Source organism: Ceratotherium simum, chromosome 18, assembly GCF_057802395.1.
Source record: "Ceratotherium simum simum isolate JZ-2026a chromosome 18, ASM5780239v1, whole genome shotgun sequence".
Classification (NCBI taxonomy): Eukaryota; Metazoa; Chordata; class Mammalia; order Perissodactyla; family Rhinocerotidae; genus Ceratotherium; species Ceratotherium simum.
In genome coordinates this window covers 30,225,672-30,482,820 of record NC_141917.1, presented here as the reverse complement: position 1 = coordinate 30,482,820, position 257,149 = coordinate 30,225,672, and the positions used below count along the sequence as shown (strand labels likewise).

The following is a 257,149-nucleotide window of genomic DNA, read 5'->3' as shown; positions in this document are numbered from 1 at the left end:
GAGGGTTCCTGTTTCTCCACATCCTCTCCAACATTTGTTGTTTTTTGTCTTGTGAGTATAGCCATTCTAATGGGCATGAGGTGGTATCTTAGTGTTGTTTTGATTTGCATTTCCCTGATGATTAGTGATGTTGAACATCTTTTCATGTGCCTATTGGCCATCTGTATATCTTCCTTGGAGAAGTGTCTGTTCATTTCCTCTGCCCATTTTTTGATCGGGTTGTTTGTTTTTTTGTTGTTCAGTTGTGTGAGTTCTTTATATATTATGGAGATCAACCCCTTGTCAGATGTATGTTTTGCAAATATTCTCTCCCAGCTGGTTGGTTGTCTGTTCGTCTTGATTCTGGTTTCATTTGTCTTATAAAAGCTCTTTAATCTGATGAAGTCCCACTTGTTTATTTTTTCTTTAGTTTCCCTAGTCTGGGTAGGCATGTCATCCGAAAAGATTCCTTTAAAACCAATGTCAAATAGTGTGTTGCCTGTATTTTCTTCTATGAGTTTTATAGTTTCAGGTCTCACCTTCAGGTCTTTGATCCATTTTGAGTTAATTTTTGTGAATGGCGATAGCACATGGTCCACTTTCATTCTTTTGCATGTGGCTGTCCAGTTTTCCCAACACCATTTATTGAAGAGACTTTCCTTTCTCCATTGCATGTTCTTAGCACCTTTGTCGAAAATTAGCTGTCCGTATATGTGTGGTTTTATTTCTGGGCTTTCAATTCTGTTCCATTGATCTGTGTGTCTGTTTTTGTACCAGTACCATGCTGTTTGATTACTATTGCTTTGTAGTATGTTTTGAAGTCAGGGATTGTGATGCCTCCTGCTTTGTTCTTTTTCTTAGGATTTCTTTAGCTATTCGGGGTCTTCTGGTGCCCCATATAAATTTTAGTATTCTTTTTTCTATTTCTGTGAAGAATGTCATTGGGATTCTGATTGGGATTGCATTGAATCTGTAGATTGCTTTAGGTAATATAGACATTTTAACTATGTTTATTCTTCCAATCCACGTGCATGGGATATCTTTCCATTTCTTTATGTCATCATGGATTTCTTTCAATAATGTCTTGTAGTTCTCATTGTATAGGTCCTTCACCTCCTTGCTAAGATTTATTCCTAGGTATTTTATTCTTTTTGATGCAATTGTAAATGGTATTATCTTTTTGAGCTCTCTTTCTGTTAGTTCATTATTAGCATACAGAAATGCAACTGATTTTTGTAGATTGATTTTGTACCCTGCAACTTTGCTGTAGTTGTTGATTGTTTCTAATAGTTTTCCAACAGATTCTTTAGCGTTTTCTATATATACAATCATGTCATCTGCAAATAGTGAGAGTTTCACTTCTTCGTTACCTATTTGGATTCCTTTTATTCCTTTTTCTTGCCTAATTGCTCTGGCCAAAACCTCCAGTACTATGTTGAACAGGAGTGGTGAGAGTAGGCAGCCCTGCCTCGTTCCTGTTCTCAGAGGAATGGCTTTCAGTCTTTCCCCGTTGAGTATGATGTTGGCTGTGTGTTTGTCATATATGGCCTTTATTATGTTGAGGTACTTTCCTTCTATTCCCATTTTATTGAGAGTTTTTATCATAAATGGATGTTGTATCTTGTCAAATGCCTTCTCTGCGTCTATTGAGATGATCATGTGGTTTTTATTCTTTGTTTTGTTGATGTGATGTATCACGTTGATTGATTTGCGGATGTTGAACCATCCCTGTGTCCCTGGTATAAATCCCACTTGATCATGGTGTATGATCTTTTTAATGTATTGTTGTATTCGGTTTGCCAATATTTTGTTGAGGATTTTTGCATCAATGTTCATGAGCGATATTGGCCTGTAATTTTCTTTCTCTGTATTGTCTTTGTCTGGTTTTGGTATCAGGGTGACGTTGGCCTCGTAGAATGATTTAGGAAGTGTTCCATCTTCCTCTATTTTTTGGAATAGTTTGAGAAGGATGGGTATTAAATCTTCTTTGAATGTTTGGTAAAATTCACTGGAGAAGCCATCTGGTCCTGGACTTTTATTTTTTGGGAGGTTTTTGATTACTATTTCAATCTCTTTACTTGTTATTGGTCTATTCAGATTCTCCATTTCTTCTTGGTTCAGTTTTGGGAGGTTGTATAAGTCTAAGAATTTATCCATTTCTTCTAGATTGTCCAATTTGTTGGCATATAATTTCTCATAGTATTCTCTTATAATCCTCTGTATTTCCGTGGTATCTGTTGTAATTTCTCCTCTTTCATTTCTAATTTTATTTACTTGAGCCTTTTCTCTTTTTTTCTTAGTAAGCCTGGCTAAGGGTTTGTCAATTTTGTTTATCTTCTCGAAGAACCAACTCTTTGTTTCATTAATCCTTTCTACTGTTTTTTTGGTCTCAATTTCATTTATTTCTGCTCTGATTTTTATTATTTCTCTCCTTCTGCTGGCTTTGGGCTTTGTTTGTCCTTCTTTTTCTAGTTCTGTTAGGTGTAATTTAAGGTTGCCTATTTGGGCTTTTTCTTGTTTGTTAAGGTGGGCTTGTATTGCTATGAGTTTCCCTCTCAGGACCGCTTTTGCTGCATCCCATATGGTTTGGTATGGCATATTTTTATTTTCGTTTGTTTCCAGATAGTTTTTGATTTCTCCTTTAATTTCATCAGTGATCCATAGCATGTTGTTTAATCTCCACATTTTTGTCACTTTCAAATGGGTAAACTTTTGATAGGAAAAAACAAATTCTCCTTTCATTGAGGAGAAGAAAATCATAGTCTCACCTGAGACACTCAATAATGCACTCCATTTTAAAACACATCCTAAAGTTCACCTGTGCAGGGCTTGGCCTAGGAGTGAAAAGGAACCAACCACCTTCCACCAGTCCTGAACATCTGAATAACCCAAATTTCATGTAGGCCAGATCTTCTGTCCTCTGCCCTGTAGCCTGAAAAGCCTTGGAGGAAGAAACAGGGATGCTTTGGGTGGGAAAGAAAGGGAATATGACTCCTGACTCCAGAAGGCTCATATTAACTTGGTAAAAACCATGGTGCAGAGACCTGGGTAGTTTCTGGTACTGGACATAATTTTGGAGATAATTTTTATGAGAAGAATCTAAAAACCTTCACCCACTTGTCAATTTTTGGTATAGTATCATCAAAGAATACTGTTATCTGAAAAGGCTATTAAGTACTCCTCCTCTTCGAACTACATACCTGTGTAAGGCCAGATTTTTTTCATATACTTCAACCAGACAACATATTGCAACAGGCTGAATGCAGAAGCAGGTATAAGAATTCAGCTGTCTTGTATTAAGGCAAACATTAAAGAAAGAGATTTGTAAAACTATAAAACAGTGCCAGTCTTCTCACTAAATTTTGTTTTAGAAAATAGTTATTTTTGGGCTGGCCCTGTGGCTTAGTGGTTAAGTGTGCGCACTCTGCTACTGGCGGCCCGGGTTCGGATCCCGGGTGCACACTGACGCACCGCTTCTCTGGCCATGCTGAGGCTGCATCCCACATACAGCAACTAGCAGATGTGCAACTATGACGTACAACTATCCATCTATCTACTGAGGCTTTGGGGAAAAAAGTAGGAGGATTGGCAATAGATGTTAGCTCAGGGCCGGTCTTCCTCAGCAAAAAGAGGAGAATTAGCATGGATGTTAGCTCAGGGCTGATCTTCCTCACACACACAGACAAAAAATAGTTATTTTTATAAAAATGTGTTATATCTTAACATTGAATGGGTATTGTAATTTAAAATAATATTTAAACATTTTTCTGTTTTAATTAATTTCTAACATGATAAATACTGACAGATATACCCAAGTAAACAAAAGCTCTTTGGGGTCCTCAATAATTGTTATGAGTATAAAGAGAACAAGAAGTTTGAGAACTGCTGCTTTAGGGCTAACAATATGAACCTTCTCACACTATTTAGAGTCCGTGTTGTACCACTACTTCACACTCTCACGGCTTCAGAAATAAATTGGTTTTACAAGAGTATAATTCCTTTTACCTGCCCACTCCTGTTGTGATTTAGACATTCGGGTGTCTTTAAAGGAAATAGAATTTCTAGTGCTTTTTCATTTCTTCCTATAGATCTGGATTTTTACCTAGTATTTATTTCCCTTCAGCCTGTAGATTATTAGCATTTCTTGTAGTGCAGATCTTCTGGGAATTAATTCAATTCTTTCAGGTTTCGTTGACCGAACTGTATCTTTATTTCACCGTCATTTTTGAGGTATATTTTTGTAGCCCTTATTCTAGGGCAATGTCTTTACTTCTAAGATGGGCCTTTCTGGTGTCTAAACTGGATGCTTGGAGTGTTGTTAATGAGGTGTTAGCAAGATCTCTCCACTCTATCTGGGCTGGGCCTCCAACATCTGCCAGCACTGCTTACCCTCTAGTAGCTCGGTTGTCTCAACCTTGTAGTAACTGCTTTCTGGTAAGCCTCATGGACTCGTGCACTGACTACGATCAGCTCAGCTCTTGTCCAGCGATCACAGTGAACCCACACACAGACTTTTGGGGCTCTTCTCTGTACAGCTTCCTTTTCTCTGTTGCCTTACCCTGAACTAGGATCTCTACCTCCTCAGCTCAGTGGGACCGCTGTGGTCTGCTTGGACTCTAGCTCATTATGCTTGAGTCAGGATAATATCCTTAAGCAGAGAGCTAGGCATGCATGAGACTCACCTCATGAGCTTCCCTTCTTTTGGGGATCACTGTCTTGTGCTGCATGTTGTCCAATGTCTAAAAGCACTTGTCTCACATATATTTTGTCCAATTTTACGATTAAGGCAGGCAGGCTAGTCAAGTACCGGTTACTCCATCATAGCTGGAAGTGGAAGTCTTCTCTTAGTTTCAGTGAACTTTACATCCATACAAGAAACTTGAAAATGAGGCATGAAGGAGGGCAGAGAATATCAGCAGAGCACTGATTGATAATCCTAGACAGTCTCTAGCCCCCAGCTTGAATATGTTCTCATACTCTTCAAAAAAACTGCAACATGATGATTTTGCTTAGTGTGTCTGAACACAGAGGAAACATCCCAATGAGTGTGTTAGACCTTTCTACTTATAAGGGTCTAGACTTCATGCCCTCCATACATGAATTAAAAGAAGCAGTTTCTATATCTAGATTTTAAGCATTTGCCATGCTTGGGAATACCTCCAGTTATCAAAAGGGTTCCCCAGTTTCTCAAAACTGAATCTTATTTTGCTCACACTTTTATTAGAAAATATGTTACACAGCATTTAGTATAGCATATCACTAAACAAAAGCCACATGTCAGTGTCCTACTCTCTATTCTGGCTGAGTTTGGAATCTATCAATCAGCAAAGGAAGCTCAAACACAGAACTTCTGCCAAGTTCTATCCGTGGCCCTGGGTTAAAAGGACTTCAGCCTTCCTTACTCTCACTTCAGCACCCAGTGTTTCTAGCCTGTAGTATATACTCAATAAAAGATGAACTAATGAATAACTTACACCATTTTCCATCTCTCAACAATTCAAATTATTATGTACCATGCTTCATGTCCTATTAGCTTTTCTGTAAGAAATCAAACCTTAGACCTTGCTGAGGAAATATGAGAAAAAAAATGCACTTGATACTTGTGCAGAAGTCACATTAGTACCCCCCCCAGAACTTCTCTTTCCTTTAAGCATTGCATATACTCTGACCATTCATGTGTGTTCAACATCTACCCTGTGGTCCTATGCCATTAGGGAGACCCTGATGGAAATAAACGCTCTCATTTTCATAAAATACTGACTCTCGGGAATACCTGAGAGGAAAAAGTCCTTGTTAGGTAAGGTTGGTTTGTAAGCTGGGAATGAATGGTCCAGCTGTTCCTGTATATGTGGGCCTGGGGCCAACTTCTGTGGAGGAATTGCCTAGCTGGAGGGAGAATTCTTATATAGGCTTTAGAAAACAATAATACTAATTTAGAAAGACGACTTAAAATATAGTCAAAGCCATTAAATGTAAAAACTAAATGTAAAAAGCTAATTAAAATAACCACAGTATTAAGAATTTTAAAATGGTTTCTAGATAGTATATTGATAAATTATTTTTATTTCTTCTCTCTCTTAAGACCCAGGTGAAAGGATAATAAAGGAATTTTTATTTTATTTTTTTTGTGAGGAAGATCAGCCCTGAGCTAACATCCATGTCAATCCTCCTCTTTTTGCTGAGGAAGACCAGCCCTGAGCTAACATCTATTGCCAATCCTCCTCCTTTTTTTTTTTTTCCCCTTTTTCTCCCCAAAGCCCAGTAGATAGTTGTATGTCACAGCTGCACATCCTTCTAGTTGCTGTATGTGGGATGTGGCCTCAGCATGGCCGGAGAAGTGGTGCGTCAGTGCGTGCCGGGGATCCGAACCCAGGACGCCAGTAGCAGAGCGCGCACTTAATCACTAAGCCATGGGGCCGGCCCCAGGAATTTTTAAATGTATAAATCAACACGAAGAGTATTGCAAAGGAGATATTACTGGATGAAAGAAGTAGCAGTAGGTGTAAGAGAGTGGAGGAAGCCAAAAGATAACTAACTTGTGCAAAAGAGGCTAGTGATGAACAGTAAACTGAAGACTCAGCTCTGACAAGCACAAAAAGGGGCACGGTGAGACAATCATGGTTGTAAGTCTAATGTACAACAGTTGCAACTCCTCATCTCAGCAACCCTTGTGCAAAGAACTCCCAGTAGCTATGCCCCAGGCATGAGTCCAGCTTCCCATCTGATCACCTTCACACAGAGGTCAGCAAATCTGGCCTGCTCTCTGTTCTTGTGAATAAAGTTTTACTGAAACACAACCCGCCCAGTCATTTATGTATTATATATGCCGATTTTGTGCTTCAGTGGCAGAGTTGCATAGTTGCTACATAGACTGTATTACTTGCAGAGCCTAAAATACTTATTTTCTGGCCCTTTACAGAAAAAGTTTGCCAACCACTACCCTAGAGCGGAGCTCTCCACATGAAATCCACCTATGCACTCAGCGCTTCAATAAACTTTTTAGTACCTTGCTCTAAATCCTGAATGGATAGTTAGGCATCACCAAACATATGAAGCCCTCATCATGAAAGGAAGAATCCAAATTAAATGGGCAAAATAATAGAGAAAACACATCATGCAGGAAATAGAAGAAATGGTTTTTTAAAACTAAAACAAAGGGCTGACCCCATGGTGTAGTAGTTAAGTTTGGCGCGCTTTGCTTTGGCGGCCTGGGTTTGTGGGTTCAGATCCCGGGCACAGACCTACACCACTCCTCAGCCATGCTGAGGCAGCGACCCACATACAAAACAGAGGAAGATGGGCACAGATGTTAGCTCAGGGCCACTCTTCCTCAAGAAAAAAAAAAAAGAGGAAGATTGGCAACAGATGTTAGCTTAGGCCAAATCTTCCTTACCAAAAAATAAAAATAAAACAAATTGGAATGTTTAGACCATGACAGAGGAAACTCTATCCCTCACATTTCCATGAGGTTATTTCTCTTAATAAAGAGGATTTATAGTTCTGATTGGTGAGTGGCAAGTGTTCAACATCAATTGATCCCCATTTTTTATTTATTTTATTTTTGTTTTGTTTTTTGTGAGGAAGATCAGCCCTGAGCTAACATCCGTGCTAATCCTCCTCTTTTTGCTGAGGAAGACCAGCTCTGAGCTAACATCTATTGCCAATCCTCCTCCTTTTTTTTCTCCCCCAAAGCCCCAGTAGATAGTTGTGTGTCATAGTTGCACATCCTTCTAGTTGCTGTATGTGGGACGTGGCCTCAGCATGGCCGAAGAAGCGGTGCGTCAGTGTGCGCCCAGGATCCGAACCGGGGCCGCGAGTAGCAGAGCGTGAGCACTTAACCGCTAAGCCACGGGGCCAACCCCATCCCCATTTTTTAAATGAGTGCAATACATGTGTTAAAAACCAAGTACGTGTGTGACTTCATTCTCTCTGTCCCTACTCGTGGCGCTCAATGACTGAGGGGCGGCAATTTCTTTTTCATTAGGCTAAGCAGATTTAAGTATTTGCCTTGCAGATGAATCTCAAGGTCTAGATTTGGGGCAGATGGCAGCAAGCTTGATTGTGGTTGCAGGTCCAGGCTACAATATGTTCTCTACTCTGGCTCTACTGACAACAAAGCTGTTAATTTTATTTCCATCTGCCTGACTCCAGCTTATAATTCTAATCAGAACTCAAAGGAGTGAGGAATGTGATTTATCAGCCTCCTTAAATCTGAACACATGATGCACTGGCTGTACCTTGAGCTCAGGCCTCCAAACGGCAAGTGAGAATTCTACTTTTTAATCTGACAGATATGAGAAGATGTTGTTTTCATAAATAAAGGACAAGTTACTGTATGAGAGGAGCAATCAGAGAACAAGAAGAAACTCTTTGAAATTTAAAATATAGCTGAAATAAAAAATTCAATAGAAGATAAATTTGAAAAAAACTCATAAAGCCAAAAGACCCCCCCCCCAAAAAAAGGAGCAAAAAAACATAACTGAGAATATCAGTCCAGGAAGTATAATATCTAACAGAAATTACAGAGAGAATAAAGAAACTAAAGGGGAAGAAATTATCAAAGAAAATTCTCCAGAGCTAAGGACACAGATTAAAAGTCTATAACATGCCCTGTAAAATGAATTTTACAAAGAGATCCATTAAGGGACATCATAGTGAAATTTTAGAATGTGAGAAATACAGAAAACATCCGAGAGAGGGAAAACACAGGTCATATACAAAGGAACAATAATAATCAGTATGGAAGCAGCCCTCTTAATAGCAACAGCACAGGCTAGATTATGGTGAAAATGCTTTCAAAGGGAAAAATTTCAACTTAGAATTCTAGACTCAGCTATCAATCAATTATGAGGGCCGGCCCCGTGGCTTGGCGGTTGGGTGCGCGCGCTCTGCTGCTGGCGGCCTGGGTTCGGATCCGGGCGCGCACCGACGCACCACTTCTCCGGCCATGCTGAGGCCGCATCCCACGTACAGCAACTAGAAGGATGTGCAGCTGTGACATACAATTATCTACTGGGGCTTTGGGGGGAAAAATAAGTAAATAAAATCTTAAAAAAAACATCAATTATGAGGTGAGAATCAAGACATTTTCAGACATCTAATGATTCAAAAAGTTTGACCCTATGTGTCCATTCTTAGGAAGCTACTTCAGGATATGCTGAAGCAAACTGAACGTTTTTAAGCAAAGAGGAGGAAGGCACAGGTTCCAGATCCAACCAAAAGAGGGCTAGGGAAAGTCTGGTACAACACCTTTGCAGCAGTCCTGGAAAATCAGTCTACATTGGTGCAAAAGTAAGAATGGCTCCAAGAAGGAGTTTCTTGATGGAGGAATGTGGCTGGGAGGGGAGGAGTCTCAAACGAATGAAAGAGCACTCCAAAAAGATTTCTGTGTGGAAATTATGTGAGTGAAAAAGCAAAGCAATCTCACTAAAGGAAAAACAAGAGTATACAAGAAAGGAAAAGTATTCATAGTACACTAAATATAGGCTATGACTAGACAATATTTACATAGTTTTATATTACGTAAGTGCTCATTATAATGATATCCATATTGGGAGGAGAGGGGAAGAGTATTAAGAGCCAAACCTTCCTCTATCATAAAAAAAGTCAATATGGGCCGGCCCTGTGGCTTGGTGGTTAAGTGCGCGCGCTGCGATGCTGGTGGCCCGGGTTCGGATCCCGGGTGCGCATTGAGGCACCACTTCTCCATTCATCCTGAGGCCGAGTCCCACATACAGCAACTAGAAGGATGTGCAGCTACGACATACAACTACCCACTGGGGCTTTGGGGGGAAAAAATAAAATAAATAAAATCTTTAAAAAAAAAAAAAAAAAAAAAAAAAAAGTCAATAGATTGGGGGCCGGCCCCGTGGCATAGCGGTTAAATGCATGCGCTCCGTTGCTGGCGGCCCGGGTTCAGATCCTGGGCGTGCAACAACGCACTGCTTGTCAGGCCATGCTTTGGCGGCGTCCCATATAAAGTAGAGGAAGATGGGCACTGATGTTAGCCCAGGGCCAATCTTCCTCAGCAAAAAGAGGAGGATTGGCATGGATGTTAGCTCAGGGCTGATCTTCCTCACACACACACACACACACACACACACACAAATCAATAATAGATCATAATATAATTCAACATATAAGGTCTAGAATTAAATTGTTAACAGTATATCCTTTAGAAATACGGATATAACTAAAGAGATAAGAGTTCAAAGTAGTTGCCTCTATGAACAAGGGATTATTTCTTTAAATTTAATTAGAAAAATTAAATTATTAAATAACAGAAACTTGATTATTGCATTAAAAGCCTGCCTAATTAAAAGTTTATTTTGGAATTACTTTGAATTGTATATAAAGCAGGGTTTTAAACATTCAATAGACAGTTTTAAGCTATACAGAAATCTACCAAGACTACTTTTCTCCTTTTTGGATAATATCACATCTTTTGATTCCTCACTTCAAATCATGGTTACTCATCATGGGCCGTCCTCCAAATGAACCAAGGGGTAAGTCATGTTGTATTCTATGTGGATACCTACCCAGGAAAACTTGTCTCACTCACCAAATATTACTAAGGAAATTCACACCTGTTCTCTCCTTATTACAACTTACATAATATCCAATCAAGCTATGTGACCAATTTAAACGTCCTAAACAGTTCTACAGATAAGGCCACTTCTCTCCTTCCACTGCCACCACCCCCACCCAAGTTATCATCATCTTTCACATGGATTATGGTCCCCCTTCAAATCCCTGTATAAATTGTAGCCAGTGATCTTTTAAAAATTCAAATCTGATTCCACAAATGCAAATCCCTATTCCACTCCCACCCATCTTAATTTCTTTACTGGCTCCCCATTGCTCATACGACATCCTTAATAGGGCCTACGAGAGCATAACTTGGCCTACTTCATCATTCTGCTCTCATTTGTTCTCTGCCATTCACAGGAACTGCGAAGCTTCTGACGGCAATATGCTCTTTTCTTCAGGTGACACATATGCTGTGTCATCAATTTGGGAGTCTCCTTGCATCCCCTTCATCTATTTTTTCCCCTCAGACTTCAGAGGTCAACCATCATGTCCCTAAGGAATGAAATGCTGGAAGCAATTTTTCAAAAAATTATTTCCTGGGGCCGGCCCGGTGGCACAGTGTTTAAGTGCGCGTGCTCCGCTTCAGGAGCCCGAGGGTTCGCGGGTTCGGATCCCCAGCGTGCACTGATGCACCGCTTGTCGAGCCATGCTGTGGCTGCGTCCCATATAAAGTAGAGGAAGATGGGCATGGATGTTAGCCCAGGGTCAATTTTCCTCAGCAAAAAAGAGGATTGGCATTGGATGTTACCTCAGGGCAGATCTTCCTCACACACACACACAAAAAATTATTTCCCATTTCTCACTGGTTCAAACAATATTATTTGGCATCTATTATATCTATTACATGCCAGGCTTTATCTGAGTATTAGTTTCACTTGGAGGAGGAAGCCTTTCTGATCTTCCCCAGTCCTCCAGACTACTTCAGTGCCACATACTCTCATGGTTTCTGTTACTTTTCCTTTCAAGCACTCATTTCAATTGTACTGTAATAACTGTATAATTGTGTACTCTGTGGTTCATTTCCTTTCTCTCCCACTAGAACACAAGCTTATTGCCAATTGGTCCAGCACAGTTCAATTGCTTATAGTAGGCACTCAGCAAATACTTGCCAAATGATTGAATTTCCAAAAACTAAAAATAATGAACCAATGTCAATGCCCAGTGATCTCCAAGACAAACTGTTAGTAAGACAGGAAAGAAGAATGCAATGGTTTAAGCTCAGGAAAGAAGTACAGAATATGGTCTGTGATTCCTTGATCTCTCTAATGCCAAACTTTCACCTTTACTAATTCATTCCTACAGTCACACTCTGCACCTTGTTTCCAGAACCACTCTACCTCAGAAATCTCACACATTCCTTCCTCTGACTTGATCATCCCATTATTCAACTTCTCCTACGCCCATTACATGTGCTCCTCCACTTCCTGGAAACCTTTGAACCTTCACCCTTCCATTTTCTCCCAATCTGGCTCTTCAACTACACCCTCAGCAAACTCCCAATCCTGGCTCACGGACAGATCACCTTCTTTGTTGTGCAGCTAAGCACTACTGAGAAAAATAACACAAGCATGCAGTTGGGCATCCTCACAAATCTCCACATGGTAGCCAGTGAGTGATCTTTCTGAACCACAACCCTGGGTATATTATACCCTGTTTAAAGCTCTTCCAAACTTTGGAAAGTGGCTTTTTAGGTTCTTTATTACCTGCTTTTCTCCTCAGCTTTACTACTTAGCATTTCAGTACTCCATTGTCTCTTCCTGCCCTACCACTCTTCCCAAGCTTCTCATTCATTTCTCAACCCAACCACAATCTAGCTCTGCTCTCCTCCTCTCTGAAACTACTCTCCCTAACGGTTACTCAATCATTTTTCAGTTTTCACCTCACTGATGCATTTCACTTGTTGCTCTCTACCCTCTTCTGGAAATTCTCTCTTAGTTTCTGGATTCTTGCCATACTCCTTTAATCATTTCTCGTCTCCTCCACAAACTCATTTTCCTCCCATTGCACCTTAAACATTGGTCGTCTTCAAGGTCTTTGGTTCTGTGCTGCTTGCTCTACAGCTTACATGCGGATGAATCTCAAATGGAGCCTCAGCCCGAACTTCCTCCCTGAAAGTGTCAGGCTTGTGTGTTTTCCCCCCTTCTGAACATCACACAGGTACTCACTTTCAAGATATTTAAAACAGAACCTAGTCATTTAAAGTAGAGAAACCAGGGCCGGCCGGGTGGCGCAGCAGTTAAGTGCGTGCGCTCCGCTGCAGCGGCCCAGGGTTCGCAGGTCCGGATCCTGGGCGCGCACCAACACACCGCTTGTCAAGCTATGCTGTGGCGGCGTCCCATATAAAGTAGAGGAAGATGGGCACCAATATTAGCCCAGGGCCAGTCTTCCTCAGCAAAAAAACAGGAAGATTGGCATTGGCTGTTAGCTCAGTGCTAATCTGCCTCACACCAAAAATAATAATAATAAAAAAATAGAGAAACCTCAGATCTTTCCTTCATGCCTCGGTCTTCCTTTACCTCATTCAGTCAACTGTTAAGTCCTGCTATTTTTATTTCCTAAATACATCTACAATCTCTCCAATCTTCTCTTTATCCCTATTACCATCATAATCCTAGTTCAGGCTCTCACCATTTCTGAGACTACCGCATTAGTGTCCTCTTCCTGACACCCTCAAATCCTCTACGTAGCAGGTGAAGTTTTTGTTAATACCTTGCTCAAAGTCCTTCCACTGCCTACACATTAAAATTTAAGTTCTCAAAATTGTATACTTATCTCTTATTTCTATAGCTTCATCTTTTGACACTGTACCACCCACACCCTTGTTCCTCCACACTGTGCTGTCCACTTGCAGAATTCCATCCCCCATCTCCCCACTTAACCAAACATTCTGATGATCCAAATATGCACAAAGGATAATTACAAATTACTTTAAATAAGCTCCCGCATAACATGCTAAAGTGATTTTATTTACCAAACTTCATATTACACTTATTTCAGAAACACATGGCTTCTGGCTTCAAAGTTGATACTCTTTTCACCAATACAAATTTTAGTCTTCTACATCAAGCCAGGTAATGCAGATTATTATTTAAATGAAAATAGAACACACAAAATATCGCATTTACCTTCTCCATTTATCTAACAGGATGGCAGGCATCTCAAAATCTGAGAATATAGAAGTGAATCTTTTGAAAAGGTGTAAGAAAATCTACAACATTTAGTCATTAAGTAGTCTACATTCAGACCTTAACAGGTGACTTAACAAGGACTTTCCAGATGAAATCTTCCTTATAAGAGCAACTGATCTGTGACACAAGAGCCTTGACGGTTGCAGTTGGTTCTGGTACTAAGTAGGTATGTAGCTTGTAGACATCCATTCACCTCTTACAGCCTCAATTTCACCTTCTTAAAAAGAAGGGCTTGGATTAGAAAGGATCTGTTAACTTGTAGTCCATGGATTTCCAAGGCAGGTCACACATGGAACTGAGTTGGGTTGACTATGAATCCCTTGAAATTGTATGCATAATTCTGGGTATGAATTTGTTCAGTTTCCTAGGGAGAGATTTCATGGCTTTCATTAGATTCTCAAAGAGGTTCATGAATTCCTAAGTGGTTAAGAACATTTGGATTAAATGATTTCTCAGATCCCTCATATTGCATGATACTATAAATATTTTTAAAACTATGGAATATGGAGATCCATTATTGGTTTATGTTTTATGACAAACTTAGATTATAACTGCTTTTTCCTGTTCTTTGTTCCAGGATCTAAATCCAATAAGGTTAAGCCTAAATTACAATTCTAGGCAAGTTATGATCAAGACAAACTTACACTGCCATTTCTTTGCAGAAGAAAGGCTAATGTCAAGGGTGAAGACATTAGAACTATTTGACAAAGTAACACAAAATAACTTTTCATTTCTAAGGTTCTAAGTGACTGAGATTAAACAATGACTGAAAAATTCACAAATACAAAGATAGAGGCAAAATCCCATTTAACAGAAACTGTAATGCCTATAAACTATATAATGAAAACAGCAGCCTGTAGTCTACTTATTTCAAGCAGTAGTTAGCACGCAATTTCTGACTAACAGAGGAACTTTAATCACAGGACATCCTCTGCTATTTACTCAAACTTCTGTTTCCTTACTTTAGATCTTCATCTCCAATTGCCTGCTTTGCATTTGCCAACTAAAATTCAAAGGATTATATGCTTATTACCATCTTTCTGAAAACTGGACCTACCTCCTTACTTCATTATCTCTGTAATATAACCTCAGTGCTAGTTATGCAGGCTCAAGAATCAATACATATGAGTTTGGAAGAGAGACAATCTCTCTCCAACCTATAATAAATTCAGGTAAGAAAAAGGATTACAAACCAGAAAATAACTGTTGTTCCTCCACTTAGAATCTATTTTCTTAAGAACCCAAGGACAAACAATTCAATTTCTTCATAAAGAATTTGTAAAAAGAGATGAAGAAACTTATGGATTAAGAACTAAATTTTTGAGAAACTGAAAATTTGAACACTTACTGGATGTTTGATGTCAAGGGGTATTAATAAGATGATGTATTTACAGATGAAATAATACGATGTCTGGGACTGTTTCAGAAAAATATGAGGGAATGGAGTGTATTGGTTATAGCTTAAACAAGCTTGATCAGAAATTCAGAATGATTAAAATTGAGTGATGAGAATAGGGTAGTTCCATAACAAAAAGTTAAAGTAGTTTAAAAAATTCTGATGAGCAAAAAAATAATTGTGTGCATACTGCATCACTCTGAGCAATGAAGCCATTTATGACTGGAGTCTTAAAGGAGGGGTGTGTTGGTAGTATTCACTTGATTGTCATGCAAAACACATGGGGATGTTATGACCACTTGGTCAATAAACTATGCAAACTGGAATTTGTTTCATCATGGTCAATAAAATATGCAGACTAGAATTTGTTTCTTCTGTGACCTTTCTATCATACCAAATTTACATTCAACTGTTTCTCAGATAGGACCAATAGAACAAGGAGTGCATTTAGAAAAATCTTCAAATAAAAATAAAAGCTATTTGTATAAGAAATAATACGCTCCCCGTAACAAAAATTAGCTAAGGGGTTAAACAAACTTTAAATAGTTTTCAAATGAGCAAGGCAAACAGCAAAAGGTTCAAACAAGTAGGATTTTTGCAGAGCAAACATTACTATCAAGTGTTTCAAATTACACTATTATTTCAAATGGGTGACCTGATGGGTTTTATATTTGCCAAAGTAACCTTATTCCAGTTTATATCAATAGTTCTGAAGATGCAGATCACCTGGACATTAGGATAGTGACTAGTATGAGTTCTCTGTGCAACTAAAAGTGGTTTGTAGGGGAGAGAGAACCATACACTTTCCTGGTTAAGTTTACTTTTTAAATGAACATATGATAAATTTGTTTGCTGGTCATGAAACGTACACTGGAGAAAAAAAGCTTCACTTACCTGTCTTCGGGAGATAAGACTATAGTCCTCAAAAATTGCCTGTGTGCTTCAGTTACCTGCTAACAATTCAAATACTCAACATATCAACAGAATAAGCTATATATTACTTTTCTCTTCAAGTTCAGGATTTCTTCTACTAAAGATTACTAAATTCTGTTTTCTGCATTTGTATTTTGGAATGGACTTTTTAAAAACTACCCATTCTTTGTCAAAATAATAACAAATAAGAAAATACTAAAATTTCATATTAATAAAGTGAAGAAGTACTTAGAAATTTTGATATCAAATATATCTTCTTTTCAATACAACAAAACATGATATGGTTTAGTACAGTATCAACAAACTAGAGATTAAGATTGAATTTTGTAAATCCCCAATATACTTGAAAAGGTTGATTTTGTATATTTGACTGCCAAGGCCTTAATTTAGTGTCAAGTCATAAAAAATTGTATTTGAGAAATCTACTTGAAAACTGTGGTTTGTATGTTTAAGGCTTATGAGTTATGTCAACATTTGGCTTACATTAATAGCTAAAATACTGGAGCTTAGAATATATGGCAAAATCCTCAACACAGCAATTCATCTGTTACCAACTGAGGCAACAGAAGCCTTACTACCGTGTGCTTACTTCCTAAAGCTCACTCTAAATAGAATCCCCAATTACATATACTCCAAAGATCCTTTAGGAACTGGCTTACTTTTAGTAAGGATCATCTCCTTTAATGCTTGATGTTCCATTAGCTTAGAGCAGTGAGACGCAATTATTCCAACTCTAAATTTAGATCCCTATTATAACATTTTAAGTAAATTACTGAATCCTTCTGAGTCTCAGTTTTCCTTATGTAAAAAATGGGGATAAAATATTTAACTAGCAGAGTTTTTGTAAGAATTAAATGACATCATGCATCATTAAGTATCAGGCTCACAGCATCCAAAATTGGCTTTTTTACCTACATCTTTATTCTTTAGTACTCTACAGGCTGGACTTCGTACTCATATTTTTTCTGTTATTTTACTTTTATTGATAAAGCATTATTTGTTTTCATAAACCACCTCAAATCCTTTGTTAAAACAAACTTCAAGGGGGAAAAACTCAATCTAGTTTTGACCCATAGAGTTTAAAGTAAAAAGGAAGAGGAAACATGCAATTAAGTGGAAGAAGAATGAGAAAACATTTCCTTCAAAAAAACGTTCTGCAAGAATTCCACATAGGAAATTGATCCTGAAAAGTTATTTTCATCGTGGTTTAATAGGTGTTCACAAAAATGTATTTCGTGGCAATGTCACTCTTCCTCACAAATTGAATATCTTCATTTATTGGCCAATTTCATAAAACTTAACAGTCTAGAGGTCAATTTTTAAAAACTGACTTAAAAATAAGTACACAATTTTTGAAAGAGTTAAGTTTGAAACAGACCTCATCCCCTGTAAATTTCAGGCATTACTATTTCTAAGCATCAACTATGCAAATCAACTAATTAAATACCCACCTTCCCATTTGTAATAACAAATAAACAACTGCTCCCAAAAGATGTATAAAAGGTTTAGAGTAGAAAATGAATAAATATCTCAACTAATGAAATGACTCCTTTTTCAGTATTAAAAAATAACGTGAAAAATGTAATGTAATTACGAAGTGTCATACTCATCTCAACTCTATTTCTAAAATAACACACGGTATATTTTAACTAAGAGAAATACTAGTTTCCCAAAATAGCATGATTGTTATCTCCCCAAGACTGTTACCTTTTCCCGAGGTTTAAAAAATAAATATTACCATCATGACAGCACTAGAAAGAAATTGAAGCATACAAGGAATAAACTATAGTTTCTTTTTATATCAAAATGTACTCTTGAAAATGTGTTTGGCACAGTGCTAAATCATATATAGTTAATACTAAATATTGCAGGATACAATAAAACCCTGGAGTTAATTGTTTACACCCTTATGGGAATGAAAATAATAGATACCAATTATTCAGAAGTCAGCCTATACAAACTGTATAAACAATATTTTATGTTTTGCTTTGAAAACCAGTGATATAATAAATTTTACATAAAAGACTGTAAAATAATATAAATGGATTTAAACAGATCTTTACAATAAGAAATTCAAATGGAAACAGACAAGTAACAAAGAGAAGTAAAAAAATTTATTGCAGTATTCGCTCCACCAGATTGCCTGGGGATCCCTTTTCTTGTATTGTTTTCAGGGTGACCTAATACATCAAAATCTACATTTACAAAAACTCCTTCTGCAGATAGGTCATAGATACTGCATGCTTTTTTTTTTTTTCAACAGAATAAATTATATATCCAGGGGATTCTGCCATTGTACAGCCTGGAAAAAACAATGCTTCCCTGGAAACTGGGCTAAGCTAAAGAAAGCCATCCGCTGCTAGGTTAAACTCCAAGAACACTTTATTAAGAACATTAACAGACTAATTTCCAACATTCACTTGTTTATTTTTTAAACAGAAAGTTTTTTCCAAGATATAAACAATTTTTGTTAAACTATAATACAGTGGGAGTAAAAATGAACTGAGAATCTGTTTCTGCTGCACAACAGCGAAGGGAGCTCCCACAAAAATGTTTGCCCAACATTTCCTTCTTTTGTTCCTGCATCCCAGGTTCCATTCTTACTCTTCATAAAACTGATTTTTTTTTTTTTTGCCAGAATGTTGATATTTCAAGTTTTTCTGCCTTTTAAAAAAATTCCTGTAAATTTGGCTGCATGTACAAATTCATTAGCTGGAAGTCCCATCCTTGGCGGCATACAGGGATCGTAAAGTCTGAACAACTTTATTAGTCAGCTTATTAGCACTCGTTAGAGCAATTTTTTTGTAAATAATGTCTGACTCTTTAATAGTGTCTACCCAAGGCACCAGTTTGCGGCCATCACGGCGCTTAGCCTCAGTCCAGGAGCCACTGTAGGAGCCTGCCATCCACTGAACACTGAAGCCATTGCTGGTTTTCTGTACTACTCTTGCAATTTGTGGTCGATCTTTGTACTTTGGACAGCAAATAGCGATGACATCCATGACGTCAACACTTTCATTCATCTGTGCTGCCAACTCCGTAGAGTCTGAATTTCGTTTTGACCTTCTCAATGACTAAAACATTGGGAGGGGGGAAAAAAGACCAAGTGTTACACAAAAGAATTTTAGTGAAATTATTGTTTTTATTGCTTTTAATCCCTTGACGCCGGGAGTTGGGATTTCCCAGCACACTTCCATTGCCGGCAATGAGACGCACCGTGACCGCCAGCGCCAAGGGGTTAACATACTTGTAAAACCATATAACTCTTAATTTGTACCCGTGTCTTTACTCTTATTCATATATAAAATTATATATACATATGAACCATAAAGCTACATAAAACTTAGCAACAATAAAAAAGGATAACACACATTAATACAATCCAAAGAAAATTAATAACCCTTTATGCTGGATAAATCTCATTTCTGCTTTTTTTTCTTTTTTATTGTCTTTTATGTTAAACTTTCTACAAAAGGATGTATAAATGGTTAAGTAGAGAATCTCTATCTACAAAATGTTTTCTTTCATAAGTATTACATTACTTGGTGTACATTTAATAGACTGACATATATAAGCACATAAAAATCATTTTACGTAATACGCTGCGAAATACGTTGACTCCTCCTCCGCCTCACCCCTGAAGTGCCTCCTCCTCTATCCTCCCCATCACTTTCATCATCTTCTGTCTCTGCTGCTGCATTATTTTTAGGGCTGCCTCCTCCAAGCAGCGAGGTAATTGCTTTGTTCCGAGCATTTGTGCTAGCTGACACCTCCCCTTCTTCCTCCTCTTCATCAGGGTCCAGATGTTCCATGAGAAGTTTGAACTATAAAAATCAGATATTAGAGTGTTAAGTAAATATTCAAACAAGACTCTCAAATCTCTAAAAATGTTTTCTATGGCAGTAGTTCGGTGTGTGTGAAACAGACTTTAGCTACTGTCCAAGTCAGGGGTGGGCAAACATTTCTGTAAGGAGCCAGACAGTAAATATTTTTGGCTTTGCAGGCCATATAGTCTCTGTTATAACTACACAACTCTGCCATTGTAGTGTGAAAGCAGCTATAGACAATACATAAATGAATGGGCATGGCTGTTTCAATGAAACTTTATTTTGTTTACAAAAACAGGCAGTAGGCCAGATTTGGCCCATAAGTCTAAGTCATCAAGCAACCAGGTGATTAATAATTACCAACAGACATTTTAAAGTTTTCTGCCTCCTTTGCTCTCTGACAATATAAGAGGATACAAGAGGAAAGGTAAGGATATTGAAGAATTTTAAATGAGAACTAAAATAACTTTCAACTTTAAAGTATAAGATTTGTAGTCTATGAATAATATGAAAACTGTTGTGTCGTTTTCATTCTTGGTCAAAAAAATCACAATTAGTTATGTTTGGCTGCCTGCTTTAAACAAATTAAAATAAAAAACTTTATTTTTTAGGACAGTCTCTAAAAATATTTTTTTAAACATTAAAAAAATTTTGTGGTAAAATATACATAATATAAAATTTACTATTTAAATCATTTTAAAGTGTTCACTTCATTGGCATTAAGTATATTCACCATCACCACTGTCACTTCCAAAACTTTTTCATCATCCCAAACAGAAATTCAATTCTGTACCCATTAAACACTAACTCCCCACTCCTCCCTTCCTCCAGCCCGATAACCTTTATTCTATTTTCTGTCTTCATAAATTTGCCTATTCTTACAGATGTTTTAAAAGGACATTTTATACACACACACACTCAACACTCACATACTTGTTGAGTATACACAGATATATATACTTGCATTACTTCTGTAAGAATACGTGAAAAAGTAGTAATATTGGTTGCGAGAAAGGAGAAGAACAGAATGGCTGAAGAAGTTAGGAGGATGACTGATTTTCAGTTTTTCCTTTTATGAAATATAAATATGTAATCCAGTGAGTTAAAAAAATACATACGTGGTATTGCTTTTTCCTAAAACTTGCCTAGAAACTTTCATTTTTGCTAAAATAAAATTAGTGGTGGGCTGGCATTTCCTAAGAAAAAATAACTACAACACAATGGGTAAAATGGGAAAGGCAAGTTTAAAGTAACTCACTAAAACCACACAGAGAAAAATAATCTTGATATTTCATGAAGCTTACCTTCAATGTAAAGGAGGTAGCTATCTCCCAAAAAAAGAATTTACTTTTCAAAAAAGTCATCAATTAGAAGGAAATATATTTTGGTTTTACTACTCACATCTAGATACTGTTTCACTATACTCCTCTTCACATCTTCAGTGATTCTGGAATTAGCCATATCACTCCGTAGGAAGTCCAGTGTTTGTTTGGGATGAAAATGAACTCCTGTTTTTCGGTTTATCGCTTTATCATATACTTTTGCAGATTCAGATGGAGAATATTTCTGAATTTTACTGTTTGGGGAAAACAAAACCAGGAACTTTAAAATTTTTTCAGGTATTTGCATTTAAATTGATTCTAGTCAAATTTTATTTACTAAAAGTTAAACTTTTTGTCATACAGATTTCAATGAAATTGTACACAAAATAAATACAATTTTAAAAAAGGAAATAAAAACATAAAATGGCAAAGATTAAAATAATAACATTTTCTTGTTTCCATCATTATTTGTCTTGAATAGAGGCATCATTTAAAGATTTTATTTATTTTTTTGCCCCCAAAGCCCCAGTAGATAGTTGTATGTCACAGCTGCACATCCTTCTAGTTGCTGTATGTGGGACTCGGCCTCAGGCTGGACAGAGAAGTGGTGCCTCGATGCGCACCCGGGATCCGAACCCGGGCCGCCAGCATCGCAGCGCGTGCACTTAACCACCAAGCCACAGGGCCGGCCCTAGAGGCATCATTTAAATGAAAGCAGTTTCTCTCATGTCTATTTTTTAATACCATGATTGTGATTGCAGGACAGCTTTAATACAATTACTCAATACCACCTAACTGGTTTACCTCCTCCTACTTTTTTGCCCCACAACTATACATTCTCACAGCAGCCAGAATGACTGTTTACAAACCTGTTTCATATTACTACCAAGTCTGCCTAAAAACTTTTCCAACTCCTTAGCACTGCCGCAAGACCTTAACAGGTTTTAAATTATTTTGAATTGGTTGACAACATTTAACATCAAGATATTTCTCATAAAAATCTGCATTATCTAGTTTCTCTTGAAAAAGTGGAAGCTCTGGCCACACTGTGCCTACCTTCTTCTGTGGCAACAACCTGACGAACATCTGAGTAATATCTGACCCCTTTTGATGAAACATGCTCTTTCCAGTTTGCCACTGACCTTCTACCAGGCCCACTTCACTCATTTCATTTATCTGTCCCCTAAGATCATTTGACTTTGTGATTCCTAATATAAGCTTTCAAAGAATGTGAAAGATGACCAAAATTCCATGGGTACAGGCAAAAGAGAGATATTTATAGTGACTAATGGTGGGTAAAATTACAGGGCATTCACACTAATTAGTACTTTTCTATTTCTTATTTTCTAGAGTACATTAAAGACTATTTGGGTTCTCTTAGAGTTCAGCCTAGTTGGTCTGCATCTATTCTTCATTCATAGGCCTAAGTTTTTAAAGATTAGCCTAATTCTCTAGTAAGATCTCTTTAAGGAAATCAAAAAAATAAGTCCTTTAATTTATAATGCTTTATACCCAAGTAAAGGAATACTTTTTTTCTCTCTAATAACAGAACGGGGGCTGGCCCCGTGGCTTAGTGATTAAGTGCGTGCGTTCCGCTACTGGCGGCACAGGTTCAGATCCCGGGTGTGCACCAACGCACCGTTTGTCCGGCCATGCTGAGGCAGAGTCCCACATACAGCAACTAGAAGGATGTGCAACTATGACATACAACTATTTACTGGGACTTTGGGGAGAAAAAGGAGGAGGACTGGCAATAGATGTTAGCTCAGGGCTAGTTTTCCTCAGCAAAAAAAGGAGGATTGGCATGGATGTTAGCTCAGGGCTGATCTTCCTCTCAAAAAAAAAAAAAAAAAACAGAACGGACAAATTACAGTATATTACACAACAAAATACTATATAGCAATAAAAAAGAACAAACTCCTTTTTTTAAAAACAGCATTTTTAATATTAAACTAAGCATGCGGTCAAAAGTGAGTTTCATATTTTTTTATTATTTGAACAGAGTAAAGTTTCTTCTCTCACTGCTTATGTAACCTTACCTATCAGAAAATCCACAGAGATTCTTCAAATGTTGTTTTAACATCAGAAGCAATAAAATACCCTGGGAGACATTCGCAAACTCAATTAAAGGAGCCGAATTTTCTGGCAAACATTTCATCACTGAATTTATATCATCTTCTGAATCTGAATCTGAATCTGAATCTACACGTTTCCGTGACTTCCGAGGCCTGGAAACTTCTTCTTCACTCTCACTTGACTCATTTTCCCTACTGGGTGATGATTTTCTCTCTTTCCTTTTGTCTTTTACCATAGACTGAAAAAAAGAAGAAATTATTCTGTTTGAAAAACAATAAAAACAAAATACTACTAACAAATATACATATGCTCCATTCAACAGCTTCAAAAAGCATCCTTAAATTAACATTTTATATATTGAAACCCTCCAACTTTCCAAAAACAACTGGAGATGTAACCTTTGAGGGAAAAATTAAGTTTCAAGACTAAATAAAATCATATATAATAATCCACTTCTCTGACACCCCTCCCCCCAAAAAAACCCTTCTGAAATATCATTCAAAGGGAAACAATTTTCTTAAAGGATAGTAATAAAAGATAAATTAGTTATAAAAGTATCAATTTGGTACATAGCTAAGCCATTATAAAGGAAAAGCAGTAATTATAATTTAACTGAGGACAATACAATAGGCTTGGACACCCCCCAGCTTCTATCACTCTCTCCCTTTCAATAACTTTTCAGCAAGATGATATGCAACTTTTCTTAATATTTAAATTGTTTCTTTATGCAACTGTTAGCTCTTAAAAAGAAAGTCAGCTGGGTTTAAGAGGGGGAAAAGATCAGATCACAAAGCAATTATTCAAAAGGTAACTGCTAAGAAATAAAACAGGAGAAACATTTACAAGTATATCCACAACAGTCAGTAAAGTAAAATAAGATAAAATGATGGCTAAAGTTCCTGGGAAATTATTAACTTCTCAAACTTTAATGTGCATATTAAACACCTAGGGATTTTGTTAAAAACGTAGACTCTGTTTCAGCAGGTCTAAGGTGGGGCCTGAGGTTCTGCAGTCCTAACAAGCTGTCAGGTGAGGCCAGTGGTGTTGGTCTTGGTCCACACTTCAAGTAGCAAGGATTTACATATCTCTGTAATTCCAATCTTCAGGTATTAAAATAATCTCCCTGATTTACTAGTTTGACCAGGATGTGTTTTGAGCACTAAGATTTTGCAAAATAAGATCTACTTGTATCATCAGGCACATGAAAATATGCCAATTAATTTACAAAGAATTTACTGAGCGCCTACTACGTGCCCAGGTCTACACCAGGTGCTTTTACAATTAAACCAATTACATTTCCTCCTAAAAACCATGAAAGAAAAGACACAAGGTATATAACAAGAAATTTAGTAAATATTTTGGGCACACAATATGCCAACTTACACACAATATGATGCTGGTGTTCAGGGACAAGGAAATCAATAGTTATACATTTTCTGTGTCTCCTTGTAAGTAAGCTATCTATATCTATATCCATATCCACATCCATATCTATATCTCCTCAAGCATACTATTGTGATCTACCACATTACCAGATTTACAGAATAGCAAGGAGCTTTAAAATGGGATTTCAATGAATATATGAATGGATACCAAACACTTAAGGTCAGTGCTTCAAGTGAGAGAAATAAAGAAGTGGGATGGCTTATCAATAGAACAATCCATATCCATATATATATATACACACATACACACACGCACATGAGCGTGCATGCACACACACACACACACATATATAAATAAAATCCATCTAAATGATCTGGAATGGAATGGTTTTAGGTCTTTCTTAATAGAAATGAAATGGTAACCCATTTTCTCTCCCCAATTCAAGCACTGCCCAGATTTCAATAAGTTCATTTAGAAAGATTTTATATACCTGTGAAAAGAATAAAAAGTATAATGAGAAACAAAACAGTGAAAATAGCATGCCTGCACTTTGACAGATGCGTTAAGAATAGTAATGTGTGTAACTTACCTCCTTGAATGACTGCAGTAGGTTACTACCAGAAACTGAGAGTGTAATGTCTATATGATGCATTATAAACAACGGCTCTTCCTGTGTCTGGTATGGAAAACAGGCTAGATTGTCTGCTATATACAAGAGCATATTCACTTCTGTTTTCTGTAAATTTTAAAAAAAGGTACACATGTTTAGTGGATAATCTAGAAATCCATCCAAAAAGCCTTTTTAGAAAAAATATTACAGGGCACTTTCACCTCAGTTAATTATTTCAGAAAGAGAGAGAGAAGAGAGAGAAGGAAGGAGGGAGGGAGGAAGGGAGGCACGGAGGTGAGAAAAAGGGAGGAGGGGGACAGAAATGGATTTTATAAAATAATCTTATACCCATTTTAAGAGATTTCATAATGACTTATACCATGGTACCTCAAGAAGGGAAGAGGTGAAATTTTTTAGTGCACCCAAGTGGAATTCCCTTAAGTTTTCTTATAGAGTATATGGAATCTTTATGATAAATCCATACCACATCAGAAAGTATACATATGAATTCATAATTATTTGTCATTGTGCTTCTAAGAGTTTAACCCATATGGAGATCAGTTACACACAGTTACTATTCCGCCCTCAAAAATAAGTGGTAATTATAATACTAATATGTGGGTTAAAAAAAAATCAAAATTCATGTACTCATAAAACACTTGTGAGTTTCCTACATACAGGTAATCAGAGGTAATTAGAATATCAGAGTCGTTCTGACAGTGCTACCACAGTTTCACAATACGAAAACTCTGAGGTAGGCAAAATTTAAGGGAAAGAAAGAAGTAAACTTTAAAAAGAAGTAACAAATGGAGACTTCCAGCATTTCATGATCATACAGAACATAAACAGAAAGACATGCTAATATTAAATTCTTTTAAAACATTTACACAGCTTAAAAAATAAAATAAAAAAACACTCCCTCCTACCATCTCCCCTTATCCTGCCGCCCAAACATAAAACTGAGTAGCAGCAGCGGTAAGCAACAACAAAAATCCAGATGGAATAAACTTGCTCTTAGTATTCAGGGAACTTTCTATTTTTTGTTTTTAAATATGTATCAACACCTATATGTTAAAGTTGGGGAAATGTAGACACAGAACCCAACCTCATCTATTAGTTTTAACACTATAATTTATATATATTTTTTCCTCCTAAAACTGAAAATGTTCAGGACTACTGTGAATAAGCCTTTTTAAAACTCTGAAATTCTTCAACTTTGGTCATAAAAAAGTCCTATATTGCTCCTTTTTTTTCAAAAATCAGACTTCTTAAAAGAACTAGAGCTGCTCTTCCCATGTCTTCCCCACTACTCTTTAATTAATTAAAATCATGCTTTTGTCTGTCACTGCTTGACTGTTTCTGTCCACCACATATTCCACCCTATTTTTTTACTTCCTATTCTCCTTGACTTCTCAGTAGCATCGGACACTATTATCTACCCTTTCCTTCCTGAAACCTTCTTCCTTAGTTTTCTCTTCCTAGCTCATTGACTATTCCCCTTATGTCCTTCTCAAACCAACTCCTTTTCAAACTACTTTCAGCAACAATCCTATTATTCTCTCAGGTGCTCAGGACAAAAATATTCCAGTTATCCTCGGACTGTTCTTCTCACAGTCTCATCTAATTTATTCCTCCCTCACAATGTTTCTTCTTTCCTTTCCTCCTGTCCATTCTTTCCTTTCCTACTATCATAATAGAACAATCTCTTAATACCTCCACTGTGAACACAATGCTACGAAACTTGTGTTCCTAAAATGCTCTTTGGCACCTGTCCATATCACTTTATTCAAACACTTTCAATGGTTTCCCACTGTCTACAAGATCCTCCATAAACCATACCCCACTATGACCTCTCTGCCCCAGTCAAATAATCTATTCATTATTTCCCACACATTCTTATCTTTGTACCTCTATTCACGTTTTCACTCCTGCCTTAAACAGTAGATCCATCTCATCTAACCTCCCTAGGCCTTCAGTGATTTGTTCCTCCCCTCACATCCTTTGTCGGAGGTAGTCTGAAGAAATCACTGCATTATGAGAGCTGGATTTCCAGTTTAGCATTTCACAAACTGAGGTGACAGAACATTGAGCTAATGACATACAACAGATGATAAAACCACATAGGAATGAAGCTCAGGAGAGAGATAAGGACTAGAACAGTATCACTGATACAAAGCACCTAGCACTCAGAATATGCTAACCTTAACTATTATTTATTTCCTTTATTTTGGGTCCTATACACCCCCAACAGGAGGTAAGATCCAATGAGGGCAAGAGCACTATTCTTACCATTTTGTACTCCCAGCACAATCTCCTACACACAATGAAAGCTTAATACGGATGATATGATGATGATGATGGTGGTGATGTTGATTAAATTATATTCCAAGTATTTCTGAACTAGATGTTTATAATATTTATTTGCTTGATCATATATCCAAAAATTTCATACAGTACTTTAAAAAAAAGAGGTCTAGTAAAGTATCTACATTCTGGTAATTTTAATTTTGCTTTGTTGAAAAAAATCTGGTATTGGAATAGCAACAAAGTCAAGCTATCAAGTGATTAAAATGAGAAAAAATCTCCCTTTTGTTCTTCTTTCTTTATCTATCTATCTAATCTATCTATCTACCTACCTACCTACCTACCTACCTATCTTGTGAGGAAGATAGGCCCTGAGCAGCTAACATCTGCCAATCCTCCTCTTTTTGCTGAGGAAGACTGGCCTTGGGCTAACATCCATGCCCATCTTCCTCCACTTTATATGGGAAGCCCCCACAGCATGGCTTGACAAGTGGTGCGTTGGTGCGCGCCCGGGATCTGAACCGGCGAACTCCGGGCCGCCACAGCGCAGCCGTGCGCGCGCGGGAACTTAACTGCTTGTGCCACCGGGCCGGCCCCCCTTTTGTTCTTCTTGAAGTTTTACACAATGGACTAATCGGTAAGCTCTATGTGGGCAGATACCACATCTGTCCTATTTACTATTTTATCTTCATCTCCTAGCACAATGGCTACTATATAGCAGGTAGTGCTGAATAAATATTGTGTAAAATGAATGAATAAATCAACAGGGACCCATAAAGAATAGGATGTTCTGTTTTCTTGGCTTACGGTCCTGGCCAATGCAACCTATGCAATAGCCCAAAAGGTCAAAATTATAGTTACACAAAAGTGGGTTCTTCATTAAGGAAATCAAGTTGAACAAACAGGGATCTCAGCAGCCAAAAACATAGAACAATTATTCTAACAATATTTGAGTCTGACAGAAACGAGTGAAATTTCACCTTCTTTGTTTATTTAGGTAATCTATCCGTCCAAGTGATAGTTTAGTAATGTAGCTTACTTAAAGATATGCTTAAAGGAACTGTTATCAAAGTTTATAAGATACTCTGTATGGAGACAAAATTACAGCTGACTCTCTGTAACCTCAGGTTCCGCATCCACGGATTCAACCAACCATGAATTGAAAGACCCATAATGGTTGAGTCTGTAGTGAACATGTATAGACTTATTTTTCTTGTCATTATTCCCTAAACAATACAGATAATAACTATTAAGATAGCATTTACATTGTATTAGGTATTATAAGCAATCGAGAGATGATTTAAAGTATATGGGAGGATGTGCGCAGGTTATACGCAAATGCTACACCATTTAATATAAGGAACTTGAGCATCCTTGGATGTTGGTATTTGTGGGCGGTCCTGGAACCAATTCCCTGTGGATATCAAGGGACGACTGTATACTTTATCCCTCATTGTATTTATTCTCATGCAAAATTTCCCCTTCAATTTTGACTGTATACCTTGTACTTAACATAGAAGACTTAAAGAAACATATTTAATATAGTCATTATTATTTACTAAAATGGTAATATTTAAAAAATGGTGACTACTTTAGGCATAAAATTTACAAAACAGTTTTCTTAAAATAATTAAGTTTTTTATGCTTACTGCTGTGTCATCAAAGAGGTTGAGTAAAGAAATTAGAAAGGCTCGTCTGTGTTGGCGGTTTCCACGGATCATGGAGTAAAGGTGTGAACACAAAGCACTAGAGGACTCATCTTGTCTGAAACCCCTTACAGGATCTTTTAGGCATGTGTTGATTGCCTGTTGTACCTGGTAAGACATCTTCATACCAGCCACTGCTTTCATCTGAAATCAATAAAAGCCTCATTTTTGTCATGGATATTAAAAGAGTGAAATAAAAAATATACTTTGAGCATTACAATCTGAGGCTAACTTCATTACTTGATTTTCTTATTTAAAATAATAAAATCATAGAATGCAAGTGCCAGAAAGAACATCAGAGATCATCTATCACAACACCCTCATTTTACGGAAGAAAAAATCGTGACCCAGAAGAGCCATTACTACTGCCAAGATCACAAAGTAGGGACTAAAGCTTATGCATCCTGATTTTTAGTCCAGCGTGCTTGCTGGACTGTCACTTCTAGCTCAATCTTAAGAGTTAATTTTAAACAAGAATAAACACTTTGGGAGACAAACTTAGCTGCATGTTTAGAAGTACTAAGCAAAATATTTTATTCTAATATGAACATGGGCAAGACATTTACCAAAGAAATGGTTTACCAAAGAAAGATTTTTAAATTTAGGTTATACAATTTAAAAATACATACATGAATGAACCCAGCATATTTTTTGTCTATTTCCACAAGCTGCTGATCAGCCTTGTTCCGCATAGCTGGTTCTGGGTCTGTGCCCATAGCAATTAAATATGGTACACACTGGAAATAAAAATAAAGGATTTATAAGACATCACAGTAGTAAAAGCCTTATATGTATTTTAACATATATTAAAACTTGCTGTATATCTGGGATATATGAATTTAGCTTTACAGGCCTTCCTATAAATGCCATGTTTTAGCATTCTTTTAAAAATGATTAATCTTCCCTTAGATTTAGTTCAAAGCAAAAAAGCACTGGAGCATCAGTAAAAATACTGATGTGGTAAAACTTAATTTCAGTGTGGATTTAAGGTTCCTTAAACATAAAGAGCTCTCACTAACAATATCTACTTAAGATTATGATATATACTACAAATGTATAATGCAATAATTTCTCAAGCTTGACTGAATTTGCTATGTAAACATAATATAGAGAAAAAAGTAATTTGTCTTCCATACTCAAAACTAGGAAAATATAATTTTTTACCCACAAAGTTGATTTTAGATATGGCTTCAATGATCAGTTGGATAGCCAGTATTTTGGTAACAGCCATATTCACTGTACTTCTAAAGTCAAGAAATACCACGACTATGTTAAGTAAATCTGAATCAGATAGCAGTGAAGAGGCCAGAAAAACAACAAACACACACAAAAAAACTTTAAAAAAAGTAGATATGGCAATAACTGAAGTGAGTGATCATGGATTAAATTCAGAATTGCAGGGGAGGCAGAAGGAGTCCATACAGAATATTATCGGCTTAACTGGCAAAATTTGAAAATGGACTGTATATTAAATAATACTGTTATCAGTGTTAAATTCCCTAAATTTGATGACTGCATTATGGTTTTGTAAAAAAAAATCCTTGCTCTTAGAAAATATATGCTGAAGTGTTTCGAGGTAAAGAATTGTGATACCTGAAACTTACTACCAAATGATTCAGAAAAAAGTATATGTATGAAGAGAGAGAGAGAGAAAGCAAATGTGGCAAAATGTTAACAAATGGTGAATATAGGCGAAGAGTATGAAGGAGTTCGCTGCATACTCCTGCAATTTTTTTGTAAGTGTGAAGTTAAAAAAAATGTTAAAACAAGCAGATATAATAAAAAGCACAACCACTTGAGGCCACTTAGAGTAGCAGCAAAGAGCCATAAGGATCTCAGTAATTTGAGAGTCTGGATATACTACTGTACATTTTATTAAGTGATCTTGATGATGATAACCCTGAGTTATGAAGAACAGGCTAAATATTCATTAGTGTGCTTCATAGTGTGCTCTGTTTCAGGACACAGGGAAGAACACAGTATATTTACAAATAGCATATTTTAGAAAAAGCTGCAAAAAAAACAGCCAAAATAAAAATCTTAAAGGGTACAGGCTTTGGTTACCTAATAAATTCACTTCTGTAGCCTATGGCACTCTCTTGAACATGTCAGATGGTGTATACTACTACGTCAGCACGAGCTGCCAATCCTGAGCAATACTAATATGTCTTTATTACATCATTTAGTCCCCATATCAATGCTTTGAGGTGCTTGGCAGTTGACATTACCTCCAATTTACAGATGAAGGAACTGAGATCAGATTATATAACTTACTTTTCTGTGGACTAAAATCTACCCTGTTTAACAGTTAGATTATACTCTTAACCCTAGTTAACTCTCTTGACATTACAAGCTGTTGATTCTCAGGGGTAAGAGTCAATGTGGATTAAAACAAATCTATCATCCCTACTCATGAAAATGATTCCAAGTACATATTCTACCAATGTAAATTGGAAGTTTGTTGAACAGAGACAACATCATTGTGTATTTTGCAGTAATAACAACCTAAGAGATGGACTAAAACTTAGGTTGTTAAGAGTTTAGAACAGAAATAAAATTAACAACTAAGAGGAATAAAAAACTACTTATTCTCTAATCATAGTATTATCAAATGACAACAAATCTGGCTCTTTTCGGAAGAACTGATGCTATGAAACATACTTACTTGAACTGGATGAATAAGACCTTGGTTTAGAGTCAATGCAATGACATTTAGGGCAAAGTGGCGTACACTTGACTGGGTGTGAAAAAACGCCTCAAGCACCTGTTTGAGGTAAAGCTGCATGATGGAACTACTCATCCCTGAGGAAACATCACCCATTTCTTTCAAATCTTCCTGTTTTGCAACTTTCTTCCCTGCAAAAAGAAGTAAACAGATTAAGAACATGTATACTAACTTTACTGAAAACACCAAATTAGACCACAGCCCAGAGCACAAAATGTTAGAGCTAGTGCTCTGGCTCAATGGTTCTTAATCTTTTTTTGTGTGTATGTCTGTCAGAGGCCCTTTTGAGAACCTGATGAGAACTATGATCCTTTCCTTCCTCAAAATGCTAATGTCTGCACATATATTAAATTTTACAAACTATTTTAGGGAGTTTATAAATACCTTAAAGCCTAGCTATGGACTTAAAGACTCCTCTTTAATTGAATTCCTTCATCTAAACGATAAGGAAATTTAGATATCTGGATTAAAAAACAGTCACCGAGTATCCTAACTGTAGCCACACTGTGAAATTTAAAAGTATATTTTCACTTACAGTCTCTATCTGCCTGCTGCATACGTGTATCCTCTTCTTGTAGGTAGGTCTGGAGGTTTTTTAACACTTGTATTTTTAAATTTACTGAGGAGTTCTTATCAGATAAAATATTATTATATAGATTTTTCACCTCTTGCTCAAACATTAGACTTGGATGCTGAATAAAGGCAAATCCTAAAGAAGAGAGAAAAAAAAATCTCTTGATATATTCAATTAAAATTAAATATAACACTTAATGAAAATGTTGATAAATTATATAAAGAGCTCCTTATTTCAAAAATTAAAATAATGACTGGAATAATATGCTAGTGGCCTTACCTAGAGAAGTATTAGAGCAGGTACTTCTTTCCCCATGAATTAAAAACAAGAAATTGCATTTCAAAGGAGAATTTCACACAAGAGGAAAGCTTGAGGAGGGAGCAGGGCCTAGTGGCTAGGGGAGTGGATTAGGAGTCAGGAGTCTTGGGTTCTATTCCTGGCTCCACCACTGACTTGTAGTGTGACCTTGGGTGAGTCACATTATCTCTCTGTGCCTCAATTCTCCATCTGTAAAATGGGGACAATAATATTTACCGCCCACCTACCTCAAACGGATGTTTTCAGGATTTAAGAGGTAATGTCTGCAAACATTTTTGAGATCCTTAGCAGAAGGTACTACATTGGCATTATTTAAAAAAAAATATTGAAATATATCCATTTGATGAAACCGAACAATTCTAAAATAAAGCTAAAAATATCTTCCATTTATTTCTCATATGGCATTATAATGAAGCCATAATGCTGTTTCTATAATCACAAGAACTAGCAAAATAATATTATCCATGTTTATTTATACAAAATGCTTATTTATATGAGATAAAATGAAGATCTTTGATGATAGCAAGTATTACTGATGCCAAATAACAAACTAAACTCAAAGCATAGAGTGATCAGATAACTAGCCCAAGGTCACACAGGATAACTATGGCCCAGGCAAGATGTGTTTTATTTTTTATTTATTTTTTATTTTATTATTATTATTTTTTATAATTTTATTTATTTATTTTTTTTCCCCCAAAGCCCCAGTAGATAGTTGTATGTCACAGCTGCACATCCTTCTAGTTGCTGTATGTGGGACGCCGCCTCAGCATGGCCAGAGAAGCGGTGCATCGGTGTGCGCCCGGGATCCGAACCCGGGCTGCCAGCAGCGGAGCATGTGTACTTAACCGCTAAGCCACGGGGCCGGCCCAAGATGTCTTTTATTAACTGGTCTAGAGGCACTATTTTCTGGATAGTGTTGCTTCTTTAAGTTAGTATTTACACTATTTGTTCTCTGAATTAGATATAACACTATTAGTTTTGCCACTTTATATAACTTATGTCCAGACTGAATATTCAAAGGTACACATTTGGCTTGAAGATAATACTGTACCAATGTAATTCCCTATTAAGTGATATCTGAATTTTTCCAAATTTGCAATACGTAATTTTCTGAAAGGTATGAAGGAGGACTAAGATAATAAAATTTAAATTTATTAAGAAATTAGTAAACATTTAATGAAGTTTGGGTAACTCAGAATCTTTTATTACTCATTTTTGTTCAAAAGACTAATATAAACAATTATGTATGCATATTAAATTATAAACCTTGTTAATGCTACCAGAATAAAGTTTCCAAATAAGTTATTAACCTTATTGAGTAGCTTTACATGTATTTTCACAAAACAAAAACAAACAATAACAAAAGAAAAACCTAGACAGAGTGATCTTCTTGTATTTTTTTAAAGTGTATTCAATATAGGTACTTTAATATTATCCTTCTCATATTTATCCCAATATTATTCCAATATCTTTCCACATAAGCCACAAAAACCCAACCTTCTGCAAAGACATGTATTTATTATATCAATGCTCCTGGAAAAATGATACGGGACAGATATATATCCAAATTGTTCCTTTTGTGTTAGTTACCATGTGCTTCTACATAAATGAAAGTCTGCATAGATGGCTCATTGTTTTAACTAGAAGCAGCAGATACATATAATGACAAAGCATTGCAAAGAAAAAGAACAATTTAAAAAATATGCCACAGCACAAAATTCTTCTACATCACCTTTCTTTATCAAAGTGCTTTAATGAATGTTCTTATAAAACCCTATGAAGTAGGGGTAGGAAACAGTATTGTCATCTCTATTTTACTAATGAGGAAACTGATGAATAGAGAAGTTATGTGACTTGCTCAAGGTCCTCTAGGACGTCATTGGCTAAGCCAAAAATGGAACCCAGGTGTTTCAACCCCCAGTCCTACATTCTATACACCAGATCCTAATGTGAATAGAAACATACTTAAATACATCAACAGTTGAGATTCATAGTATTTTGAGATTCATAGTATTTTATTTTTTTTTTGTGAGGCAGATCAGCCCTGAGCTAACATCTATTGCCAATCCGCCTCCTTTTTTTTCCCCCACAACCCCAGTAGATAGTTGTATGTCACAGCTGCACATCCTTCTAGTTGCTGTATGTGGGACGCGGCTTCAGCATGGCTGGAGAAGCGGTGCGTCGGTGCGCGTCTGGGATCCGAACCTGGGCCGCCAGTAGCGGAGCGAGTGCACTTAACCGCTAAGCCATGGGACCGGCCCCTAGATTCACAGTATTTTAAAATTTGCTCAGGGGCCGGCCTCGTGGTTTAGCGGTTAAGTGCGCACGCTCTGCTGCTGGCGGCCCAGGTTCAGATCCCGGACGCGCACCGACGCACCACTTCTCCGGCCATGCTGAGGCCGCGTCCCACATACAGCAACTAGAAGGATGTGCAGCTGTGACATACAACTATCTACTGGGGTTTTGGGGGAAAAAAAAGGAGGCGGATTGGCAATAGATGTTAGCTCAGGGCCAGTCTTCCTCAGCAAAAAGAGGAGGATTGGCATGGATGTTAGCTCAGGGCTGATCTGCCTCACAAAAAAAAAAAAAAAATTTGCTCCACTTCTCAAACAACTAAAAACTATAAAGAAATTTAGACTTAACTTACCTAGACCAATGATGGCTTTTGTTTGTACTTCTTCATCTGAATGTTTTGTAAAATACATCAATAGTTCAAGTACTTTATCCTTTATGTTAACCTAAGGGGAAAAACACCAGATTAAAGAGTATAAAGAAGAGTAGCTTAGATCAGTTTTCAACTATAAAGGGAAAAAATACCTAAAAACCAACAGTAAGAATTTGCACATGTGAACTTGACTAAAGAATAAATAACCAACAAATACATAAATTCATAAATTTTAGAAAAGTGGCATTCAAAATAAAGGTAACAGAGAAGCTTGTGCCAGAATGTAAATTAATGTACTGCTCCCTCATTGAGAAAGTTAAAAAATAAAGTCAGCTGCTGACCTAAACAGTATGCCCACTGTTAACAAAGCTGATATAACTTGTAAACTTCTTATCTTGTTATGGACACAGTTCACAGATCAGAAGCCAGTGAGAGGACCATGTTTTGTGTAGCACTGTTTCAGAATTCTTATTAAGCCAGACTACTCTAACGCCGCCTTCATCCTGGCTCTGACGTGTTCAGTTTACAAGGTCACACAGGTCTATTTTTTACAGCATACTAAGTAACTAATATTAGCAGTTTTACCTTACTGTTGCCTTTAAAATCTTCCAGATCAAAATCAAAATGCCGACATAGTGCTCCAACAGTGAAAAGAGATCTAAGAAGTGCTGGTTTGTTTGTTAGAAGTGAAGTGTTATTTGGGTCCTCTTGGTGCTGACTTTTTAATTTTGAAATGGCACCTAACAAAGATAAGAAATATTTATTTATAATAAACGCTTTATCCTTGAATTATTATGTTTAAATAATTACTGTCAATGAATTACAATTAAAGTTTACTAATGGTTCTAAGTATTAAATATGTCTAGAATTATGAGGGCACTCAGAGCTTGAAAGAATTAATGTAAGAAAAAATGATATTTAAATTTTATTCTACATAGTGGCAAAAAACTTACCAACTTTTACTTATCAGGAGATAAATTTCTGAAGTAATCATATTGGGTTATTAAGAGAATACAAAAGATACTAGAAAATATTGCTTATGAGAGGGGACCATAGAGGACAATCACACCTCTTACAATTGCCTCAATGTTACCCTTTATCAGATGTGTTAAAAAGAAGCTGCACAAACTGCAGGACCTAGCAGAATAATTTTAAAGCCCAGGCACGGAACTTACCATAGTATCTATTGAAACAAGCCCACACAAATTTAAAATTTTGTGTCACTTTATTTACAACTGCTCCAAGACAGCTCACACAATGCTGTACTACCTAAAAGATATAGAAAATTTTACTGTTTAGCCAAAAGTTAGACAAATATCACTTGCAAATTATAGATTAATCAATACAGAGATGGTAAACCAAATGCTTACAGTCATGCCATATTTGATGATAAGCTTCATTAGATCTTCTTCAATGGTGGCAAGGAAAGTTTCACTTGGATGCTCCATCAGTGGTACAACCAGTTCTAGGATTTTTGCAACATTGCAGATAACCATGAAATCATTTTGTGTCTATAAGAATAAAATTAGTGGTTTATGAATACCAAAACTGGAAAAGAAACTACATACAGCTTTACGTATTTGGGGGTTGAGGTATTATGTATGTAAAGTTTCAATAAAAAAAAAAAAACTATTATAAAAGAACTTAATTTTAAGTATAGAAGGAAGAGCACCTGGAAGCTAGCTCTGCCATTAACTTACTATGTGACCTTTGGGTCACTTAATCACAATGCTATTCTTTTTTTCCCTAAAATGCAACACAAGTCAGTTCTGAACAAAGCTATTTAAATATTAACAGAGTATTTTACAAAGACTGGTACAGTTTTTAAGACTAGTATTTTTCAAACTAGGCTACGTTAACCTAATAGTTCTCAACTAGGGTTGAGTTTGCTCCCCAACGAAAATTTGGAAATATCTGGAGACATTTCTGGTTGTCACAACAGGAGTGTAGGGCGGGTACTACTGGTATCCAGTGGATAGAGGCCAGGGATGCTGCCAAACATCCTACAATGCTCAGAACAGTTCTTGACAACAGAGAATAACCTGGCCCTAAATGTCAAAAGTGCTGAGGTTGAGAAGCCCTGTGTTAATTCTTTTTATGACAGATGAAAACGTAGGCTCTCAGCTAGGTATAAGCATTCTTTATTTTAAAATTTAAAGGGGTCGGCCCAGTGGCGTAGTGGTTAAGTTTGAGCGCTCTGCTTCTGGCGGCCCGGGGTTCACAGGTTCGGATCCTGGGCGTGGACCTATACACCGCTTATCAAGCCATGCTGTAGCAGGTGTCCCACATAAAGCAGAGAAGGATGGGCACAGATGTTAGCCCAGGGCCAATCTTCCTCAGCTAAAAAGAGGAGGACTGGCAACACGTTAGCTCAGAGTTAATCTTCCTCACACACACACAAAAATTTAAAATATTATATTAAAACTTGTTTAAATTTAAAAAAACTTTTTAAAACTTTGATTAAGAAACTAAGCAGTTTTCAGAAAAACAGGTGGAGCATTAAACAAAAAAATCAAAAGACATTAAAGGATTTATAATAAAAAGTCTCTTTCCCACTCCTGTCCTCCAGTTACCCAGTTTCCCTGCCCAAAGGCAACCAAGTTTCTCATTTTTTCGTGTGTGTGTATGGTAAGGGTTTCAATATTACGTTCTTATCTAGTCAAGCTATCATTCCTTATTCTTAGCAACAGGTTATTGACAACTCATTTTGAACTCTTTGAGCTCATTACCTCACTGGTTAAAAATTTTCCCATCTTACATTCATCCTTCCTTTCAGCATACCCACAGGATTAAATTAAAAAATAGGTAAGATGAATACTCCTTTTTAAGTAACACAGAAATCCTGTTGTTCCCTGCCATCTCTCACTCCCACTCCCTTTAAGCAATAGGGGATGAGTTAAAGTGGGTCTAGGGATAGAAGAGTTTTTGTGAAGATAAATCATTTGAGAATCATTTATAAAATTTTGCTTTTTAAAAAAATGTAATAACATTTTTTGAAACTACTCAACATTACTAGCCTGGAAAATCAAGTAAAAGAAGTATCATCTTAAAATATAGAAGGGAGATTAAGAATAATTTTAATAATTATTCTTTTTAATAATTTCTTTTAAGAAAGATGGAAATTATGAAGGAAAAGAGCAGAATATAACACTAAGAAGAAATATTTGAAACGAATATAACATAAGATGGTTCAATATCTAAAACACTGAGATTAAAGAGTTTTCAAAAACAGAAAAAAAAGCCCACAATTAAAATGGGGAAATGATATGAATAGTCAAATCACAGAATATCAAGTCTAATTGGTTAATATCATAAAAAAGATGCTCAACCCTCTTGGAAATCAGGGAAAGGAAATGGAAGCAACAGTGAACTATTCCTTTACACCTGTTAGACTAGCAAAGAGTAGAAAAATGACACAGATTGAAATGTGCTGGTTTCCAAAGAGGTTATAAAACATGTCCACCAGCAATCTGGCAAGATCTATTAAAAACCAAACCAAAACCAAAAAGACATTCTTTCAACTAGCAAGACCATTCCTCAGAATCTCTACCAAAGAAAAACAAAAGCACCAGTATTTAAAGGCATATGAATAGGAATGTTTATTAAGGAACTGTTCGTAGTGGCTATAAATAGGAAACAAGGTAAATACCTGCCAAAATGGGAAACTGTTAAACAAATCACAGGACATCCATAAAATGGATAATATGTAGCCATTCAAAAGAATGAATTAGATATATCTCAGGTGATTTGAAATTAGTAAAAATGTCTAACAGATATGTATATAACAGGACCTAGTTTTTAAAAAGGCTGCAATCATTTACATATGTGTGTATGTCCACAATTATAGAAGCATGGATAAAGTACATAAGGACACTCCAGGCTGCTTATCCTGAGACAAGGAGGAATAAATATGGGGGTAGGACATAAAAAACAAAAAACATTTAAAAAAGTGTCTATCACATATGAGATGGCCTTTAAGTAACCTTGCTTTCAAAAAATATTGTTTCAAACGAGGATTATTTATACAGGTTATATCGTAGTCTAGACTCTAGAGGCAAACAGACATGGGGGTGAACTCTAGCTTTGGGACTGGTTAGCTGAGTGACATTGGGCAAGTTATTTAAATTCTCTAAGTTACAGTTTCCTTATCTGTAAAATTGAGATAACAGCACCTACACTTCACAAAGTAAATGAGATGATACGTGTAAAATTCTTTGTAGTGTCTGGCATTGTGCTCAATAAATATTAGTTATTAATATTAGCCACAGATTATATATTAATCAATTTATTTCTGGATAGAAAAAAAGCCTTAAAGATAAAATTAGGGTCTCAGAAGTATTATATGTTGTTTTTTTACGTATTTATCTTCTGCTACTTTCCTCGGTTCTTAAAATTTCTCAGGATGTCTTGAGGTTTTCACTTAGAATTTGTGTTAATTAGATCACCAAAAAAACTGACCATAGCAGCAAAACAAATTTAGTAGAGAAAACAGCTAAAATTATCTCCTTAGGAATACTGGCAACATAGTAAGTGAAAAACTATTTACATTTTTAAGTTTTTAGAGTATTTTAAAATTTAGTGTTTGTAGTAAGCCACTTAACTCACCATGCTGTCTTATAATTTTTATATTTTTGTAATAAGCCACTAACTCACTGTACTGTCATGCAACTTTCTGGATTATTTTACTTAAGCAATGTTTTATTTAATTTTCACATTTGATTTTAGGAAGACAGAGTATGTGTACTATTAAAAATATTAACAGCTTAACATCTCTAATACAATACTAGATTTTCGATATTCAATATATTGATGTATTATAAAAATAAATAAAATACATTTATAATAAAATATACTAAAAATGACAAATGAAAAGCAAATTCAAAACCTAAAAGACAGTGAATTTCTCAATGACAAGAACTCTGTCTCATTCACTTTTGAAGTCTTAACATAGTTACAACATTTACTGAACATTTACTGAGGGTTTGGCTTGAGGAACTTACAGAGAAATGGAGCCTGAACTTTATTTATATAATACATCAGAAAAATGATGTTTGTAGATAACTTGCCATAAATATTAGAACATATATTTGAGTACATGACATAGTTGATCTGTCAGTGAAAATGACTGTCATCTGTCGGTGAAAATGTGGACGACACAATGTGAATTCTAAATTTAAAATACGATAAGGTTTATGTAAAACAAAAAAAATAGGACAGCTCTATACTTACGCTACATTTAGTGGTAAGGTATGGTTGCATAGTCATGGCATGTTTAACCATAAGCTGGGGTCTTATTTTGCTGAATAAGAACAAAGTGGTTATGCAAGCTACCAATCTTCCAGAATTCACACCTTTATTGTCAGAATCTGGAAAAACAAACAGAGAAATAAGACACTAAAATATGACAAGGCAGTGGAAATTATACAAAATATTATTTAAATTATTCAATATTATCCCCTGAATAGATTCAGTACATGCCTCAATGTAACAGATTAGCATTTCTTATGATACTAGACTTCTTGCATTTCATTTTTTTCTTTATTATATAAATTACACATATTGAGAATAAAGGACAAAGAGGCTGTGCTACAGAAGGCAAGTTGTACACGGATGGGAGTAGGATTGAAGTTAAAAAGCAGAAATGAAGTTGGGAAGTTTAGGGGTGGGCTTTTGGGAATAAACATGAAGTTGGTTATATCTAAAAATGGATGGAAGTGAATATGGGAAAGAAAGTTAGCAAAGGGAGACAAAAACAATTTTGCTGAGGTGATACTGTGTTTAAAGGTACTGGGAAAAAAAGATGCTGCTGTGGTAGAAGAATGTTTGTTAAAAGATGGGAGCAATAAATTAAGAAGTTGGATCAGTGCTACATTAGAAAGGTAAACAAAATGCTGTTCCTGTGAGAGGAAAATGAAGCTAGTCAGGAGATACAATGGTTCTTAGGAGGTAAATTAGTTCTTAGAGGAGATCAGCAACTTTTTAACATTAAGTGACAACAGTATCACCCTTAAAATCTAGGATAGGGAAAAATAGGGGAAACAGAACAAGAAGATATGAAGAAAAAGAGGTACACATGGAAAATGAAAAAAACATTAAAGAAAAAAAACTGCATAAAAAATATAAAGGATATCAACAATTTCCTTAGGTGCCATAAATGGTATCTCTGTAAGGGGCAACTGGCCCCCAGTTCTGGAGAATGACTGAGGCTGACTATTGTTCCACATTAATGTACATTAGGAGATGGGAAGTAATGTTAGTCTTGTGTGCTTTAAGCAATAGATACCAATTATTATTTTTATGGTTTTATATAATTATTTATATTTTGATTAATAACTTCATATTTGTGACTGGTAAAGAATCTGACAGATAATATAAAATATTAAGTATTTAAGGAATTTGTCAATTTAAAAAATATTAACAGCTTTCTAGCTCAAGATTAAGCACATTTTATATAACAATTATAAACGATATTACAAATGTACTACAAATCTTTTAAAAAGATTTTTATAATAGTTAAAACAATTTCATTTTGAGAGAAAATTTTTATGATTTAAAAGATCAAACAGTTTTTGGATGAGTGCAATTAGCTAAATATATATTAGCCCCTGGACTTTTATTCCTGTTCAATATGATATCTAAAATTATCTGCTATTGAAAGATATGTGGAAGAGATAAGGTCTATGCTTTTATTATACTGCTCTAGATAATCTTAGTCAATCTTAACAATATAATCTAGGATACAACATCAAACAAAACAGATTTCATTTAAAAGTGAAGTAGTTCACTATTAGGCTAAGAAGAGCCAGAGGCAAAAATGAGAAATGTGCCCAAAGTATTTTAAAATATCTTATAAAATCAACTTAATGACCAATATATAAAATGTCTTACCAGCTAGAGATTCCTCATATTTAAGAATGTGCTCAACTAGGTTATCAACAAGTTGAGTACACGCTTTCTTCACAGGTTTATATGAGGAATCCTCTTCGGACTTCAACAACTATATATGTATATATATAAAAAAAAAAATCCCAGTATAATTATTCATTAGGCAATAATAATATAAACGCATTAAATACGTCCATAAGTAATAAGCTTTTCAATTTGTCATTAACAATTTCTGAAAATGCAAATTAGTAAACAAAAATATATAACAAATGTTTTAAAATATCTTATAAACCAGTAATTTATAAATACTTTCAAACAATTTTAGTATGAAATATTTAAATTGCTGTGTGTAGGACCTGATGTAGGATATGAGAGAAATAAGAAAGGTGATCTTCCTTTAAGAGTACCATTCAAAGCTAGTTGAATTATTTTAAAGAATTAGAATTCCATTCCTCATTATTTCAAGTCCTTTGATGTCTCAAAAAAGTATATTATGGGTTAATTACATCTTTTATATAATTGTAACTATATCTGAATTGCCCCTTAAATTTTGTCAATATACAAATAAGGCTAAAGTCTTCTCTGTGTTATCCTTTGCCAAATTATTAATACACAATGTTAGAAAAATGTTACAAATAATGAGATGAGGAAAAGAGATCAGTCTAACTATAGCCAAAAAATAAAACCAATCCAATCTTTCATAATCATAGGTTAATAGTAAAGCCATCTAAGGTATATCTGTTTTGTTAATAAAGATGAGCTAATACAATTCTAGGGATTTAAAGTTGAAATGTGTATTTGACTTCTGTGAAGACTTCCAGTGCTGTCCAATATAACTTTCTGCAATGATGGAAATGTTTTATATCTGTGCTGTTCAATACGGCTGCCATGAACCACATGCAGCTACTAAACACTTGAAATGCGGCTAGTATCATTGAGGAATTAAAATTAAATAAAAATAAAAATTCATATTAATTTAAATAGAAAACACGTGGCTAGTATTGGACAGCACAAGCTTAAACCTTCACTATAAGATGCAAGGATGATATTAAAACAACTAATAGCAATCAGAATAACATACACACATTGCTCCCACTCTCCAATTTAAAGAAATAAAGCAAAGCAGAAAACTTCAATTTACCCAGTTTCAACTTTGATCAGCAAATTTTCCTTGTCCTGCTCCATAACTCAATTCCTTAAGCATGCTAGCCTGCTCTTTTTCAGGCAGGGGTAGAAAATAATCCCCTCATTCTTGTTTTTTCTTTTTCCTCTCCAAGACATTAAGTATATACAATAGTATTAATCATAAATTTTGCTTCATGACACCACCAGTACTTGTATGTGCCCTTTTTATTTATTTACTTATAAATATAACAATGCACTGTGAACTCAACTCAAGAACAAGAATATTTCCAATATCTTGTATTTCCCAATGTGCTCCTTCCCTTATCCTATCTTCCTGTTTCACTTTCAAGGTAACCTCTACCAGGAATTTTATCATTTCTTTGCTTTAAAAAATTGTCTAAGCTGTATACTGTTTATAGTTTTGCTTGATTTTCAACCTTCTAAAAGGTATCATACTGGATGTAGTCGTCTGGGACTTGCCTTTTTCACTCAACATTATGTCACTAACTAATTCAAGTTGTTGCGTGTAGCTGTATTTTATTCATTTTCACTGCTATACAACAGGCCATTGTGTGTCTCGACTGCAATTCATTTACCCATTCTTCTAAAGATAGGTTAATTACAATTTTAGTGGTATAATGAGAACTCTTTTGTCTCCTAGAGCACACATGCAAGATGTTTTGGGTATATACCTCAGAGCGGAATTGCTGGGTCACAGGATACATGAATGTTCAACTTTACGAAATAATACTAATTTTTTTTCAAATTGGTTGTAATATTTTCTCAATGAGTAGCAGTTTTTAAGAGATACTATTTAATCTCTCTCTTCTCCATCATTTGTTATCATCTGACTTCTCAATCGTTGCCAATCAAATGGGTGTAAAATGTGGTCTTGATTTGTATTTCCCATATTACTAATGATGTTGAATACCTTATAGGCCACATGTGCTATTTCCTCTATGAAAAGCCTATCCGTGACTTTTCCCTATTTTTCTATTGGGACTCTTACCTTATATTGGTTTGTAGGAGAAGAGTTCTTTATATGTTCTTAATACTGATCCTTTGTCAGTTATATGCATGTCAAATATCTTTTCCCAGTTTGTGACTTGTGTTTTCACTTTCTTTACTATGTCTTTTAATTCATAAATGTTCTTCATTTTAAGGCAGTGAAATTTATCAATCTTTTAAGGGTTAATGGTTTTTGTGACTTCTTTAAGAAATCCCTCTCTACAGAAAGTTTTAAAGATTTCCTTTAATCTAAATGGAGTTGATTGTCAAGTTGAAGTAGGAATCAATTTTTTAAAAAAAATTCCTTATAGACAGCACAATTATCATAGCCCCATTTACTGAAAAGTCCATCCTTCCCTCATTAACTGCAGTATCACTACTGTTTTATAGTAAGTATATCCTATATACGTAGAGAGTCTTATTTCTGGGTTCTCTATACTGTTCCACTGGTCTATTTAGTACCATACTATCTTAATTACTGTATCTTTAAAAATAAGTCCTGATATTTGGTAAGGCAAGTCAGTGCCCCTGAATTTTCAGAAGTGACAATTATTTTTAGTTCTTTGCTTTTCCATATACATTTTACAATCACTTTGACATGTGTGATGAAATTTTTTGTTCTTGATGAAATCTCTTTTAACATTTTTCCATTTCACATGTTTTCATTTTAAGTTTTGTAATTTATTCTCTGTCAGATTTTATTTTATTTCTAGTTTATTAGAAGTTATCCTTCAAGGGTATTAAATTTTATCAAAATTTTTTCCTGTGTCCTCTGAAATGATTACTTATTTCTTCTTCAGTGTTAAATCATACACACAGATGCTGATGTTAAACCAGCCTTGCACTCATGATATGCATGCACATGTGTATGTATATATGTATGCATATGTATATTTATACACACACACCTTTACCCATTTTATTTTTGATGCATTTCAAAGTAAACTGTAGACATCAGTATACTCCATCTTTTTTTCTTTTGAGATAAAATTTACAGGAAATGAATGTACAAATCTTCAGTGTACATTTGCTCAGTTTGCTCAGTTTTGTTAAGTGCATTCACCATTATAACCCAAACTCCTACCAAGATACAGAACAGTGATTCCCCATCTTTAGCTTATATCAGAGTCATCTGGAGAGACTATTAAAACATAGAGTGATAGGTCCCAGTATCAGAGTTACTGATTAATTAAGTCTGGGGTAAAGCTTTAGAACCTGCATTTCTAAGTCACAGGTAATCTTGCTAACTTTTAGAACCACTGATATAGACTACTATCATCACCCCCGAAGAGTTCCCTCATGTTCCTTCCCAGTCGATCCCTGGCCCCCTGCAACCACTCTTCTGAGTTTTTTCTAACTAGATTAGTTTTGCCTCTCCTAGAACTTCATATAAATGGAATCATAATATGTATTCTTCTGTCTAAGGCTTCCTTCACTCCACATAATGTTTTTACTATTCACCTATGTTGCTGTATGCATCGACAGTTTGTTCCTTTATGATGTGGAGTACTATTCAACCATATGGATATACCATTTTTTTACCCATTCACTGGTTGATGGAGACAGAGACAGTATTTGATTGTAAACTCAGGCAGGAGAAACCGAGCTGCTCTTTCAACATTTTGCTTAGAAATCTCCTCAGCTAAATATTCAGTTTCATCACTTGAAGTTCCACCTTTTACAAAACACTAGAACAAGAACATAATTCAGCCGAGTTCTTTGCCACTTGATAACAAGAACTGCCTTTTCTCTGTTGTCCGATAGCATGTTTTTCATTTCTGTCTGCGACCTGATCACAACAGCCTTTACCGTCCATATTTCTACCAACATTCTGTACACGATTATACGTATTCTCTAAGAAGACTGAAGCTTTCTCTACACAGCTCTCCCCTTTTCTTTCTGAGCCCTCACCAGAATTGCCACTAAACATCTCTTCACAGCAATGTCAGCTTTTTCTAGTGTGCACCTCGAAGCTCTTCCAGTCTCTACTGATTACAATTCCAAAGCCACTTCTACACTTTTAGGTATTTGTTTCAGCAGCACCCCCATTCTTGGTACCAATTTCTTTCTTTCTTAGCTTGGGCTGCTATAACAAATACCACAGACTACGTGGCTTAAACAACAGAAATTTATTTCTTATAGTTCTGGAGGTTGGGAAGTCTGAGATCAAGGTACCAGCATGGTTGGTTTCTAGTGAAGATCCTCTTCCTAGCTTGCAGATGGCTGTCTTCTTGTGTCCTCACATGGCAGAGACCAGAGAGAGCATCTCTCTTGTGTCTCTTCTTAGAAGGGCACTAATCTGATTCATGAAGGCTCCCCTCTCTTGACCTAATTATCCCTCAAAGGCCCCCATCTCCTAATATCATCATATTGGGGATTAGGCTTCAACATACGAATTTTGGAGAGACACAAACATTCAATCCACAGCATTCTCTGAGGAATCCTCTTGAGGAAAGAGTCTCATATACTACTGAAAATTTATACTGTTAATTTTTTTCCCAACTGTGCATTGGGGGAAAGGAAATTATCAGACCTCTTAGGGATTAACAGACACTGGTTCTGAACTGACACTAATTCCAGGAGATCCAAATCATCACTGTGGCCCACCAATCAGAGGAGGGGCTTATAAGGGTTAGGTTATTAATGGAAGTTTAGCTCAGGTCTGTTTCACAGGGAGTCCGGTGGGTCCCCAAACCCATCCTGTGGTTATTTCCCCAGTTCCAGAATGCATAATTGAAATAGATATACTCAGTAGCTGAGAGAATCCCCACATTGATTCTTTGATCTTGGAGTGAGGGCTATTAAGGTGGGAAAGGCCAAGTGGAAGCCACTAGGACTGCTTCTACTTAGGAAAATAGTAAATCAAAAGCAATACTGTATTACTGGAGGGACTGCCGAGATTAGCACTACATTAAAGACTTGAAGGATGCAGGGGTGGTGATTCCCACCACATCCTTATTCAACTTCACCTATCTGGCCTGTGCAGAAGACAGATGGATCTTGGAGAACAACAGTGGATTAGCGTAGGCTTAACCAGGTGATGACTCCAATTGCAGCTGATGTACCAGATGAGGTATTACTGCTTGAGCAAATTAACTAACACATCCCCTGGTACCTGGTATGCAGCTATTGATCTGATAGATGCCTTTTTCTCCATCCCTGTCAAAGGCCCACCAGAAGCAGTTTGCTTTCAGTTGGCAAGACCAGCAATACACTGTACTGTCCTACCTCAAGGGTATATAAACTCTCCAGCCATATGTTATAATTTAGTCTGTAGGATCTTGATTACCTTTCCCTTTAACAAACTATCACACTGTTCCATTACATTGATGACATTATGCTGACTGCACCTAGTGAGCAAAACGTAATAACTACTCTAGACACGTGTGTGTCAGAGGGTGGGAAATAAATCCAACAAAAATTCAGGGATCTTCTACTTCAGCGAAATTCCTAGAGGCCTAGAGGTGTGGGCATGTTGAGATATCCTTTCTAAAGTGAAAGATAAGTTGTTGCATCTGGTCCCTTCTATAGCCAAAAAAGAGGCACAGTGCCTAGTAGGCTTCTTTGGATTTTGGAGGCAACAAATTCCTCATTTGGGTGTATTAGTCTGGCCCATTTAATGAGTGACCCAAGAAGCTGCCAGTGTTGAGTGGAGCCCAGAACAGAGGAAGGCTCTGCAACAGGTTCACGCTGCTGTGTAAGCTGCTCTGCCACTTGGGCCATATGATCCAGCAGATCCAGTTGTGCTTCAAGTGTCAGTGGCAGATACAGAGGCTGTTTGGAGCCTTTGGCAGGTCTCTATAGATGAACTGCAGTACAGGCTCTTAGGATTTTGGAGCAAAGCCCTGCCATACTCTGTGGATAACTATTCTCCTTTTGAGAAACAGCTCTTGGGCTGCTACTAGGCCTTAGCAGACACTGAATGCCTAGCCATGGGCCACCAAATTACCATGCAATCTGAGTTTCCCATCATGAACTGGGTGTTACCTGACAGACCAAGCCATAAAGTTGGGTGTGCACAGTGGTACTCCATTATCAAACATATGTGATTGGGCCAGAGCAGGCATAAGGGTACAAGTAAGTTACATGAAGAAGTGGCCCAAATGCCTATAGTTCCCACTTCTGCTACACTGTCTTCTTTCTCCCATCCTGTACCTACGGCCTCATGGGAAATTCCCTATGATCAGTTGACAGAAGAAGAGAAGACTTGGACCCGGTTTACAGATGGGTCTGCACAATACACAGGCACCACCTGACAGTGGACAGCTCCAGCACTATAGCCCCTTTCTGGGATATCCATGAAAGACAGTGGTGAAGGGAAATTCTCCCACTGAGCAGAACTTCAAGCAGTGCACCTAGTTGTTCACTTGCTTGGGAGAAGAAATGACCATACATGTAATTATATGCTGATTCATGGGCTGTGGCCAATGGTTTGCTGGATGGTCAGGGTCCTGGAAGGAAACATGATTGGAAAGTTGGTGATAAGGAAATTTGGGGAAGAGCACGTATGTGGATAAACATCTTGGAATGGGCAAAAAACATGAAGATAGTTACGTCCCACGTGAATGTTCACCAAAGAGTGACTCCAGCAGAGGTAATTTCTAATAATCAAGTAGACAGGATGACTATCTGTAAATACCTTCTCTGGGGATCAGCCTCTTTCCCCAGCCACTCCTGTTATTCATTGCCCAATGGGCTCAAGAACAAACTGTCCATGGTAGCAGGGATGGAGGTTATGCATGGGCTCAGCAACATGGACTTCTCATCACCAAGGCCAACCTGGCTATGGCCATTGCTGAGTGCCCAATCTGCCTGCAGTAGAGACCTACACTAAGTCCCTGATATGGAGCCATTCCCTGGGTGATCAGCCAGCTACCTGGTGGCAGGTTGATTACATTGGACTGTTTCCATCATGGAAGGGGCAGCATTTTGTTCTTACTGGAACAGACATTTACTCTGGATACAGATTTGCCTTCTTGCATGCAATACTTCTGCCAAAATTACCACCTGTGAACTTACAGAATGCCTTATCCACCATCATGGTATTCTACACAACATTGCTTTTGATGAAGAAATTCACTTTGGGCCAGCCCCGTGGCTTAGTGGTTAAGTGTGTGCGCTCTGCTACTGGCGGCCTGGGTTCGGATCCCAGGCGCACACCGAGGCACCGCTTCTCTGGCCATGCTGAGGCCGTGTCCCACATACAGCAACTAGAAGGATGTGCAACTATGACATACAACTATCTACTGGGGCTTTGGGGGAAAAAAAGGAGGAGGATTGGCAACAGATGTTAGCTCAGAGCTGGTCTTCCTCAGCAAAAAGAGGAGGATTAGCATGGATGTTAGCTCAGGGCTGATCTTCCTCACAAAAAAAAAAAAAAAAAGAAAAAGAAAGAAAAAAAAAAGAAATTCACTTCACAAAAAGAAGTACAGCAATGGACCCATGCCCATGCTTACCACGTTCCCCATCATCCTGAAGCAGCTAGCCTGACAGAATGTGGAATGACCTTTTGAAGACTGAGTTACAGCACCACGTAGGTAGCAATATCTTACACGGCTAGGGCAAGATTCTCCAGAAACCTCTGTATGCTCTGAATCAGTATAAAATATATGGTGCTGTTTAGTCCACAGCTAGGATTCACAGTCCAGGAATCAAGAGGTGGAAATGGGAGTGGCATCACTCACTATTATCCCTAGTGACCCACTAGGAAAATTCTTCCTTCTTATTCTGGCAACTTTATGTTTTGCTGGCCTAGAGGTCTTAGTTTCAGAGGGAGGAATGCTTATACCAGGAGACATAACAATAATCCTATTGAACTGGAAGTTAAGACTGCCACCCAACTACTTTGGGCTCCTCATGCCTCTGAATCAACAGGCAAAGAAGAGAGTTAGGGCGCTGGCTGGAGTGACTGATCCTAATTACCAAGGAGAAACTGAACTACTACTCCACAATGGAGGTATGGAAGAGTATTTCTGGAAGACAGATCCCTTAGGGCATCTCTTAGTATTACGATACCCTGTAATTAAGGTTAACGGAACACTACAACAATCCAATCCAGGCAGGACTACTAATGGCCCAGACTCTTTAGGAATGAAGGTATGGGTCACCCCACTAGATAAAGAACCATGACCAGTTGAGGTGCTTGCTGAAGGCAAAAGGAATAGAGAGTGGGCAGTGGAAGAAGGTAGTTATAAATACTAGCCATGATCACATGACCAGTTATAGAAACAAGGATTTTAATTGTCATGAGTATTTCCTACTTACTTTGTTATGAACACTTTGGGGGGGGCAGGGGAAGGGAGGGAAGAGAGAGAGCGAGAGAGGGAGAGAGGGAGAAAGAGAGATGGAGAAAGCGAGCACGTGTGCAACTATTTTTGTTTTTTTCTCTCTTATTCCGTTACCATGTAACATAAGATGTACTGACTTCATATCATAGTATTTAAGTGTTGTTAATCTGATATCATAGTATTTAAGTTGCGGGATATCAAGGAGAAGAGTAAACATCACTCAAGGACTTTACTTTTTATTTTGGGGAAAGGGTTAGTGCATTTTCAGTGTATGTAGGATAGCTGTATCCTGTTAGGTGGAATTATGACCTTGTTATTATCTTTGTTATTATCTTTACTTGGAGATTAAATACGGTCTAAGGAGATGTATACATGGGTGTCAAGTTGACAAAGCATGCCCAGTTATCTGGTTAAACTTTATTTCTGGGTGTGCTGGTGAGGGTGTTTTTAGATGAGATTAGCATTTGAGTTGGTAGACTCAGTAAAGCAGATTGCCCTCTCCAGTGCAAGTGGGCAACATACAATCTGGTGAGGGCCTGAATAGAACAAAAAGTGGAGAAAGAGAGAATTCGACCATTCTCTGTCTGACTATTTGAGCTGAGACATCAGTCTCCTCTCGCACTCGTGGACTGGGATTTACACCCTCGGATTCCCCTGGTTCAGGCCTTCAGACACAGACTGAACTAGACCAGTGGCTTTTCTGGGCCTCCAGCTTGTAGATGGCAGATTGTGGGACTTTAAGAGCGTCCTGACCACATGAGCCAATTCCTTGTAGTCAATCTTTTTCTTTCTCTCTGTCTCTCAGTATCCTCTTGTTTCTGTTTCTCAGAAGAACCCTAATACATGTCCCTTCCAAGTCAATCCCTGACCCCCTGCAACCACTCTTCTGATTTTTTTCCAACACAGATTAGTTTTGCCTCTCTAGAATTTCATATAAATGGAATCAGAATATGTACTCTTCTGTGTAAGGCTTCCTTCACTCTGCATGTTGTTTGTATTATTCATCTATGTTGTTATATGTATCAATGGATACATTGTTCCTTTATGATGTAGAGTACTATTAAATTATATAGATATATTAGTTTTTCTATTCATTCACTGGTTGATGGAGAAAGAGTATTTGATCTTAAACTTCAAGAAGGACATCTTATTTGGATTACAAAGGTCAGGAACAGATGAAAAACAGATTATTCAAGTTTTTCATTGTCTGTATTTTCTCATAAACTAAGAAAGGACCATAGTCTTGGATCATAAGCAATAAAAATGAGTGGCATTGTAAAATCAGTTCAGTTTTGGGATATCTATATCATAGGGCTATAATAATGGTTTAAACTAATTGTACCACTTTTAAGAAATAAAAAAATGTAAAGACTTTCATGATAGAACTTTTTCTTTCACATATTACTTAAATATGACAAAAAACTATGAATTCTTTAAAGGTTACAGAGGAAATGAATCTCCATATATTTAAAAAGTGTGTGTGTGTGTGACATACTAACAAAATTATTTAGTCAGTGAACAGAGTTTGATGCATGTGTGAATGGGGAATCACTGATCTATAAGAAACCAACTCAACACAAAAATAACAAACACAAGAAATATCTGAAATTGGATGGAATGGAATGTGTGTACATGAGCTCATGTGGAAATAGTAAGTGTGCTAATTATTCTTGACTCAAGAATTTCCAATAATTCCAGAATCCACTCTCTATATCCGTCCTAGCTTCTCTTAAAATTTATGCATATGCTTTGTTATAACTGTGAAGAGTGGTTATGTCTGTTACGTGTATTTATAAATATTTTTGAGTTTTATTTCTTTCATTAAACTAAACTCTGTTAGTCTAGTGACTGTACCATAAAAACACAATGTCATTGGTAAACTAAATTGTTGGCAGAAACTAAAGTAGAAAAGCATAGAATAGGGAGAAAGGACTGAATGGACAACTAATTAACTAAAGAGGACTAGAGAATAAAGATATAAAGAATATAAAACTACTATTGCTAGGAGATTATAAATCTAGTCATCTCTTTTCTGTTTCTAACTTGCCAATAATACATAGAGATATTATCTTAGATTCTTTTTAGTAACACTAAATAATCACATTTCTGATAGCTATCCTTAATTCTTACTTAATCATTTATTATAATATCAGATGAAACATTGGTTGTAGATTCTTCTAGAAATTATTATATCCCCTTTGGAATGGCTGACAAAAATACAACTAAGATGGTCAAAAAGCTCTATAATATAGAGCTAATTATTTGATTTAGGAAGGAAATGATGCCAAATATATCACATAAAATTATGAAATGGAAGACGATTTATGAAGAGAATCTAAGATATTATAGATTGGATAACATAAGTGAACACCAGGAAAGTGTTTAAAAAAGGCATCTTAAATTTTTTTTTTTTTTTTTTGGTGAGGAAGATCAGCCCTGAGCTAACATCCACACCAATCCTCCTCTTTTTGCTGAGGAAGACTGGCCCTGGGCTAACATCTGTGCCTATCTTCCTCCACTTTATGTGAGACGCTGCCACAGCATGGCCTGACAAGCAGTGCGTCGGTGCGCACCTGGGATCTGAACCCGGGCCGCCAGCAGCGGAGCCTGCACACTTAACTGCTATACCACGGGGCTGGCTCCCTTAAAAAATTTTTAAAAGCAACATACTACTACAACCCACCAGAACGGCTAATGTTAAAAAGATTGACAACACCAAGTACTGGTGAGAATGTGGAGCAACTGGAACACTGCTGGTGGAAATGCAAAATGGTTCAGCCATTTTGGAAAAACAGTTTGGCAGTTCCCTACTCACCACATGAGCCAGCAATTGCACTCATAGGAATTTACCCAAGAGAAATGAAAACACACATCCACACAAAAACTTGCAAACAAATATTCATAGCAGCATTATTCATAATAGCCCAAACTGGAAACTCAAAAGTCCATAAATTTGCAAATTAATAAAGAAATCATGATACATCCATACTATTGATACTATTCATCAACAAGAAGAAATAAAATATTAATATACCAGCAACATTCTGCTAATTAAAAGAAGCCAAATACAAAGACTACATGCAGCATGATTCCATTGATATGAAATTCTACAAAAGGTACAACTATAGTGACAAAAAGCAGATCAGTGGTTTCCTAGGGTTGGGGGTGAGGGTCAACTACAAAGAGGCACAGGGAAGCTTTTAAGAGTTATATTCTATATCTTGATTGTGCTGGATGTTACATCACTGAATATAATCATTAAAATTAATTGAGGGGCTGGCCCCGTGGCTTAGCGGTTAAGTGAGCACGCTCCGCTGCTGGCGGCCCGGGTTCGGATCCCGGGCGCGCACCGACGCACCACTTCTCCGGCCATGCTGAGGCCGCGTCCCACATACAGCAACTAGAAGGATGTGCAGCTATGACATACAACTATCTACTGGGGCTTTGGAGGGGAAAAAATAAATAAATAAAATTAATTGAACTATACATCTAAAATTAATGAATTTTTTGCATGTAAATTATGCCTCAATGAAACAATTTTGGTTCTCTGTTAAAAATATAGCTAAATAAATGTTTTATTACTAAAAATATTGTTAAAAGTAAAACACAAACAGAAACAACTGGATTTAACTAGATAGTAAATTAACATAATCAAACAAAAAAATTATTTCAAAATAGACTTTCAATGATATATCATTGGAGAGCTACAGATAAGAAGAAATGCAAAGAAATCTTAAACTGCACCCAATAATCTTATTTTCAATATAGTAGGGCAAAGCCAATAAGAAATTATGTTCATTTCTTTAGGAACCAAGATTTTTTAGCCTAAAGGAAAGAATAAAATCAAAGAAGTAGAATCTCATAATCTTAAATTTAAATTAAATACATCAAAATAAGTTCTTGGTTTATGTTTCTCTTTCTAAAAAATACACATTTTCTAGCTCTACCTTCTGAAAAGGCCCAAAGCTATGATAACCCATCAGCAATGAATAGCCACAGCACCCACATTATTCCCACCAAAGGGAATTAAGGGCTTTCTGGAAAAATGGCTGATTTCAGGTTTGGGGCAGGAAATGTACAAGATGAGTCTGGGGCATCTTTAGAGGCAGAAAGTAATCAGGCTACAAAAGAATAATGAGGTTATATCAAAAGGAGACAAGACCAACTTGAAGAGACTACCACTGAGCAAAGATGGGACAATTTGAGGAATTATGATGGGAATAAATTAAAATACATCAAAGACATGAAAATCTATTAGTTCACACTGATATTAAAAAATGAGCAAATTCATTAATCACCTTTGGAGGTTAACAGGAAAACTCATTCTGAAACTTGCTTAAGTAATGGAAAAGAATCAAGCAGCATTTCCCTTGCCTCTCCTGTACAAACTATATTTCACAGTAACCAAATAGTTAATCACGACAAAATTCCTCTTTCAAGAAGAATCCCAGCTAATTAATACAGAAGGAATAAAATAATTAGAAAAAAAATCAGTATTTTGCAACTTTTAATGGAAATAATAAATCTAGGTGATGATCATTTCAACCCAATCTTGGTAATAGATGGTTATATATTACATAATATATTAGATGGTTACATATTATATATTGGATGGTTATATATTATATAATATATTAGGTAGTTGATGGTGATATATATATATTTTATAAAAAATCCTTATAATAGATGCATCAGGCTGACAACACCTAAACTCAAAGATCACTGAAAATGGGAAAACCAAACATTATGTGCCTCCTGATGCGATGCAATAATATTCAGCACCACCTATGAAGTATTCTTGTCCTCTACTCCCAAAACTGAACTTCAATATTATTAAGCCTCTAAGAATTTACAGAAAAAAATGATGGATAGAGGAACAACTTAAATGACACCAGAAGGAAGAGATTTATGAAATCCAGAATGTGTGACATTCTACAAAAAAACACATTAAAGTGGCATGAAAAAAGGAGAGGTAAGGGGTCGATTATTACAGATTAAGAGACTTAAGAGCCATATCAACCAAAGCAACTGCAAATCAACTATAAAAATACATTTTGAGACAATCTAGGAAATGTGAACACTGACTAGATATTAGATATTAGGGGATAATTTATGAATATTTACTTTGATATAGATGATGATATTCTGGTTATTTTTTTAAAAGCCATTTCTGTTAGAGATAGATACTCAAGTATTTATGGGTGAAATGATATAAAGTATGGGATTTGCTTTAAAAGCATTACAACCAAAAAAAAAAAAAAAAGCCCATAAAAACAACAAACAAAAAGATGGGGGAGAGATAGAGATAAAAGATAGAGACAATGCTGACCATTTTTGAAGCTGAGTGATGGGTACTTCTATCTATTTGAAAAGTTTTGAAATAAAAAAATTCATAGGGAGATAAACACTTCCATTTATGGAATTTTTAAAGAATACTAATTGTGCTTTAATTCTGCACTACTATAGGAAATTCTACATATATTATAACATGTCAAATAATGTAAATATATATTTAATGCAATCTATATATATATTTATAGATCTCATATCTATCACCTAGATTAAAGGGATAAGGAAAAAATAATTATCTGGAAGGAAAAGAAAATAGAATTTCAATTAGTGATTTAGAAAACTTACTTACAACAAGCAAGTGAATAATCAATTAAACAGGAATATTAACCGAAACATTCATTCTAATATACGGAAATAAATTTTCCCTACCAAAAGGCAAATACTTAAAAAATAACTGAAAAGCTTCTTTTAAACATAAAGTCTACAAAGAACTGACTGACCTTCTAATAAATTTCACGTTAGCTGTTATCAGGAGTCAAAATAACACTCACGTTTTGAAGAAGTTGCTCAAACCAGTCATATCCAGTATCTCTGCAGGCTGCAACCTAAAAGGGAAAATATGGTGAAACTATTACAATCAGAAATTTACTTAAAAATCTGAATAAAATAAACTTTCGCTATGCTTTAGCCTGAAGTATACAGATATCTCAATGTTCTGAATTAAAAAACTTATTCTTATAGTGCACTATTTTTTCTCAGTAAGCCAATAATTTACCAATGTTAAAGAATTTTATTCTAAAAATATCTTAGAAGACATTCAAGAAATTAGTTTAAGTATTGAAATTAAATATGGTATTACATTTTGAACAATAACTTGAATCACACACTGTCAGAAAAATCTCTAAGGTTTAAAACAATAAAAAAGGAAATGTTTGCTTCTTTTCCTTCTAGATAACAGATTTAAAGACTTGAGTGAAACAGATGATCAGGTAATTGATAATATAAAATTTCTTATGTTCAAAACATGAGAAGTATTCTGGGTCAAAAAAACTTATAGCTTATGTGTATAATTAATTAAACATAATGATACTAATCTTAATTCATGTTTTCTGAAAAAAGTAGTAATTACTATCTCATTTCAGGTTGCTATCCCTGAGGCTATTGTATCTATTCATCCACTTCTTTCCTTCTCAGTTTTCAATCATTGGAGGAACTGGAGAATTTCAACATCAATGCTTAAGTCAATGAATGCCAAAAAGTAGGGCTATGTAGAAACACCAATCTCGTCTTACTTGCATCCCTTGAGTACTTGTAGAAATATAAAGTAAGAGAACTAGTACTAAATGTTGAGCTTAACCAAATATCTCATCCTTGTCTCTCCCTTTTTAAGACGGGTATGCCTCAACTAGATTTGCACCCACAGGGACCACATCCTTGTTCTAGTCCTTCTTACCACATCAGTGATGTTTAAAATTTTCCTCGTCATTGCTTCTTTGTCATTGTGTGGAGTCGGAGTAAACCAGAGTTTTTGGAATGTTTCATTTACTAATTTCTAGAAGAAAGAAAAATTTCAAACTAACTATAACAAACATGGCAAAATTCTCAATCCCAAATTCTCAGTAAAGCCCAAAACAAAGCTATAAATAACTAAGGAAAACACAAACTACTGGGAATCTTTGGTACGAATTACTCAGTTTTATTTTTTAAATCACCAATTAATTTCTCAAAATTATAATCTTTTCCAATTTGGTAAAGATAGCCTAGAACTTCTGCATAGTACACACTCAAATGTTTTTGATCAAATTAAAACATATTTTTACCACTTGTGGGGAGAAGTCGTTAAAAAAAATATATACAGGGACAATCATACAAACATAAATTCACTGATGAACTGAGGATTAGACTTTCAACAAAGCATTTACTAATTTAGAAAACCAAGCACATATCATTTGAAAATCAAAATAACTTGAATTTGATGATAAACTTCCTATATAATGCAATCTCTACAATGACATTAAATATTATAACTGCTGAATTGGTTGGAAAAGATCAGATTTTATTAATTAATACAAGATCTAGAAATAAAAAAATGTATCAAAGTACATCTTCAATCTAAAAATATTGATGCATTTGTAAAGTTTTTATGTATATTTAAATCAACAAAATTTTGATACAACAAACTTTTAAATTATTTAAAACATTAATGAAAAATGAGTTTTCAAATAGTCCACATTTCATCTTACCTTAATGCCTTCTTCATCATTGACTCTGCGAATCATTTTTACACACATTTCTGTAATTTTTGGAAATGTGGGTTGTTCAATACAGATGTCTCTTAGAATCTTTATTACTCTTTTTCTGACACTGATGCCAGTATCCTAAAAACAGAAAGGTATTTTTAAATGTCAGAAAAATCAAGATGCCTAGGTGTAGGTATTAAATTTGATAAAGTGAAATCAGAAAATAAATACCAACAAGCAGTATATTTACTATCTATTAACAGGATAAAGATGGTCTATATACTTCCCTCTTTATATTCTTTCTTATTAATGTTACTATAAATATGGGTTATTTTATTGTGTCATCTTTACTTTTCAAATATGATATCCAACACATAGAAAAATATTAAACCGTATTGAACACAAGACTAGAGTAGAAGCTTACCAAAATTAAATGGGATAACAAACATGAAACTTTTAGAATAGTGTCTGGTACTTAAATAGCATATGAAGTATTTGCAACAAAAATTTTAACCTAAATCTAATCAAATTAGTGTCACCATCTTATGGTTGATAGGAAAATACAAGAAACAAAGGATCAAATTAAATAAAACCAAACCATGAGGAAAAAGACTGCCCTGGTTGTTTTAAACTAGTCAATGTCACGAGGAAAGCGTGTAACGAGAGAATACTCTAAATTTTAAAACATGACTACCAAATGCAAAATATGATCTTTAACTGGATTCTGTTTAACAAAAAAGAAAAATCTGGAAAAGAATTTTTTTGTCTAATTTTTGAGACAATTGGAGAATTTGAATATGAACTGGTTATTAGATGATATTTAGGGAGTGTTAATTTGTCTGGCTGAGATAATGGCTTTTTGTTTACAAGGACAGTATCCTTATTTTTTGGAGAGGTAAGCTGAAGTATCCACAGGAGAAGTAGCAAAATGTTTGAAATTTAATTTAAACCAAATAAGCAAAAAATATAGATGAAATGTGGTGGTGGATATATGAGTGTTCACTGTACTATTTTTCTTTAACTTTACAAATTTTCATAATTAAAAAGTTTTAAAAATAAATAAAAAGCATCAAACATTTATTGTGCAAAATTATTTACATTATGCAGTTTAGCAATCATGAAAATATTTTTGGATATACTGCTGTCAAAGTTCATTAGATTTGAGAATCCTGTTGATTTTGCCCTTTACTCTTGAAAAGACTGAGGCAGTAAAAGAGAAAAAAATCTTCCACTCTTTTCTTAAATCAAGATTTTATGCTAGTTGAAGCTGAAATTCTAACTCTCAGCCATACAATATTCTGATACTAGGCTAAAGGTGATAAAATATTCTCTTATTGTGGAAATACCTAACCTTGTGCCTAATGCATCCCTGTTGAGTTATAGAAGAAGTCAATATGCCTGCAGTGGGTGACGTGGAGATTTCAAAGATATTTTGTAATGCCAATGTTTCATTTTATTTTTCAGGAAAGTACTTCAGGGCCAGAGAATTCCATGACATACAAGAAAAGAATATCTTAGAATAGTTTCTTAAGGTTGTTCTTAAGACTCAAATGACTTTCTGGTTTAACTTGCAGGTAGCCGAGCCTGTCATAATTCAGCTGTAAGGAAACATGCACATATACATAAAGGATTCAAAAATACTGTCAGATATCAAGCTGCACCTAGCTTTTACTAAAATAATTTTTCCTATTTATATACATACATATATAATTACTTTAGATTCCTGTCCAAAATATTTAACTGCGTCATGTAGTTCCTATAATTTACTCACTGTAAACTGGCATATCAAAAGGCACTGGTAACTGAAAAAGGAATCCAATTTTCACCAAAGATTGGTTTTACAATACTGAGCAGCCCTCTTGAAATATGCCCTTGAGAAAGTTGCTACAGTTCATAGATTAGGCAATATAAATATATAACTGATATTTACTTTCATGGCTTAACATTTTAAAAAACAGAATACTAGAAAGGCAAAATTATATTCATGAATCATAATAAAAATGACAAAAAAAACATACCAATATTCTTTCAATCAGCATATCATAATACTGCTCCGCAAGCTGCGGTCGACAAAGGACAAATCGACCCAGCAATTCTACTGCTGCCTCTCGGACACTAGTGGAGTTATCCATCAATCGCCCATGAACTCCTCGCTGCATATCAAGCTAAAGAAACACAAACAAAAGATAATTTATACTAAATAAAGCTAGTATTTTAATTTGAATAGAAAACTCAAATAAGAAGAATTGTTTGTGCTTCTCTTTACCCTTGCTAGAATACTGGGGTCTACAGCAACAACCTCAGATAAACACTTCATGGCTTTTGTTCGAACGGCAATTGCGTTTTCACCAAGAACTCGAAGGATCTGCCAAGCAAACATTGATATATTCACAAATTTTAGAACATATAACATTTAAAAAAATATAGCATGAAAACATGCAAAAGATATGAAAATAAATATCATATTTACTTCCCTTTTAATTTGAATATAAGTGAGTAAAAGATCTGTTATCTTACTGATCCAAAGCTTTAACTTAAAGGTCAGTACACAAGATAAGTGAGGCATTCTATACTTTAGGGCCTTTCCTGTATCCTGCCACTCTCAATTAAATCTGGTTTTTATTGCTATGCTTCATTTGCAAGGACCTGTAGCCTCACTATAACCTTACTATGTGTAACTTTAATCAAGGATACTTAGTATTATTTAAATAATAACTTGGGAATTGAATAATTTATTTTTATAAAATCACTCTCCCTATACCATATATGTGTACATTCATACAGATATATATCCATTTATCTGTAAAACAGGAACCAATATATAAAAGGCACATAGAACAAAGACATTTGATCAAACATGGAACAAAGAAACAAATGATACTTTTCACGATCTTTTAAAATATCTGTTCTCAACAATAAATAGACATTGTACAGTACCCCACAAGTATCCAGAATTAGAAAAATCAGTATCATTGTATAAGGAATCCTGGTCCAGTTTACCTGTGTCAAATAAATATCAAAGCTCTGGGCAAACGGCCTCATAGAGGCCAAGTATCGAACAATCAAACAAGCATCATCATAGTCCACAGTATCAGAGTTCATCCTGCAACAAAAAGTCATTAAATTTTTATTTAATTTTTTTGTATAGTAGGTAAATAGATCTCATAATTTTTTTGTATAGTAGGTAAATAGATCTCAAAGAGATAACTGAAAAAGTGAAGATGTTTTCTCTCTGGATCTTACTTTAATGTGCTAAACTGAGAAGGTGTGGTTTTGATAATGCTTCTAAGAAACTTTTTCCGGTTTTCTGCTCGATGCATAATTTGACCAGTTGTCTCAACTTCCTTTGAGTGATGTGTTCCTTCAGATGATTCTTCATCTTTTTGTGATTTCATTGCTTTTTCTGTTTCCAGAGTTGTGTCACGGAACCACTGGGCTATATAGAATTTACGAGAAAACTGGAACGAAATTAGATAAGACGAATTTGATGAAATTAGTTACAAACTTTCCAACCCATTGATAAAGTGTTCACTATCAGAAATAGAAACAATAATGTCTACTTTAAAGCAATTTCTATTAGATAAAAACAGATTTTAAAAAAGCTAGAACATTTAGAATATCTGAATGATAGAAAACTTATTTTACTTTGTCTTAACACGTGCTGATGTCAAAAGATAATATGATAAACAAAACTATTAAATCTGGAACGCTATCAGCTACTTAACTAAGGACAGTATCACCCAATAAGTGAGTAAAATTAGATAGATGATAGGTCAACTAGAAACGTTTAGAATAAATGGATAAAATGCTGAAAGTAGAAGACTCCAGTTATTTTTAACATCTCATCTTACTTCTTCAAGAAATACACAGCCAATTATTATTGAAATATTTTAACACCAAGGCACACCTATAATCTGTTCCTTTCAATACAGAATGAAAACCTGCAGTCCTGGGCTGAATAGCTTAGTTATCTCCAACCTCTTTAAGATCGCATATCCCATCAGTAAAAAAAAATTAAAGTTGAAAAGTACCAATTTACGCACATTGTTCCCTAATATAGTTTATAAACTTTACATATGATCCTATTATACTAATATTTTGGATACACCACATACATAAAAATAAAATTAATTCCAAAATAATTATACATATAAAATTTTAAGTTTCTTTTTATATTCTAATTGATCGTCTCACACGCCACCTGGGCCATGCCCACTGTGAGGAACAACGATCTAGCCTAGTCTCAAAGATAACCTATGGAAGGATTTCGAAATCTTTTCTGTGTCACAATTTTCCTATACTGCAATAGCTGTACCAGAATTCCATATAAGACAAATCAATCCATAACCATTCTTTTCTGTTTAGATGATCCAGTATCCCTTTGTTTCAAAAATCAACATTCCAAACAACTTTCCTCTTCATGATACTTCCCAATTTTCTTTCAGACCCAATTTGAATAAACATGTGATATTTCCAAAAAAAAAAAAAAAAAAAAAAAGAGAAGAAAGGAAACCTACCACTAGTGAAGGATCAGTTTCAGTGTTTTCATCCAAGTAATCAAGCAGTGCTTTTTGCAATTGTTGGATTTCATCTTCTCCTCCTGAAACCTACAAAATAAACCCAGTAAAAACAAAAAAGATATTACTAATGTACTCTAGTAAATCATCTAATTGTAAATGCAAATCTGAGGGAAAAATGATAAATGATAAAAATGAAAATATAAATATAGCAACTGAAAGGAAGAAACAGAAGAATACTATTTCTGAAAAATATATATTGATAGCTAAGGTTGGCTTTTGTTTTTATGAACTACATATCATCTTTCTTTGAAGCAGCACACAGGTAGCTAACATAAAAATTATCAGAACAATGTGTTCAATCTTCAGAGGTAGGAAGGTCCTAAGCACTGGTTTTCTGTTTGGAAAAAAAGAGAACTCCAAACTTTTAATCTAGTAAATAGAGACTTATTATCTGTATTATTATGTGTTAAAGGTTTCTTTGGGATATTATTATTATTATTTTTTCTTTGTGAGGAGAACTAGCCCTGAGCTAACATCTGATGCCAATCCTCCTCTTTTTTCTTGAGGAAGACTGGCCCTAAGCTAACATCTGTGCCCATCTTCCTCTACTTTACATGGGATGCTACCACAGCATGGCTTGACAAGCGGTGCATCGGTGTGCGCCCGGGATCCGAACCTGCGAACCCCGGGCCACCGAAGCAGAGCGCGCGCACTTAACTGCTTGTGCCACCAGGCCAGCCCTGGGATATTATTTAAAAAGAAAATTCTGGAAGGAAAATACTTTCATTTATAATTAATATAAAAACAGTACTTTATTTCATGTAGGATACTAAATACACAATAGGTGACCTGTTCACTTGTTACAGGAGCAGAAATGGACTGAATTTTTAGGTCCTGTCAGGAACAGTACAGAGCCAGAAATTAACTGTGAGCTAACATTCATGGCTACAGCTTATACTCTAGCTTTACCATGTGAAATGCCAAATACATGGTTTAGAATACATCTAGGTAGAAAACAAAGATTAGAATAACCCATGTTCTAGGAGTGTGGTAAAATGGATCCAATAAGAAATTTTTCATAGCATTGTAAACTAGTACACTGTAAACTTTCAGAAGCAATTTGGACGTATGTTGAGAGCCATAAAAATATTTACGAATGACCCCTCTCTTCGAGATTTACAGTGTACAATCTACATGGCCATATGTGGCAAACAAGAGGTCCTAGGTCTCCTCTAAGAAATACTGAAAATCACCTAGCACCTACCTCTTGGTTTCTAAATTACCATTCTCCAATAAAAGAAACCAGCAGTACTTGGAGAAATGGCTCATTCCAGGGCTAGGGCAAGAAAAGTAAAAGATGAGCCTCAAACATCTTGTTGTGCCACAAAGTAAGACAGGAGCTCAAAGAAAGATGGGAACATATCAAAAAGATACAAAAGCCATCTTCAAGGGGCTCTCACTGGTCAAATCTAGGGCAATTTGAGCATTAAACAATGAAAGCAACAAATTATAACCTATTAAACAGAATAGGAATGGCAGTAATATATTAAATGGTGGTATTATATTAATGGTAATTTCTTGCTTTTGATAGTTTTACTGTGGATATTTAAGTGAGAGTTTTTGTTCGTAGAAAAGACACAGTAAGCAGTGGTTCTCTACCTTCAGCATTCATTAGGGTTTGTTAAAACACAGACTGCTGGTCCCTATCCCCAGAGTCTATGATTGGGTAGGTCCAGAGAGAGTCCTGAGAATCTGCATTTCTAACAAGTTCCTAAGGTGATGGTAACATTGGTGCTACTTGTCTAGGGAATCACACTTTGGAATTCAGGGTTAATGGGGGCATCACGTCTGCTCAAATGGTTCAGGGAAAGAAAAAAAGCATATACAGATACTCATGCATATATATTTTGAAAAAGAATGATAAAGCAAATGTTGTAAATTGTCAACAATTAAGGAATTTGGGTGAAAGGTTTACGACAGCTCTTTGTACTATTCGCATAACCTTTCTGCAAGTTTAAAATTATTTCAAAATAACAAAGTACAACCTGAAAAAAAATTTTTTTTACACTGTGCTAGAAAAAAAAAACCAACCAACCAACCAACCAACAAACAAAAAGTATAGCAGAAAAAAAATTTAAGGCATTTCTAATGGCCAGCATGGATATGGCAAAGGACATAAAAAAAAGAATAGAAAGAAAATAACAGTTGTATACGGTAGGATTACAGATCATTTTTGTGCCAATTTTCTTAAGTTAACTTTCAGTATTACTACCACCTCAACCATACTTAAAAAAAAAAGAATAACTGAAGAAATAAAACACTTTTTCCCATGAAAACTCTCTAATATAATAAAATGAAAAGCCCTCCTCACCCTTCCACAATAGAAAAAGACACACAACATTCAAAGGTACAAAACAATTTGGGTATGCTAAACCATTATCTCAGTAAACTAAAGATTTAAATAAAACTTAGGTTAAACTAAATAGAAAATAGCTATGTATAACAAAAGTATGCAAAAAGAAAGTAAACTAAGGATTTATATAAATCATTTGAAAGTTCCTGGGGCCAGCCTGGTGGCGCAGAGGGTAAGTTCATGCGCTCTGCTTCGGCGGGCTGGGGTTCAGAGGTTCGGATCCCGGGTGCAGACCTACACACCACTCATCAAGCCATGTTGTGGTGGAATCACACATACAAAACAGAGGAGGATGGGCACAGATGTTGGCTCAGGGCCAATCTTGCTGAGGCGGATTGCTAATGGATGTTAGCTCATGGCCAGTGTTACACACACACACACACACACACACACACACTTCCTGTTAGACATTATAACACACACACACACACACACACACACTTCCTGTTAGACATTATAATTCACCCTAAGGTATTAACTTTCTCTGCAGGGCTTTTGAAAAGTCCACTTTTAGAAGTATAAATCTTATTTTGAATCTATAAAATGAAATGCAAGACTAATATAAGAATACCTAAAGAAAGTGTTTACCTGTTATTTACCCCATAATTTTAATCCTTTATCTCAATACCTGTTTTAAAATTCGTTCTATAGACCCTTGATCCATTTTGCTTGTAACGGCATCTTTCCTTAGTCGTGCAGCAACAGTTCCAAGGTAATCAAGAGACGCTACTCTTAAAGCCATCTCTGTTGACTTGTTACTGAATTGATGAACCTAAACATCAAAATAATTTTTATTTAATAAATTTATAAAAATACATTTTTAATAGCAACTTATTATATGAATTCCAAATCTATGTTATATTATTTGAAATTTAAACTTGTTTTTTCTTGTGATATTGTTCCATAAAGTGATTGCCTTTTGAGCTTCTGGAGTCTGAACATTTTCATTAAAAAAAAAAAATCATAGATTAAACCTCCCTAAGAACACAGTCACTTTCTTTAAATGTAGGCTCAATTGTTTATTTGTTAAAAATGGGAAACTACTGAGTAAGAATTTCTTAGGCTGGAATTCTGATGCCTATGAAACATTAATTATCTTGATTTCAAAATAGTATTAATGTACTTTCCAGTTCACAGTAAGGTCTCAAAAAGCTTTCTTATGATTTGTATTGCAGAAGTCCAAATGTAGTTTAAAAATAAAAAGAGAAATCACAATATTTCTTTGCATTTCCCTATTGTATTACATGAGGACTAAAAAGTATCATGTTTTTAGAAATACTCTTAAAAACAACAAAGTTCACATTAATCAGTTTCATGCTCTGAAATGAATTAACTATAATAACTTATGACTCAGTGTTGAGATGCTTTTCACTAACAATACTTCCAAACCAAAAAAAAAGTTTTTAAACACTGTTATCTTATGTAATGAAATGGAAGTCACAAAAGTCACAACATTTCAAAGTTTTCTACAAGGTACGGACGATACTGTGTTACAGTTATGCACATGCAAAAATAGAGATGCAATGGTCGTATTTCCTTACACATTTTTAAAGAATTCATCATCTGTGAATCAGAGTATATCCTCATTATGTTGTCTTCTAGTAATCTAATAATCTTTAAATGCTATACTCTTACCAACAGTCTCCCTAACAAACTAAGGAGTAGTTCAGCAGCTGGCCATTCAGGCTTATTGACTGTTGAAAGAAGGTCTTGAACAAAATTTTCAAAGAGTGGTCTGTAATCTTCTTCACCTTGCTTACTACCACATCTGTTCAAAGATAATGAAAACGCTATTAATTTAGGTGACATGCTCATCAATATGACTGAAACTTTGTTAATTAAGTTTTCACTACATCTAATAAGTTTTAAGAGAGTACAATAAATAAAATATGGTTTAAAATGAATTTACTTCTCAAACTTCATCTTTTCCTCTACTATAGGGAATTCATTTATTGACTAATATTACTGCCTGGCAAGTATAACACATTTTTAAAAATGATGACTGTTTTTCTACGACATTACCATAAATTCTTATGAAGACTAAGTAAACCTCTCCCCACAAATTTTCCTATTCCATTAGAATGTGCAAAAATATATTGGGGAAAAAAAATGACAGAATTGCAATCTATAATCTAAACTTTACTTTTGGAGCCCAACATATAAGCAAGTTCATAAAATTTTAGATTTTTAATATTCTAATTGCCTCATTTTAAAGATCAGGAAATCAAGGGCCGGGGACACATATTCAAGGTTCAGATCACAGCAGGAACTGGATTAATCTTTTACTTAAAATAAATGAACTATTCTCTATATTGGGGAAAATGAAAATCAGATTAATTTTACTCACTTTTTAAGAAAGATGGAAAGGAAGTTTTGGGCTGTTCGCATGGCTGTTTCATAAGAGTTGGTAATGACAACATCTTGATCAACCTAGATTGAGAAAAATAAATTTATACAGATGTAAGAAGTAACCAACAAGCAAGTTAGTTCAGTTGCTATTGCCATGTCACTACTAAATAGGGGTAATAAATTTAAATACTAAAACGCTTAACTACTCTTTTATATATAAAGAGAAGCTATAATTAACATACTAAACATATTTCAATACTTTATAAAAACAACTAAATAAAAATATCGATAGAGTTCATTTTAATTTACAAAAATATGTAAGAGTGACAAATGTGGTTAACAAATGCAATATCAATAGTTGCTTATCATGATCTAGGTCAGAACAAGAAGAAATTGATTGAAAACACAAAAAGAATTTAGAAAAAAACATTCTAAGCTCAAAGTTTATTAAACACTGGAATATAATACAAAAGAAAATTCAACTCCTTTGTTAGAAATTTAAAGACTAGGATATAAATAGTCAATCCAAAGTTGTGGAAATAATAAATAAATAAATATGGCAAATAAATATATGAAAACGCTCACTAGTCACCAGGAAAATGCAAAATAAAACATGGTATCATTTCACACTGACCAGACTAGGTAAAATAAAAAAAATAAGAATGTAAACTAGAATACCACTTTATTAAGGGAACTGACAAGTTCCAGTAAAATTAAAAATGCACGTACAGTGTGATTTAATATTCTACTTCTAAGTATATCTAGAGAAACTCTTGCTTTAAATTGTGATATAGTTATATGATGTGTTTAACCCAATTCAAAAAGATGAGGTATTAGTTATATGTATTAAAAATAATGTCCAGTGAAAACAATTAGCTGTAAATATGTCACTATATAATTTACGTAAATTACAAAAACCAATTCTATATCAAATTTAGGTAGATAAATGGAAGAAGATAAACATTCTCATGATACTGGTCACCAGTGGTAAGAAAGGAAAGATTGGAGAGAGAACAATGGAAAGGGGGAGAAACAACAGAGACCTCAGCTTTTTTGATATGCATTTTTTACTTAATTATACATTTCTTATTACACACACATATATCTGGCTATAACAGAATAGAGAAACAAAACTATTTCTATTTCTTTTGAACTTTTTTTTAAAGTGCTCAGTCTGAACTGGCAGCGTGCCTTTTTTTTTTTTTTTGAGGAAGACTGGCCCTGAGCTAACATCTGTTGCCAATCTTCCTCTTTTTCTTTTTTCTCCCCAAAGTCCCACTACATAGTTGCATATCCTAGTTGTAGGTCCTTCTAGTTCCTCGATGTGGGATGCTTCCTCAGCACGGCTTGATGAGCAGTGAGTAGTTCTGTGCCCAGAAACCAAACGGTGAACCCCGGGCCACCAAAGCGGAACGTGCGAACTTAACTGCTATGCCACTGGGCCGGCCCTCTGCCCAGAATCTGAACGGCGAACCCCGGGCCACCAAAGCAGAACATGCGAACTTAACTGCTATGCCACCGGGCTGGCCCTCTTTTGAAATTTTTTGAGGTAATACTATAGAACTTGGAAAAATTATTAGCACTGATAGGCAAAAGCTACAAAACCAAAAGGAAACCTTAGTTACGAGTTATTCAACAGTGAGGGCATAAATTCATTTTCTGCATGAACTCCACATTAATTATAATTATATGTTATGCATTAGTATAGATATTACATATTATAATTATAATATTCACTTTCACATTCAATATGTCATTTGAGTCTTACAACTTGGCATGGTAGCCTTGTTAGATATTATCATCCCCATTTTATAGCTGAAGAAACAAACTCAGATTAAAATGATTTGTATGTTTCATGACTGGTAGATATAATAGTCAGAATCAGAACTCAAAGGCTCCCATAAAACCTAGTCTAGTGCTCTATAATAAGGATCCTAAAGCCTAACCATAAAACCCTAATTAAGAACTTCAGTTTTATAAGAATGGCAGAGAATATAGGTGCTTCTTTCTATAAAACTACAAAGTTATAAAACTTATAAAAAGATTCCTTACTTTTTTATTTGAGTCCTCTTCTGAATTAGAGTCCTTCTCTGATGACGGTAAGTGTACTACACACTGAATTAGTTGTAAAACTAGTGCTGTAACCATCTGAATATACATAGGCTCTCCATCCATATCACTACTGTTTAACCTTTAATGAGGAAAATATTTAAATTATAGAGTATGAAGAGAATTTCATTTTACATGTCATCTATCATCTGAAAGTTTCAGGATGCTTTCTTTACCAATATTTCTAAGCATTACCTTTAGTGCGTATAATAGTGTCCTTATGTCTAAATTTTTTTTTTTTTTTTTTTTGTGAGGAGGACTAGCCCTGAGCTAACATCCAATGCCAATCCTCCCCTTTTTTCTTGAGGAAGAGTGGCCCTGAGCTAACATCCGTGCCCATCTTCCTCTACGCCACATAGGCCTACCAAGCAGCGCGTCAGTGCGCGCCCAGGATCCTAACCCGCGAACCCCGGGCTGCTGAATTGGAGCGCGCGCACTCAACCGCTTGCGCCACCGGGCCTGGCCCCTCTAATTATTTTAAATTAATTAGGAAAAATACCAACTAAATGCCTATGCATACTTAGATAATTAAATAGCCAAAGGAAAAATTTAAATAGCCAAAGGAAAAGTGCAATATTTAATACAAATTTCTATACTGTATATGCACTGCAGATAAAAATTTATAATGAAAAATATCCAATATTTCTTGAAATGATTTTTTTTTTTTTTTTTTTAGATTTTATTTATTTATTTTTTCCCCCCAAAGCCCCAGTAGATAGTTGTATGTCATAGCTGCACATCCTTCTAGTTGCTGTATGTGGGACTCGGCCTCAGGATGGACGGAGAAGTGGTGCCTCGGTGCGCGCCCGGGACCCGAACCCGGGCCACCATCATCAGAGCGCGCGCACTTAACCACCAAGCCACAGGGCCGGCCCTTGAAATGATTTTTAAAATGAGAAGTCTTCAAGATTTCCAAATGCCCACGCACTCTGGTATTCATTTTCTTTCTTTCTTTCCTTTTTTCCCCCCAAAGCCCCAGTAGATAGTTGTATGTCATAGCTGCACACCCTTCTAGTTGCTGTATGTGGGACGCGGTGTCAGCATGGCCGGAGAAGCAGTGCGTTGGTGTGCGCCCGGGATCCGAACCCGGGCCGCCAGCAGTGGAGCGCGAGCACTTAACCGCTAAGCCACGGGGCCGGCCCTGGTATTCATTTTCTTACTAAAATCTGCTACACAGTCAGCTAAAGTATGAGGTCAGTTGCACAGAATATGAAAAATCAAATTCTAAATCTTTTGTTGTAAGAATATTCTAAAAATGTAAGAAATCTTTCATATGCTGATGGCTTTTCTTCAGGTTTAATAGATAATAGATGTTTATTAATATATAATTAGTCCAAAAAATTAAGATAAAAACAATCATTTTACAAATGACAGCCTTCAAAGCAATCTAATTATCATCCTATACGTCAGGTTAACACATTTAATCCTTCAAGAATATTATAATGATAGTAATGACAATGATGATGATTACCTATGACAAGGACAACAATCCTGACCACAGCAGTGAATAACATTCTTTAGTTACTCTGTGCTTAGTGATTTAAAAGCATTTAATCTTCATGTTTATTCTCTATACTGCTATTAGAGTAATCTTTCAGCTCTCTTTTAAAAATATTTAATGACTTTGTATTGTATAAAAGATTAAGTCCAAGTTCCTCAGTATGGCTTATAAAATCTTTGAACTGCCTCTGACTCTCTTGAGCCATATTTCCTGTTGCTCTTCTCTTAGACCAGTGGTTCTTAACTGGGGATGATTTTGCCCCTCAGGGGACATCTGCCAGTGTCTTGAGAAAATTTTGGTTGTCACAATTGGAAGGGGGGGGTTTCTCTTGGCATCTAGTACATAGAGGTTAGGGATGCTGCTAAGCATCTTATAATGTACAGGACAGCCCTGCACAACAAAGTATTATCTGGCCCAAAATGTCAATAGCGCCAAGAATGAAAAACCTTGCCATAGATCTTTATACTTGAGAATCACTGAACTTCTTTAAGTTCCCCAAATGTGCATTGTTATTTCACACATCTAAGCTATTCTTCATGCTGTTCTGACTGAACTGCCTCTCTTTTATTTGATCATTTAAATAAAAATCAGACAGAAAGGATGAAAAATAAATATATGTTGGCTACAATATAATGAAGTTCTTCATTATACTCGGCCTTTGCTATAATTAGTTACCTGAAGTTCCTTAAACTCCTCTTGCTGGTTGGTAATCTTGCAAGTGAAGTAAAAATTTCTTCCAAAATCAACTGCCTATGTTTTTCATATCTTGAGAATACCTGTTTAATAATTATAAGATTCCAAATTAAGTTTGTTATAATTATTTGAAAACAAAACAAAAATGCTATATCATGTAATAAAAAATATCATCTGCCATTTAGAATGAAAATGTTTTCAACGGCAATGACTTAGATAATCTGCTCAACTTTTCTATCATTAACCCTAACATTCTTGTAGAAGTCAGAGTACACTGGTTTCATTTAGAGGAGTATGATATCGTGGGTATGGAAAGTAAGATTGGGTACAGAAAGTAAGACAAGATTTAAATGATTTTAAAACAATTCTGATTTTATTGCAAATAATAATAAATTATTAACTGAAGTATTTTTAAATATTTAGAAATGTTTAAAATCTAAGGCACACTAAAATAGTCCATGTTGAAATGCATCTATGGAAAACTTGAATCTGCATTAACTTTTGCAAGTTTGGATTAAACGATATCAATATTATTTTTCTGGAGGATAACCAAAAATACCAATTGATTTTACTTACTGCAGTGACTAACTTAATGGCACACAATTGTAGTTCACTGACATTTTCCACAAAAAATGGTGTTATTCCCATTGATGATACCTGTACAAACACAAAAAGAGAGTAATTTGTACACATCTCTAGTTGATTTCACTAACATTCTACCTTAATAAATTTCAAAGCATTCATAAATCTACTGGAAAACAGTGAGAGGGCACTTTCTTTTCCCTCATCAACAAGCATCTAGCTCTTTTTCTGTTCCCTTTCATCCTCAAACACATCAACACATACCTTCCTTCATAGCTGCCATTCTTCAATCTTCACCTTTTGGACTGATAAATGTCACAGGAATATACAGAAAACTGAAAATATTTTGCTGTTCTGGATGAAAATATCCTGACATATTTTTTGTGTGTGTGAGGAGATCAGCCCTGTGTTAACATCTGCCAGTCCTCCTCTTTTTTTCCCAGGAAAGACTGGTCCTGGGCTAACATCCGTGCCCATCTTCCTCCACTTTATATGGGACCCCGCCACAGCATGGCGTGCCAAGCAGTGCGTCGGTGCGGACCCGGGATCCGAACCAGCAAACCCTGGGCCGCTGCAGTGGAGTGCGCGCACTTAACCGCTTGCGCCACCGGGCCGGCCCCTGACATATTTTAAAGGAAATGATAATTTATCTTTCAGAGAATTTAGAGTTTAGAATTTATACTACATGCATCTGTCTTCTGCCAAAAATGTTTCTTTTTAAAACTTCCTTGAACTTTTATTTCTTCAATTTAAATATAACACTCTGAATGGAAAAAATTAACATTGTGCTAGCGTCATTGAGTGAGCAAGGTTACACTGAACTCAAATGGACCCTCTATTCCTAAATTGTTTGGTCTAGAAATATACAGAATACTTCAAAAAAACTTACCTGAAGGATTGTTGTGTCTGTAAGAAGTTGTATCTCTAGCAATTCTGATAAGCTGCTAACAATGTCACAAACTTTATTATAAAGCATTACTATTACTCTCTGCTTATGGGTAGAACATTTAGCCCGTTTTGCCTTTGAACTTAATAAGCCTCCTAAAACAAAATAAAATTCAAAAAGAAGGAATATATCAACTTTCAGTAATTTTTAATAAAAGGCAATAAAACTGTTTTCTGAATTAAGAGAACATACTTTTTTTTTTTTTGCTACATGAAAATACAACCTGGCAAATAAAGCTGGTTATTTACTAAAAGAGAAAATTATTCTCTAGGGATACTTAGAAAATAAATATTCTTTTAACAGATAATCTATGGCACATTTCAGTGGCTATTAAATTCTTACATCTAAAATATTACTTTATCTTTATTTCTATTTTTTTTCCATTGGAGCAACACAGTAAGATTATATTTCCCTTTAAATTAACTTGCAATTATTAAACAATAGGTTTCTTCATGAACCAAGTTTATCCTCCTCTCTTCAAATGTATACATGTTAACTACTTCATCGCTCATTTATAAAGGTTATAAATAAGAGAAAGAATATACATCTTAAATCAAACCATTTTGTAGATAACTAATATTTTGGGTAAAATTAGGAAGTGATAAATGGAATCAGAAGCTAATATTATCTGGGATTTTCCCTGACCAGTAGAAATTACTTCTATTATATGTAAATAGTTGCTAAAGAAATTATAATTGAACAAGTACTAGATTAACTAGAAGTTCTACATTCTAGTCAAATCAAAGCCAGTGTTTATTACAATTTATATATTCTAATAATTTTGGTGCCATTTTAAGTCATTACATTCTGACCCATCCAATACGGTAAAATTATGTAACAGGTAATTTTGATATACTCAAAAACTATCAACATAAAAGGGCAAACTAACCTCCATGAGGATCTAATCTGTAAACAGGATCATACTGAGGATAAAGGGTATTCTGCAAATGAAATTTAGTGTACTGTATAACTCTTTCAATTACATCCTCAATATATACAGCTTTTGGCATATTAGGGGATGTCATAATGTTGATAGTTGTAAGACAGGCATCTGCTGATTTTGTAACTCTCTCCATAATAAGGTCTCTCCATAACCTTTCTTCTTCTTCAGTATCGTTATTCTATAAAACAGCGTATCATTAATGAAATGAAAATAAATACATTTACAGGTTAAAATATAAAAAAGAAATCATGATATATTTGATTTTCACCGGTGGAAAACAATGGTAAGAATTTTGATGTATGTACATTCTTTAAAACATATCAGGAATGAAGTACCAATACTGATATTCGTATTGAAACAATAGATTTTTGTTTCAATGTTTTCCAACATAATATATTCTATCTCCTAATTTCACCACTAGATGACACTCCAATGACAAACATAGTTACCTGTATCTTCTGTGTACTTTATCCAAATTTAAGATTTTAGCTAAAGACTATAATTGCATATAAATAATTTTGTGTTTGGGATATAAATATTATGATAGTCAAAAAACTGTATAAGTTCTGCTTGCTGTTGTAAGAACAAAGCAAAAATTAACAACAACAAAAGTAGAGCCTTATTTAAAAGTAGCAAAGTGTTACTCACGCATTCCTAATACCTGTTTTTCAATAATATTGTATTTTTGAAACTGAGATTTAAAAGTGGTGATTATGCAGACCACTGAAAATATAATTTATTTTCTAAAATGGAATTCAACAACTGATAGAAGACTGCACTTTAATTTACACATCAGCAAAATGCATTACAATTGGGAAGAAGTGCTTTTAATTTTCAGTTTACAGTGAAAATCCTTCTATCACATCCTTAGTTATGAAGTATCAACCTTACATTCTAAGAATACTTTCCTATATTTGCTATTCAAAGCTTACACACTGGTAAAAGGAACAAATAAAAGCATAATATACATAAAGCAGAGAGGGGCTTTCCAATCACTAATGCCTAAAAACTCACTTGAATCTTCCTAACTCTTGAGCTTTCCTTTATTTTACTGTTTACATACCTACTTTAAAAAGTAAGATAAAGTAGCTTTTCTTTGATATTAAAATCACTGTTTGAAAGAGTCAGTTAAGGAGGTTCATCATTCATTCCAAATGTTAAGGCTATTTACAACACATTAAATAGTGCTAAGGTTTTCAGGAATGAAAATAATTTCATTAAGACTGAGCCAGCCAGCTCTCTAGAACTCTAGATTCTTGATAATATTTATCACAATTTCTTGCCAAAGTGTTTTAAACAAAACTTGTAGACTAAAGATGGAGTAGATTGCCACTATAGGTTTCTCTAAGCTGTTTCTATGATTCAAAAACTAATTTAAAGAGCGTATTGGAAAAATATGGATATATTTAAAAGTCATAGAAATACCACTTGCGATTATTTTCCTACATTTTTTATTCCATGTAGATCATTTAGCAATCCTGTGGCTTCTGCAAACATCAAGAACATTTTCCTCATGCAATAAAATCTAGTGCATTTAAATTATTTAATTATATGTAGTATGTATGTATATATATGAATGGAGGTATACATATCAAAAGTGTTAATAGTGGTTATTGCTGGATGAGAATATGAACCTTTTTGTGTTTTGGAAATTTTCTATAATAAATATATTACTTTGGTAATCAGCCTTTAAAAATAAAGAAAATTCATTAGCTCAAAACCTTCCCAAATTCTAATCTCTTATATTGAATGCCTATAAGCATTAGTGTTTGTATTCATCAATGATAGAGATATCAAGATCAATTTGAATGTACATATGATTTTGAAAGTCTGCTACAAGCCTAGGAAGGTAGGTCCCAGGCAATTTACTTTAATCAGTTCAGAAACCATTATATCATGTTGCTACTGTTTTTGATATAAACATACTAAAATGTAATAACAGTTGTAGTTAACATTTATTGAGAACTTACAACATGGCAGACACTGTTAAGCACTTTACATGAATTAATTTATTTAATCCTCTCAACATTTGAGCTAGGTATAGAAATGGTATATAAAGATAAATGTTTTAGGATACATCAGACAATCAGCATAAGGTTTCAAATTATTTCTCCAGGGAAGGTTGAGAAAAAGAATTACTACCTATTATCATTTCATAAATGAAAGGACATTTTAAACATACTTATACAGTTACACAAGGAAGAGCATATTGTGAGATTAAAGAACAGTCCCATAAACTGAAAAAAATTTACATCTGTTATTATTCTTCCTTTTTGTCAAAGTTGTGAATTGACAATGTGTAACGTTAATTTTGAATTACTGAAAGTGCAATTATAGCAGCAATGCTAATGAATGTAACTAGTAAATGGTGATAACAAACTCAAATTAGTGAAATTTGGAATTTTCCCTATAGATCAAAGTTCCTTATGTAAAAATTTATATCTTAACAATAGTAAGGGTAAAATTAACAACATGGATCTTAAACTTACATGATTTAACAAAGTGGAAAGCTTTGACCCATCTTGAATATTCTTCTCCAAGATATTTAGGACTTTCACAGTTTTGTCAGTGGAAAGCTAAAATAGCAACATAAATTCTTTTATCAATCATTGGTAAAAGTGATAAATTACTTAAGAAGCATTCTGTACAATTATCCTCTCTGGGCTATGGAATACATAACATTACCACCCTCTTGAAGAGTGGAGAAAAAAATCTTTCCCACTTAGATCTTTTACCCAAATCTGAATTATGTAGAGAATTAATCACTTGATTCTGAAAGACACAAGAGCAAACACAGAATGGGCACATATGCATGTTACTAACTCAATTATTACCATATAGCTAGTCAAGAAAGAATTTGTTCTAATGCTTGGGCCCCTGCTCTTATGGGAGTGACACTGAACATACATATGAACATATACACACATTCTCTCTCTAAAGATTTCATCTGCTAATTTAATTATAACACGGCTTCCACACTACAATGTTATTCAGCAGGTATCTTAAAATCCAAGGTAGTGTTTTGAATAACAGAATCATGAAATTGCTTGGAATACAGGCAATGTATAAATGAAGAAAAAATGAATAGCTGATTATATTTTAACATTGTAAAAACATCAAAACATTTTCTAGTCTACTTTAAAATCATCAAATTGAAAAAACTAAATAAATTTAACTTGTTTAGAATAAACTCTATAGGTAAACATAATCTTTTATTGTTTATTTATTATTATTTATTCTTTTGCTTTTTTTTTCTGTGAGGAAGATCAGCCCTGAGCTAACATCTGCCAATCCTCCTCTTTTTGCTGAGGAAGACTGGCCCTGGGCTAACATCCATGCCCATCTTCCTCCACTTTATCTGGGATGCCGCCACAGCATGGCTTGACAAGCGGTGCGTAGGTGCACGCCTGGGAACCGACCCGTGAACCCCCGGGCTGTTGCAGCGGAGCGCACGCACATAACTGCTTCCACCACTGGGCCGGCCCCTCTTTTGCTATTCTTTTTTTTTTTTTTGTGAGGAGATTAGCCCTGTGCTAACATCTGCCAATCCTCCTCTTTTTTTGCTGAGGAAGACTGGCCCTGAGCTAACATCCATGCCCATCTTCCTCTACTTTATGTGGGACGCCACCACAGCACGGCTTGCCAAGCAGTGTGTTGGTGTGCGCCTGGGATCCGAACAGGCAAACCCTGGGCCGCTGCAGCGGAACACGCGCGCTTAACCACTTGCACCACCGGGCCGCCCCCCCCTTTTGCTATTCCTGAAGAACAAATCATAATCTCTACATTACAGACTAGGAAATTTAAGACTTAGAGTAGATAATTCTGTATAAGAGGGAGCCTCATTAGAAGAGGAGGAGAGAGGACTGTCTTGAAATTGTATTTGCGTAGCAATCATGCAGTAGTTTAGTGGGTGAATAGTGGCTCATAAAGATTATGAGAAGCCACCCCCCGATGCTGTCACTACTGTTTGAAGTTATTATCAATGAAAAAATATTCTGCTAGTCTGCAATGAAAACTACTTAGCAACAGAGAGCTCACAGGAAAGACAATTCACAGCAGTTATAAAGCCACAGCAATGAGGCTATTATTGTACTTATTAACAATTAACGTGTTGAAACCATAGATTTACTCTTTAGCCACTGTAAATGACTAAAGCAAATATTAAAGAAAAATTTAGTGTATTTCTGCATTTAAATAATCTAAACATTTGAGACAATGAAAAAATTTAAAAAGTGAAAACATCTAGGCCCATGCCTTTCAATGCAATAATACGATTTTCTTTAGAACAACTGCAGAATATTTCTTTGATTCAAGTTGTTTTTTAAAGAAATAATTCACTTAGACTCTCAGAAGGCAACCATGAATTTTCTTTTCATTATTATTTACTTTTAAACTTTGCAATTTACCTTGAAAAGTTTAATTTCAAACATTAGATATTGGGCCGGCCCCGTGGCTTAGAGGTTAAGTGCGCGCGCTCTGCTACTGGCGGCCCGGGTTTGGATCCCGGGCGCGCACCGATGCACCGCTTCTCCGGCCATGCTGAGGCCGTGTCCCACACACAGCAACTAGAAGGATGTGCAACTATGATGTACAACTATCTACTGTGGCTTTGGGGGAAAAAAAAAAGGGAAAAAAAAAGGAGGAGGATTGGCAATAGATGTTAGCTTAGAGCCGGTCTTCCTCAGCAAAAAGAGGAGGATTGGCATGGACGTTAGCTCAGGGCTGATCTTCCTCACAAAAAAACAAAACAACAACAACAACAAAAAAAACAAAAAACATTAGATATTAAGTAAATTTATAAATTTTTACTTTGGTGAGATACCTTATCCATTATACCCATTGCTTTAATTTTAGCAGATTCACTGCCGAGTTCATTAAGCTGATGTTTTCCTAAGAGCAGTTCCTGAGGAATTTCATCATCATCACCTGAAAAACGAAACAAACCAAACACAAACAGTTTAGGTAAAAGAAATAGCTCAAAATAGTAAGCTTAACTTTTTAATAAAATTTCTGAACACAAGAACCGATATAAACAAACTAAACAAATAACAACCTAAAAGGCCTTTGTAAACCTTAAGCAAACCCTAAAAGAAAGATGACAAGGATTAAAATTAGAGTTCTGACTAAAATGGGAAGATGGAGATAGACATCTTATCTTTACTACTTTAGATATACTGCTGACCCTTCTCAACCAAGCTTTCTGTCCCAGAAGGCTGACCTGTATGGACTATCTCAACAGTCTGCCATGCCCTCTGGCTTCTGTTTGGGTTCAGCCAGTGGGGTGCTCTGTCAGAAAATCAAAGAGAAGAAGACTAAGCTCAGGGTATTTATATCCCTGACTCCTTCCTTGCAAGGTCTCCTCAGGCTGCCTATGTCCTCTGACCAAAAGGTTACTGCTTTTTTCAAGGCAGCCTACTCGAGGACTTTTTTTTTTCCCTAGTGATTTGAGTTCTGGTGGTTTCTCTTTACCCTTGCTCCTTTGGGTGTAGGGATGGTAATAGTTCCACGGCTGTTAACCCTGGGTTCTGGCACTATTCTGCCCCCACCTTTGTAATTGGTTTCTTTGTAAATAATCCTCCTCAAATTATCCTAATTTGAGAACGCTGTCTTCCTGTTGGGATCTTAAATGACATGAAAGAGTTTCTCAGCACTGAACTGAAAAGTTTCGGAAATGATGAAACTGATACTCCAAATAATGAGGAAACACACTAATGACACTTATCAAGTAACTTTCACAAAACAAACAAATACTTTTAAAATAAGGGGTAATATACCTTTTAAGGCATTTTCAAATAGATGAAGTCATAGCAGAATTATTGTATGCCATATGGCTTTTGTATAAATTAGGCACTAGTGTTTGTACCAGCTGAAGGTAGCATAAAATAGTTGAGAGTAGCTCTAAACACTGTAAGCAGCGTTTTTATAAACCTAACAGTTTTATATTTATAGATATGATCTTTACATATTATTGTAAAAGTAATATATGAATATTACATTAATCCTATGGTGTTCTAATTGGTTTACTATTTTGTTTCCCATATTATATTCTGAATTACTTAAAGCCAGGGGCTGGGGTATTTATCTTTGCATCTCTAGCACTTAACATACTGCTGACAAACAGTAAGTATTTGATAAATATTGGTTATTGGAATAAACGAACAGATAGATGGGCTCCTATTTCTGCATCTTTGTTCATATTAGCACCATCTTTATTCAGGGCCTGCTCAAGTCTCATCTACATAAAGACTTCCTTAATTACTCTATCCTACTCTACCCTACTCTATCACTCTCATGATTCTTAAGGCATTATCAATACTTAACTAATTTAATACTTGATTTTCATAATAAAGTTTTCAGTTTCTTGATAACATAGACTGGATTTGACTCCACAACTAGATTTCATGTTTCCTGAGAGCACAGACCATGCCTCTATATCCACTAGAGTAACTGGCAGAAAGCTAGACACAGGTAAATATATAAATATATTTTAAATTGATTTTATATTTATAGGTAAATAAATATATGTTAAAATGATTTTACCAAATGCAGTAAAATCCATATCTTCTAAATTATCCAAAATATTCTCTATCGAGGCTGTGAATCTCTTAAAAGTTGAAGAATCCATCATTTCTGCAACAGGGAAAAAGAAAAACATTATGTCCACATTCTAAGCAGAAAACTGAAGTTGAAGACTACAAATACAGACAAATAATCTAAAATGTTACCTTCAGGTGTTAGTTTTGGTTCATAAGCTTTCCTCTTCTTCTGTTTTTCTTTTTTCTTCATTTTTCTAGCGACTAAAATGAACAAAAGGATATACTGAAATGCAGGAATGAAAACTTAAAATATTTCTATTTTCGTTCCCAGTTTCTTCCTGAACATTAATTAAATATTTAAACAATAATCACTGCCAATCCAAACTAAATATATACTTTTGTCTTTATTAAAAAATTGGGAGTTATTAATTAACTCATAAAAGGGTATCAAATATTCCTAAAAGTTAAAGCCCTAAATTAAAATCGGCTTATGTAAGAAATCCGTTGACACTGATGAATTACCCTCACTAAGGCTGGGAGGAGGAGAATAATCTTCCATGTCAGAATCTGATGGACTTCGGGTTCGATAACGACCACCACCTGAACTCCTTCTTCCTTCATGAGAGTGGCCACTTCTCCTATGATCCCCAGAGCTTCTTCTGTCACGCTCTTCATATTCCCAAGCTTTATCATCATCTTTTTTATGTCGTTTCCTAGAGGCTAGAAGCAAATCCCCATGACAAATAATTTACCTCATTTAAAAGACTATTAAAACTTGTACTTTACAAAAATGAACCACATAGAAGAAAAAAATGTTCATTGCGTGGGTCTCGGAAATTCTGAGTCATTCTGTTTAACCAGAAATATAAATTACAGTATAGAAATGGTCCCACTTATTTTAGCATTAATTTCTAGATTTAAAGATTTTTACATGAACTCGGTTTGCTAATAAATATAGATAGAAATGTTCTGGGAATTAAACCACAGTGCTTATTTCAAAGAAAGATATTCAGTGAGTCAGTAAAGATAATATCTAAACTTCTGGATTAACTAAGGCTTGTATAACACTCTTTATCTTGGATTTGGATGAAACACAGAAACGCCTTAAAACATTTGGACTATTGATGGAGTATGGGGTTTGGAGGAAAAGTAACCTTTTGAGAAGTGTTACAGAATATGGGTAACCATGTACACCATCAATTAACAGCCAAATTAAGCCCACACATTAGCTATAAATTCAACAGACTGTGATAACCTAATATCACAAGCCTACAGAGATAGAATAAACCTGTATAGCGGTAAACACTCAAATAATGAATTCAGTTCTCCAACAATATGCTTGCTTAAACCCAAGGAGAAAAGTTTTTAAGCTTATGCATGCTACATAAGCATATTTATGTATGTTACCTTCAATCCTTTCCTCATCCTTCCAGAGGTCTAAGCATTCTGCTAAAATCACCAGTACCGACAGGAGCCTCTAGGCAGAAGTGGCAAACAGATTTCATCTGACAGATCAACTCTGATCAACTGGTAATAGCTGCCTAGAGCATTATGTTGAGAATAATTCTGAGTGAACCCTGAGACAAAGCATCATATTTCAGCAAGAAAGACTGATTAGAAATGTCTGTCCAGTGAGAGCTGGAGGGCAGTACAAGTGACAAATATTTACCATACCTGCTCTATGGTGTAGCACCACCAAGTTAAGACCAGGTTAGAGAACTGATGCGTCCTACAACTTGGAATCATACACTGGTTGCTGTAGTGACCACTTGTTGCTGACAATGAAATACTTTCTAGTCTGGTGATCTAAACTTCACTTCCTTGCTTTCTTGCGACTGGTTTCCATTCTGAATCTCTAACTATGATCAATACCCAAATACTTAAAACAAAACTCTTGCTTGAGCCCCCTACCTGGCTTAGATTTAAGGATGCCAACTGCCCATGTACTCTATCTATGCTTGTGCCAGTGTCCTTATGTGTGGATAATCAATGTCTATACCCTAACTAATCTTACCCTTACATGCGGCCCTAGCTATTCCTATCCAAGAATTTAGTTGGGTTTCTGGTTCTGAACCCTTCTTTCCAATCCACTGACAGCATGGCAGAGAAAGATAATTTTGTTTCCTCTTCTTTGTAGTCATAGGCTTGGCGCAGCAAGACAGTTCATAAAAAAGGACACATGTAAATGGATATATTTAAATCTTCAGTGATTTTCTTCATAATTAGGCATACATTTGACTATGAAATATATAAGTAAGAGGTAGGACTTTCCCCCTTTTTGATTAGGGTATGCCTCAGTACATTCTCTTAGTGAGGGGCTGCCTTGTATACTAATGTGAGTTGGTGTGTGTATGTGTGTGTGTGTGTCAGACAAACAGGTCATTTACATATAGCATTCACTAAATGTTTTCTCTTAAGAGTTTTCTTTTTTTCTTTTCTTTTCTTTCTTTCTTTCTTTTTTTTCCCCCAAAGCCCCATTAGATAGTTGTATGTCATAGCTGCACATCCTTCTAGTTGCTGTATGTGGGACGTAGCCTCAGCATGGCCGGAGAAGCGGTGCGTCGGTGCGCGCCCAGGATCCGAACTCGGGCCGCCAGCAGCGGAGCGCGCGCGCTTAACCGCTAAGCCACGGGGCCGGCCCATAAATGTTTTTTCAACAAGTACTAAAATAACTACCAAATATGAGGAATGACAGCTAAAGAGCAAGCTTGTTCAGAAAGTAGTATTCTATGACTTCAAATATGACCTACTTAGTCTTTTTGAATTTTAATTAATTTCATAAGAAATCCATTTCAAGCATTCAATCCTATGAGGAGAAAATGCTTGAAAAATCTTATAGTTGTTAGCAAGTATATACAATATGCTGTATTGGTGGTCATTTTTATAGGCCTTGGAGATATTTGTTTCACATTCATTAAACTTTAGACAATTTGGATAAAAATGAGATGGCAAATTAGGAAAAAAATCCCAACTTCTATGATACATTGTGTGTTGCAATAAGGCTAAAGGGATCCCAATTCATATGACTAGCTGGTTCTTTCTCTATTTTTCTCATTACCTTGGAAGAAGTAAGGGATGAGCTCAATAGAGAGGTATGTAAAATATGACTTGGGTGTTTTCCACCCTCCCTTTCCAAATTTCACCTATCCCTCTCTTTAGCTTCTTATATCTCCCCTCCTTCTTCCCCAGCAAACCAGTGATCTTATATTTGTGCTATGGCTATCCCAATCTGTGTGGCCCAATGTTCAAAGTTACCTCTCAATCCTTCCCCCATCCTTCAACAAAATTATTTCCTTAGTTTTAAATTTTTAGGAAACCAATTTAATTAAAATGCAGTAAAACTTTAAGTTTCAAAAAGTGTATCTTTCTCAAAGCAGCATAATACTTGTTACTTATGTTCTCATAATACTTTCACATTTTGTATTGTACTGTATTTTCACTACACTGTTTTTGTTGTAGTATAAGGACAATTTGGTTGTTTATGTCAGCTACCAATTGGAGTCTTTCATCACTCAAACCAGTGGCCCCAGAGTTGACTTTTCAGGTTACTTGTATAGAAATAAACGAAGAAAAACAGGAAGCTACTCTGATCTTGAAGAGTTTCTCTCCTGAAAAACCCAGAGAAGCTTCTCTTTTTCGTAGCAGGGGTTGAAGCTCAGGTTCTCTAACTAACATTAGCTTTCTATATACTTAGGCATAGACATAACAGGATCCATGGCTTTAAGATGAAACTATGGCTCCCATAAGTTAAGACAATAGCTCTCATGATAAACAGCAACGAAAATAACAGTGCCTGCATTGATGACAAACATGAGGCATGGGTGGCTCTCCCCACTATTTTACACTTGGTAGGCATTTCTGATTATGCTATCCCTTTCTACTTAACTGTTAGGTAGCTTCAGAATTCTCATCAATTTAGCAATGCAGGCAGCCACTCTCCATTAACTGGAGTTAAAGTATGATTTGAAATCAGTCTGCAATTAAGGAACTCCTCCTTCTTAGCTATTCCCTTTAGAAATGGGGTACTGGGGGGAGGGAGGGAGGGAAGGAGAGTGAAGGAGAGGCATAGTTTCTGGGCCACCAGATCTCCTTTCTCCTCTCCCTTTCCAGAGCCTATGTTCCCATATGATCAAAGTGTTTAATTATAATAAAAAAGCATTTACTTCAGCCATTGAAATATACTGCATGTAAATACATCTCACGATAATACAAATTATAACAGTTATACATATAAATGTCAGATTAACTTTGGTATTATTTTATTTCAATTTTAAAACTGTTCAGCTTTGTTCAGCATTCATAGTCTACTGCTCATAGCTCAAAAGCTCACAATTTTAAGAAGATCAGAGTAAATGAACATTGATTAAAAACTTTGGAGGAGGTGAAGGGCTTCCATCAGCAATATACATTTAAAAATGGCAGCATGCATCTGTCCTTCCTGCCTTTGCTTGTCACACCTCAATCTATGGACACTAGGTGGAAAAGGTAGAACACACTGGTGGTCTTCCCACTTCTTTTGGTCATAATGACTAAGTCAGTTGGCACACAAGTGAAGATCTCCCATAGTCTGTTTCCACTGAATGCCGTTTATGTCAAACAAGGTTGCTGACCCCTCTTGGCTAGGCTCAATTCTCTTGCTCCAGAAGAAGGAAGATAGGGATAAAAGAGAAGAACTTTTTCAGTGGACCAGTAGGAAGACAGGCGAGGTATAGCAAGTCTAGTGCAAAGACAGGTGATCACAGTGTTGTAGAGAGGTAGCTGTGTAGTGAAGAAGCCAGCTCTGGAAAACAGTGAAACAAGGGAGGAATTCCAGGACACAGCTGGGCAAAAAGGAGAAGCCAGGTCCAAACCACACAGATAATCGGCACTGTGGCTAATCCATTCATAATTTAGTGATAGTATGGTTTTAAATATTTCTTCACTTGGCTATCTCCTACGTGTCCTTCAAGACTCAACTCAAGTGTCACCTCTTCCAGTAAGCATTCCCTGAACCCCCAGTACGATTTTGATGCCAATCCAGTGTGCTCCCACAGCACCCTGGATTTACTATTATCATTGTACTTTTCTTACTGTACTACAGTTGTTGACATATTTCCCTCATTAGAGTGAAGGCTCTTTGAAGACAGGGGCCATATCTTATTTATATTTCTATTCTCAGTGCCTAGCATATAGTAGGAGCTCAATAAATGTTTGCTAAATACATACAGACACATACCTGTGTTATTTGATGCTAATTATAGCTCATCAAAAATTTTTTTCTTGGTGCCAACTGATCTCATCTTCACATATTTTTTAAGTATAAAGAAAAACACTTGCTATACTATATTATTAAGAATTAAGATCACTGTACTCTTGCTAACCCAAAAAATTACAAATAAGACCAACACACAGTTTTTTAATTCTAAGGTAATAATAAAGGAATAATAATAATAAAATTAATGTGATACTTACATTCAAAAGCTTCATCACTATCATTATCTTCATCTGAACTGATTTCAGCATATTTTGGCTTTTCATTAACTGTGCTACGCTTGCGCTTATTCATTTTCACACGTTCACAAAGTGGCATGGTGGATTCAATTTCTGCCAGGAGTTCAGGGGGTAATTCTTTTAACACTGATTGATCTATACTACCTATTAATGAAAGGTGAGAAAAAAATTTAAATCTGAAGATAAAAGGGAAATTTTAACTAAATTAGCACAATGAAAATGAAATATTAGTATTTATATAAGTTTTCTAAGATACTTTTGTATTTTAGTAAAACATTCATGTTTATAGTTATAATAGTCTTAACCCTAAACTGATAATGCAGTTCTTATACATATATCATTATATGACAACTTTAAAAATATGCTGCTTACTACCATAGCAATGAAGGGTAGTTATATCATCTATTTTTGATATAATGCCTTCATTTGCCTGCACTGACTAAAAACTTTCTGAAACTAGAGATCCATTGGCATTATCAAGTGTATTTGTAGCAGGGGGTACATCTCACATTCTTGGTGCACGCAAATTTGTTTTTACAGAGGTCTGGAGTAGTTAGTTTGAAATAATGCTATCCCTCAGTACAAATGAGAAACATTGGAGGACACTTATCATCTCCTTCTCTTCCTCTATGATCCTGGTGGCTGGGACAAAAGTTTTATATGCTTTACCTATTGCTGTCTATTTGAGAGGCATGGTAATGCCTTTAGTATTATGGAGAATTTCCTCACACAGAAAAACCAATATATGCATTTAACCGATGATAACAGAAACATGAAAGGCAAGATAAAGAGAACAAAAATATTTTAAAATATAAATGTCTATAACTGAAAACAGTAAATTCAAGTCTGTTATGAAATAAGTTCATATTTTCCCATGAAAGAGTAAAGACAGGATAAAAATATATCAACATTATACAGTAAGATCTATTAACATAATACTTAGCACCTAATCCCACACACATATACACAAACACACAAACAGTTGCTATGAAGAAACAAATTCTCAACATCCTGTTAGAGCTTTAAAAATAAAGTAGAAGTAGCAAAAACTACGTATTCAGGATAATTTGTCCTGGATGACTACTAAAGATGACAATTTTAACTTACTTACCCACGTAAATCTTTGAGTGAAAGTATAAAAATGACATCTTACCTGCTAAATTTTAGGAATTGGGAGCAAAGAGTACCTTAGTGGTTTATACGAGGGAATACTCATAACTATAATCAACATTAACACTATAACATTTAACTGATAATAGTGCTTATGTAAAAAATAAAAATGTCATGACAAAAATAAATGAGTATCGATTAAGACAATTTCAAAGCCTCAAGAATATACAATACCAATAATTTAAGAATATAAAAAGTAAATTATTAATCTCAACAGAAGAATAATCCTTTTTATTCCTTATGAAACTTTTATTCAACATCATGAAGGAGTTATTTCATTAACTTTTAGTCTTCCATTCTTCTAAGGACATGTACAGCAACAATTTTACCCAACAAAGCTGTAACATTTGTGATTGGTAACATTCCAAAGACTTCATTGCTGCGAATCCTGACATACTAATGTTGAGTTTAACTTAGTGTCATTCAAATCACGTAACATTTCCTTGTACTGGCTTTCTTAATTAAACTGTATTTTATCAGTGAAGTCTACTAGAATACTGGTAGAGGTAAAAGAAATCAACTTTAGCTTTAGATTGTCAGTATCTTCAGCCCCAAGGTAAACACACTCTGCATCTCATTTAAAAGTCCTTGACGCTTTGAACACCTCTAACTAAATATGTGGTTTTTTGATGGAAGGATCATGTCTTCCAGTATATCTTCCCCTTTTCACATGACTATAATATTAAGTATGTATATATAGGTGGTCATGTATCTACAGATGGTTCTGATTGCCTAACTTTGTGGTTCATAATTTCTTATGTTCACTTACAGATGTACTTCCTGTATAGTTTCTGAATTGCTATATTTTATAGACAAACGAAAGACATTTCCACAATTTTTAAAAATGGAAATTCTTTCTTTTTTGTACTACCTGAAACATTATAATCTTTTTGGGATTATAAATATGGATAATCCGGAGTATTTGGTTTTTAGTCCATCATGGAATTTTTTAAAAAGCAGATTTACCGAAGTGATTATGTTCTGCTTACATTAAATTCCCATTCACCAAGACATACCGACTTGATTCTAATATCCCAGAATTAAAATTATCCTGCAGTTAAATATACAATATCATCAAGGGTTAAGTTATGTATTGGTACTTGTACTCTGTTTACAATGGTTTATTATACCCCCAGAGCAAGGACTCTACTCCCTTCTTTTAAAAAAAAATTCCTCAGCCAGCCCTGATGGCCTAACAGCTAAAGTTCGGCACATTCTGCTTCAGCAGCCCGGGTTTGGTTCCCGGGCACAGAACCACACCACTCGTCTGTCAGTAGCCACGCCGCAGCAGTGGCTCACATAGATGAACTAGAAGGACTCACAACTAAAATACACAACTATGTACTGGGGCTTTGGGGAGCAACAAAAACTCCTCACAATAGCTAAACACAGAAAACTTATGTCTTATATTTCATAAAAGCAGGCATCAAAGTTTATTCATTGTAGTTTACTGTCTCTTATTCCCTAAATTAAAAAGAATACTATAAAGATTTAAGAGCTCTACTATTCTGTAGATCACTTTAACCTCTGTATAACTCTGAAAGTTACAGCAACATTATTCAAAGACCAAACGTTTCATTTCTGAAGATGACCCGACTTAAAAAAAAAAAATTCCAGAAATGGTTAATGTCTCTCAATGTACTGTCCTCCAAAAGTGAAGCCTGTTTCATTTTGAATAGAAATGTCTATTCCATAGGTTTATGCATTTTCTAAATTAACCAAATCCTTTCTTCCCTTTTATAAAACACTCTAAATCGACTCAGCCAGCTCCCTTGATTACAAAGGGTAAGAAATAAAATGCCTAACTTTCCTATACTCACACTGGGGATCTTTAAATAAACACATTATCAAGGATCAGATAATTGACTCAGTTTCAATAGAAATGAATAAACAGCAAGTACTTCAAATGATCCCTATGACATACTTCGCTATGTCCTTTTCCTTTAATTAGGAAATGATCTTTAAATGCAAACATAAAGTCTCACTGACTACATCTTAATACATTGATGATTTTAGAGATTATTGTTGCTGCTGAGCTATTTATTCTTAAAAACTTCAGGTTGCTAGTATTTATGATTATCTTTCTCACCTCACTTCTCCCATCTCAACTACTTTATTCTTTAAATCAGGTGTTTGAATTACCATAAAATTTTAAGTTTCTGGATTGAGGAATAATGCTTTTTAGTCACAATTTTGTGAAGTGCTACAGTTTCAGCTTTTATAGATACATACTCCATCAGATATAGTGCACTTCTGTTTTCTGGCTCTAATAAGGATAAAAAATACATTTACTTCTAGATGTGCTACATTTTAGCAATCTTGGATTTCTAGTATAAATCACTCATACTAGCACATTTACCAGATTATTAAAACCAGAAGTCATCAAAAGACTAAAAAGTCCCAAGAGTCACTGATTTGATAACTAACAATGTATTTTGTTTGGTTTTTTAAATGGGAAAACAACCTTCAGATGAAAATAAACCACCTCAATTAATGAACTCTTTAGGACTGAAGCTTTAGACAATGGAAACCAATCATGTTCAGAAACAAACCAAGAAACTAACATAAACCTACAAATTTTATTAAGTCATAAAAATATCTTAAGCAGACACAATGTAGTTCAGTGACAATTCTTCCAATAACCTACCCATATTACAGAGGAGTAGCATCAAATTTATCTTTAACTTCAATTAGGGGCAAAAAAAAAAAAATTCAGTAGTACTGGTTGTCAATCTGCTCCTCCTGTGATCCTAAGTGAGTTAATACTGTTTGAAGATACATATTTTGGGGGGCAAATGGTTTCTAAACGCAAGCCAACTTCTTTATTTGAAGGCACTGATAGGAAGTGCATCCAAGGAGTATGAACTGCTGATGACACAGCCCTGAAAAACAGTAACATTTGGGAGGCAGAAACAAAAAGAGGCAACCTGAAGAGAAACTGAAAAAATGTGGGGTTCAATCAAGAGACCAGGACATTAAATGTCCCTTCCATAGGGACCCCAAGGTTCCCTAACCTGATGCAGAACTAGGGGTAAAGAGGAAGATTGTGCATTAGGGACCAAAATCTGCATTGAATGTAGGGACATGGAAGATTGGTGAATAAAATTTTTGAGGTCACAGAACACCGACCTTAGAGGAAGAACTCGGACATATTTACTTTAGCAATTACCTGGAAAGAGCGATAGCAAACTATGAGACAGGAGATACCATGTTTTGGTGCTAAGGCTCCTTTATTGAGTGAAAATGAGAGGAGTGAAATTTACAGTTTCTACAGTAGATGTAAACAGTCATCAGGGTAATAAGAAGGGGGAATCCGTTTATAACTGAGGAGGAGGTCTTAATTTAAGGGAAGAGAAGATAGACTACATCCTCTAGAAGAAAGGGGTCAGGAAATAAATAATTAGAGGGGTTTGCTTTTTTGTGATAGTTTAGGATAAATGGAAGTGATGCATAACGAAATAATCTGGTATAAAGTTGCCTTAATTTTGGTAAAGAGGCAGAGACCCCAGACACTGGCTAGAAGTCTAACAATGCTTGTTCAGGGTTACAAAAAAACTAAAAAAATTTAAAAAGGGAAGACTAGTAGTTACTCATCTGTGGCTAGGGAGGGGTGGTCAGTCAAATCTGCAGCTACTCTCTTTCTGATGGTCTTTGAGAAATAATGAAACTAATGAAACTCCTGAAACAATGCAAGAATCAATACATAAAAGAATGTCATAACCTAAGAACTGGCAAGTCTCCATTTTAATTTTAGCCAGCAATTTTCAAGTTGCAGGTTGTAACTCTTAAGGAGGTTGTGAAATCAGTTTTGTGGGTCTTGACCAGCAGTTGTGTTTAAGATGTAAGAGAAAATGTCAATGTTTTGCCTATAATAAGAGTAGGTATTGTTAATATGTTTGTATGTGTGTATTAGGTCACAACATGCCTTTTCTTTCTTATCTTGGGTCACAACAAAAAAAGGTGAAGTCTTTTAAGCTTTACAGTTGCCACCTCTTTCCAAAACAGCAGTCAATTCAGATTGAAAAGGTCCTTCCAGGTTAATCTAATCCAATGTGTAGGTTTAGCCCAATGTTTCTTAAGCTACAGGTTCAATGAAAAATAAATAATAATTTGAATAATATACTCAAAATTAATCAAATTGATTTTACTCATTATAAGTTGATAGAATACTGACTACCTTGTATCAGAGAGCTTAATTATCTATGCTTATAACTCTGATATATAAGTTGCCAATGTTACTTTTTTTGTGTGCGTGTGTGAGGGAGATCAGCCCTGAGCTAACATCCGTTACCAATCCTCCTCTTTTTGCTAAGGAAGACTGGCCCTGGGCTAACATCCATGCCCATCTTCCTCTACTTTACATGGGACGCCACCACAGCGTGGCTTGACAAGCGGTGTGTTGGTGCACGCCTGGGATCTGAACCTGCGAACCCGGGGCCACTGAAGCGGAGGGCGCGAACTTAACAGCTCCACCACTGGGCCGGCCCCGCCAATGTTACATTTTTGAAGCCCTGTTACAATAAAATCTTGGATTACTCACTAATTACTCTTTCATTTATTTCTGACATAAATTTACAGTGCTAAAAAGCACATATCCATCTTTTTTTTTAACAAGACAACTTCTTGACTCATGATCATTATTGAAAAGATTTAAGTTTTCCACTATGCTTCACATGGCAATGCCTTCAGGAGTTAACTGCTATACATAAAGCTGTTTGAGACAATATGAAATGATCCAGGCTTCACTTCTCAGTTCAGTAGGTCTGCCTGTAATTTGCTAAAATGTGAACATTCAGACTCTGCTAACAGTATAGAAAATATAACACACAGCAAATAGTGTTCAAACCCTTTAACCCATTTATACCATTTATGGAAATTTATCCCAAGGAAATTTATACAACAAAACAAAAAAGCTCTAGGAAGAAAGATGTTTAGATCAGTTTTATCTATTTTAACATCAAAATGTCCAACAATAGGGGAACACAGTGTAAGAGTAGACTACATTAAGGATAATTATGAACAATGTTGGTAGAGATAGAAATGTAAAGAAAACAGAATGCAAAATGATAGGTATACCATGTTGCATCTGTGTAAAAGGTATGTGTAACAGGAATGAAAGAAATAAATGTAAATATTATACTAACTTAAGAGATGAATCTTCCTAAAGAAATACAAGTTATTTTTAAGGAAACAAGAAAAAGGTCAATGATTATTTGTGAGGGATTAGAAGATACTTCATGAACACAGTGAGTTTTCAACAGAGATGAGATGGAGTGAGATGGGAAGAGTGGAGGAGGGAGGACAGGAGCAAAGAAGTAGGAGTTGATAGTGGTTTCACAGGATTCTAGGAGGAATGAGTTTGAGCGAGTTTCAGTAGTCTGCTCTGGACAGAGCAAGATATTTAGTAGGGAGAAAAAGTAGGTAAGCCTGTAAAAATAGGTTAAGGTTCAGATATTACAGTATTTTTGAGGAGTGACAGAATGAGAATGTGCTCTAGAAATGTTACTCTAGCAGTAATTTGTGGGACGGATTGGAAGGTGGAAACATTAGAAGGGAAATCTTCTAAGAGCTACTCGATATGTCTACGTGAAAGGTATGGGAGAACAGTAAGTAGACACCATGAATTTAACCATTTTTGAAAGGTGGTAATGTTAACTATTATATACTTATATCACACTTTAGGAAGAAACACGTAGCTCAAAATACTATTAACTATTTAACATGTTACGATTACATAGAAACCAGAAAATATGGAATCAAGGACAACAAAATTCACATGTTGATAGTTGTCATTTAAGTATTTTACTCAATCTGATCAAGTATTAAATTATATTAGCTATTCAACTATTACACTAGGCTGAATGGACAGAATTTTATAGCAATATTTTATAACATTTTAGAAAAACCTTTCTAACAATGGTAGGAACAGCATATTTTCTGATTACGTTCTTACTACCAACGACTGTAAAACAATGTTTAATTTTAACTAGCCTCACCTTACTTCTTCCACATTATACTCTAAATTATCCAAATGTTTAAGTTCTCTAAACTTGTGCTTTTTCCTTCTGCCCTTGTGCTAAAAACACACGTGATCCCCTATTCCTTTGTATTCACACAGCATCCTTTTCCTTAAAAATACTACACTGTCACTGTATCTCTAGTTACCCATATCTTCTATGAGATCATAAGCTTGATAAAGTCATAGACTGTGTTGTGTTTACAGCATCTAGCAGAGTGTATGGGATATTGAAGATGGCCAGAAATATTTATTGACTGCTTAGTGTAAAAGTTCGAATAAATTTGTGGTCTTCCAAAAAATTTTTCCAGCTGAAAATTCTTTTTTAAAGCCTGAAAGCAGTTCTTAGTTGTTCTATATTGATAATTAAAGGGAAGTTTATTCACAAAGTGAAAAAATAAGTAAAGATTTCATAATTGACATGCAACAAGTATAAAATATTTTAAAGGCAATTTAAGTCTGCATATACTTGTTATATATTTAATATTTAATACATTAATTATACGTTAATATATTAAGAATTAATATATACAACCCCACTACAGGAAAATAAGCACTCACAAATATGAAATATCCTGCTAAAAATATTTGGCTTATTTCCTCCTACATTTATACATTTATCAATATTGGATAAGAACTAGAAAAATAATGCAAAACTCTATCTAGATCAGTCTTTTTATATACGTGTAAAAATACTCAAACGGCAGCGGGAAAGGCAAATTTTAGTTTCATCTGCTACAGAATAAACAATCTAGTTATCACCTATAGAAAATCTCAATTTTATACCTATATCAGGCTCAGCAAACTATAGCTCACAGGGTCAAACCTGCCCCACCACCTGTTTTCGTATATAAAGTTTTTTTTTTTTTAATTTTATTTATTTACTTTCCCCCAAAGCCCCAGTAGATAGTTGTATGTCATAGCTGCACATCCTTCTAGTTGCTGTACGTGGGACACAGCCTCCGCATGGCCGGAGAAGTGGTGCGTCGGTGCGCGCCCGGGATCCGAACCCGGGCCGCCAGCAGCGGAGTGCGAGCGCTTAACCGCTAGGCCATGGGGCCAGCCACCGTATATAAAGTTTTATTAGAATATGGCAACACACAATCATTTACATATTGTCTATGATTACTTTCATACTACAATGTTAGAGATAAGTGGTCCACAAGCCTAAAATATTAACTATCTGGGCCTTTACAGAAAAAGCTTGCTGACCCTTGATCTTTATCATACTTTATTCAAAATGGAACAAAGTGCTATGTAACCTTGCAAGTGTAGTCACTATATAGTTATATTCTGTACAGTTTAGGTCATTGCAAATTGGTTTATTTAATGAAGACAAAATACTAGGGAGTTGGCTTGTAGCAACTGAAGGAACACTATTACAAATGAAGCAGGCAGAAGAAAAGATTTTAAGAAAAATCTGGTTTTAAGCACCACAGTTTTCATACTGACACTAGCACTACAAAGATTTCATCAATATGCAGCTATCAAATTACTCTGAAGAACTATAAAAAGAAACATGCTTTCTAGGAAGTTTATTATGTAAATGACAATTTACTACACTCAAAATAGAAAGTTGGAAGCAGCGATAAATGATCCTTTCCTTGATATGTATACACAGTGAGAAAAATAAATGGTGGAAGCACAACCTAATTTTACACCTCAAGGAACTAGAAAAAGAAAAACAAACTAAGCTCAAAGTTAACAGAAGGAAGGAAATAAAGATCAGAGTAGAAATAAATGAAGCAGAGACTGAAAAGAGAATTGAAAGGATCAATGAAACTAACGGCTGTTTTTTTGAAAACATAAACAAAATAGACAACTCTTTAGCTAGATAGAGCAAGAAAAAAAAGGAGGACTCAAACAAATAAAATTATTATAAATGAAAGAGGAGACATTATAACTGATATCACACAAATACAAAGGATCATAGGCAACTACTATGAGGAACTATACACCAACAAATTGGACAACCTAGAAGAAATGGATAAATTCCTAGAAACATACAACCTACTAAGACTGAATCATGAAGAAATAGATTATGTGAACAGACCAATTAGTAGATTTTATTAGTAATCAAAAACCTCCTAACAAAGAAAAGCCCAGGACCAAATGGCTTCACTGGTGAATACTATCAAACATTTAAAGAAGAATTAATACCAATTCTTTTCAAACTCTTCCAAAAACAGAAGAGAAGGGAACACTTCTAAACTCACTTTACAAAGCCAGCATTACGCTGATACTACAACCAGACAAGGACATTACAAAAGAAAAAAATTGCAGGCCAACAACCCTGATGAACACAGATCCAAAAGTCCTCGATAAAATATTAGCAAACCAAATTCAACAACACATTAAAAGAATCATATACCATGATCAAGTGGAATTTATTGCAGGGATGCAAGGATGGTTTAACATCTGCAAATCAATGTGATACATCACATTAACAAAATGAGAGATAAAAATCATATGATCATCTCAATAGATGCAGCAAAAGCATCTGACAAAATTCAACATCCATTCATGAGAAAAACTCTCAACAAACTGGGCACAGAGGGAATGTACCTGAACATAATAAAGGCCATACGTGACAAGCCACAGCTAACATCACACTCGAGGAAAAGATGAAAGCTTTTCCACTATGATCAGAAATAAGATAAGGATGCCCACTCTTGCCACATTTATTCAATATAGTACTGAAAGTTCTAGCCAGAGCAATTAAGGAAGAAATAAAAGGCACCAAACCAGAAAGGAAGAAATAAACTATCTCTATTTGGAGATGACAGGATATAATATACAGAAAATCCTAAAGACTCGACCAAAAAACTGTTAGAACTAATAAACTAATTCAGTAAAGTTGCAGGATACAAAATCAATATATAAACATCAGTTGTGTTTTGATATACTAACAACGAACTATCAGAAAGAGAAATTAAGAAAACAATCCTATTTACAATTGCATCAAAAAGAAAATACCTGGGAATAAATTTAACCAAGCAGGTAAAAGATCTGTGCAGTGAAAACTATAAGACATCGATGAAAATGAAGAAGACACAAATAAATGGAAAGATATTCCATGCTCATGACTGGAAGAATTAATATTGTTAAAATATGCATACTACCCAAAGCAATCTACAGATTCACTGCAATCCCTATCAAAATTCCAATGGCATTTTCCACAGAAATAGAACATTTCTAAAATTTGTATAGAACTACAAAATAGCCAAATAGCCAAAGCAATGCTCAGAAAGAACAAAAAAGCTGGGGGCATCACACTTCCTGATTTCAAACTATATTACAAAGCTATAGTAATCAAAACAGTATGGTATTGGCATAAAAACAGACACACAGATCAATGGACAGAACACAGACCCCAGAAATAAACCCATGCTGATATGGTCAATTAATTTACAAAAAAGGAGCCAAGAGTATTCAATGGGGAAAGGATAGTCACTTCAACAAACAGTGTTGGGAAAACTGGACAGCCACACGCAAAAGAATGAAAACTGGACCACTATCTTATACCATACACAAAAATCAACATAGAATGGATTAAAGGCTTTTACATAAGACCCGAAAGCATAAAACTCCTAGGAAAAAATCGTACGTGGTATGCTCCTTGACATTGGTCTTGGCAATGAGTTTTTGAATTTGATACCAAAAGCAAAGACAACAAAAACAAAAATAAACAAGTAGAACTAAAACTGAAAAGCTTTTGCAGAGGAAAGGAAACCATCAACAAAATGAAAAGGCAACCTACAGAATGGGAGGAAATATTTGCAACTCATTTATCTGATAAGAGGTGAATATTTAAAAAATAAAAAGAACTCATACAACTCAATAGCAAAAAACCAAACAATCTGATTAATAAATGAGCAGAGGATCTAAATAGGTATTTTTCCAAAGATATACAGATAGCCAACAAGTAGAAAAGGTACTCAACATCACTAATCATCATGAAAACGCAAATCAAAACCATTAAGGAGATATCACCTCATACCTGTTAGAATGGCCATTATCAAAAAGAAATTAAATAGCAAGTGTTGGTGCGGATGTGGAGAAAAGGGAACTCTTGTGCACTGTTGGTGGGAATGTAAATTGGTGCAGCCACTATTGAAAGCAGCATAGAAATTCCTCAAAAAGTTAAAAATAGAACTACCACAGGATCAAGCAATTGCACTTCAGGGTATACATTCAAAGGAAACGAAATCGCTATCTTGAAGAGATATCTGCAATCCCACGTTCACTGCAGCATTATTTACAATAGACAAGACATGGAAATAATCTAAGTTGTTTAGTCCGTTGATAAATAAATGGATAAAGAAAATGTGGTATGTATATATATATACACATATATATATAGATATTATACTACAGTATGATGTATTATACTATGTATTATATTACATATACTATGATACATTATACTATATAACACTATGATATTATTATATAATATTTACTATTATAATATAACTATTTAATATTACACTATGATATATTATGCTATGTATTATAATATCAAATATGTATTCATTATCTTAATATCTGTATCAGGTTCTTGTAAGGGAGGGTTTCAATAACTTTTTTTTAGAATAAGAGGGAATTCATTATGTAGAGTAATGACTATTTCTTCATAAAAAGGAGCAAGTTCTTTCAGAATTAATTATCTGCTATCTTCTCATCCCTCAATGACACACCCATTTCTACCAGTAGGAAAACCTTATAGAAGCTATGTCCTTGGGCTGGCTTGAGATTTGGAATGTGAAGGAGAGAGTACACCACTAGCAAACTTTAATACATTTAATTTTTATGAAAAAATTTTTATTTAGTGAATCTCTTTAAATCAATATTAGTATCAATTATCTACTAAGCAAAATTGGGACCAAAAAAATTGAACAGAAATCACGGATAAAATTTTTCAAAATATTGCTCTAATGTCACACCCAACAACAGCTAGGTATATATTATGCCAACTTCTATAATAAATATTCTCTAAACATTTCCTAAAGATATCACTGACAGTAAAGTCTTCACAGAAACTGAAAATTTGAGTTTTTCTTAGAAAAGTATTTTATAAAACTGTTCAAATGAACTAAAATAAATTTCCATTGCAGCATTACTAAGGATTCTGAATATTACAATCATAGCTACTTTATCAAGAATTCAACTTAGGAATTCATAAACTATGCCAAAAATTCACTGTCAGAAACAGTACTTTCAAACTTATAGAAGCCTAGAGTCTTAAATATAATCCAACTAGATGGTTCAGTGCTATGTAAAAGGCAACCAGCCAATGTATTTTAGCGATCAACATTCAGTAGTGTAACTACTACAGTAATAAGTGAGGTGAAATAACCGTCCCTAACAATAACTGCAATCATTAGCTAATCAAATGAGCACTATAGTTTAAACACTGCTGACTATTAGAGCTGCTAGATGGATAAGTACACATACCCAGTGTAGACCATTTTCAGTAACTGTTTTACTCTTTAGTTTAAAGGCCATGATCTCAAATAACAGATGGTCTGGGATATTTCTGAAAGCAGTGAGTGCAAGTGATGGAAAAGGATACATTAGTTGGAAGGAAGTAGGGGGAGGAAGAAGAAAAATAATTTCCTTGGATATAAAGCTAAGATATTTTGAGACACTCTGGCATCATAAAAAACCAAAATTGAATTGTTAATGTGTATAATTACTGATACTAAGCTGTTAGCAACACATCAAGGCATGTTTGTTGACGATCATCCCAGTTTTAAAGATCTCATAACTTTATTATTTTAATTTGAAGACATGTACATTATCATATATTAGGATAATATTCTGAGTAAAAATATTTTAATAAAGATATTACTTCTGGCATTTATTGTACTGACTGAAGTATATTTTAATAGAAGATATTTAAAATATTTAAAAGATTTTACAAAGGTTATGTTGGTTCCCCACCCCCATCCCACCATTTGGCAAGGAAGTAACAAGGTGATGGTAAAAAGACTGGGAAGATGACAGACGCAGGATGAGAATAGACATTGAGCCAATCTTGTAACAGCTATAGAGCAAAATAAAGGTAAAAGGTAAATTAAACAGACATGAATATGAGGAGGTTTCCTTTGGATTTTAACAAAAACTAGGTAGTTGACAGAGTAAAAAGAGTTGTTATAAAGTTTAGGGAACAGAAAGTTGAAAATTATGTAGCTCTTGAGTTAGGGTCTATTGGTGGGAACAATAAAAGATGAATACACAATTTTAATCTGCACACAAAAGCCTTTTCTGAACATGGTGGCAATACAGTCTCGATCAATTCAATAGGCATTTAATATGCTCTTATTATATGGTAGGTATTATGCTTGGTACTAGGGATATACACATATCCCAACAGAAATCAGATCAAATATAACAATGTCACTTTATATTTAATATGTCCACACAAAAGACAAAAATAAGTAATCTATACTAGAAGTAAATCTATACTACCACCATGCAAAATTTATCAGCTTAACGCATATTCAAAGAATTTAAAATTACCCTAAAGAATGAATACTTTATATATGGACACCATGTCAAAACTATTTAAAAGTTGGAATTTTATGGCTCTTCCAAGAAAGGAAAACCTACTAAGAATTTTGGCTCTAGAAATCAACCACAATAGTATCCCAGCAATATTTGGTCTAATTCCTTTACTCAGAAAAACACCAACAGGTCAGAATACGTGATATTCTGTGACTCTCCAAAGAAAATTCCAAGTAATGTGTACTACAAAGGGTCAGTAATCCACAACTGTGCTTCTTATGCAGGTAATTAAAAATAGCCACAATTACGTAATTCTGTTATTGCTAACTTAGTAGCAGTGACCTAAAATAAAACCAAAATTAGTACATTACTAAAAAGTAACAGATATGAATTCTAAAGTATAAAGCCAAAAGATATTTACATGGGATCCTGAAATGAATCCAAGCACTGAAATAATATTTTTTGATGAAAAGGTACACTTTTTTAACTCCAGATATATTAATATGTGTGTATATATACTACATACATGCACATGCACACATAAACACCCTACTCTAACAGGCAGACACACCCAGACAGCCTACTTACTAACATGAACGTATCAAGTACATACATTTGTGTTAAAAGTATACTTAGGAGAAACATGGATTAGTACTAAAAAGTTTACATTCACAGGCAATAAAATTACATGTGAAAAAACCATGGGAAATAATACAACATAAATTACTAATTAGGCGCTATATTCATTACTTGATGTTCAGGTGTGAAGATTCTTTGTTAGAACAGAGCTTAGAAAGCAAGGCTAGCGTAAGTTGACAGAGGGCAGGGGAGAAAAAGATGGTTTAGATCAAGTAGACAAGAGGGTACCACTTTCCATCTTTCCATCTGACTCTTCTAAAATTGTATAACTATACCCTTCAGTTTATATATATAAGCCACTCAAACTTTCAGTGAAAATTTTTAAAGACAATCTTCATCTAAAAGAAAACAATTCTAGTGCTAGATACTACATTCTAACAAACTCTCTTACATAAACAAGTAATTCTGAAAAGATGCATTCAAGTTAAATAATAAAGACTATCTATTAATTAAAGCTGAAGTCAATTAATTTTTCGTAGGTCTGACTGCCATAATTTAAAATCTGAAAGCTTCACTAAAAGAGTACAAATATTAGTGATTCAGAGGCAATATTTTTTCATTCTTGAAAGACAAAACCAAATAAATTAACAGTGAAAAAGTAAACTTTTGATGAAGATCAAGTAGGAGTAAAAAAATTAGTCACGACAAGTCACTTCGTTGAATAAAGAGTTCTGAGTAGTGATACTATGTTTTCAGTGAACTTTTTTTGACAGACAAGGTACAACAGCATTTACAAAAACAATAAGCATTATAACTTCTATATCTCCTAATACACTGCTGTACTATACAACTTGCTGTGATGATGCAAATGTTCTGCTTTAATAAGGTAGCACTTGTTACACGTAGCTATTGAGGATTTGAATTTTAAATATTATTTAGTTTAATTTAAATAGCCTGAAGAGGTCAGTGACTATCATATTGGACAGCACAATTCTAGAGTTTCATATATTTGTTTATAAGTAAATATAAATCTAAGTTCTTAATGAACCTCCTTCACAGAATGAGAACTTAAAAATCAAACTTTCACCTCTATTGCCTTAAAAAATATATCTCAATCTATATTGTATGGGCTAAATAAGTCTTGCTACACAGCAATATCCAACTATATACATATTAATAGTAGTATACAAAGGAACACAAAATTATATTTTCTGCACAAATGGCCACTGTATTTTCAGCACTTAAGACTTTTCCCCCCTGGAAATACTAATCAAGTAATGAGAGAATTAAACTCAGCAACCACGCCAAAAAAAAATAACACCAAAAAACCTCACAAACTAATGATTTAACCCAATTTAAGAGGTAGATATCATTCCCTATTACTTTCCCACAGAAAAGGGCAAAACTATATATTTTTAAAAATATTTGTAACTAACCACCTCCCCCACAAAAAGGGGAAATAACCTTTTATATAACTTTCTAAACTATACAAATTCAAACTATTTATTAATAATTAACTTAGAGATAGGTCTGTAAGAAAACAGTATTATGAGACACGTAAAAGAATTTATAATATTGATTTTTGCATACACATATAGCTTTACTGAGATGTTATAAATTAAAATTCAGTCAGTCACCTCACTATAAAATGGAATATCTCTACAGTCAAAATAACTTTTTAGAAAGTTGTTAAATACATCCATTCTCATCATTCAATTGATTAACAAGCAACTTTCAAAAATACTTGAAATAACTAAATAGCAAAAGAATTTATCTCTGTGTATTGAATAGCAAAAATCACTACTGTGAGTAGTTCAAGCAGGGGTGAGAGAAAACTTTCACTGAGAACTTATCTATATTACTGAAAACAATTCACTACTGTTTTATATAAATGTTATATTTTCATGTAGTAGTGTTTCAATTTTGTAAATTTCCATTTTTTTATCCTTAGTAACCCTAACATCTAAAAGAAAATTGATTAGAATACAAATGACATCAGTATAAGTATTCTTACCTTTATTTGACTTTGATGGTTTATTCTTGATAGGTTTAAGGGAACTTCTTGATTTATCCTCTCTATCCTTAATAAGTTTCTGAACATCATCCAAAGACAGTTTTTGCAGGACAACTACAGGCTTAGCTCCTTTATTTAGATCTTCAACTAATCCCATTTTTTCTACTTTGTCTTTCTGCTCTCCTTTCATTTCCATTTTCTTTGTCTCCTGAGTAATATTGCCATCTTTATCCCTCTTGATTTTTGGAATGACAAAATTTTTCAATGCACCAGACCTGCCCCCCAACAAATAACTTGGAAATTCTGCCTTATTATCAAGGTGCGCTTTATTACTGTCTACTTTACTCCTGTTACCCTCTGTCCTTTTGTCATCTTTACTATTTGGTGATTTAAAACCAGGCTTATCAGGTCTTGATTTATTAGGATCACCTGGTTTAACACGAGGACTGTCAGGCCTTGATTTTTGCTCCCCGGAAGATGGTCTTTCCCTTGAGTCCCCTGATTCATGTCTGTGTTTTCTTTCTAGTTTATCAGGTTTTGAACCATCAGATTTAATGCCATGTTCATTTCTACTAGAGGATCTCAATGTTTCTGGTCTTCGAACCCTAGACTGATCCCCCCGATGTCGTTCTGATTCACTCCTGTCATCTGATTTTTGTTTACTATCATGGTCACGTCTTAGGGACTCAGAAATAGATCGCCCATCAGGTCTCTGCTTTAAGGCTTCAGCTCGTTCTGATTTTAACCGAGGTGAATCAGACTTAATATCCTGTTTATGTTTAGACACTTCAGGTTTTTTCTCTGTTGATGGCTTTCCAGAATCCCTCCTATTTTCATGCCTATGTTTTGGTGTTTCAGGCCGACCTTCATTTTTTTGCTTTGGAGTTTCAGGTCGGCCCTCACCTTTCTGCTTTGGAGTCTCAGGCCGTCCATCGCCCTTTTGTTTTGGGGTTTCAGGACGCCCATCACTCTTTTGTTTTGGAGTTTCAGGCCGGCTTTCACCCTTTTGCTGCTTTGGGGTTTCAGGTCTTGACTTTGTTGTTTCTGATCTGCCATTATTTTGTTTGTTGTCATTTGGTTTTGTGTCAGACAGTCTATTTTCACTCTGTTTAGGCTCGGCTGTGGTGTTCTCAATTTGTTTGGATTCGGTAGTTCTGCTCTCATTCTGCTTAGGTTCTTCTGTTTGTGTCTCAACTTTAGTTTCTACCTTACTTTCACTTGACTTTGTCTCCACCAATCTGTTTTCATTTGGTTTAGATTCTGCCAATTTACTTTCATTTTGTTTCATTTCACTCTTTGAAAGCTCAGGATCAGACTTTTTTTTAGGAGTCTCAGGATGGTTTTCTGGTGTAGATTTAAGATTTCCAATGATATCTTCCTGAAGAACAGAAATAGGTGCATCATTACACTGTTTGATTTCTTCAGGCTTTTTTATGGAGTCTGAATCCTGAGTTATAGAAGCCTGAGAGTCCACTCTTCCTGCCTGATGAAGATCAATGCTAACCATTAATGCTGGCCTTGACCCATTTCCCGTAGAACCCGTCTCCTGAGAAGCTGGTCTATTACCTCCTGTAGCACCCCCAGCCTCCTGTGGGTAAGAATCTTGTTTTCTTTTTTTCAAAGGCTTATCTGAAATTTAAAGATAAATATTCATATCAGTAATAGACATATATTCTTATCTTATTAAAAACCATATGGACTTTGACTATTTTTTAAGTCACAATGTTTTTTTAAATGTGGTGAATGCAAATGTCAATATGCATATATAAAACAGTAGGCATGAATGACATAATACTTCTAAACCAAGGAGACAGTCACGCTTGCTGTACCTCAATAAATATTAGTGACTATAGTAAAAAGAATTTAACAGCATACTTGTAGAGTATATACATAAGCCAAGAATATAAAATAAATAGAACTTATAATACACTTAATACAAACATATATTTATGTTTGTATATGTTAAAGATAAACCAGATTCTTATATAAGAATAAAGCAACCAGTTATAAATTATATATTCTTATTTAAGATCATTTTAACCATTAACCAAAAACTATACAGAACCTCAAATCTGCCAACATACTAAATTGGAAACAGAGGCTTTTACTACACGTAAGAAAAGTATGGAAAAGAATAAAACTCAAAAGAAAATGAAATCGTGCTACTGAAAAAGAGGTAAACGAGGAGAGTAAGACAAAAAAATGAATTTAAAATAGTTTGTCGTTAACCTTTGATCCAGGACTCAAATTCTTCAAAGTGTCAACAGCACAAATGGAATTTAAAAGCTAACACACAGTCAGAAGTATATTTAAAATAAGAAAACACATGTATTATAAATATAAAAATGAGAAGCATATAAAGATTTTTTTAGATAAATCCTTTCTTAACAACTTCCACTGAAGAAAAATGCTTTGGCTCTTCAACATAAAGTTCTAGGGGTCTATATATTGGCCTCAGTAAGAAATAATTTACAGTATTCTGAAATGTAAAGACAAAAGTACACACAAACACAAATCCACCACCACAATAAAATGTCAAGGTATTTTTAACAGCCATGTATTTCTGTGCATGATTCCACTTGACTCAAGAGGCTGCTAGGTCATTTTCTATAAACTGAATTTCCAGTTAGTTCTCAGGAATAGTTACATTATAGTACCTTGAAGTTTTGCCTACTTTAATATTTACTTGCTGAATTATCTGGCTATGATTTAAAAGTCATTTTTAATCATTTTTACAGGAGAACCTCCAGATTCTCTTGTAAAAATCATTAATGAGGTATAATATCATTTAAGGAAAACAGTATCACAAGATTAAAAGTCATACTGACCACTAAAAAACAGCCTCTTATAGTTAGGAAACAAAGTTCTGAAAAAAAATTTTTAATGGTAATGCTGCTTTTATATACCAGAGTTACATCATTTTGTTTTCAAAGTGGGAAACAGTTCACTCAAGCTTAAAATCTAATCAATTACTAAAATTTACTTCAGATATTTGCCAGTAATTTTTTTATAGAACTAAGTCATTCTGTATCTTCAGTTATTCAGAAGTCTAATCTAATGATCACATATGCTCCATTTGTAAAACAACCACAAGATAATAATAATAAAGTATATTATCATTAGACTGTTTTCCCTAGTTAAAACTAACCTGGTAAGAACTTAATATGAAGCATTCTGCATCAATACCTAGGAAAAAAATCACTCAGAAAAAAAAAAAAAATCACTGAATTTATGTTTACAGAATTTTATTTTTGAATGTTCTGCCACACAAAATAATCTTTATATCTTGCCATAGAGCACATGAAATAATTATTACCTCATAAATAAGATGCTTTATCACCTTATACTTATCCCTTAAACCTTTATGACAAGAATCTAGAGATTTAAATAGTATAATCTAATCCAAGATTTTTATATTTTTCAATGAAATTATGCTTTGAGAAAGTCATTAAATGGTAACCTAAGCACACTTAAGAACTACAATGACATAGATGTCAGGCACCTGAAGATTTCTCTTAAGAAATCGTGGCTCATACTTTTATCAATATGAGCAATCTGTCTTTCAGAAAAACATTAAAATATCTTGAAGGCTCAATTTTAAAGGATTACAAAATACTTAAGAGTTTATAGATCATTAACTTCATTCCAATTTATCTTTCATGGTTAAAATGTAAATTTAGCCAACAGTTTAATTTCAAAGAAATTTTCATGTTTGATTTAGTTATCTTAAACTACAGATGCAATGATTTATAATAAAAACGTATGAAAGCACATGTACATGAGTAATATTTTAAGATTAGGAAAGATCTTAATAATTTTTTCCACTATGCATAAAATATTGCTAAATACAAAGTTTTAATTTTTCAACTATTGAAAAGTACTTCACCTCTTCTGTAAAACTCGGAAAAATTCCATTACTGCTACAAGGATTCTTGGACATGTTAAGAGCACGTAGGTTCTGATTCACTTGATCTGATTCAGTTCCACCATGAACTTATTCCTATAAAGTGGTTCTGAATCTGCACAGGTCACTTCTGTCTATTGACTTGTTATCAGTCTTCATTACATCGTAACTTTCACCTAATGGTGGAAAGCCATCTCTATGAAGAATAATTTTAAAATCTGGGACACTGATTACCTTTAAGCCCTCTTTAGCATTGGGAACCATAAGATTAGCTATCAGAATGCACATATTCCTGAAGAAAATACATACAAAAAGATATAATTTCAAAACCAACAATACTTATAATCCAGATGCTGATATTCTGAAAATAAAATCCAGCCTTTAGAGACATTCTGAACTCGATTATGCTTATAAGAAATAAACTATATCACCTGCTTAAATTTACTACAAGTGATAACTGAAAACACTTAGCAAAAAGCACAACAATTGTATACACAGTAGCCAATTATGAAAAAAGAAAACATCCTGTCCCTAAACCACAGTACAGGCTAAGTGGTTAATTGTCCTATTCCTCTCCAAAATCCCAGTCTCTTATTCCAAATGACAGGTAATAATTTACTTCTTATAAAGGTTACAGTGTAAGAATACTGTACATTATTAAAAAAAATTAGTGAAGCTAGGCCATTCCTTATACTTGCTAACATGGAAAGTGGACCGTGGGAAAAGATGAAATAGGTGAAGATGAACAAAGACACCCCCTCTTTGACAAAAGAAAGCAGGAATTTTCAGCACATGAACAAGATATTAATGTCTATAATAGGTCATCCCAGAAGCAAAGATAAATAGCCTTTTAAAATTAATTTATGTAATTACAGATGTTAAAAGTATGAGCAAAAGATTGAGAAAAAGGTCCTTTAGGAATATTATAAAATATTAGGTTACAGAGAGTTAACCTATCAGTGTATATAAAACTATCCAAAGAAGGGAGAACAGGCCAAAGGGACATAAATATCTAGCAGCCAGAAAAGTGTCTTCTATTGTGGAACAGAGGTACATAGGTTCTACCACAGCCTAGGTAAAATACTTCTTAAAAGTACTCTAATTCCTTTTCTTAAATTTCATAATTATTAAACAACCATGTCTGCTGAACTTTCTAATCTTATTTACAAAGTATAGCTTTTTGATTTCTGGTCTATTGAAGGGAATGCTTCTCTCACAACAAATGAATATAATGGGAAACAAGCTCAGACCCTAGAGCAGAGCTCTCAGTAAAACCATGTAGACCAGACAAGTAGTCTTGTTTGCTCCTTACCACCACCAACACAATAGTTATAAAAAAGTTCTCAGTGCCAAGCCTTAGAATACAGTAAATATCAATTTTATAATTTAGTCCTAAAGATGTAGTGGTAACCAGCAATAAATTCATTTCAAATAATTTTTCATCTCTCAAGGGCTGACTGTGAAACTACCACGTCAGAAAATTTTGCTTTTATTTATGACCTCACCTATAATCTTGGAGCAATACAGCAAACATTTAATCTTTCCAAAATCTCAAGATAACTGCTTATATATAAAACACTATCCCATCACACAATGCAGAAACTGAATACAAAATGACAAGGTTCAAATCAAAGGTGTTAGATGGCACCTAAATTCCAAGTTTTCAAATAAAACTTTGAAATAATGGGAACATGGCTTTCAGAAAACAAGTAGGAAATGATAGCACTAATGAGGTCAGCAAAATCAACATGATAAATTTGGGAAAATACACATATTAAACCATCTAAATCAAACTAAAAATCAGATAGCTCCAGTGAACATTTTTTCCTCTAACCCTTATAGCACCAGAAACCTCTGTAAGTCAACTCTGCTCATTCAATTTTTCAATTACTTTTGCTATAGCCACACCATCACAGATTAGAGAGAAAAATGATTAGATAATTAAAAGTAAAAAACATATCACAAGTTTCTGAAATAACAGTACGCTGTTTGTTGATTTTGTTTTACTCTCTCAAAGAAAAGTTAGTAGTCTAAAACAAATTTGCTAGTGTGCAATTAGCCCTATTTACTACCCCTATTTTCATTCAGTTTTGAAAAGTAAAAACTCTGGTTTCAACAAATATGCTACAATAAAATTTCAGGAAAGTAAAAAAAAAAATTCACCTTTCCTCTGTCCTACTAACAATTAAAAAAATCATTTAAAAAATTACATTCCTTTTTAAGAACACAATTTTCCAAAACGCAGATTAAAATGTCATGCAAAAATTCAGTTCTCAAGGCAACTAAAATTTCTTGGTCAAGAAATTACAATTTTAGGTTTCTTGCAAAACTGTCACAGGATTCAGGAGTTTGGGGTTGGTTAATATTATCAAGAGAAGCTGAATAATACTGCTCTCTTCATTTGTTTTTTTTTAAGAGGTTAGAGGAGTAGATATATTTTGGAACCCATATAATTATTTATTTCCTGAATGCCACACTATTAAGCAAAGAGAAAAAAAAACACCACCACTTTATTTCATCCTTAATATTGATTTACTAGTTTAAAAAACCACAAAACCCAGCTCCCTAGCTAATAAAACGAAGACTACTAGCAATCTCTTTAATTTGCATCTATTGGTGATTTATGCACTACGCAAACACTGTAGTACAAGAATTACTAAATACAGTCTATTTTTTCAATAACGTTAAAAAGAGCCATCATGATAGGAAAGATAACATGAATCTTCAGCATGTTTCTTAGCGTAGGAACACAACTATCTAGAAATGATCCTGTAACATATGAATAAGATCATATATAAAAATGAGCCCAACAGAAAGAAGTTTAGTCTTATAATTATTAAAAAGGAAATATGAGAACTGTAAACCAATCTAGAATATTTAACTATAAAATTAAATCATAAGGTATGATTTGATTTGGATAGTGAAATGTGTATATGTATCTGTAAAGACATCAAATTCATAAATTACTAATTTCACTCACTGATTCATCAGTCTCACTTAAAATTTTCAAGAGATTTTGTACACAGTTTTCACCCCAAATAATCAAGAACTTAATAGGGACTTAGTTTTATTTGCTTATAATATCATATAAAGCATGAAAAAAGCCCATAAACTCATGGAACAAGTGTCTTGAAACTCTATCCTAATATACTAGCCAGACAAAAGGGAACACAACTGTATTCACCCATAAAAGATCCTTGATCCTCAAGGTTTGCTATTTAGTATTAACTTAAAATTTTTTCCATAATTTTTTTACTAAAAAAAAAAAAAATCACATTATTAAGAAGCAGTAGGATTAGAAACCAAGTGAAAAATCTAATTGCATTCATAAGCATACACACAAACTTTTCTTAAATACTAATTCAAAATAATTCTGTAGCAGTTAATTTTGTCTTGGCAGAAAAAAGGTGAGGATGCAAAACTACATTAACACAACTTGTAGAAAATGCATGTGATACAGAAATTTTCGCTAATGTTCGTTTTAACAGATAAGCTCAGATAAAATCGCTTGGTACATACCAGGTGATAAACTTGTGATACAGAATTACCAAATCTCAGATAGTTGTTTCAGATAAAAAATGAAATTAAGAATTTAACTTCTGAGATATGAGCATTAGTAATAAAACTATAATTGAGGACAAAGAATTATGAGAAAAAAGAGTAACTTAAAAAAACTTTTTTGACATTATAATTACATACTTTCCCAGAGTATCAAGTGGTAGTAAAGAGATTATTTTACCTTTATCTTGAACTTCTTTTGAAAAGCGCTCTCTTTCAATAGCTGATTCTCTCTCTATTCGCTCAATTTCAGCCAATGCATCCAATTCCACTTCATCATATATAGGTCCCTGTTGTGATACCTGTTGCTGATTCTGCACCACAGAAGTCTGGGGCTGTTTTGTAGCAAGTGAAGTGTTCTGTTGTAAAACAGGCACTTGATTTGCTGGAAGGAATGCTGTTTGTTCTTGCTGCGACAAACACTGAGCAGCATTTAGTGGGCGGTTTACATCCTGTGGAGTAATGGGTGTTTTTGAAGTCTGTCCTGGGTACTGCACATTAAAAGGAATATCATTTTCTGAAACATTGCTATTTTCCATACCAGAAAGCATATCCTCTTGCTGGTCCATGTCTGAAGACCTTACACGAGAAAGTCTTAATGTAAGTTTAGTAGAGTCCTTGGATGGAGAACTAATGATATCATACATTGCAGCTTTCTCACTCTGGTCTTTTTCATCCTTGCCTACTTTCATTTTCTTTTGTTTCTTTTGTTTTCTTTCTGGAGAATCTAGCAAGATGTCTGGTGGAACCTCTCGAGGTGATGAACAAGGTAGAGACTGAGATTGTAGGATTAAAGGTGGTCTTGATCCTAGGAAAACAATTCAACAAGAATGAACCGTTGTGCTAGTTTTACCTTTTCTTACACTCTTAGAGAAATATTAAGTAAGTGACAATATCATAATGCTAGAAAAAATATTAAGAAATTATCTAATCTAAGCTACTTATTTATAAAATACAAAAAGAAAGCCTCAAGACTTGTCCCCTAGGGTTGTTTTTTTTTTGTTTTTTTTTGTTTTTTTTTGTTTTTTTTTTTTTTGCTGAGGAAGAGTTGCCCTGAGCTAACATCTGTTGCCAATCTTCCTCTTTTTGCTTGAGGAAGATTCGCCCTGAGCTAACATCCATGCCAATATTCCTCTATTTTGTATGTGGGTCACCGCCACAGCATGGCTGCCAAAGAGGAGTGTAGGTCCACACCCAGGAACTGAATGCAGGATGCTGAAGCAGAGCATGCCAAACTTGACCACTATGCCACACAGGCAGCCCATCCCTAGAGTTTTTCATCTTGCTGGTAGATGATCCTAGTTTGAATTGAAGTATGAGTATTCCATCTTTAGACTAGTATTATATGTGTGTCTATAAAATATAAATACTTAGCTTGAAAATGGCAAAAGAACTCATTGTTTCTAAAGATGATACAACATAAATATTTTAGGCATGATGATCTCTATTCTTTGATTGATTATCTGGGGAAACTGACATATCTAAAGTAAGAATAAGCCTGTCAAATTACAGAAAAATAACAAATTAATCCTAGAGACCACACTCACATGAATACTTACTGGTCTAAGAAAAAGAAAGTGGAGAAAAATTACAAATATTAGATTCTTCATTTACTTCACAAACTTAGGGTAAAGTACTGATTTATATATTTACATTGTCTTCTCTTTCTCCCTCCACTTAACATCATTTACATACTCTCTTCGGTTTGCTAATCCTCCTTTTATTAGAAAAATATACAAGTCAAGCAAATTTCAAGGCTCAAAAAAGTATCTTCAGCCTAGATCCCATTAAATTAACCAATGCTATATGATACAAGAAAGTGTTAAAATACGCTAATCAAATGGAAAAATTCTCGTAGTTAACAAAGCTATTAAATGAGGGAAAATAGCATCAATATGCTTCAGAAATAAAAGGATAATTGTATCTGAATAATGTATGCAACGCACTTCTTGCCATTAGACTATTTATAAAGTTTACAAACCCATGGGAAATTATAAAAATCAGTCAAGATGAAATTGCTTTATAGAAAGAACTTACGCCTAGACTTGTCTTAAATTAAGGTTTCAGTGTTTAAAAAAAAAAAAATATATATATATGTGATTTTCCCATGATACATAAATCTGTACTTTCAGTTAGCAATGTTAATATATTTAAAGTATGATATATAAAAAAATAACTTTTTAGAGAACACATCGATAGGATAAAATAAATTGCTATTGGAGCAATTTACTACAAACGTTAAAATCTGAAGTTATATCAATAGATTGTATTTTTAGATGAAGCTTATATAGGACATTAAAAAGAAATGAAACTAACATTTCTGGACCATTTATTTTGTGCCAGTGCTTGTGCAACGTGCTTTGCACATCAATTAATTTAATTAATTTACAACAATCTTGATGAGTATTATTGCTATTTTGCAGAAAGGAACATGAAGCTTACAGAGGTTAAGAACTTTGCCCAAGGCTATATAGCTAGCAAACCTGAAAAATTTAAACCCAGATTCGTCTAACATCTAAATTATACTATATATACTATAATACATATGTATTTAAAATTTATGTAGCAAATTATATATACTTTAGAACAAACTTCAAATTCCAACAATTCACCTAAAAATCAAATTAGACTAACTGGTGATATATTCAACCTTTAAAACTAGCTGGAAAACAACTTCATGAACAGAAGTAGAGGCTTCTGATGAATACAGTCATATGCTGCAGAAAGACATTTCAGTCAATGACAAACCACATATACAAAGGTGATCCCATGAGATGAGTACCATATAGCCTAGATATGTAGTAGGCTATACTATCTAGGTTTGTGTAACTACACTCTGTGACGTTCACACAACGATGAAATCACCCAGTGACGCAATTCTCAGAACATATTCCCGTCATTAAGTGATGCATGACTGTGAGGCTGAGGTTATTTGTTCTCAAGTTTTCTCTTTCTATCTAAAGTTATCTATCCATCCACCCATCCCACCAAGCTCAAGAATTAGAGGAAAAATGGGCTGGTTATCTAGATCAACCAGCTATCTCACTGTTATTTCTTCTTGGCAGTCTGAATAACTTCTCACCCTGACAATACTTGTGAGATATGTACCTCACTTCAACACCTAACCTACAAAATAGAGTTACCCTGGAAGTGGCTTACTCTTTCAGAAGCTGGGTTATTTTTATCCCTGAATATTCACAGAATTATAGAATTAGAATGGTTCATAAAAGATCAACTTTCATTTCATGAAGAATGTCTCTGATCAAACAGTCAGAACACAATCTGTGAAAAAAATATCTTTACAATAAAAGGCAGACCAGTCCATGTGTCAGATGGCTATAATTAGAAATTCTCATGGATAGAGAAAATTTATTATCAGCTTATATTACAATTAATTAAAAGCTAATTCTTTAAAGTGGAGTATAATATTCTCTTGCAACAAACTCTGATAATTCAAATTATCAGACTTTAATTTTAAGTATTTTAAAAAATAGCCCAAACTTGGACTTAAATTCATAGTTTTGTGAATCTATTATACATAGAAGGCCACACAAGGTTCTTTGGGAATTTGAAGAGGAAACAGAATAAAATTCATGTCCATAAGATAGTAAAGGATAGGGCCGGCCCTGCGGCTTAGCGGTTGGGCGCGCGCGCTCCGCTGCTGGCGGCCCGGGTTGGGATCCCGGGTGTGCGCCGGCGCACCACTTCTCCGGCCATGCTGAGGCCGCGTCCCACATGTAGCAGCTGGAAGGATGTGCGGCTATGACATACAACTATCTACTGGGGCTTTGGGGGAAAAATAAATAAATAAATTAAAAAAAAAAAAAAAAAAGATAGTACAGGATAAGTTATTAGAAAAAATATAAACTAACAGTTTGAGGAAATTAGGGGAAGGTCAACGGAAGATGACCCATTTAACTAGAACTTAAAGAATAGACAGGATTTTAATAAGCACAAATGAAAGTAGATGTAAGAGATTTAGGGAGGTGATATACAACAGGCCAGATTTTGATAAATGACTACATAAGAAGTGAGAGAAGACTAAGATGATTTAGGACTGGAATAGCATCAAGAGAAATAGGAATGGCAGAAAGAACAGTGAGAACATTTTGAACATGAATTTGAAATACCAGCTAGATATAAGGAAGTTTTGTCTGGAAACGAAAAATTATAATTTGGGAGACAGGACTGGAGTTAAAGATACTTATTTGGGAGTCTTGTTCACAAAAGCAATCAATGCTGTTACCAAAACTGAGTAAAACAGCCAAGGAAAAAAGTACAGTGGAAGATAAAAAGTCTAATGATAGAAATATTAAGAAATGAGAGAGCAAGGAGAAGAGCTAATGAAGAAAAAAAATCAATGAAAGAAGTAGGAGGAAAACAAGTGGACTCAATATAAAATAAGATTTTTTGAGGGAGTGGAGGATAGGGAAAGCTGATCAATAATTTCAAATGTTTCAGAGAGGTTAAGAAGGTTGTAGTTTGAAAAAACCATTGGATTTATCAGTGAGAAAGATATTATATACATCTGAAAATACTATCAATAGTTTACAGGAATAAGCACAGGTTTTTTCCCACAATAAATGAAAAATAATAGAGAATAGTTTTTGGTATCCACAATAAGAATTCTGAGTTCTTTACTCAACTTGAAATATGAAATGCTGAAGGATATTTTAGTTAAAATAATACCTTTAGGAGTTCCATCACTTCCAGCAGGGGAGCATACTGGCTGCGGAGACCTCAAGGGGAAAGATGCAGCATTCCTCATTGTTGAAGAATCTCCATCCTAAGAATAGAGTATAAAATTTATATTTTGAAGGAAAGGGGAGGCTTTATAGAAATCTTTAAGAGAACCAATAAAAGACATAAATTACTGACAGGTAAAGTGTTGGTATTCAAAAGCATAATTCTTCTGCACTTTCCTGTTTTCTTCATGGTATATCATAGAAGAATTGAAATTGTATCCAAAAGAATCAACAGCCTAAGCATGGCAATGAATAAGAAAATTGGTATTACTAGTATGCTCCATTTTTGTTTGCCATTTTCTACCAAAGGAGCTGTGAACACACTACCAGACTGTAAATGTTATGAGGGCAGAGTCCAACATCATCTCTGTTATCCCTAGATACATGTAACTTATGTGATAATACTACTAAACCATTAACAAGACAAATTTTCACTATGTGGACTATTTTAATAACATCGAAGCAACATTAAATTTCAGGGAAAAAAGTTTTTCACAAGTCTTAGAGAGGGTAAAAGAGCTGAGTATTAATAAATACAGGTTCATTATTAATAAGACAACATTTTTGTGTGAGCAAGTATTTAAAAATGAAATTATATTTCATTAAGAATGTAAACCTCTAGAGCAGGGGTTGGCAAACTTTTTCCATAAAGCAATAGATAATAAATATTTTAGGCTTTGTGGGCCACACACAGTTTCTGTCACATAATGTTCTTTGTTGTTGTTGTTTTAAAACTCTTTAAAAATGTAAAAACCATTCTTAGTTTGTGGGTCAGACTACTATGGTCACTTTACCAACCCCGCTCTAGACTAAGCTCTGTGGGTACAGGAACCACATTGTTCATAGCTAGATTCTCAGACTTAGTATAATCCTTGACATACAATAGATATCCTTTAAATCGTGGAACTGAAATACTAGGTTATGACACAAGTATTAGAACTATTTTATTACCTTAATGATAACTAACATATTACATACGTCACTACTTAGCCTGTGCACCATGTGTAGGTAGTCGTCACTTGAGCCATGTCTAGGATTATCAGCATGATGATTAGCTGAATTGCCAGACAACGGACCAGAAACTTTATTATCATGTATGTTTCTCAAACCACCTGCAACAATGGGACTTGATACCGATGCTGAAATTAATAAGAATAATAATAAAAAAAGCTTTATAAAAATAAACTGTTAAAATTCTTGGAAGACAATAATTGTTTACAAGTATTTTAAACATACAGAAATTAGAGAGAATAATATAACAAGCACTCATGTACTAACTATCCAGAGCTTGATCAAATCTTAACACTGTGTCACATGTCATTTAGACCTATTTTTGAAAAGAAGTAAAAAAGAAGTAAAACATTAGACATGGTTGAACCTCCCCATATTTCTGCATATTCCGCTCCTCCATCCCCCGCCCCTTACTCCCTAAAAGTAACTGCCATATTGAATTTAGAGTTCACTCTACCTACATCTTTGTACCTTTGCTACAAGGAAATATATTCCTAAATAATAACATAGCACTGTTTGGCATATTATAACTTTATGTAAATGGTATATGATTTATATGTATATATCCTTCTATAACTTGCTTTTCAGTTCAACATTACATTGAAATTTCTCCACTTATATATATGTAGTTTTAAATCTATTTATTTTAAATAAATAATTAGATATATTTTGCTGTATAACGTACACAATTTATCCATTCTATATTATTTAGATGGCTTCAATATTTTTGCTGTCATAAACAATGCTATAATGTATATTCTTGTACACAACTTTTTTTTTTGTGAGCCCTGAGCTAACATCCTGCCTATCTTCCTCTACTTTATATGGGACGCTGCAACAGCATGGCTTGACAAGTGGTGTGTTGGCGCGTGCGCGGGATCTGAACTTGCGAACCCCGGGCCGCCAAAGTGGAGCACGCACACTTAACCGCTACGCCACGGGGCCGGCCCCTGTACACAACTTTTTTACAAATGTGTCTAGGTGTGAAACTGCTGGATACATCCACTTTTAACCTTTACTAAATATTAACAAATAGCTTTCCAAATTACTTATGTCCATTTGTACTCCACTAGTAGTGCGAGTTCCCACTGCTCTACTTCCTTGCCAACAATTTTTGTCAAGCTAAGGATGGGAAGATTGTCACTTTAATTTCTATTTCCTTGATTAATAGTGAAGCCAAGCATTTTTTCATGCATATTGGCCATTCAGATTCCCTCCTGAACACAAAATCATAAAAAGATAGTCTCTTATATTTTCTTTTAAAAGTTTTACTTAGGTCTTAATCCATGTAAAATTAATTTTCATGTGTATTGTGAGATAGGAATCCAATTTTATTTTTCCCTATGGATAACTAATTGTCTCAGCACCATTTATTAAAGAAACCATTCTTTCCCCATTGAGATATAATACCATATGTATCAAGTTTCCACTTGTTCATGGGTATGTTCCCAGGCTCTTTCTCAAATTCCACTTCACCATGTTCTACTCATCCATGCCTGCACCAATATTACAATAAGTCTTAATTCCTGTTAGATCGAGCTTCTACATCTCATTCCATTTCAAAATCATCTTGCCTATTCTTGGACTTTTATTCTTCCATATGAATTTTTAGAAGCAGCATAAGTTGCATAAAAACTCTGCTTGGGATTTTTATTCATATTGTATTTAATTTATAGATTTGGAGAAAATTCCAATCTTTACCCTATTGAGTCTTTCCATTTATGAAGATGGCATAAGTCTTCATTTTCTTAGATTTTCTTTTATCTCTTTCAAAAGTTTTATAATTTTCTCCACAAAGGTCTTCTACATTGTTAAATTTATTCCTAGGTATCTTATGGTTTTCCTTGAAATTTTTAATGTTATTTAAAAAGATTATACTCATAATTGCTTCTTTTAGGTGTATAAAAATGCAATTAATTTCATTATAACGATCTTGTAACTGTGTGGAATGTTTTCATTAATTCTATTACCTTGTCTGCATCTTCCCTTAGATTTTCTATGAAAACAATCATATCACGTGAAAATGACACTTTTTGTTTCTTCCTTTTCAATAATCACATATATATTTTACGCCTATCTTCCTGTATTGACTAAGACACCCACTACTACACTAAATAAAAGCGGTGATTACAGGCATTCATGTCCTATCCTTGATTTCAAGTGGAATGTTTCTAAATTTTCACTACTAGGTGATAGCCTTTATCAGGATAAAGCTGCACCAGTCTACTCTCATTCAGTGAATCATTTATCAATCATGAATGGAAGCTGAATTATTTATTTGTTTGTTTATTTATTTTTGGTGAGGAAGATCAGCCCTGAGCTAACATCCATGCCAATCCTCCTTTTTGTGCCGAGGAAGACTGGCCCTGGGCTAACAACTGTGCCCATCTTCCTCCACTTTATATGGGACGCCGCCATAGCACGGCCTGACAAGCGGTGCATGGGTGCGTGCCTGGGATTTGAAGCTGGGCTGCCAGCAGCAGAGCACTCGCACTTAACTGCTAAACCACAGGACCGGCCCCGAAGCTGAATTTTTCTGAATGCTCTTTTTCATCTGTTAAAGGGCTCACAGGATCCTCATCCTCTTTCTCTGAATTATATTAGTTGTCTAATACTCATCAATCCGTGTATTCATGATATATATCCAATTTTATCATACAGATTGATAACACCACATATTTGGTTTGGTAATATTTATTTAGAAACTTTGTTTCCATGTTCATAGATGAGAATTGGTTTATAATTTTCCTTTCTCATACTTTCCTCACCTCACCTGATTTCAGTATCCAGATTATCTAACTCTATAGAATGAACTGGGAGAGTGCTGACGTTTTTCTTTTGTCCAGAATGTTTTAAAATTAGAATATCTCTTCCTTGAATGCTTGGTAGAACTTGCGGATAAAACTGTCTGAGCATGTTTTATCCCCTCCCCTCCTTTTAAGGAAGATAAATTAGAACTACTGAGGGAGGAATATGCATTTTAAATTATGATAGACATTGTCAAACTGCTCCCTAAAAAGGTTGTACCAATTTATATCTCTATGAAGACTGTAGGAAGTTCAAATTTCCCTGCACCCTTGTTGATACTAGGCATCATATAACCATAAAATGTTTACTAATCTGATATAAAATTTTATTTCATTTTGATTCTTATCTCTTTAACTGCGAGTCAGGTTGACCATATTTTCAAATACGTATTCCACTTTTTCAGTAAATTGTTTGTTTACTTCTTTAGTCTATTTTTATATTATTCTTATCGATCTATATAAGATCTTGCAATATTAAAAATTGATACTTGGTAACAAATTTTGAAATGTTTTTTCCCTATATTTACTTGTCCTTATTTATGTTCTCTCCTCTTATACAGAAATTTATAATTAATTTGTTTTTTTCATTTCTGGAATCCAGGTTTTAAGTCTGCTTAGAAATAAGGCCTTCTCGACTCTAAGATTACCAAAAATTCACGTGTGTTTTCATCTTATAATTTTATGATTTAAAATACAAGCATGTAAACTGTTTATCTATCTAGAACATTTTTACTCTAGATGATCTAGAAATCCAACTAAAATTTCAAAATGCCTAGCCAATCAACCCAACATGACTTATTAAACAATCCATTTTTACATACTGATTTAAAAATGCCATCTTTAGAATGACAGAATTAGAAAATCACCATTTTCCAGTGTAAAAGCTGATGAAATAAGAATCATTATTGGATGCTAAATCCTTTAGGTAAAAGATTAATGGGAAACAGGATATTTACATGATCTCAAAGTATGACCCTACAGACTACTTACTAATTGCAAAGGAAAAAATATGTACTTTTACAAATAAGAGATGAAGTGGTCACCACCTAAACATCACTAATAATCAGAAGGCAGATCACATCATGTGCCTTCTGATGTGATGCCAAATAAAGTGCACAATATTACTTATCTAGTACTCTTGCCAAAAAATATTAACTAGAAAATAATAAAGCCTTTAAAGATAACTTCCAGTTGATAAGAAATATAGGGAATATATGAGCAAATTAAACAACACCATGAGGCAACACTCAAGTCTAGAATACGGGATTTTCTACAACAAAAGTAGGACAGACTCTTCAAAACAACAAAAATTACTGCCATGGGGACAAAAAGGTATGGGACTGTTTTAGAGTAAAAGAGACGAAAGAGATGTAAAAACCAAATGAAATAAACTAGATTAGAATCATGCTTTGAAAAGAAGAAAAAGGTTATGAAAGACATATTTGGGACAACTGGTGAAAACTGAATGTAGACTGGATATTAGATGATACCATAGAATTATTCTTAATTTTTTTAGGGGTGAATTATTACATTTGATGTTTATATAGGAGAACTTCCTTCTCAGCAGATGTATTTAAGGGCAAAGAGTCATGATGTCTGTTGGTGAAGGGGTTCACTGTGCCCATCTTTCAGCTTTTCTGTATGGCTAAAAACTTTATAATATAAAGTTGAAAAAAATGTTTTAAATATCACCTTTCACATACTCTAAATTCTGATATATATTTGCCTTATTTCTGGATTCTTTTCTGTCCCATTTACCTATCCATTTGTTCCTTACCACATTAAATTTTCTTATTTATAATAACTTTAATATCTGGGTGGGGCTAATCTGAGTAACATTTTCAGTTCCTCAAGTATCTGAGTACTTCCAAGAAATAACTCATTACTGAACAGAACCTCAAACTATATTTCTCTTTTTTGTGATTTCAACTTATTTTTTTGAAAAAGCTGGATTTATCTTGTTAAAAAACAATAATAATATTTACAGCAAAACTTTATGTTCTGTCCTACACATATTTACGTATATGTGGACATTTCCATAAGACACAAATGTGCTCTTTTAACATTTTTCCTCTTATTAATTACATTTAAAATGTTCCTCATATTTTCGTGTGTCAGAGTATACTAATACCTGACAAGTATCAAGAGCCTACATATATATATAGACTTACGTTCAGCACTCAAACTAAATTCCATAATTTTGGAGGAGTCCATTCCAAATGTATGATTTGCCTCCTAGTTTTTCTTTGATTTAGTGTAGGAAATAGTCCCAATCTAGTATTTCATCATTTAGCTTTGGGAAACCAGAAGTTGGCTGTTTGGATAGATGACTAAGCTAAAAGTTTATAAGTTAAAAAGTTTATAAATGAAGGAAGTTTTGACTCTAGGCATAATAAAAAATAAGAATACACATAGGAATTAACGACCAACTGCAAATGTTAAAAATTTGCTGTTAATTATGGGGGACAAAAATATGTTTGTTATATTACCTTTTGCACTTTTTGTTTTAAAATTTCTCAAAAAAATACAAATAAATTTATAGTATAAAATAAATAATTTAGTAGCCGTGACATACATCCCAAGGCAATATAATCTTAAAAAGACATCATATTATCAACATTTGACTTCAATGGAGAACTAGTAATCTAATCTCAGAAATTTTTGCATCTAAGATTATTCATTTTCCTCTACTAGTACTGTACCTATTTTATAGTAAATTTTTCACACTAAATATACTTTACCAATTAAAATGTAATTCTTCTTTGCCTTAGTGCTACTGTAAGAAGAAAGCCCAATTAAACAAGCAGTTTCTAATTTCATAACTATATATACTCAGTTGTATAATAACCTAATCCAAAGACTCAAATGGCACTATCCTTTTACCTCCCAAATGATCAATTTCCAGACGACACATGTAACGTTTTTAATGATTTCAGCCATATCTTAAAGAAATATTTACTGACAAATAAGTATACAGTGTAGTATTTTAGTTGGTGTTTTAAAAATTATAAAAAGAAAAAAGTGAATTTTCTTAGAATTACAGGCATTCTCTGTGAATAAACAACTTTCTTACCTTGCTGCATCTGTGGATGTGTTGTATAACTTGAAGGATGGGAATATGGCATGTATCCTGCAGGGCTTTGTGGGGCATATGGACTAGGCACTGGGCTATTTTGTTGTGGCATAAATCTGTTCCCAGAGCTTGTCTGTGGTGGCACAAACCGGCTAAAACCCAAATAAACAATGTCAGGAAATAAAACAAATACACTGTTCCTTGAAATTTCACTGTCATAAAATTCTCCAAACTCTAATATGTATGAAATAAAATCTATGCAAACAGAGACATTTTGAAAAATAGCCATTTAACGTACAAAAATCACTCACAATTCACAATTTCGAAGTTACACTAAACAGTTTGTAAAAACTGAGGTAATTCATTTATTTTATTTACATAAAAGTATCCACCTGTTAAAGGTATATAAAGCCATACTCCCTAAATTCTACTCTATAAATTTTCTTATTTATCTCAAACACATAGGTTATTTTAACACATTCTTTTGTTTGTATGAAATTAAGTTACTAAGATAGTAGTTACTTCAATTATATTACAGCATTTCCACATGTAGCATTTGAAGGCAAATGTTCATGTGTGTTACTATTTAAGGCTAAACACTTCAATTTTTTAACTACATATAATTCACCATTACCTAATGTATGTATACACTGTATATTCACAAGCATATTCACCACAGAAAACAATACTTAATAAAATGATATATCTATTACCTGGAGGGGCTATGTGAGATAGTGGTTTGTTGATAATTGGAAGATGCAGGACTACTGTGCATGGAATTCTGAGAAAGTTTATATTGAGACATCATCATTCCTATACAACACACAAAAATGGTAAATGTTATTTTCTTTTAATGGAAAAGTGTCCTTTAAATGATTTAAATCAATTGTTCTTTCACAAACATTCAAAAATTCTTTCTGTTTTCTTTTTTTGACCAATATGTTCATTTTGAAGAGCAAAATATAGAAACTGTAAATTTCAAGTACAACCAATTTTACCAAAACATTCTTTTACCATATAACTAATCCAAGACCAGAGATAAAGAGTTAATTTTTTTTTAAATTTTTTTTAAATTTTACTTTTATACTTAATGTCCTATCATTTAGCCTTAGAATTGAAAAGAACTTTTAGAAGTCACTTTATCTAACCTCTGACCAAATACTACACACTTCCTTTGTGTAGTTTTTTTATTACATGGAATACTTTATTACATACATCTCCTGTCCTTAGGAGCTTAATTTTACAGTGCTATTTGTTTTATTATGATTCAGACCTAGGTTTTAAAGAGTATTTTATTTAGGGGCCAAAGTTTGAGCTGCTGCAATTTCCATCTAAAAGTCTTTTGATGCAAAATGTAATTTTCTTATTCTTTCTTCCACAATAATTCTTTGCCATACAGTAAGGATTAAATGAACATTTGATTAATGAATGAAAATGTGAGGATAGCTTTCAGATTCTCACATTTCTTTTCAAGCTAGACATTGTTCCTTCAATTGTTATACAAATAGCATTTTGTTATTTAGGAGATGCAAAAAAACTCATTTTAGACATTTTTAAATCAAAGATAAAATCTATGATTAACCCTGAACTTTCTTATGATATGTATAGCTAATCTTCTGGGGAGCTTCAAGCATCACATTAAATTCCCAAATTTCATTTTCTGCTGTTGATATGAAAAGTGCCTTTCACTAGAAACATTCAAACAGAAGCTATACGTTCAATTGTCAGGAATACTACAGAAGAGATTCTAGCTCTAAGACAGTGGTTGAATAAGATGAGGGCTCAAAATCACCTCAAAGTCTACCACTAATAGTGTGTTTTCTTTTGTATGTAGTCTAAATTTCAACTTCTGAGCTTTCTCTTCCAATTTAAATTCAATAAATCATATGTTCCATAGCTTAATAATTTAACTACCATAATTATTGTTGCTGGATTCTTTTTTGAGAGGGAGGGCAGTAGTTTATAAGAAAAAAAATTTTTTCACCTGAATTAACAGTCACTACTGAGACAAGCTAGAATTACTAGGTTGAAAGCAATGGCTTTATAAACAAAAGGGGCAAATCAAATTCTAATAGTCCTTTCTGATTATCTCCAAGTTCCAAAGAACTATGAATAAAAGTGATTTGCATATTATTAAATTTTCTCCGTGTGTGACTCACATTTACATTTAGCAATGAAGAATCACTCTTTTTAAATTTTAAAGCGAAGTATCACCAGCAAAATGCTTAGAAAAAAAAAATCACAACATGCAATTAATCAATTAATTTTTAAATGTTAGTTTATATTTTTAAAAAGTAGGATATGGAGAAATCAAACGTTTTGGACTGAAAAATAAGTATATGTAGTATAAAACACAAAATATGTGACTGAAACGTGAATATGTACTCCAAAAGTTTTTTACTAGAGTGATTTACTACCAAATTAAATATTTAAAAATAGAAGCTACAAAATATAGTATATATATAAATAGCCTCGGAAGACTTCCTTTATTCAATCTTATATTTACTCACATTATTCTATACTTAACGCTCTTATCCTATTAGTCTTTCTTCCAGACAATGATCTCTCCATATTTTCTTTCATTCCAACACTCTTCCAGAGCATGCATAATTCTAGCTTTCCTTTCATTATTCCTCTCTGTCTCCTACTACTGCAATCCAGCTTATTAGTTCTGGTGAAGATACTACTTTGTCCTGCATACCTGCCTTCAGTTTGCTGAAAGGTGAGTTGGGCATAGGTATTTCCACGGATTCACTTTGGGGAATGGACAGTAACTATGCGACTGCTTTAAACACAATTCACACACAAATATACAACATCAACAAAGTAATGCTATTAAAGAACAAAACTAGGAAATAGAATAGGGAGCTTCACAGAGGTACTGCCAATAAATCTGGCAATATTCTTGAATGCAATTAATCATTAACAGAGTTGGACCTTCTTGAGTTATCTAAACTATTCCCTTCCGACTATTTTAATCTTGAGAGCCAAGTAAGTACTCGGGCTTGCCAGATTCAGTGAGCTTCAGACCAGAACAATGCTCCTAATTCAAAGGTTCTCCTTCACTACATAAAAATTATATCTTAGATATATTTTTATGATTTTTAGATACTTATTATAAATAGATTTTTTCCCTTAATACTTATTATAAACCTATTTTTCTGTTGCTAAGGCAACAGAACTGGTAAACCAATTACTACATAACCATGAATGTCATCACCATCAGTACTAAAACTAATACCTGGTATAATTATTCATACATGTACTGCATGTTGAAAAGCTCTGCAAATATTTTTATTATTTATCAAAAGACTTCTTTCATATCAATTCTATGATTTTCTAAACAAAAAAAATTTCTAAAGCTCTTTGAGTAAATGAATACATTCTGAAATATCTAACAAAAGACACTTTAAGCTCTGTCCAATTCCCAAGAAATTTAGTTACATATTAAACTGTAAGAATATTAACATCCATTTAATTTCCTTCTTGTTTTTGGCTTGATTCAAGGTATATGAAAAAATATACTATGAAATTCAATTATGAAGAACCTTACCACTTTGTACATATCTGTTCTGCATACTTTTCTCCCTGAAAACGTTAGGACTCCTTGACAGGACAGCCTGCAACAAGACTGGTATGTCGCCTTCTGGATCATCACTGCCAAGGTTATCTTTCAACTCTCTGACATTGAAAAAACAAATATCAAAAATTAAAACAGTGATTGATTAAGAATTCTCTATTCTACATTAGTTAGATAACAATTCACTAGTGAAATTCAGAAAACGCTGAAGCAGTAAATCAAGAAGACTTATGGTATAAAAATAAATCACACAAGTATGTCTAACAATTTCATGGATTTTGAAGACGCTATTCCTAGAACAAATAGAATTATCAAAAATGACAGAGGGGAGTTCTTCTAAGGACAACTTTTTTTTCCATTTTATTTTGAACAGAAAAAACAAGTCCAAAACACTATTTTATGGAACTCTATTTCAGAATGTTCACATTACTTTCAAAGTAGAAAATAGAGTCTACTCTAAACTCTTCAAAATAATGGAAGGGTACAGAGGTGATAATTACGCACAGAAGTTGATATTTGGGCTTGGAATATATTTTCTCCCTTACATCTGAATATAAGTGAATCTGCCTTTTTGAGAATGTCCTCTGAATGAAACAGAGTAGCCACACTGGTTAAGACAAGACCCAGAGGTTATGTAATTTTTCCATCTTACATTCTTTTCTCAAATAAACTCATCAGGGGGAAAAAAAAACCAAGCAAATGATTAAGGATAGTCACAATTTTCAATACACTTGAAAGTAAGTAGTAAAGTAAATTCACAACTATGGAAAATAAATGGTAAAATTAAACATAGGCAGGGGCCGGCCCAGTGGCGTAGTGGTTAAGTCTGCAGGCTCCCCTTCAGTGGCCTGGGGTTTGCAGGTTCGGAACCCGGGGCGCAGACCTATGCACCACTTATCAAGCCATGCTGTGGCGGTGTCCCGTATAAAGTAGAGGAAGATAGGCACAGATGTTAGCCCAGGGCCAGTCTTCCTCAGCAAAAAGAGGAGGACTGGCAACAGATGTTAGCTCAGGGCTAATCTTCCTTGGGGAAAAAAAAAGCTAAATATAGGCAGTGTTTCTAATTTTACATTCTACAAGTCACTGTTCCACTCATTTAATCTAATAAGAAAGATTTATAAAGATGGTGTCCAATGACAAGATTCAATAAATTTCTGGGGGCAATCTTAAAGCAGCTCTCCATAAAATAAATCATAACTGTGTATGTGCTATTTTCTTTATCTCTTTAACTATTTGGTGAAAACTGTTGATTAAGTATGTACAGGTATAAGAAGTGATATAATATTTAGACATCATTGAATTTCTGGAGTGACACAATATTAGTATTATACTTCCTTCTGATTTTAACCAATCATTTTTCAGTTTCTCCATCACAAAATTCATTCAGTAAGTATTTCACCTTAGAGTCATCAGCTTTAAAAATGGCCCCAAAGTATGTACTGCATCTAATGGCAGAGACCTCTCCATGATAATGTGCTTTATCCTCATTTCCCTAAATAATGAATTTTTAAATTAAAAAAAAAAAAAAAGATACATGAGTACCACTGTATAGTGGGATGTGAAGGGATAAGGGTAAAAGATTTAACTGTTCACACATTTTATGTTGTTAAAATATTATAAGTATGTACTGCTTTTATACAAAAAGTAAAATTTAAAAAGTATACTCATGCAAAAATTTTGTAAATAAGCTATATAAGTTAAGTTTATATTATTTTTAAAAGCCCACTGTGTGAAAATACACACTTGTATGTTCAGATTGTATAATAAATCCTGGGAAAAATTAGTCCCAAATTCTGTAGTAGTCTTCCGTGGAGTTAGTCCTTGAGTTCTTGTTATACTTCTCATGAAAAGCATGTGAACATACTCCAAATAAAGCTAGCCACAGTCCCTAGTGCCCAGGAATTCTAACCATTCTAGCAATACCAGGAAAAAAGGAGATAGCTTCATAAACAATTTGAGACCTCTAAACAGATCCATCTTGATTCCAAGATTATTCCAAAAGAGTTGAAAAGATCTTCATAGAACTACATGGGTCAGAACTATTGTCTCAGAATAGCTAGGGCCTATTTAAATTTCATTAGTATCTCATCATAGTAAGGCTATATTCTTACTTGGATATTGATATATATTAAAAATAAACTATGTATCTAAGTTTTTTTGAAATAAAAACTAAAACCAGGAATACTGATTCTCTTAGTAAGATCAAAACTTTTCACTTTATTTTAAATTGTACTTACATGTGATCTGTTGATACCTGGTTGAGGCTATGGACAAGCTGTGAAACCAAATTATCATCCCTACAGGCCAAAAGGCAGTTCACCTCTTCTGCTATTCGTGCATTAAAGAGAAGGCTCTTTGTAGTTGTAGCAGGTAAAGGGGATGGTAGAGGCAGCTGGTTCAGGACTATTTGGAATAAAATCACACTATTAGAAATCGAGTGACTGTACGAAGTCTCTTTAATGCTTACATATTTTTCAGGATTAAAAATAAGTTACAAATATCAATGTGACAAATTATTAAAAGGTATTCCTCCTCTCCCTCAACAAACTTTGATCAACTCTACAAAACCCCCAAAACATCACTCGGACCATAATAAATTATACTACTCTCTAAGAATAAAACTCAGCTCCTTTATATTCGTGCTGATTTTTCGTATCTTAAATTTTTATTAATTTAATAAATGAGTAGCCAAAAAGGTAAGGTTAAAAACTAACTTCCAAGAATTGAGAATACATTAACTAATCTCATTTATTTTTGCTTATAAGATTTATCAGAATCACTAGTACTCTCACATAAATAAAGTAACAATACCTAAAACTCTTCGCCAGATAGACAAGTAATATGTTTTTTAAAAGCTTAAGTATATATAAAAATTAATAGCTCATTTTAGCAAGAGAACATTCACAGAAGAGGATTCCGGAGGAAGAAGAATATCTAAAGAATTTGCTATAAGCTATAAATTTCATCAATTTCTAAATAGTTCTCTGCTCCCTTCATTCTATTCTAACAGGAAACAAACGGACATAAATGTTTTACAGTGGTTTACATTCAGCTATTTAATGTCTCTTCACATAATGGAAATTTGTTCATTTGTCTAAGTCTTTATTTTTGGCTTAATTTCTAATCACCTATACAGTATAAGTATCATGCTGCTCAGCCCCAGTGGGTAATAAATTTTTATTAATAAAAAAACAGGAAACAAATTATTACTTAATAAATAGGGTTTATTAAAAGACAAACTTAAAATATGAGGTATAGCTGAGATAAAGGGGAGGACAAAACAAAAAGAAATTCCTGATAGTATATCTGATTTTGCACTCCTATACATTATGAGTTTATGCCTTACCAACAACAAAGTGATAAAAACTAAAGACAGTTTCAAAAGTTTTCTCCTACCAGGTACTTGCTTGTTATCTCAGACTTCATAAACTAGTCATGTTAGTTTCCTACCTTTGAAGCTGTAGGTTGTTATCTATTTTACACCCACTAAAACCAGCTGGAAATTAACAACAACAGAAAAACAGTATTTGGGGGACACAACAAATTAAAAACATTTCTTCAAGTTATTTTCTCACAGCTCCTTTATTAAAAGCCCTAAATCTTGCATAATGCTATACAAAGAAGAGTATGTCTCCTCACCTTCTACCTCTCCTCGTATCTCTTTTTCCCTTTATTTATTCAGGTAGGATGACATAGGGACTAACATTCTGGGTAACTTGTTGCACCGTTACCCAGAGACTAAGAATTCAAATTGCCTACCAAAACAATGAGTACCTAAAAAATTGTGTTACACTAAGTAAATCTCAGAAGAATGACAATGTTCTTTAAACCTAAGTAAGAGTAAAATAGGCTGCTTGACATCTATGACAAACTCCAAGAGATTACTGAACATGACGTCCAAAATAAATATCACTATGATTAGATTAAGTCAGGCTATCAAATTTTCTTCTTTGAAGGGCAGTTTCAGTTACCATTTCTATAAATGCCTTTTATAAAGTCTTGATTAGTTGCTATACGCAAACCGATGCTTCATCAGTTTTGATTTTTCTTAACGCTTTGTCTCATTTTCTTTGGTCCTTACTTTTGCATTTATCCCTTTAATATGTAAGATCTTTAAACAAACACGTTACCATTTCTTAATGGGTCCTTAGGATGAAACAGAAATTAAAGTCTTACCTATTATTAGCTGACTACACTAATTTTCTTACTTTCACATGTATGCCAATAAATCAAAGGAAATAATAAGGTTTGCCATTCAAAGTCTAAAATCTCAAAAATTTCCTGTTATTTATAACACTACAATTTTTGTTACAGTTTCTCTAAAGATTATTGTTAACACAGACTAAAACATAAATTAGATAAATTAACCAAACTTACGGTCTGTGAGACTAGCAATCCCCGCAAGAGTAGTGATGGGGACATGGGGCATATCCCCATTCATCCTGAAGTTCTGGAATGGTGTTGCCTATAAAAGTACTTAGTTCAGGTGCCAGCTGTCATTACTTCCCATTTCCCAAACACTGCAAGAAAAAACAGAAAATTATTTGTAAAAATATGTTAAATATATTACTATTAGGGAAACGCTTATAAAAAATAAAATTTTCTGCTTTTCTTGTTCAATGTATATAACAATAATAGCCACCATTCATATACTACTTAATGTATGTTAAGCACTGCAAAGTGCTTTGCATACATTAACTCATTTAGACCTCACAACAACCAAGTAAAGTAGGTACTATTATTTTCTGCATTTTACTGATGAGGAAATTAATTTACAGGGAGTTTAAAGTAACTTGCGGAGCAAAGATTAGAACCCAAGCAATCTGGCTCAAGAGTTTGTGTAACCAGTAGGCTGTATTACTAGACAGGGATACTCAATTTTGACAAGCACTATAATTCTTTTCCATATTATAAACACATTAAAATCTAGCTTCACCTTACCTTTCTAGCTATGTCTCTCAAGATTCTCTTACATAAACCATCTTCTCCAACCAAGCTGATCAGATTCTCTGGAATCCACCTTGTGTTTTCTCATTTCTATTTATTTCCTTATGTATCTCCCTACCTAGGCAGCCCATCTGTACTTTAATCCAAATCTTATAATTCTTCAAGATCTAGGGCAAGTTCCCACTACTTCATGAAATCTCACACAAATTCAGCCAAAAGCCATCCTACCTTAATCTACCCTAAACTTATAATATTTATTGCCTAACATTATTTTGTAAATAATTATATATTCCTTTGTGATATTTTTTGAAACTTGTCTTGTTTCATTCTTGTATAATTACTTAATGTTCATGTACTTACCTTGTCTTCCCAACTATCACTGCTTGCTTAATATTAATCAGTCACATAATCAATACACAGCCACATAAAGGACAGAGAAAGGCATGTGTTGTTAACATTTTAATGTTCCCGTACAATGACTTAAATATTCAGTTCTTATTATGATGTAATTCTGTGTGTGTGTGTGTGCGTGTGTGTGTGTATACACATTCTGTAAAATTCCTGAACACCTTTTCCATTTTTCTGTTCAATGTCCCCAAATTTTTCTCATCTTAATTTCAACAAGTTGCTTTTGGAACATGTATCTTTCCTTTAACAGTACTTGTGTAAGAACTTTTTTTGAAGTATATAACACAACATTTTAATAATGTGCACCTTAATCAAAGATATGCCTTTTATTAAATAACTTTATAAAACTAATGAGCAAATAGAAGTCTACTCCACATCAACTATCTAAGACATAGTGCTAAAATAGAAAATTGAATTGTAATTTTCAGTCTAAACACTTTAAATGTTTCTTTTTTTGAGGTTGTAAACTTCAAAACAGTGAAATGGTATAGCACTAATAACTCCCCTTATACATCTTAATGCAACTTTGCAAATAAGTTTTTTTTAAAGATAGAAGTATACAGGTAGTTAAAATTAAGAATTTTCTTTTTCCTCAAACACTTTTATTATAAATATATGATATATTGACAAAAGTTCATAAAATATGTATGGTTTAACAGAGTTATAAAGTAAGCATCCATAGAATCAACATCGAGAAGGCTAGCACTCTAGTTCCTTCCAGAGGCAACAACTATCCTGTCTTTTTGGTAATCACGTGTTGTTTTTTCTTTTTCCTTTACAGTTTAATAATCTTTATATGTACATTCTTTTCTAGTTGCCGGTCAAGGAAAAAATACTGCATTCCTTTGATGAATGACTGACTTATAATCTGCTAGTAGAAGCCCACTGAAAGGAAACGGCACAGAAAATAGAACAGGAAAGATACAATTCTATTTGCTGTCCCATATTTGTCCTTTTGCTACACTGTGGACTTTACTCTGTGAAGTTATTAATTTGATTCTTCAACAATCACTAAAGAAACACTGCATATTTAGCAGTCATGTCAAGCACACACACAAAAAAAGAATTTAAAACCTGACAGAGGTCACCAAAATACAATGCATTTTTTCTAAGTTTAGGCTGATAAGAAAGTTCCAATTTATGCTTAGTAATTGATGGAAAAAAATAGCTGCATACAAATTATGTACAGAACAGCATAGAAACACCTTGTTATTCATATACGATTCACTGTTGTACAAGTAAATTGCCATACTTAGTAGCAGATTAAGTAACAAGTGACCATGTTTAATTTTTTAATTCAGAGCATAGGAACCCATAAAGAACAATACGCTAGAGGCTTCTATTGTGGGCTACCAGACTTTATTCTATTTTCCTAAATCCCAGGTGAATAACAAGTAAAGCAGACCCAACCCTAGGCTGGAGTTTTTTAGTCTAAAAATGATGTACATAATTAGTTACCACATATGAATTAGAAGATTAACAAAACTAACGACAAGATTGTGCTTTTCTTAGTGATGTAACAAGGCATCTGAATATACTCTGATGTCAACTCAAAACTGGGAATAAGCAGGGAAGGAAGGGGAGCAACAATGCTTGTTTGGTTTAGTTTAAAGTGCTGTAAGTATGGATTGAGTAGATGACTTCTGACAAATATATTTACTCCTTACTGCTGAACTAAGCTGATTTCATTGGAATCCAAGATTTTGAAGAAGAGAAGAATTTGGTAGAAATGGACTTATAATTTTAGCTAAAGTCATATATTTTGATGAATATGAGTAATCTATGGAAATGTTGCTGGCTTATGCTGGAAGGTGACCAGAGTCCATCAAGAAACAGCACTGCTAGAATTCTAAAAGTGAATATACACACCCCTTCCCTGGCATTTCTGGCTCTGGATTGGGCAATGTTTGGTCTACCTGGCTCTGTGAAAGTACACTGTCTTTCATGAAACTGCTGAAACTGAAGCTGCAAGTCCTTATCTCTGGGGAACAATGGGTCCAGAATGAAATAGTAACCAAATGGGAAAGAAGATTATAATGAGTACTTTAGAACTGTTACTTAAGGCAGTGCTTTACTTAAAATCTGTGAATGGCAGCTGATTAGTGGATTATAAAATAAATTTAGTGGGTTGAGATCAACATTGAGAGGGATGGAGGCAATAGAAATATAAGGGTACATTGCACATGGCTTTGTGAGTCCAGGTAAAATGTCTTTCTAATTGTGGGTCACCAAGGCAAAGCAGTTTGAAAGTTGTTGATTTAAAGAAATGGAAGAGTGAAGAAAGTAGCCTACCTCCTAAGTGGTGATGAGAATGAAACAAAATGATGTAGGTAAATCACTTGACATACTAGTTGGCACAATACAGTGATCCAGAAAGTCAACAGTGTTACTGCTAACTGGAAAAAACACATTTAGGGGAACAGAGGAGAAATATAGGTGAATTAGGGAATGGGGGCTCTTTTCAACACAAATAATCCCTACTTATGAAAGATCTAATACAAATTATTATTTGAAATTCCAGTATATATTTCACCACAGTACTACAAATATATATAATGGTCCCAGGCATGCCCACCTATAATTACTTAAATGATAAGGTAGCTGAAATAAATACTGGCAATAAAAAGCAGAAAAAAAAATCCAACTGTTGTAATACTAAAAATTAAATCAAACACAAAAAAATTGGGTGAGAAATTACTTATAAACTAATTTTAGAATGGCTTGAGGTTTAATTAAAATAATGCTTAACTAGTGGAAGTTATTATAGTAAATTCTCATTTCAGACCATTATAATGAGTCTAAAGGGAACTTCTAAGCACTTGCGAAGATTTTTAAAGACACTAGTTCTTTGTTCATTTAATTTTACTTCAAAATTTATGATTTCCTCATGCAAACAAAAGAAATGCAAACACAACAGTATTGGTAGAAGTTATAATAATAATATTCAAATTTGGATGGATTTGAAATAAATGGCACTCTCATAACCTGATGGTAGATAACTTTCTTGGACGGCCACTTGGTACTCGCTGTACAGCCAAAAACTGTGTATAATCTTGTCTCAACAATTTCACTTCTTTAGTAGGAAAAACTGGTAGAAACGATAACTAACATTTATTTAGCACCTACTAAGTAGTAAAAAATGGTTATAAACACTTTAAATGTACTCTCATTTAATCCTTATATGACACAGAGGTACTAACATTTCAGTTTTATTTAATGAGGAAACTGATACAGAGAGGTTAAGTACCTTGCCTAAGGCCATACAGCAGGAGTCAAACTCAGGCTGTCTGGCACATGGACATTTTACATAACATCTAAAATGTGTAACAATATTATTCATTTAACATTATTGGTACAATAAATGATGTTACATCCATGAAAGATTACTAGGCACCAATTAAAAATCATGTTGTACAATCAACACATGCGAGGAAAGGAAACAGTCACATTATACAGTCAAGGAAGAAAGAGAACAGACTGCCTGGATTTGAATCCAAGCTCCTTTACTTACTATGTAACCTTGGAAAAGTAACTGAATCTCTCTGTACCTCAGTTTCCTCATCTCTGAAACACACAGCAAGTAATATTACTACTTCTAATTTTGTTGGAAGGATGAAATGAGTTAATACATGTAACATAGTACTGTACTGGGCATATAGGAAGGGTTCAATAAATGTGAGCTGCTATTATTTACTTTTCTGCATCTTGCTTTTGTCACATACATTATCTCAGAAATCTTTCATATATGCAGATACTTTTCATTCTTTTTCTAATATTATGTTACAGCTTTACTAAAACATCAAATTTAAATGAATGTTATTCAGTAAACTATACCATGTAACTAAAAAGTAAGGTGACCATGACTTTATGGAATCAGACTCCTTACTGTATAACCACAACTAGAACTCAGTTCACATTTCTATGGTACCTCAAGTACTCTTTTATTTTACTCTTCATCTGGACTACAGAGCAGCAGAGATTTGAACAAAATCAGTCTTGGATAAAAGATTATAACAAATAAGTAAACACTCTGGTACTTTTTATATTAAGTTTATAATAACTTCTCTTCTCAAAACTGGCATAATAACATTTTAATAAATAAATCTTGTCAAGCACAAACTCTTTATTTCCTCTATTTCTGAATATATCAATGATGATGTAAATGTAAGATATCAATTTGGTAACTTTTCCCATAGCAACTGTTCAGTCTGCCTTAATTTAATAACTGAAATTCCTTTAAATTCTATTTTTGTATTGTTCTCCAGAAAAATCTGCTTCATCTTTTTTTTTTGACGTAACTAAAGTATTTTCCTTTTACCTGATGATTAAAATAGTTTTAAAATGTCATATGAGGTTAGATCAATAGTTCATCCAACCCCATACAGGTACTTCTTGAGTTATAAATGATACCCAAAAGAACACACTACATTTCTATAGTATTTAACGCTTCATGATGATGCATACAATAATATTTATTTTGTGTTACTGTGTCAGACACTATGCTAGGCAAGCAAAGTGCAGTGGTTAACAAGATGGAAACAGTCTCTACCCTTCGAAATTTGACTTTGGCCATGGGAATGTTCTAAAAGGGGGTTCATCTTCCAGGGGGAGAAAGGGAAAGAATCATTGAATTAAAACCTGAACCAATTTTACTGTCACTACTCCATATTTTAATCCCTTCACAATCTGCATCACACTTATTTAAGAAACAATGACAAAGATTCTTAAAATTCATGAAAAGATATACAAGATATATTGCTAACTGAAAATAATATCAATGTGTACATTTCAAGCCCATTTTCATTTAAAATACATTTTTATACAAACGATAGTCTAGGCATGAATAAAGGTTCTTTAAGGACATATTTTTAAACCATTAACAATGGTTAGGGAGACGTATTCTGGGATTCTGGGGATTTCCCATTATTGTAGTATTTATATCTGTATTGCTTGGGCTTTTTTTTTTTTTTCCTGAGGAAGATTGGCCCTGAACTAACACCTGCTGCCAATCTTCTCTTTTTGCTTGAGAAAGATTCATCCTGAACTAACATCTGTGCCAGTCTTCCTCTATTTTGTATGTGGGTTGCCACCACAGTATGGCTGACGAGTGGTGTAGGTCTGCGCCCAGGATCCGAACCCGCGAACCTGGGTTGCTGAAAACGGAGCACGCCAAACTTAACCACCAGGCCACGGAGCTGGCCCCTCTTTGGCATTTTTTAAACTATTAGGATAGTACTTTATGATTCAGAAAAACAATGATATAAAAATGAAAAACATTAAATGAGTCTTCTAATAGTTGCTGCTATACGTACATAGGTTTCTCTGGGATATTTAAATAATTATGTACGAAACCTATGTTAAGAATCTACTGTATGAAAGCACTCACTGTGGTAGGTGCTAAACACTAATAGAATATGCAGGATGCATTCATAAACACTTTGGCCTGAGCATAAGGCCAGAAAGGTGAACTGGAGTCTGCAAAGGAGTTTGTTATGAAATGTTGAACTTTCTTTTTCATATCCTTGATATTACTGAACTTAAGCTTTCAGTAAAACTAATGTAAAAGTGATAAGGAAGAAGGGGTGGTAGAGAGAGAGAATGGAGGCAGAAAGTTGTTGGAAGAATATCACAGTATCGACATGTGATGATGGTCTGATTTTGGACTCATTCAGATTAAAATGCCCATATCTAGTTGGAGACGTTTAAGGCAGGAAGTTGGAAATTCTGGAACTGATAAAAGTGGTCAGAACTACAGCTATAGATATGGAAGTGATCCACAGAGGATTGACAGCAGTTATTATAATAACAGATGAGATAGGCAAGAGACAAGGTAACATTGTAGGGGAAATTATTTTTAGCACTTCTTATATGCCAGACATTAATACATACCTTCCTTAATCATACTCAAGTCAGGGGATTGTGAAGATTATCTCTATTTCACAGATGCAAAAATGAAAGCTTAGAGCCTAAATGCTTGGTTTGTGGCTTCACAGATACCACACAGCATATCTGGGATCTGAACTCAAGTCTTTCTAACCAAATCTTACGTTCTCATGCATATCTGAAGGACATAAAACTGGGAAACATCTACATTGCGATGACAGAAAGATAAACCAATAAAAAGTAAAGGCAATTGTTCCTCAGAGAAGCTAAATGTTTGTTCAAGGTCTCACAGCTAGTAATTGACCTAGTCAAGACTAGAATACAAATGTTTGGATTTCTACTTAAGTATTCTTTACACCATGTTGTCATCTTGTGTGATTACAGTATTATTTTGAATAAATCAAATTTTATATATGCGTAATATTTAGCTAATCAACATTTTTCTTCCTTGCCAATGTTAATTTTTTTTCTTTCGGTGGGGAAGGATGGAGGGCTTAAAACTACATTTTTTACTGTCTCAGTTTATATTACATTTAATAGTATAAGCTGCCTCAAATACTTTGGGGAAACAGGTGGAATATAAATCCTAAATAGCTAGATAAGTAAGTAAATAATTAAATCTATGTTTTACTATTTGCTGTTTTAAATAGGTAAAACAGTGACTCCCTAGAGTGTGGCACCTCTCCAGCAGGATCCTTTCACTTTAGTCAAGCTACCTTCAGATCCCTCTTCACTGCCTACTAAGAACAATTTTTTTTCACATTCTGTTTAAGACACTTCTAAAAGACCTTCCTCAAATCCTAGCTCAAAACCAAACAGTTTCCAATCAGCTACACTGTGAAAAATCTCACTTCTTTATTCTGCTTTCCTATAGTTCCAAATTATTTCCATTAAATACGAAAAATGCAAAATAAAACAAAACTCTAAAGCTCTCTTTGGACACATGCTTTGCTTTTGGAACCCTGAGCTCCCTGTAGCCACCATGCTGGATACCAATAATGTGTGTTATATGTGTGTGTGTTCCAATCATGTAGCTATATCAGAATATATATATGATATGTAATAGAAGGATATAGTTTCATTATTGAGTACTATTATGAAGAGAAAGAAAAGTCATCAATAAGTAAATTCGGTTGAGATTTAGGGTGTCTCAAAAGCAGTTTATAGATTGTGTGTATGTTCATTGAGAAGTAAAACAGTTAGTAAAACTTTATATATTTCTAAAATCAGTTTTCTTCCTTGTTCTTATCAATTTATTTCACATGCGTTTTTATATGAACCAACATTAACAAAAGTTTGTATCACTTTAAAGGGTCCCCAACAATTAAATTGATTTGCAGAGGCCTGCAGAGTAGTTACACAATGTTTAATCATAACAAAATATGCAAAAATACAAGCTGCATCAGGAAAAAATAATCCTGAGCCCTGGAATTTGATTATTTAAAAAAATTTCTTTTACCGAGAGGCCATGAGGAAATTTTGAAGCACTGTTATGAGTTATTTAGGTTCCTAGTGTACCTCCCCACACCAAAAATTTTATTTCTCACCTTCTTTCCCACTGCCAAAGAAACAGTCTATCTCAAGCCCCCAATAAAGGTTGAGACTATATCTTATGCCACGAGACTATTTCCTATACAATAGTATTAGAAATGCAAAATCAAACAATGGCAACGTTATTTCTTTATAAATGAGGGTTAGGTCTTAAAGAACTGTAACATTTAGATGTAGGTCTCAACTTTTGACCATAACACACTCAATGATACACAATTTAATCTGAAATATAAGAGAAAATGCTTTTATGTAAAATTACTGAACAGTCCACAAGAGGGCACACTTTCAACTACTGTAAAAATTTAAAATACACTTTTACTAGTCCATCAAAGGCTGGCCAGATTCCACTGAATTGATTATTCAACACCATTAGAAAGCACTAGATCTTGAAGTTTGTAATTTTTTTGTTTAGACACACACACAGAACCTCTTTTTGGATTTATATAAAATATAAGAAAAGCCTGGATATACCAAGACTTCTACATTAATATTAAATTATAAATGTATGTAACAGTCTTATCAGCCATCTCAGTTCTGTTAGTTATTCAGAATTTGGCTCCTCTAAGAATCTTTTTAAGAAACTCTAGCTACTCTGACTTTTGATCTTCATTATGTGACATAGTTCCTAGGAACAACGAATTCTTCAAGACAACTCAGTAGAAGAACAAATGGAATACGTATCAGATACTTTAGGAAATTCTTCCATTCAACAGGTTAAGATCATTATTTAAAGTACCTAAAAGAGCAACTGAGAAGGGGTACACATAAAAGATATGCAAAAAAAATCATTCTCTTATGCATAATCTTCATTACTGATCCCTTCTCTGCCCTAATCTATTCAAAGACATCATTCCAGCAACTCTCTTCTTTCTCCCACATCAATTTTCCTTCTTACTGAATCATTTCAATCAGCATATAAACATCTATATGCTGGTGACTACTTTCTACTCCCACAAGAACAAAACAAAAACAAAACCCTTATCTTTACCCCTAGATCCCCCTCCAACAACTGCTTAATTTTTCTGCTCCCTTTCATAGCAAAATTCCTTCAGTTGTCTATATTCATCTCTAATTCTTCTCCTATTTTCTCTTAAAACCACACTATACGTGTTTTTATTCTCATCATTCCACCAGGTGTCTTGTCATGGTTAGTAATGGCATCTACATTGCTAAATACAATGGACAGCCTCAGATCTCATCTGATTTGACCTAGCATTCAACACAGTTGATCACTCTTTCCTCTTTGAACAATTCTGTTTTCCAGAACGACATATTCTCCTGGTTTTTCCTACTACACTGGCCACTTCTAAATCCTATTTTCATTCTCTCTCATCTTCCTGTCCTCACTCTGTTGTTGATTTCATTCAATCTAATGATTTTAAAATAGCACCTGTATGATGATGACTCCCAAATTTGTATCTCCTACTTTGACTTGTCCCCTGTACACTATACTCATATATCCAACGGCCTACTCAACATCTCTGCTTTAATGTGCAGCAAGTACAGGTCTAGAGAGCAGAAGTTGGCAATCTTACTACCGACTTTTGAGAGTATGATTTATATGCTTTAGATAAAAGTTCTTCATTAGATATGTATTTTGCAAATATTTTCTCAGTCTTTTGCTTGTCTTTTCATTCTCTTAATATCTTTTCAAATTTTGATAAAGTCCAATTTATCAATTTGTTCTTCTATGGTGATGGTGGTGGGTGGGTGGTGGTGGGGTCTGAGTGCAAAGGGGCATGTGGGAACTTTCAAGTGTGATGAAAATGTTCTACATCATGAAGGGATATTGGTTACATGTGTGCACCTATTTGTCAAAACTGTAAAGTTAGGATTTCTGTTTTTCAATGTATATATTACCAAACTCCAAAAAACTGTAAAAGTAATAATGATAATAATAGAGCAGTGGTTGGAGAATGGGTGGAGAAATAGATGAAACTAAAATGACAGCATGTTGATTATTGTTGAAGCTGGGTGATGGATACTGGGCATTCATTATACTCTTCTATTTACCTTGCATGTATGTAAAGTTATCAATAACAGTTTTTTTTTTTTAATTAAGAGAACTCTTTTGTTGGGTGCAAAATATCACGTCTCATACGGAGGTCAGCATAATTAAAGCCTTCTTTTCTTCAGACCTATTACTGCTAAACCATGTGCTATAGACTGAATGTTTGTGTCCCCCCAAAATTTGTATGTTGAAACCTAATTCCCAATGTGATGATTTTTGTTTTTAATTTTATTTATTTATTTATTTCCCCAAAGCCCCAGTAGATAGTCATATGTCATAGTTGCAACATCCTTCTAGTTGCTGTATGTGGGACGCGGCCTCAGCATGGCCAGAGAAGCGGTGCGTTGGTGAGCGCCTGGGATCCGAACCCGGGTCGCCAGCAGCAGAGCGCGAGCACCCAACCGCTAATCCACGGGGCCGGCCCCAATGTGATGATTTTTGAAGGTGAGTCCTTTGGGAGGTGATTAGGTCATGAGAGTGGAGCCCTCATGAATGAGATTAATGCCCTCATAAAAGACTCTCAAGAGAGCTCCCTTGTCCCTTCTGTCATGTGAGGACATAGCAAGAAGACTATGAACCAGGAAGTGGGTTCTCACAAGACACCAAATCTGCCTGCACCTTGATCTTGGACTTCTGAGCCTCTAGAACTGTGAGAAATAAATTTCTGTTGTCTATAAACCACCCAGTCTATGGTATTCTGTTATAGCAGCCCAAAGGGACTAAGATACCATGTTTCTCTCAGGCTCTATTTCTGTAACTGGTCTAAAAAACCCACAAAAGAATTCAAGAGAACCAAATATAACCTTAATGGATGTGAAAAAAGCTATTGGGATAACTTTTCAGGGAAGATAAACTTTTTAAAAGTCAATTTAAACCAATAACAAACAGCTCCCTACTAAGGAGCTAAATTTCAAAATTATTTTAAATAGTTCATTTTACAGAAAAAGAAGTAATAAACAGAAAAAAGTGATTTCTAATTCACATTATCTACAATAACCTTTTTATGCTTTCCCCCAGACTCCTCCACTAAGCCATTTTATAGGATATATATATATAAATTAAGGATGATATAAATTAAGGATGTATATTTTTCTAAATTAATAAGTTCATATTCAATAGACTAATCATAAAATGCAGGTTATCATAACATCAAATACCATAACCTTTCTGGATATAAAATGAAAAATTTTTAGTTCCTTAAATTCTGTCTTATCAGTCAATCTTTCATTAGGAGAAATGGATTTTTAAATTTTAAGGGGGGTTTATGACTTATTTAATAATCGCAGTTACACAAAAGTAAACTTTCCACGAAACAGATTATTAAAAAGAAAATATAACAGCAACTACACCCTGAGGTAGAAACTTAATGGAAATACAGAATCAAATGACTCTGTGTGTTACAGTATAACCTCTAAGATGATAATTCCAAACAGCAACAAACTCTTTAATTAAATCTTAAACTCTCAAAACAGCATTTTTACTGTCTTCTTTCTTCCTTTGTTTCTTGGTTTAGAAAGTCTTGGGGGTATTAACTAGATAGTGATTTCCTATGACCAGAATATATGATAGCTGATTGACTTTAAAAGTACCTAGTGGAATACAATTAAAAGTACCTAAGAGAAACTTTATCTCATGTTAAGGAGACTTTTATTGTTGTTTAAGAAATCTAAGTAAAATGAGAGAGGGGTGCAGAAAAGAGGGATGTAACAAGATAGGTCTCTCAAATGTTTTAACACAATTATCTATTACATATAAACACAAAAGCAAACTAGACTTCAAATGGAAATAGAACGCTTACAATTTCAATCAGAATACTGAATTGCCTGGACTTAAGGAAGCAGGTTAGCTTCTCCTTACTAGTATCTGATAACATTAAGTATACTTATCACTGTGTGATGAAATTTTTAAGTAACTAATTTCCTTTTTCTTGTTTATCTGATTTCCTGATTTTGTGTGTTTGTGTGTGTGTGTGTGAGGAAGATTAGCCCTGAGCTAACACTCACTGCCAATATTCCTCTTTTTCCTGAGGAAGACTGGCTCTCAGCTAACATCCCTACCCATCTCCCTCTATTTTATATGTGGGAGAGTATACTCTATGATGTTCGAACAACAACAAAATTGCCAAACAACGCATTTCTTAGGACGTATCCCCGTCATCAAGCGACATACGACTATATACCCAATAGAAAACTCAGTGGCTTAAAACAATAGTCTCTCAACCTCCTCCTAAAACAGTGGGCCAGGCTGGACATGGTGGTATGTTGGAGACGGCAGAGGCACAAAAGTACAAGCCCAATCCTGCGAATGCTTTTCAAGCCTTTAGTCATGTCACACCCACTAATTCCAATGGTCAAAGCATGTCCTGTGGCCAAATACAAAGTCAAGGAGCAGAGAAATATTCTCTGCCTCTTTAGGAGTGGGAGGAACTAGACAGTCACATGGGAAAGGGCTTGGATACAAGGAGGGGCAAAGAACTGGGGCTATTAATACAATCTATCACACACACCCAACCCAAGGTTTTCAGGAATGGAAGCCCTCCAGGTGATTCTGATGCATGCTAAAGTTTGAAAACCACTAGGCTCCACAGATTGCTGGGCTTCATCCCGAGTTTCTAATTCAGTAGGTCTTGAGTAATATGCAAGGATTTGGCATTTCTAACAATTTTCTGAGATGATGCTAATGCTACTGATCCAGGGACCACACTGTTAACTACTGGGCTAGGAGACAGGAAAGGTTTCTGAGGAAGATATCACCTGTAATGAATTTTGAAAGCTTGGTGGAAATTATCAGACGAAGAAGAGTAGGAAAGGTGCTCTGGGCAGAGAGAAAAGCAGGTGCAAATGTAGAAAGGTGTGAAACTGCATGACAGGTTTAAGAAATTTCAAGTACTTCAGGATGAACAGAATGAAAGGTGTGGACAGTGAAGAGGTTAAAAAGGCAGAAGCCAGATCATGAAAAAGCCTTATATGCTAAGTCAAGGAGTCCAAATATGATTGAATGCTATAGGCAACCACAGAAGAATTTCATATTGAGAAAACGATACGAACAGATCCTGGCATTAGAACATGCCCCATAGCAGCACTGTGGAGAAGCAGAAGATGCCAGACTGAAGGTAGGAAGAACAGTAAGGTAGGAAATATACTAAACAAGCAATGAGACCCTGAACCAAGACAGGGCAAGAAAGAGAGAAACACACAGAGATAAAAGAGAAAAACTTGGTGACAACTTGGATGTGGTAGGTAAGTGAGAGGAAAGCATCTAGGACAATTTGCAGGATCTGGCTTGGGCAACTAAAGGTGTAATACACACATAAACATACATTCATAAACAAACATATCACATCATGCTTCATTCCATAAGGATTTGAGGCAGTTTACCAGAAGAATACATAGGATGAAAAATAAATAGGTGAAGGATTCAGGGTAAAGGATATATTGGGATAAAGAAAATAAATAAAAATGGCACACAGAAACATTATATTGCTCTCCAAAACTCCACAAGTTGGTCTTCAAATGTGACTTCAACTTCCTAGTTAGCAAGGAAAAAAGAAATACAAAGTGTCTGTAAAATAAAAGCAAATCAGTTCTTTAGGAGAAGTACAGCTTTTCCAAGATACTGTAATTTGAGAGAAATTTCACCAGTGAGTCCTCATAAAGAAGATTCTGGATGATATAATGGAAAAAGTCCTTGAAAACACCGGCAAAAAAACAAAAATCTTGTTTGGGTCACTTTTTCTTTTTCAAAATTACATCCTAAATGCACAATTCAGTAAAAGCAAATCTACAAGGGGCCAAAATAATGCAATCCAAGCACATAGATCTCTAATGGTATGGTTTAATCTAAGAGTAAAATTTAAAGTATTCAGAGGAATGGACAGAATGCCACCCATTAGGCAGTCCTCCCTTAATACATTTTCTCAAAACTGGGCTTTTGAAAAATTGAGATGGCCCAAAGTACATGGTTGAATGCAAAAATCTGGTATTTCTAAGGGCAGAGATAAATGGTTTATCAATCAATCAATCAAGGCAAAGAAAATGAAGAGAAGATAATTTTAGGAGTTTAAGAAGCCTACCCCAAATACATTCCACTTCTACACAGAAGCCTCAGGCAGGTTAGAAATCTTCTTCAAAAACAAAAGTCTGATTCTGCTCTAACACATCCATAAACGAGTGGATCATCGTTCCAAATTTCAAAACCAGTGCTATAAACTATAGATAAACACTATACGTTGCAATTTTCAGAATCTGAAAGCCAAAAAGTTGATAAGACATCTTACTGTGGCAATACTCTGTATTGCCTATATTGTTTAACACACCACAAATCCTCCTTTATAGAAAAGATTACATATATATAAATTTATTAGGCTGCCTAATTGTAGGCAGTATGTGGCCTATATTCTGAGGTACAGCAGGGGAGAAAGGAATGTGTATCTACTACATGCCAGCTATGTGCCAGGGACTGTGCTAGTTGCTTTATTTCTTCTTCTTTTTTCATTTAATCTTCAAAATAACCCAGTGAGTAAGTCTCATTATCTTCATTTTAAAGATGAGAAGAGAACAAACTTAAATGAATTGCCCAAAGTATAATAATTAGTTAAGATGTGGAATCAGGATTCAAAATCAATGTCATCATTCAGTTAAAAAAGTTATAAAATGGCTCTTAAACATAAAAAAAAGAAGCTCAACCTCACTCTTAATACGAGAAATGTGAACTAAAACTACACTGAGATAGCAAGCTTTTGAATTCTGGCCAATCAGATAAATGAGATATATTAAGACACTCTGTTGTTGAAGCTGTAGAAAAACAGGCACTCTCATACATTGCTGGTTAGAATGCAAAGTGGAGTTGAATTTAGCAATATCTAACAAAATTATACATGCATTTACGTAAATTTCTGACCCAATATTCCCACTTGTAGGAATTTACCATCCATATGTAGTACACATGCACAATGTTATTCATTACAGCATTGTTTGCAATAGAAACATTTTGTAAACAATCTAATGCCTACACACAGGAAACTGACTGAATGAACCACGGTACATTCACATTGTGGAATATTATGCAGCAGTTAAAAAGAATGAGAAGTAGGGGCTGGCCCGGTGGCGCAAGCGGTTAAGTGCGTGCGCTCCGCTGCGGTGGCCCGGGGTTCACTGGTTCGGATCCCGGGCGCGCACCGACGCACTGCTTGGCAGGCCATGCTGTGGCGGCGTCCCATATAAAGTGGAGGAAGATGGGCACAGATGTTAGCCAGGGCCGTCTTCCTCAGCAAAAAAAAGAGGAGGATTGGTGGATGTTAGCACAGGGCTGATCTCCCCACAAAAAAAAAAAAAAAAAAAAAAGAATGAGAAGTAACTATGAACTGATATAGAGTAATTCCCAGGATTACTGGGATAAGTGAAAAAATTCAAGTATAAAATAAGTATATACAGAGTACGATCTCTCTCTAATGAAGAAGGAGGAATGAAAATACATATAGGTATTGATTAATCACAAAAAGAAATCAGGAAAGATAAGCTTGAAAGTAATGAAATGGTTATCCACAGGGAAGGTAGGAATGTGATGGTAGTGAGACTTCTGAGTACGACTTCCTAATATAGTTTTGACTTTTGAACCATGTAAATGTTACACGTATTCAAAAATCAACATTAAATCAAAATGGATAAAAAAGCAAATGCTAAAATTGAACACAAACACTAACAAATTAATTTAACTATATTATTCAAATAACATAATCACACAAAAAATTAATCCAAGTAATTTTGACCACAGTACCCTGACTGCATTCCATTGCTGGGTATGGTGGGTTGAATTGTAGTCCCCTCCAAAATATGTCTACTCAGAACCTATGAATGTCACTTTACTTGGAGAAAGGGTCTCTGCAAATGTAAATAAGGATCCCAAGATAAGATCATCTTGGATTTAGGGTAGACTCTAAATTCAGTGAACGTGTTGTTATAAAAGATAGAAATGAGCAACACACTGACACACAGAGCAGGCGGCCACGTGAAGATGAAAGCAGAGATTGCAGTTATACAGCCACAAGCCAAGGAATGCCTGGAGCCACCAGAAGCTGGAAAAGACAAGGAAGGACTCTTCTGTAGAGCCTTTGGAAGGAGAAAGGGTCTGCTGACATCTTGATTTTAAACTGGCCTCTAGAAGTGTGAGAGAATAAATTTCTGTTGTTTTCAGCCATCAAACTTGTAGTAATTTATTATAGCAGTCCTAAGAAACTAATGCACTGGGATATATTCTAAGGACAGAAAGGACTGAAAAGAAATCTTGAAACTTATCTAGTGTGTTTTAAGTTGCAGTGGTGTTGATACAGCAATTCCAATACAATATGGTCTTGGAAAGCAAGTGAAAAAGTTCTTCAAGGACAAAGAAGCTATCAACTGTGTCACTTACTACTGAAACCTGAGAACTGACCACTGACTTGGCAACATGGAAGTCACTGGTGACCCCAAGAAGACCAATTTTGAAAGCGATGAAAAGTAACAGCAAAAATCTCTTTAGGATAAGCTTAAGAAAGAATGAGAGGAAAGAAATAAGACAGTGAATATACACAACTTCTGTAAAGGAAAGCCGACAATTTGGACAGTAGCAGAGGGCTAAGAGAAGAGTTTTTCATTTGAAATGGGAGAAATAACATGTTTGTACGCTCATGAAAATGAATGATCAAGTGGAGAGAAAACAATTATGGTACAGGAGAGAGAGGAAAATTGTAGCAGTGATACCTTTGAGTACGGAAGGGAGTTACACCCTAGTGAACAAGTGGAAGGGCTGGCTTTAGGAAACTGGACAATTCACCTATTACAGCAGAAGGGAAAGTAGAGTACATACATGTATAGACACTCCTAGGTAGACAGGTTAATAAATACAATGCCAGGTACCTGTGAAAACTCTCTTCTGATTGCTTCAATATTTTCATAGTTACAGAAAGTAAGTTCAGCAAAAATTAAAGATGACAGAGGAGATCCTGGAGGTTTTGAGAAGAGAGAAAGCACAAAACAATCATCTAGGAGAGGAGAGTGAAAAGATCAAATAAGTGTGCTACAATTGCTGGGAGCATTAAGAGTACACGATCATTATTTTAAAGTGAGACCAATTATCATAGTTTTATTATTTTTCAGTCCCATTCAGCTGCAAGAGTGAGATTTACCCATGGTTGTAGTTTTGCCAACATAGAGACAGGAAAAAGAACTGAAGATGCATGCAAGGGAGTGATTATGCTTGACTTTTGAATTTAAAATATAAGGAGAGAAATAGGGATAATCGGGGTGAAGAAAACCAGAACTGCAACCATTCAACACATTGTGAGTGGTTGCAGTAAGTCCTTCTATCCTGCAACAATGTAATCCTTTGGCTTCTGTAACTCTTCTCTGTTCTACCTTACTGACTGACTCTTCAGATTCCACTTTCTCCAATGGTTTATTAATCTTTCATCATTTCTCAAGTCTAACTACTCAGCCCTATGTACACTTACTCCAAAATTCATTTATTTTCATGGCTTCTGAAAGAATTATATGGCTTCATTATGTGAAAATTCATTCATGACTCTTCAGTGGCACTACAAATTCTCATAATACCATGTGTACAATATGCCTAACATTCAACGATCACTTCCCTCAAAGTGTTAGCACCTCAAGTAACATTTCTGAAATGAAAATCACTTCCTATAATCTTACAATTTCTATCACTGTCCCCATTCATTAGTAATCCAAACTCTCAGGTTACAAACTTAAAAAAAAAAAAATCTCTGTTATCATCTATATGATTAGTCAATTTTCCTTTCCTATTCTACTGCTCTAATCCTAATAAAAATATCACACTATCAGGCACATGGATTACTGCAATTACCAATTAACCAGTCTTTTTTAAATTTCAGTACTTTTCTACTTTCAGCTGTCTTTCATACAGGTATGCAATGAACTGCTCTTAGACAACTGCTTTTATTATTTACTTCCATAATTAACTACAATAAAAACATCTAGAACTTAATTCCAAAGCCCTTATCCTCACAATCAATCTCCTCCATAATTTATAGTTTTCTTCAATTATATTTTCCCCTATTCCAACATAAACTCCCCATTCTTGCCAGATTGGTCTTTTCACTACTCCCTTGTATTCACTACTCTCAAATATATTGCACCAATACATTTCCTTACATTGTTCTTTTTCCTTTCTGTACCTAAACCAATTTACCCATCCTTCAACCTCTTCCTTGAAACCTTCCTCTACAATGTATTTTACAATCTTTTCCTTTAATGACTCCTGCGTTACATGCACAAGTCAGGATCTGGCCATGCATAGTTATAGTCTCTTTAATCATTTCAGTGGCACCCTAAGTACAAAATCTTGTCTCATTATTTTTTTTCATCTTGTAAAACTTAGCGCAATGATGATCATATGGTTAGTAGGTTAAAGTGAAATGAAAACAGTAGGAAACTGCTAGAGAATGTATTAGACAGAAACTCAAGTCCTTATGCAATCAAACACTAGGTAAAAAGAATTTGAAATCTGGATGCCGAGCAAGTTCATATATTTAAAGTGATGACATCAGAGAGTCATAAGCAAACATAATCAGGTGATCTTAAAACTATGATCTTAACATGTTAAGCTTATATTAGCAGCCAGCCTCATATTTATTTTTATTGAAAAGGGAACCACATTTTAAGAGAGACCTATCAGTTAAACTTTTCAATACTCTAATAAGTTATTAAGAAGAGTAGAAAAATTAGAGTTGAACTTTTACACAGATTGGTAATTTAAAATCCTTGGAAAAATCTAGAATGAAACCCAAAACAGATCCATAAAAAGCTAGTAATATTACTAACTTCATACTTATCAAACATAAATGGTGTATAGCTGATGACGGAACAAGAAAGGTTAAATAATAAAATCCAGTTGGTATCTTCTCTGTGCTGAATCAAACGGAATCTGGTAATTTTCACTAGTGATTTCTGAAATCATAATTAAATCTAAGGCTGAGCAGATTTTTAGTTATTACATTAAAAAATTAAATTCTTTATCAAAGATTACCATTAAGTTGATATTAAAAATAAACTTCTACTTTCAGCATGTTATGGCTCCTAAATTTACAAGCTTCCTTTTCTTTCTTAAAATCAGATTAAATTCTGATCCCTCTAAGATCAAAGTCCAGGAATGAAAAATGTCTCTACTACTATTTGATCACATGTCAGCCAACAACAGGTGAATGAGTTTTGAATAATCACTATGCAAACGTATCAAATTAAATATTATAACTTCTACAGACAATTTTGACCAACAGAATTACAGAATTTTAAAGATAGAAAAAAATTTAGAGTTACCAGTCCAACTTGCCTATTTTACACAAGAAACATGAATCCTGCTTATTTATAAAGCTTTTGGGGAGCAGTAGTGGGGAGAAATATTACAACAGCTGGTGTAATGGCGCAACTAGGAATTTATTAAAACTATGAAACTCATATAATAACAGAACTCAATACAGGTTGTGATACCACATGTAGCTAGATATAAATTCTACTAAATATTGACATGGATAGTTAACTACCACGGAAAACACACTAGAATTGACAATATCATAGCTTAGAAATATAAACAGAATTATCAATGTATAAAATTTACGATTATTTAGAAAACAATACTTTTTTTTTTAACTTAGTACTACCATTCTAGCCAAATATAGTTTACCTTTCATTTTCAACTACTATATTGGGATAAAAATTCAAGTATGAAAACAAATTGTGATAAGTTGAGATGCATATTGTAATCCCTAGAGCAACCTCTAAGAAAATAATTAAAAATGGTAAAAAAAAAAAAAAAAAAAAAAAAACCAACAGGGGAATTTAAATGGTACACTAAAAGAAAATTTAACACAAAAGAGGGCAGTAAAAGAAGAAGGGCAGGCATAAATCCAATCATATCAATTCACATTAAATGGGAATTATTAAACATGCCACTAAAAAGGCAGAGATTATCATACTGGATAAAATATCAAGACCCAACTGACATTACTTCTACAAAAGACACATTTTAGAATCAAAGATACAGACAGGTTGAAAGTAAAAGAATGGAAGAGATTCCATTCAAACAGTAACAATAAGAATGCTCAAGTGGCTATATTAATAGCAGACAAAATCAACTTTGAGATAAATAGTACTAAAGACAACGATGAATTATTTCATAATGATAAAAGAGTCAGTAGTACATCAGGAAGATGTAATATTTATAAATGTATTCACTCACACTTAACAACAGAGCTGCCAAATACACAAAGCAAAAACTGACAGAATTGAATGAAGAAACAGAATTACAGAGAAAATCAGCAAGGATGTAAAAGTCTTGGACAGCACTATCAACCAACTTGACCTAACTTACATTTACAGAACACTCCACCCAAAGACTGTTCAGAATATATATTCCTTTTGGGGGCCGGCCCCGTGGCGTAGCGGTTAAGTGTGCGAGCTCTGCTGCTGGTGGCCCGGGTTCGGATCCCAGGCGCGCACCAATGCTCCGCTTGTCCGGCTATGCTGTGGCAGCGTCCCATATAAAGTGGAGGAAGATGGGCACAGATGTTAGCCCAGGGCCAGTCTTCCTCAGCAAAAAGAGGATTGGCATGGATGTTAGCTCAGGGCTGATCTTCCTCACACACACACACACAAAAGAATATAGATTCCTTTTAAGCACAAATAGAACATTCTCCAGAATTGATCACATGCTGGGCCATAAACAAATCTAAATAAACTTAGAATCATAAAAAGGGAACATCCCTGACAATAACAGAATAAAATTAAAAATCCTTAACACAAAGAAATCGGGGAAAACCCATGGATCAAAGATATTAAAAGGGAAATTAAATATTTTGAAATGATTAAAAATGAAAACACAGTATATGAAAGTTTATGGGATACAACTAAAGCAGTGTTTATTGGAAAACTTATAGATTTAAATGCTTATATGAGAAAAGAACAGTCTCAAATCAATAACCTAAGCTTCCACACCTTAACAAACTAGAAAAAGCAAATTAAACCCAAAGCAGGAAGAAAGAAATAATATAGAGTAAGAACCAATGAAACAAAACCCAGAAAAACAAAAGAGAATAAATTCAAAAGTTAGTTCTTTAAAAAAAACAACAAAATTGACATACCCTTAGACAAAAGGACCAAGAAAATAAGAGAAAAGAGCAGACACAAATTACCAAAATGAATGGAAAAGAAGAAATCATTACTGATCCTTTAGAAATTAAAAGGATCATAAGGGAATATTATGAACAACTTAGAGAACTTACATTAAAAAGAAGAAAATCCGGGGAAGACACGAATTACCAGAACTGACTACATGAAATAGAAAATCTGAATAGATCTGTAACAAATAAGGACACTGAACTACATACTAAAAACCTTCACACTAAGAAAAACCTAGGAACAGATGGTTTCACTGATGAAACTTATGAAATATATAAGAAACAAGTCATTCTATATATAAGAAACAAGTCATTCTATGAAGTCAGTATTATCCTGATACCAAAGCCATATACAGACAACACAAGAAAACAATAGATCAATATCCCTCATGAACATGGATACAAAAATCCTTTAAAAAAAATTTAGCAAACTGAATTCAGCAACATATAAAAAAGATTACACATTATCACTGAGATCTATCCTGAGAATGCAAGATAGGTTAACCATCTGAAAATCAATTAATGTAAAACATCATATTCAGAAAGAACAAAAACCACATGATCATTTCAACAGATACAGAGAAAATGTATGTAACAAAATCCAATATCCACTCATTATAAAAATGCTCAAAAAACAAGGAATAGAAAGAAACTTCTTTAACTTATTTAAGGGCACCTACAGAAAGTCTATGGCTAACATCATACTTAATGGTGAAGGCATTCCCCCAAATACCAAAAGAATAAAGATGTCTTTTCTTACTACTTCTACAGAATGTTGTACTGTAGGTTCTAGCCAGTTCAGTAATGCCAAAAAATAATAATCGTAAAACATAAAATAAAGAGATATTATATGCATTCAGATTAGAAAAGAAGTGAAACTGTTTACTACCAGAGACATTATCCATGCTCACAGACCAGCAGACTGAATATTGCTAATGTGGCAGTTTTCCTCAAACTGATCTATAGATTCAACACAATCCTTTTCAGTTGGCTTTTCTTTTTTAAATAGAAATAAGCTGATCCTAATTTTATATGGAAATGAAAGAACCTAGAATAGCCAAAACAATTTGAAAAAGAACAACAAAGTTGGAGGACTTATACTACCCAATTTTAAACTCAGTATAAAGCTACAGTTATCAAGACAGTGTGTTATTAGTACAAGGACAGATCAATGAAGAGAACTGCAAGTCCAGAATAAATTCTTATTTTTATGTTTGATTGATTTTTCACAAAGCAGCCATCTCTCTCAATGGGAGAAAGGATAGTTTTTCAACAAATGATTTTGGGACAATTGGATATTTTATGCAAAAAAAATGAACTTAGACCCTTATCTCACACCATACATAAAAATTAATTCAAATGGATCAAAGACCTAAATGTATGAGCTAAAACGATAAACCACTTAAAAGAAAACATAGGAGAATCTTTGTGACCTTGGATTAGGCAAAGAGTTCTCAGACAAAAAAGCACGAGCTATAAAAAACAAAATTGATAAACTAAAAAGACTTCATTAAAGTGAAAAACCTTTGCACTTTAAAAGACAAGGCACAGACTGGGAGAAAATATTAGCAAGTCAGATATTTGACAATGCCCTTGTATTCAGAATAAAGATGAACTCGCACAACTAAGACAACAATACAATTTAAAAATGGACAAAAGACTTGCTTGAATAGGCATTTCACCAAAGACACATGAATGACTTAATAAGCACAAAAAAGTGCTCAACATTAATCATTAGGAATATGCTGGTTAAAATCACAGTGAGATACCATGACACACCCACAAAATTGTCTATAATTAAAAAGACAGATAATATCAAGTGTTGGTGAGAATGTAGAGAAACTGGAACTCATACATGGTACAACCACTTCAGAACACAGTTTATCAGTTTCTTAACAAGTTACTTTATCATACCACCCAGCAACTCCATTCTTAGGAACCTACCTAAGAGAAATAAAAACACATGTCCAAACACAGACTTGTTCATGAATGTTCAAAGAAATATTACTCATAACAGTCAAAAACTGGAAATGATTCAAGTGTCTATCATCTAGTGAAAGAATAAACAAAATATGGTATATCAATACAATGAAATATCATTCAGCAATAAAAAGGAAGGAAATACTGATACATGCTATGCCATGGATAAACCTCAAAAACATTATGCTAAGTGGAAGAAGCTGGATGCAAAAGACTACATATAGTATGATTCCTTTTAGATGAAATGTCCAGAAAAACTTAGAGAAACAGAAAGTAGATCAGTAGTTGCCTTAGGCTGGGGAAGGGGTGTGGGAGTTGAGAGCTGACCACAAACAGGCTTGAGGGAAATTTGGGGGTGATGGAAAAGTTCTAAAACTAGACTGTGTTGATGGTTGCACAACTCTATAAATTCACTAAAAACCATTGAATTGTATACTTAGGTGAATTTTATATTATGTAAGTTACAGCTCAATAAAGTTGTAAAAATGCAATTGGAGATATAACTCTCTTTTAGATAACATTTTTCCTTAGTTCAATATTTTTTCTTAGATAATCATGCACAATAAAAAAAACTTATTGTACATATTAGCCATATACTAACAATTTCTAGGAATTCAAACACAAACACTATGATTTGGTGGTATTAATTAGCTCTAACTGGCACTTGACTAAAATTGCTTGTGAGGAATAAGGAAAGCAATCATGTTATTTAAGCAAGCTCACACACTGTCACCTGCATGTAAAGACTTTCACTCACCCTAGAATGGCAGTTAGATTCAATATACAGTCATGCATTGTTTAATGATGGGGATATGTTCCAAGAAATGCATCATCAGGTGATTCTGTCATCAAGTGTACTTACACAAACTTAGATGGTACAACTTACTACACATCTACGCTATATGATACTAATCTTATGGAACCATTGCCATATATGGGGTCCGTTGTTGACCGAAATGTGATTATGCAACGTATGACTATACTGTAATCACCTTGTTTTGACTAGAATCATTGATATGTAAGAGTAGGAAGGCATCTTATAATCTAGTCCAAGCTCTTTGTTTTACATATGAGAGGAAGCAAAGAGATGAAAAAATGTGTTCAAGAATATACTTTCAAAGTTAACTGCAAAGCTTCCCAGTCTTTCCCAGTCTCCTGACTCTTCTGCTCTTTCTGTGCACTGACTACAGTTTTACTGAAAGAAGAAAATGGTAGGAGATTATAAAAAATAATCACAGGGAAAATATCCAGGCAACATTAAGCAAATGATTAACTTTTCATCCTATGAACAAATCTCTTGTAACTCCAAAATGTTGGTTCCTTTTACATTCCACAAAAAAGGAAAGAAACTTTAGAGAGCCTTTTTACATATTATCTCATTTAGTACTCAAAATATCCTTAGAAAACAATTATCTTATTTAATAACTGGAGAAACAGGTTTAAAATAATTAACTTGCCATAGTTAGAAAGCTTGTAAACAATAAAGCCAGCATTTTTAAAAACTAAATTTATCTGATTTCAAAGCTTATGCCCATTTTTCCACACTTCTTTCAGACACTTTAAAGCAGTGATCTCCAAAACAATTCCTTTTAATAAATACTGTTTGTGCTTACATCTCCAATATATATAAATTATGTTTATTAGAAAAGTCACAAAATAGACATTTTAAAAGGATAAGATAAAATAAACATATCTAGAGGTTCTAATTTCCTTTGCACAATGAGCTAAACTATCTCGCCTACCCCTAGTCCCACCTTAGTGCATCTTTTCCAGTATACATACACCACTTTGGAAACCACTATTCTAGATACTGCTGTGCTTTTCCAGAATTGAATACCATCTTCCTTTGAAATTTTCTTTTTTTTTTCTTTGTGGGGAAGATCAGCCCTGAGCTAACATCCATGCTAATCCTCCTCTTTTTGCTGAGGAAGATCGGCTCTGACCTAACATCTATTGCCAATCCTCCTCCTTTTGTTCCCCAAAGCCCCAGTAGATAGTTGTATGTCATGGCTGCACATCCTTCTAGTTGCTGTATGTGGGACGCGGCCTCAGCGTGGCTGGAGAAGTGGTGCATCGGTGCGCACCCGGGATCCAAACCCCGGCTGCCAGTAGCAGAGCTCGCGCACTTAACCGCTAAGCCACAGGGCCAGCCCTGAAATTTTCTTTTATACTTGACACTTTACCCTCATTTAAAAGCTTTAATTCTTGTATTTCTTTTGGGTTTTTTTTTGTGAGGAAGATCAGCCCTGTGCTAACATCTGCCAATCCTCTTTTTTTTTTTTGCTGAGGAAGACTGGCCCTGGGCTAACATCCGTGCCCATTTTCCTCCACTTTATATGGGATGCCGCCACAGCATGGCTTGCCAAGCGGTGCATCGGTGCGTGCCTGGGATCCAAACTGGCGAACCCCCGGCCGCCGCAGCAGAGCGCATGCACTTAACCACTTGCGCCACCGGGCCGGCCCCTAATTCTGGTATTTCTAATTCCATTAATTCCTCTATTAAAATTGTGTTTTTCTATTCTTATTCTCTTCCATTTCTAGCATCTTGAAATTGGAAATACATCCACTTAAAATCTCAAATAGCTCCATCAATAAAGCTGGACATTCTTACTTAAAACCAGGGTTTTTAAATGACTAAGAAGACTGAAAAGTCTGAAAAATCTTCTTTCAGAAGACAAAGTTTTCTGTCAGAAGGTTACAGTGTTCAGGTAGGAGAAAAAACTTAGGTAAGGATATTTCCATAATACTACCATCATCTTTTTAATAAAAGCAGCAAGTAATCTCTGAACTTCACAGAAAGTAAAATTTGTTTTTTGAGCTAGATAAAAATCATTGAGACAATTGTCAATCAGTGTTATACGAAACCAGGAAGGTAGCAATCAGGTTGCAGTATATGCTTCACTAGAATTCAATGATTCTACAATATGCTTCATTAGAAGTGTGCTGTAAAATATTCATCTTTGGCTGTCCAGTTCCTTCCAGATCTTAGAATCTTTCTCCTATCTAATCAAACTTTTTCTCTTACAAACGGACACATAGCCACTTCATTATAAACCAGTGTTTCTTAATTATTTAAGATTCCTCCTGCCCAACCAATTTCCACCCCCTTGGGGGGTAGTATTGCCCCTATTAAGAACACATGTTCTGGGGCCGGCCTGGTGGCGTAGCGGTTAAGTGCGCATGCTTCGCTGCAGTGGCCCGGGGTTACGACGCCAGGCGCGCACTGACGCGCTGCTTGTCAAGCCATGCTGTAGTGGCGTCCCATATAAAGTAGAGGAAGGTGGGCACGGATGTTAGCCCAGGGCCAGTCTTGCTCAGCAAAAAGAGGATGATTGGCAGATGTTAGCTCAGGGCTGATCTTCCTCACACACACAAAAAAGAACACATGTTCTAAAATATCTTTCACAAAACTTTATATTATAAAGTTACAGGGACTGATTTTTTCAATAACTTGACAAACTGAAGATAAAGAAAGGGTATTTCTATTACCCAAGAGTCTGTCTTCCTAAATGAATTCCTATAGTATTTTCAAAACATGAAAGAGACAAAAGCAAAGTTGGAAAGAACTAGAGTTGGTCAGGAAAGGCATCCAAAGAAAGACTGGAAACTACAATGGACTTAGTGATTGTAGTAATATTTGGGCTAACTTTACACAGAAGACTACAAACTGTTGTAGACATGGAAAACTCAAGACAACTACAGTGAAAAGAATAAAGGCAAGAAGTAAAAAAAAAAGGAGGAAAGGAAGGAAGGGAGAAAGGAAGGAATCAATGAGAAAGGGAAGGAAGAAACAAAGGACAAAAGAATACTGAAGAAGTTCCTAAAGCCAAAACCACTGATTTTCAGAATGCCTCTTCCTAAGTAACCTAACTACCTGTTTCCAACAATGTTATTTCTGTCTGTACTACAGCTATATCTATAATAGACAAGAAGTGGCATTGTTAATAATGTAGTTTTAATATATTCCTGATAATTTTTGAGTTATTACTATATATGCAATTACTTACTTACCAGACATCTCCACACAGATCTTCATGGGCAACTCCAATTACAACAGTGCAAAAATGATCATCCTGCTCCATCTTTAAAACCACTGCTTGAGTTATTCTTCTAAAACTCAAGATTTGTTTGTGTAATCTCTTGCTACCTCTATATCTAATGTGTCTTTCTATTTTTGCATTTACACCACATTGTAATTATTTATGAAATTTTGAGTTTCATATTAAATTATGAACTACTTGATGGCATGGACAGTATCATTTATTTTTATATTCCCAGTGCCAGGCAGTTTTACACGCTGAATAAATGTTATGCGTAACTATTGGCCCGCAAAGCACTTTAGCACACACATACATCATGCATAACCAAACTGACTTTTGAGAAAGGCCTCTTCTAATTTTCTATCAAAATAAGATTATCTGGGGGCCAGCCCCGTGGCTTAGCGGTTAAGGGCGCGCACTCCGCTACTGGCAGCCCGGGTTTGGATCCCAGGCTCACACCGATGCACCACTTGTCTGACCATGCTGAGGCGGTGTCCCACATACAGCAAGTAGAAGGATGTGCAACTATGACATACAACTATCTACTGGGGCTTTGGTGGGAAAAGGGGGAAAAAAAAAAAAAGGAGGAGGATTGGCAATAGATGTTAGCTCAGGGCCGGTCTTCCTCAGCAAAAAGAGGATTGGCATGGATGTTAGCTCAGGGCTGATCGTCCTCACACACACACAAAAAAAGATCATCTGATCAAGGAAAGCCCTTTTCCTTGTGTTGTCTGTGCTTAGAGCTCCTAATGCTTGAGGCATATAGATGTACTAAAATTAAAGTAGGGGTTGCAAATTCAAATGCGCACAGTGGACATGAAGTCACTCTAAATGAGTGAAAGCAAAGATGGATATAAAACAAGAAGGAAGTGGCAATTTGGAAACCGAATGCCCAAAGCGGCAACTCCACTTGATTGTAGCCACTGGGAACTCAGGTCATGTGGCCAGATCTTTAAGAGTTAAGAGAAGCTCCGAAATCTGTCTTTCCTTCTCCTTTCATCTTTTTAATATTGGTTCCCGATTTTAAATCTTGATCACTTTATTTTCTTTTTCTTAACCAACAACAACAAAAAAACACCATATGTGCCAAGGAAAACAAGTCTGCAGGATGGATTTGACTTGTAGGGCATCAGTTTGTAACCTCTGAAATGAATGTAATTTTTTCAATTCATAATGACAGATTATTTGGTTTGGTTCAAAGAATCCAAACACTGCTTTGATTTTTTTAAATTTACTTCTTGCCTCATTCCTCAGGCTCATAACCATGGAACCCTTTCTATCTTTAAATATGATGCAACCACATTGGTTTTCTTTTAGTTCCAGAAAGTCTTCCTGCTTCACTGCCTTTATAAGCCTGTAGAAAGCTATCCACTTCCCTTCCTCAGTTCCTCATGCTAATTAGCACTGCCTCAGGGAAGCACTCCATGATCTTTCCTAGACTAGATTATGTCCTATGTTAAACACATTCTCAAGTACTCTATGCTTTTCCCAAAAGCACTTGTCAAAACTATAAATGAAAATGAAATAAACATTCCTGTAACCAGTTATTTAATAACTAATTCCCTCCCTGGACATCAAGTTCTAAGAGGGCAGAAAATCCCTCAGTATCTGGGGGATTGGTTCCAGAACCTCCCTCACACAGCAAAATCCGAGGATACTCAAATCCCTTAGTCTGCCCTCTGTATCCCTCAGTTCCATATCTGTGGATTCAACTGACGTGCTCAAACAATCGGGGGTCGTAAACATAGCACTACAGGATGCATGGAGGGATCCTACAGGACTATGGAAGGCTGATTATATATATCTTGTTCATTACTATATTCTGATCAAGCATGGCATGTGACACACATCAATAAATATTTGATGTAGAAAAGAATAAACAGTCATTTCTTGCTATCATATAAAAAGAAACAGAATTAAGTAAATGACAGCAGAATCTGAACTCTTCCTGAGACCAAAGGGAAGATTTTCACTTAAAAAAAGCATACTCTTTATTTGAACTTCTATATATATATCTTTATTGAGCTTAACTATTCTATTCAATAACTCTAATCTCTCTATTGTGTCTACTAGATCAGTCTAGTACTAAAAATGTTGTATTAAATCTCTATACTATAATACATATATACACACACACTATATAATTGTATTTTGTCATGCTGTCTTTACATTTTAAAATTAGTGCTTTATATATTTAGCTATTTATTGAGTTCATAAAAGTTTTTGCCTGTTACATTTTGTTGACAAACTTTCCTTTTACTTACCCATTTCCCCAGTGTCTCTCTTTTTTTTTTGTGAGGAAGATCAGCTCTGAGCTAACATCCATGCCAATCCTCTTTTTTTTTTTTTTTTTTTGCTGAGGAAGACCGGCCCTGAGCAACACCTATTGCCAATCCTCCTCCTTTTTTTCCCCTTTTCTCCCCAAAGCCCCAGTAGACGGCCGTATGTCATAGCTGCACATCCTGCCAGCTGCTGTATGTGGGACGCCGCCTCAGCATGGACAGACAAGCGGTGCGTCAGTGCGCACCCGGGATCCAAACCTGAGCTGCCAGTAGCGGAGCGTGTGCACTTAACTGCTAAGCCAGAGGCCAGCCCCCCACCAGTGTCTCTTTTTACCTGATTTAGTATTTTAACTTTAAATTCTACCATTTGGCATTAACACTGCCATTCCTGTCTTCTTCTTTATTTTCTTTCACATCCTTTGCCCAACTCATTATTTTCATCTCCTCAACCACTTTATTTCTTTACTCTCTAGGTGATTTCCCTGTTTCAAGGATTTTAAACATCATATATGCTAATGACTCCAGCCTAGAGCTCTCTCCCGAACTCCAAACTGGTATGTCAAACTGCCTATTTCACACCTCTATTTGGATGTCTAATGTCCATCTCAAGGATGAGTATTTTCAAAACAAGTTCCTTACATTGTTCTTCACACGAGCTCTTCCTGCAACATTCCACATTTTGATTGGTTTTCCAGTTGCTTTAACCAAAAATCTTGGTATTATCCTTGTCTTCTATTTTTCTCACCCCACTTTTGAAACATGAGCCTCTACCTTCAAAATATATCTGGAATTCGATCATTTCCAAGCTTCCTCCTTCATAGCCTCCTTCCTCCTTCACAGCCTCCTAATTCATCTTTTCTACCCTTGCCGCTCCTTAGCAATTTAACACAGCAGCCAGAGTGTCTGTTAAAATATAGGGCAGATCATGTCACTCTTCTCTGATCAAAATTCCTCAATAACTTCCTTTCTCATTCAGAATAAAAGCCAAAATCCTTAAAATGATCTACAAGTTTTGAATATGAATTATATTTCTTAACAAGATATTTGCTTTGATATTTTTTTCTCTCAGCAAAATACTATTTTAGAAAACATTATTTATAATATTTAAGTATTAATAAATTGGTGAGAAACGATAAAATTTTGGCTCAGAAGCTAAGAAATGGAGCAAAGGATTCTTTGTCTCTTCTCAGATGTCATACATCTATAACTCTTGAACTCAAGACACGTGAGACGAAAGCATATAGTTTTACCTTGTTAATCATAAAACAAATATTAGAAGGAGAATATATATATTTAGAGGAAAAAAAGGTTTCTATTTCTAATATTAACAACAAAACGAACTCCTCCTTTCAAATCAAACCAATAAACATTTTACTTGAATTCCAGGAAAAGATCAACTTCAGTTACAGCTGTTCTGATTCTAATAAATAATTGTTTAAATCTGTTCATGGTAGAAAATACATGAAACCATTTGCCCTCTCTTCCAACAATTCATTTTTCATTTGAGTTTACACAATCTAAGATAATTGGTGTGATTCACTGTGGCAAATTAAAAACAGCCACAAATTCTTTGCTAGTCTTCACACTGAAGTGAAGTCTAATTTCCTTCCCTTTGAATCTGGGCTGACCTCAGTGACTTGCATGATGAATAAAATACAGCAGAAATGACCTGGGATTCCCAAGGCTAAGTCATAAGGAACCTTGCAGCTTTCAGTCAAGTATATTATTATACTCTCTGGGAGCTCTGATCCACCATGTCAAATGTCAGACTACCATGAAACAGCCATGCTGGTGATTCTACGTTCTGTGATTCTGTGCTCTGGTTGATGTCCCAACGGAGCCTCAACTGATGGCCATCTCCACCAGGGTGACACTCATTGGGGGAAGCCATGTTGGACCATATAGATCAGCCAGCTGAATACCTCCAAGTAATCTCCATCAACACCACGTGAACTGAGCCCTACCTGGATTCCTGACTCACAAAATCATGAAACATAAGAAAATGGTGTTAATTTAAGCCACCCTAAATTCTAGGGTAGTTTGTTACATAGCAACAGATAACTGGACCATTCAGTAACATTTTTATTAAACTGGCAACAAAGAAGTTTTCATTTCAGATTTAATACAACTTGTATTTTCTTTTCCTTTTTTTCTGGAAACCAAATCTATTTATTATTTTATTTTATTTTTTTAATTTATCTTTTTTGGTGAGAAGGATTGGCCCTGAGCTAACATCTGTTGCCAATCTTCCTCTTTTTGCTTGAGGAAGATTGTTGCTGAGCTAACAGCTGTGCCAATCTTCCTCTATTTAGTATGTGGGAAGCCACCACAGCATGGCTTGATGAGTGGTGTGTAGGTCCGCCCTGGGATCTAAATCTGTGAACCCTAGGCCACTGAAGCAGAGCACGCAAACTTAACCACTACACTACCAGGCTGGCCTCTATTTATTATTTTAATCTTATTTCCCACTTTACTCCTTAAAGCTTAAATGACAACTATATATAATTACTACATATAACTATATATAACTAATTTAACCCTTATCTTTCTGATTATGATAGCAAATTTCAATATTTAATAAACTATTTTAAGGTTTTTGTAAACAGCAAAAAAACCATAATCTCATTTTGTACTTAAAGAAAATCTTGCACACTGAACAGTTTGTAAATTACAAAGAAACAAGTAACTTCTTCACCAAACAATTAAAAATATTTTAAAAGGGAATATGATAGATGATTATAGAAACAGCTCTTTTTTATCACTGACAAAAGTGAAATCTTCAGAGGAAAAAGTGTAATTAACTAAAATCAACATAAAATCCTAATAATTAATTTTAATCAAAAGAATCAACTTGCCTCTGCAAAAGTGAGTACTAAAAAGTCAGCAAAGATTCACTTAACAAGTGCTCAAAAGTGGTAAGGTGTTTGTGGAATGAGCCTAAGGGTTTAGGTCAGGAAAGGTGTTTAGTCTCACTGTCAGGAAGAAAGCAAAGGAGATGAAGAAGCTACTGAAATAACTAAGTCATCAGTGAACTGGACTTAGGAATGGGTAAGAGAATGAGAAAAAAATATTCATAAATGACACCTAGCAAAATGAGCAAGGCAGGTGATTAAAACAAATTTATGACCTAGAAGTCTGGGAGATAGAGTATGGAATACAGTGTTCCTGGTCTATTTGAACAGAAGGAAAAAAGGGAAAGCAGGAAATGTGACTGGAACAGGAAAATGGACAGACACCAGGAATCACAAGTTATATAGGATGCATATACTTTCTCTTAGCTCAGCCTCAAGAAGAAACAGCCTTCAAACAACATGGAATAGTGGCAAGGACAAAGGTTTTAATTATAATTCCACCTCCTACTGGTGAATGACTTTGGGTTATTTACTTAGCCTCTTTAAAGGTTTCCTGAAATATAAAGTGAGGATACCAGTATGCAACTCACAGTTATTTTAAAGATTAAATGAGATAAATGTATGTAAAATCAATGTACAGGACACAATAAACACTAATAGTTTTGAGATGCAACATGATCTAGCAGAAAAAAAGCTTTAAATATTAACATTAATACTATTAATAAATAGTACCATTCCTTTACTATCTTCTATATGCCAGGCATTTGCCAGTTTACTTTATATAAATGTTAATCTTCACTAGACTCCTGCCAGATAGATATTAACTTCTCCACTTTACATTTACGAAATACTTGTGTAAGTGGACAAAATAACTGCTTAATAGCAATGTAAAGTATTTTCTTTTAAAAAATGCAATTATTGTTTCTTAATCTGATGATATTAAGGATATAAGATATATAAAACTACATTAATAAAGATACTGGTATACTGGAAGTAAGCAGTCAAAGAAAAAGGCCTTCGTCAGAGGTTGCCGGAAACTATCACAAAAAATTGAAGCAAAATGAAAATATCTGGGGTGGGGATGAGAAAGAAAAACCTTGAAAGAAAATATGAGAGATGAGAATCTAAGAAAAAATCTATTTCACGTATTAGCTAGACTGGGGACTTTCTGTTATTGTTCATAATAACAACAGCCAATGCCTGCTATGTACGTCATTAGCTGCTTTATATTCACATTAACATTTAGTCTTCATGGCAATCCTGCAATGTAGGTATTAGTCATTCAACAAAAATTTATTCAGTACCTACTAGGTGCCAGACATTGTGCATACAACTACATACAGGACAATACAGTGGCCCTGCCCTAAAAGCCTGTAGACTATTGTAGAAATTGAATCTCTTTCAAAGAGATTAAGCAATTTGCCTAAATTCACACAGCTAATAAGAAACAGAGGGAGGATATGGACTCAAACCTAAAACCCATGCTCTTAACCACTACACTTACTGCCTCAACACAATAAAAAAAAAAAAATTCTATAATGCTGACAAAACTATGAAACTATATGAACTTATATAAAATTTCCTCAAGAAACAAAAAAACACATTATTTAAATGTTTTATTAATAATTTATACATATTAAGTAATTTTATTTAATTTTAATTCAATAATATCCCATGCTAACTGCAGTTAACACTTAAAAGATTAAAAATTTGGATATTAGTTCAGAAGAAAAATAGGCGTTATCCAAAGTTAACAGCTAAATTCATAGAGTTCTATATTATCTTCTCTAGTTTGATTAATCATTTAAACAATCATATTAACAAATCAAAAAATGCTAAAGATGAAATAAGAATGGATCTTTGTGGAAAGCAAAAATGTGAGCAGACAAATTAACAATGCCATCTATAGGACAATTAGTAGAATGCAGACAACAAACTTGGAACCTGCAAACAGAATTCTTAACCACCTTCATTAGGAATTTACAGAATGGAAATTAATCATCAATAAAACACTCTTACCCTATACACTATAAGACGAAAAATTGGCAGGATTCAATCTGTAATTCTTATATACTACTATATTTGACGTTTCTACAAACAGTGAACACTTTCACACCTACCAGTGTTAGTTGAGTCTTATCACGTAATATATCCCCTTGGACTCATATTCAAACCAAACAGTTGGTATCTAATACAGATTTTATACAGGAAGCTAAAACAGGTCAAGACTAAATTGAGTTATATGTAACTTCTGCGCCTGCAGAAAAAGTTTCTCCTGGATATGGAATTTTACAAGTTAAGAGTATTTATCAGAATATTTAAGTAGTAAAGTAATATAAATCAAATGCCATATGTTTCAGGTCAGAGGAAAAAGAATGAATATGAAAGTGAGAAACTGGTCAATTTCCACAAAGGATCTTGATAAGTAGTTTTTAATAAAAACTATTTACCAACAAAATTTAAAGATTACCCTAGTTACCAAATTAGGAGATAAAGATAATACTCTAAATTTATTCATAAACGGAGAAAAAAAAATCATTAAAATTTCTACCTCAGAGAATGGCATCACTGGCCCACAGAAGGCAGCTTTAATTGGTTTAGTTACAACTAATCTTTTCTTTAAAATGTATTTTTCTTTAACTGTGTCTTCAGAGATATTACTGGAAAGTACCTAAAAGTACTTAGAGGTGGTGGAAAAGAAAGCTGTAGTTCAAATCTGCAAACATACTGCCTGCTCTATCATCACTCACACTTTAAAATTCTCTTTATCAAAGGTAAAGGAAGGAAAGGTAAACCAATTTCCAAGGGTTTGCTTTTTGACATTGCATTTATCCTCTCAACAAAATTGCCACAGTACATAAAATTACCAAGTTTAATCATAACAACCCTATCAGATAAATTAGGTGATATACGAGTAAAGCGAAAAAATGAACCTCAGAGAGGCTCTTACTTGCCCAACTTCATAAAATGAGTAAGTAGGAAAGCCAAATCCAGGACTTTCTGGAATAAAATCTAATACAGGTTTTATATTATTGTCTGGTAATCCCAAATACCACAGTCAAAAAAGTCAGCGTGATCCCAGTGTGATACTTCCCACAGTTCATACTAGGCTAAAAGTATAATACTTTCTAATGGCCAAAGGAATAGCAACTTCTCGTTTTGTTTCACACACAACTCTTATGGACTCAAGAATTTCTTTCTAAGAATATACTCCCAAATTGAGTAACCCAAAAATGAGATTTAACCTATATTATGAATAGCATGATTTTCCTTATTCAAAAATCAAACAAATACTTTTAGGCTAAGAGACAACAGTACAGAAATTTTAATAAAGACCCAATTTTAAGGAAAGGGGTCAAAATCCAAGGTCATTATACAAAAAAGCAGAGGATAGGAAATGGGCAGTAATAGAAACTGATAATATACTTTTAAGAGCCACATTAAGGAAAAACTTGCGTTTCATCAATAAAAAATTAATCATTTCTTGTTTCTCTTTAATAATGAATTATAATTTATCAAAACAATATAAAATTAGAAAGTTTTTAAGCATCAACCAATTCTGTACTGGTCACATTCATTTTGGCAAGCTGGCATTTTCACTAAAACAGTTTTATAAACTATAGGATTTTACTCTGTGGTAAACTAGTTCTCCTTTACCTAACTGAAGGCAAACTAAAATCCTGGCTACTTTTTTTGTGAGGCTACAAAATTGGAAAAGTAGTGACAATATGGACTTATCTTGGTAAGTGCCCAAGTCCTCAATCATCGCTTTTGATTCTGACTTGGCAAGAACATAAAGAAAAACAATGCTCAGTAGAAGAAGGAACGTTGTCATGGAATGGTAAGGAAGAAGGCAGGTACAGTATTACAAGATAGTTCCAAAGGAAGGGAATACTTTTTACTTCCCTTTGGTGTGACTATTATAACAGGATGAATGTCATCAGACTATTATGATTCTAATGGTAATTTTGCTACACTTTTAAATTTTAGCCTAGATTTTTACATCTCTTATTCCATTTTCAAAATAGTACTCAAACCAGAAGCAATATGTACTCATGAAAATATCAATAATGATGAAATCTTCCTTTTCTTTCTTTTTTTTGTGCGAGGAAGATTAGCCCTCAGCTAACATCCATGCTCATCTTCCTCTACTTTATGTGGGACGCCGCCACAGCATGGCTTGGCAAGCAGTGTGTTGGTGCACGCCCGGGATCCGAACCCGCGAACCCAGGGCAGCCGCAGCAGAGCGTGCGCACTTAACCACTACGCCACTGGGCAAGCCCATGAAATCTTACTTTTCAAGGTAGATATAATGTCCTTGAAGCCCAGGGGTGATATGGGAGGAGTTTCTCTTGCTGGGTGTGAAGGGGTAGGACGGCATTAAAAAATGAGCTAAGAGAATTGGAGTATATATTATTTAGTATTGAGGAAAGAATAAAGTAATCTGAAAGTTTTTTAAAGATGAGATAAAACTGACCCATGGTAAAATGTAACTTATAGGCTTTGAATGACAAGATCAAAATAGCAAGAGCAAAAGATAACTTTGCAGCAGTCAAAGCAAAGAACTGGAGTGGAGAGCAAAGTGACTATAGTGGCACATACAGAAGAGGTTGGGGAACACAGATCTCTATTTCTGAGTCTAGGTATGACTTAAATAACTTGGAAGTTTGATTTAACCAGTATGGTTAAAACTTATGATTAAATATTATGATTTAAACTTTTCCAAAGGTGCTGAAAACTAGTCAATAAAGTATTTTAAAATGAGAGAATAAGCTCAGGAAGTCTTCGGAAAAAAATTATAAGAAACTAACAAAAAGATATGTAAGGTCCCAGACAGAAGTTCAAGATGCCAGTGAAAGTATATAAGGTAGCCAAGCTATTGAGATGAGGAGTGCTGTGGTGCTGGTGGTCATGGCAGTGATCAACATTTCTCTTTGCTGGAAAACAATTATAAAACAAGTCCCTTTAAATAGCCACTAGTAGCAAAGAACATAATATGCTGTGTTCATTTTTCAGAATAGATATGAAAGTCTTGTAATTACCATTTGAGAACATTGTTTCTTGTTCTAAATTAATGTGTTCTTTATTATCAAAAAAGAAGATCAGTCAATAGATTCCCAAGTTCAGCCTACTAAAAAATTAAAGCATCAACTCTAAACTTATACAGTCAAGTATCTGAAGTCATGTGTCCTAAAACAATTTGCTCATTACTCACTCAAGGTCTAACTGTATGATTTCACCATTATCTGAGTACCATCCGTGTACCATTATTTACTTAGTGTTTTTCTTTAAAACGGCTATTTGTTGAAATGCTTGGATAAATGGATAGGATGCTTGTAACAAGTGCTTCTCAAGTGAAACAAACCTAAATGTCCTTCAACTTCTGCCATCATCAATTTATGCCTTCCTAGTCTTTGAAAACATTTGCATTTGTGTCACTTGAGAAGCTTTTTCTTTCTCTTTTAACTTCTCCTTTTTACCCATGAAATCAGGGGTGTAAAGTGTAATAGTTGTATTTTTCTGATATTTGTATCCCCTGTCCCTCCCAAAAAAGCAGCCCAAGTAATAGCTAAAAAATGATGAGAGCCTATATCCTGGAAATAGCAAAATAGTGTTAACATCAAATGTACAAAAGAAAACTTTAGTGGGTTTCAATTATAACAATCCATTTTACCCAATGTTTCACAATTAGTAAGTGGCAGAGTTGGAATTCAAATCCAGGAAACCTGGCTTTGGGATCCAAGTCATCAACCACTACACTATACCGACTCTCTGTCACAATCCATTTTAGAATTCGTAAGATAAACTAGAATACCTGACAAGTTTTGAAAGATAATTTTAGAATATATCAAAGACAGTTCTATTAAAGTCTATATTCGGCTTAATGAGTACTAGCCTGGTATTGATGGCTACAGACACCTGTTTGTGTGGTACTTGAAAAATTCCATTCCTGTGAACATAGTAACTAATAAGAATCTATATATCAATGTCATTAGAGGCTTTTCATCACGCATATGGATCAATGTCTGTCAGAAAATAGTTGAGGATTCTCTGCTTATATAAACAAATGTACTTAAATGAAAATATCTTGTTTCCCAGTCAGGCACTTCCCACATAAAGACTTGGCACGCAAAATCAAAAGCTCCTTTTCACTGCAATAAGCTCTGTAAGTTTTACCACAGGATATGTTCAAAATCATGCTTTTCAAATAAGAATAAAAATAAAGTTTACAGAAACACATGGTGAAACAAGAGAAATAAAGATAATGCAAGACATAAATATCAATGTGATACTGTCAACTGACACATGGAAGGACTGTCTTTTATTTTGAAGCTGTATCTTTCCTACTTTACCCTTAGACTGTTAAATATGTCCCCTCTTAGCAACATGAAAAGCTGGTAATCCTATATTAAAATTTGGTTGGTGAAATTCACTTAAAAAAGAAAATGCTCTAAAAACTGTGGGAAGCAATTGTGCCCAACAATTTTTAGAGCTTTTAGTGAAACACTGGTATTAAACACCCCAGCATTTCCAATACAAAAATGAAGAGATGGCTTTACTTCGGCCAGGTGCTTACTTGTATTTTTGAAAGTTTCAGAGAAAGTTGCAGTTTCTTCCCAACTAAAGCAATAATTGAGTAAATAACTTTGAAAATAGGGTCATCTTCTGTCCAACATATCAGAAAAACAAATTCAAACATCTAAGTGAACTTGTAATAAAGAAACCTTCCAGAAGGCAATTATCTACTTTGATTAGGAAACTTCCAAATTTAGATAAAGTATACTGAGAAAAGAAGTTTCACTAACTTTCCTTTTCTTTAGGAAATAGATGGTTTGGGAAAAAAAGAAAGGAAAATTACCACAAATGAAATGACAATGACAATTCATTTTCAACAACTGAGGGCAGTTATTCCAGATATATTTTTCAATTGGAGATAAATGATGTGATAAAGAAATGGAGAGCAGATGCATTTCCTTTTAGTCTGTGTTCTACCAATGATAATATATAAATGAAATGTGATTTCACTGACTTATAACCTAACAGATGATGTATCCTGAGGGAGGGGAGTTTAATATAAATGCAAAAAATTTCTGGTGTGTTCAGTTAGCATCACTTCCACAAAAGATGAAGGCCGTTCTGGACATCTTTAGGCATGTGTCACCAAATACTACTATGTGATAAGACTTTTCTCATCTTTATACGTCAAGACAAAGGTCAGAAACCACTTAAATGAGAGTGATAAATAGGAGCAGCTATTTTTTTAAAAAGTTCTCTTTTGACTATAATTGAACAAAAGTTAAAGAAAGTTACTGAGCTAATCAACTGTTTCAAGCATGTAAACCTCCACATATTTTTAATATTAAAATGTAATTCTCTCCCTTTGATTCTACAGTTATGATGTAGCTTCAGTGTTTTTTCATAAGGGTATTGTTTTGAGAACAAAATTCCTATCAAGAATTACCGGGGCAAAAAGACTGTATTGAACCTCTACTGATCTCAGAACTTCATCTAATAAGAGCTTTGGCCTATAATTTACCTAATTTGATTAAAAAAAAAAAGTATGTAAGAAGAGTTGGTACAGGGATCAAGTGAATTGAGGAGTCTGGTTAACCGATTTTTGTCTGTAACAGATATAGAACAAACATCCTCAGATTAAATATTCAGTATGAAGTTTTCTATTGTTTGTAGTTTTATCCAAAATTTTAATATTAGAAATTGATTTTCAGCCATACCCCAGAAATATAAACATTACTAAAGTTTATGTATTTTTAATTAGTCTATGTAGACATTTCAAATGAGTTTAAGATAAACAAAACATTTTGGATATTTGTTCAGAAATACATAGGAATTTATACCTCTGAGAAATGTCAAACTAAATGCCCAAGAATAAGAGAATGATTACATACAGGTTTACATACAAGTGGGTTGACAGACTACACTATGAAAAACCCTACCTAATGCTATTTTAAATGTAAATAATGTAAATTTAAAAAAGAAAAATAAAAACTTTCTGAAGAAAACCCCTTTTTAAAAATCTCAAAAAAGTGTGAGGTTAAAATAGTATTTAAAAGTAGCTTTCATTAAAATTAAAATGGTAAAACAAAATCTCAAAACTCCACAAGCTCTCCAAATGATATACTCTGTAACTGGGCAAATTACTAAACTTCCTTCAAATTCAGTTTACATTTACAGTACAGTTTTGAAGGTAATAAATAAAAATGGGTTACATGAGAAATAGTCAATATAAAAGCAATAAGCCACTTCCTGTCACTAAAAGTCATAAAATTTTTTCCTACAGTTTAATAAGCAGAATTATGGCAACAATGGCCGTTATCCACAGGATTAAAGACTATCTACATTCACTATTTCTTGAAATGAACTACAAACTGTGACAGACATTTGTTGCTCACCAAATATCCATGTGGTTTCCACATGTCCCAGACCCTTACCAACAGGGCAGGGCCATGTCACTGGTTCTGGTTAATGGGCTATGAGCAGAAATGACCTGTGTGTCATTTCACAGCTAAAATATTTAAGATATTGGAATTTAAGATAATGGAAGATCCTCCAGCTCTCTTTCTCTGTGGAGGTCTAATGTTCCAGACGTGCAGTTACCAACTGTCATAAACTCCATCAGTCTTGCTTCTAGAGCTACTGGGTAGAGCAGATCTCTTTCCTGACAAACTGTTGGATAGGTAATGTAAGCAAGAATAAACCTTGGTTGTGGTAAGACTGTAGTGTTAATCTACCCTATTCTAATACAGGGTTTATTAATAATGGATCATAATAATTCTGGCCCATTTACTTAGCAGGCTTGGTTTCAAAGAGAAGAACCCATGATAAGCCAGTTGCTTTACTGTCTTAACTATTTCCCATAATCAATGGAGAAAAGCACAAACATGTAATAAATACAATCTTATTCAACTTCTAATATGCAACCACACTAAAAAATATATCAAGAAAAACTGAACATTTTTATAAAAATGCATTTTCAAATAACTACAAAAACTCATAATACAAACCCACATTTGTTTTATACTTTATTTTTGTTGTATCCTTTTCTCTCTTTACATATTCACACTTTTTTTGTATGCTGAACCACTTGAGTTAGTTGCACTACGACACTTCACCCCAAGAAGGACATTCTTCTACATAATAAATGTCAACTTAAATTTAACATTGATACAATTATCTAATATATGGCCAATATTCAAATTTCCTCAATTATCCCAATAATGTCCTCTAAAGGGGAAATCCAGGACCATTCAATCAATTAATCAAGGATCACACTGTATTTGATTATCACGTCTCTTTTAGTCTCCTTTAACATAAAACAGTTCCCCAACCTACTTTTTTTTTTTGGTGAAGAAGATTGGCCCTGAGCTAACATCTGTGCCCATCTTCCTCCATTTTGTATGTGGGTCACCACCACAGTATGGCTTGATGACTGGTGTAGGTCTGTGCCCAGGATCCAAACCTGCAAACTCGGGCTGCCGAAGCAGAGCACACGGAACTTAACCACTATGCTACTAGACCAGCCCCCACAACCTATGTGTTTAATCTTTCAAGACACTGATATTTTTGAAGAGTTAATACCAATTGTTTTGCAGAGTCTTCTTCAATTTGAATTGCTTTAGTTTTTTTCCTCATGATTAGATTCAGGTTAAAGGAGATCATGTTTTTATAATAAAAAATTATAGAAAATAAATCATGACAAATCTTGGCTAGTGAGGACATCACAGAAAACACTGAAGAAGGAATGGGTTTTTAAACTCTACAATACATACTCTCCAGGGCAAACATTAACCACTCTTACTTTGAACCTGCATGCTGATGACTCTCAGTCCTGACCTCTCCCTAGCCTGAGGCTTATATAACCAACTGACTGCTGGACATCATCAACTGGTTGTCCTACAGACAACTCTTAATTTAACATGTTCAAAACTCATCTCAGCCACAAAACTTAATGCTACTGTCCCTCCTCCCATGTTCCTTCTCTAACTTAAGTATCAGCACTTCATCCAATCTCTAAAGCCCAGGCAAGACACTTCCCTCTGCCTTACCCTACATCCAGTAAGACAACAAGAAGGCCTACCTTTTTTTATCTGTATTTCTTAAATCCATTCTCTTCTATCCTACTATACTGCTTTTGTTCTAGAATTTTAGGATTTTTTCCTTCCTAGACTCTTTCAGTAGCCTGAGTCTCATTTTCCAGTCTTAACTATCTTTAGATATAGCTTCCTCATTGTATCAGACTAACGCATTTAAAACACAAATTTGATCAAATGACTCACTTCTTAAAATCCCTCAATGGATCCCCTTCAAGAACAGAATAAAGTTAAACTCAGCATCACCTACAAGGATTCACAAAGTTCACTGCCTATCTACACCTCCAGTCACTTCTTGACTTGCACTTGATGTTTTTTTCAGTTACACTGCTTTCGTAACTTTAGTCTTTGGATATCGTCTTTATAATTTTTGTCAATTTTCCTCTGGAGCAAAAGACATTTCATGGGAGTAGAAGAACAAAGACATTTGAAGTTCATTAACTTTTTCTTATGTAAATTTCACAACAAATAGTTTGATCAGAAAATATTTGCTTAGCCTCTACACTATGTGCAAGGCATTGAATTAAACACTGTGAGAGATACAAGAAAAGTTAGACATGTACCCTACTCTAGGAAGAGTTTCCAGTATAGAATGTGGAGTTTTTTTTTAAAAAGGTACACATATAATTACAGGTAGGTAGAAAAGTACAAGGGTCATAAGCAAGATCCAAGTAAGTTCAGAGGAGGGAGAAATTATTTCTGAGTGGGAAAGGCTGGAAGGAAATCAGGGAAGATTTCCTAGAGGAGGTGGCAGTTGGCAGGCTTGAAGAATATGAAAGTTTTGGGCATGAGTGTGAAGAAAATAATCACAGTTATTGCCAACTCACTTTCTCCAAGGCAATTATTCTAAATTAGTTTTCTGCCCCTACACATATGAGAAATATGACATTTCTTCAGTAATAATGGCTCAATAAAACCAACTCTCAAAGGGAGAATGGTAATAAGTGGGATGCCATCTCAGAATCTAATGAGCCTTGTTCGGGAAAAAGCTCTCAAGGTGCTTTGTCCTCCCTGCTACTTCCTCTAAATGGAAATCTCTGCTCTCAAGAGGACACCCGACAATTTCTAGTAAGTTTCTCCAGATTCCTACAGTCTTCAGACAATGCTAGTCTAGACATAATCAAAATAACAAAATCTTTTTTTCTTTAGTTTAGCTGAGAATTTCTCAAAGAAAAGATGAACGACATCAAAAGAATAAAATAAACCAAGAACTTCAAGATATCACAAGAGCAGACATGATTATTCATTATAGAATTCCTATCCTAAAGCACAACTCACCATGCAAGCTCTTCCCATAAATATATCAATTTTAAATCTTGCTATAATAACATCCTTCCCTCCTGGAAGAGTTGAGTCAATGTTCAAGCTTATACAGCCATACCTCGTTTTAGTGTGCTTTGTAGATACTGCATTTTTTACAAATTGAAGGTCTGTGGCATCCCTGCGTGGAACAAGTATATCGGAGCCATTTTTCCAACAGCATTTGCTCACTTTGTGTCTCTCTGTTACATTTTGGTAATTCTTGCAATATTTCAAACTTTGTCATTATTATTATATTTGTTAGGTGACCTCTGATCAGTGATCTTTGATGTTACTATTGTAATTGTTTTGAGGTGCCACAAACTGCATCCATTTAAGATGGTAAACTTGATAAATGTGTGTGTTCTGACTGCTCCACTGACCAGCCTGTTCCCCGTCTCTCTCCCTTTCCTCCAGCCTCCCTATTCTCTAAGACACAATATTGAAATTAGGCCAATTAATAACCCTACAATGGTCTCGAAGTGTTCAACTGAAAGGAAGAGTCACACATCTCTCACTTTAAATCAAAACAGAAATGATTAAGTTTAGTGAGGAAGGCATGTCAAAAGCCAAGACAGGCTAGGCCTCTTGCACCAAACAACTGGCCAGGTTGTGAACGCAAAGGAAAAGTTCTTGAATGAAATAAAAAGTGCTACTCCAGTGAACACTCGAACGGCAAGAAAGTGAAACAGTCTTAATGCCGATATGGAGAAAATTTTAGTGGTCTGGATAGAAGATCAAACCAGCCACAACATTCCCTTAAGCCGAAATTTAATCCAGAGCAAGGCCCTAACTTTCTTCCATTCTATGAAGGCTGAGAGAGGTGAGGAAGCTGCAGAAGAAAAGTCTGAAACTAACAGAGGTTGATCCATGAGGTTTAAGGAAAGTAGCCATCTCCATAACATAAAAACGCAAGGGGAAGCAGCAAGTGCTGATATAGAAGCTGCAGTAAGTTGTCCGGAAGAGCTAGCTAAGATAATTAATGAAAGTGGCTACATTAAACAACAGATTTTTCAATGTAGACAAAACAACCTTATATTGGAAGAAGACGCCATCTAGGACTTTTATAGCTAGGGAGGAGAAGTCAATGCCTGGTTTCAAAGCTTCAAAGGACAGGCTAACTCTTGTTCAGAGCTAATGCAGCTAGTGACTAAGTTTAAGCCAATGCTCATTTACCATTACTAAAATACTAGGGCCCTTAAGAATTATGCTAAATATACTCTTCCTGTGCTCTATACATGGAACAACAAAGCCTGGATGACAGCACATCTGTTTACAACATGGTTTACTGAATATTTTAAGCCCACCTTTGAAACCTACTGCTCAGAAAAAAAGATTCCTTTCAAAATATTACTGCTCATTGACAATGTACCTGATCACCCAAGAGCTCTGATGGACATGTACAACAAGATTAATGTTGTTTTCATGCGTGCGAACACAACATCCATTCTGCAGCCCATGGATCAAGGAGTAATTTCAACTTTCAAATCTTATTATTTAAGAAATACATTTTGTAAGGCGATAGCTGCCATAGCTAGTGATTCCTCAGACGGATCTGTGCAACGTAAATTGAAAACCTTCTGGAAAGGATTCAGCATTCTAGATACCATTAAGAACATTCGTGATTCACAAGAAGAGGCCAAAATATCAACATTAACAGTAGTTTGGAAGAAGTTGATTCCAGCTCTCATGGATGACTCTGAGGGGTTCAAGACTTCAGTGGAGGAAGTAACTGCAGATGTGGTGGAAATACCAATAGAACTAGAATTATAAGTGGAGCCTAAAGATGTAACTGAATTGCTTCAATCTCATGATAAAACTTGAACGGATGAGGAGTTGCTTCTTATGGATGAGTAAACAAAGTAGTTTCTTGAGATGGAATCTACTCCTGGTGAAGACGCTATGAAGACTACTGAAATGATAACAAAGGATTTAGAATATTACATAAACTTAGCTGACAGAGCAGTGGCAGGGTCTGAGAGGACTGACTCCAATTTTGAAAGAAATTCTACTGTGGGTAAAATGGTATCAAACAGCACTGCATGCTACAGAGAAATCGTTCGTGAAAGGAAGTCAATCAACACAGCAAACTTCAGTGTTGTCTTATTTTAAGAAATTTGCCACAGCCATCCCAACCTTGAGCAACCACCACCCTGATCAATCAAAAGCCATCAACATCGAGGCAAGACCCTCTACCAGCAAAAAGATTATGACTCACTGAAGGCTCAGATGATGGTTAACATTTTTTAGCAATAAAGTGTTTTTTACTTAAGGTATGTACATTGTTTTTTTAGACATAATGCTATTGCACACTTAACAGACTACACTATAGTGTAAACATAACTTTTATATGCATTGGGAAACCAAAAAAATTCGTGTGACTTGCTTTACTGCGATATTTGCTTCATTGCAGCAGTGTGGAACTGAACTTGCAGTATTTCCAAGGTATGCCTGTATAATAATTATTAAGGGATAGACCACCAGTACTGAAACACAGTAGTATCAGCTCCTATATCTCCTTTTTCTTTTACATTCTCTCGCCCCTACTAAAAAAGAAAGGTAAGATAGAAGTTTATTTCTTTACAGAGCAAAGAGGTACAAATTGCAAAAGCAACATTTTTATTGGAGTATACTGCCCACAGCTGGAAATACATAAAACTGTTTCTGCGAGCACATTTAAGATAATAGTACTAATCCTGACGATCATATACTCACTCAGAAGACACTGGTTAGCATGGAAATGGCATGGGCTGAAGCTGAAAAAAGGAGACGTTTCATAAGCTACTGTAATAATCTAAGCATAAAGTAATGAGAAGATGAACTAGGGTAAAAGCAATAACAACAACAAAGGTATATATGGGAAAGATGTTTTGCAGGTTGGACCCAACAACTGAAATGAAGACGACATGGGAGGAAAGAGAAAAACAGTCAAAACCTGACAAATTTTGAGCCTACGGTGCCCATAAAGATAGAGCTGCTTATTGCCCCATTAGCTACTAGATCTTTTTCAGTCTTTTTGGGTAGAGATTAAAGAGGAAGTCTTTTCTATTAAGTGCAACTAGATTGTCTAAAGGAGGAAATGAAGTCAAATGATGGGGGAACCAACTGTGTGCTACAAGAACAAAGTATTATTGTCTCTTTCTTAACCTTTCATAGCATTGGTTCTACTTTTTAATTTATTTGCTTAAACAATACAAAAAAATCACCTTCCAGGCTTCACTTGCACATACACACATGTACACATATATTTTTATTGCAAAACTGGGATCATACTAATCACACTGCTCTAACTTGCTTTTTTCCCTTTAATGATATATTGTTTGCTAACAATTTGTCCACCCTGTTTGAGGAAAGCATCCTAGGAACTTGTTTGGAAAATAAGGATTTTTTGAGAGATGCACTAACATTCTGCATCTAGACTGAGTTTCCAGCCTTTTTAATCTATAGATCCTCGACTTGAGCTGCAACATCCAACTGGATTTCCAGCCTCCAGCCAACCCTGTTCACTTCAGACTGGACAGTACCCACCATCCAAACTGACATGAGCCAATTCCTTAATCTATCCTGTTGCTACTGTTTCTCCTGAATAACAGGGATTTTGTAAAATTCAGTGATTTTTGTCTTTTGACAAAAAGACTCTTTAGTTTGTCTGAAGTCTGAAGTCCAGGGAAGATTCTGTCAGCAACCAAGGACCTCAGTTAAGTCCTAAACAGGGCTGTCCTTCAATTGCAAAGCAAAGTTTTACGTATGTCTTCCTGTTGCTATACCATTTACTTGTGCCCCTAAATGTGTAAATGTATATAGACAGAATTTCACCACCACTGGATTCTTTAATTGTTTAATATATTCTACAGTGTCTAATATAGCACATTCTTAAAGCCATCCATCCATTTATCTTTACATTTCAAAAATCTGGACATAAGATCATCATATACTTTCATAATGCTGAAATGTAATGTAAGCACAATGAAATGTGAAAAATGCACACACACAAAAATTATCCAGTATATAGAGTCTTACGTCTTTTAAAAAAATAGATGTACAGTATGTACCATCAACTATTTAACCACTACTTATATCCACTTAGCTGGGTGGTTTTTTTTGTTGTTGGTTAGTTGTTGGTTTTTCTTACTTCTATTTATTTATATTTTACTATTACCAAAAAATCCTGCAATGTACATCCTAAAACACAAATTTTTATGCCTGCCAAGATTTCCATAGGCTAGATTCCTCGAAGTGGGGTTAATGAGAAATGGGCATGTGCATTTTAAATTTTCATTGACACAGTAGTGCAAAATTACCCTCCAAAAAGATTGCAGCAAGTCCTCTCCTGCATTTCTAAGCCATCAATTGTTAGAATGAAAAAAGAAGACCCAAATCTCTCCCACTTGTTTCCCTAATACACTGGGCCCTAATCCTTTTCATTCATGTCCAATGTGAACTTTTGATCTAAACACAACACGAAATTAACCTATTTTTAAAAGAGCTAACCTGCATTCTTCTAGAGACTAGCCCAATGAATTCTCAATAGAAGATGGTACTCACCAACCCACAGAAAACTGGGAGGGCATTTTTGGTATTCATAATACCTGAGGGTTGCAACTGGAGTAGCGATTGGGACACCAAACCACAGAGCAGTCCAGCACAATGAAATGTCTTCCCCAAAATGCCAACAGCACTCACCCATCTCTAGTGGGGAAATACAGAACTAGACAACTGGGGTATTCTGCTCAGTTTCGGTTGTAAGAAGTCTGGAAAGATAGTCAACAAGGTTTAAGTGGGGACATAGTAACAATTTCAGGGTGGGATACAGATTAAAACAATAGCTCTGTGCAGTATTTGCAATATTCTAAGTTTCTTTACCTCATTTCTTAGGTAAGGCTTCAAGTTTCTAAAGAACTCGTATCTGATTATTTCTGAAATTCTCAGCTTAAACTTTTTACTATTGTGGCTTACTGGTAGAGACTGTTTCTCTTTTTACCCTCCAAGATTTAATGCACAGGTATGGCAGTGGCTGCACTATTTTAAATGCAAGCTTGGACACTGAAAAGAAGAAACTGAAACCAGAACTTACATATTACTTTTTAAAAAGACATCCAAAGTCCTTCAGTCACTTCTTAAGTAATTACCTTTAATACTTTTCTATTTCTTAAAATCATTAATTTCCTTGTGGTCCTAATTTTATGTTCCCTATACAGTACTTGGACAATAATCGTACCACATACGAGGTCAGCTCAATAAATTTTAAATAAAAGGTTGGCTTTATAATACTAGGAAATTTAAAAACAAATCTCAATGAAGATTGGTTTCTGATTTAGGAAACTTCTACAGGACATATAGCCTGAAGAGGGCCAAAGCATAAAAACAAACAAAACCTAAACATCCATAATATATAAAATGTGGTTTGCTCACCCCATAGTCAGAGGGCTATCATATGTAAAGTTAACTTAGACATACTTGATTTTTTTTTTTAGTTGAAAAGACAGCTTGCAAGATGAAAGAATTTTTAAGTAAATACTAAAGCATTCTATAATCTCATCTCTTTATGCTCAAATAAAGACTTTATTTCCAAAAACTGTCTTTCAGCATGTAAACATTTTACATAGTGGCAGGTGGAGTATATATAATATTTTTATATTCTTTTGCCATTATATTAAATATAATCTTTCTTTGTGTTAACCATATTGCCTGTCAAAAGGTTGCATAATGCCACCAGAAATGAATGAATATATTGATTTTGCTGTGCTTTGTCGGCATTGGATATTAGCTCTAAAACACTTCTTTTTGGAGAAGGTAAATACCTACTTGGCTACATGTAAAATGTCTTATCAAAGTTGCTTTAGATTAAAAAAGATATTTTTTCAACTGTTCATTTACAATTTGTACTTTTATTTGTGAATTATTCTTTGCTCACCTTTCTATTGAAATCTTGATGATTTTCATATGAATTCTCAAGTATTTATTTACCTAGTTATTACCTTTCAGGCCTCGTCTTCAGAGGCATTCTTGAGAAGTCTAAGGTTTTTTTTCTTTTTATTGTAAAGGTAATACATGCACATTATAAATATTTTAGACTGCAGATAAAAGGAGAAAGTTCCTATAATCCTGTCACCTTAATGTAACTATAGTAAGTTTTGGTATATTTTATTCTGGTCTTTTCTGAGCAAATGCCTTTTAATTTTAATCATATTGCTCCCAAAACATTTTGTTTTCTTTACCTAACATGGGACAATGCGCATGATAAAATGCTTCTTAAAGCTTTAACTTTCACTTGGAGTCTTAGACAAAGCTATAAATAAGTAGTCTTTTAATTTCTGGTAGGTACCTAATTTTATTTTTCTTCCTTACTTATCTGAATTTTTCATAATGAACATGTATTACACTCTTGCAGGGGTGTTGTGAGGGTTAAAAAGTATATGGGCCTCACCTAACAAAATATCATGCAATTATGAGACCATGAATAGAACAAAGTTCTTTCTAAATAAAGACATCACAACAACTAAAGTCTATCTAGGCAACTTAGTATTCTAGAACCTTGCTACTCGAAGCTTAGAACACAGACCAGGAGTATCACATCACCTGCGAGTCTATTAGAAATGCAGACTCTCAAACTCTACTTCAGATCTACTGAATCGCAATCTGCATTTAAAAAGATGCTCAGTGAGCAACCCACAGCAGTGCTTCTTAAACTTGACTACATACTTGAATCACTTGAAAATACTGATTTCATTGTTAGGAGTAAGGGTTGAGGATGAAGATTTTAAAAGTCACCCTCCGTATGATTTTAATATGTGGAAAAATTTGAAAACCACTGCTTCAGAATGGAGACACGTAAAGTGGCTCACTAAAATAGGAGGAATCCACACACTACCAGTCACCACCCATGCAAAGAAATACACCACAGCATTTTTAGCACTACTTTGAAACTCATTCATATTTCTTGTGGATCAATTTTCCCACACCAAGATAGTACTTAAAAAGCTATCATTACCCCATAGAACATAGAAGTTAAAGTTCTAGAAAATATTCAAAAACCTAGCACTCTTCAATTTTGTGTCCTTTTCTCCAATACTCAGATTTAGATCACTAAGTATTAATTCTACTTTCTACTAAACACTTAGTGAGAAAGATAATTACATTCTGACACAATAAAAACTGAGGCTGCAACAAAGTCAATTAATTGTTTTATTTGATCAATGTGAGTGGTTAATTTCAAGGAAAATTATTAGGGGGAGAGGAAAGTCCACACATTGTGATCAAGTTTTCACCTCACTTCCTTCTGTAAATCAACAATTTTAAGCTACTACCAGTAAGTAAAGCAAAATCTGTTCAGGTACCAAGTATGATTTTATTTTGTTTCAAGAAAGGAGAGGAGAAAACATTGGGTCTGAGACTGTATTAAAAGAAAGATTGAGGGCCAGCCCCGGTGGCCTAATGGTTAAGTTCAGCGTGCTCTGCTTTGGTGGCCTGGGTTCGGTTCCTGGGTATGGACCTATACCACTCATCTCTCAGTGACCATGCTGCGGCGGTAGTTCACATACAAAAGGAGGAAGACTGGCAACAGATGTTAGCTCAGAGTGACTCTTCCTCAGCAAAAAAAAAAAAAAAAGATTGACTAGGAAGGCTATTGGCTTCTGTTTTTAAGATCATTTTAAGACCACTAATGAAGCTATATAGCCTTGTAGTGTATACTGAGCATCCTTCTGTGTTGTGAAGCCAGGGTCAGACTTTGAAGACTTAAGCCCTGAATCACTTTACCAGTATAAACAGATTTCCACTGGAGCAAAACCTGGAGCTGAATGGAGCAGCATCAGGGAGAATCTTGGTTCCTTGATATCTCACTTTGCAAAAGAAGTCATTTACTAAGTAACTTTTTAAGTTGTTAGTGGAGATGGAACCAGAGTGGACAGCACACCAAAGACAATGACCAGGCAGAAATAATTTTTAAAAAGCCACTGCATTAGTAGTTTGATAGGAAAAAAAATTTCATTCTTAATGAAAAGACTAATAAAGGCAACACAATGATTTTAACAAGATGAAGAATTATATAAACAACTTCCAAAACTATGCTTAACATAAAATACATTCTTGTTAAAATTAGTCTTCAAATAGAGTTCCAAAATATCATAATATTACTAGCATCATTGTCATTATTTAAAATTGTTTTGGGAGGTCTAAAAATGCACAATTCCTTTATATACTTTACGTACATTGATTACATATTATATACTATGTATTACATATATTATGATACTGATTATATATTTAATTTGCAGAGATAGATACTAGTATTTATTTTAGGGTTACTCTGTTTCACTGATTTACCTATCACAATACATTACATAGTGATGTTATAGCTACTGTAGCTTGATAATATGTTTTAACATATGATGGAGCATGTCTGTTTTCCCTCCCCATTAACTCATAGTTTTCAGAATTTTATTTATTTTTTAGATAAATTACAGAAACATTATTTCACGTTTCCCCAACATCTCACTGAAATTCTGATTGAAAATATATTAAACCAGTAAGTAATTTACAAATCAAAAAATTTTCCCTATTTGCCTTTCTCCAAGTTTTGAAGTTTTCTTTATATATCACATATATTCTTCATTAAGATTGATTCAGGAAAGAGAAAAAGCACAGGAGAAACTGCACTTTTCACACATGGAAAACTGAATTTAAGCAAGTATTCCATATTCAAGTCCAACTCTGACCTTATAAGCAAACTATAGGCTTTTCTGCTCAATCACCCACCATTAACTCCTAAATCTTCAAATAAGAATCCTCCATCAGTGGATCTCCCTCAAAAAGGAAATACTTCTATATCAGAACCAACACAGAAATGAGAAATGTGTAGCAAGAGGTGAATTTATCCCATGAAGACACACTTTGTAGTGATATTGTTTTATTGAAATTTGTAATATTGAATTTGAATAATCTTATTCAAGATTGGAAAAGGTGTTTATTACCTTTTCCAACTAACTCCTGACAAACTACATATTTCTGTTCTTGACTAATAATTTTTGGGCAATTTATCCTTCATGCATTAAAAGTATGTAAAAAAAACTCAACTTGCTCCTTGCTCTTATTTTTGTTGAATTTTTTCACGTTTGCAATACTCAAATCCTTATACTAATCCCATATGGCATTGTGGTAGGCAGCCTCTACGATGGTCCCCAATGATGCCATCTTCCTGGTACTTAAACCCTTGTGTAATCTTCACCTTTTGAGTGCGGGCCAGACCTAGTGACTTACTTCTAACAAACAGAATATGGCAAAAGTGATAGCACGTCACTTCTGAGATTAAGTTACAGCGATACTACTGCTTCTGTCATGAGTTCACTCCCTTACTCTAAGGGAAGTTAGCTGTCATGTTGTGAGCTGCTCTATAGCGAGGCCCAGATGACAAGGAACTGAAGTCTCCAGCCAAGAACCAGTGAGAACTTGTAACCTGCCAACAGCCAAGTGAGTAAGCTTGGAAGCAGATCTTCTGCTAGTCTAGCCTTGTGATGACTGCAGCCCCCACTGATACCTTGACTGCAGCCTGTGAGACAGAGTTTAGAGGGCACCCAGCGAAGCTGCACCCAGATTCCTGGCCCACAGGAATTGTGAGATAAGAAATGTTTACTGTTTTAAGCTGCTAAATTTTGGAATAACTTGTTATAACAACAGATAACTAATACAGTTTTTGAAAAAATTTCTAAGAATCATTTAATTTACAGTATACTAATAGTTTAATAAAATTCCTTTTGCAGAAACTAACATATAGCACTACCCTTTTTATAAGCACTTCTATTCCTATTATCTCTACTGAACCTCATAAACAATCCTATACAGTATGTGGTGTGTGCAAGAGCAGAGAGAATTCTGCCTTATATTCTATATATAAGGATCCTAGAATTTAACCTAATATGCTCCTTTCTGTACTCAAATTCTTAAATAACGTGTTCATTCCTAGACTCGGGCTTAACTATGATCACATCTTTTATTAAGTTTTTTCCTCCTTTCTTAAAATTTTTTCCCCAAAGGATAAGGATGTCAGAGAACGTCTTAGAAAACCCTAGCAGCAATCTTGAGATGCTATAGTATCTCCTCAATTATTAACATTTCTGAAAGAAAGCAGCCTAGAGGAATGATTTTCCATAATCTAAGGAGTAGCCTAAAATCACTAAGCAAATAACAGTAATTCAAAGAGGACAACATTGAAATAAACTGCCTCAACACTCACCTACAAGTCTATTTTTAGTCTGTTTGTATGAAATCATTCAGCCCAAACATTTAGTGAGTGCCCAAAGCGCCAGAAACTGTACTTAATGTTGAATTTAATTGAGATGAATAAGACAGCCATCACCGCTCCCTCTCCTGACCTATGAAGTATTCCTAGGCTAGGAGAAGAAGATAATTACAATACGATATAGTAGGTACTATAATAAAAGTTAAAGGAAAAATGGGAGGATAGAGAAAGGAACAACAAATCCTGCTTAAAAGAGACAAGAAGGTATCACAGAAAGGATGGAATTATGTTGGAAATTGAAGAATGAATAGGAACTTGCCAGGTACCCCGCCAGATATAGCGAAATTGGTAGTCCAAGGAAAAGGAATAAGTCACGCAATGCAAATGAAATTCATATGGATCCCCTCCAGAAGGTTCATGGTTAAGGCTAATGAATCAGCCTTTCACAACCTCATTTATTCACTTAAAAAAACTAAGCATACACCATATGTCCGGCACTTTTGCAATACTCAAATCCTGTGTTAGGTAATAGAAATAAAACAATAAACATGATATTAAGTTCCTGACCTCAGGGAGCTTAGAGTCTAATTGAACTTACGGAGAACACGAGTTCATTTTAACTATACCAACTTTGAATTGCTTACGGATTTCCCTCTCTTATCCCTTGGGCGAGTCATATGCTTTGTAAGCATCAGTTTCCTAATTTGTACAGTGGGGATAATATTATATGTATACCTCAAAGGATTGTAGTGAGGATTAAATAATGGAAATAAAATATTAAAAACAGTGAGCTCAATGAGTATCAGCCATTATTGCTATTACTATTATCATCATTGCTAAGAATAAGATAACTAAATTTTAGTGAAGAATTCTTCTGTTTTCTAAATCATAAAGAAGGAATAGAAAAGATGCCTTTCTGTTTAGCTCCTTCTATATTCTACAAACAAAGTATAAAAAGTGATAATGTTATCATCAACTAAGGCATTAAATACCCCTCGTCTGTCATAATGTCCCCAAAAAAGGGTACTGAAAACAACATCTGACCTGTCAGCAGACACAGTCTCTGATGATACAATCTAGAATTGATTTCATTTGAGTAATAGTGGGATTTTAAACTCTGTGTATATGTGTACTTAAGAAGTAAGATTCAATAACTCAGGCAGAAAGCCTTAATCAATTCACTTTGGGCCTACAACATAAAAAGTAAGAATTAAAAATAAGAAGCTGATACACACTGGAAGGGATGTTCTGAAAGGCATGAAGAAAAAGCCTTGAAGTTATTGATAAAAGAAGAGGAAAGGAAAAAAGAGGTGGCCTGAAATGAAGAAATAAACAAATAATCATAGAAAACATGAATGAAGCTTAAAATTGAAAAAAGTTCATCAAGTCAGGAGCCAAACATGTCTCTGACCCAAGATTTAGGAAGCAATCCTTTGGAGGTAGTCCACTATCGGTTATTTTAAATCTCTTTAGAAACTCATTTTTCAAAGGGCACAATACCATCCAAAGTTTTGGATGATTTCTTTGCTAAATTTCCTTCTGGGGAATCCTACTGTTCCAAACTCAACAAATCAAATTCAACACAAAGGTTTGCACTGAATGTGAGATTCCCCAAGAAAGGTATAACACACAAAAAAGCAAATGATATAAAACTTCCATAGAGGCTCAATCAAAAAGAAATAAAATACATATTAATTTTTAAGTAACTATAAGACAATCACATTATACTTGATATTTTTTTATGCTGGTAAGATCTAAGGTAAAACAGAAGTCTTAGAGACAGAGAAAAAACTTAGAGTTATTTTACTCTTCTCAACTTTTATCCACTCTTTAAGCTATAAATTCTTGTCCTAAAATTATTCAAGGAGCTTTCCCAGGACTTCCTCTTTTACTGAGTCTGTCTATTAGCTTCTGGACCCAAAGCCTGACTCCATGAGTCTCAAGAGCCAGCTTTTCAAAGTGAGGACACCAAGGAAATCTTTGAAAATATGACAGCTGGGTAATAGCAGCAACATTAAAAGAATGGGCAAATACTTTATTTGTTTTCCAAAAGCAAAGATTTGAGATTTTTCTGAAGTAAAATAAAAATTCAATTTTAAAATTCTGCTTTAAATCTTAATAGTTATTTATCGTTTAAGGATCCAAGGAGTATTACATGTAATATTATCAACCTGAGTGTAAGCTCCTCAAAGGGAGTGGAGAAGCAGTATTAGTATAGCCATTTAGAGTTCAAGACTAGGTTTTAGAATCAGAAAAACTTGGGTTCAAATTCTCCTTCCTCCTGTTTCAAGCTGTGTAACCTTGACTTCCTAAGCTTCAATTTCCTCACTTGTGAAATGCAAATAATATCTACCCCATGATGTTTGTTCTGAGTATTAAATACAATAATGTATAACATATAGAAAGCTTCTGATAAATGTTTGCTTAAAGGGGGGTGGGGCAGGAGGAACCACTCTATGCATCTTTATATCTATTTTAACGCCTAAAGGATAGTGATAAGAACAACAACATTAATAAGAATGGAAAATAAAATTTATTAAATAAGCACACTTTTTAGGGTGTGTTTTTTGCACTTATTTAATCCTTGTTGATCAACAGAACACATCAGAAGCTAACCAGAGTATACTCTTCATTTCCCTCATTGCAGGTGAGGTTGAACATCTTTTTATATATGTATTCGCCATTTTAGGTTCTTTCTGACTCAGACTAAAAAAAACCAGAAGTTTGAATTTGAGGAATAATAATCCATTATCATTGTTTCTTCTTTGTTCCTAATCAGCTGATATATCTATTTAAATAATAGTATTGTCTGTATTAACAAAATTCAAGTGATTAATCTTGACTCCTTGCCTCTCTTCCCTCTTTTCCTAATTCTCTCTTACCCTCATTGCTTAGCCATTATTTTCCTTTTTTTTCGAAAACTCTGTATGATTCAAGCTTTCCAGATGCGTTACTGAAAATCACCTATTTACTACTGGAAGACGAAGACTTTACAAATTACTGACCAATAGAATTTATTTTGCATACATATATACACATCATAAATATAGGCATTTATTTATTCCTGTAACAAACATCTCAGATGGCCCTTACTACAGGTAAAACACATTGTTTTAAATACTAGACTACAATTCCTCAGTTCCTTTTTTTTTTTTTTTAAAGATTTTATTTATTTATTTTTCCCCCAAAGCCCTGGTAGATAGTTGTATGTCGTAGCTGCACATCCATTCTAGTTGCTGCATGTGGGACGCGGCCTCAGCATGGCCGGAGAAGCGGTGCGTCGGTGCTCGCCCGGGATCCGAACCCGGGCCGCCAGCAGCGGAGCGCGCGCACTTAACCGCCAAGCCACGGGGCCGACCCATAATTCCTCAGTTCTTAATCCTATGCTACAGTCAGCACTAAATGAAAATTTTGACATAATGTGGCCACAACTTTTGTCCTGAGCTGTCTAATCTTACTCTTCATACATGCACAAGTTTTCTCAAGTCACAAAGGAGCAGGATTGGACAAATAGGAAAAATTCTATCTTGTAACAAGATAGAATGCCAGTAGATAGAACAACAGTAGATGCCCTACTGTTGGCATGTAGTATTTGGAAGCAGAAGGGCAAAATGAACTATATTGAAGAATAAACATAAATTGTCCCTAGAAAAAGGAGTATGAATCAGAACTAATAAAGGAGTTCAGCAGGATTGCAAGATACAAGATTAATATATAAAAATCAATTGCAATTCCATACACTAGTAATGCACAATTTGAAAATGAAATAAAGAAAACAGTTACATTTACAATAGCATCAAAAAGAATAAAACACTCAGGAACAAATTTAACAAAAGAAGTGCAAAACTTGTACACTGAAAACCACAAAACATTTTCAGTGAAAGAAGTTAAGGCCTAAAAAAATGAAAAGGCATTTCATGCTCATGGATGAGAAGATTTAATATTGTTAAGATGGCAATACTCCCCAAATTAATCTATGGGTTCAATAGAATCCCTATGAAAACTGCAGCTGCCTATTTTGCAGAAATGGACAAGCTGATCCTAAGATTCATATGAAAATGAAAGAGCTCAGAAAACCAAAACAATCTTGAAAAAGAACAAAGTTGGAGGACTCACACTTCCCATTTTCAAACCTTACTACACAACTACAGTAATCAAGATAGTATGGTACTGGCATAAGGTCAGACACATAGATCAATGAAATAAAATTGAGAGTCCAGCAATAAACTCTTATATTTACATTCAAATGATTTTCGACAAGGCTGTCAAGAACATTCAATGGGAAAAGAATAGTCTTTTTAACAAATGGTGATGGCATAACTGGATAATCACATGTAGAAGAATGAAGTGAGATCTCTACCTCATATCATATGCAAAAAATTAACTCAAAATGGATCAGAGACTTAAATGTAGAAGCTAAAACTAAACACAGGTATAAATTTTCATGACCTTGGATTAGGCAATGGTTTCTTAAATACGACATCAAAAGCACAAGCAACCAAAGAAAAACAGATAAACCAGACATCATCAAAATGAAAAGCCTTTGTGCTTCAAAGGACACTATCAAGAAAGTGAAAAGTGGGGCCGGCCCGGTGGCACAGCGGTTAAGTGTGAGCGCTCCGGGGTTCACAGGTTCAGATCCCAGGCACGCACTGACCAGCGCTTGCCAGGCCATGCTGTGGCGGCATCCCATATAAAGTAGAAGAAGATGGGCACGTATGTTGGCCCAGGGCCAATCCTCAGCAAAAAAGAGGAGGATTGGCATCGGATGTTAGCTCAGGGCTGGTCTTTCTCACAAAAAAAAAAAAGAAAAGAAAGTGAAAAGATAACCCAAAGAACGGCAGAAAATATTTGCAAATCATATATCTGATAAGGTGCTTGTATCCAGAATATATTAAAAACTTATAATTTAAGAATAAAAAGATAATCAAATTTAAAAATGGGCAAAAGAGGGCCGGCCCCATGGCTTAGTGGTTAAGTGCACGCGCTCCGCTACTGGCAGCCCGGGTTCAGATCCCGGGCGCGCATCGCTTGTCCGGCCATGCTGAGGCCGCGTCCCACATACAGCAACTAGAAGGATGTGCAACTATGACATACAACTATCTACTGGGGCTTTGGGGGGGGGAGAAAAAAAAAGGAGGAGGATTGGCAATAGATGTTAGCTCAGAGCCGGTCTTCCTCAGCAAAAAGAGGAGTAGCAGCACGGATGTTAGCTCAGGGCTGATCTTCCTCACAAAAAAATAAATAAAACTGTTTGAAAAAAAAAAAACTTTAAAAATGGGCAAAAGATTAGAACAAACATTTCTCCAAAAAATATATAAATGACCAATAAGCACATGAAAAGATGCTCAGTATCATTAGTCATTAGGGAAATGCAAATCAAAGCCACAATGAGATACCACTGCACACCTACTAGGATGGCTACTCAGACAATTACAAGTATTGGTGAGGATGTGGAGAAAGTGTAAATCTCAAATATTGTTAGTGGAAATGTAAAAATCATGTAGCCTCTTTGGAAAACAGTCTGCCAGTTCCTCAAAGAGTTAAACATAGAGTTAGCATATGATAGGGAATTCCAATCCTACCTACCTACCCCCCGGGGGAACTGAAAACATATGCCCGCATAGAAACTTGTACACAAATGTTTAGAGCAGCATTATTCATATTTGCCGAAAGGTAAAAACAACCCAAACGTCCATCAACTGACAAAATGTTAAGTGAAATCTGGTATATCCATACAACGAAATATTATTCGGCCATAAAAAGGAAAGAAGTACTGATACTACAAGATGCATGACCAAATGAAAGAAGTCAGATACCAAAAAGCCACACTGTATGATTCCACTTATATGAATAAGGAAAGCCATAGCAACAGACAGATTAGTGGTTGCCAAGCGCTGGAGGGAGGGAAGAATGGGGAGTGATGGCTAATGGGTGATGAAAATTGTTCTGGAACCAGAGACAGTGATGATGGTTGCACAACTTTGTGAATATACTAAAAACCACTGAATTTTTACCACTGTATACTTTGAAAGAGTGAATTTTATGGTTTGTGAGAATGTGAGATATTTTCCAAACCTTTTCAAACTAATTCAGATAAGCCACATAAGTTACCAGCAAACACTTGCTAAGAGCCTGCTCCTAGGCATGACACTTTACCAGGTACCACAGGCAGATCCTCGGATTGAGAAGATAATACAAATAATGCGAAAAGGAAACAAACCATAGCTTGATATACAATAAGAAAATGTGATGAGTCAACATATAATTTACAAAACTAACTCCTACACACAGGTATGTATTAGAAGAGGAAGAGATCACATGAATTGGGGCAAGAGCAAAGTATTATAACCTTGAAAAAAAAACCCTAGGTGATTCTGATATGCTACCTTCCCTCCACCACCAAAAAACCCACGAGATCTTGATAGAAAGAAGGTAGGATTTGAATAGATGGAGAAAAAAGGAGGTAAATGTTTTGGTTAAAGGGTGTGAAGCAGGAAAATACAAAACGAATTATCAAAATACAGTGGACATATTTTGGGTCCGGCCTGGTGGGTTAAGTACACGAGCTCCGCTGCGGCAGCCCAGGGTGTGGATCCCAGACGTGCAACGACACACCGCTTGTCAAGCCATGCTGTGGCGGTGTCCCATATGAAGTAGAGGAAGATGGGCACGGATGTTAGCCCAGGGCCAGGCTTCCTCAGCCAAAAGAGGAGGACTGGCAACAGGTGTTAGCTCAGGGCTCATCTTCCTTACACACACACAAAAAATATAGTGGATATATTTGTATATATTATGCATATATATGTATATTGTCATACATAACAGTATAGCACACAACTTTGGAGGCATAACTAATTCAGATACTAAAGGTGAGTTAACTCAAGGGCCTTGTATAAGAAGAGTTATTACTTGGGATATTTCACTTGATCTGGAGTATACAGCCAAGTTGTGTTATGAAGGAGCACTTATCATATTTCAAAACCAGCTGAACTTAAGCTGATTTGATTACTTTCTCTTTGCTTTTTATCAAATAAACATCTTCCTTCCTAGTAATTCATTATAAATGTCATAAATTAGCAGATTTTCATTTAGAAATATACTTGACAAGGATATCTTTTTCATCAAATCACAATTAGGTAGCTGTCAACTAATAAAAATAAATATTTGCTGAGGACTTACTATAAGCATACAGCATAATTCTAAGCATTTTACAGGTTTATCTTAAGTAGTGTATATTCAACATATACAAGATAATGCAATTTGACTTTTGAGTAAATTTTTTAAATATAAGCCACCTTTAGAAACAGATCAGTCAGTTCATAAATTTTTATTTTAAGTATCGTTGCTAATTTGTATTTCATTTTTTACTTCAATTTTCTCACCAACTCTTTTGCCAACTTAATTTATAGTATCTGCTGCTTTTTCCCTCAATTCTACTGTCCTCTCTAGTATCTAGCAACTCCCCTCCATTCTTCAGAACTCAACACACCTCTCTATTCTATTTGTATTTTTAATTCTAATTCACTAATAATGATTCTGCTCACCGTGGTTCCTTGCTCCTTTATGACTCACAGATGATGTTTTTACAGAATAGAAAAAATAGAGGGATCTTTTAGGCAGTCATGTAAAACTTGGGAGGGAGGCCGAAAAAGTCCTAGCATCAAAAATACCTAGAGGGCCGGCCTCGTGGCTTAGCAGTTAAGCGCTCGCGCTCCGATGCTGGTGGCCCGGGTTCGGATCCTGGGCGCTCACCGACGCACTGCTTCTCTGGCCATGCTGAGGCCGTGTCCCACATACAGCAACTAGAAGGATGTGCAACTATGACATACAACTATCTACTGGGGCTTTGGGGGAAAAATAAATAAATAAATAAAATTATGAAAAAAAAAAGAATTAAAAAAAAAATACCTAGAATTCATTGCTGAGCACCTGGTATTCAATTAATTGCTGCGGAATGATTAAAAAGCCTAAGGGACTAGCTAAAAGAGAAACATATAAACTTATCTTACATCTCCAGAAAACGGTTCTAGTTTGAAAAAATTCCCTAGGTGATTCTGATGTGCCACCTCTCTAACAAAAGAACAAAACAAAACAAACAAGTCCATTTGCTTAAACGTACTTAGATCCTAGGAAAGCACTAATTTTCATTATGGCACCTGGTGAATTATTTTTGACAAATCAGTTTGACTCCCCTGTATTATTCCTGCATATTATACTTTTGAAAAGCTGCTGCCATTTTTAATTTATTCTAAAAGTAGGCCTTTACCTATATTTGTAAAGATAATCCTCTCACAAGTAAAGCAACATAGTTCTCACCAAAAGATCTCATTATGTTTATGGATTTAGTATAAAACTAACTAAAGAAGCAGTGTTCAGATTAAGATGGAAAAACAAACACACCAAGAAGGCCCTGGGAAGAGCCTTGTACCATAGAAAATAGTCATACAAGAACATTCATTTTGCTATTCTAAATTCATAGTAATATAGTCAAAATACTGGAAAACAAAGCCTCAAGAAGAAACGATATTATTATCTTCTGATAATTGAAGCCACATAAGATTTTTTTTAAAAAACATACAGTATCTACCATATTACTTTTAACCCTGATTTAAGACTGTTTGGAGAGATCCTCTAGGTCAGCCTTGACAGTAATTTTCAAATAACCATTAGTATCCTCAACAATTTGACCAAGCCACCAAATTTTTCAATATCCATTCCGTCCAAAATGTGAAAGTGATGCAGTGTTTGGTAGACTGTATTCTTATTCATAGGCAACCAAAAGTCATTTAACTTATGTTGGCTTTAAAAGTTATGTGCTAATTCTAAAATATGTATAACTATAACGGAACTATAACAATAAATTGAATATTATCTTGGATATTCTCAGTTGAGATGATAAAGGAATCCCAGGATTTCAACATAGTTTTAAAGTTAAATTTTATATATCCTTTTAAAAAGTCTACACAGTTTTAGAAATGTCTTCCTTTTGAAAATAATTCTCTAATAGACCAACTCATAATTACGTACTTTACCAAAGAAAAGCCTAATGTCTTCTGAGTTCTGGTAACCTGACGTATATAGATTCTCATATCCACCATATACCCGAATGTCCCATAGGTCCGTTAAACTTGACATGTCTAAAACTGTAATATCACCTCCCTCCCTTTCTCCACATCCCCATTGTCCAATTCTTATAATCTTCCCCTCCTATATTCCTGATCTTAATGAATGTAACTTCCATACTCCAAGGCCCACAGTATGCAACTTGAGAATCAAGAAGGCATCCTTGACTCTTCATTCTCCATTACCCAATCTACCTACATATAAACACCAAACTGTATCCAGGCTAAGTCCTTAATATTTGTTATGGGTTTCTCCTCACAGTCTCACTGTCTTAATTGAGGAACTCGTCTATTCCTAAATGGCCTCCTTAGCCTCTTTTTTTCTGCCTACTATTCAATCTGTGTATTGCTGCCAAAAAATATTTTTCAAATTCAAAATATACTTCATTACTAAATAATTCCTTGGTTCCCCAATGCCTTTAAAATAAAATGCAGAATTCTTAAAGTCATATACATACCTTCATAATCTGGACTCTGCCCCTCTCCGCAGCTTCAAATCTTTTTGGCACACTCTTTTTCCAGCCCTATGCTCTAATAATCTAAGCATCTGCAGTTTCCAAAATCAAACTGTTGCCCCAGGCTCCCAAGTCTAATTAATGGCCTTCAAAACCTAGTTTACATACATCTCTAGTCTAAATTAGGTGACCCCCCCCCACTCAGTGCTCCAACTGTATCCTCTCTGTTAATCTTGATATTGTAACATAATCTTTGTTTATCTGTCTGTATTAAACTGTAAGATCCTTGAAGGCAAGGCTGGAGTCTTTTATTTCACTACCTCTAATGACTTATAGTTCCTGAGACATAAGAAATACTCAATATTTGATGAACAAGAGAATGAATATGAGATCATGGCCATGTTCACATCACACTAGATGTTTCATATCTCAAATAATAAGACTAAGTAATAGGACCTACCTAAAAATTGACTTTTCTTTTTAGTACATTCCAATCTAGAATCTCCTCACCACTTTTTTCCTGCAGATAAGACTGATGATCCCTTAACTACAATTATATCTCTAGGAACTACTCTCTTCTTTAACTTACCTAAATTCCTTTTTTTTCCTTTGCTTTGTGTTTTTCCTAGTCCATAAAAATCCTAAAACCTGAGAACCCCTTCAGTTTACAATTGAAGAAATGGGCTTAATGACTGGCCTAAATATCACTTGGTTAGTAACTAGTTTAGATTAGATTCTAGGTTAATTTCACTACATAATACTTCCAAATGATATATCCAGTTTGAAAAGCCCATAATTCTTATTATTAAGAAGTTCAAAAATACACTGAAAGATCTCAGCCACAATAATGGAGAATAGGAGCATTTAAATGACCTAAGAATAATCTTAATAGGAGATGTGCATCTACATGAAAAAAAAAATGCATTTACTGAATGAATTAAGACACGAAGGAAAATAAAGATTATAGAAGGGTAGAACTATTTTTGGAAATACACATTAAGAGCCATAAAAATGTTCAAACCTTTTGGCACAACATCCACTTACAGGATTCTACTCTAAGTGAATAAAGCCCCCAGAGGGGGAAAAAACTTTTCATACAGGGCCAGCCCCGTGGTGTAGTGGTTAAGTTGGGCACGCTCTGCTTCAGCAGTCCGGGTTCACGGGTTCAGATCCCAGGCATGGACCTACACCACTTGTCAGTGGCCATTCTGCGGCGGTGACCCACATACAAAATAGAGGAAGACTGGCACAGATGTTAGCTCAGGGCAAATCTTCTTCAGCAAACAAAAAAATGAAACTGTACATAGAAAGATGTCGCACTGCCTCATTTTTATACAGAAAAAAGTGAAAGCAAATCAAGTGTCCAACAGTAGAATGACTAAGAAAATTATGGTTCATCCACTGACAAAACTTTGGGTAACATTTTAAATAATTATGAACACTGGAAATTACAAAAATCTTTACGTTACAACCTTAAGAGAAAACAGGACTATGTATATATATTTATACCATGAATAAATGTTGAATCATACTTACATTTATACAAATATCTTTATTAAAAACAGTAGGAAAAACATAAAATATGAAATTATAGATGTTCTTCCTATTTTCCAAATAGCATGCAGTTTTTTTCCACATTTCTTCTCTAATTGAAAAAAAAAAATAAGAGAAGTCTTTAACTTGGAGGTTCTTAAATTCCACAACTTAGCCTTACTTAACATACCAGAAAACTATAAGTAGTTTTGGTTTCTAAGAAAAATAAGGGAATGGAGAGTTGCCGAACTACAAAATTTTTATAAAGAACACTAAAATTTTGGTGGCTATCTTCTAGTTTGAAAACATCAGAATCACTAAAGCCAAATGATAGTTAGTGTGGGTGTCAACACGGCTCAACAGCTAGGTAGCATATTAGAGATTCAGATACAGAACTTCATACTAGGACAGTCACAAGCTTGTTATAAATCATAAGTCATTTTAAATTCTAGTACTTAGGCCTCCTCATCTGAATGCTGAGGACATGCAATGGCACTTTTTTTTTTTTTTTTGGTGAGGAAGATCAGCCCTGAGCTAACATCCATGCCAATCCTCCTCTTTTTGATGAGGAAGACCGGCCCTGAGCTAACATCTATTGCCAATCTTCCTCTTTTTTTCCCTTTTTCTCCACAAAGCCCCAGTAGATAGTTGTATGTCATAGTTGCACATCCTCCTAGTTGCTGTATGTGGGATGCCGCCTCAGCATGGCCGGACAAGCGGTGTGTCAGTGTGTGCCTGGATCTGAACCCAGGCCACCAGCAGTGGAGCGCGCGCACTTAACCACTAAGCCACGGGCCCGGCCCATGCAATGGCACTTTGACATACACTACAAACCATAAATAACTGGAAAAGATTCGAGAACTAAAATACCTCGCTCCCTTTCCCACCAATACAACCCAATTCCAATATGCATATCTGGATTATGCAGGTCATTTTAGCCCTGAGCCTACTAATTTGTCCCTTAGCAGTGAAGATGGAAGTCCAGAGGTAATACGTGAAACCAGAAGCAAAGCTGGAGTGGGAATAAAAACAGAAAGAATTCAAAACACTTCTGTATACAGATCTTTCTCTTATCCAGCTAAGCAAACCTATATGTCCAAATACAAGTAATTAACTAAATTATACTGATTCTTTGCTTTAAATGCTGCCCTACCTTTTCTGGGCTTCATATTTTCTTTTTCTATCAAACTTGCTCAATATTTAGCAAGCCCCACTCATCTTCTGTCACTCCAATTAGTCCTATATTCCAAAACCGAAATATAATTCAACTTCATTTATTCAACAATTGTTTTTTTTTTGTTTTTTTTTTTAAAGATTTTATTTATTTATTTTTCCCCCAAAGCCCCAGTACATAGTTGTCTGTCATAGCTGCACATCCTTCTAGTTGCTGTATGTGGGACGCGGCCTCAGCATGGCTGGAGGAGTGGTGCCTCAGTGCGCACCCGGGATCCGAACCCGGGCCGCCGGCAGCGAAGCGCACACACTTAACCGCTAAGCCACGGGGCCGGCCCTCAACAATTGTTTGCTGAGTGCTTACTATGTGCAAGCCACCATAGAGACTCAATAACAGGTTCTCCTAACAGCCTTTGTAAACTGCCTTTGGATTGATCCCATTTTCTTGAAAACATGGTAATTAGTACTAGAGCAAAATATAACACCTATTATTTCTTCAGTTATAAACTCCAGATACAGTGAAGAAAATGTTTACTTTGTTTTTCAAGATAGCATCACATTTTAAGATGCTCTTTACAAAAGAAATATTCAGAGTTATTTAAACCAATAACTCTAAGCAGATCCTTTTGTTCAAATTGAGGAGTGAAGGGGATAACTTCTTATTCTATGGAAGAAACACTGTAAAGTTATACAAAATCATGAACTCACGAACAAGTAATACAGTTACAACACATCTGACTCTTGCCATTATAAATGTTTGTGTCTCTAGCAACCAAATAGTAGCATATCCTACTGTATTTGTTTCTTCAGTTTTCTGTTATCTGCAATAAAAGTGAAAATGCTATTCAAGTGAACATGTTTTCACAGTATAGCAAAGTCAATTAAAAAGCCCTTCCTTTACTTTTCCTCCTACAGCCCCATTTTCTTCTCAACTCAGACTACTCGTGAACACATAAACACACAGAAATAAAATAAGTGTACACATTCATGAAACGTAGTACTCCAAAAGTAAGGTATGGAAAGATAAAGGCTGAGTTCAAACTATTGTAGTTGATACACTGAGTTCTAAGTCAGAAGCCCTAGATTTTAGATATAATGGAAATGAGTACAGAAGACAGTTGCATTTAGGCTATAAAGCATGAATGTTAGTGAGGATTACAACTAAATTTTAAATACCAGAGCCCATATGAGCAAAATGTATCCTAACACTAAATACATTTTTCACAATTACCTCTAAATCTTTCTAAAAATGCTAGAAATTATCCCATCTGACAAGCTGTATGTACATGTCCACTCTCAGAATCAAAACAGCAGAGGAGGGATGGATTCAAGTGATATTCAGGGAGGTGCTATGAATGTCAGAACTGAGTGAAGAACTGGATTGGAGGTACAGTAAAAGAGAAGGGTCAAGCATTATCACCAAGTTTCTAGTTTAGACAACCGAGTTGATGGTGGAAACATTAATTTATTTCACAGTTTTACGAATAGTTTTCTTTCTTTTGGGGTAGGAGAGGGGTAAGAGTAGGGAAGAATTGAGGGATGAGTTCATATTTATATACTTTCGAATTTACAGTATTTATGGGATACCAGGATGTGCCTAGTAGACAGCTGGATCTGTCTCAGCAGAGAAATATATTCTGGAGATAGATATGTGAGTTATCACCATACAGGTAGCAAGCACGTAAAAAGTCACGTGAATAGATGAGATCAATAGGAAGAGAGACCAGAACCAAGGCTGAAGAACCAGCTTGAGAATATCAACATTTAAGGGGTGAGCAGAGGAGGAAGAACTATCAAGAGTGTACAAATGAGAGGTCAAATACATAAGGGAAGAACAAGAAGACACTGATACCCCTGAATCCCAGGGAGAAAGCTGTTGGGAAAAGAGGTGACCACAAGAGGTGGTCAAATAAAATGACTAGAAAATGGCCCTTTTCTCATTATCTGCCCCAACGTGCAGCAAATGGCACTGCTTCTCTAACTTTAAGCATTACAAGAGAGGCAATGACTGTTCTTCACTATAAACTATGCTCTATTTTTAGTATAAACAACAAACATTAAACTTAAAGCAAAATGTAAACTCAATTTTTGGTGAGTTATCATTGTACCATCCCTCATTTCTTGTTCCAGTTTCTAAGGGATATATGATATATTCAAAATACATGATGCTACATACTTTAATTATGATAAAAAAGAGGGCAATGTCTACTTTACCTGCTTGTTAGAGCATCTAACCTAACAGAATTAACTAATATAAATAAATGCCACTTAATAATGTCAATTACAAGATTTTTGGAGGTGAGGGGTAAAACCGGGCAAATAAAATTACGTCCAATAATAAAGCAGCTGTAAGATCTGAGAGAAATATCTAAAGCTGTTCAAAGCATTTTTTGACATAGTACCAAAGTTAAATAGCATACTAAATTCAATTTCAAAATTCAGTCACTAACAAACTACTAATACATGCAACAACATGGATGAATCTCAAAAGTCTTATGCTAAGTGAAAGAAACCTGACATTGAAGCCTACATACTATATGATACCATATATATGACATTCCAGAAAAAACAAAAACTGTGCAGACAGAAATTAGGTCTGGTTGCCAGGGGCTGGAGAAGGGGTAGGAAACTTATTATAAAAAGGACATAAGGTAACTTTTTGGGGTGATGGAAATATTCTATGTCTTGATTACGATAGTGGTTGCGAGACTGTATATGTTTGTCAAAACTTCCGTACACCTAAAACAGTGAATTTCACTGTGTAAATTATACCTCAATAAGCCTTACTTAAATTAAAAAAAAAAATCAGTCATCATTATCACTATTTTAGTTGAATAGCATTTTTAATGTGTTATGATGTATTTCTCATTACAGTTAATTTATCTACATTGTTATTATACATAAATTAGCAGAGAAAATAAAAACTAAAATAAATCATTCTTAAGCTTAATAAGAAAATATTTAGATACCTTGCTTCTTAAAATAAATCCCAGTATCTTACTTCCAATTCTACTGCCCAAGGGACCAAAACAAAAAACTCTTCCTGTACTTCACAACACTCAATAACAGCTAAAAAAGGAACTGTTTTAAATTTTTCTTTGACTTATTTTTATGCACAAGTTATGTTATGTATGAATTGTAAGGACTATATGTAAATAAAATGTTCTTACTCCAAAGGCAAGAAGCCTCAAGAAAACTATATTTTGAAAAATTAACACAAAAACATACTTGCCACTGACTAATCTTAGATTTAGAAATATATCTTTAAGAAATATCATATAGCTCAATTCTAATTAATCAGTTCAACAAAAATGTATTGAGTACCTGCAACACAGGACAAGCACTGTGATGGTGTTACAGACACAAAGACAAAAAAATACAGTCTCCTTGCTCTCATAGAGCTGGTGGTTTAGCATGGCTGACAGACATAGGAACAAATTATTTTATCAAAAGATATAAGTAACAAACTGATAAATGCTACAAAATGGAATGACGAGGGAAACTCTCAAAAAAAAGGCCACGCTTTCTCTTTCTCCTTAAAAACAATTTCTGGTGCTTGAGTTGACGTTTTGAGAAGTAACACATGTCTACAGAAGAAAGTAGGAATGCTACACAAATATACATTTTCACAGTTAATGTCAATGCTTTTTCACCAGCAATTCTTTGAACTTAGGAAGATATCAGAGTTCAAGTCCTTGCAAACTGCTCTAGAGCTCATCAAGGAAAGTAATACATTACAGGACCATCCACATTAACACTACCGCCTATATTCACCATGCTATGTAAACATTTGCTTAGGGAGAGATAAAGATTGAATGGATATTGACACAGAAAGGAAGAGACAGAAGAAAAGGGAAAGAAAAAGAGTAAAAAGATGAGTAGAGTTAAACAAAAAGCGTATGTCATATATGTCTTTTGGGATAACCTGAAGGGACGTCATAGCATAAACAGTATGATGAAAGAATGATAACAGTAGCTTTTAGGCCATTACATTTCAACTTTCAACCTTAAGAGTTTTCTGAGGCATAGGGAGAATCCTGGGGAACAAAACATTACATCATATGCATCAATTTTTTAAGAACAGTAATTTTTTATAAAAGAGGCTTATGCCCAATTTACACCCATGTAAAATTTCAACTTGGTCATCACCCAGGAAAAATTAAATCACATATAGCCTATACTCAGATGATCAATTTCTTTAGGTGGAAATTGGCAACCCACAATTCTATCAGATAAAGACAACTAAAAGCATGTTTTAAAATCCTGAAAGGGTTGGCAAGTAGCAGTGCTGAGAAAATTCAGTGATGTATTTCCTTGCTAGGATTAATTTCAAGGACATTTCTGTTTTGCAAATAAAAATAAATAAATATATAATCATAAAGATTAATATTTTTAGAGTAAACTACATTTGAATTTTAATAATTCATTAGTGTTTCAAGCACTGTTAGTTTTTAAGGTATCTAGGATCAATAACTACTTTTTAAAAACAGTACTCTTAAAAAAACAAGTATGCATTTCAGCAGCACAAGACCAAAGGATTCAGAAGTACAAGTAACTCAAATATGTTAACTCCAACAAAAAGGAATGCAGTATTTCAAAATTATGTCACAGCTTCTGAATTTCTCAGGAGAGGTAAAAGTCTAAAAAAATATTTTAATAAATAAATTAATGTTGCTAATTCCATGTTTTTGCATAATGAAAAAGTTTCTCTTTCTGCCAAAGGGCAAATATATACAAAAGAAAATTTTTGGTATACTCATGTTAAACGATAAGTTATACACAAGTAAGATGGCAAAACAATTTATCTACATAAATTATGCTGGAAGTTTAATGTATTCTTGGGAATATTTTTTAAAGCTATATTAATAAAAAATTACTCAAGAGGGGCTGGCCCGGTGGCATAGTGGTTAAGTCTGCACCCTCCACTTCGGTGGCCTGGGGTTCATGGGTTCAAATCTCGGGTGCAGACCTACACACCGCTCATCAAGCCATGTTGTGGCAGCATCCCACATACAAAAAACAGAGGAAGACTGGCACAGATTTAGCTCAGGGACAACCTTCCTCAAGCAAAAAGAGGAAGACTGGCAACAGATGTTAGCTCAGGGTTAATCTTCCACACACACACACACACACACACACACAAAAGTGTATTATAAATCTTGAAGAGGCAGGGGGGTAGAATGGAAAAAAGTTTTAGAATTAGACATATTTGGGTTGGAACCCTATCTCTAACACTTCCTAGATTTGCCACCCTGGACAAGTTTCTTAAACATGATGAGCCTCAATTTCCTTGTCTGTATATGAGAACACTATCACTAACTTCACTGGGTAGCTGGGAGGTTCAAATCATGATACACAGTGTAGGGTTAAGGTTGACGGGTAAAGCATCGACTCTGGAGTCCTTTCTCCACTTTCTTCCACTTGTTAACTGTGTGACCTTGGGCTAGTCGCTTCATCATTCTATACCTCAATTTTCTCAAGTATCTAGGATAATAAATACAACCAAACTCAAACTATACCTTGAAGAATTGAGAAAATCCATATAAAGCCCCTGGCACAGTTTCTGACACATGGAAATCACTCAGTAATACTACATATTACAAATGTAAAGCACTCAATACTGTGCCTGACACAAAAAAGATCTTATTAAACCTTCGTTTTCCTAAACTAAGTTCTAAATTACTTTTTACTCTCTCCAAAACTTAAACTCACCCCTGAAGATAAAAATTTGTCATTAAGAATAAGAAAAAGACTATCTCAAAGGCTCTAAAGGTATTCACTAAAGGAATCCCCACAAGTTTGTATGCAATGGCAAGAGCTCTGGAATTAAGCGCACAACTTCTCAAGTTGATGACTTTGAAAGGACCAACATTCTTTGGCTATATAAATACTGGAATTTTAAAAGACTATCAGTCATACTAATTTATAGCTTCATCAACTATACTACAACTGGTCACATATCTATGAAAGAAATCACTCTCTAAACCTGAATTTTCCCTTTCTAAAAACAGATGCTTTGACAATTTCAATTCAATATAAAAAACTTAAAAGAAGTAAAAAATTCACAGATTGTTTACCAAACTCAAATTTAGAATATATGATAGTAAAGATTTGCTGATTTCAAAAATATTACGTATAGGATATAGTCTGAATTCTATTTTAGTTCTTTGCCTAAAGCACACAATTTCCTTGACTACATGACTTGTAAGTAAGCAATGAATCAACTGAGCAACCAAAGGATAATATTAAGATTTTACTAAAACTCAAAATGTGGAATCCTAAATTCTCAAGAGCAAATGTAAATCAGACTGATCACTTACAAATTATAATACAATGGGCAATTTTCTAACCTTTCCAGCCTCAGTTTCTTCATCTGTAAATTGTGGATGATAACTATTTTTATTTCATGAACTTGTTAGAAGAATTAAATGAGATAATATTATGGGGACATACTTAACACAATTTCTGGAAAATAATCAGCCCTCAAAATGCTATTTAGCTGGCCATGCTATATCAAGAAATAATCTCTCCTAATAATATCACTTTGAGAATAAAAAGGAATATGCCTTAAAACATAAGGCAATCTGACAAAACTCAGTTCATTAAAACTCACTGCAGACTGACACCAGTCAAAATGATATACAAGACAAACAACCAAAATCACTTTTATTACTTAACTTACTTGGGCAAAAAATTCAGAGCACATAAAATACCCTTTAAAATGACAATGATGGCCTTAAATAAAGAGACATGCTGTTTAAAACCACTTTTTAATCAACTAGAAACACTAAAATTCCACTCTAGTAATTTTTAAAAATAATATAAAAATAAAACTTTCAGGCTCATTATGTACTGTTTACTACAAATATAGTTAATTCACTTACATTCCTAAGGAGGGATGTATGTATATAAATCCAATCATTCAAATACCAAACATATATACACAAGGTCAGGATTTCTAATGTAAAAGTACTATTTTCACACCAGCAAAATACAACCAGGAGACAGGCGTCATATCTCTCTAGAAGAAGAGGGAAAAGCACTTTGGACTCAGATAATTGAAAAAGTCACAAACAGTATCACTGTCAGTACTGAGCAACACCTAGCTTCATAACTAGAGCTCAGACATTTCTTAAAGGAACATAATCTAATAAAAAACTTATAAGAGTCAGGGAGTCCTTTATTCTCTCACTGACTCACTACGTGAATCTACACAAATCACAACATGGCTTCTGAGTGTCAAGTTTTTCATCAAAAAATGAAAATCATACTGGTCACTTCTCTCACAGGGAAATGAAAATATTTATAAATGAACTCAGGTGATCTTGAAAATAGACCAATTTAAAAATACAAAGTAATTATAAATGACAATGGCTAAAAACAGAAAAAACTTTGCTTAAAAAAGTATTAAAAATATAATGACTTTTAAAGGCTATATAAGACCATAAATTACCACCAAAGCTAAATCAATATGCTCAGAATATTAAAATAAACATCTTCAACTAAACAGTTAATTACCAGGCTTCTATAAAGTTCCTAGTCAGTAATTTCCTATTTGTTTTACAGCAAATAAATGTGATAAGCAGAATTGAAGCTACATTTCTCTAAAGGGAATTTTTATTTACCTCAATGTTCCCAATCACTTATAAAGAAAACTGAAATCTTATACTATTTTAAAATTTCAGAATTTACAAATTATGCATTTTAAGCAATGGGGGGGAAGTTAAATAAAATTATGTAAAACTCAAACTCTTTAGTTTTTATTTACTCTTGTATTATTAATTTTTACATCCTATTTTGAGAGAGTAAAAATACCACAATAAAGTACGTCAAAATATACCACAGATGGGTTTAAATGTTTCTATAGCAGTCTGATGATGGATTGGTACCAAGAAATTAAATATGAAATTTGTTTAGGAAGCCTTAGAAAATACGTATCTGAGCTGGGTAGTCCAGCTCCAAATAAAGAAAATTTTTATGTTTGAATTGGTATAGTTTTGCTCATAATATTTTTGAAATTTAATATGATCACTATGCAGGAAACTAAAATTAGGTTTACTAAAACTTTCACTTTTCATCCTCAAAGAGAATCTCAAATAGACAGCCTTTCTTTCTTCAAATATAACTTCTTTCTTCTTAAAGGTGGACAGTATTATAATGATCCCTAGTATAGGTTCAAAATGCTTTCAAATAACTTTAGTAAACAAATTGTTGAATGGCTTTCAGAAGGAAGCATCCTATATACTCCTCTCAAAACACTAAAAATAATTAAGTATTTAATATTCAACTTTGATTTACTAGACTTTCATTACTTGCTTTAAAACCGTTTTCAAGTAATTATTATAAGTTATTGGTAACTCTGTAGACTCAAGAGAAACACTAAACCATACTGTTGAAATTTCCTTAGGTATATTAGGAAATATTTCTCCAAATAATATAACTAGCAATATAAGATTACTGGAACCCTTATGGTTGTCTCCTTTCACTAAATTAAAATAATAATAATAATAATAATGGAAATACAAGATTAGCCACTAGTGACTATCTCAACCAATCAGGGGAGGTAGAGCAGACTTCATAATCTCTAGGGAAACAAATTATTCCTTCCAACTAAGTTATCAAAAACTTAAGTTTAGGTTTTATTTGACTATTACAATGTCCTCTCCTTTAAAAATAACCTATTTAATTGCTTTGAACCAAACAAAAAGTACTTTCCTTCTACTTTAAAGAAATGTTTATGCTATCTTAACAAAAGCTATATCACACAACCTATATTACTTACAGATTACTAAATATACAGAATTGGGAAAATAAGATCTGATAACTAACTCACTTTAATTTAATTCCAAAGTCACACACACAAAAAAATCAATCACATAAACAGATATCTAACACAATGACTCAAACATCTGTGTAAGAAAGCTCCCTTTAACTATAAAACTCCAAAAATAAGTTGCTTCTGTTGATGAAAACTAAGGAAGCAGAACTCCTCTTTCCATTACTTTTAGTAAAAATATGTTCATCCCTTGACATCCATCTCGGTATTTTATTTAAATAAAAGTTGTAAAGACAATCACAGGTTCATATAGGGGCCTTTTAAACATTTATATCGAATCCCTTACCTGCCCCCCCAACCCCAAATCCTCTGCTTCAGATGTGAAGTGTTCCTCCCTTCTGTATTCCCTGCCCCCCCCCCACAGGCCCCCATTCGCATGCCCCCCACCCAGTGTAGGCCTGAGGCTCTGTAGCAAACAGTGTCTAACAGGAGCAGGCAGCACAAAGACAGGAATGGGAGATTAGTGGGAGGGAGGGAGGCCGGGATTGGGGCTCAGCAGGAGCTTCAGGCTTTTTAAAATTCAAACTGCTCCCTGACCAATACAAATCACGGACACGCTACTGACTACTACACGGATTTATAGCATTAAAAACATGCCTAGTACGTGACAGCTATATTAACTTCACTCTTTTTAACATTTATCCATACGTTTGCAGGAAACATGGAACAATTTATTTTAAGCACAGTGCTAAACTCAAAAATAACCTTCAGAAAAGTTACCTATTCTACAATGACAATAATAATTTAATGAGACAAAAAACTCGAACCAATGTAACATTTACTAGTAAAACAGGGGACTTTGTTGATCAGTGTTGCTTCATTTTAACCAATGAAAGTTTTCCTTCAGTGAATATGAGACAAAGTATCAAAACAGTCTAACCTAGGTACATTTATTTTTCTATGCAATTTGTATGGCTGAGGACTTTTAAATTGGTTGTTTTTCCCTTATACCAACCTACATTACCAACGTCTCCATAAACAAGCTCTAAACACTTAATTTACTCATGAACTAGAATTTGTTAAGATAGAACTGATATTTTTCTTCAGCATTTACAGATACATTTGACCTATTAAAATGACACCTCTCTCATTACACAGTCAAACATCACGGGCACAAACAGCCAATGACAATCCTGGGACCTCAAGAAGATCTGCCCTGACATGAAAGGATGGCACCTTCTACATTTTTTTTAACCTCTTAGGGATTTTAAGCATAACTTAATTTCTATCCCTTTAAAGAAAATTGGTTTTACCTGTACCTCGGCACAATTCTCAGAACATTTAAAATTCTTTTTATGCTTCTACACGTTTGAATCAGGAAGTATCTGAGTGTTTTATGTATAGTCGGTTAAAACTGTCCTTATATAACGCATACAAATATAAAGTGGTACGGTAAGCCTGTCAAGTACTTTATACTTGTCTTTGAATAAAAAGTCCATGTGCAACATACACTGTCAAACAACAACATAAAAGCTCTTAGGGGAAGATATGCAGTGTCTACCACACTATGGTTTTCTATATTAAATATTCACGTGGACGATTTAATTCTTTAAAAAAAGAAAATGAGTATTAACTTTCCAACGTCCAAATAAGTTTTACATAGGGCAAGAATTACCAGTGGATCCGTGTCTGAGTATTTACATTTGTCTCACTAACTGAAACTACTTCCTCCCTTCATGGGGTCACAGGGGGAAGAAGGGGGGTTGTTTGTTTCACTGGGACGTTCCCCACTCCCGGACCAGGAAAGTTGTAAATATGGGGACGATCAGGGCACATTTGCTGTTAGTTGTATTGTTTCCGCCTCCTCTCTAGCTACGGCTCTTCTCCCGGGCGAGGCCTGTCACCGACCAGCAGTAGCTCCACTCAGCCCGGAGCTCTCCTAATCCCCGAGCTCAAGTAGATTCCGCTGGCCCGCGGCCTGCACTCTCCGCCGGGCCTACGCCTCCCCGGCCGCCCGGCAGGAGCCCAGTCCCCGCCACCGGAGCCGGACGGGAGAGGGTACAAAACCACCGCCACCCAGGGCGGCTGCCACCAGAGAGGAGCGAACTCTAGACTCGCCCGTGGAGGAGACCTGGGGCCGCTAAGGAAACGGCGGGGAGGGGAGCGAGGAGGAGAGACGCTGAGGACCTGGCGCCGCCGCCGCCGCCGCCGCCGCCGAAATAAAGAGCAGGAATTTACCTGGGCGAATCGGCGTCTGAATCCAAGGGGAGGCCGAGGCCGCTGTGGCGAGAGACTATAATCCGGGCCGGGAGGGGGGGTGGCTACGGCTCCTCTTCCGTCTCCTCAGTGCGGGGAACATGTAGAGCCGGGGGGAGACCAGCCGAGAAGACAAATCGCTGCTTCTTCTTCCTCCTCCTCCTCCTTCTCCCACATAGAAACACTCACAAACACCCGACCAGGGGCCCGAGCTACCGGGGGGGCATCGCCGCCGGCCCGGGAACCAATCCTCCTGTCGGCGGGGGCGTCCCTCCCTGCGGCTTGGTGGTGTCGGGTGAGTCGGTACCGACGGAGGGAGGGGGGGGAGGGCGGGGGGGGAAGGAGCCCTGTGTGTGTCTCTCTCTCGTTCCGTCTCTCCCTCTCAGAACAAAATGCCGACCGGAAGTGCAGCTGCAGGAATGACTCCCTCCGCCGGCGCCAAACACTAACAACCACCCCCTCTTCCCCACTCCACTTCCGCCACCGCCGCCGCCGCCGCCACTTCGGCTCGCGTTCTCGGCCGCGCCTCACTTCGCCGCGCCGCACCGCTCTTGGGGCTCGGCCCGGGCCGACAGCGAGGCGGCAGCGACGGCTCTCCTCTGCGCCCTTCTCCTCCTCAGGGCGGCTGTGGATGCTGCCTTTTACTGTCGACTCTGCGGAGCGGCGTTTTCGCTGCGGCGCGGGCGGGCCGACTCTCCCTGGTCTTTATTTTCCTGGAGGCCGACGGGAGCGGGTCCCGAGTTCGGAGGTGGTCGTGTGCATGGGGGGCGCTCAGGCCCGGACCGGCTCGCGGGCCGCCCTCGCCGCCCCAGCTGCTCGTCATTAGCTTTAGGGAGCCGAGCTCGGGGCGGCCACGTAGAGGACGCCCGCGATTTGACGGCGACGGTGCATTTTTTAAATGGTGTCCCTGCAGCCGGGTGGATGGATGTACCGTACACCTTCTCTCCTTTGGAGAGGCCGGACTTTACGCCCATGTCTGCATTATTTCTGCGGAGTAAGAACACAGCCCTTGGAGGTGAAGAGAATCCCCAGCTGGATTGAATTGGAATCGTGTTTGTGATGCATTTGTTTCTGGAAATAGGCGTTCTTTTCTGGTCTGCTTTTTGTTGGCGGTGGTTTTGGTTCTTCCCTAACTGTCGGGATAAAGGCCTGTAGGCGACGCTGTTCGAGCGAGGAGCTGGCCCGCGGCGGGCCCGGAGCGCTCGGGTCCGCGCCCCCCTCTAGGTGTGGGTGGAGCCCAGCGCGGGGAGAGCGGCCGGCCGGACCCGCGCTCCGGCCACCCGCGGACTGGGGGCGACGGGTGGGCCTGGGGCCAGCCGATCTCAAACATCGTTTTCCTCTACATTTGAACCAGTGAGGTACTGGACACGGCTGGAGCACAAGTGCGATTATGTGTACAGTACCATGCTTTTTGTAGTCTTACTGTAACACGTGAGATAACTTTATCGTTCCACAGTTCTCTGTTACATTTACTTGTGTAAATTAAAAGGGGGCTATTCTTCATGTAAGAAGTGCAGTAGGTAAGCGAATTTTACTCAAACGGGAGGAAATTTGTGTTTTCATGAATTTAGTTAAATTATACGTTAATTGTATTGTTTATGTATCTGTATATGTACCAATACGCTAAAGGTAAATGGGAAAACTTGCCTACAGGTTATTCTTTTTGCCTCAAAATTCACACGAGGGACTAAATCAGACCTTGTCACTCCTTTACTCTAGACTTTGCAGCTAGCTGAGAGTAAAAGCCAAATCCTAGACCGCGGCCTAGAGAAGCTGCGCGCAATGGGGTGAGGGGAAGCTGCCCTGGCATCCTTGCAGTCAGGACCTCTGCCAGGCTCTTTCCCCAAGTATCCATAGGCCTTGCTCCCTCACCTTCAGGATTTTGCTCACATGTCACCTCGGGGCTTCCGTGGCCACTCTTTAAACTGCAAGTTCTCTGTCCCCCTTTCCCATATGTATCTTCAGGCATTCTACATATCTTACATGTTTATCTTATTATCTGTTTTTCCCTAGTAGAATGTGAGATCCAGGAGGGGAACAGGTTTTGTTTCTCTCCACTGGTGTTTTGTGGAGAAAATAATGCCTGACACACAGTAGATGCTTAATATTTGGTTAATGAATGAATGATGATTATAATGGCCTTGACCTCCCACACACCAGTTTCTGAACTCTAACCCTTAATATATACATATATACATAGGTGCTACAGAGAACTTTATGAAAGATTTGCGAAAACTGAAAAAACTCTAGGGAAAAAATTCAAGCTTATTACCGAGTTCTAGTAAAAGGCACTACTTCTAGACATTTGGAAGCCCTCCACAACACCAGAAGCCCACAAACTAGTGATAAGTATTTGTTTTTAAGTTTCTGTAAATGGCTTTGCTAGAGGACAGTCGATTAGATCACATGATCATATTCATCCTGGGCCAATTAGTTTTGCTCTCTTCCTGAAGCACAAACTTCATTTTTCATCCTGTCTGCCCTCTTTCTTGCAAAATACATGCTATTTTCACTAAATTAAAGTCAGTGAGAATTTGATTGGCTTAGTCCAAACCCAGCACTACTGGAAAAGTTCACTCAGCGAGTATTTATTAGGCACAAAATGTGTGCCAGGCACAATGATTCAAAAGGTGCGTGTTTTTGAAGCTTTATATAAAAAAGGACCATGTATGGCTACTTTGGTTACTTCTCAATTATGCTGTCAAGCAAAGCAAATGCTAGTGAGATTTATTTTTACAGTTTCCTTCTGAACAAAAGGTTCAGTGAAAGCTGAGGTCAGGCTTAGCGTGGGTATTTTAATTCACCTTTTAGTTTGCTGTTCATTTACATTTACTTACATGATAGCACTAGGTGTACCAATAAATTAATTGATAATGATTTTTGAAAACTTTGAAACCAATTGGGAATTTTTATTTCCTACTGGCTAGAAAAATAGGCCTTTTAAATTAAAATAAGTGTACCAGTAAACTAGAAACTATGTAATAAGCCTTTGGCTATGATATTACAAATAATCATACTTCACGTATGGAATTTTTGGACAAGAAAAGACAGTCTTGATAGGTATTTGGTAACCATTAATACCATTAATTTGACATTGTTTAGTAAATCCAACAGTTTGTTAATTATAAATTTACCCTTAATCTTACGAACAGCTTTTAGTAATATACGGGTGGCTCAGAATATGTTTTTCACTCAGTTTCAAAATACTAATATTTCAATTTGCTTAAGAAAGCACAATTATCTTCCTATATACTTTCTTAAATGTTATAGGTAAACTAATAATTTTGCATGTTCAAGTAATAAAAGTCTTGGCATTATTGTTTTAATTAAAAATTTTAGATAATTTTTTTCAGTTTCTTCCCTCATTTACTTATTAAAGACTTACTAGGTGCTAATTAGCTTTCTAATAGGCACCTCCTGTACATTAGTGAATGAAAATAGACAAGCTCTCTGCCTTTAAGGGTTTTAACGTGTATATAGTTTATACTAGTTTTTTTCCAGATCATAGAATTAAAGAAACTGTTTCAGTGAATATCAGAATATTTCTCCCTTAAATCAATTAGTGTTTTACTTCCCTAAATTTAAGTATCCAAGTTGAGATCTTGAGTAGAATCTATTAACCTAATCATAGTGTTTTCTTGATTTCATTGTCTTGTTTCTTGTTTTTTTTTTTTTGCTTAATAATTCTTTTCCTTAACTCCATCCACTTATTTCTTAAATCTTTATGTCCAAAATCAGTTGATTTATGGTGGCCTTATATTTCATTGTTTTGCCAATTCTTAATTTGTAGGGTAGCTCATTAAACCTTTAATTTGACCTAATATTGCCCCCTTGCTTTACGTATTACTGAGTTGCGCTAATTTTATTTGTCAAGGATATTCCTGGATATTCCCATATATATATTCTTGATCAATAAACTGCAGAAAATTTAATATTTTAAAATGATTTTTAAGTATTAACTATTGAATGTCATCAGTAGGAATTGGTACAATTGACAAATTATGAATTGTTAGTTTTATTGAAAATATTTATCTTCAAGATAAATACAATTTGCCATAAAATGATAGAAACAAAAAATTTTAGAAAATCATTTTCTCATGATTTTATGCCTACCAGTTCTATCCTTTGTTAGTGATAAAATTAACTTTTATAGGAACAGATTTTTAAAAGATAGAAAAAAAAAATAAAGGACATGTATGTATATGTATGTTGTATAGATTATTTCAAACTCGACCACAATTATTTCATATTTAGGATAATTAAGTTACTTTTAGGATAATTTTTATCTTAAGAAACTTTGATGAAGAGTTCATTATAGATGTTGATTTGAGGGTGAGCTACAAAAATATCAAACAACAGTCTGTAAATATGTTCCTATTTCAAGTTTTCAAAATAAATACCTTAATAAAATTTGTGATAGTATCTATGAAGATTATTCAACATATTTTATCCATTTTTGTTAAGATGGTAGAAATGAATGGTTTTTCCCCCTGGATGATTTTCTTCTTTCAAACAAGCTTTGTCCTTTCATTAATCCTTCTCACCTCTAATTAAGAATTTTTTTCTAAATTCATAGATTTTATTATCTATGCCATCCATTTATAATCCTATGACTTCCCTATATTGTTTTTTATATTTTGTGTATCTATGCCTTATGTTCCTAACTCAAAGGGACCTGTTATGTGTTATACTACATTACAAGTTGCACTGTGCGTTGCATAGGGTAGGGCCCTCAAAAAAATGCATTTCTGAAATATAATTTCAATATAAAATTATTTAGGGTCATTAAATCTTCATGAAAGCCAAATCTTAATGGACCCTACACATATGCTAAATGTGAACCAGAGAATTAAGCCATACATGCATTTTGATGCTAAATTAATCTGGAACATCTATTAAAAATGATTTTATCTGTGAAGGAAGAATACAAAATTCTTTAAAAACTTAACATCTAAAATAGGTATGAAGAGATTGCTGATGATGCTCATTTCAAAACATCTCCTCTAGATCACTGTTTTAAAACTGGGTCATGTACCATTATGGGTCACGAAATAAATTGAGTGGGTTGTTACAAGCATTTTTTATTTAAAATATAGAAAAGAATAGAAAATCTAAGAGTGCCTCACACATGGTAAAGTCTATTTTTAAATAAACATTCATTCCATTTATGTGTGTGTGCGTGTGTGCTGGGTTACCTTGTAAAATATATTTCTTACTGTGCATTATAGGCCAAAAAAAAGTGTTGTTTTTTTAATCTACAGTTCAGGTTTTCCTTTACTTCATCCCTTAGAAAATGAAAAAGAAGAGTGCTAAAAAGTTCTGATTGCCTATGAAATAGTAAGGAATTTTTGAGGAAGCACTAGGATATTTTAGAGATTTGATACTGGTTTCAGAAAGGTGATCTTAAGGTAAAGGGAGGTAATAAACTATGTAGAAATGTCAAATATGGTTGAAGTGTGAGAAGGAATTATTTTCCTAGTAGGGCTAAATTTGGTGTGTTTAGATCTATGACTATTTTCTTATTGATTTATTGTAGCACATTTTCTAATCTCAAATGCCCAATACAGCAAAATAAATATAAGGCAAAAGGTATGTTTGTCTTTTTCTTCCCACCTTTCCTTCAATCTTAAAACAGGTATTTATTAACTAGTCATAGTGTGCAAAGCAAACTGCTACCTTGACAGAGTATCATAAGAACAAGTTATTCCCTGAAAATGATAGAAACTCCTCCTCTCTCCCAAAAAATAACAAACTTTCAATAAAGTTTTTCTCTCTAGCCAAAGCAAATAATTTCTTAAAATAAATAGTTAATTTTCATTTGCCATCCAACTCATTCTGTATATTTAAAAAATGTATTTAAAACTGTGTACAGAACTTAAAAGGGGGAAATTTAAAAAGGAGAGAATTGTGATAGAAGTTGAAAGGGAGGCAATATACTGTGTAAGTGGGATTTAAAATATCAAACAAAATAAGGGTTATGTTATATTGAAATGTTTTAATAAATTTGAGACATTTCAATAAAATTTAAAGATTTTATTTATTTATTTTTCCCCCAAAGCCCCAGTACATAGTTGTCTGTCATAGCTGCACATCCTTCTAGTTGCTGTATGTGGGATGCGGCCTCAACATGGCTGGAGGAGTGGTGCCTCGGCGCGCACCCGGGATCCGAACCCGGGCCGCCGGCAGCGGAGAGCACGCACTTAACCGCTAAGCCACGGGGCCGGCCCTCAATAAAATTTAAACATTACTGTTTCAGCTTATTTCTGTATAGATTTCAGTATTGTTATGTTGACAAGTCTAAGAGTATTAATAAAAGGTTTTTTTTTCAGACGTGATGCCAGCTCCCCCTCAATTATAGATATTTAAGACCTAGTTTGGTTAAAACCTTAGCTAAACACAAAATTTTCTAGCAAACTAACATAAGAATCTCTAACTAAATTATTGAACCAGAGCTTATTCACCCCAAATATTTCACCAGTGCAATATATACCCTATTGAACTAGGAAAGGAATTATATTACTAACCAGGAGAGGGAGCCAAGTCAGTCCTGAAAGGCTGGAGTACAAAGGAAGACCACATGACTTCCTGTTTTGAGTTTGACTGTTGTGGCAGCTGTTCTCTTTTTGAGTTTAGTCTACCAAAAAGCCAAGTAAAAGAATAGAAAGGCTACCAACGTATCAGATGTGGATAGGGTGACAATTTTAACTGTCAAAATTACCTTGCAGGAAGGAAACTGAAAGAAAACATGTTATATTTATGCTTAAATTAAGGACAGCCCAGGGAAGAATATGTGGCATAAAAGAAAATTCTTTAAAAACTAGATGTTAGAAATTGAATAAGTAAACTATGCAAGTAGTAAGATACTGATTTTCCTTCTACTGCAGGTGGTAAAACTTGTGGATCAGAGCAAAGCAATGATAGGCTTATCAACGATGAAGCAGAGGAAATTCAAGTGGAAATATAAAAATGGAAATGTCTCAGTATTATAACCTAAGATGGAAAACCATAGAAAACAGTACCTTGAGGCCATGAGGAATTACTACCCAGCTGTAACAGTGAACCATTTCTTAATAATTCCATTTTTACTTAATGCTGAAATTAGGCTCTAAATAAGCACATTTTAAAATTATAAAGTTGGTGCAAATAAGTAGATTGACCTCACATTAAATTTATATATACTTTGAGAATCTAAGAAACAAAGAAACAAAGGATAAATTTTAATAAAAAATGATTACAGTGAAATAATATAATGAGGTGATTTTTCACTTTGAAAATAGAAAATAGAATTGTTTCTATTATCCTTTATAATCATAACAAGTAATACCTGTTTTGTGACATGTTTGGAGGAATATAGTAGCTAAGTGATAATTGTCCTGTCAGCTTATTTAATATCTTCTAAGAACCTCAAAATGCCTGATAGAATGATTATTTGAAGTAAAATTAAGAGCTGAGTGTTAACTAACTGCATCAAAATAAAAAATTTTAAAGGCCCAAACAATTTTAATTAAATAAACTAAATTATGCTAGTCTAGCCACTTACTCATTGCAAGGTTTGCGGAAACATACTGTCCAAAGCATAGAAGGCAATGGATTCAAGCAAGTTTTAGCTATAGGTACATTTACTTATGTTTGTTTATTCCAAAAGTATATTGCTTGAACACTTACTATCTCAATAGGACATGGAATGTATCTTTATTATGAACTAGACAAAATTCTTAAATCTTGTTGAAAGATTTAATTTCATTAATATTATGTGAACAGTCACAGAAATTCAAAATGCAACCGACTGAATACAAAGAGATGGTACTTAGAAGCAAATCATGTAATATTGAATACTAGAAGGTAGATTGTAAATCTCTGTGGGTCAGTTCTTTTATAATGTGACATTATAATATACTGTTATGAGATATATTGGCAACTGATGTCAAATCAGTTAATCACAGCAATGATATCCAAGAAATAAAAGTCATCTGATATCAGTCTTAGAGACATTTTAATGTCAAAAAAAGCAATTCAACCAATATTACTACTTTTAATTATGTGCTTCTTTTACACACAAGTTATGATGAATATGGGCTATTAGAATTGTGTAAACAACCTGACCTTTTTAATTATACTTTTAATTTTGTTAATGTTTCCACCCATGGAAAAATACTATAATGATCTTTTAAAAGTTCCATTAATAAAGTGGCAGTAGCTTTGCCATGAACCATTTCCTTATTGATAAGCATAATATAATGGGTTAATTCATATCAAAGTCCAATGAAAATTAACTTTGTCACCAAAGTCAACATCTCAGAGTCTAAAATATGTAGCATAAGTTTTTCTATTTTATCTAGTTTTTATTTAATAATCTAAGTCTCTGACTGTAATGATAAACTCAAAACCAAACAAAGGAAGGAAAGAAAATAGCTCATACCTTGTCTTATTCCAGAGTAGAGAGTGGTGATAGATTAAGAAAAGCACCAAGAAAATAACTTCCAGTGAACAAAATCAGGAGGTTTGAATAAAGAATTTTGCTCTCCCTAAAAAAATTAAATACAAAACTTTAGTCAGGAATTTATACCCACACATGAATATTGTTTTTAATACTGCTCTTTAGACATTTGAAATATTTTATTTTCTCTTTTTGAAAAAATAGCACCAAAACTCAAACTGCTTTAGTAGTCATGTTTCTAATTTATCAGCTTGTTTCTGTCTTAACACTGTTGAATTCTGTACCTCTTCTACGCCACCTCTCTGACGTAGCTTTCTTGGTATTGCCTTCTTCCTAATTCTACCATCAACATTTATTAGCTTTCTCCAATATATTCAGATGATTCCTCATGATCACATCCAGGCAAACTACATAACTTTTGCTTGATGTAAGGGGAAATACATTGTGAATTTAGGAGAGTTATAGTAGTACTTGACAATACTTCACATACCTGCAAAAGTATTTTTAATTTGAAGAACTTACTGCACATTTTATAAGCTTTCTGTAAAAATTTTTGAATGTCTATTTTGTGATAGGAGCTTAGAATTGACAATGACTTAATGTTTAATCTTGTGCTTACATTAAATTTTTGGGGCTTTAATTCTACCTACAATATTGCTGTAAAAACATCATAGTTGTGAAATCTGGCTCTTTAAGAAATGCTCACCAGAAAACTGGTTTGATATGATTCTGACTATGATGTAACTATTATATTCAATATGATAAGAGTTAAGTATGACCTCTGAATAAATGTCTCTAATTCTCTATATTTTTAGGAATATTATTGTATTCTAAGAATATCAGAAGACAATGTGCTTCTTCAAGAAATTTTTAATTTGCATATACAATGGTGGGGGGTAAGTTGTTCTTTACTTGCGAATGCACAACATTTTTATTATTGTAAACTATAGATCCTTCACTCAACAAGCATGTGTATTACTAACAATTCAGGTTTAGTTCTCTAGATGGACTCTGGTGTCATTAAGTGAGAGACATACAGGAGAAAGTGTAGGCTGAGAGCACAGAGGAGTAAGAATAAATTTGGTTTCAGTTGCCTATTAGACTCCCAGTTAGAAATAACCAGTAGGCAGTTGAAAATATGTGTGTCAAGAGACGGAGCTAGAGATAAAGACATGAGCATCATCTTAATATAGGCGATAGTTGAAGTCACAGAGTTGAACCCAGGGAGAGTTTATAAAATGAGAAAGAGACGAAGAATTATAAGGATCACTAAGGAAAAAGCAAGCTACCAAAGTTTGCTATGGTTTAATAATCCACCACTTCCCCCTAAAATATTTGAAAAGAACACTTTTTATTTACAAGACATTTAGTTAAATATAACAGATGCTTGGCTCTAAAATCAGTAACATATAAAATCTATTATCTAATCTTGGAAGTTATTCAATTACTGTCTCTTTCTCTTACAAAATTTTACTTGAAAATGGGAGAGTAGGAGAACAGAGGTTGACTTCCTAAGAGAAAAATAGAAAAGGTTAATGACATTTTATTTTTAAGCAGCAAATTCTTCTGAACATTACACAATACCTACAACCCAGATCTAGAAACTTTAGTTAAGCTTCAAAACTTTCCAAGCAGTTTCTGTCTATACTAGCCCCAAGGTGCCACTCTAATCTAATCCACACTTCTACCTGACTATCCTTGCTGTTTCACTTAAATCATTCCTTCTTAACCCCTTAACAAATCCATATGTCTGTGGGCCACATACATTTTAATCATAACAATAGTGGAATTTAAGTCTATTAACTATTCAAAAGTATTTAGTTTTAGAGTGTCCAAATAGTTTAATCAGCTTTATTCATATAAAAGTGCACGATTATGGGCCAATTACTAGACTTCAATCAATTTTGAAAAATCAATGAGAATATTGTTATACAACAGACCAGACTTTGCTTAAGACCCAAGGGCTCTTCAACAAATGGTACTGGGACAACTGGATAGCCACATGAAAAAAATGAAGTTGGACCCTTACTTCATACTATACACAAAAATTGACTCAAAATGGACCAATGGCCTAAATGTAAGAGGAAAAACTATAAAACTCCTAGAAGAAAACATAAGGGGAAATCTTTATGACCTTGGATTTGGCAAAGGATTCTTAGATATGACACCAAAAGCATGAACCACCGAAAAAAAAAAGATAAATTGGATTTCAAAATTAAAAACTTGTGTGCTTCAAAGGACAAAATCAAGAAAATGGAAAAAAAAAACAAACCCCACACAATGGGAAAAAATATTTGCAAATCATGTATCTGTTAAAGGATCTGTATCTAGAATATATAAAGAACTTTTATAACTCAGTAATAAAATAACAACTCAATTTAAAAATGAGCAAAAGATCTGAATAGATATTTCTCCAAGGAAGAAATACAAATGGCTGCTAAGCAAGTGAAAAGATGCTTAACATCATTAGTCACCAGAGAAATGCAAATCAAAACAACAATGAGATACCACTTCATACCCAGTAGGATGGCCAGAATAAAAAAGTCAGATAACAACAAGTATTGGCAAAGATGTGGAAATATTGGAACCCTTGTACAGTACTGGTGGGAATGTAAAATAGTGCAGTCACTTGGGGAAACAGTCTGGCAGTTCCTCAAATGATTAAACATTTAGTTACTCTATGACCCAGCAATTCTACTCCTAGGTATATACCCAAGAGAAATGAAAACATTATGTCCACACAGAAATTTGTACACAAATGTTTATAGTAGCATTATTCAGAATCACCAAAAGATAGAAACAATCTAAATGTCCACCAACTGACAAATGTGTAAACAAAATGTGTTATGTCCATACAACGGTATATGATTTGGCCATAAAAAGGAACGAAGTACAGATACATGCTGCAACATGAATTAATCCTGAAATCATTATGCTAAGTCAGACCACATACTATGTGATTCCATTCATATGAAAATCCAGAATAGGGATATCCAGAGAGACATAAAATAAATTAGCAGTTGTTTAAAGCTAGGGGTGTGGGAGATGAGTGGATGGGAGGGATGATAGCTAAAGGGTACAGGGTTTCTCTTTTGCAGTGATGAAAATGTTCTAAAGTTGACTGTGGTAATGGTTGAACATATCTGTGAATATACTAAAAACCATTTAATTGTACACTTTAAATGGTGAATTGTATGGTATATGAACTCTATCTCGATACAGCTATTAAATAAAAATCAAAACAAGGACTATGTATAGACAGAGCACATCTTAATTTCCACTCCAGGTTTACATGACTGAAAGTGGCCCTCAGATTTCATTTCCATGATTTCAGGAAAGAAAATATAATATACATTAACAGAGTTAGATGACACATATATTGCAAGAATTTGGCCACGAAGCCAGAAATTTCAGAATAGTAATTTGTGCTGTGTATATTCAGCCTCAATAGCCTAGGGATTCTGTGGGTTCTTGGTGGACATAGTCTGCTTTCAGCTTCAGTTCCTCTTTAAGTAGAGCCATGTTGACAAGGCAGATGCTTAAAAAATTCAAATATATCACTCTAAGTCAGCTGCAGAAAATTAAAGCATAATTCATGCTACTGAAAATTTATGAATTTCTTTAGAAATCCTGATTTTATTTCTACCAAATAGCTCGGCAGTTCTTCAAATTCTGATTCCATTTAAACAAGGCAGTTCTGATATGGGGACATGAATGCACACTCCAAGTAACATCTACCCACATCCCATGTTCTGGTTTGAATATTGATAACTATAGTTCCTTTAGCAACTCATCAGTTCTTTTACTTTTTTCTCTGCAGTCTCAAGTTCAGTTTATTCAGATATCTTGCTGGCAACAAACAGAATACATAATCATGTTAGCTATTTGGGCTCTGTTATGGACTGAATGTTTGTGTCCTGCCCCAAAATTCACATGTGGAAGCCCCAATCCCCAATATGATGGTATTAGGAGATAGGGCCTTTGATAGGTAATTAAGTTTAGATGAGGTCATGAGGATAGAGCCCCTATGATGGGATTAATGCCCTTATAAGAAGATGAAGAGACACCAGAGCTGCCTCTCTCTGCCATGTGAGGATATAGCAAGAAGGCAGCCATCTACAAGCCAGGAAGAGAGAACTTACCAACAACCAAATCTGCACGAGCACCTTGTCTTGGACTTTCTATCCTCCAGAACTGTGAGAAATAAATGTGTGTTGTTTAATCCAACCAGTCTATGCTATTTTGTTATAACAGCCCAAGATGACTAAGACAGGCTCAGACAAAGTTGAGTCCCTTTAATTACCAAGTTTTAGATCTGAAGTAGCATCAGTGTAACTTTCTTCAGCAAGTTTTCACAATCTAGCCATTTTATTGCATTAAAATAAAGTAGGGGCCGGCCTGGTGGCGTAGTGGTTAAGTTTGTGCACTCCGCTTCAGTGGCCCAGGGTTCGAAGGCTGGGATCCTGGGAGTGGACCTATGCACCGATTATCAAGCCATGCTGTGGCAGCATCCCACATAAAGCAGAGGAAGATGGGCACAGTTGTTAGCCTAGGGCCAATCTTCCTCAGCAAAAAAGAGGAGGATTGGCAACCATGTTAGCTCAGGGCTAATCTTCCTCTAAATAAATAGATAAACTAACTAACTAACTAACTAACTAAATCCATTGCATTTAGAATAACACAAAGACAACAGTAACAACAAAATACTTAGAATAATCCTAACAAGAAATATGTAGAATCCAAATAAAAATATATAAAACGTTATACCGAAAGCTATAAAAAATTTGGAAGAAGAGAATTTTTCTCAAATTAATGTATAGGTTTGTGTTTTTTGTAGAGCTTGAAAAAATGATCCTAAAATTCATATGGAATAATGGATGAAAACAAAGACATTTTTAAAAAGAAAAGTTATGGGTGGAGGGAAATTGTCTCTCTAAATATTAAAATACATTATAAAGCTAAAATAATTGCAACGTAATTGTCCCAGAATTTACAGATAGTTGGAATAAACTCCAGTATGTCATAACTCAAAGAAGAGGGATAGACTATTTAACAAACAATGCTGGGAAATGGCTTTTTGTTAATCTAGTTTTGTTCAAGCCAGAAACCTAGAAATCTTTCTTAACACCTCTCTCCTTCATGTCCCCTGTACCCTGTCAATTCAGTCAATCACCAAATCTTGTTCTTTTTATCTTCAAAATATCTGTTGAATCTGTCCACCTCTCTCTGTCTGCAGTGACATCAACTTAGTCATTAGTTACCATTGGTAGCCAGAAGTGGCTGCCATCATTTGTCACCTATTACTGCAACAGCTTACTTACTGGGCTTCTGGCATCCACAAAGACGCCCTCCAACTCTTTCTTCTGCTGACACAACGATCTCTAGAAAACATAAATTTGATCATGTAAACCTCCTGCTTAAAACCCTTAAATGATTCTCATTACTCTTTTTTTTTCTTTTTTTTGTGAGGAAGATAAGCCCTGAGCTAACATCCATGCCAATCCTCCTCTTTTTTGCTGAAGCAGACTGGCCCTGGGCTAACATCTGTGCCCATCTTCCTCCACTTTATATGGGACGCTGCCACAGCATGGCCTGACAAGCGGTGCATCGATGTGCGCCCGGGATCCGAACCGAGGCAGCCAGCAGTGGAGTGCGCGCACTTAACTGCTATGCCACGGGGTGGAGCGTAATCTTTAATCTTAAGATAAAGATTAAAATTCTTAATATCGTGCAAGGCTCTGCTTCGTGTGTCCTTGCCTACCTCTCCAGCCTCATCTCACATTATCCTCTACCTTGCAGTCCATGCTCCAAGCACCCTGGCTCTCTTGCCAATGCTTTGAATACCATGCTTCCTGCTGCCAAGGACCCTACCATTCCTTTCCTTTAGGGCACTTATATCAGTTTGCATTTATACATTCATTGGCGTGATTATTTGGTTATGTCTGTCTTTACCATCTTAACTGTAAATTCTACTAGAGTAGGAATCATGTCTGATTTACCAGCACATAACAGAATATATGCTTGATAAATATTCACTGATGAATAACTGAACAAATAAATGAATGAAAAATAAATGAGATTCCCATATTACACTCACTAAAATAAATTAGAGATGAAATTCTGAATTTTAAATGTAAAAACAAAGAAAATCCATTTTTAAAAATTATAGATCACTTGGGTAAATTAATAGAACTCAAGATGTGAACACAATTTTTAAATAAATATTTTAGAGGAAATCAGAAAAAGTCATATCGCTTATAATATCAAAGAAATAAAAACTTAAATGTCTACCAATTGAATGTTTTAAAAAATATAATCATGTTTTTAAAGAATATTAGATTATAGGAGAATAAGCACATAATAGAGTATAAAAATCAGAGTATACATATATACATATATAAATATTATAATCCCAATTTTATAATTTAAAAATTGGTTAGAAAGAAATACACCAGGGCCAGCCCCGTGGCTTGGTGGTTAAGTGAGCGCGCTCCACTGCTGGCGACCCGGGTTCGGATCCCGGGCGCGCACCGGCGCGCTGCTTCTCCGGCCATGCTGAGGCCGCGTCCCACATACAGCAACTAGAAGGATGTGCAGCTATGACACGCAACTATCTACTGGGGCTTTGGGGGAAAAAATAAATAAATAAAATCTTTAAAAAAAAAAAAAAAAAAAAAAAAAAAAAAGAAAGAAATACACCAAAATGTTATCTCTGAAAGGTAGTCTTAAACAAATAATTAATTTTCTTCCCCATACTTTCTTTTTTTAATCCAAACTTTTTATTGTTGACCAAGAAGAACCAACCAAAGATACATACTTTTAACATTATTAAAGAATTACTCTGAAATATTGCTGAGTCCAGACAGATAATTTCATCAAACTTTCATGGAATGGAGAATTTCCATGCCTTATAATCTATTCAGAACTTAAAAGGGATTAAAAATTATCCAGTTCATTTTTATTAGACTAATAGAATCCTGAGACTAAAATATGAGCAAAAAATTCTTAAAACAGAAACTAAAGAAAACCCTCAATTAAATACTAAAAATCTTAATTCAATAGTAATTTAAAGAATTCACCATAACAATTATGTTCATAAGAGGATTGCAAAGATGTGAACCTATTAATATAACATATAATACATCATATCAATCAGTTAAATCAGAAAATACATATGATCATCTCAACAGATGCCCAAAAGGTGTTCAACATCTATCACATGTAAAATCTCTTGGAAAGCAAGTCAGTGGGGATGGGAAATTATTCAATAAAAGGTGCTGTGAAAACTGCCTGGACATTTGAAAAAAATCTATTTAGTGTCTCACTCATCTTCATATACCAAATTCTACCTACCCTAAATGTAGAGTTAAAAATCAAACAGTACAAATCTTGAGGAAAACTCAAGGGACTTATATCAAATTTTTGAATGAGGAAGGATTTCAAAGCTTAAAAAAGGTATGAAAAAAAAATTTTTAAGAGAATATATGGATAAATTAAGTTATAATATTTACAATAACAGGCCAAAAAATCCAAAATTTCTTGGATTAATGATAAAATATAATCTCAATTCTAAAGAAAAAATTTGTCCTAGTGGTATAAGCTAAGCAGATTTTTATAATAAGTGATAAATCAGAGACTTTTTTCATTTGTTCCTTAGTAGTCTGTGCAAGATTTAACACATATATATTAATATATTCTACTTTTTTAAAAAAATGTACCTTTTTCCCCAACTGCTCTGGTAGTTTCAGCAGCAACACAGTGCTTGGGTAGGTACTCTATAAATGTTTGTTGAATGAATGACCCCCAAATGATCATATTTCAATGAAAGATTAAGAGTTTGTGTGGTTCTTTTCCCTTCTTATATGCTATCAGGGCAAGAAATATCCTATGGCTTGGAATAAAATCTAGGGAGAAAACCTGTGGACTATGAATTGGGATAGGACTTAACCAAATTACACATTTTGGCAAATCACTAACTTTTTGTGAACAGGGTAACAATATTACATTGTCTGTCCCAAACCTATTTTAACATGAATTAATTAGACTGAGTCATTGTACCACTCTTTCCCAAATTAGCTCACATAACATCAGTCCTGCAAAATGATCTAGAAATAAAGGATTCTTTGGTTCTATTTCGCCCTTGAAGGTTTATCATGTATGTCAACATATTGAACGTTCTGAAAAGTTCCTCAATAAAGAAACCTGTTAAATTTTGTTTACTCAACGTTTTTGATCATGAAATCCTTTTATCATATAACCTCTATTAATATCTTTAATATTAAAGTATTTTTTCTGTGGAAAATCACATTACCTAATTCCAAACTGAACTGATAATCGTGCAAATGTTTTGGGCATGGAATAAATAGATATGTTCAAAATTTGTTTTCTAACTAAACCAAATAGGCCCACCTGGTTAAAACAGGCCCAATTCTCTTAACTACATATTCTTAGAACTTATGGGTTTTGTTATATAAATAAGTTTGTTATATAAGTCTACATATATTAACATTTACCTTTATCTTTTCAATACTTTTAACAATTTAAACCTTCAGTTTTCAGAATAAATATAAGTAATTTATTTGGGTAAAATTAATAAGATTTTTTTAAACATTTGAAGTGGCAGGATTTATATGGAAGAAGAAATACAATATTGCAAGAATGGGTCAATTTTTAGCCTATTTTCATAAAATAGAAGCAAATATTACATCTTAAAATGTTATACATTTTATGTCAAATCTTTGCAGTTATTAATTTGATATTTCATTTCTTTGTGAAAGAGAGAATTTCATCAAGCACACACCTTAAAAATTTAGATTTAAACAGGTTATTGGTGGGACTTGGGATAATCACTTAACTTTTATTAATAAGTCACTTAACTCTCTAAACCCCTGTTCCCTCATCTATAAATTAGAAATTATAGTTGTGGCTAACTCATATGGCTAAGGGTAAGAATTAAAGGAGAAAATACTTGTAAAGTTTTAGCACAATGCCTGGCACATAATCAATTCTAAATAAATGTTTGTGATTATTGGACTATCTCGTTTTAATTCTAACTCTGATATTAGGCAAATTACCCAAAGTCACCCAGTGTTCATATTTTTAAAATATTATCTAGCTCATAGGACTGATTTAAATATTTTGCAATGAAAAAATTTTTTTTAAAAATCCTTAGATGCCACTTGAGAATTTAAAAAAATGCTTTGCCTCTTTAATTTCTCCCCTCCTCCAAAAAATAAAGATTACCAGTTAACTTTTCACAGATTTTTCTGAAATTTTCTATGTTACAGAATTGTAAACCAAGAAACATCCTGGGCTATACTAGGGAATGAATATGCTGTGACTAAGGTACTATAAGATTGTACCAATTGCGCTGATGAATAAACTATTTGAAAGTGATTGGCCCAAGTCCCAGAGAATTTACGGAAAAGGCAAAAATAAGCTGCTCAAATCCTAACACTCAATTCATCATCACATGAAATAAAAGCCCAGACTACACATAATTACTTACACTCAAGTTATCACAGAAATCGTATATGTACGCCAGCATTACTGGTTATTGCTTATTATATGCTCTAGAAAAAAAAAGATTACTAATATTCTTAAAAGAAAGTTGGTTTAAAAGAAAGGATTGAAAAAATACTTCTCACATCTTCCATTCTGCTTTGGTTAAAAGCAAAAGACAAAATGGTATAATCACTAACTACTATAGCGGGAAAGCAGCCTGAATCCCCGTGTCTACCTCTTCCTTTTGGTTCTACCACAAACTAGTAATGTGACCATTTAAAATTAATCCTTCTGGTAAAATTGTTTTAACTTAAAATGAGGAAGATAAGTAACTGCCGAAGTCTTTTACTTAGAGGCAGCATGGTACTGTGGAAAAAGCATGGATTTATGAGTCATATCTGGGCTCCCATCCTTACACTGTAATTTCTACTTGTTCTGTATCTTTGAACAAATTAACTTCCCCAAATGAAATTTCATTCACTTTTTTTTTTTCAGTGAAAAGTAAATGAGATAAAGCGGATAAAGCCCCAGGTAGGCGCTGAATACAAGTTAGTATCTCCCTGTCAAACCTGCACTTCTCTTGTTCTTTGCAGAAACCTCGACTTTTCCTTGGACTGGCTTAAAAAATCTGAAGTAACCAAAAGTCTGAGCACGTGGATGCTTTTCTATTTATTTTAAAAATTAAAAGACATAAAAATCAAATTACACTTAATTTAATTACACATTTAATGAGTAACCTTCGTTGAAAATAATACATTTACACACAACCAGGGCTGTCTTGGTAAATCCAGGACGTATGGTTTTCCTCCTGCTATTGTACACAGCCACCTTCTCAGGAGACTAAAATATTTCGGGTGTGAAGTTTAAATGTAGATTCTATTCTAGTATTTGAGCACATCCCTCGTGCCCTCCCAGCCCTGACCTTCTGGACACCTGAGGGACGAGGTCCAGAACTAAGCGTTGCTTTTAGCTGGTGATAATTTGGGGAGAATTTACGAAAAGGGTCAGATAAATACTTGTATTTCTGGAAGGAGACACACTAACAGGGCGTTGATGTTATTACAGAATTATCTAATTAGTAATGTGGGGAAAAAACTGTGAAGCCACTTACCTGAGCGGGAAGCCTCGGATTAAACCATTCCTCCCAGCGAGTTCCTATTGGAGAGAGCAAGAGGATACCAACTTCAAGTTTTCACCTCAGGTTCACTTATTTTATTGCACATGTTTGTTTATTGTAATTTATTCTGTTGATTTCATTGGTGATAGTGAGTTTTTTTAATTAAACATGGGGATAAATAAGTTATATTTCTAAGAAAATCCCCCCCCCACCGCTCCGAGAAAATGGAAGCGTCCACTGGCCTTCCTTGCGGTCCACGCTCAGCTCAGCTAGCGGCTCCGCGTGCCTCGCTGCCTGTATTTGGCTGTGAGTGTGGCTGTGTGGGTGGCTGTGTGCGTATGGGGAAAAAGGAGAGCAATGGGCTGTAAATTATAGTAAAGTGAAGACAATTTTCTTGTTTAAAGAGTTGGCTCATTCGAATAGAAATATTTTTAACTAAAAGGAGGAAAATATTAAAAAAGAAATCGTATTGGCATTACGATACTCAAACTAAAATGAACAAGTTTTATTTTTACTTTTTGCTTAATTGACAGTGATATGAATTAAGTGGGTTCCATGAATAATTTTCTAAATGTAAAGCATTAAATATAGAGCTTAAAGTTTGTGAAAAATAAAATGTGAAGTATATGTTTTCAAATGAGAATAGCTTTACATTTTTTTTGACTTTATAATACATGATCATCGTCTAAAAAATCAAAATAATACACAGAGGTATAAGAGAAGAAGGTAAAATCACCTGAAATCTCACCACTAAGAGATAAGCTCGGCTAAAATTTTGTTAAACAATTTTCTAGTCATCTTATAATGCATACTACACACACTAACACAGAGACACACATTTACATATAATCTGCCATAACAGGACGTTCTATATGCATACTGCTTTGTACACTGCTTTCTAATTAAACAATATGTTGTGTACATCTTCTTGTGTCATTATTTTTTATAACTGGGTAGTAGGGTTAACAATAAGTTGTTTAATCAATACCTGTTTAAGAACCATGAGATTGTTTCCAATTTTTTTACAGCATATAAATAATACTATGGAGAATATCCTTATATATACATATTTGAGTACTTGTTGGGTTATCTCCTTAGGATAAATTTCTTGAAGTGGAATTGCTGGAGCAAAAAATTAATATCCATTTAAAAATTTAGTACATATATTCAAACTGCTCTCCAAAAATATATGTATTCACAATCCCATCAAGTACAAGAGAATGTCCATTTCTCAACACTCTCAACATCACTGAGTATTACAAATCGTTTTAAACTTTGACAATCCAGAAAGTTTTTCTTTTTTTTTGCATTTCTGTAATTATTAATTAAGCCTAATACCTTTTCCTATGTTTCTTGTCTGTTTGCATTTCATCTTGTGACATTTTTCATGTCATTAACATAGATTTTTATTGTGATAACCATCTATCTCAATTATTTGTAAGAAGTCTGTATATTATGAATATTAACATTTTTATATTAATAAATATAAACCTTTTTTCTATTATTTGCCTTGTAATTTTGCCTATGATGTATTTTAGACATACATTTATTTAAAATTATCAAATATTTTTTACAAAGTATTATAAAGTAGATACCTTTCCTCAAGTTGTCAGCTCCACTGATTTCTGAGGTATGTTATGGTGATTCATTTGATTGACCTATCCTCTGCCTTCCCAAAAGTAGTTTTACAAAAGTCTACCCATTAAAATTTCATTACACTGTCACAACCTAACAATACTATAACCAGAAGGTAACCCTAATCTAAGGAATAGCTCCATGCAATAAAAGGCAATTCATTTTCACGTTATTCCATCTTTTCCAGATACCCACAACTTTCACACAGTCTCTAGTCTGCCCAAGGAAAGAATCCCACTCTGAAGCCTCCAGCCCCAGAAAAGCATATCAAGCTTTAGAACTTCTCAACATTTTACATCCTGATAAGCATCACCAGATCTGTGCCTCGTTGCCTTAAGACATTAGTAGTCACTATCAACTACCACTGTTTTAGATAACACCTCCAAGAATGTTGTTTTATGAAAATCTTTTTCCTTCTTTTCAGGTTTCTTTGAAAATATCACAAAAGTGGGATTATTGGATCAAGTTATGTTTATATAGCTCTTGTTACCTAGTACTATATTTTTCTCCAAATGGATAATACCACTAAAATTGTTTGTTTTCATTTCATTTCAACTTTAATAGTTTTGAGTGTTATTAATAATTATTTTTGTTTACTAAGCATAAAAGAGAAGTGTATTGTAGTTTTAATTCATATTTCTTTTATTTTTCCACATGCTGTAGGTTTCCACTTTCTTTTGTATATATTTTGTATTAATTTTTAAAAATCATGATAAAATTTGCTCTGTATCTCTAGAGATTTAAAATAGGTAGGAAAAACTGGAATAATCTCATTTTAAAAAATAAAGAAAATATACCTTTTTGAGCAGAAAAACAAAAATACAAAATAATACCTTCTATCCTCAATCTCTGGATTCATTTTCTTTTAATCTTTGAAGGCATTTCATATGTATAATCAAATTTGGAATTGGGCCTAAAATGTATTTATTTTTCACATAGTACCTAGAATGATCTTTTAAAAATAGAAGCTTAAAACTGCTTAACTAAAAAGTCTCAGATCCTAAACATTGCTTTTCAGCCCCTCCACGATCTGACTTCTGTCCACTCTTCCAGGTTCAGCATGCAACCCTCACTCTCAATACTGACCTTCTATTATGTTAGTTCAGGAAATTTCATCGTTAGTACCCACTATGCTGTTCCTTCTGCCTAAAACTGTTCCCACACTCTCTTCACCCCACATATCTTCATTCTCCAGGGGTCTCTTGGAGCATGGTGTAGTTTGGTGTAGGTGGACAAGGAAGGATCTCTAAAAAATGACAATTATACAGAGATCACATGAAGAAAAATAATACAGAAACATATAGCTAGGGCCTCTCCCAAAATCCTCATGCAAATAAGGGGTCCTGAAATTTAACTTTCACAGTAAATCCATCTCTGGGTATAATACCTGCCTTACCTCTATCACAGGGTCATAAGGATCAAAAGAGATAAAATATCTGGAAACAAATAGAAATTTAAAGCAGTATCCAGGACTTATCATTTTTCTTTATATTTTTCTTTTTATAGAGACAACAACAATAAACATTTAATTTCAATAAATTGACAAATTTTACCTAGGCTGGCAAATAAACAAACCTAATCATTTGTTCATTTAATTTATGAATTGCTTTACTCTTTAGGGGCTGTTAGCCTGTCTATATTGTGCACAGGTTGTCCACAGCAATACAGTTTGCTTAAATTAACACATTTTTCCTTAAGGCTAGTAGTTGCATATTTTGATGGGCCTGTGGCATCCTCCAATACAAGTAGTTAAATGATTAGATATGAGAAGTGTCAGTAAGACTAATATTTCTCGTCATGGATAGACATTGGTTAGTTGTTAGATATTCACTACAACATGTACAATAGTCGTAAAAAGAGATTCAGCTGATAAGTGATAGAGAAGAAGGGCCCTAAGGATAGTGGGCTGAGCAGAGGGCAGGAAGACAGGTTCTTGGAGAGGAGATAGAAGGGGATGAAGAAAAACTCCATCTGCAGTTGTCTAGCCTGGGACCAAAGGGCATAATGATGAGCATCATTTTTCTGTACTGTTATAAAATATTTTTATTATTTTACTTTTCAATTGCTTTAATTATATGCACATGAAACTTTATTCTATTTTGTAGTTCAAAGTAAAATAAATCTGTAATGGGCATTCATCTTGAAAATTTATAAATATTTAAATATACATTATGCCTATGATTCCAAAAATTTATTTTCAAAGTATTTCTCATAGTTATTCATTCATTCATTTAACAAATATTTATTGAACACCTAACAAATATTTATTGAGGAAGCATTTTAAATGCTAGGGAGGCAGTGGTAACTAAGAAAGAGTTTATATTCTAGTGGGTGAAAACTGTCGATAAATAAAAGAACAAATAAATATTGAATATACACGTGTGATAAATGCTGTGAAGAAAAATAAAGAGGATGGCAAAAGACGGCAGATGGTCAGGGCAAGGCCTGTCTGTGGAGATAGCATTTGAGGAGCAACGTGAATGAAATGAGAAGTGAGCCATGTGAGTGTCTGGGGAATGGTTTTCTAAGCAGAAGGAAAACAAGAATAAAGATGAGTAAGGTGTACATGGTGAGTAAGAGCTTGGCGTGTTCCGGGAACAGCAAGAAGGCTATTTTGTTTCTGAAAGAGTGGAGTTTCTGAAAGCGTGAACCAAACGACAAATCCCTGTTCTCCCGGAATTTAGATTGTACCACAGGGAGAGAGACAAATAAAATGAATAAATCATCATATAAGTATATATTGGGTGGTGATAAGTGTGATGAAGGAAAGCACAGATCAGAGAAGGGGGAGGAGAAAGAAATGAGTGCTGTTTTAGATAGGGTGGTGAGAGAAGGCTCCTTAGAGAAGATAACATTTGAGCAGAACTTTCAGTGAAGAGGGGAGTGAACCATACAGATATCTGGGGAAGAGTGACACAGGCAGAACAATGAGCGCAAAGGCCCTGAAATATTTAGAGCAAGGCAAGGAGTGATGAGGAGAGTTTGCAAGGACAAAAATGGTAGGCGATAAGGTTGGATTCATAGCCAGGGAGAGAACTGCTTGGGGCTTGTAGGTCTTTAGATTTATTCTCAGTGAGATGGGGTACCAGTGGATAGTTATGAGCAGAGGAGTAATATGGTATGATTTACATTTTAGAAGGATCACTCTGTCTGCTGTGTTTAGGGGACAAGGGTGGAAGCAGGGAGACCAGTTAGAAGTTACTTAGGTAGTCTAGGTGAGAGGCAAAGGTGTTTGGATTAGTTGAGGTGGTGGAAAGGGGTCGGAGTCTGGATATCTTTTGAAGGTAGAGCTGACAGGATTTAAGAATGGATTCACTGTGGGGTGTAAGAAAATAAGTACCAGTTGGACAGCACTTGCAAAAGTCCAGGCGGAATTATGTATTTATAAATGTAATTTAGTTTGAAATGCTTACATTTTAATTATTCAAAGATGTTGTTAGTAACACAAATATAGATTTGATGAATCCATTCAACTAACTTTCTTTAAATGTGAAGATTTGATTGAAATGTGAAAAATAATTCTCTTGTCTTCACTTTTATTTAGCATCTGGCCTTATGAGTAACACTCATAATTAAACCACTTGGCAAGAGATTCATCAAATACTTGTTTTCACTGTACTGAGAACTGAGGACACATGATCAATAAGGTACTGATCTGGAATCATATTTAATCTTCAAAATTACTATTTTTTAGATAAATGCTCTGACATTAATATGTATGCTAGTGTCTGTGACATAGTATTATATAACATCACAGTGTACTTTTAAAAAATAAAAATAATCCCTATTATAACGCTGATGTGGGGAAATAGGGCTTCCTTATAGCTGACTTAGTTGTTTGGCCTTTATTTGTAAATTATTTTAATTTTCTTGGGATGGAATTTGACTTAAAATCCATGTAAGGTAATAATGAACCATATGACAAGGGAATTTTTGTGTACATTTGATTCAGGTTAGTGATGCTTGATTTAGGTTTCTTGCAGATAGAAATACTATTTGCAAAATCCATTACTATAGCACTTTTATCTTAATACCTACCCAGAATTGCTGTCTGATTATTTTGGAAACATTCTTAATTCATCCAGTGAATGTTGCACTATCTTTTAGAACTGCATCTCTTTAAGACCATGTTACAGTATTTTTAAAGAAATATTTCCTCACTTGGGTTCTTTTTATAGTGTCTAGGGTATCATTGCTGGCTCTCTTTTTCTAAGAATTGTATGCTCAGTGAATGCTTCTGTTAGTGCCACTTAGCTAATTGTTATGATAAACTCAAATCCAACTTTATCTTATTTTACCAAATTACAGAGATAGGTTAACTTGTATTTTTAATGAATTGATTTTTAAAAAAATTAAACTGCTCTTTATTTTTGTTGTTGGTCTGTACTCATCAGTGAAGAATTGTAGATTTAGGATTATAACGTATGCCTGCCATGCTTCTGATTGCTACTTTGTCCATTGTTTTAATATATATTTTAGGGCCAATTAATATTGGGAAAGTGTTCAAATCACTAACTTTTTCATTAGGACTTATGCAATTCTTTCTTTTTTTTTTAGCATAATAATTTATCTGAAATTATTTTGGTGTTCTGATACAATTACTCTAAATCCTTGCCTATCCAACATCCATCCTTCAACAACTCTGAATCTTCAAGAGCAACTCTGAACCCATAATCAAACAAAACAAACATTGCAGAGAAAAGTGTCAAACCAAACCTTAATCCTTCTGCATCATGATGGCTGGGTTGACCACATCAACAAACAGACAAATAAAACAAAATAAAAACCACCAGAGTGCTCTGATTGATTAATCCTGTCCATAAAAGCCATCTTGCTAAGTTTTTTTTTTTTAATTGATGTTTTAATGGTTTTTAACATTGTGAAATTTTGGGTTCTGCATTTTTGTTTGTCCATCACCATATATATGACTCCCTTTACCCCTTGTGCCCACCCCCCACCCCCACTGCCCCTGCTAACCACAGTACAGTTTTCTCTGTCCATGTGTTGGTTTATATTCCACATATGAGTGAGATCATACAGTGTTTGTCTTTCTCTTTCTGGCTTATTTCACTTAACATAATACGCTCCAGGCCCATCCATGTTGTTGCAAATGGGATGATTTTGTCTTTTTTTATGGCTGAGTAGTATTCCATTGTATATATATACCACATTTTCTTAATCCAGTCATCAGTCGAGGGACACTTAAGGTTGCTTCCACTTCTTGGCTATGGTGAATAATGCTGCAGTGAACATAGGGGTGCATAAGCCTCTTTGGATTGTTGATTTCAGGTTCATTGGATAGATTCCCAGTAGTGGGATGGCTGGGTCATAGGGCATCTCTATTTTTAATTCTTTGAGGAATCTCCATACCGTTTTCCATAGAGGCTGCACCAGTTTGCATTCCCACCAGCTGTGTATGAGGGTTCCTGTTTCTCCACATCCTCTCCAACACTTGTTTTTTGTCTTGGTGAGTATAGCCATTCTAACGGGCGTGAGGTGGTATCTTAGTGTTGTTTTGATTTGCATTTCCCTGATGATTAGTGATGTTGAACATCTTTTCATGTGCCTATTGGCCATCTGTATATCTTCTTTGGAGAAGTGTTTGTTCATTTCCTCTGCCCAGTTTTTGATCGGGTTGTTTGTTTTTTTGTTGTTCAGTTGTGTGAGTTCTTTATATATTATGGAGATCAACCCCTTGTCAGATGCATGTTTTGTAAATATTCTCTCCCAGCTGGTTGGTTGTCTGTTCATCTTGATTCTGGTTTCATTTGTCTTATAGAAGCTCTTTAATCTGATGAAGTCCCACTTGTTTATTTTTTCTTTAGTTTCCCTAGTCTGGGTAGGCATGTCATCTGAAAAGATTCCTTTAAAACCAATGTCAAATAGTGTGTTGCCTATATTTTCTTCTATGAGTTTTATAGTTTCAGATCTCACCTTCAGGTCTTTGATCCATTTTGAGTTAATTTTTGTGAATGGCGATAGCAGATGGTCCACTTTCATTCTTTTGCATGTGGCTGTCCAGTTTTCCCAACACCATTTATTGAAGAGACTTTCCTTTCCCCATTGTATGTTCTTAGCACCTTTGTCGAAAATTAGCTGTCCGTATATGTGTCGTTTTGTTTCTGGGCTTTCAATTCTGTTCCATTGATCTGTGTGTCTGTTTTTGTACCAGTACCATGCTGTTTTGATTACTATTGCTTTGTAGTATGTTTTGAAGTCAGGGATTGTGATGCCTCCTGCTTTGTTCTTTTTTCTTAGGATTTCTTTAGCTATTCAGGGTCTTTTGTTGCCCCACATAAATTTTAGTATTCTTTTTTCTATTTCTGTGAAGAATGTCATTGGGATTCTGATTGGGATTGCATTGAATCTGTAGAGTGCTTTAGGCAATATAGACATTTTAATTATGTTTATTCTTCCAATCCACGTGCATGGGATATCTTTCCATTTCTTTATGTTGTCATGGATTTCTTTCAATAATGTCTTCTAGTTCTCATTGTATAGGTCCTTCACCTCCTTGGTAAGATTTATTCCTAGGTATTTTATTTTATTTTATTTTTTATTTATTTATTTATTTTTAAAGATTTTATTTATTTATTTATTTTTCCCCCAAAGCCCCAGTAGATAGTTGTATGTCGTAGTTGCACATCCTTCTAGTTGCTGTATGTGGGACGCGGCCTCCACATGGCCGGAGAAGCGGTGCGTCGGTGCGCGCCGGGATCCGAACCCGGGCCGCCAGCAGCGGAGCGTGCACACTTAACCACTAAACCACGGGGCCGGTCCTATTCCTAGGTATTTTATTCTTTTTGATGCAATTGTAAATGGTATTATCTTTTTGAGCTCTCTTTCTGTTAGTTCATTATTAGCCTACAGAAATGCAACTGATTTTTGTAGATTGATTTTGTACCCTGCAACTTTGCTGTAGTTGTTCATCTTGCTAAGTTTTGTTTGTTAAATCCATGAAGCAGGGGATTAGTGAAAGGAGCTGGAAAACAAAAGAAGAAGAATGAAGAGAAAAGGTAGGGGTGTAACTGCAGCAGTAGCAGAGGTTAGAAATGGTAGAAATGGTGAGAAGCAGCTGTGGGCATGGGTGGCAACAGAGAGCCCCTGAGGAGTGGACAGAGGTGGTCAACTCTGCAGCACACCTACTCTGGAGTTCTTGAAAGCATAGGACAGCTCCTGCGTGAGATTATTTGCAGAAGAGAAGAATTGCCACGCAGGTGTAGCCTTGCTAAAGGCGTATGGTATATCTGTAAAATGTAGTGGAGCAATTTTTTTTCAAGCTAACAAGAAAGAAGACCATACTTTTTTATGTTGTTGCTCTGTTGAGAAGAAATACTAAGTGATAAACAGTTTAATATTTCATGAATAAATATTTATGCCATGGTTCTTTGGTGAAAGAAAGCACCTGTAAATGTCTTCCTTATCGTAAATATAACAATTTTCTCTCCTATTGGCTAAATTTATTGTGCATAGCTAAAGGGAAAACTTTTAAAATCTAAATCATATTTCTGCCATAAATAATATTTGTAGAATGAGATGGGGTATAAATAAATAAAATCATACTAAATGTAATTTTTATTCTTTGTAATTAGCTTTATAACCTTTGTAATTACCTAGCCAAAATAAACATTTTTTTGTATTTAACTTAATAACCTGGACTCCACTGAGTTCTTATTTTTGTTTCCTTTTTATTGGGTGAGATATTTCTAAGAATGTATTAATGTGAAAAAATTTTGTGTATGATTCATTTTTCTGTAATCCACTAAAGTGTCATCAACTTTTAATAACTAGAAAAACTTTTAGTGATGTTTACCTTAAAGCAGTGGTTTTCCAAACATGTTCCGTGTGGGTGTGGTAGGCAGAATCCTGTCCTCCCCCACACCCTCCAAAAGATGTTCATGCCCTAATCCCAGACTTCCCAGATGTCATTAAGAATATGAACTTTGAGATGAGGAGATCATCCTGGGTTATCCCAGTAGGCCCAATCTAATCATGTGAGTCCTTAAAATCAGCGAATCTTTTCTGGCTGTGGTCAGAGAGTCCACAACAGAAGAAGGGTCAGAGAGATGTGATGTGAGAAGGACTTGACCCACTTGCTGGCTTTGAAGATAAAAGTGAGCCATGAGCCAAGGAACGGAGACAGCCTCTAGAATTTGGAAGAAGAAAGGAAGAAGATTCTCCCCTAGAGCCTCCAAAAAGGAATGCAGTTCTGCTGACACCTTGGTTTTGACCCAATGAGACCCATGCCAGACTTCTGACCTGCAGAACTGTAAGATGATAAATTTGTGTTGTTTTAAGTCACTAAATTTGTGGTAATTTGTTGTGGCAGCAATAGAAAACTAATGCTGTCGCCCCGGGGTTGGAGAAGCTGCCTCTGATCGTGGTGGAAAGGCCTGGGGAAGGCCACAGGCCCACCCATATCTTCCTAGTTTCTGCTTGCATCTCCTTGTCCCTTCAACCACGTAACTTCTTATCTGCTTTATAATGTTATTGAAATTGCATATGAGATTTATTTTGGGGAAAAAAAACCTTCTACTGTTTAACATAAAATATATATGTATATATACAATATCTATTCATACAGGTACTTATTTATAAACATTTTTTAAACAAACTTTATGCATTTGTAAATAATAATTTATTTACCTGCAGAAGTGGTGATGGTTAGTAACAGTTAGGGGCATAGGCTTTAGCATCATATTGACTTGGATTCAAATCACGGCTCTGACACTTACCTGATATATAATTCTGCATCTCAATTTCTTCATCTATAATTTGAAAATAATAGAAGTACATATCATTTATTGGGTGTTCTATGCACCCAGCACTGTACTAAGCATATTTCCTAAATTAATCATTTAACCCTCCCATACTAAAACTAGTAATAAGGTTTTAGGTACTCTTATTATCACTGTTTTACAGATGAGAAAACTGAAGAACATAGGTTAAGTAAGTGGCAGAACCTGAGGATTCCACTTGCAGATCCTGAGATCTTAAACAGCTATTCTTTGCCTGGGCTTTGCCATCCTCTATGACATAACTAAACAGAAAAGGAGCAGCAGCTCGGGCACTCAGGCCAACCACAAAGGTGAAATTTTCTTCACCTCACACATCTGAGCTGGAACCAGGGCTAGAGAGGCAATGGCATTCAGCCCTAGATTGGCTCAGGAGATGGCAGAACACTAAATCTAGCTGATCGTCACCGGAAAGAGAAGTTTGCCAAGGGCTGAACACAGTGTGGAATTAATGATTCGATCATAATGACTGCTATGAATTTAATACTTAAAATATGTCATGCACTAAACTAAATGCTTTACAAATATTATCTCATTTAATCCTTAAAACCTATGAGATAATTACTATTGCTTTCTCCACTATACAGAGAAGGAAAGTAAGCCTCAGAGAGGTTACGTACCTGGACTAAGGGTCAATCAGCTAGGAGGAAAGAGAACTGAGAATTTAATTGAGATTGCCTTACTCCGAAGATTGGGCTCTTGACCAGTTCCTTACACTGTATTAGGCCTGCAGAGATAGAAGTTTGCAAATCTCTGTGTTCCCCATCCTCCCACCCTCGACCCCATGATTTGGGCAAATATGAATAAATGTGATGACTGAGCAAGGCTTGTGAGGTCTGAATCCCAGGAATCCCTGAAATATATCTCCCACTTTGATTGCTAGTATATGAACAGATCATGGGTAACTAATTAATGAATCATTTGACGAGCTCCTTTAAAATGCCTGAACTTAGCCAGGCAAAATGTATAAAGATTTCTCCAAGCAGCATCAGTCTAGAAATTAAACAGTTTTGGCCTCAGTTCTGAACCACAAGCTTCTCTTGATTGAATCTTGTAAGGAATCATTGTGAAGTTTGAATCTTGTCTCTGCCACTTACTTCCTGTGTGCCCTAATGCAAATTATATGTTTCTGAGAAAGTTACTTGCCCCATCTGAAAATTGGTGTGTAAATACCTTACATGGAGTAGTGTAAGGATTAAAGTGAGATCATGAATTTGAAAGTGCCTGCCATGTAGTAGATATTCAGTAAAATGAATTAAATGAAGTAAAATGGCCTCATTTCCAACTTCAAACCGTCTCTCCAACCTCTCTCTGCTTAACCTTTTCCTGACCTGCAATGATTGCTCCTTGTTCTGGACTTTTGACACCACCTCCCAACCCTTCCTCTCTGGCAAACTCTGCCACCACACTCATAGGCAACATGGGGACAGACCTGCACTCAGGAACAGAGCCTCCTGAGTCCTGAGCAGGACTTATGTCTTCAAAACCTAGTTATGATATGTTTATAATTATTGTATTGCCTTTAAAACCATAATGTACTTTCATTATTTTTTCAATTAAAATTTTAAAAAACTCAATGAAAAAGATTATAAAATTAGAAAAACTTCAGAAAGAAGAAAAAAAATCACCATAATCCAGTGACCTCTAAGTAAACACTGTTTACGGTTAGATGTATATATTTAAGTGATTTTCATTGATATATCTTGAGAAAGTCAGCCTGGTCTCTTTTAAAGATTTCATTCCAAATCAGAAATCCAGCCATAGATCAACTCAAAGTAGCGTTGATATGAGGACCTACCATGTGCAGGACTTTTGACTAGTTGTCTAGAGAATTAAAAGTAAAAGAATTGGTCCTTCTCCTCAAAGACGTGTAGTAGAAGGGCAGGCTGGAGCACACTATAAAAAGTTAGATGTAAACACAGGTGCTAAATAGTAATAAATCCAAAAATAGGAGAAATTTCATATGGCAATTCACAAAAATATTCCCATATGAGTGATATCAATAATGAATACTATGAGTTCAAACTTGCCAGGATCTTGCAGCATTTAGTAAGGAGGGCAATTATGAAAAGATGAAGTTTTTGATGATGAAATGAGAAGCATATTGGTCCTGGGTCAGATTGGGGGTGATGTCTGGAGGCTTTTCCAAACTAGAATAAACATGTTTAGACTTAGAATATAGATGCCATGGAATTTGTTGATTTGAAAAAGACTTGAAAAGAATTTCACCTAAGCTAGAAATCATTTTTTCTATATTAATATTTCAGTCTCATTCCCCCGGCTCACAAATAAACAGAGGAGATGAAGGAAAAGAAGAGAATCTTGAAGGATAAAGGCAGCTTTTCATTCACTTATTGAATGTTGATTGAACACCTATTATGTGCCAGGTACCTAGAGAGCAGGGTGCCATGTACTCACGCACATAGACTATGACGTGATTGTGCAGTGCACAATCTATACAACTGTTTGTGGTGGCCCTGCAATAAAGATACAACAGTGAATAGGTTCCTGCTTTGGTGGAGTTTACATTTGGGGGAAGAGTGGGTGGACTAACAATAAATATGTAAAAAATAAGGGTATTTCAGACAGTGATAACTGTGATGAAGAAAATAAGAGTAATGAGATAGAGAGTGATGTGGAGAGCAACATCACAAAGAGTGATCAGGGAAAGCCTCTTTAAAGAGGTAACATTTGAGTTGAAATCTGAGTGACAAGAAGGAGTCAACCATACAAAGATTTGAGAAATGAGTAGTCCAGGGAGGGGTAAAACGAAAGGCAAAGTTTCTGCATGGGAATGATTATGCCATTCATTCCAGTATGTCAGTTGCATAGTGAGTGAATGGTGGACAATGAAGTCGTAGAGGTAGGCAGGGACTAAGTTATGTAAATTATGGTAAGAGGTCTAGGTTTTATTTTTAAAGAAATATTAAATCTTTGATAACATACAGTAGGGAAGAGTCAGGTGTTTTATGCTGGGGTGAAGATTTGGGTGAACAAAAATTCCAGCAGAAGAACTGATAAAACAGGGTGTTTTTTTTTTTTTTTTTTTTTGACATTGAACTAGCCTGGCTAGAGATCTTGGAGCTATGAACAAGCTGTGGACAAGCTGCTATTCACAGGTCACGTCATGAAAGCTTCAGGATTCATTAGATCTACTAGTGATGTGGTAGTGAAGAAGACTGGTAGAAAAGTTATCTAGACACCCCTATTAGAATGGTCAAAATCCAGAACACTAACAATGCCAAGTCCTGGCAAGGATGTGGAGCAACAGCAACTCTAATTCATTGCTGGTGGGAATGTAAAACGGTACAGCCACTTCGGAAGACAGTTGGCAGTATTTGACAGTATTTACCCAAATGAGTTGAAAATTTATGTCTATACAGAAACCTGCACATGGACATTTATAACAGCTTTATTCATAATTGCTAACACTTGGAAGCAACCAAGATGTCCTACAGTAGATGAATGGATAAATAAACTGTGGTACATCCAGACAATGGAATATTATTTGATGTTAAAGAAAAAAGAACTATCAAGCAATGAAAAGACATGGAGGAAACTTAAATGCATATTACTAAGTGAAAGAAGCCAATCTGAAAAGGCTATGATTCTGCATGATTCCAACTATATGGCATTCTGGAAAAGGCAAAACTATGGAGACAGTAAAAAGATCAGTGGTTGCCAAGGATTGGCAGGAAAGGGAGGGATGAATAGGCAGAGCACAGAGGATTTTGGGGGCAGTGAAACTACTCTGTATGATACTATAATGGTAAGTACATATCATTATAAATTTGTTCAAATCCATAGAATGTATACCACCAGGAGTGAACTCTAATATAAACAATGGAATTTGGATGATTATGATGTGTCATGGTGAGTTCATCATTTGCAACAAATGTACCGCTCTGGTATGGGATGTTGATAATGGAGGAGGCTAGGCATGTGTGGGGGCAGGAAGTGTATGAGAAGCCTCTGTACCTTCTTCTCAATATTGCTGTGAACCTAAAACTAAAACTGAAAAATAAAGTCTACTAAATAATAATTAAAAAGTATGTAGTTATTCTTGCGTTCACATTTCTTTTAATGTTGCTTTAATTTTTTAAAAATTTTAAGAACATCTTATGATCTCAGCTCTCCTATCATTTTAGTAATCATAATCAGGTGTAGCTATTACTAGAGTTCTCTATTTCTCTAACTTTCTTTTCTGTGTGTGAAGACATAAAGCTGCCCTCCCTCCCCGCCGCTTCATCAGGAAGTACACAAGAGTGTGAACTTCATGTTTTGCAATCAGGATGACTCTGGGGTCCTGATTTTTGGCATTTTCCTCTTGCCTTAGCATTTTACATGCTAAACCAGCAGAAATATAATATGAGATACATATGTTATTTTAAATTTTTTAGTAGCCACATTAAAAAAGTAAAAACAAGCCAAAAAACAGGTGCAATGAATTTTAACAATATATTTCAACTCAATATATCTAAAATACTATCATTTCAACCACTAATCAAAATTACAAATTATTAATGAGATATTTTACATTATGTTTTTCATGTTTTCTAAATCCAGTGTATATTTTACACTTACACCACCTTTCAATTCAGACTAGACACATTTCAAATGCTCACTAGACACGTGTCGCTAGAGGCTACCATACTGGGCAGCAAAGTTTTACATTTTACTTCCATTGACTTTTGAGACCTGGTGATTCCAATCTACTTTGCTCTATAGTGACCGGGCCACTTGTCTTGGCTCTGACATGACTTCCTGTTTCTAGACTTCCGTTCACTTTGAACCTTTAACTCCTGAATTACTGCTTCCAGAAATGGACCTTTTGCCTGGCTCTCTCACTACCTGGTCATTGAAACTAACATTGCCCTGCTGCTACATACTTGACATGACATCAAGTAATTATTTAGACTTTTCTGCATCTAGATGAGAGTTCTATTTTATAGGAAAAGTATCACTGAGCGGAAAAACATGCTGAATTCTCTATGACTTATTTAACTTTACCTGTGGGGACATTAACTATTTAGAATATAAGACTATTTTCTGGTTACCACATCCACCTATGGCTGTTTACTGCTTGTGGGCACAGTACACAGAAGAAAATCACTTTTGAATACCAGAAGCTGAATATTATCTCGTCTTTCTCTTTAAATTTCTTCTGTGAAAAATTCCTAATCTTTGCCTCAGGCCAAGGGGTGATTCAATGTTTCAAGTAGATTAGGGCCAATGTCATGTGCTCAAAAAGGCAGAAAACAAAAGCACATTAATAATTTTCAAAATATACCTAACTCTCCCTTCCCCAGTTAACTTGGAAATCTCAATAGTCTTTACTCTTCTATTTTACCTTTGAAGGCAAAATTCTATGGTTGCAACTGTAGGCTCACAGGCCTAATTCAACTCTGAAGATGTATTTTGTTGGCTCACACAGTGTTTAAAATTCTTTTGAGCCAACATTTAGAAATGAGAAGTTTTCACATTTAGTTTAGAACATTTAGTTTTCTAGCTTCCCTTAAAAAATTGGAAGACTCATCCACATTGAGTGATCTTCCTGCATGGTACCTTTTGACTGGGCTGGACTTTAGAGGGTCTATACTCTTTCTGTTTTGATATGGTCAATTACCTCTGGCCCATTTCTTTCATGAAATAGATATATCTGTCTTCATCTGAGCCCTTGGGTTGGCAACCTCAATAACTCATCACACCCCTCTGCCCTTTGTCTTCCACTATTTTCTAGGGCCAGGCTGTCTCTTGTTTTTGAGAGTCCTTCTTTTTAGCTCCTGCGTCTTCTGAAGATTCAGGTGAGACAGAACAATGGCGATAAGTTGATTAACTCATTCAGGTACCTGTTAAGTCTCAGGTGCAACTCAACCAAATTCCTTGATTGCTGTGTATTTCAGGGGACATTTTGGCCAGTGATCTGGGGAAATTCCTTTTCCTTGCTAGATCCCTGGAAATGAAAGGTCATTTTATAAGCCAGTGAGTAAATTTTTGGATGTCAGTCAGAAATATTTTTCAGCAAAGTCTCTTTATTGTCTACTCAAAGTAATATTAATAAATAATGAAATATTACTTATTCCTGGTGGTCAATCCTCTGGTGGTCAACTCTTTTTCCCTAGCGGTTGAATTATTTCAAAGATCCAAACAGGAATTAGAGATCCCCTACTCCCTATCCCACCCCAACCACCTTTCTTAAGGAGGCAGAAAGAAAAGAGATTTGTCTAGGTTTAATGCCATATCCACAAACTGGTCATTGCTTCCTTCCTGATAATTTTTGATTAGCGGTTTTAGTTTCTCAGGTGGAGCATTGAAAGGCAGCTTTGATCAGAGATTTTCTGTCAGAGATGACTCAGTGTAAGCCAAAAAAAATTAGTAGTCCATGGACTATGTTATATCCTTATCGTTTATATAAATAATTTCATTAGAAAGGGGAGGCCTTCCTGTGCCCTGCTCTCCTGATGAAAGTTTAGAAGTTCATATGTTCACTGGCAAGGAAACATTGTAACACAGTAAATGGCCAAGAAAGGCCCCAGCTGGCCCACTTCTTCACGATTATTTAAGGGTCTCAGGCATTCCATCTCAAAGTCTCCTTTACCTCTAACCCAAATCTATTCAAAATAAGTCACCTTAAGCCTGTGGCTCTCAATCTTTAATGGGGGAGCCTGTTACAATGCAGATTCCTGGGACCCAACTTTAGAGACTCCCGTTTCACCAGTTCTGGGATGGGGCTGAGGAGTCTGCATTTTTAACAAGCCCTGCAGGTAATTATGATGCAGGTGATCTGTGTATACACATTGAAAAATCACTACATAATGGCATCTGGCGTCTTGATTTTAAAATCATACTAAGGGTATAACTATCTAATATCCTTTCCTGAAAACGCATTCTAATGTTGATGGTGGGGTTTGGAAAGAGATTGAATACTTTAAAAGTTGGCACATCACAGTGGTAGGAAAAGGGTACTTAAAATGGGGACTTTACAGATACTTAAATCTTTATAATTTCATAAAGCTTCCTAAATAGTAATAAAATCTTGTCAGAAGTGAGAATAGGTGCACATCAAAAGAGAGGAAAAAGAATGGAAGATGAAAACATTTCTCTTCAAAAGGGGTGTCATTAAAAGGCATTAGATAGTGCTTGAAGTTAAGTGGAACAGGCAAGATATCATCTTTTAATTTTCAGAAAATCAGTTAAGATTTTCTGCTGCAAGTAACAGATTACCCAAACATTAATTACATAATCCATATAGACATTCAATTATCTCACAAAACAAGAAGCCAGCAGATGGGGGATTCCAGATATAGACCTCTATGATCCAGGCTCACTCTTCTCTGCCATCCTTAGACTGTTGGCCTATTGTTCCGGACTCACCACCTCATGGTCACCAGATGGCTGCATCTTCAAACATTCAAGGAAGAAAGAAAAGACGACCTTACTTTGAGCAATATCCTTCGCAAAAGTGCACCCAGCAGACTTCCCCTCATATCTCACTGATCAGAACTAGCCATAACTGGGTTACACCAAACATTAACAAAGGAGAATGAGATTACACTCTTGGTTTACGTCAATTATGGTTCATGCCCTGATCTGAAGGGAGGATCCACCTTCTCTGAAAATGCTACTGCTAGAAAAAACTCAAGATTCTTTAAATTGATATATAAACTATAAAAAATTGGGGAAATAACAATAGATAGGCAACCTATCATATCTGCCTTGGTTTTGAAATTATCCTTTGGATTTTGGTGGTTGCAGAATCCTAGGAATGTATTGGGCGTGGGATGGTAGAGTGAGAGGGAGAGTTATGGTCAGAATTGCTTCTGGGTATGGTGGGGGGGTGGGGGGGAGCGAGAGTGGGTATGTGAGAGATGATGTGGAGAAATAGTGGCTCTCTTTTTTGATATTTTGGTTCAGTCATGCCTGAGTTGAGGATACCTTGGTAAGAACTAGAAGTGTTTGTAAAGCTTGTATTCCCACAAGGAATAATAAGATAAAAGTGACAAGCTTGTAACATCTTCTGTAAGCTAATAACCTTTGGTTATTTCCAGAATTTACCTGAAAGATTGCTTAATGCAATAATTTAGTATCTTACCACCTTCTACTTAAATTTAAAACAAACTATTATTTCAGTTTCTTACAACTCACATAAAAGACTACAGTAAATCGTACTGTATAATATTTGCTTTTATCTTCAGCTCTGGAGATCACACAAGAAATTTAGACATGTTGGAAAAAGATATGTCAGCCATATACGTAATGCATTTGTTTATTTTATGCTTTTCTTTGTTCCAAAAATACTTGAAGTGGCTTAAAAGACTGCTCATAAATCGATACACAATAAGAAGCGGAAATGTCAGCCTAACACCTAAGTAGGACAAAGTTACTGTTGTTTAATTATATATATATATATATATTTTTTTTATATAATTTTATTTATTTATTTTTCCCCCAAAGCCCCAGTAGATAGCTGTATGTCATAGCTGCACATCCTTCTAGTCACTGTATGTGGGACGCAGCCTCAGCATGGCTGGAGAAGCGGTGCGTCAATGCGCGCCCGGGATCCAAACCCGGGACGCCAGCAGCAGAGCGCACGCACTTCACCACTAAGCCACGGGGCCGGCCCTAATTATACATATTGAAAAATCATGAAAAATGAATTTAACCCTTTCTGAGACTGATGTTAGATTTTCAAGGATTATTATTTCAAAATTAAAATCTAAATTATTGTAATTGGGAAGACTTTGCTTTCAACTTTATTCTCATTAAAGTTGTTTCAAACAAAGGAATTTGTTTCTTTTGTAACATAATTTCAGAACAATAAACTTAAACACTAATATACACGTCAATACACTTAAGGTTATTTAAGTTTTTACTTTATAAAAATTGAATTTCTGGGGCTGGCCCCATGGCGTAGTGGTTAAGTTCAGCACATTCCACTTAGGTGGCCTGGGTTCACAGGTTCAGATCCTGGGCACTGACCTACACCACTCGTCAGCCACACTGTGGAGCGCGACCCACATATAAAGTGGAGGAAGACTGGCACAGACGTTAGCTCAGGGCTAATCTTCCTCAGCAAAAAAAAAAAAAAAAAAGAATTTCTATTTCAGAAGTAGAGTTTATATTTAATAACTAGTGACATTTTAAACATTTAAAGGCTCTGTTGAGGGCCGGCCCCGTGGCTTAGCGGTTAAGTGTGCGCGCTCCGCTGCTGGCGGCCCAGGTTCGGATCCCAGGCGAGCACCAACGTACCGCTTCTCTGGCCATGCTGAGGCCGTGTCCCACATACAGCAACTAGAAGGATGTGCAGCTATGACATACAACTATCTACTGGGGCTTTGGGGGGAAAAAAATAAATAAATAAAATCTTTGAGGAAAAAAAAGGCTCTATCGACATGAACATTATTGGAGAAACAGGTATTGGTTCATCTGACTTTGTAATATCTTAATAGATATACATTAACATGTTATGAGGAAGTTAAATTTCATTTAAGTAAATTGGAAATTGACGTTGCTTCAAAATAATTAGTGCAATGCAATGCTCTTCCACTTCAATAACTGTTTTAATAATATCATCCTTTCTTGAAATATGAAAGAAACAGAAAACCATGTGTAATATTGTCTTTTTAAACTATAGCTTTATCTTTGGAAAATGAATCCTGGAAAATGTCCCATTTTAGGGATTCACTTGAAATTTTTTTCAGTTAAACATCAGCAAAGATTTTAATCTTTTCTCTCAAAAAATGTAAAACATTCCAACTGTGTTAATGGCTTTAAAAATTTAACCTTAAGCATTTTGAAATAGAATATCAAATTCTTCATATTGGACTTTATAATGGAAAATAAGCCCAACCTAAATTATAGTTGTTGGAGTTGTTTGGACAACTATATGTATGTGTTTATGTGTCTTTGTGTGTGTGTGTGTGTGTGTGTGTGAGCATGATCTGAGAAATTACTTATAATCATTTAAAATATGATTTGAAGAACTAAAAAGTGAATTAATTAAAATAATTATCTGATTAATTCTCATTTATTGAAGAGTTTTAAAAGATTACTCAGACTAATGATTGGCAAAACCAAAGCACATAAATCAAATAGCAAAAAAAGTTAACTGACAGAGGTTGAGTTAAGAAGGAGCATTCTGATCAAGTCTGAGCAAATGAGGTTAGATTAAGTAGTGACTGTTGAGAGGTAAATATTAACGAGAAATGCACTGAAGTGTACCATAAACTTATTTTCTTCAAAATTTACTTCATGTGCAATATACTTATCATTTCACTTAGTAATGTTATTGAAATATAAGTGAGTTATAAGAAGTTATATTTTGGAAAGGGGAAAAAGGCCTGGAAAATTCGTTATCTAACATGATTCTCTCCTCAAACGTCTGACATCTCCTCTCATATCGTCACTCGAGTGAAGCGTTATTTTCAGATGAACAGAATGGGCTCCATTTAAAGGCCAATCTCATCTTCTCTTGTCTACTAAACTACATCTCCAGCAGTTCTTCCTTCTCTTTCCTACATTAGCAGTTTTTCCCTCTCACCATGGTCCTTCCCATTAGCACATAAACATTCTATTTGGTTCTCTCATCTTTACTTCAATCTGGAAACATTTATTGAGCATCTGTTATTTGCATCTACTAGGGCTGGAGGCATGAAAAGGAAAAAGAATCATTGCATACTCCCTTTGCAGGTCAGGGGTAGAGCTTTTCTAAGAAAGATTTCAGGATTAAAGACTGTAGATGTAATGAGTTACATTACTTTAATATTATCTGTGAATTTCCATAATACCAGCTTTCTATTGACCAGGTAACATCTATAAAAGAGGTCTTTTTGCTCAGAGTAGAATATTTTATGAGGCTTTAGATGCTTTCTGTCACTAGAAATGATACATTTGAACTTAATTGTGAATTTTCACGCATAGTACCTGGCTATTTTCTTTACAAACAACAGATGAGACTCTGTTCCTTAAATTAAGGTCAGGGTAATAACAATTGCCACAATTTATTAAATGTCAATAAATTTACCAAATGCCAAACTCTTGGCTCAGTATTTTCATACATTTGTTTATTTAATCCTCATAGCAATTCTGTCAGGCAGGTAGTGTTCCCCTAACTTACATGTAGAAAACAAAGAATTTTTTATTTTTAATAAAGGCCTTCCCTATGAGTTTTATAAAATTTTTATTCTAATTGGAATGCATACAAATTCTGGTTTGTGTAGTCAAAGACAAAAAAAAAGTATGCGTGCAGATGGTCCGAACTAAATAAATCATGCGCAATTGAGAATGAATGCCATCTTATGAAAGAGAACACGTCAATGGCTACAGTGGATTTATTGTGTGAGTGGTTTCTGCATGACGCCAGAAACCATGGGCAATGACAGGACAATTTAGCCAACAGACAACTGGTACCATTGGGGGACACGTGGGTAGGAAGGCATGGGTGAGAAAGGAGGAGGGAACGCCCACTTACTGTTAGATTCTGTATACTTTTTTAAATTATGTAGTTTAGTTTTTTTTTACTCTCAAGTTCATATTTTGAAAAATTTTAACCTATAGAAAAGTTGAAAGAATAGTACAATAAACAACAAGATACTATTCACACAGCTTCAAAAATTAACATTTTGCCATAATTGCTTCTCTATATATTTATATATTTTCTTTATTTTAAAAGTTAATTACAGACATCCTGATGCTTAAGCATGTATCTCTCAAGAACAAGGACATTCTACATAATAACAATCCAATTATCGCACTTAATAAATTTAACATGAATCCATTATTATTATCTAATATGCAGTCTATTTTCAAATTATCTCAGTTGTCCCAATGATATCCAATGTATGTCATTTTTAACTCTGCTTCAGAACCCAATCACTGATCCTACACTGCATTTAGTTGTAGTCTCTTTAGCTTCCTTTAATCTAGAACATTTCCCCAGCCTTTTTTGTCTTTCATGACATTGATCTCATAGAAGAGTCCAGGCTGGTTGTTTTGTAGACTGTTCCTCAGTTTAGGTTAATATGATTTTTCCCCTCATGATTAGATTCACACTAAAAATTTTTGGTAGGAGTACTACATGGATGATATTAAGATTAATTTTAGGGGCCGGCCCGGTGGCGCAAGTGGTTAAGTGCATGTGCTCTGCTGAGGCGGCCCAACGTTCACTGGTTCAGATCCCAGGCGCGCACTGACACACTGCTTGGCAAGCCATGCTGTGGCAGTGTCCCATATAAAGTGGAGGAAGATGGGTACAGATGTTAGCCCAGGGCCAATCTTCCTCAGCAAAAAAAAAAAAAAGTGGAGGATTGGCAGATGTTAGCACAGGGCTGATCTTCCTCACAAAAAAAAAGAAGATTAATTTTTACTGAGATTAGATTTTCTTAATAAATGTATTACCATAACTATGTTTTATTTCAGTAATTGACACATACATTTGAATATTTTTTTGCTTATAATGCAATTTTTCTCAAAACTGTTCAATATGAGATGAAATGTTGTACTGTACTAATTGTCATGAAATGTTGTACTGTACTAATTTGCAGATTAGCAGATTACATATTTTCACAAACTTTAAAATTATGATGCAACCTAAAATGTGTGAATGTAATTGGTTTAAAATATTTATGTATTTACTGTGTACAAGACTAATAAATGCACTATATTATTTTTGTCTAGGTGATAATGAAATTCTAGTAATGTGAACCCTTTTCAGTGTCTTAAATCATTGATGCAATGTGGAGTAAAACTAACAAGGTGTTTGGTAAGAAACGCCAAAATTGTTATTTATAGAAATAGGAAATAGAGAAAATCTCCAGAAATTGTTCAATGCTTATTTACAATATTTATTTACATATTTGTAATGCATGCTTATAATGGCTGCTGTTTATTGAGCATGTGCCTGATCTTTTACGTATATCTCCTGTGACTAGCACAACAACCTTAGGAGGGAGATATAATTATCAACATTTTATAGATTGGAAACCAAGCAACTTTCAGCCATTATACTGAGTCCCTTTGGTTTTATCAGTCTTCAAAAATGTTATATTTTACTGCCATGATTGATGCCATAGGGTATTCTAAAATCAAGAGGTTGTGTGTGTGTGTGTGTACGTACGCATAATTTTCTTATGAAAAAAGAGAAGAATAAACTTAAATTTATGTCTTTGTAAAACTAGTTTTTGCTATTTTCCCTTGGCAGTCTTTTATATCCTGGATAGAGCTCTGAGGATAGTCTCATTTTTCTTGTTTATCATTTTATTTTTTCAATAAAAAGCATTAATTTGGTGTAATATAAAAAGATATACCAACAGCCAAGATGGCTCAGAAAGAAAGCTCCTGTTTACGTTCTCTTCCTTAATAGTGTTATGTTTGCTTTGGCTAAATTGGCACTTTGGCAAATTATCATTTTTTGTTACATTTTTCCATGCAAAAATTGCTGTATAAGTCTAAAAAAGTGAGGACAATTTTAACTTCTAAATTTCAAGTCAAATTCTGAAATGAATGTTGTAATGATTAACTATAATATTTCTTTAGTTTATTATATAAATACCTTCAAACCAAACTATGGTTAAATTCATAATATTATAGTAAACGTTGAAGGTAGGAAATTCATATAGTAAACTCTCTTATTATTAGTGCTTAGTTGTCAAAATGCCTTTATAATAGTAATTTTTAGTTCAAATCATCACCGGGCATCTGATTTTAATTTCTGCAAGATCCTCTACACCTGATGTGTTAGAACAACCAGATTTGTAGAATGAAGAAAATGGAGTATGTGAACAATTACTTGAGTACTACCATTAAAAGATTTCTCCAAATGTCTGGCTAAGCAATCTGGTGGAGGCAGGTCTGGGGAGAAAAGGACTTCTGGACATAAGCACATGCCTGAGGGATCAGAGAAACCCAGGGTCTAACATGTAATGCAAATTCTATGATTCGACTCGTTTATTTAATTTGATGACTTAAAACTGTGATAAGAAGCAGGCAAAATGTGGTGTCAAATGCAAAACAAAGTGTGGTGATCTGCCTTGTTTTCAACTTGTTGATATCCGATGAAAACACTTTTCCCCAAGCAAGACTGATGAGCAGATGGTGCTAATAAGGCCAATTAAGTGCTAAGCTTCTGGAAATGTTTTTGTTGAGTGACATCTTCAGACTGGTTTCTGCTAACATACATCTTAAGCCATGTGTCTCTAAGGTGCAATACTTATGGTCAGTGGAATTTCCATTTTCAAGAATACATACTCAGACAAGACAAATAAAAACCCTTTGCCCCAATTCCAAGGACGCTATGTGAATTTGAGTGATGAGATTCTAACTCTTTTGGGACTCTGGGGGGCTCAGTCTAGGTCACTGGTTTCCAGTAACTGGTGCATGAAGAAATTTTCTCTAATCTGCAGTGAAAAGAGAAATATACAAACAAAACAAAAAAATGTAATGATTTTTCTGGGCGCCTTTCCCCTTTTCTCTCTCAAATTTTAATTTTTTTTATTCTGGTAGTTTGGAAGTTATTGATCCTATTCTATTATTGATTTCTATCTACATAATATATTTTATTTGGATCACAAGTAAACAGAATTTAAGCACAATACAATCATCATTGGTCCATGAATGATCCTTTTTTTTTTCAGGTGTACATCATTATATTTCGATTTCTGTATAGATTACTTCATGTTCACCACTGAAAGACTAATTACAATCCATCACCACACACATGTGCCTAATCATCTCTTTTTCCCTCCTCCCTCCCTCCTTCCCCTCTGGTAACCACCAATCCAATCTCTGTCTCAATATGATTGCTGTTGTTTTTATCTTCTACTTATCAGTGAGATCATATGGTATTTGACTTTCTCCCTCCAACTTATTTCACGTAGCATAATCAAGGTCCATCCATGTTGTCACAAATGGCTGGATTTCATCGTTTCTTATGGCTGAGTAGTATTCCATTATGTATATATACCACATCTTCTTTATCCATTCATCCCTTGATGAGCACATAGGTTGCTTCCAAGTCTTAGCCATGGTGAATAATGCTGCAATGAACATAGGGGTGCATGTATCTTTACGCATTCATGTTTCCATGTTCTTTGGATAAATACGTGGCAGTGGAATAGCTGGATCGTATGGTAGTTCTATCCTTGATTTTTTGAGGAATCTCCATACTGTTTTCCATAGTGGCTGTACCAGTTTTCACTCCCACCAGCAGTGTATGAGTTCCCTTCTCTCCACATCCTCTCCAACATTTGTTGTTTCCTGTCTTGTTAATTACAGCCATTCTGACGGGTGTGAGGTGATATCTCATTGCAGTTTTGATTTGCATTTCCCTGATAATTAATGACGTTGAACATCTTTTCATGTGCCTGTTGGCCATCTGTATATCTTCTTTGGAGAAAAGTCTGTTCAGATCTTTTGCCCATTTTTTAATTGGGTTAGTTTTTTTGTTGTTGAGATGCATGAGTTCTTTATATATTTTGGATATTAACCCCTTATCAGATATATGGTTTGCAAATATCTTCTCCCAACTTTTAGGTTGTCTTTTCGTTTTGTCGATGGTTTCCTTAGCTGTGCAGAAGCTTTTTAGTTTGAGGTAGTCCCATTTGTTTATTTTTTGTATTGTTTCCCTTGCCCTGTAAGACATGGTACTTGAAAATATGTTGCTAAGACCAATGTCGAAGAGCTTACTGCCTACGTTTTCTTCTAGAAGCTTCATAGTTTCAGGTCTTACATTCAAGTCTTTAATCCATTTTGAGTTAATTTTTGTGTATGGTATAAGATAACAGTCTACTTTCATTCCTTTGCATGTGGCTGTCCAGTTTTCCCAGCACCGTTTACTGAAGAGATTTTCTTTTCTCCATTGTATGTTCTTGGCTCCCTTGTTGAAAATTAGCTTTCCATAGATGTGTGGGTTTATTTCTGGGATCTTGATTCTGTTCCATTGATCTGTGTGTCTGTTTTTGTGGCAGTACCATGCTGTTTTGGTTACTATAGCTTTGTAGTGTATTTTGACATCAGGGATTGTGATAGCTCCAGCTTTGTTCTTTTTTCTCAGGATTCCTTTGGCTATTCGGGGTCTTTTGTTGTTCCACATAAATTTTAGGATTCTTTGTTCTATTTCTGTGAAAAATGCTGTTGGAACTTTGATAGAGATTGCATTGAATCTATAGATTGCTTTAGGAAGTATGGACATCTTAACTATGTTAATGCTTCCAATCCAAGAGCATGGAATATCTTTCCATTTCTTTGTGTCTTCTTCAATTTCTTTCAACAATGTTTTATAGTTTCAGTGTACAGCTCTTCACCTCTTTGGTTAAGTTTATTGCTAGGTATTTTATTCTTTTTGTTGCAATTGTAAATGGGATTGTAGTCTTAATTTCTCTTTCTGCCGCTTCATTGTTAGTGTATAGAAATGCAACTGATTTTTGTATGTTGATTTTGTATCCTGCAACTTTACTTATTCATTTACTATTTCTAAAAGTTTTTTGCTGGATTCTTTAGGATGTTCTATATATAAAATCATGTCATCTGCAAATAGTGACAGTTTCACTTCTTCCTTTCCAATTTGGATCCCTTTTATTTCTTTTGCTTGCCTGATTGCTCTGGCTAGGACTTCCAATACTATGTTAAATAGGAGCCGTGAAAGTGGGCATCCTTGTCTGGTTTCTGTTCTTAGAGGGATAGCTTTCAGTTTTTCACCATTGAGAATGATATTAGCTGTGGATTTGTCATATATGGCCTTTATTATGTTGAGGTACTTTCCTTCCTTACCCATTTTACTGAAAGTTTTTATCATAAATGGATGCTGTTTCTTGTGAAATGCTTTCTCTGCATCTATTGAGATGATCATGTGATTTTTGTTCTTCATTTTGTTAATGTGGTGTATCATGTTGACTGATTTGTGGATGTTGAACCGTCCCTGCATCCCTGGAATAAATCCCACTTGATCGTGTTGTATGATCTTTTTAATGAATTGTCGTATGCGATTTGCTAGTATTTTGTTGTTTGTAGTATTTGTCAATGCAATGTGTTTTGCATTGATGGTTATCAGTGATATTTGTCTGTAATTTTCTTTTTTTGTGTTGTCCTTGTCTGATCTGATTTTGGTATCAGGATAATGTTGGCTTCGTAGAATGAGTTAGGAAGCTTCCCTTCTTCTTCAATTTTTTGTAAGATTTTGAGGAGTATAGGCTTTAAGTCTTCTTTGAATGTTTGGTAGAATTCACCAGGGAAGCTGTCTGGTCCTGGACTTTTATTTTTTTGGAAGTTTTTGATTACTGTTTTGATATCCTTACTGGTGATTGGTCTGTTGAAATTCTCTATTTCTTCTTGATTCAGTTTTGGAAGGTTGTATGATTCTAAGAATTTATCCATTTCTTCTAGATTATCCAATTTATTGGTGTATAGCTTTTTGTAGTATTCTCTTATAATATTTTGTATTTCTGAGGTGTCCATTGTAATTTCTCCTCTTTTGTTTCCGATTTTATTTATTTGAGCCTTCTTTCTTTTTCTTGGTGAGTCTAGCTAAAGGTTTGTCAATTTGGTTTATCTTTTCAAAGAACCAGCTCTTGGTTTCATTGATTTTTTCTCTCTTTTTTTTTAAGTCTCTATTTCATTTATGTCTGCTCTGATTTTTATTATTTCCCTCCTTCTACTGATTTGGGGCTTTGTTTGTTCTTCTTTTTCCATTTCCTTTAGGTGCACTGTTAGGTTGTTTATTTGAGATTTTTGTTGTTTGTTGAGGTGGGCCTATATTGCTATAAACTTCCCTCTTAGAACTGCTTTTGCCATAACCCATAAATTCTGGCATGTCATATTTTCATTTTTCTCCAGGTATTTTTTGATTTCTCCTTTGATTTCTTCATTGACCCAATCGTTATTCAGTAGGATTTTGTTTAATCTCCACGTATTTGTGGCTTTTCTGATTTTCTTCCTGTAGCTGATTTCTAGTTTCATACCATTGTAGTCAGAAAAGATGCTTGATATATTTCAATCTTCTTAAGTTTATTGAGACTTGTTTTGTGGCCTAATATGTGATCAATCCTGGAGAATGTTCCACGTGCTTTTGAAAATAATGTGTATTCTTTGATTTTTGGATGGAATGTTCTGTGTATATCTACTAAGTCCATCTGGTCTAGTGTGTCGTTTAAGGCCCATTTAATCTTCTGTTTGGATGATCTATCCATTGTTGTAAGTGGAGTGTTAAAGCCCCCTTCTATTATTGTGTTACTGTGTATTTCTCCTTTTATGTCTGTTAATAATTGCTTTATATATTTAAGTGTTCCTATGTTGGGTGCATAGATATTTACAAGTGTTATATCCTCTTGTTGGATTGTTCCCTTGATCTTTATGTAGTGCCCTATTTGTCTCTTTTTACAGTTTTTGTTTTAAAGTCTATTTTGTCTGATATAAGTGTTGCTACCCCAGCTTTCTTTTCATTGCCATTTGCATGGAGCATCTTTTTCCATCCCTTCACTTTCAGTTTGTGAGTGTCTTTAGGTCTGAAGTGTGTCTCTTGTAGGCAGCATATATATGGGTCTTGTTTTTTTATCCAATCAGCCACCCTATGTCTTTTAATTGCAGCATTTAGTCCATTGACATTTAAAGTAGCTATCGATAAGTATGTAATTATTGCCATTTTGTTACTTTTTTTCTGGGTGTTTTAGTAGTTCTTCTCTGTTCCTTTCTTCTTCTCTTACTCTCTTCTCTTGTGGTTTGATGGCTTTCTTTAGTATTATGTTTGGGTTCCTTTCTCTTAGTTTTTTTGTGTGTTTATTATAGGTTTCTGGTTTGTGATTACCATGAGCTTCATATATAATAACCTACGTATATAGCAATCTATATTAAGTTGATAGTGTCTTTAGTTTGACCTCTTTCTGAAAGCTCTACTCTTTTACTCCCCATCTCCCACCTTTTATGTTTTTGATGTCATATCTAATCTCTTTTTTGTGCATTTGTATCGGTTACCCTCTTGTCATGGAAATAGATAATTTTTTCCTATTTGTGGTCTTCTCTATCCCCCCTAAGTAAGTCCCTGTAGCATTTCTTGTAGGACTGGTTTCTTGGTGGTAAACTCCTTTAATTTTTGCTTGTCTGGGAAACACTTTCTCTCTCCTTCCATTCTGAATGATAACCTTGCTGGGTAGAGTATTCTTTTTTTGTGTGAGGAAGATCAGCCCTGAGCTAACATCCATGCTAATCCTCCTCTTTTTGCTGAGGAAGACTGGCTCTGAGCTAACATCTATTGCCAATCCTCCTCCTTTTTTTCCCCCAAAGCCCCAGTAGATAGTTGTATGTCATAGTTGCACATCCTCCTAGTTGCTGTATGTGGGACGCAGCCTCAGCATGGCTGGAGAAGCGGTGCATCGGTGCACGCCCGGGATCAGAACCCAGGCCACCAGCAGCAGAGTGTGCGCACTCAACCGCTAAGCCACGGGGTCAGCCCTGGGTAGAGTATTCTTGGCCGTAGGTTTTTTCCTTTTAGCACTTTAAATATATCATGCCACTCTCTTCTAGCCTGTAAGGTTTCTCCTGAGAAGTCAGCTGATAGTCTTATGGGGTTTCCTTTGTATGTAATTTGTTGCCTTCCTCTTGCAGCTTTTAGGATTCTCTCTTTATCTTTAATTCTGGACATTTTAATTATGATGTGTCTTGGTGTGGGCCTCTTTGGGTTTATATTTTTTGGTGCTCTCTGTGCTTCCTGTACCTGGATGTCTGTTTCCTTCCTTAGGTTAGGGAAGTTTTCAGCTATTATTTCTTCAAATAGATTCTCTGCCCGTTTATCTCTCTCTTCTCCTTCTGGGACGCCTATGACACAGATGTTAGTGCAGTTGATGTTGTCCCAGAGGTCCCTTAGACTGTCCTCATTCTTTTTAATTCTTTTTTCTTTTAGCTGGTCAGCTTGGGTGATTTCCTCTAGTCTTTCATCCAGCTCGCTGATCCATTCTTCTGTATCATCTACTCTAGTTTTGAGTTCTGCTAGTTAATTTTTCATTTCCATTATTGTATTCTTCATTTCTGATTGGTTCTTTTTTATATTTTCCAATTCTTTGTTGATGTTCTCACTGAGTTCATC

The 257,149-nt window shown here is 35.0% G+C and overlaps 1 protein-coding gene across 3 annotated transcripts; it reads right to left on the bottom strand.

Moving 5' to 3' along the window:
- Window positions 1-18,178: 18,178 nt before the first annotated feature.
- Window positions 18,179-207,937, bottom strand: NIPBL (NIPBL cohesin loading factor). 3 transcript variants are annotated; one of them, XM_004422744.3, is made up of 47 exons: window positions 207,576-207,936; window positions 129,866-130,008; window positions 127,726-127,891; window positions 125,462-125,589; window positions 122,622-122,721; window positions 121,909-122,060; window positions 115,996-116,156; window positions 114,962-115,058; window positions 110,454-111,080; window positions 102,811-104,439; window positions 86,483-86,665; window positions 81,554-81,751; window positions 81,221-81,292; window positions 81,036-81,125; window positions 79,318-79,421; window positions 76,985-77,071; window positions 74,442-74,673; window positions 73,496-73,647; window positions 72,601-72,681; window positions 72,007-72,107; window positions 69,774-69,912; window positions 67,720-67,802; window positions 67,008-67,140; window positions 66,001-66,144; window positions 62,957-63,046; window positions 61,683-61,897; window positions 61,440-61,542; window positions 60,706-60,804; window positions 60,458-60,604; window positions 58,443-58,577; window positions 57,653-57,751; window positions 56,751-56,804; window positions 42,491-42,599; window positions 40,832-40,968; window positions 36,973-37,113; window positions 36,778-36,871; window positions 36,188-36,342; window positions 35,585-35,675; window positions 32,578-32,751; window positions 31,983-32,173; window positions 29,947-30,054; window positions 29,261-29,461; window positions 25,287-25,433; window positions 23,275-23,549; window positions 21,315-21,489; window positions 19,722-19,910; window positions 18,179-19,160 (listed from the first exon to the last, which is right to left on the bottom strand). In XM_004422744.3, the coding sequence occupies exons 2-47, from the start codon at window positions 129,927-129,929 to the stop codon at window positions 18,795-18,797; spliced, it is 8,418 nt and encodes a 2,805-aa protein (XP_004422801.1). In that variant the 5' UTR covers window positions 129,930-130,008; window positions 207,576-207,936; the 3' UTR covers window positions 18,179-18,794. The 3 variants fall into 3 exon arrangements, with proteins under 3 accessions (XP_004422801.1, XP_087299331.1, XP_014637078.1); XM_014781592.2 differs by having other exon boundaries at window positions 19,031-19,160; window positions 19,681-19,910; XM_087443205.1 differs by lacking the exon at window positions 25,287-25,433 and having other exon boundaries at window positions 207,576-207,937.
- Between the last annotated feature and the right edge of the window lie 49,212 nt (window positions 207,938-257,149).

What these genes read in the sequence shown, in the direction of transcription:
- NIPBL (XM_004422744.3), bottom strand. Translation starts at nt 129,929, where the DNA reads ATGAATGGGGATATGCCCCATGTCCCCATCACTACTCTTGCGGGGATT. An exon ending in TAGTGATGAAGCTTTTGAAT is followed by an intron (nt 81,752 to 86,482) that starts GTAAGTATCACA and finishes ATTTGCTTCTAG; the next exon opens with CCTCTAGGAAACGACATAAA. An exon ending in GCAGCAGGCAGATAGAGACT is followed by an intron (nt 32,174 to 32,577) that starts GTAAGTGAAAAT and finishes TTCTTTTTGCAG; the next exon opens with GGAAGAAAGTTGCAAAACAG.